Consider the following 288,358-nt stretch of genomic DNA (forward strand, 5'->3'; position numbering starts at 1 on the left):
GCCTGGGTTTATAGAATTAAGAGTCCTGATCCACAGCCTTTAGAGTATAGTTTCACCAATGACTGCATTAAAAATCGGGGGAGTTTCTTGCAGGCAGAATTTAGTTAGCAGCAGGATTCTACCAAATATTTGCAGTCTGATCTGTCAGGATGCTGGGTGTCTTTTCCAATGCTCTACTGAGCTGTTTTAGTGAGAAGCCTGGTTATTTGATAGATGACATCTACTCAAATGTTTGCACAGAGTATTGTGCATGAATGTAACTCAGACACTTTAATTTCACGCTCGTTGCCACACAATCATTTCTCAAACAACTCTACTGATTTCAAAAAGAGAAAGAAATCATGGTACCCATCAGCTTAACCCAGAGTCCATGGCACTTCCACTGACTGCAAGTTGAACCTTGTGCTGCATCTTTGTCTACTTATTACACAGGTCAGAGAATACCCTCAGCTATACTGTGCAGAGCAAATATACTCTTAGTTCATCTTTCTTGTTGAGCAACATAGCTGTAAGGAACTGGCCTGTCATGGGAGGCCCTCAAAATGGTGCAGAAGAGAGGTCATTCTCTATACTACGTGCTTTGTGAGGACGGAACAAGTACTACAAGAGAAGTTACACAGTCTGGGAATAAGCCTGAGAAATGCTTGGCTGGGACTTGTCCCCCCTAGCTTCAAGCATAAGAAAAATATACGTCTGCAGACAAGTTAGCCAGATTTAGGCTCAAAAATAAAGGGGGGGTGGGGAGGGAGGTGAGGAAGAAGCACTTACTCTGTCTTGATTGTCTCTTTTAAGAGATGGTTCTCCCTTAGCTCTGCCTTCATGGAGTATAAAGTCAGTGTACACAGCTCAGATGTGGACGTGCACATTGTGCACTGACATTTAGATGAATCTTGTTTATGATGGAACAGACAAGTTGTGGCGATGCAGTCTAATCCTTATGAAAAAATTTCTGATTGTTTCAACAGGAGTAAGAGCTGTTTAAACAGTTTTCATCTTTACATGCAGAAGTGGTACTAGAAGGATGAGAAATTACACAAAACCAGACTCGTGCACCGAATACCACCTTGTTTTCCAGCAGAAATGAAAACAGGGAAAGCAACCTAAATAAGATATGGAAGGTTTTTACAAAATACTCAGTGAGATGGAGAGGAAAAATAAAGTGAGGCAGTCATAAAACCAAAAGAAACTCCTTGAGTCTAATTTATTCTATACAGCTTTATTACCTTGCAAAAGCAGCCAGTGATCTTAACTCCCAAAGTCTCATCTGGTTTCTCCAAGTCATTTCAAGGGTAAAATATTTTTTCCCATTTCTGTTCCAGGGAAGAAAGAAGGAAGTCTAACACAGCTGGAAAAGCAGTTTGCTAATACAATGTTTTATTGCAATGCCACTTGCTCTGTGGTGTTACAGCTCTGATTACATATTCACATTCCCACAGCATCAGTCTGTGTTATACTCTGCCAGATTTGCCTTCTGTTCAGTTTGCTCCTTCTACGTTGTGTATTAAATATTGGAACCACACTGTAAATGTTTAATTACTAACTGTCATAAAATACAAATGGCTCCTTTCATTTATAATCTTGATAAAAATGATTAATGAAATATTTCCAGAAGTTTTGCCTCTGGTGTTGGGGCATGGAAGGGTTGGTTATAGACCTTGGCACACTACTCAAAGTGGCAACAAAGTCCACAATAGAGGAAATACTAGGCACCAATCCCTCAATCTGTTCATTTCATTTAGATGTTTTCTGCTTGCAGAAATATGCAATCACAATTTCAAACTGTTTTCTGACAGTTTAAACTAAACCTAAATATTGGTATATTGGGATGTACTGAAGCACTGTGGTAGGCTGAATAAAACCCAAACCATTTTTCTATTTTCCAGTTCAGTAGCTATGCCAACACTTCTGCTATGAAAAAGGGTCTGCCAACATAGGAGAAGCTTAGATGGTTTGGACAGATACATTTACAGTTTTAGTGGGAGACAAAAAGCAAGCAGATATTCAAAAATGCATTTAATTAAAAAAAACCCCACAGGTATCATCTTGAACCTCCACTGCTCTAGCACCTACCTCAAGAAGAGACCTGGAACAAACCACTGTGCTGCAAATAATCCCTATTATTTCTACATCTAGCCCAGATTTCATCTGTGGCTAAATAGGTTCATGTATGCAGGCTCTGAATCAGAAGCGAATAAAGGCAAGATCCCACCTGTTTGCAGTGCTGGGCTGCTCAGACTGTGCCTTATTGTAACAGCAAAAGGAGCAACTTATAGCAGTCACTGGAGCCAAAGTCATCAGCCCTGCTAGGAAAAGCAGAAATTATTTTTTCCTACACAGCAGTTGCAGTTCAGTCCCTAAACAAATGCTGCCAACAGGCCTTGTGGTAAATTTTGAATGAGGTGTAATATAAAGCTTTAAAGATCCTTCTAGTGCCGTGCTAAAACCTCCATGATACATTGGTGTGATTCTTAAACAAGAGCTTTGCAGTTCTTCTGGAGAGCATACTGGTAGCTAAGTAACTAATTTCTTGTGCATATTATGCTTAATCATCTTAGCTTCCATCAGAGTAGTTATTTCTGTTCATCTGTATTTTAATGATTGGATCAGCTACTCTCTGACCAGCACAGAAAAATGTTTTGATATCTTTAGCCTTCATTTAGCAATGCAAATTAGATTGCTATAATCATGTTTGTGAGAAAATACACAGTACAATCAGGACCTTAATAATGACTGATATTAGCTATGCTCTATACATCAATGAATTTGGCTCAGACTCACAAACTTCCATTTTTTTGTAATTTTTAATTGGGAAGGAGGAATGTATCTAATCAATTACAGTGTTTTTTACAAAATAGCCAAACTGTCCTCATGAGTCCTCCCAGAGACTCAAAATTATGATGTAGGACAGAAAGCTTCGTTGTTTGATGTTTGAGGTTTTCTTGAAGTCAATTATAAACAACAAAGTAAGCGTAATACAACCTCTGTAGCTTTCAGTATCCATTAAGAGAAATAAAACTAAGAACAACCCTGGAGTCCAAGTCCTTCTAAACTGTATGTCTGTGAATACAGAATTGTGTAAAATCAGTACCCTTTTAATGGAATTACCTGAATAGATTTAGTCATAGACACTTTCAGGGCCAAAAATATGTTGGAACTAGCAGTCTGAAGAATTTTTTGCCTCTTACATTTTCACTGTTTTGATGTGTGCTGTATTACATGCCCGGAATTTTCCCACAGTGATTATTTTGTATATGAAAAAATCCCTCTTGGAGGACTGCTGTACAATTTAATTAGTGGTTATAACTTTTCTGTACAATTCTATAGTGAAGATAATATTCTCCAGTCAATGTGTTAAGATATTGAGGCAATTTCAGTTTGGTTAATTAGTAATGAGAGAATGTTTTATGTCTTGAGCCCTATGATGACAAACAATATATCCACACATTAAGGTAAGTCAGACATTACTGTAAGGAATTTACAGTTTGAACTAGCTTTATGAGATATAACTTGAAGCCAGAGGTGAACTGGAGAAACTGTTCAGGGAAGCAGGTAATGGTGAAATCAGCTTATTAAATGTAATGAGCAACCATATATTGTAGATTTATGGATTTTTTTCTGCATTAAATTAAACGCAACATCTCCTTTAAGGCCATAAATTTCTCATTTATATTTGAAAGCTCAAGCTACATAATCTTGGAGAGCAGAGAAAAGGACGGGAGAGTGAAAGCAGAGCTGGCTGCAGTGACACCAGTAGCTGCCATCAGTGCCTTGTCCTCTGCCCAGCTTAGGCCAGCTATAGCACAAGAGGATAGTTTCACTGAGTGGAAAACTGCTCTGCAACTGCTGAATCAAACCAAAGAGAGCTGTGAAGTGTTCAAATGAAGGAGTATGCAAAGAGGATGAGAGCTGTCATCACAGCTGGCTTGTTGCTTCTGCACCACCTCATGAGAACCAACACGTTAACCAAAGCAAAGCTCACAGCAAAGCCTGTCACCTTCGGCAGGGAAGTGCTCCTTGTGAAGGGTCATTCCTTGAGTTTTGACTTTCCTTTCCTCCTTGAACATGTTGCCTGATGGAAGGACACCAGCAGATATGGTGCCTTTGGCTTGCTTCCTCCTCGTGTAATTCAACCGGCTCCTGCCAGCTTCTCTCCTCTCCTCTCCTCATCATGATGTCTAAGCACTGTAACACATCAAAGCACCCATGCCTTAGTGCTATAACCTTCTCAGAAGGAAATTAGTTATTTTCTGAACAGATTATATCTATAAATCCTGTTTTTCTCATGGTCTGGCAAGGGCATTTGCTCCACCAGGCTGTGGTGGGCAAACATCCACATGTTAACACTGCAGCACAGAAATCGATCTACACTGAACACTGTTTCACTGACACAAATCAATCACTTTTCTTCCGAAGTCCCGCCAACCACCCGCAGACATACATCCCCACCTCCTCTCAGAAATGGATCCATCAGACAAAAGACCCAGTTTTGCACTTACACTGTTACTGTTAAGACGACTCACAAACTCCAAGAATCAAAGGTCTTGGAAATGCTTAGAACCTGTGGAAAACCCACAAGCCCACTGGTCAGAGTGTTTCGGAGTTTTTTCTTGTAGCCAATATTCCTCTTACTGCAATAAAGGGCTTAATTTTATATTTTTCAGAGAGGCACACATTAATACTGAACAGCTAATAAAAAAGAAAGAACACTAAATAGAGCAAGACAACCAGCAAAGCAACATTTTAAAGAGATTTCTGGAATATGTTTTTACCATCTTATAGGTACAGCTACTTGAATAAGCAACATAAAGTGTGGGGTTTTTGGTTTTGTTTTGTTGTTTTTTGTTTGGTTTTTTGTTTGTTTGGGGTTTTTTGGGTTTGTTTCTGTTTTTGTTTCAAATGAAAGGCATTATGACTCAATCTGGGCAGACAAATGCCTCTAAACGTACGTAACTGAGAGTGTGCTCTCATTATAGCAGTAACTTGTAACTTTCATTACCTCCTTCTCATGATCTTTTTCAAGATGAAGTCTCTGCTAAAGCTTGTAGTAGTGTCATTGAAACCTACAGGTCAAACCATGTGAACTACATTTTAAAAAATAATACCATTTCACATTACCAGTCTTAAATTTTATTCCTTTTTTTTGGTCTATTTTGCAGATGAATAGGCTCACATAACTAGCATTTTCTGGATCCTTCATTGCTTCATAGTATCCTCACTTGTATTTGTCTCCTCTTGAAATACATAAACATTCCCCTGGCAACATGCAACACAAACACCCTCCTGTCATGGGGTTTTCAATCCTTCTACACAAGTGAATCTCTCTATGTCTCTAAGACATTTTTCTGTCCCTCTCTGGAAAAACTTCTCTATGAACTGCACTGATTGCTTACTATTTCCTCACCAGGGAAGTTATCCACATGAGGCTGCATTATCATTTTTAAGATGCATGACCTTGTTAGCATTTCATATGATCACGTTTTACGCTACTGTAGGATCTTGCTTGCTCCTTCCAACCTGGACTGTATCAATACTGATTTTCACCTTCCACCCTGTTGTACTGTCATATTTTGTTGGCAGGAACAAGATTAGTGGTTTATTGAGCCAGTATCTATACCACAGACATATCCCTGCTTTTCTTGAAGAGCATACATATGTATGAACAGATTAATTGACTGTATTTTTCTCCTTGAAGAAAAAGGAGTATTTATTTATACTAGCTGAGAACAACAAATCAAACCTTTTCCATTTAGCACACTTCAAATAAGAACTTTTCTCCCTTCCTATCAACTATTTAAGTCAGTTCACAAATGAACATTATGAGATTTAAATTGCATTATCTGCTGAAAACATGCTTGTATTTTTCTTGAAGACAGTTATTCCAAAACTTTCCATAGAAATAATGCAGCCATCCCTGTGATCTTTTACGCTGGGATATGCTCATTATGTGGCATATACATATTAATCTACAATTAAAAGGTTTAGCTGTATGGGATACTTCTTAGTCCATCTACCTCATGCTCACCAGCAGCTTTGGAATATGTATCCCTTCAGAAGTGACAAGTCAAAACATATGGGCATAAGAAAACATTCATGGCATAAAAAAAGAGATTTTTCCTGTCAATGGGCATCAGAAGCCTCAATCTTCCAAGCCAAATAACACACTTAAATATAATGAGATATAATGCAGCCACATCTGCAAGTGTGTTCAAAAATAAAATTTTTCTTGCTTTCTCTCCAGGGAATTGAGATCTGCAGATTTCCTGCCAGAAAAGATAGAAATTGATTTAGATTAGGCTGGAGAGAAGGGATTGTTTCTAAGAGACAGAAAAACACTCCAGCCCAATATTTGGAATCTGATGTTTAGTTAAATCCCATGTCTTTCCAAATAAGGGTGCTTTCCTTCACATAACAAGGCAAGCCTAGGTCGTGTTGCTCCAGCCATAGCTTATTTTTACCCAGGTGTACTGTATTAATAGGAAAAGTTTTTTTGCAACAACCGTGCATGTGGTGGACTTTCTCTCATGTTCTCATGAGCTATTATGGACAGATAAATTTCTGTCTGTTTCCATCAGAATATTCTGAAGCTTTGTGAACTTCCCTTCTGCACCTCTCAATTTTTCCCTGTTTTTAATGCCCATGCGTCAAAGTCCCTCTTCTTTCAAAAACTTAATTTCAACTCTGAACTGTGCTCCTCTGCTTCCCACCAAGTCTTATTTTCAAGTAAAATCAGTTTTTATTAGATTTAGTGACAGTAATTCTTTGTACTTCAAAGAAAGATCTTCTTTAACCATAACGGATGCCATTTCTGCCATAAAGATATAAAATCCCTTCTTTGGCAGTCCTTAGCTGAATGTTCTGGACCTTCTCAATCCAGAATTATGAGGTAACTCTAATAAGGGACTTGAGTGGCTAAAATATTCAAGTGCTGTAAATTTAGATTCCTGAACCACAGAGCCCAGGGAAAGAACTGTGTGCTCAGAACCTAGTTTTTTCTTCCATTTCACAGGGAAACCTCAGGGTACTTCACAGGGAGACCTCACAGACACCTCAGGGACCCAAGCAGCTGTGTCAGACCTCACCAGTAAAATGTCCTAAGCACCGGGGTGTGTCTAAAAGTCCTACATCTCTGGAGGCAATAGGACCTCCATCTAGCTCAGATCTACAGCTGTCCTAGAGATAGTGTACTCCTAGACCAGCAATACCCGTGAAAACTTAACACTGAGAAAATTCATCCAGAAAACAGAAAACTTGAGTTTGAAACTTTACACAACCCAAGGAGTGTAAAATATCTCCTTCCACAAGAGTGGCCAGAGAGTAGAAACAAACACGTCTCTCTTTTTTCCCATTCTCTGAAGAACTTAAGATACCATGACCATCCTACAAATCTTCAACTAGGGGACAGAAAGCTATGAAAGAAAAGAAGATACCATTATATAGATGACTGTAAAGAAGACCACAATGCATGCAGTACACTCAACATAAAATAAAATAAAAACTACAAATACACACCCTTCAAGTTTCACATCTATATTGTTTGCTCTCAAGATCAGCTACAGGACAAAAAGTTATTCTTCTCTAATCAGTATTCATATGAAAGTGTTCGAACTGTAATTCAGGATCCTGAGAGACTGGAATGTTTCACTGTTCCATGTTTTTAAAATGAGAATGAATTCCATTTCAGTGTTAGCTTTGATGTATTTCAGGCATTTTTTTCCACATTGGTTAGAAGAAAATTATTTGCTCCAACAAATCTTAATGTCTGTGTGTTTTGGGTTTTGTCTTTCATTATATTGCTTCTTAGATGACAAACATTTTTTTTAGCAAAGTCCAACCATTTTATGAAAGCACATTTAAAAACATCTATCTCCTGTTTTTCAGACATACGAGAAATGAGGCTCGCCTTTGAATTTACATTATTCAAAACACAACTATATTGAATGATCACTTTTGTTGCACGAAGACTTTGGAGGAGTGTGTTGAGTGAGAGGGGAAATGTACTTGTAAAACAAAATGCAATTGTCAAGAGCTCTTCATTAAGACTCATATAGAATTTTATTTTGCCAAAAGGACAGAAGTGTGTACCACAGAGGGAGATGAGGCACATAAGGCTAAGAAAATTCATTCCATTTGCTGCAAAAACAAATTGGCAAGTGAACACCAGCCAGCCAGCCTGTAAGGTAGTCCATCAACAACAAAATGCAAAGGAAGGAGAGGAATGTGCAGTGGGACCAAAGTAAGGAGAAGTATGTCCCTTGTTTTTTTATGAAGAAATCATATTACCTGAAAAGGCCTCTTCAATTTAAAGGGAGCCAGAGGAGCTACCTAGTGTTATTATAGATCCATTTCCATTGGAAGATCAAAGCAGGAACATAAAAGCAAGTGTCAGCTGAAGTATTTTCTAGTAGGTAAAAGCTGCTGAATGGTGACAAAGGTAATTATCATGACTGATATTAACCTTGTTAAATAGCCATCAGTGTCTGCTAGAAAAGTGCAGCATGGAGGTCCCTCCCCACAATCCACCTAAAGGAAAGATAGCCAATAATGAAAAAGTCAAGTCTTTTGCTTACTACTGAACATGAACAGATGCATAGACGAACACCATTTATACTGTAAACAGGTTTTGGTCCCTTGCCTACCACTTCTTATTTTCCATAGCTTATTTCTTTGTCTATTTTTATACACTCAGTGATTAATATTTTATTCAAGTCTTGTCTATGGCTCACATTGATTTATTTTAAAAAGAATTTTAGCTTTCTCCATTCCCTCCTTTCTGAAAATGAAGATAGAGAGCTACATTTTGCTTTACTCACCTTTAAAGAACCTGCCTTCATCTTTTAACACCTTTCTCATCTGCTGTCCCCATTGCACAGCTGCAAGCTGATGCAAAGAAATGATCACGGTCCAAAGCCTGGGCTTCTCTGCAAAAGCACAGCCCAACCACACACGGCACCTGAGCATAATCACAAGTTCATGCTGTGTAACAAATAGGGTAAAATCAAAGCCAAGTTCTCCACAGTGTCAGCCACGAGCAGCTCACAGGATTCCAGTTTATCCTATTGCTGTGATAGATTTTGTACCCAATTAAAACCAAGTTACTGCCAGTAGTCTGGGCAGAAGTAACACAGGTCACAGAGTGATTAATCCTCTTTGTGATAACAAGAACCACTAGCGTATTGCATCAAATTCAGTAAAATGCTAAGAAACCTAAAACCAAAACCTTCATTTGTATGTGGTTCACTCAATGCTGCCATGTTATGTTTGTGAACCAGGAGAGCTGGACTGGTACCTATGGAGAAGAAAGAGCAAACGTGGTGGTGGTGAGGCAAAAGAACTAAAAACGCCAGGTCAGAAAAGCTGGGTCTAGGAACAGAGAAAGAGAAAACTAAGGAAAGAGGTTATAGTCTGAGATTACATGAGGAGACTGGGCTGGACATTAGAGTTGGGACACAGCCAAGAGAAAGGCAAACCCAGGAGTCTAGGACTGCTGGCAGAGCTGGGTCAGGGAGAGGCAGCACAGAGTAAGTGAAGGAGAGGAAAAGCAGAGGAAGCAAGAGCAGCGATAGACCTGGGTTGAAGGCAGGTCTGACAGGACTGGACAAAGCAGGCTCGTGAGGTGCACATGGAAGAGCTGGTGTCCAGTGCGGTGTATTCCCTGCCAGAGAGATTTCTCATTGTCCCTCTGGTATTAGAAAATGCTGTGAATCCTCCAGCAAAGCACATATTATCGCTCTCCAGTTCTGTGGAGAAATAAAGGGAAAAAAGGGGAAATACACCTACTGGGAACAGAGGTCTGTGCCAGAGAGACAACGTCTCCAGACTTGCTGAGGAAACATATGAGTATGAAGGAGGTACTGTATGATTAAATCCCACAAGCTTCCAGGACCAGAAGGTGCATTTGTTCACTTTGAAACAACCAAAGCACAGGAGCTTTTGGTGCCTCCAAAACTGGAGGGCAGGAAAGCTGACACCTGCAGGCTGCCAGGACCTGGGGAGATGAGGAACAGGCTGGCAGGAAAGGCTCCCCTCAGCATTTCATGGAAACAGACATATTCCCTTGGAACTTGTGGATTTTTGCAAATATTCATTATCTGACAGAACATGCTCTCTTGAAAAATGTCTACCAGCTCAAAACAAAAAGGGAATCCTGGTTTTCTGGCTTCTTGACAGAGCTAGTGATTTACACACAAAAATATTATTAAGAGATGTTTATGGAAAGACAGGGAAAAGTTAGAGAATGCCAGAAAAAAGAGGGTTGGCACACGAGCCCACAATAAACAGATTGAAAGTCCAAAGGCAATTTAGGAGACTCGGTGGAGAACTTCTGATTTTCTTTATTTTTTTCTAAACCAGTATTTTTCAGAAGGGTTTTGTCTCTTCTACAGGGTATTGTCTAACGGCCAGCAATTATGGTCAGTGTTTCTATTATCCAAGTAATGAAAAAAGCAGCACCCCAGATTTATAGCAACAAAGATTTTTGGAACCTGAGTAGGATTTAGATGCTGTCAGCATCCTCTTTTCTCATTTGGTCATCAGCGGTGAGGCTTCAGCAAGAGTCCTATTAAATGCACACATAGAGAAAACCTTCCTCTGTCTATGGTGAATGGCTTTTGCTTTAATCCTGGATTAGATTGTCCTCACTCAGAGGAGAGCACTGAACAAGTATTTCTTCCTACTTTGTGTGAGTTCCCTGATCACTGAGTTGTTGAAAGGGAAGAACCTCCTTCACCTTGGAAGAAAGGTTTTAAAAGGAAAGGTCTCACCTGTGGGAAAAAATATGTAGAAAGACATGTCCTCATCTACTTGCAGTCCAATGCTACAGACCCTGAGTGAGAAACACATCTCCTTGGAATTCTGAGGCAACCAGAGCCTGCAAGAAGCCTGTTGAAGGTACTCATTGCTCAGATTGTGCACTGTGAAAAATGGATTGCTTCAGAAATCTCATGGGTATGCCTTAGTTTTGAATACAAAAAGCAGACGAGAAATGGAGCTTGTTCGTCTTTGATTCCATTTTCTGAGAAGACTGGAAGTTCCCAGTTTTTCTTTTATTTGTTTAAGATCATGTATTATTTCAATAGTCAGCATCTGGTCTCAAAAAGCCCAACAGAAACCATTTACAAATGCCAGCAATTTCCAGACTGCAAATGTCATGGGACTTTGGTACTCTGCAACAGAAAAACATTCCAGCTCATTAAAATATATTGATGGGAAAGGGAAACCGCAGGCAAGAGCAGAGCCCTGGGTCCCTCCCTAGGCAGCAGATGCAACAACAAAGCTACACTTGCAAAATCCCACAAACACCCTGCGCAATAAGGTACAACAGTTCTGTGTCTTGTGAAAATGAACAGTGAATAGACTGCGATTTGGAACGTTTTTCCTGTGAGTAATCAGCACCCACTTAACCATATGGTCGGGCTGTTGCTGTGCCTCTTGCTCAGGGAGAAGTGGCTGCTCAGGCAGCTCGGAGCAGGGACCAGGCACCCAGCTCTGGTCTGACAGGCAAGGAGCACTGTGCTGGCTGATGTCAGCAGGGCCTGAGTAAAAGAGAAGTGGGGAATTTGTGTGTCTCATGCTCTTTTAATCAATGTCTGGATTCAGCAGGAAGGGAAGCAAAAGAAATCCCAATTTTCTAATCTTCCTTTATGGTGATTTCATGAGGTTTAATGGATAAGTATTGATAGTCTTTTAAGTATATCCATGTTAAGATTAACTTCCTACAGTCTTGTATTTTATGCAAGTATTCAGTACTTTTCTTTCTCTAATTTTGATTCCTTTCTGAAGAGCTTTTATATCTTTTCATCTTGCTTCATTATACACTTTCATCAAAGCTGAGCCATTCACATGGAAAGTAAACCATAAGGAGAAAAGATTCCTGGGCACTGCCAGTGCCCCAGTGGACACTGAAGGTTTGAGTGCATGACCAGATAATTTTTATGTCTCTTTTAGGATTCTGACTTCCACTTCAGGAGCAAGCATTAAAGATCCTTGTTTCTGAACGCAATTTGCTAGGTTGTAACAGAACCGCCATCAGTAAGGACATAAACAAATTTCTAACAATATGCAGCAGATTTTGTACACAAATGCTTAGAGGTAAACAACAGGGAAAAGTTGAGGGCAGGAATAAAACTGAAAGCCTTCACATATAGCTGCAGAAGTCATCTATTCCTTTTGCAGACAACAGCACTGTATGAAATGAGATGTGCAGAGTGCCCCCATTTTACCTCTTCAGCAGTCTGGTGGCTAGAACTCACTCTCCTGAGGCATGAAAATGTGTGTGTCTGATTCTAAGGGAGGTGGTGAACTTACTGAGTTAATACTATTTAGTGAAAGGTAAGATGTGTCTTCTCCTCTGGCTATAGTTTGAAACTAAAAAAAAAAAAAAAATTATATGACCCTTCCTAAGGAAATTACAATGCAGGGTCTGAGTCCCTCCTGGCCTCCCCCATGGGCTGGTGCAGGTCCCCACCAGCCCATGCTGGCTGGGCTGGAGGCATCTCCTTCCCCAGCCTCTGCTTCCCAATGCTGCCCAGGGAACTGGGGCAATGCCTCTGCAAAGCCAGGCATCTGGGATCTGACCAGTAATGTTTTATTCTGACATTACACTGCCACTGTAAGGCAATATTAATAATACTTCTCTTAACTATGTACCTGATAACGAATTGTTCTAATTTCCCAAGTTACCATGCATTCATTACTGTCCTGTGTTCAGCTACATTGTGTTGATTGAAAATGCAGCTGCAAAGGAGCTTTTAAGCTCTTTGGAAAAAGGTTAATGACTAGGGAGTAGTTTTCTATTTTTTATATTTTGCTGGCATCAGCATTTAAGATAGCATATATTGCTTTGTCTGAATCACACATTTCTGCTAAGCTCAACAAAGGAAAACACTGGGGTACTGAACACTCTCTCTTCCAGCTGTTCAAGGAGTTAGTTAAGAAGAAAATTAACTCTATATCCCAGCCAAAACCAGCACAGGCCCCCTGGGAAACTGCCTTCAGGGACAAGGGAGCAGAACAGAGCTGGCAGATCTTTAAGGACACTTTCCATAGAGCAGAGAAGCTCTCGATCCCCAGCTGTAAGAACTCAGGAAAGGAGGGCAAGAGGCTGGCATAGCCAAGTTGAGACCTGCTGATCAAACTAAAGGGCAAGAAGGAAATGCACAGGCAGTGGAAGCAGAGACAGGTGCCCTGGGAAGAGTATCAGGACACTGCTTGGTTGTGCAGAGATGGGGTCAGGAAGGCCAAGGTGCAGCTGGAGCTGAACTTGGCAAGGGATGCAGAGAATAACAAGAAGGTCTTCTACAAGTATGTCAACGAGAAAAGGAAGGTCAAAGAAAGTGTACCCCGCTGATGAACAAGACTGCCAAACTGGTAACAATAGATGAAGAGAAGGCTGAGTTACTCAACAACTTTTTTGCATCAGCCTTCACTGGCAACCTCTCTTCCCACACCTCTCAAGTGGATGGACCACAAGACAGGGACTGGAGGAGCAAAGTCCCTCCCACTGTAACAGAAGATCAGGTTCATGGCCATCTGAGGAACCCAAACGCACATAAATCTATGGGACCTGGCAAGATGCATCCCAGAGGAATTAATTCTATATTAATAGTTTATTTCCTAGATATAAAATTCACAATCTTTTTTTCACCATAAATAGAGATAAAAAGGTAAAGATGACAAACAGCTACAAAAATTTGCAGCAGCCTATGGCAAGTATAATTATCCTGAATAAAATCTCTGCATTTTAGTGGAAATTCTAATTATACTATTGCTCAGAAAGTTTCTGGAAGAATACCGACAGGTTTAGAAATGAAACTTTCTTAGAAAATAATTTAGATTACACTTTTTAAAAAAGAATTTTCATAAGTCTTAATTCTTTTTGACAAAATAAAACTTTGGGGTTTGTCTTTTGGGAACAAGGAAAATCAAATTGAAGCAACATTCAATATTTTTTGCAGGGTATTTCAAAATTCAAGACAAAAAGTAATTGAAATAGAAGAATATCCCATACAATGTAAACTATAGTTAGAAAATTTTCTAACTAGTTCCACTATGTAATCTCAATAGTTACAAAACTCCAACTCTTTTAAAATTATTTTACGTCTTTAGCACGCTGAAACTCAATTGCTTGTTTCATTGCTCAGCAATGGTCCACAGGTTCCATAAGCACCTAAACTTTTGAAAAAATAGCATCATTTTCTGCATTTCACTCCTTCAAGCTCCTTCTGAGCTAGCTGATTACTGTAATAACTTGGCCCTGTGTTATGGCAAATTTGCCCTCAGGCTAGTCCTATTAAATTACAATTTCAGGAGCTGTGTTACACAAGAGCCTACAATAAACATGGGGAAAAGGTCTAGTATTAGAACAAGTCATCCGCTAAACAATTTATTTAGAGTGTGCATGCGAGTAGCTCAACAGCACTTTGAGTATTTTAGACATACCTTTTTTCTTTTTCTTTTTTTTTCTTTTTTTAATCTGTGAAAGAAAAACTAGAAGGTAATGAAAGGAAAGTTATAAAGTGTTCTTATCCCCTAAAGACTTATTGGTTATGTATACACTAAAAGCTGGTACTTATATTGTGTTTTGTATTCTGTAAAGTATCTGCTAGAGACGCCACCCAAATCTGCCTTAGTTAGATGAACACAGCCTCTGCACAAGCTGACCTGACAGAGAAAGGTACTGCTGTTATCAACCTATTAAGTCCTAAGTGGGGAGCATTTAGAAATCTTAGTATGGGATACCAGCATTTGTATTTGGGAGCCTGTTCACCTGCAAATTTGTCACTGTTCACATTTGATCCTCTGATAACGGCCTGCTGTTAAACACGACTGCATTTCAGTCATGACCTATTTTATGGGGACTTTAGAACAAGAGAAGAAAAATATTAGCTTTTAGCTGTAGAGCAAATCAGACAATTTCTTTATTCTTCAGCCCATAAAACATTAAAATAATGTATGCGAGACTTACACTTAGGAGTCTGTGTCAAAGCTAAATGAAAATTATACCTATGAGAAGTTTAGGATTTGGAGACCTGGAAGAAGTAAAGAATAACAGAAATAAAAAATATGGACTTGGAGATTCAGTCCTCAGATCAGTGTTTTGAAATAAACCTAAACTCATTGAATTTGCCACTTAATAAAATTAATTGAAATACTGAAATGAACTTCCTGCTGTAATAGATTTTGTACTAGTTTCAACTGAAGAACTTATTTGCTCTGTTTGAGGCTTTTATGCAGTTGATTGATTAATTAATTCAGTTTTTCAGCTTAGTAGTAAATACATGTAGTGGTCTGCATGATTTAATGGTCAAAGTATTCAATGTTAATTTACTGTGAGACCAAAAAAGACAGAAAAAACATTATATTTCAATTGTTGGCAGTGGCTATGGCTGAATTATACAAATACAAGTGTTAGCATCTCTCCAAGAACAGTGCTAACAGTTAAGAGACATAACCATGCCAGGAACTTCAGACTGGCTGACAAATGTGTTTAGAAAAGATAACTGACGATCAGACTCAAAATTCTCTAAATTGAATGACAATCTTTCCAATGTCATTAGGAGATACTGAATCAGGATCTTTGTTTCACTATTATATTCAGGCCTGGCCAGAGGCTGAGCTCTAAGTCCAGACTTTGTGCTGTGGTCCCACATTTCAGAAGGCAGTAATTCTTGGTAAATCCTGATTTTTTTCATTAGGACCATTTTTGTTCAGGATTCACTGCCTAGATTTTAGTACAACCAACTAGTAGTCAGCCAAAAATATAGTTTTGGTTAAATTAGTTCTGCCCTACTCTTCTAATTGTTTGCAAGTACATGGACAGTATTATCTAAACCCACAGTAATATTTAACAGCAAGAACTGCTGCCCTGAGATTTATGACCTCTCTTTCCAAGATCGCTGTTGCTGCTAACAATTTCTGAGTATTTCTTATGACTGTTCAAGCAACACTCATCCAGGAATCCATCATCCTTGCTTATATCCCACATCAGTTGCCTGGCTCTGGAACTGCATCCATTTTTTAAAAGGCATTCAGAAAAAAAAAATCGTGGTACCGAAAACTTTTTCACTAAACATAAATACAGTAATGGAGTTGTTCAATTGAACCAGGAAAAAAATGGAAAAAAAAAAAAATCACAGTAATATTTTGGGGAAAGATCAAGACACTTAAAATGACATCTCAATCAGTATCCTAGAAAAAATAAGGTGATTGTCCTGCAGAGAAAATAAACTAAATGACAAGCTTTGAGAATACACCTTTCTTTGTTGTTTGCAAAAACAAAATAAGAGTTAAAATAAGAATGAAAGGACATTCTTGGTCACATAGAAAACTCAACTTTACATGGTCTCTTGCCACATAAAACAAATTATTAGAGGATTATTTATCACTGGAGAAAACATTTAATAAACTTAGGATGTATAAGTGGTAGAAAATACAGTAGCTTACCCTACTAGATCTACTTCAAGAAAAGAAAATAACAGTCTGATGCTGCCAATAACTTAGATCCCTGGAGAAAATGAAATTTTATCAATGCTCCTTCACCCACTGGTCTACCATTTTGGAAAACGCACTTTCGAACTGATTGCAAATATTAAGCAGAAAATACATGGCAGTTGCTGAAATATTTTAATAATACATCATCTTAGAGATGTAGATGAATGACAGAATTCTGACAATTCTGACAACATTCAAAAAACTGGAAAAATAATGGGAAAAAGAGAGAGAAAATGGTCCAAAGGTTTAAGTATTGAGCCGTTATTCTATTCTCAGCTCTGCCACAGACTCCTTGTTTGACCTTTAGCAAACAGGTTTTTCATCAGCTTTCCCGGGTGTTAGACCAGACCTTGAAATGCCTCAGCTCTCCCTCCTTAAAAGAAACATAATCCTTCCCTAGAAAGCAATTGTGGTGATGCATTGTGAGAGGTTTAGACACTGTGGTGATAAGCACTCTGCAAAAACAAACTATGCTGAGATTAAACTTGTACTGTCAGTCACCAAACTGCTAGGAGGTATTTTTCAAAGTGACATTTTCATGTTATTTATCATAAAGATGGGAATCTTTTACTTCTCTTTTCAATTAGCATGGGCAGATATAGTGCAGTAAGTATAGTAAGCATCGACAGCTTAGAAATAATACAGCTAAGATTAAAGATGCAAACTCTGAGTGATGCCATGGGGTGCTAAGATCCACATTTAGACCTTTTCTTTTGGCACTCACATGCGCTGAGGAAGAATGCAGCTCTAGGAGAGCAGATCTTGGAGCCAGAAAAGACTGGCTCCAAAGGGGCTTGACACATTATTGTTCGTGTCCTACACAAACTCCCATTTATACAAAACAAACCAAATATGTTCTTAGCAAATAGACCTGTGGAACTCATTGCCAAAGGATGCTGTGAGTGCTGAAGTTACACCAGTACAAGGGTGGAGAAACAGATGAAAGAGAAACCCACAGAAAATACATGCAAACGTCAGAGAGCTAAAATAGTTGCAGGCTGGGAAAAGATGATACCTGCTGGCCTAGTTCTTGTTTTTCCCTTGGCACTAAGTTATGGTGCGACTAGGGACAACACTGACTTCAGAAGACCTTTGGATGGACCAGGTAAAGCATTTCTAAAAGCATTTCAGAATAACCTTTCCTGGACATGCGCTTTTATTGCCAAGACCTGAACCGCACCTGGCTCCAAGGAGAGTATTCAAGGTGATACACCTAGGCTACACCAAGGCCAGGAGCTTCAGCAGAGACCTTTGTCACCATTGACCAGTGTTCTACTCTTTCGACTAATACAGGCAGCCCACATTTCTGAAGCCATCCTCTCCTTAGAAATAAAGTCATTCAGGAATAACTTTTTGTGATGGCAGTTAGCAAAGACTGCACAATCAGCTGCCATGTTTTGTAAAACTACTAAAAAGCCCTAAATTATGTGTCCCCTGATCTGCAAACATTGGCAAATATAGCATCTCTCATGTCTGTCTCTGCACACACACATCCCGAGTCTATGAAAACACTTGAGAACTGTTAAAAAAAGGCCTGCAGACCTTTCTTTCACATTGCATTTATTCTGTGTCTTCTCAAGGCAAAACCAAGCACAAGCTCTCTAGCAGCTGGGGTGCACCGTGTTAATTTTAACAGAGCAAATAGACCAGAAAAAAGAAGCTGTAAACATGTACAAGCACTAACCAAGGTTCAGTGGAATGAATGCAGACACCTTGGTATGAGCACCATAGCAACAACCTCCATTAAATATTTTTAACCCTATCCTAAAGATATAAAGAAGGAGAGGAAAATTGTTAAAGCATTTGAAAAGTGAAAGACAAAGTGAAATTCAATTTAACAATGCTGTTTACCTCTTTCCCTTCACCTGAAGAGAGGAATTATTTTAAAAGAAAAATACATTTATTTGTTAGTCTTTTTAATGGCATTAAAGCATTCAGCTATCTCTTTGGGAAACAGAAATAAAAAAGAGAGAGGAACTAGAATTGTTGCTGCTCGTTGAGACTGACTTTGCTTCCTGAAAGGCAAAATGAGAGTGGACAAAAGAATAACAGAGATGCTCAGTTCTTGTCCAGATCTGGTTAATCTCAGACTAGGGAAGCACTACACAGAGAACTGTATTCACTGCCTCTCTGGGTGTTATGTTGCTAAAGATACCTGGGCTTTTTCTGTTTTGGTTTTTCTTCTCCATTTTTTTCCTTCTTCTCCTTTTTTTTTTTTTCTCTTCCTATTTTTCCTTCTCCTTCCTTTCTTCCTTACTTTGGTTTTTACTTCCTCCTTCCCTTCCTCTCTTTCCCTTTCTCTTTCTTTTCCTCTTTCTCTTTCCTTCTCTTTTTCTTTTTTTTTCTTTCCCTCTTTTCCTAGCAGAAATCAAGAGGAGATGGATGCTGCACCCATTTTTAATCAAAACACTTGAAGTTTGAGCAAAATGCTACTTTTGTGATCTTTGTGGAAACAAATCAAAATTTTCTTCAAGAAAAAGGAACCAGAATAGCAATTTTCCAATCAACTACAATCAACAGTTATGATTATAGTAATTTAAATATCATTATTTCATGCTATTAATAACATCAGCACTTCAGACAAAACACGAAGTGACAATCCAAGACAGTGTAAGTAAAAACTCTGAACCCAGGGCTTATGCCTTAGTGCTTACTCTGCTAGACCAAGAAATTCATTGATATTTCAGAATTACTACCTGAAATAGAGCTTCAGGAGACCTGTACCCAGACATATCTTTTCAAAGCTTTTATACTCTCTGCATGCTGATTGCAACTCTTCCTGATGAGTCTATCCATACTCGTGAATTTTAGATCAGACATTATGTTCATTTAACCTCATGACAGCTTGAACAGGCTTCTATTCATTGAAAAAGAAAGAAACTTGCATCCCATGCCTCTATCTTTCTCCACACAAGTTTCACTGTAGTATTAGTGGCAGAATTGGCTTGATAATCCTTAATTCTACAGTAACTTTTTTTGCAATCACCTTTTTTTCAAGTGCTTAGCTTCATAGTGGCATAGAAACGAAAGCACTGTGGAAATGAACCATATCTTCAAGGAATAACTTAAATTATGTCAGTAATAAAGATGTTCTTTTTAATGACCATTCTGCATTATCTGAAGCAAAAGAGTTTCAGACCTTCATTCACATAATTGCTTACTCAAGAAGTACTTTTCTTATTGCCTTCTTTCTCCCTCAACTGCTCTCACAGACCTTTGTGTTTAGGGCAATCGTGAAATAGTGTCAGCTGTTCTTTGCTCCTCATTGGGAAGGGACGGCATCACCGGCTCAGAACAGGTTTGTTCTATATGATAGCACTTGCTGGAAAGTTCATTCTCTATTTCCTTCAGTCTATTTATTCTGTGCTTGATTTTCTCCTCTGTTAAATGAGAGTAGCAATACTTCTTTACCATGTCGATTCAAAACAAATACAGGAAGAATGGAAGTAATGTGAAGTCCGTACTATTGAAACATGAAGAATTGCTTTTTAAAAGAATAAAAATCACTGAAGGTAAGTGAAAGGAAGAGATGCAAATTACACTTTGATTTACATGCCCACAGTGTGCATTATCAGATTGGTAACTATCATTCCACCCACAATTCTTTAGACTTTGCAAGGCTGCTCAGTATTGCCAGACAGTCCAAATGCAAAGGAGTAGTTAGAATTTTTCAGTTTAACTGCAGTGGGAATCATATGAAATTAAAATTCTCCTAGACAATGGGAGAGTATACAAGGATGAATACAACAGATATGGATTTCAGGTCTAAGAATTTTTTTTCCAATTGCAATAAGGAAATCACACGGAAATGTATTTATTTCTTCTGTTTATATGTTTATGCAAAGAGAGAAATTAAAAACAAAACAAAATCACTCCAAACCAACCAACCAACAACAAACCACCACAACAACAGAGCAGAAACAAATGAATCATCAGCAGAGCTTCAGTTAGGATACATCTGTTAACATCAATGGATCTGTGCTCAAGATCTGGCTCCAAGTGAAATTTTCACAGATGTGTAATTTAACACTGCTGCTTCATAAAGTACACGTGCATCCTTAGTTTGCTGGTTATTTAATTCAAGCCTCAGGAAGAACTAAGACAAAAAACAACCTCCTCTTGGGTCTGATGGAAAGATACGATCAACACTCTTAATTTCTGTAAGGCTATTGCTTGGCACATGGATAAGTACTTGTGTTTCAGCCCACTGCAGCAGCAGCTCCTGGGCACAATCTTCAACAACAAGAACTAGCAGATTTCTAATGTCAGCAATACAGTCGTGCACTCCCAGGAAAATATATCTCCAAGACAGCCTTCTAGGCTCTGTAGATATTAACTGTCATGAAAGGAATCTAAAGATTTGTTGGTGTTCATTTTGATTAATACAATCTGCGGCAATAAAACCAAGGCTCTCACCCACAGCACAGCAAGTTACAGCTGAGCACAGCAACGTCCTGAGCATCTTGGACTCGTAATACCCTTTGGTCTCCCGTAAACAGTTTGTACCTAACTCCCCCCTGGGCTCAGCCCCAGTTTTTGCCTACAGTGGCTGGAGGAGCAAGAGCTGAAGGCACACAAACCGGCAGCAGCCGCTCAAAACAGTTAATTAATTGCTTTCAGCAAAGAGGTATTTCTCAGTGTGACAGTACCAGAATTTAACTGTTCTCCAGAAATGTTTCATTCATTCGAAAATCTTCTAATGATGGCTATGAAGTGATAACCTAAAGTCTTGCTTAACATTACCAGCTAAAGAGCAAAACCACCCCAAACCTCTGCTTCCCTTCAGCCTGAGTGCGCCAAGGGTCCTGAACAAGTCAAACACTGGGGCTGGGTGACTTTGTTGCCTCATGTTTCTTCGCTCACTAATTTGTGGCAGCAGTTTTAGTCCCTGAAATTTATAAATTTGAATGATTGATTTTCAGACTTTTAGAGGATTTAGACAGTATCGTAAGTCAGCCTGGTTCAAGGGTATAGGTCTTCTTTCAAGCTTACACTGTCTCCATTCGTACAGGCAGGAGAGGGCTCTCAGGTTGCATCTTTGTGTGATTTCTAGGGCTGTTTTTTACACATTTAACTGTTTTCTGAGAATGAAATATTAAAAAGTCTTTTAAAGAAAAACTCTTACCTTGTAAAGCCTTGCTGACTCATCAGGAAGGGAGTTGAAAGAAAAACCAAACCAAAACCAAATTTTTTTAAAAATCAAACAAACAAAAAACCCAAACCACAAATTCTTAAATAAAAATGTGCTTGATTCCTCTAGCAAGCCTGATCCATGACACTCAGCTACCTCCACGTCAGCCCAGCCCCACAACTGACCAGGCACAAACTGCTGCTCTGGGAGCAGCACACAGCTGTAGAGCCTCAACTGAGTCAGCCCCATCTAATTTCTAAATGATAAATTTGTTTCAGGATAAATAAGACAACAAGCTGTGCAGCCCCAGTGAGATCGGACTATTTCAGGACCATTGGCACATAATTACCAATAAATAGTCAGGTAACTGTGAAAGATAAAGATTGAAGCCTTATGAAATGTAGGTGCTATTAGATTGAGAGCAGGGGAGAAATTCATTGAAGATCACTTTTTGGATACTTAAATACATACCCTATTATTAGTACAAGTCAAGTCCCGAGATCATGGATTTAGCCCTAAACGACTGGTTTAAAATGACCAAGTCTTTCAACTAAGTATTTCGTAACATGTTTTGCGTCTATTCAAACAGGGCTTATTTTCATAAACTCAAGGAAAGGGAAAATCGTAAGATTTTTCAGTCATTAAAAAGAATTAAGGACAAGAGGGAAAAGGAAAGTGGAAACAAACCAGACTAAATGTTTTTATTTCCAGTTTTGTTTAATATGTGTTAAACAAGGTTGTTTTTGAAACAGAAGCTATGCCTTCATTAAAAATATTGACCAGCTCTAATCAAATATTTGTTTGAAAGTGTTCCCATGGCAACTGCAGCCAGAAGCTGAAAAGATCTTCTGGTTTTATTTGAAGAAAGATTTAAATGCTGAAAAGCTCCTCTGCTTTGCTCAAGTATACTAGTTAGTCTAGTAAAATACAGTTCTTCTTCCTCCTCACCATGATGTCTGTCACTCAGTATCTTTTCTACTAAGAAGTTCAGAGACCCACAATGAAAATGTACCTCTGCTTTGCAGAAGTTACAGCGAAGTCCAGAAGAAGAAATACATTTTTATCTGAATATTTTTTCCTACTCAGTAGTATGGAGTCAAATTTCTCAGTTCCTTGTCTACTTTCATTTAGTAACAAAGCAGTAAGAGAGAGTTATTTGAAACACAACCTGTGCTGCCTGTCGTAGGTGTTAAATGAACCATCCTGGGGTAGTGCCTGTACCTGTCTCAGTTATGGGGAAAGCCATGACATTTACCTTCAATTAGACACCGTGACATTTAGATGGTCAAAATAAAACAAAACAAATTGCAGCACGTACTCTCTGCACAGAGTGCATTTTGACAGCCAGAACATGCAGGCAGGATTTTGTGACATGCTGAATTACTCTCTAGTCTGATATAACACTGAATCAACAGTGTACAGGGGATGTATTAACCAAACCCTGACATCTTTATTCATGTGAAGATTATTATTACATTTAAGGAACTATTCATACGCATAACAACTGGAGGAGCCAGGAAGATGCCTTGTCATTTCTGCAGGGTTTTTTCTCCCTCAAATACATAGAGTTTTTCTTACCATATTTTTTTATCACATATTCTTCGCAAATATTATTTCCAAACGCTCAAAGTAGAAGTGCTCTCTTCATACACTTCACTTAGGAAGACAACCTCTCAAACACACACACAAATGCAGCAATACAATAATTCTCAGAATAGTCATTTTGTAATCTCATTTTATCCATTCCAAAGTCTAGGTTTGGTATCAGAAATTAACTTCACTCTTGACAGCAACATGCAAGATGCTTTTAAAGATCTTTGTCAGCACACTCTCCATTAGAGTTTCCTGCTTTGCATCAAAAGCCTACAGGAAATTTGCTGAATCTGCGCCATTTCTGTGCCCAGTCTGGAGCAGACAGACAGCTCATGAGCCCTCTCTCCTTCACTGCAATGCTACTCAGGAGACAATTCCCACAAGAGACCATGTTGCCTATTCAACAGTTGGCCGAGAACTGCCTTATTCCAGTGCTGGTATGATTTTTCACTTGTTTTATTCACAAGTGAAATGCAGTGCATTGGGGTCTCCTTTACCAGATATTTATCCATCCAGCACTGGCATTCACACAGGTTTCCTGGTTTAACCCACTCATGACAGAAAAGCAAATATGGATGAAAGAAGTTGAGAAAAACGCCCGGAGCCCTCCTGAGGTGTTTTGCACCCAGTGCATGCGACAAATTGTCACATCTCCGTGCAACAAGGCAGAGACTCTGGAGGGTGAGGCAGGAGTGGAGCTGGAAGGACTCAGCTCATCCCTGGTGCTTTCTGAGGGTGCTGAGCAGAGATTGAAGGGATCAGACACCTGGTGTCCTCACTGAAGGCAGAATGATTACCTGGGCTTGGAGACTGAAGACATGGCCCCAAGCTATAAGCAGTCTCTTAGCACTGATGTATTATAATAGGGACTACATGCAGACGGATGAGTGGGATTGTAAAGTAAGCCAGCATTTATATATTTACTATCTCTAGTAAACCTCATTTACAAGGAAAAAAAAGAGTAACACCGCCCCCTCCAAGATTCCTTTCCTAAACTGAGAGCTCAAAGGGTTTCTAGGACATTGCAGCCACCACTAGCTGTTGCACTCTCTTCATACCAGGAGAGCCCCACAATTCCAGCTTTGCTGTGGTTACCTGGGAGGACGGGAGCTCTTTGAGATCAGTACGGTACTGTTACTGCTGAGAGGTTTTAACTGCAGAAAGAGCTCCTCAGCACCATCGCTCATCATGGTCCTCCATGTGTGGAACTCAGGACCTCATTTGCTCCAGTATCGCTGCAACCAGGAACATATTCCACAAAAAATACTATATCCCTTCAAAAAGACAACCATGTTAACAGAATGCTGGCTTGTCATACAAAATTAGATCAAAACCTAGTAAACAGAATTGTGAATCTAAGCCTCTTGATACAGCTGAGGTGGGAAAAATAACTACTGGTTATATATAACAAGCACAGACTGCTCAAGTACAGAGATGGGCATTATCAGCTCTCATTAAATAGATCATTTCTATCACAGCTTGTCTGCAATGAAGGCAAATGGTGAGCACACTGTATAGTCTTTCACAAGGACTGAGCCTGACTTTCCCTGCCTTGCTCCCTGTGAATGACAAGAAAATTAACTGAAAGAGAGCAGGTGAGGCCTGAGCTGGTGGCCTTTGCCAGCCATTTTGCAGAAGAGAACTTGAGCAGAGAAGCAGAAGGCAGCAAAGGCTGGATCTGACCTGCAGAACTCTGTGAGCAGGAAAACGTTCATCACTTGCATGATACTGCTCGGCTGGTACAAGTGTTCATATCAACTCCCATACAGCACTCAACAGCCTGTGACAATACAGCTTAAATTCAGTAAGGAAAATGAGCTTTATGCTGGTACACCTATGTTGGCACCAGTTACACCAGCAAAACATTTCAGTGCAGGGCAGTGGGGGAACTGGGTCAGCTGAGCAAGTGGACTTGGCATCTGGTGCTCCGAAAATCCTGCTGTCAGGCTCTAGGGAGGGCAGAGCTGTTGATGAAAGGCAGTGTAATTATTGGCAGTGGTTGTATTAATATAACAGTATAAAAACTTAACATTCCCCAGAAGAAATAAAGGTGTTAAAATAGCAGCTGGGTAAACACAAGATAATGAAAGAAAGCAGCACCATTTCCCCAGGTTCAAATAAAGCAGATGAGTGTTTTTCAGAATTGACCCTATTAAAGACACGTTGTCCCTTGAAAAATTAATCTGAAAACAAAACTACTCTAGCAATAAGCGAAGAAAAAGTTATTTATTAAACATGACCATTAATTCTGCAAAAATCTTTTAACTTCAATTTTTACATTTTTGTGTAGTGAAGTGCCAGGTCCATATATGTATTATCACTTTTGTTTATAAATGATTGAGTTTTTGACACAATGTTGAAAGTCTCTACCAGAATATTCAGTCATTCATTATTGGTATTAATTACCCTTCATGAGGCTTATCATGTGTATTCTACTTTATAATAAATTAATACATAGTAATGAGGAAAGGGAAGTGAAATGGAAACTTACGGTAAGAAATCTCAACTCGCTTCATGGAAACATTTTCAGGTCAATCACTGCAGAACATTTTGTGTATATCGCCCTTAAGACGTTTTTCAGTGTATGAGATCTTTTTTATTTAAAAAACTCCTTTAAAATGAAATCTTTTAAATAAAAGCTTGATCTTAAACAAAACAACTGAGTGGGCAACATGTCTTGCGTGCTAATCCAGTATCTGTATCTCTGATATGTGAAGCCAGAAATACAGCAAGGACAATGAACAATATTTTAAAATCTTATCCTTTCTCAAGGGAACTATGCAGTCTTCATGCTATTATCTATGACACTGTGATTCTTGTTTCAACCTGTATTATGAGATGTAGCAAAGAATTTCATTAGTCAAATTAATTAGACTTCAGTAAATGCATTCATGAGGAAACTACAGCATACAACAAGAATAGGGTCATCATATGACACAGCAGAAGATCTGGTGGCACACAGTTGCACAGGTCCAGAAGCATATGGATACTGATTCTGTTTAAATCTATGGACACTGAAGACCTTCACAATTTACAACATTCCAGTGTGTGCCCACTTAATCTTAAAAGGAGTAAAGTATCTTAAAATAATTTTCTTTGAGTCTTTATATGGCACTAGCTTTTGTCCCCCACCAATGCAACCCTCTGCTTTGATGACCACCACAAGCTTCTTCATCCGAGATCACACTAACAGCTGTGCTAACGATAATGAGGGGCCTGTGTACAACTAATAAACCTCCTGAAAATCCTGAGGCTGTGCCAGGCTGTGCCCCAGGCACGAGGGATGTGCTGTGCAGTGGGTGCAGACTGCAGGCCAACATTACTTAAGTGCCTACTGATGGAAGGGTAACAAAAATCTACAGGTTATTAGTCCAGCGTGGAGAATTTATTTCTTCAATAAATTATACCATTGCCAATAAGTCAGTTCTGAAGCATCTTGAAGCATCACTGCTAAGGACAGTTACTTCTGCCCATTCTTTGCACATTTTGGCTCCTTGGTCAACGACTTCAGGTTGAGGGGAGACAACAGCTGCAACACAGGTGGGAGTACATTGTCAAGGGTCAGGGAAAAGATAGAAAGTAATGAACTTCCAGGGGAATGCAATTACTTGTAATTGTAATTAGAAGGTCCTTCATTTCCTGTACTTTCAATCTCAGTAAAATGCATAGTCAGGTAGAAACCAACAAGAGCTGCAAAACAAGGGAAGCATTTCTTTGAAGTCTCAACTCTACAATGAGCAGAATATTAGCACCAGTACCAGGTACTTTTATCCTTTTAATTTGGCTACATCTGTTTAAAACAGGAGGTTCATCCAGACTTTAGGTGTCCCTTTCTGATGTTAATGAGAATGAAAAACAATTTGCCCCACGTGGATAATGTCCAAATTCCTGAAGAACTTTGCCTTATATTACTTATTTTATTGAAGACTGCAAAGTCAAATGGGCTTAATTTGAATGTCTTGTCCAACACACATTCCTTGGAAGGCTCCAACTGTGAAATGCAGGTGCTAATACCTATGGTACACACAGAGAACTGCACGTACAACAGCTGGCCCTCCTCTGTCCTCTGAACAACTCACAGCAGAACTCACTGAAACTCTTTATTGAAGTGAGCTATTGCCTAGGGAGCTGTTCATAATCATAGAATAGCAGGTCGGAAAGGACCACAAGGATCATCTGGTCCAACCTTTCTTGGCAAAAGCACAGTCTAGACAAGACGGCTCAGCACCCTGTCCAGCTGAATCTTCTAAGTGTCCAATGTTGGGGAGTAAGAAACAAGAGATTTTAAAATGTGAACATTTCTTTGAATACGTATTGCATGAAATCAAACTGATTCATAGCAGGGCATGACTTTCCTCACTAGAATAGTTACAATCACTGAGCTTCCTCAAATTAGTGATGAGGTGTGTGAAAGTTACAAATCAGCTGTTTAGTATTGGACTTACAGATTATCTGTTAAGGATAATAAATTGATATTGCAATCAATATTCAGATGATGCACGCTATTATTGTAACTGATTAAAGCTATTGGCCCCAATGCCTTATCTGTGATTGGTGCTGTTGTTTCCCTTTTATATTATAACAGCCTAGAGTCTGGGCTCGTGAAGGAATCTTTGAAGAAGCTCACATTCAAGAAAGGGTACCTCACCTTTAAAGCGCTGCTTGCAGCCCCGAGCACAGCTCAGGTTACCCTGTTGGCTTCTCTTGCATAGGGCCCAACCCCTTTGAGAAACACCTGAGCCGCCTCCTACGCTGCTCTGACCCAGCTCCCAGGTAGGACAGACCCTGCCCTCACCTACCCATGCCTTGGGGACAACCTACCAGACGCATTAAAATGTGGCAACTCTGAACTCCTACAATCCTGACAGACTCCTCTTTCTGTGAGAGCGATGACTTCTATGAAAAGACTCAAGAACACAAACAAAAATAATTAGGATTATCAGGCACACATTTTCTATCGCTAATGGTGATATGGAACACTAATTGTTGTTTACTGTGGAATGAATATTTAAACTTGCCACAAGTAGTGGGGGGAAAAAAAAAGGTTTTTTTTCAGTTGGAATAGATGCCAAGTGGAGACCCATGTACATTGTAACATTTTATTTTTAAAAAAGAAATTGGCATCCTATTAATACAAAGACACAGAAACTCCATATATGAAAATTTTCAAAATACATGAGCACAGTACCCTCAGAGCACAGCATTCCAACACAGATCAAAAACTCTCAAGCTTGAATATCATGAGATATTGTCAAACATATACATTTCTTTTAACTTTTCTTTTTCTGTTACTGCTTTTAGGGTTCATATTTACATTTCTTTCTGCGAACAAGAAAGGTTTGAAAATTATCTCTTTTTGAAATGTAGAATGATAGCCTCATCAATTTAGAGAAATCCAGGAACAAGAACTTCAAAAATACCCACCTAAAATTGTGACACTTTGCAGTATCGTTACAAAAAACCCATTTAGACGTTATTAACATGACCACTTATATTTTTCCCTTTTTCTGATGAGCAAGTGCGATGGTATTGCTTTGCCAGGAAAAAGACTGCAACAGGTTGCAAATATTTAACACAATTTGAACTATAGCCACATTCATAGTTCTACTGAAGTTTAGAAACAATAGCGAAAAGATACAGCTACTCCAGAATGTAAGGCTAAATATATATATATATATAAAAATAAATATAAGCTGAAGATGTGGACTACCAGCCATCACTGTGGAACACAGACTGCAGAAGTAACATTCAAAGCCTATTAACAGCACAGCACTAAACAGTAAATTAGCTACAGTAGCAGAAAGCAAGAGAACAGAGGACTTGTGGGTCATCTGCTATACCACAGCTTATTGCAAGAATATATAAATACAAGAATACTAGATCAGTAATTACTTTATATAATAACTTTTCTATACAAATTATGAAAATACAGTGGAAAAATGACCAAAACGTACTGAAGGAACGCCGAGTCCTGCCTGCCAGGACATGCACCACAAAACACTCATATTTCTACTGCATCATACACTGACAAGAATTAAAAAATGCACAATACACATTGCTAACTGCACCATCCTAAAATTACAGCTATTTACAATGTCAGACAAATGAGATTAAATCAACAGAAGTGTTATTTAAACTGCATAATTCATTTTTTCTCATTATTTTTCTGACTTCTAAATAACTTCCTCTTCCCTAATTGATACTTTGCATGGAAGTTGGCCTCATGAGTCCATATTTGCACGAGCAGCCTTTTTGGAATTAAGAAAGTTCTTTTTCTTTTTCCTTGGAGAATTTTGCAAAGAAAATATTGGATCACTCGTCTCACGGAACAAAAATACCTTCTTTCCTGTGTCTAACAGCTCTATGGCTTCGGCAGTTGCCGTGTTCAAAGGAACAGGTGGATCAGACTGTTCTACTGGAGGATGTGTGTGCGACGAACCGAGATGAATGAATGATGCTTTTTCCAGGAGATCAAGCTGTTTCTTCTTTACCAAGCTACATTAATGAAAAAAAAAAAAAAGCCTGAAAACTTGGCCAAAAAAATCAGAGTTTCCTATATCATATCCTAACATAGAAGTGTTGACTTTGGAAGCTGAAGAAAATTGTATTTCAACGGACAGAAGTGTAACTTCCATTCCAATCCCCAATAAATTACGTATCATTTTATGAGATACAAAACTGCACAAGAAAAGGTAACATTATAATAAATAACCATCAGGAAGGTGGGCAATGTAACATGAAAAATGTGTGAATTTTGTGGATATGTGTGGAAAATTTTTTAGACATTAGTATTATTGCTTATTATATGTAAATATGTTGTAGGAAACACAGGCACCAAATAGCAGAACAGTGTCAGAAAATACGTATTTATGAACTTATTTACTGGTTTCTAATAGATGTAAGAGGAACCTTTAGAGCTGAAATGAAGTATAAAAACAAACGAACAAACCAACCCACCAAAAACCAAAAAAACCCAACATGTTTCTTCCTCTTTTCTCCTTACCTGTCTTTTCCCTTGTTTAGATAAGGGATCTTTTCCAAACTTCTGTTTATCAGATCTTGCCTTACTTTGTTCTCCAGTGCTTGCCACAACTCTTGGCTCCTCCTGAAGGAGCAGTAAAGAATAAAAATTTCCAGCAGCAAATCCCCGAATACACACACACTTTCCTCCCCTTTCCAATTTTAACTACCAAAACCATGGCAGTAATATACTGAATACAGTCAGTAAGAGCATTCAAGGATTTCTGTTGCCCTGCCACAATGATTTAAATCAGGCAAGATCACACCTCAGCATTGTCCCAAGGACCCTCATCTGTTCCTCGACAACTCACACCTGACAACCAGACGCCCCGGTGCTGCAACATCGGCTTTTCTCCCCATGTCATGGCAGGGAGCTGGGAGAGGGGTCCAGAGCACCTCTCTGTGTTCAGCTGGTGTTAACTGGGACAAACTGGAAGTTCTGAGAGACCACCTGTCTCTGTGTGTAAAGGACAAAGCACTGGCCACTTGTGACTTTAGTAATGAACTACAAAGGGACAGGCAGCTGCAAGGTTGAAACTTCCATTATTAGAAAGGAGGACCTCCTTCATATCTTCAGGAGCTACAGACACCTGAAATCTGGTGTGCTATGAATATTGTAAATACAAAAAGCTGGAAGGAAAATATTTTAATAAACTCCAATTAAAGTCAACAGAAACAATGATCAGAGGATGATTTATAAATCCACAAGATAATAGCTTAGTTCATAAGGTTATAAAATCTATTAACTCTTCATCCATTTAATGTAGTTAAAATATTTCACAAAACAAGGTAGCAGTTTCAAAGTATTTTTACCCACAAAAATATTTCAAAAAGGAGACTTATGCACCTGTGGGTTTTTCTATTGTTGTCAATCTTCTCATCCAGCAAATACATATACACGTAAAGCAATAATCTTCTCTTGCAATGGTCTACCAAAAGATATCACACTTACCTTTTCTTACAGCTGCCAGACTCATCTGCATTACTATCACTTTCAGCAACACCATCTGAATATTTACTGATGGAATCAAGGACAGGAAGAATGTCACTTTGTGAGCTGGAGGGCAGCAACAAGTTCAGGATCCTGTGCAACACTCCCGTTGGTACCCTCGTCAGTTTGGCTAAATAACCAGCCAGTCGGAGCTCCTATGGGATTAATGAGCAGAAGACAGATAAATTGAAAATAAAAAAGCATTGAAAATAAAAAAGTGTTAGTGAATTTTAATTACCGTCATTAAAAATTATTCATTATAGAAACAAAAAATATTCTTGAAAATCATGTTATTGGTGACAATTTTGGTGTCAAGTGGTCATAATCCCACGTTCACTGTTTCTGCCCACACCAGCCCATACATATTACAGCTGTCCATTTCATTCTGGATATAGGCAACATAAATATTAAACAACCAGTTGATCTTGGAGTATGTGCTTAGGGCATGTACTTACTGCCCTTCAGTCTGAAAAAAATCACAATGCAACCATATTCTAGCATGTAAGGTTTAGTTAATTTATAGATTGTATTATTATAAAGAAATCCTTTCAAGACAGCAATGAAGCGATTTGGCCTTCCTTGTTCTGTAAAATCAGGGGGAAAAAAATTGCCTCTGAAACTTAATGACAACATTTGCAAGTTGCCATGGTTGAGCACTTCATTGTTCAGCCTCTCTTAACACCAGATTCCATGATAAGCTCAGAAAACAGCTTGTAACCTTTGTTAAGAGGTGAAGGAAACATCTGGGTGGGGGTTTTTGTTGTTGGTTTTGGTTTGGTTTGGTTTGTTTTTTTCCAAATATCCTCTCTTTTTTGGCCCAAAGGTCAGTGGTAAAGTATATTTTCGTAGTGTTCAAATAGGTTAAGTTCAAATTCAGTTGTTCCCTAGACAATCCACCAGCCTCATTTCCCACCCTGTCCAAACACCAAACCCCCTTTGCTGCTCTGCCATCAAAACTTCTTCATCCCCACGGCTGTTTCTGCAGATTTCTCCTGTGTATCAAATACGAAAAGTCTACAACATATGGAGAACTACGTGGAAAGAAAGGAGTAGAGCAAATTAAACGCCTCTAAGGATGCCAGAAGACTGCTGTTGTAGGCTATTCAAACCATAGATGTATCTCAGGTAGCTGAAGTTAAGTAAAATGCGTGAAATGTTCAAGATGACTCACTACAGCTGAGTCATCTCCACTCTGTAGACCCTCCTATAAGCTACATGATACACGACGACTACAGAGTCCATGTCACATAAAAAACCCACAAGGTCCCACCATGCAGGAGGACAGCCAATTTCTTTATCCACAGCAGATTCAAATTGTCACAGCAAATGTTAAACTCTGCTTCTTTTTTTGCATGACAAATTTTCAGAGGAGCGAAGGCACCTTGGAGATCCTTTTATTAAGTGAATCTTATTGGAAAGAAGGCATTTCATGAAAAGGATGCTCTATAAAGGACAATTCTTTCTGATAAATCCATGTAAAAACAAAGCAATCACCCCCAAAGCAGCCTTAACCCAAATTTAGACTGCCACACAAAATAAATAAATAACCATTTCCCAAGCAGAGAACTCATTTCCAAAAGGCAGGAAAACTAGCCACTTCCTTAAGTTTCCTGGGCTCTTCAGTATTGTTATAGGTTTTCCATAGAAACCACCGAGATACCAGAATGAACAAGAAAAAATCCTAAGATTGCTGAGAGATTAGTTAATTGATGTGATATCTAACACGCCCAATATTTTCACCCTAAACGGGTACCAAAGTTAGGTTAAAAAGGTATCTGTTCAGGCTACTTTGGGCAAGAAATGATTTGGTTCTTCTCCGGAGAGGAGTGTAAATAAGAGCATAAATCTTAATACAGACACGTGAGTTTCATTTCTATAGTTGTATATAGACTGTGTTGTACTTTTGATTTTAAAAACTGTTCTTTATAGAAACATACAAAAAACAACATTACGTGAGAATAAAAATGACCATCTCTGTGACCTATTCTGCCCTTTTTGGCTAAATGGTCTCGGGATCCTTAACCCAGTAATTTATATGCAGATGGTTGAGACAGTACTGCTTTTCTCTGTGATAGTTTCCTCTTTAAAATGTTCCTTTTCTCCACTCTGACCCTTACCTTTCTGCATTAAGTATGATTTGGACTGACATGCAACCCTTAATGCCCTTCTAACACAGCAGAATTCACAATTAAGTAATCCTGCAAGGTGCCACAATGCTGTCAACAGTACCAAAAGTGGCACAGGTGCATCTAGCATACGTACAACAAGGGCAGTGCTGATGCGTGAACACGCACCAGCGGTAAGCAGCACTTTCAGACACCCACAGCTACCCAGAAGTGTGACAGAGAAGTGAATGTGCTTGCAAACACAGGAATAGACACACTAGTCAGACCAAAAGCCCTACAGGGCGGGATGAGTGTGATTCTTCTGGTATATTATATGTTAAGGTACCACAAAGATTAGGAATTCACTTTTTTCATAACATCTAATGCTACTTGCACTGCCAATAACCTCATTTGTATTCTCTGAATTTGGCCAAAATAAAAATAGGAATGTATGAATTGTAGTTTACAAACAGCACAATTACTTTAAAGTATTTGGACTGAGCAATATGTCTTTAAACAACTAATGCAAGAACCAACAAACTTGATCCTAATGTGCTGTTTCCACATGACAGTGTGCCTGCATCACCTTTCATCTCTACAAAGCAACTGGTGTAACCTGAGACATAACTACGAGCTTACTTAAAAGTAATTTCTCAGCCAGAGGCTTATGATCCTGAACTCGCTATCTTTCAAGCCAATCTCTTATTGACCTAGATCTGCCTCGATAAGGATGTAAGCTGAAACAAAAAATGTAGGAAAGTAAACCTTACCTGGTTTTCCAGAAAGGGCTGCATCTACAGTTCTGAAAACTAGTCTAAAGGGGAAAATCCTCTTTAAATAACAGAATGTGTGTAAGATACAGAGGTACAATAGGTATAGTTTCCTAATACTTGCCAATATAACATGTTCTATAAATTTTAAGAAAACAAGGGGGAAAAAATATTTCAAAGTCAATTCCCATACCAGCTCACAGGATAAGCAAATCCAAAAGGAGGAACATGTTACACTGTGAGCCTTAATAAATTAATAAATCACTCTTCTACTACGCACATACGGTTGAATTAAGAGTAGTCAGGTCTGGAATTACTATACTATTATGCCTGCTGAGAACAGAAATTTTGTGTATCTGCAGGGTAAATACGTACAGATTTACGGAATTTCAATAAAGTATGTCTCAGAATATCTCTGGGCTACACTTTACATGACTAAATATAAACAACAAAAACCCCAGTGGTATATCTAATGCATATTTATACGAATTAATTATTTCTTTAGGGAATCACATAAAGCACAAGTATACACTGAACCACGTGTCCAGTTTTTCAAGTGCAATGAGGTGACAGTGATACTTTTAAATCTCTGTCTTCATCAAAATCTGTAATTATCAAGAATCCTTGTTCACCTGCTAGGGTGCTAAGAGGACTGGGTACTGTGAAAATTATGACATACACTGTTTGCATGCATCTGTAATCTTCAAAACAATTATTTTAACCTCTCAACTTGCAGAATATATGCCATGCTGTTCAGAAGCTCTTTCACAGTCTCTCTTCTCGCCCACCAAGTCCTACATATCTGCTTCAGCTTTCATCTTCCCATGCCACACATCACGAATTCCTGCCTTCATGAGAGAGGTAGATGCTGAGGCTTTATCAGAGACAACCAAACTCAAGAGCAGCAGAAAAACATTTCACAAGATCCTTTTCAAGCTAAGAACTCTTCTGCTGAGCAGTTGGTTTGTTACATGCATCTTCTTCCTACCCTTCTATGTCCAGGAGTATAGCAAGCTAAGAACCAGAGTGTGAGATTAATGCAGTCTTCATGCTCTCTTTTAAGAGTTCCTACTTAGCAGTGACTGTTTTTGCCAGCCTATGAAATTGCTAAATAAACACTCCACAAGGTCTCTTCAATTAGCCCAAGATTGCAAGGCAACAGGGGATTTAGAAGCATTGAAATTAAACTATGACAATGGTCTCGGTAGGGCTGATCTAGAGGAGTTGGTCTGTGCTGTCTGAAGCCTTTAAAATGGCCAGCACTTCTGGATGCAGCATACTTTGTCAGATACAATGAACTAGGAAAGAAAAAAAAAACCAGTATAAAAAGAATTCACAAGACTATGGTCCACAAATACCAATGACTTAAAAGCACAGTAGTAGAGGGAAGGATCAGCAAAGCCTAAAGGACCTTCCAAAGCATTTTCAATTTTTTTATCTGTTCTGATGGTTATTTTCCAGCGCTGTTGAATGGAGTTTATTTTATCTCAGACTTATCTTACATTTGTCATATTCGACATTTATCTGAAGCACAGTATGCTTCAGCAAAATAATCGCACAAGTCTATTAACTCCTTACCTGTTTTACAAAAAAAAAAAAAGGAATGTTGAACAGTACCAAAGGCCATCTTTTCTCCTAGAAAAGTGTACTGAAATCTTAAGCTATTAGACAAACTGTAACTACAAATGGGCAAATAAAGCCTCAATTTTAATATTGCCTCTGAAAAGCATTATAGCTGTCACTGCCCACATCACCATTCTACAAGTGAAGGAATAATTGAAAATAGTGGGTGACTGCCTCATCAGCATTATGCAAGTTATTTTAAAAGAGCATAAATGAATAAAGTTTAAAGTTATAAAGAAATTAGATTAAACCTCACCATCATGTGAATATTTACACCATAAGCACCCTACAAAGGCTTGCAGCAGAAATTTTCATCAGTGTCAGCAGGATGCTATTTCTGTGAACTTCCAATAAAATGTTAGGAGCTGTACGTGCAGTTGGCCATGTGGGCAGAAAACAGCGAGAAGGAACTGAAGGCCAGAACAGAATTCAGCAGCACCTGACAGCCCCATCCACTTACAGCAACCCAAACTGTCAAAGCCAAAGGGGTAACAAGCCGGTTTGAAAAAAAGTACAGTTGCAATAGGAGGCAGGGGGGAAATCAAAGAGGAAAATAATAATAAAACTAAAAAAACCCCAAACTCTAACAGAACATATAGCTTGGATTTAAAACTGGAAGTCTGGTAACACTGGTCATGACCTCCTCAGCAAACATCTTCAAATATTACACTCTGCAAGACATAACAGAACGGGGTTTTGGTGTTTATATTATTATGCCCAGGGGATAGGATGCTCTTGGAAAGCATTAAGACGAGGGTTGAATTCCCAGTCTGCCTGATTTAATTCATTAGCACAAAGTGAGATCTGTTCCAGTACAGCACCGTAGCCATCAGGCTGACAGATATTCAGAGGTAAGGCTCTTCCAGTGAGAGGACTCCGCTCTGAATGGAGCCCAAGCATACCCACAAGAGGCAGAGATTGAAGTGATTATCACACTCCTGTGACCTTTAGTGGTTCTTGATGCGAATTCCTTACTCAAATCAGAGTAAGGATCTGAAAATATGTGCTACCTTCCAGGTGAATCTCCTAGCACAGGTCTATTATAAAGGAATCCCACTCCAATTCTTCATGAGACTAGCTGACCTCAAATAGACATCTAACTCAGGAGAGGATAAAGAGTTCAGAAAACTGAGCAGAAACAAGTTGAGACACAGGAAAAGAGGAGAGACTCTTAGTCTAAGTGGTCCCTCCTTGGCTTGCTGGCCTCTGATGCGCCAATTTGGGATACAGGTGACTGCAAGCAATCCTGTCCCCAAGACGTAAGATACCTGGATGTGAAAAGGTGCAACACTGAGTCTCTTCTCTGAAATTCACTGTGTATCTCAACCAAGGTCTGTAGATAAAATTCTGGGACAAGAGTAATTCATTTTTAATGCCTTTAGTGGCCTCGACAGGCAGCCAACAGATAGGAAATTATCTGAAGAGGTGATCTTCTTTTCAAAAACAATATGAGTAACAATACCAGAAAATTTAACTAGCAGTCCTTCTATCATTTAGTTCTGTGACATGAGCAATGCAAAACCTTCCTAACACTGATTGAAGCCTAAACAAACCCCTTGTCTCATTACATGAAAAATCAGAGTGTAAATCTGTCTGTAAATCAAAAATTTGGCAATTTAGTTCTCTCACAGAATGAGACACAATAAGACAACCCCCGGAAAGGATTTGTAAGTGAACAAAAAGAAGTGTAATTCGGTAAAATTCAAAAGGCTGAAAGTAGGTCAGAATTAACTGAAGTGAATGATAATACAGGCTGCAAAGACCAGAACTGGTAGTGATTATTAGCAGAACTGGGTCCAAATATGTCTGTAATGGTTCCCAAAAAAAGCAAGAAAAGCTGATTTCCAGATACAGCTGTAATTTAAACTTGGGCACTTTCTTCAATTTCATGCTTACCTGACTATAAAGTGACAAAAATGCATCCGTTTCTATATTTTCCAGGAGATCTTCAAGCACTGCACAATTCCACTGCTCATCTCTCAAGCTGAAGTGAAAGACAGAATTAACATTGAAATATTTCCAGACCAAATGACTGTACTATAAGAAACAATATTTGGAAGTCATCCATTCAGGAAGCATATCTTTCTGTCAGTCAGGCTGGCTGAGCAGCATAACCTCAAAAATATGCCAACTTCTCCTTTCTCCTCTAAACCACCAAGCAAACATCAGAGCAGAATCTAAGGCTATGCTCTTGCACACAATTCAAATCTAGAATTGGTCCAAAGCAACACGATTCAACCTTTCCCCATCCTCTTCTTTAAATCTCATCACCACATTTATGTTGAGATGCAGATCATTTGTTGCTGCAATATAATAGTCAACAATTAACTTCCTCTCTACTGGTGATTTTTTTCTTTCTGGAGCAAATCATGAAGACATCCATATGTCGTTTGGCAAAAGTACAGAACTTGTTCCTTCCGTTATGTTTTCTGGTAAATAGTAAGGACTAGTTGCAGTGTCTTTGAAGGCTTCACTTATCTATCTCTACAGTAGTACCCACACGCCAGTAACCTATCTGCTCTTCTAGTGACTCTTCACCTCTGCAACAGGAGAGTCGTTAACCTACACAGAGTAGAGCTCCAGCCCTTTCGGAATTAAAACAGAGTTAAGAGTGCAATAAGTGAACTCAAAGCCTATCGAAGCCATTTTTAACATATTAATTGTTTCATGAAAAACCCTCTTTGTAATGGAAAGAACCCTCTCAGGATCTTACAAGAATCTTGAAATGTGGCAGGCTTTTACTATTGTGCAATACACATGCAAATGTGTAACACAGTACTTTGCAATTTTGCAAATTATCACCCATTTTTGCTTGGCAACCTTCACAAGACAAGTATTTCTATGTATCTCCCAAGATGCTTGTTGTTGTTGTTGTCACTGACATCTTCATCTAAAAACTGGCCACGGAAAAGTGAAATTGAGCCTGTCTCTGAAGAAGAGTTTATATATCCCATAAAAAATGGTTGTGTGACAGGGAATTCAGCCTACAGGGTGACACTGGAGATGGGAATTCAATCAAAATTGTCTCAGCTACTTCTCCTGACCCCAGCAGATAAGGTTTCATTGAAGTCCCCACCTACCTTCCTGAGAGACGAAGGAACAGGATTAAAATTATTTTCCTCCTTGCTGCGAAGGAGTATTGCTATTTTTCCCATCCCTATCAAGAAATGGTGATTGCCATTCAAGACATCACAATCTATATGTAACTAAGTTATTATTATTTCATTTTTCTCAGTTCAATATTCCCAAGACTCCTCAGTTATGCTCTGGGCCACATCACAAAAATGCACTGTACAAACACAGATGTATAGTCCCTCCCCAACACAGCAGAACATTTAGCTGGCTGTTTCTCTATGAGATTTTATGGTCTATATATAAGGACTGCAGTAACTTAGTAAAACCTGAAACCAAAGCACTTACCTTTGCTGGTGCAGATTTATAAACTGCCTACATTTATTCATGGCCTGTTTTAGCAGAACTGTCACCTGTCTGCCTGCATTCATTTCCACAGCTTCACTTGAGAGTCCCAATCCATCCGGTGTCCACCTCTGCCTACTCATTAGATGCTGCTGCTGAGCTGACTCCTTATGCAACATCTCATGCTCCAGCTTCCTGTCAAGTTCTTCAATCTCCTGGAGATTGAAAACATGTAATGATAAAAAGTCATACTTTAACTTGGAAAAAACAAATTTCTTCTGGAGTGAAGACAAGGGATGCTATCAGAATTTCTGATATTAGTTTATTCATTTCTCATTCTACCTAGACACTTGCAGTCATTACACTTTCCAATTCATTGTATGGCTTCAGTAAACATGACTGGCACGCTATGAGTATCAGAACAATGCTGAAAGATATCGGTCAATTTTCATCGTCCTAAAGGTCAATGCTCTCTGAAACGTTCCACTGTAGAGGACATCTAGAAAGCACACTACCAGCATTGCTGAGATCCAAACAAAAGAATGGCACCATTAGGATTCATCTATCGGCTGCATAAAGCCACTGAAGCAGCCTAAGAAGCTCAGACTGACTAGTTTTAGTTATACTGAATCAACACCTAGTATCAAAGATGTTTGAAATTAAAAGAAAATAATTCAAATTTTGTGTGACAAAATTAGGCTTAAAATACAATGCTCTAAAAATCAAAGGGTTAAACCCCAAAGTCTTAAGTGAACTAGATCCCTCATACCACAGATCTCTCTTTAGTCAAAGAGTCAAACTAGACATCAGAAGGAAGGCTTCATATGCCAGTCTTCCAATGTCATTGTTGTCTGACCTCAAGCTTTAAGTCGCTCAATATCTCAGTGCCTTACTTCCAATTTGTACCTTGGAGAAAATACCGAATTTTAATCTTCCTCCACCCCACGAGCTGTATTCAGACTGTGGATTTATTGGAGCACAGCATCTCTAAGTGTCTGCTCCCCAGTAGGCAAGATTTAACATTGGCGCTTAGATCCACTCTCTTAACAATGAATATTAACTTGTAATCTCCAAGGAGATGATGCAAATTCACATACGGCCAGATATGTTTGTTTCACAAATTGGCAAAACTTTCACTGATGTCATCAGCATTAGGGAATATAATCTGAAATATTAGTTTTAAAGCAACAGGTGTTAAAATTTGCCAGCTCCTGGGACAAGAGTTGGTCAAAAACACAGCAAGAGAGAGATGTTTGATCATCAGGAAACCATCTCTATAAATCAAGCCTAACAGGCACTTTAAACAATGCCTAAAATATTTTTCCCCAAAATAGGACTCAACTTAGTTCTTACACACTGGATAAAGAATCCAGTGTTAGCTACTCTAGGTCTCTCTTCTGCCTCTCCTTCAATTCTTTTTCTTCATCTCTTCAAGGACAAAGAAGCTAAAAGCAACTCTTTGCAGAGCCCCCTTACACTTACTGCATAGAAGGCACTAATTCCAGATTAAATAATTTTTAATACTCCACCTACATACAAGTTTCACTATTTCCTACAGATTTAATACAAATATAAGCAAAACTAGAAGTATATAAGCATTCTAACTGCCATTCTAAGAGAAACTCTGCAGAAATGACAGCCTTAAAATTTAACCAGGAGTATTCACAGCAATAGCTATCTAATGATGACCTCTAGCTAAGAGGTTTTGCTCTTAAAAACTCATTTTGTTTGTTCTACTCCAGTGCTCTCCCAAGCCTTACTTGGATGGTTGCAAATAGCAGATGTAAAAAAAAAAAAAAAAAAAAATCCTTATGAATACAGAGCACTGAGGTATCAAAAAAGGATTAGAAAAGTGGAAAACTGGCACATACCACGTATGTAATGAATACAATGAAGGGAAGAGGCTTTTCCAAAGTTGCTACTATTTAAACCATATGAGCGTGCTTGGAGATAGATATATATAATCTTTAAAAACTCAACGACTGAAGCATATCATATGGTTATGGATTTTACCATATAGATAACACTATAACATGAACTATTTTGTAACGCAGTCATGACAATTTACACACTACCCCAGTCATGACTCACAATCAATTCCCCATTGTCTTCCTTGCAGCCAATAAAACTTTAATATTAATTACCCACCAAAATACTGTTCTTTCTGACTGTAGATCTCTAGATGCTGCTATAATAAAAATATGCAATCTTCCCTGGCTCTCATACTTTCCTTCTCTTTATTTCTTCTACTGAGTGCATTGTAATGCACATAATGACAGAAATTAAAGGCTGGACCACCAGGTGCTGCAAACCAGCCCACCTAAACCAAAGTCAAATTAGCTACTGTGATAGTTGCTGTCTCCTAACAGGAATTTTCCTTTTCACAACTTCATTACTTACAGGACTATGTGCTTCTAAAATCTGAATACATTCCAATTTTGACAGGGTTTTTGACGTGCTCAGTTGTTCAAAGAGCAAAGCTTGTACACTTATGACTGCAGTATACAGCTCCAACATTCTGGTTTTTTTAACAGTCTTTTGAAAAGCTAAAGCAGTAATATACTCTCCAAGGTTATCTTCCAGATCACGCAGCTGACACTCTTTCTCAAGCAGCAACTTGTGCTTAACCTAAAAGATACCAAAACACAAAAGGTAACAAGATTAACATGCGGGCTCATGATTTTACTACCCTGTAATTAACAAGCAGGACTTAAAACAGCAAAGAAATCAACGTTGTTATCTTATAATGTACTAAATTGTTTTTAAAAGTGCTTTTAACATTAAATTCCAGCTTTTACTGTGTTTAGGTGATCAAAAAAATATGACAGTCAGGTCAGATACTTCAAAGAGATCAGACTTTGTTTTAGGGCAGTCATAACCTTAAGTACGAACCTAAAATAGAGGATCTATATAATTTTTAATATAATAAAAGTAAAAAAAAAGTAATATAAATAAACTTATACTTACCTACGTGATTGGTTAAACTGGAAGATAAAATACAACCTTACTTTTAGCAAAAATACAAAATTTATAGAAAGACTATTTAGTTTCAAATTGGCAAGTGTCAGTTAATATTGACCAATGAAATTCAAACTACTATTCTTTAAGAAAATAACCAAAAATCCTCCTATATAAAACAAAGTTAAACCGTAAATCAGTCTGCTGGTAATGGCTTTCAAACAGGATTAAAACTGGATTGAATGGACATCAAACAGGATTAAATCAAAATGATTTAACTCAATAAGTGTTGCTGCCACATGTCTGACAGGACATCCACCAAAACTATCCAAGGCTGAAAGGCACGTGCAAGCACACGATCACATGCAATGTGATTGATGAGCTCTCCACGCTGTACCACTGCCATTCACAGCCAGTGATATTGCTGCTGCGACCATTTTTCTGCCAGACAATGTGGACAGTAGCTAGCTGCAATTACCCTCTTTAGTTACTTCCATCTGAGCTTGTCACTCTAAGCTCCCTTTCAAAGGGAAAGTTCCTTTTCAAAGGAAAGAAAAAGGAACTTTTCAATGTATTTCCTATCGTAAAAAATGTGTTTCCACTGACATATAAGTGTGGACGTCTAGGTTAGACATTGATGTATACACTATATATCTAACATTTGGGTAGCTGAACCTTCAAAGACAGTAAATAATTATCAGTTTGGTTTTATTCTCTCGCCCTGTACTATCCACACAGGCCCAAAAGCTGGACTGTAAGAAAGAGAGGACACAGAGATAAAGCACATACAACCATGAGAGCTCCAACTCCACTATTTGGTGTTGGTATCAAACACTGCGCTATACAACAGGTTTAGAATAAAACTCAGCAAAGGAACAGCCCATCTGTACACTGCTGGCATCAAAGTGCAGGGTTTTTCCTCTCTCCATCTCTAAATTCTCTTTTGGTCCTGACAAAACTAATCTGACAGGTTTCACAGCACACACACACACACAAAGTTTTCAGAAATCAGCATTTTCAGGAGTTTCCAGTATTAAGTATTTTAACAGCAATGCTCAAGTAACTGCTGCCTGTGACAAAATGGAAGAACTGCAGCCAAAACTTTTAAATAAGTTTTGTTTAAGTTTATTATCACTGTGGTACTGGAGAGCAGGTACTCACATTTGTATTCTATAGAAAAGTATTTATTCCATGAAGTTTGGCCTCTCCTTAAAGAATGGGCAGTGATGAACATCCCTATTTAATAGAGATCCCTATACAGTTAGCATCTTAGCATTGCCAAATCCAATAATATTTGCCCTGCAATCGTGAACACCACCACCATAAAGGTGAACTGTTAGTCTTCACACACTGTATGGTTTCCCATTGGCACAAGACCCTCAGAATATCTTTTGCACAAATAGAGATGGTATGTACACAAGATGTTAAAACCTTATTAGCTTTATATTCATGCTAATCAGAATTCTACATTATTGACTCTATTTATGATTAACTTTAAAGGAGCATTTAAGGAGACTTCCACCAAGTTATAAGACTCCGAAGATAATAAATATGTAACATGATGCCCACGAATTTTCTCCGGAAATTTTATTGATAAGAGACCTGCTAACAGTGATTGTGTCTCACACAAATTCTATTATCCAGTTGATAGAGCTAAATTTAAAATGTGATTTGGAACCAAATACGCTTGCAATATTTGCACTCTCATGCGATATTCTCCAAAGTCTCCATTACATCATTTGGAATGTCCTTGAACACAAGAAATGGAAGGTTACCTTCAGAAAATATTTCCACTAATATGAACTAAGTCAATTATAAGACAAGAGTAAAGAATCATCCTATAGACACAAAGTAGAGGCAAGATTCATTTCCTTGATATTTTCAACAAATTTCCATGTCAGAAAACAGACATTGTCTCTCAACTTTACTGTTAATCTAACAAATCGATTTGGATAATGTAGATGTGAAACTCTAAATAATAAGTAAGCATACAGGTTACAAATAAACATAGGGGATATTTGGATTAGGATGAGAATTCAGCTCAGAGATCATACTGGAAATACGGTAACCAAAATGCTAAAAACCAAGCTGTTATTTTGGAACACGAGGAGAGATTTCCAGTGATAAGCAAAACAGACAGCCAAAATCGGGAGTTTATGGAAAAAGAGTTGAGCTGCCTTCCAGTACTTGTTCAAAAGAAAAAAAAAAAGTAGATGACATTTACCTTAGGACAGATCCAGAAGTATCCATTGCTTGTTTCTATGTTTCAGTTTTGAATAGGAAAAAATTCAATAATAATAATAACGAACAATATCTTTTTATATAAATCTTCTACATTCTTTACAGGCAGGCAAGAAACCTATTAAAGTGAATTTGTGGTATTTTACTTTCTGTAGCCTGTGCACATGACTAATTTCTCAAATACAACTCAAGTTTTTGTTCTAAAAGGGATCTTGAATTAATTGTGATACAAGACAACGTCCTCAAAAGCAATAAGCAATTTTCAGAGCTGTATTGTCCAACTGCCTAATTTTTTAAAGTCTCAGTTGTGAAGTTTCCACTGACTTGCCCTCACCCCTCTTTTCAGCAGTGAAAGTTGTTGCACTCTTAGATGAGAGAATGGAATGGAAGTGAGGCCTTAGCAGCAAACCAGACATGTTAACAAATACCAGAAGAAATAGCTTCTAAAGGAAGGCAAGGAATTTATACCCGATTCACTCAGCCACTTAACACTTCAATAACAACAGCTGCTGCCTAGCAAGTTGTTCAGGGAGACGCTTCACTACAGCAGACACCACTTTAAGGGGCAATATATGTTAGAAACAAACCAGGTTGGACAACTAATGCCACAAGTCACCTTTCAAAAATTTGGCAATGTTCCGTTTTGAGTTTACTTAAAAGCAGGAAAATGCAGATGGATGAGAACAATCAATGTTTTTATTGCAAGAGACTAAATGCTTTATATAATGATTTTCATTACAATAGTACCTATTCAAGGAATAGGAAAAAAAAAAATCAAGTAGACTTACCTGACTAGAAGAAAATAGGTCTACTTTCAAAAGGACTTATGCTTTAAGTCTATGTAATGCTCCCTATTCAACGTATTAAGGCAGCTTCTTAACTAACAGAAATTATTAGAACACTACTAGTTTGAATGAGTTATGACTACATGTGCACAATGAGGAGCTTGTTCTTCTTCCAGCTTTTATTTACATGTCTTAAGATACTGACTGCCAGAGTACACACATTTTCACAATATCTCAAAAAAGGGGAAAAATCCATGCTTGAGGTATGATTTGTTTTAGATGACACAAAATTAGTAAGTAATATCTGAAGGCTGCCTTAGTGGTTTAGGAACAGGATGTGCTACAAACCTTTAGAATGTAGACTAAAACAATCACACAGAAATGTTTTGACAGGTATGCACACACAACTGAATTGAAAGTGTGCTTCTTTCTTCACAGGTGGCTCAGTTTCAGACACAAGGATTTTAAATTAATTATATATATATATATGAAATCTGGGGATGGATGAATGAATAATGAATAGATGAATGACTAAAGGAGTGATCACCTTTAGTGTAAGTTTGGATCCATTAAAATGAATAAGGATGGAAATGCAGTTTGACAACTTAAGTTCACTTATAAGGAGACACAAGAATGTGTATCTTAATTGCAGCTGAATTCAAAGGCAAAGAGATGACACTGATGACAGAAACACTTATACTTTTGTCAAGGACTTCATATAACAGGGATTTATATGATATGTTCAGTATATTCCATGAATCATAAGATTTACGGTCCAAACCGCAAAACTAGATACTATTTGGATATTACAAAGTACGAAGTCATATATGAAGCATGCCCAAATACGAGCGATGGAATGCTTCTCCTACGAAGAAAGGCTGAGAAAGTTGGGGTTATTCAGCCTGGAGAAGAAAAGGCTTGGGGGAGACCTTATTGTGGCCTTTCGTACTTAAAAGAGGCCTATAAAAAAAAATGAGGACAAATTTTTTAGCGGGGCCCATTGCAATAGGACAAGGGGTAATGGTTTTAAACTAGAAGAGGGTAGATTTAGACTAGAGATAAAGAAGAAATTTTTTACACTGAGGGTGGTGAAACACCAGCCCAGGTTTCCCGGAGAGGTGGTAGATGCCCCATCCCTGGAGATATTCAAGGCCAGGCTGGGTGGGGCTCTGAGCAACCTGATCTAGTTGAAGATGTCCCTGCTTGTTGCAGAGGTTTTGGACCAGATGATCTTTAAAGGTCACTTCTAACCCAAACCATTCTATGGGAATGATGTTCAGCTTTATTATTCAGAAGTTATTGAACATCATACAGTAAATTAACTGCTCTTAACCAAACATAACGTTGTATTACTGAGCTGGTACTACCTATCCATCCCAGCCACCCTAGTTTCTTTCTTCCTCCTGTCAGCTCTGAAATCACGGCTCTGCAAGCAGGAATACATTTGTGAAAAATCAAAGCTTGCAGGTAGACCTGACTTCAGTGTGACACAGAAGGTGATTTCAGAAGAAGCTAGATCAAATATTGATTACAAACTAAATTAGAAACTAATTATAAACTAATATCACCTGGCCATTCTTGAAGCCTTTTATCATACCAAACAGAAGACTGTAAAATACTGCTTGTCATTATACTATTTGACATATTATTGTTAGAGTGTCTGTCCTGGTTTTGTTAAAAACAAGTTTCTCTTTTAGTGAATTTTTCCCTGTCAGCTAAAGTCTTCTTACTAACTTCAGTTTTCCTGAAAGTTAGGTACATGTTTTGGTAGACATAGCAATGGAATGCAAGGTCATTGATAATGATGCATCCCACGAGATGTGCAAGCAAGAGGTGAACTGAAAAATTGACCAACTAAAGTATTCCATCCCATTCACGTCATACTTCATATAAAAGTGGGGGATCACAAGGATCTCGTCCCTTTTCCTTATGGCCGACATTGGGAGAGGACCTTGAGAGTTGTCCCTGCGAACTGAGGCCCAGTGACAGACGGAATCCAGCTCCGGTTGGCTGCAGAGTCCAGTCCAGGACTTCGGGTGCCGGCCCCACATCTGCCGGAGCAGCTGCTGGGATTTTCAAGATTGGTTTTCTATATTTTGTATTATTTTCTCTATTTCTTGTTAGTAGCATTAGTAAAACATTTTTAATTTTTCCAACTCTCTTCTCTCTGTCCTTCTTTCCCTCCCAATCGCCTGTCCTTAGTGGGAAGCGGGGAGAGGGAGGGGCTGAAGGGGGGAAGAGGGGGAGAGAGGGTCCTGTCTATGAGTTGCTCTTTGTCATGTCTGTTTTACAGTATTACAAAACATATCCCACTGCTGCTTTCATAAGCATTAACGGGAAAACATTTTACAGCCATCCTGTAGCAAGACAGAACCCACAACACGGTATGAAGTCTGCAGCAGTGAAGGTAGGAGAAATACCACGGGCTGTATTGCTCCATCATCCCTTTTCCCTGCCTTAAATTGGCTGTGCAACTTCAGATGCGTAATTGAGTAAGATGATAAAAGCTTTCAAATTAATGCAAAATTTAGAAGAATAAAATTCTAAAGGAGGAACGAGGCAACGAATTGCAACAGCCAAGCGCTATTTCTGTAATCAACATAAAGTTTATTGCTTATACTTCTGTGTCCTAACGATAATGTGTGAACTAATGATTTTTCTTAACAATAGTTTAGCTTCCTCATTGGAAAAAACCCAAAGCAATTGGCTATTTGTAACTACAGTGCAGCCATACAATTAGAACAACAACAGGTATGCTAGATGGTGCATATAAAACTGAAATAATGAGGCTCAGAGAAGCTAACTTTACAATTTTAAAGGAAGATTCTAACAAAAATGTAAGGAAATATTCACAAGAAACAAGTATTCGGTACTTTTGGTAACATAAGGCCTTAGCCCATACTCCATTGTACTTTCAAGTAACAGTACAAAAAAAAAAAAATCTATATTTTGGAGGTCAGGGCATTAAGTATTGAAGCCAAAAGCTTAAATGCTTCCATTACAGGATTAAGGCATTCTTGGACCAGAGTTATTAAATTATTATAGAGTGCTAGAACACACCCACTTGATGCATTTGTGCCTAAGAACCTGCTCCTACTTTCAAAGACTGGGTGCTGGACTAGAGGAACGTTTGCTTTTATCATCTGCAACCAATACTAACAATATGTTGCTCTCACATAAAAGAGAAATTATTTCTGAATGAACATATTGATGCAGTATTTTTCATTCCTAAGGATATGAGTATAAAAAGCACAGGAAAGAGGTGTAAAATCAGATTTTTGTCCAATTTGTACTAAAATTGGTATTGTAATCATGTGTGAAACTATTTTTTATCTACTAATTTTAACAATGACACCTGCTTGTTCTGCATAGTTCTTATAGCTGTGCACCACCTACGTCTAACACAGTTATCATTGTAAGATACGAAAGTAACATTGCCCATATTTTACAAGTGGGAAAGAGAAGGAGAGGAAGGTTAAAGAACAGAAACGAGACTTCGTGGAACACCCGTTGGCAGAGAAGGAAAAAGCCTCCAAAATCCCATATTGGCACTGGCCCCACTCATTCCTTAAGGATTAACTTTAGACTGGTGCTGCGAGTCTTTTAAGAGATACCCACCAGAATCAAGGCTCCCTTTCAATAAGCTTTGTACAAATAAACTCAGCCTCTACCCAAGAAGTCTTTGGATCTAAGAACCAATTTCTGGGTTTTCAGTAGTGTTAGGAGAGGTCCAAGAACTACGTCTTGCTCAACTGAAGTATGAAGCACCTTCCATGTTCTGAAAGCCGTGGTAAGAAAACCGCAGGATCTAGGGGAATCTTGCATTCATACGTATGTCAAGCGCCAGAACCACCAGAAGGAAAAAGGGTGACACATGAAATTGGTTCTGTAACTAAGGTGCAAAAATTACAACAAAGCCAAAACTATTAACCTTGAAATATAATATCTTGACAAATGCAAGCAAAAGTAGAGAAATGCATCATGCCATTAAACCTCATGCCTTTGTTATCTGGTTCTTACTCACATTGATAGAAGCCTCTCATTCTTCAATTAGTAAAGACCTAAGTTTTGACCTCAGTACAGAAAAAACTGTGCACTTACCTTATTCAAATTTTCACCTTTCACAGAGTCTTCATAAATGAAAATTTTGTCCTGTACACATTTCTTCAGAATATCTATCTTATTTCTATTCCTGGATCCTGATTTTTTCATTTTTGAATGTGGCTGTAAGAAGATGAGCATGAAATGCCTTGTTTGTGAGAGATATATGAGGATGCTAATATTAAGATCATTACTTGCTATTATCGGCAGATCCACCAATTAATGAAACACTTGGCAATGATGACTTTCACTGAGAAAATATTTCTGAAATGAACGTGCTGCCTATTGATTCAGAAGATTCCTTTCAGATATTCAGACAAAGCTGGAAATTTCATTTTTAATTTCTTTCAAGCAGAATTATATATTCATCCTTCCCATGATGGCACATAAATTTGATTTTAAAGAAGCTTTAGCAATGATAATAAGAGAAGATCTTAACCGATACGTTGTCTCCTCAGCACGGTTAAAAATGAACAAAGAATATTAATTTAAGAACTATATTGTTTTCGAGACACAGTGTATGAATCACAAATGAACCATGATAGTATTAAGGGGCACCGTTCCATGTAATCAAATTATTCTTGACCTTTATACTTCTTTACAAGAATATCAACTAAGTATAATGTACTCTTGGGGAAATGATAACATCTGTTCAACTATAAGGCTTTACAAAGTCATTTCCCTTCTTTAGTACTTTAGAAATTATTAAGGTTTTGAACTAGGCTAATTCCTAGTACAATTAACCCAAATTAGTTTACGCATTTAGAAAACATGACTGAACAAAAACAAAGCAAGAAGAAGTCCTCCTTTTTATGATGGTATCGGATACAATTCATATAGGAAACACATTTTTTCTTCCTATTTAAGAACTGAAAATTTATGATTCCATGGGTTTTACATTCTACTGAAGGAATTAAACACCCCCTCGCCCCCCTCCTACATTGACAAGACTGTGTGGGACATTCCCATGAAAAAACTCCCTAAATCTTTCCTTTATTTAGTGCCAAATTTAGCAATGTTCAGTGGCTGGCAGAGAAATCTCATTTTGGGCTGTAAACGACCTAACTTGTCCCTGACATTCAGAGCCAGGCTCAGCACTGCTCCAATTTTTATCATTTCAGCTGACTCTCCTCAGAGGTGCAGCCCCCTTCTGGCCACCCATCTGCTTCTTTCTATCTGTGCCTTCTCGGGAAAGCTGGAGGACATGCAAGCAGCAGAGATATGTAGGCAGATTTACCCAGCTGCTATCCAAACAGTTATATTTAGGGTCCACCAACCCACACAGACAGAAGTGTGCATCGTTGTCACGCCTATGGAGAAGCTATGGGCCCATACCTGCGGCCGAGGCCAACAACCTGCGGATACACTCATGAACCCCTCGCACACCCCCACGCTCATCCCACATCAGTCCCACCTGTTTATTGGTCGTTGCTAAATTCTGATCAACTTTCAGCAGTTCTGCATCCCTTTGCTCCACCTCGAAAGCCTGAAGCAAGGTTCTCGCTCTTATCTTGGGCCAAGCCAGGCTGCTGTCCACCTGGGAGAGGCAGCAGTGCAGCTCTTGCCTCATTCTAAGCAATTCCTCTTCTGAAAGTGAGAGGGGTACACTTAGAAGCTGCCTGTTAAAAAAAAAAAAGCCATCTGCTGTTCAGTGATATAGTTATTTTTACATAAAAGAGACGTACACACAAATACTTTACACAACGATTATCATTTTTTGTCCTATTCACATATCAGTTAATGATTCCACACACAGGACTGAGCTGCTCGGCATGTTCTAAATATCCTTGAGGATACTTTAAATTCTGCATACGGAACTGTCTGGACTGTAAAACTTCATTTTAAAGTAGAAACAGTTTTTGAATATTTAAAAACAAACAAACAAACAAACAACAAACACAATTTTAGCACTCTTCCTACACACAGAATCCTTCCACTTCTTCAGACGATACAAACCCTGAACTTAGGGCTGAAATCAAAATGAAAGCTTCCCATAAAGCCTCCCTGTGCTGTTTCCCAATCACAGCTACTGAGAGGTGAATAAAATAAAATTTAAAAGTCTCTATTATAAACTCATATGTTTTCCTTCCCATCACAAAGGCGCGATTCCAGCTGTTCTTTGTAAAAATGCTTTTAGCAGTCTGAACAACACAGAATATATTTTATCAGTAATTTGAATTACTCAAAGTTCCCACTTTGTAGAAGGAATGTTTTCAACATGGAACTCTGGGGAACTGATCCTCAAGTCAAGCTGAAGCTGACTTAAAATAAAGCATGCTAAAGCCTAAATTAATTTTCCAGTTGTGACTAACCTTTGACTACATTCATCTTATCCTGTGACTGAAATATTTCTGTACGAGCATTTCATAAAAAATAGCATCATTTTTGTTTGGAAACTTTCTCTATTTCCCCCCCTAAAAATGTATTTGCATTTAAAGCATGAACAGTATCTTTTTAAAAAAGTTGCTTTCTTTCAGAAATACATTATAGTGTATGTTTCATTAGGACTGATGCTTTTATTCAGTATATCACAAGCCTATACCACCTCATCATTTCACTAAAATATTTCTGAGTTTAGAAATCCTTATTTCTGTTTACTGATCCAGCAAAATACAGCTAAATCCTAAATTAAAACATTTTTAATGCATAAAGTTTTTATCTTAAAAAAATTACTTACTTTAATGCAATATTACTCCAAGCAAGCATTTACAGTATACTTAACTATTTCTCACATTGTCTTAGACTTTCAGAAGATAATCCATACTATATATCCATGCTATATTCATATATAAAAGAAATACAGCAAATCACAGTTTTGTCACGTCTATGTTTATAAAGGACCTTAAGCATTAATGATCTTCATAAATATTTTGGACTAGCAGTCTCTCTGATAAGCAACAAAAATGAAAAGTTATCATTCAAAATAATTCTTTGTGAAAACTAGATAGCAGATGAGACCAGAAATATGAGAGCTGGTATCTGTCATCAAAATATCAAAATTGACAGGCAGTGAACTGAACATAAAGACAGTGACAGACTTTAAGGGGCTTTTGATAGGACAGTTGAGCAAATGCTGCATTTTTGTACATATTTTCCAGCATTTTACTGGAAAAAAAAACACCAAACAGCTTACCATTGCTGTAAATAAAGATAGCATCTAATAAATACAATAGGTGACACTGCAGACTGGAATACAATTGTGCAATCATAAGTTAGAAACAGGAAATATCTGCTCAGTCATACAATTTACTTTCATGCTCCTGCAGGTCTGCTCTCAACAATGTCAATAAGAGATAATAAGACAAACTAGAAAAAACATTGAAATAGCTTACAGAATAGTGATTAAAATGCAGAATAAAATACAAAGCCCTTGAAATTAGAACCAAAACAAGACACAAATGCATTTTTTTTTCTTTAACAAAGCAAATGTAATGGGCAAAGTTTTTTATTTACATTCTGTTATATGGTTTTACATTGTGCAGCAGGGAAACTTATAAACACGCTGTCTGGACAAAACTGCCCATGCAAATCTGTTTTGCTTTAAAGAAGTATGAAGGAGAAACCTTTACTAATGCTTTTTTTCCCCCTTCCTAATTTTTTTTCTCTCTGTTCGATCTATCATGTTCAGGACGTTTGTTCCAGGGGCAGACAGCCTAATACGGGTTTCCCTGTTCCAGTTTCTTCCCCTAAAGCTGCAACTTTGACAGCAGACTGTTTTTTCCTGTTCCCACGTCTCTAACAATGTCTGTTATTAAATAGACATTGCATACTGTAAATATTCAGGTAATAAAACAACTAAACATAAATGTACTTGAAAGCTAAGAAGAAACACTAACAAACAGTGCAAATCTCTGAGACCTTGCTGCCCAGCCCACGAGACACCACGCACTATGGCTCTTAGCCGTAGCTGGGGTCTCCCCTGCACAAGGTCTCCAAATGGTGGCAAAGCCACCACCCACCTTCCCACCTCCCCACGGTCACATCGTAGCAGGCAGTGATGGCCGTAAGGTGCACCCGAGGCCAGTAAACCTCTCTGCAACATCACTTGTGATGCCTCTCTGGCTCGGGGCTCAGGACCAGGGGCACTTGGTCAGCATGAAGCCCATGAGCTGGAGAGGTCAGCTACTGCGCTGTGTATTTATGGAATACGTGGAAATTCTGTGGCACAGCTCAAAAGAAACATGATGAGTATGGCTTGACTTGTGGCTGGAAGAAATACATTGAAATTGGATGTGGGGTTAATTAGGCCTAACATACTAAATGGCATTTCTAAAGTGCCGGACCTCTGAGAAGAGACTGAGGATAGTAATGAAAGATGTGCAAGTGAAACCTGACACAGAGTGAATGGAAGTACAAAAATAACATTCCACGTTTTTGGTTTCAAAACCAGTGTTTCCTGGGATTTCCACTGCAGCACTAGGAGTGCCAGCTCTCCTGCTGGCACCGCAAGGGCTGAGCTTGCAAGAAAGAAAAAAAAAAAATCAATTCCCAAGTGCCCAACAGAAAACTGATCATTAGGAATCATACCAAACTCCTAGTCCATCTCTATTTGCAATAATAACGAAGAAAAAGGTGCAGAGAGATACTTGCATGAACAGTGATTGTTCCCAGCTCCTTAATGTTTTTTGTTCTGAAATGCTCATTTCCAGTTCTTCACTTAGCTTCTGCCTGGTGAGCTGCAGCAGCTCCTCAGCAGCCGTGCTCTTGTCACGCTCTTCCCTTTCAAGCTGTTCATGTTTAACAACCATTTCTTTTTTATGCTCCTCCACAGCTTCCAGCAGGAACATCTTCGGCACACTGAGCTTTACCAGTTCTTGCACAAATACTCCATACTGAACACGTTTAAGCTCTTCAACAGTTTTCTCTGTCAGACTAAAAAGAAGCTCTTTCAGCTCTTCACTGGCCTCATTGTCAAGCTTTTCAGTAAGTTCTTCAAATTCAATGGTGTGATCACTCAGAAGATTTTTCCAGTTGCTCAGGTAGTGAGCAACCTCCTTAGTAGTTTTGAAGGGGTCTCCAAGTGACAGCTGCTCCTTCCAACGCTCTTTCTGCTGATTCATTTGCCAAAAGGAGGAACAAGGTTAAGAGGAGCATCTCGAAATTCTAGCTCTTTAAATATGTATTACACAGCAACACAAAATTTCATACTTTTGTTTTTCAGTGTTCTCAAAACTGCTTTTCAGTGTCCAAAGACTTACCTAGCCCTGGCTTTGTGTGCATCTAGCATGCCTGTGATCATTCAGATTATTGTTAGATAGAAGGGCTAACACAGGCCTGTGATAATTTGGATTGTTGCTAGATAGAAGGAGTAGCACCTAAACAATTGCATCATGCTTTGACATAAACCCAGCTGGCTGAAAAGTAATGATCTGACAGCATTCCAGAAGTGAATCTGTATCAAATACTAAGGATGACAAAAAAGAAACAAAAAGGAAAAGAGAGAGGAAAAGGTGGTGATTTTTATTTTATTTTCCCCATCTTAGAGCATGCATCAATTTCACTGGAAAGGTAAACCAAAGCTACCTATGCTGAGAATAAATACAACAAATTAAGTCTCCATTGTTAAATCTGCGGTCTCTCCTTGCACTGATATCTGTAAATAGCAGAGAACACTGAAACACATATTCCACAAAAGGTAAAATTAATCTCACCTAACTTGGGTCATTTAAGGAAATATCACCTAATTCAAGACTGTTTTTTCTACATCCTTTAGGCTGAGAAAGACAGGGACCCTTGGATAACAACTCTCTTCTGTTTATCTCAGATCACCTGCAAGTCATCTTCCATTATGAGATGATTCGGAGCTCTTCAAGTTAGCCTTGATTTTTTACATGTCTGAGGTTAGGTGCCATGAGTCCTACCACAAGCAGCCACAGCTACAGCATTGTTTAAATAGTTTTGATTTGCAGCTGAATTTTAACTGTGCTGTAGAAGTCACTCAAGTCACACACATAGCCAAGGAATTCATAGAAAAGGATGACTGTCACAGATCTGTGCCATCTCCCTCATCATCTCCAGAACCTCTGTTGGCTTTTGCCTGTCTGCTCATTAGAGGCTTGTCACAACCCCCTTGGACAGGTTAGACTAGAGAGAAGGGCTTCACAAGTTTCTCCAGTTACGGCACTTTCTTGCAGACTTTTCTAAAAGAACAGCTATTAATTACTGCATAATTAATACAGCACATGGTGCTACACAGCTAAAAACAACACACTTATTTTCATCTGTGCTCCTGGAAGTGTTAACCGCTGTCCTAAGAACTGTATTTTTCAACTGACTCAGTTTTTAATTCCTGACAAGCCCTGTGAAAATAAATATACTGAAAATAAATTACCTTTTGTAGCATTTCCTGCCTTCGCTTGGTAATGAGTTTCTGGCGAAGCTTTTGCTTTTCTTGTTTTAAATCATGATCAAATTTCTGTTTTACAGAATTAATTTCAGCCTCAGCTTGGTCCAGCAGCATTCCCAAATGACTTTCAGGTAGATGACCTGCTCTGTAATAACAGTGTTCGAAGCCTGTTATCCCAAATTCTTAAGAGCAAAAGGATATTTAAGGCACTTAGTACCACAAAAAGGCTCAACAAAGTAGGAACACAGAATGATCTTTGTTTCTTTAGCAGTGATACCCGAGGGGATCAAACAAGCAAGTGGATAACAGAAAGAATCTCAGAGATGAGTGTAGAATTGAGGCAGTTTGTGAAGGTAGAGTCAAAGTGTCTGCAGAACGAACGGGAAGAAGGAAGGGAAGCCAAATGCAAAACCAATTACATATCAGTTAGGAATGTGATATTCAAATGAGACATTTTAAACTTTATATATTATTCATAATATTTACATTTTTCATTTAATGCCTGTGGAATGCAATTCTAGATGTCTTTTATAGCTCCTTCTCATTAGAAACAATTTTCTCTTTAAAGGATGTAATCTAATCAAGTAAAAACAATTAAAACTTATTTTAAAGATACAAGCAATCATAATCCATGAAAAGGTTTAGATTCAGATTTCCTATTACATTTACATAATCAGAAAAATTATAAAGATTTCAAATTAATAGTGAAATACAATAATCTAACAGAGTAAATTCTCAGTCTTAAGCACACAGTGCTTTCAAATGGAAGTTTAAGACTATGATCTACCTCCAGTTGCTATAGCATTTAATTTCAAACAGTAAGCACGATCCCAGCCATGCCTGCAACAGTTAGAAAAATCCTCCCTGACCACAAACTGAAACTGAATTTCAGAAATATTTACACCAGAAATTCCCCAAATCTTTCTCACACAAAAGAAGAATAAAATAACATCTTAATTTGGACCAGGCTGTTGGACATTTGTGAGTTATAATTTCTCATATGAAGAGAGTAGACTTCCAAAATGTGGGGTTGAAAAGGTGAACATGGAACTTTGAGCAGAAAGCACCAATTCCTGACCTGAACCTGGATGTTGTCCAAATGCTTTCTGGTCTATTTTTCAAATCCCCATTATACAGAGACATGAACACTACACACAGAGTGTGGATTCAGGTGAATGCAGGGCTTCTCAGTCCCTGTTCCAACACAATGCCTGCCCCAATTCACAAACTACAGTAGCAGCTAAACATTGCAAGCCCTTCTCCAGAAAGGAGAGAGTCTCATTCTGGTTTATAAGGATTTATTGATACTATAACAGCTTAGTTCCAAACAAAATCATCAAACTAAAAGCTAAAAGAAATAAAACAGAAGATTAATGTATTATCTTGATTGCAGCCACCACACTGTAACAATGGTGGCCAGATTCCACAATTCACACCGATCCACCTACTGCTCAAGCATCCACAAGCACCCGAGCAAGCCACGAAACATCACCACCTACATAATGAATGTGCTGGATAGAAACTCGGATCTGCTTTATCGCACAGTTATGTCAACCAGAGACAGCCTCCTTTTGCAGAGCTTTTCCAATGTCTATCTGTTGTATTTCTTTCCTTTTCTGAAAAGGGGATTAAAATAACTCTCAGTACCTTGACAGCAATCCACCAAGCAACATTCTTGGATCTTTTGCGCAAGTCATTTTTGCCTTGAAAGCAATCAATGTTACATTTCAGTGTACGTTAAAAAACCAAACCAAACACCCCAAAACCAAACCAAACAAAAACCCACAAAAAACTAGCACCTAATTTTGTACTCATATTTAGTAAATCTAAGACTTACCCCAGCTTGTTGATCAAACCTAAGGCAAAAGATTAGTAAATATCAGGTAGATTTATTACAGTGGGGAAGTGAGGCAAGATAATAACCAAGATATTATTTTTAACACCTTTACTCTGTATTGTACTGAGGAAATAAAACCAGGCTTGCTGCATCCAATTAAAATCCCTGTCCAGAGCAGTGAAAAGGGGCTGTAATAGAAAAAGATAGATGTGCTGGAACCACTCAGCAAATGAAAGATATAGGAAAAGCCATGCAACATAGAATAATGGGAAGATGATATATTCCTACCTATTCTTAGGATGGAAAGAAAAAAAAATAAAAGGGTCTACATTATTTCCATTTCAGTTGTTGATTTATTTAGAAATGTAATATGTCCACAGCTCGAAGTGAAGATGATGCAGTATTGTAAAACCTATTTACTTATTTGGAATGTACTTATTTAGAAATCCTAGATAACAAAAATCATAGGCAAAATGCCTACCACCACAAAAGTCTATGGGAGTTTATGTGGGAACTTACATTAAATAGTATTCTAGTAATTCCTAGAAGGCTCAATCTTGGCAAGAGACCTTCATTTCTCGTTTCATATAAATACAGTATTAAAACAATTACAGTACTAGAATTAGAAGATGTCCTCTTCCCAAAGGACTCTGAACTGAAACACCTAATAAAAGGAGAGGAGAAAGACAATGCAACAGTATAGACTGTAGGATAAACTGCTTGGTCACAGAATACAAGACATCTAATCATTGAAGAAATGTGCAGGCACATGTTTAATGTCTTTGAACAAGGAGAATTTTAATGAAGAAGAATACTGCAGTAACGACAAGGATGTTTAGAGGGAGACCCTCCCAAATGCAGTGAGTGCCATGGAAGGAACAGATGAAGAGTGTGGCCAACAGCAGCAGTATCACAGGTCAATCCAAGGCAGACCTTGTCTTCTCTGGACTGAATGAAAGCCAACAAAATTAGGAGAAAAAGTGAAGTGAGGGCACTAAAAGTAAAAAGTAGTAGTTTCTATTTGATGTTATGGAGAACTCTGTAAGTGATGCTGGACTCTAGCAAAGGAAGACTGTTTTATGAAAGCTAAGGAAGGATTTTCATTTCACTTGAACTTCTACTTTTTATATATTGCCTGCAACAGTTGCTAGTCAACATCCTGTCCAGTTACACTATTTATAAACTTCATCAACTGTCTTTAGAAAATAGTAACGCATTTCAGCTTGAGACTGTGTATCCAGCTGCTCATTCAGTCACAACTGAATCAAAATCCTTCTTTCCTGTTAAATCCAGATATTCACATGTAAAGAACCCAGACAAAGGGTCTTAACTGATACATATTACAATGGACTTTTCACACGATTGAAGACTATTTGCATGAATAATGGATATATAAAGACATCGAGACCCTCATATAAGTCTGATTCCCACTGAAGTCAGAATTACAAACAGGTACTATACATATTCCCAGCAATTCATCTCTGTGTTGTACAAAGTGGACACAGCAACAAAGCCTCACCTTCATGTCTGCTAGGATAGGAAATAACAAATCCATTAGTTGCAACGAATTTTCGTAGAATTAAAGTATAACACTTTTATGAACTTTTCCTGAAAAACACTGGAACCCAGACAAAAAGATGTTTGAGGACTATTCTACTGCTATTGAGATAATATAGTCAAATGGCTGTGAAAACCAAAATTGAGATATTTACCTTTCCATCTTACTAATGAGACTTGATATCTGGGTTGCTGCTGCATTTATAAGAGCAGAGGCTTGAGAATCCCTTAAGTGTATCTTACTTATTAGATACTTTCTGTAAGTAAATCTTCTATTCAGATGATATTTCTTGCTAGCTTGCAAAAAATCCATTAGCTCTTCAATGTCTCCCTACAGGAAAGAACATGAACAAATATATTTAATTAGATGTAATGTTAATTGCAGCTAACACCTGTGGGTTTCAGACCAGATTTTTTCACTAACAGGGCAAAGTTAAAAAGCTCTTACAAATGAAAAACAATAAGCTTATATTAACTTACCTCTAATTATCAAGTCTCATTGTAACTGTTATTTCAACAAAAAAAAAATAGATAACGTGTTGAGCTTTTGGCCTGAATACCGCAACACTGTGCATACTCTCCTGAATGCACCTCCCGAGACCGTGAGTTAACAGGTCGTTTGATCAGATACCCACAATTACATACACATGCAACTCTACCAGTGTTAGCAGAACTGTTCTCACAGCTATCCACAGGCTAAAAGGTCTTCTTGAACTGGGACCTGAAGACGGCATGTCTTCACTAACAGCAGCAAGTGGCATCGAGTCCTTCTTTCTTTTTTTTTTTTTCACTATGTACTGTATGATTAAATAAACAATGAGTAATATTTTCAAAGGTGTCTAAATTGACTCCAAAGCCAAGGATAAGTGTGTCCAGTGTGTCCAGTACAGCCTGGGGAAAGCCAAGGCCATTGCACACAGGCTGGCTTAGAAGCTTTGGCTTCTAACAGTGGGGAATAGTTTAGGTACCTAACAAATGGGTCTGGCCAGAGACCAGAGGCAGGCACACAGTGGTCTATAGCAGACATTGTGCTAGCATCAGATACCTATGGCAAGGTCTGATACTCAGATGACCCATGACTGAGCAGCCAAAACATTGTCAAAACTTCTTTAACTTGCTCTGTCTTCTGCTTGCTGCTCAACTATCTTTTGCACAAGTGCTTGCTGCACCTATATCTGACAGTCATCAACGTGTGGCTTTTCTGTACCGAGATCTGACAGAGTATCTAGTTTTAGGAGTGGGCTTTACATGTTATGACTCCTGCTTTCCAGATGTTCCTCTTTAACCTCCAGGTCCTCAACCTCTTAGACCACAACAATCAACTTCTTCCTCAAGAAGTAGACAGAAGAACAATTCCCGGAATTTTTGGAACCTAGAACACTAATTTTCAGTACAAATGGGGTAAAAAAAACCCAACAAAAAACAAAAAACCAAAACCCTGAGGAAACAACTCAAGCTATTCTGTTGCAAGAAGCTTAAAATGTAACTGAAAACAAAACTGAAGTCCTGAACATATTCTTCAACTGCATCACTGACCACATAAGCTAGATACTCAACTGCTCAAAGCACAAAACCATAGCACTTCAGACATACCACAATTTCAATAATCAACATATTTGTATTGAGAGGCTCGCTACATCTTCTGAAGTATAGAAAAGCACTTGATGCCTAGGAGGTTTTGAAAATGCCCATAAAGACAGGCCTCCAAAGGTACTTATCATTCATTAGACAGCATCTGATCCCTTTCAGAAAATGCCATTCATAAAATAGATTTAGGTACCTAACTGTTCTCTTAGTTGCCTAAGTCCCTTTATTTAGGCTGAAATTACTTTTTAAAACGGCGCTCTGGCATTTCTGTACTGTGCTGTAGCATCCTGGCTTGTATTAGACAGAAATAGTGTTGCCAGCAGAACCAGGGCAGTGATCGTCCCCCTGTACTTATCACTGGTGAGACTGCACCTCAAATCCTGTGTTCAGTTTTGGGCCCCTCACTACAAGAAAGACATGGAGGTGCTGGAGCATGTTCAGAGAAGGGCAACAAAGCTGGTGAAGGGTCTGGAACACAATTCCTATGAGGAGAGGCTGAGGGAACTGGGGTTATTTAGCATGGAGAAAAGGAGGCTGACGGGAAACCTGAAAGGAGGTTGTAGTGAGGTGGGGGTTGATCTCTTTTCCCAAGTAACAAGTGATAGGGAGAGAGGAAATGGCCTCAAGTTGCACCAGGGGAGGTTTAGATTGGATATTAGGAAAAAAGTCTTCACTAATGGGGTTGTCAGGCATTGGAACAGGCTGCCCAGGAAGTGGTTGAGCCACCATCCCTGGAGGCATTTAAAAGATGCGTAGATGTGGTGCTTAGGAACATGGTTTAGCCGTGGACTTGGCCAGGTTAGGTTAATGGTTGGACTCAATGATCTTAAGGGTCCTTCTAACATAAATGATCCTATGCTAAGGGCCCCATTAACACCAGCAAGAGTAGGCCTGGAACCAGAAGTCTGCTGCACAATCACAAATCTGCTTTCAGACCATCCTGTGGGGAAGGGCTTAGGGGCAGAGCTGCACCAACACAGATTACAGGAGTGCCCCAAGATGTGCAGATATATCAAAATATTCACTGTAAACCTGGGGATTTATATTGCAGAATTTCCCACTGCACGGTGTAGATATGTTTTCAAATTTCTTTCTTCTGCATGATACAGGTTAGCTACTAGTCTTATTTTCCCTGAGTAGTAAAGACAAGCTTTAGGTACCTGGGTGCTTTGGAAATATTACTCATGAAAACAAAAGTCAGCACTAAGAATATAATGTTGTGGCAAATACATCTAATTCACTGTTGTAAAAAAAGGCTATGCGTATGCATCAATATACTGTTGTTTGGATGTCTAGATGTGCATAATTATGGCATTATACTTTTAAAAATTACTCCTAAGAAAATTAGTTATAAAAGTGTTAACATTTATCCTCAGACATATTTATTGAAATATTTCTCAAAAGTTACGGTGGGTTTGTATTCTGTCATTAGGTTAGGAATGGAGTTATCATCGTATTACCTGTATTTTAGAGTAATCTTCCACTAATGTTTTAGCTGCTTCCAACTTCAGTTCTCCCTTGAAAGTAGCGTTTGTTATCTGTGTAAAAAAGATACTATGGAGCTCCTTTCTCTGGGTGACAGCCAGCTGTCTATAAGCCTTTGCAAAGTATTCCTCCTGCTTTACCAGAAGGAACCTCTTCAGATGTTCCTGCTCCAGTCTGTGAAGTCTATCGAGAAGACTTCTGTATTCTATAGCAGGCTGCAGAGAAGAGAGAAATAAATAAATCAGAAGTGATTTTCAGTATTCAACATACTTGAAAGTATCAGAGCTACTAGCTCATATATATTTTATGCATACTCTGATTACTGTCATTTCAGGTTTGAATGAGGCTAATACTAAATCAGTGTACACTTTCCATGGTTTTTATTTGTTTGGAATGACAGGGGTTGTACAGCTGTCAGTCTCTAATCCAGATAACACTTCCAAGGCATAATGAAGTCTTTTTAGAATTTAGAAGCATTAATTAAGATAAATTATAGAAAACGGCATGAAATTCAACACAAAGGCTATATGTGAAATTAATTTCTTAGGTTTCATCGATCCTGAAATCCTATTAAAATTAAATAGACTCATATAAGTCAGAACAATGAAATAACAATAACCATACATTTTATAAACAATATAGATTAGAAAAAATATTCTACTACAAATCTCTGAAAGTTCTTACTATTGGTACCTACTTTATTGGTTTCTACAAGTTGATTCAAGAGCATCGTTTTAGAGTTACAACAAAGGAGTAGAATTAAATTGCAATTAATTCAAAAGCTTCTTTGCAAGAAATACATTCTCATAGTTCTCCAGTAAGACACATTCATAGTTTTAATCTCAGATGGCATAAACTCGTTATAGAATCAAAACATACACGTCCCAAAGAGCAAAGAATGCCTCTCATGTCAGCAGAACTACCTAACAGTAGTTACGTTGATCTTGTTCTAAATTTCATACTATTAATCTGGGGAGAACTGCCCTCTGTACTGAGGCCCCCCACACCTCACCCCTCTTTCCCAAGAGACACATTGCAAGACAGTAAATAATTAATAAAAAACGCAGGGAATATACATTCTGTGTTTTATCTGAGAAAGGGAGGAGGTTATTGCTCCAGCTATTTTTCACTGCATCTCTTGGACCTCAGTACAGCTGCTGCCAAGAGCACGTGTGGGCCACCCTTAGTGCTCCGGTACATCGTTTTGGATCAGGTTCCACAGCAAGTACAAAAATAAGCTCTTTCGCAGAGAGGAATGCGAGCAGCAAGACATCAATATAGAATAAATGGATCAGGACAAGTATTGGACTGGCCTTAATTCCTTGTTTGATTCCTATCATGCAGGATTTCCAATATAAACCAGACTGAACCAATATCAGTGTATTTTGTGTAAAGAAATGCCACTCTGCTGACAGCATATTCAGTGTGAGTTCACCTACTGAGTTTCAGCCAGGCCTCTCTCTCTGCAAAGGTAGGATTTATCTGAGCAAGGTCAAAGTGGTTGACATATAGTCTAGGCTCATTCTATAACCAATAGAAGGAAAATGACTTCTGCAGAGTACAATTCACCCCATCTTTAAAATGACGGCTGCAAGTGTCCCTTCCTTGCTGCCTCCTTTGACTTTCTAGCATCTATAGTTCAGGATGTTCATATCTTACAGATATTTGAAAGCTCCCTAGAGTCGCAATTTAAAATGCACCTGGAAACATCCAAGTAATCCAACTAGCTCACTAGCCTTGTGCTGTCAACTTTCTCCATGCAACAGCCTGATAAACCAAAGTTCTTCCTGAGAGCCTCAACATACTGTAGTACCTTTGATGGGTCGGTGCTCAGCAAAACACTTCTTTTGTCAAAACTGCGATCATGAATTGTCATGAAAGTCCCTAACAATTACAGGTATATGACATGCGAATAAAAATGCTTTTTAAAAAAAAAAAAAAAAACGAAACAATAGAACATCAAAACTTCAATAATGTCTACAAAGAGAGCATATACAACAAGGAATATACTGGTCTACGGGATTATACTCCTAACATAACTTCTTATTTCCTTGTCATTGAACTGAAACAGACAGCTGGAAACTCAGAGTATCACATTCCATACCCACTTGTGCTCCACTTCTGCTCCAGAAGCAGAGCCCCACTGGTAAGTAATGAACTCCACTATTTATTCCCAGCAAGACATCCTCTTAATATGAGTTATAATATTAGACAACCATGAAACATTAACTTCTATATTTTAGCACTTCAAGCTTACAGAATTGAAATATACAAAATTTAACAGAATCCTCTTCAGAAACATGAAGTAAAAAAGAAAAAAAAAGGGGGGGAGGGGAGAATGGAAATAATTTTTACTGTAAACATTTTATATGTTTGAAAAAAGACATGGAAAAGTGGAGTATAATTTTGTACATGAGATGTTGGACTGGTGACCAGGGCTCTATTTCCATCTAGAGACTGTCAGAGAAATCCTGGGTAATGACATCCATTTAGACAATGATCTTTGAAAGAAAGTGACACACACAAGCACTAAGCTTTTACTTAAAGGAAGACTCTAAACTTGTAAAGAATCATTCTCTGTCTTAAATTATTCATCTTGCTATTATCCAGAGGCTATTTCCAAGCAAAGTCTACTCCCTGCTCTGCCTAAAATATAGATTGTTCTGCTTGCCTTCACTCGGTTTGGAGGAAATCAGCCTTTGGTTGCACTTATACTCTCATTTTCTTCAAAATAAGAATATTAATACTGGAGGCTTTTTACCTAGATTGTAAGTTTTATGATGCAGAGAGTTTGCTCTGCTCTGAATGTGCAAAATACTTTATAGTGTCTGACTGCAGTAAAATATAGTAAATAAAAATACATCACGTTGCAGGGATTTAAGTGACTATAAAAAAAACATCAGGGTAATGACAGCCTTTTGTTTTCAGGTGTCACAGATTCTCTTGAGATAAATTCACTTTCTGGTGAAATAGAACACAGTTTCTTAATAACATCTACCCTAATTATGACATCTGAATTTTTAACATATTTAAATTGTCCAGCTTTTCTCTTAGAATCATAGAATAGTTTGGGTTGGAAGGGATGTTCAAAGGTCATCCAGTCCAACCCCTCTGCAATGAGCAGTGACATCTGCAACCAGATCAGGTTGCTCAGAGCCCTGTCCAACCTGGCCTCGGATATTTCCAGGGATGGGGCATCTACCACCTCTCTGGGCAATATGGGCCAGTGTTTCATCTCCCTCATCGTAAAAAAATATCTGTCTTGTATCTAGTCTAAATATACTCTCTTTTAGTTTTAAACCATTACCTCTTGTCCTACTGGAACATACCCTACTAAGAAGTTTGTCTTCATCTTTCTTACAGGCCCCTTTTAAGTACTGAAAGGCCGCAATAAGGTCTCCCCAGAGCCGCCTTTTCTCCAGGCTGAACAACCCCAACTCTCTCAGCCTTTCCTCATAGGACAGGTGTTCCATGCCTCTCATCTTTGTGGCTTCCTCTGGACCCTCTCCAACAGGAACATGTCAAGGACTCCAGAGCTCTTTACTCTTCTAAGAGGACAACTCTGCCATTCTAGTCTAAAAGAGACACCATCTACATCATGCAAAATATCTTGATTTTGTATCAGATTTACCTTTTCATTCATTTTCTTAATTAATTCTTCAGCCTCTTCATTTGCATTTCTCACTTTTTGCTGTTGAGTCTCCATTTTCTTCCTAGTTTCCAGATTACATTCAGCTGTTAAAGCCACCATCTTCCTTCCGTATTCCTCTTGAATCTCTTTCTCCATTGCAAGAAATTGTTTTTTGAAAATTGAACTCATCCTCTTCTCCACATGAGGAAAGAGGCTGTGACTTAAGACCATGTTCTTCATCATCATAGCAACCACTTCTTTACATATCTGCAGTCGATATGCCTCCAGATCAGCATCCGTGCGCGTCAGGGTGGCAACCTCCAAGCTGCAGAAAGGCAATCAAGACTGTTTGAAAACACAGATTACAAGAAATTTCTATCAGAAAACAAGGTTATCTAGATTCATTCCATATTGGGTAACTGAATGGCAGTCAAAGAAGTGCACAGATATCACAGCATATGAGCTTACTGACCATGATAGTAATCCTTCATTAAAAAGCCGGGTGAGCCAACTTTTACTACAGCAATGTTAATGAAGTATGGCCATTCCTGTTATTTCCATCTTAGACAGAAAAAGGAAAAGCTTTCCTTTAGAACTCAAAAAATTCTGCCAGTTTAAAAACAAACAAAAACCTCCACAAAAAAACCCACACAAAACCAAACCAAAACACACACACAAAAACATCACCACAAAAAAACCCCAAACAAACAAAACCAAACTAAAACAAACAAACAAGCTAAACAAACAGCCACAAACACAACCTCTGTGAGAATAATCAGATGGAGTATATGAATAGACTATAAATTTCACTGACTTTGTAAAACAGTTCCCAACTCACTGACCCATCTTCACTAATATACCACTGGTTTGTGTTTTGCGCTGGTGTATTCCCTTCTCTGCGGGGAAGAGGGGAGAGTGTTTTGATTATGTGCTGATATCTTTCTCTCTCATCAACATTAACAGAGGTCTAGAAGAAAGATTAAAACCAGAGGGAAATACAAGATTTTTTATAAAATGTAATAAATGTCATGTTGCATATGAATACATTCTCATTTATTTTTAGAGTTATTAAGTTGGAATTATAATTATTCTCCTTTCATATAGTACATAACTACTGTACATTCTATAACTTCACATATTCTGCACTCAATTCAAGATCAGAGATTTAGGTGGGTTTTGCCCTTGCATGTCATTTTACATGAGCAAATGTATTCTTCTCTGTATAGACTAAGTATACAAGAATTTGTGACCTATAAAATAGCATTTTAAGAGCTTAAATCCATTATTTTTTCAATTAAGATGAATTATTGGTTTGATTTGTTCCACAGTCAATATATTTCAAATCCATAGCAAAGGTCTTGTCAAGATTTGCGAAACAGAATGATACTACATTCAGAACGGTATATATCAAAGCATGCAAAGCTATAATTATTTCAACTTTTTGTCAAACAAACCTTCCCCTGTAAGCAAATAAATTTTAATTAAATCAGTGATATATTATCGCTGCCCTTCTGTTAAACACAAGATATGTATTTTTCCCATTTAGAAATCAAGGAGATAAAATTGTTTTCTCACCATGACTCAAATATTTGAAGTATTTAAGAGACATGAGCTTAAGCTATGATAATTGATCACAAAGAAGCAGAGAGATTTTTCTGTTGCAGTGGTGACGCCTATGCTTGTCTTGGTGATCTGCTCCAGGACTGGCTGGTTGCAGCTGCAAAAACCTCCTCCACAGGAGCAGGAATCACTGCCGTAAGGACCCAGATCCCTGTGATTGAAATATTCTTCACAGTAATTTGAAGATCCTGTAAGAGCTAATATTTTCTATAGCATCCCCAAGACAACACAACAATCCAGCTTCTCTGTGCTGTGTGCAGGTCAACATTGCAGGATAGCACCTGTAGGTACACAGCCTTCTTGAGTGGTGTTCAGCTGCATCCATGGTCAAGTCTGCCAGGGTGCTGATCTGCTCCCGCTGCTTGGGAAGAGTCCTTCTCGCTCCAGGACCATGGGACAGACACAGAGGACAGGTGACAGCAGGACCGGGGGAAAAGGATGCTGAAGCAACACAGCAAGCACTTCTAATGGGCAGCGCAGATATGTATTTTCTCTTAAGTCTTGCTGTTTACAGAAGTCCTGGGAGTTTTGCTGACATAGCCAGCTAGTACTAAGCTGTTGACTTACAACAACTAACTTCAAAAAAAGAAGTGTTTCAGTTTTGTGCAAATGCACTCAAATAAAAAGAAGAATCTAGAAAACAGGAGCTTTATGCTATAACATTTCCCTACTGACTGTCAGGCAGTGGCAGGAGGCTTCCCTCTGTAGCTTCACCAATTCAGTATTAGCCTGTAAAATCCAAGCCACTGGATTTATTTTTCTGTTTTAATTCCCACTTCAAGTCCAGTAGCTCTGATTTAATTGAAGCCTAACTGTCTTTTGTGAGAAACATCTCATCTTGGTTTTCAAGCATCCCCTAATAGAGAACTAAACAACACTTCAATTAATTGCTCCACTTGACCATTCCTTTAAGACCTAAAAATGGTCACCTTATCTTCAGCTTGAATTTGATTAGTTTCAACTTCCAACTCTCTTTGCTGGAATAACAAATTCCTTAGTCATTATTTTTCTGTTCTTCATGTCTGCACTGATAGATGGCGGTCATAGCACCTACTAACCCTTTCTTACTGAGGTGTGAAAGACCAAATTCCTCACATCTCTCCCTGGAAAGCAGCGCTTCACAGCTATGTTGATACATAGCTCATAACAGAACATTTATTTATTACCACAAATGCAGGATTTTTTTCAGCATGCTTTGAAAAAAGATTAAGCCATTCCTCACCCTCCTCCTTACTCGTTACTCTTTCGGTCTTCTTCAGCAATGATCCCGAGAATAAAAGACAAAAGCAAACACCATCACAGTATTTCCTATTGTTATCTTCCCCCAGTCTTCCACAGCATTTCTTCCTATTTACTGTAAGTCATTACAGACTAGACCTCATTTCATTTTGAGCAAAATTCCCATGCTCCTTCTCACCCACAAAAAGAACTAGGGTACCCAGTTAACTCCACTCCTCATGATCATGATGCTGAATGCAAGAGGAGCAATAGGTGTAGTTCACCTGAGGCTCTCATGTCAGCAAGTGAGTGATAAGGCTGTTAAGATCTCAGGTGTATTTAATCTACAACTCTCACCCTCCATTCTCCTGACAGCACATCTGTGAAGAAGGCAATGAAGCAGAAGAAACGCATGAACTGTTCCATCAATCCAATGGTAATAGCACAGAGAAAAAGTAATTACAAGCCACAGATCAGTCAGGGCACATCCTGGAAGACAGCAGCCAGACCATTACCCTTTTTCAGCGGCAGCTGCGGAAAGGTTGTGTCTCTAAAAATTTGAAATCTACCTTCCACGTGATGTGCTCTGCTTCTGGTTTGCCTCCCCCACACAGTAGCCAGTGGGAGTGAGACAAGCTCATCACGTGCACCAGAAACCTTGATTCAAGCTCCTATTCCAAGCGGGAGGTTGAGGGCAGCTTTAACAAGCTGCATCAACAGAGTCTTAGATGGCAACGGTCAGTACAAAACAGGAACTCTGTACATACAATAAACCAAATGCTTTCAGGCACAAGTCTTATCAGAAGAACCTTGCTTACCATCATCCAGACTAAATGTGCAATGTTTTGTGACACCTAGGGAAAAAGAAATCCTAACCTGACACTGCGCCTTCTCAAACCGAGGCAGATTTAACAAGTTGCTTTAAATGCTCTGCGCTCTGCTTGTTACAGCAATTCATGTTTAAAAGGTCTCACGTCTCCTCCTGAGCATATGCAACATAATAGAAACATGAAAGCCAATGAAGTACAGGTAGCAGATGGCAACCTAGTGATGAAAAAGATCAAAGCTTCTGTTGGACAAAGCATGCAGAGAAAGGATGAAGACAGCATAAAAGCTAGGTGGTACAAAAGTGTGAAGCGAGGAAGGGGAAAAGACACATACAAAATGAAACCGCAAACAGCAAATGTATAGATTTTTCACTCACTTGAAGAGGAAGAGGATTTAAAGATCTGTCAGAGAAGATCTGGGAGAGAAGAATCCCAGACACCAAACACAGAGAAGCAGAGAGTCTGAGCAGCTCATGTCCTCCACAGACCTAACAAAAGAATACAGGAAAGCAGCTAGGGTCAGGAAAGAGACAATCAGATTTATTTTAAAGAAAAAAACACAACACATCACACCACAAAAAAAAGTAAACCTATCATTAACTACAAAAGAATCGTGTCTTTAAGTCTTATTATTCCAATCAGGGGCCAGCAGAGGGAATTTTTGAACAGGAGAATTAAAACCTGCTGAATTCAACAGTCCTGAAATGAACTAATGGCTTTCTGACACATTTTTAAAACTAATTTTGCAAAGATAAAAAACTACTGTGACACAATTTTCTGAAGTCTAAAGGGGAGACAAACATCAAGCAAACTCCCCTTTGGTGACATTTTCCAACTAAACCAGAAAACCCCATCATTTTCAGAAGACTCATCTCGAAATGGTAGCCAGTTAGAAGCATATGTATTGGAACAATATCCAGAGGAGACTGGAGCCCTGTGACAGCAGTTTCTGCAAAAGCATCCTTTTGTGACACATAACACTCCTGAAAATCATGTAATTTAGAGTCATTTGTGGATGGCTCGTCTCCACTGTCCCCGACACCGTGCTGCAGCTGTGACTTGGAGCACCACGGCACAGCAGCTGCACCAGCTCCTGCTGGGGAGAGGAACACAGCTGGGGAAGGACAGACAGACACACACCTGCCCCCAGCCCAGGGCACCCACTGCTACCACCTGAGCCAGAGCAGCACGTCTCCTGGACCCACAGGCACAGCGCCGACGGGACAGGTGCAGTGAGGAAGAGAAAAGAAGTGTTATGGTCTGTGTTGCCTTGTCACGCTTCAGAGAAGTGAAGACAGACCGTCGGACAGGGAGAATCATACACTCAAGACATGAAGCAGTACGTGCCAGTGCTGGCTTAGGTTACAGTAAGCAGAGAAAGCCATCGAAGGTCTTCAGCTGTGGTTGTTTGTTTCCTAAATCATCTATTTATTGAGGGGTTAGTAATACAACATCGGTACACTGGGCTGTGTTTTGTTTCCTTTGCTGTTTTGGCTTTGCTTGTTTGTTTGTTAATTTTTTGCTTTAATTGCTGTGTCAATGCGGACACTTTGTGCGGTGTTGTCGTTTCTTCAGTCTCTCCCTTTTTCCCTCCTCTGCTTCCCACACTCTCCTGCTGGGTCCCATCACAACAGAGATTGCAAACACTTCAGGGCAGGGCTTTATGCAGGCTGCAGCATAACGAGGTGCAAATCTTTGCAGGAGACCAAAACTGCACTGAAGTAGAAGCAGAAGTAATGGCACGAGGTCAGAACGGCCACCAACAGCCACCGACTGTTCAAAGCCTTCAGCCGTCCCATGCCGGAGCAGGTTGCATTGCCTTTCCCTAGTCTCTGTTCGCTGCCAGGCTGGGCACAGCCCGCCTGTGCTAGAGGACGTCTGAAGATGCTCTGTGCTACACCAGTAGCTGTGCCGGCCTGCAGGCAGCTCTGAACTGGGGGAGTTCATCCATCAGCCCTGTGACACTGATGCAGCTAAGCGTAAAGCGAGTAGAGCTGAATCATGAGCCGACCCGGAATACAGGACATCCCGTCAACAGATAAAATTACTAACAAAGGTATGTGATGATTATCTAAGGATGCTTTCACATGGATGAGTCACAGGTTAAGTTCAGCTTTCCAGAAAAAGTCAGAATGCTGACAAAACCAGAATTGAAAAAGATGATAAATCGAGCTGAGAGACTTGTAGCTCTTCAGAAAAAAAATTATTCATGAAAATCTGCCAAAAGTACATGCACTAGATTTGGCAGCAGTTTCACTATCAAATTCCTCTAACTTTCCACAACAATATAAAGAAATCAAAGGTATTTCAATTCATAAATTAAACGGTTTAAAAAACATTTGAAAAATCTTGCATTTAAGAGACTGAAAATCTCTGCTCTGATTGCAGAAAGTATGAAAACTGATAAATCAGTGATCTTCAGCAAACCAATTTTAAAAATACAGCTAGCTACAATACAGCTGTTGCAACATAGCTCAGGAAATGGTATTTCACTGAAAAGCTACTATGGAAAAAAAGCATTAAAAAGACTCTAGTCCTGCTTCCAGCGAAGTCATCACGCATTTTACCACTGATTTTAAAAGCATCAACTACAGCCTGGATACTAACAAAAGCATAAATAAATATTATGGCTATACGCATTATGCATTAATGCCTGAGAAGCGTCCAAATTTGCTGTCATCTACTCAGATTCTTCTGATCTACTCAGACAGGGTGAGTATTCAGATGACAGAAACGGTAGGAGATACCAGTCTTCTTTCCAAATTATCTGGAATAAAGCATCACTAACAGTACTGCTCTCAAAAGCAGACTGTTTTCTGGATGAGATAAATTGTTCTGGGTGCACAGCAGAAATGACCCAGATGATTCTGAACACAATTTCTTCAAAGTTAGCCAACATCAAAGAAAAGCGACATTTTTAAGATTAAAAAGGATATGTATTCATTAATTTCAAATGAATTGTTTTTTTCAGTTCCCCTGTCTTATCGACTCCTATCACCTATTGAGCATTTGAGTTTCTCTGATGGAAAAAATGTATAGTTTACACACTTGTCAAGCTTATAACAGCATTCACAACATAGAACTACAAATGCACGGTTTGGGGTTCATTCCACGTCTATTCACTATATCTTATTGTTACATCCATATGATTAGTATTTATTGTTTTGTTCTTGCATTGTGCACATTGCACAAAACCAGAGGAATGAATATGCCCTCCCTTCAAAAATTCTAAACTTTTGATTACACTTTCTGAAAGTTATGAACTACAGAAATTAGCACCTCAATTTTTTTTTTTTTGTATTAACCATATAACTATGTCTCACCATTTTCTATGTAAGAATATTCAAGCCTAGCTGCTATGACAATGGGATCTTTTATTCTTACTTTCCATTTGAATTAAGGGTGAAAAAACCCCCACACTAGCTCCATAGCAAATTAAAATGAGATGTACAGTAAGAAATTTACATTTAGAAAGAAAAAGTGAACTTCTAATATCATAGTAAATCGTTTTTGACTTTTCTGTCAAGGTTTTCTGGAGACAGTTTGATCCTGTTCTCTAGTACATCGACCTCAATGCCCTCTACTATCAGAAAAAAATCAGCTGCGATGCATACATATTACTTTGTGATTTTCCAGCATAATTGGCAGTATGTATTGTGTTTCAGCAAGTAGGTTCAAGTTCAGTTACAGCTCTGCCGAACTCAAGGAAGCACAGCTGTACAAAAGGAAGATGAAAAATAAAAGTTACAGTAGTGGAAAGACACTTAAAGAAATTAAGTTGCCTTTCATCTTCTGAGACTACGAGCATGGTCAGACTTCATCACATTGGACATAAACCCAAACTGATCAGCTCTCTTCATATTCTTTTCCAGATATACAGAAAAAGAGACCCGCAACTTTTTGGAACATGATCTTCTAGTGTGCACATCAAATATTCCAATCACATAGCTTCTTCTCATCAGTATTCATTGCCAATGGGCCAATATTCAGGAATATACACAGTAAGGAACCTATTGAGAATAAAAGCCAAGCTATTTTGCTGCATAATGTACATCAAGGATATGATTTATTAAGACAAAACTCACCAAATGAGTAACTAAGAAGCTTCCTTATGAAATATTAAAAGTATGTTTTGTTCTCTATCCAATCCTCCTGACATTGCAAACTGTTACACTCCAAAGATGTCCCTGTCCATAAATATTGAACACATGCTCTTTAATGTGTTTGCTAAACAATTTGGCACTGTCACTTTGTAAAAGGCACAGACTATTAACATAGCTAAATGTTGCAAAGAGAACAAAAAAATCATGTGGCTCTTACTTTTCTGAGTAATTTTCTCATTTGTGTCTGGACAAAAGAACAAAGCACCAGAATAAGTCCAACCATGTTTACTATCACAGTGCAATTTAAAAAGAATATATCAACTATGCTGGCAAGCTTACATGTATGCCATGTAGAGAAAATGACAAATAGCTGCACCAACACATGAAGAAGGAATTATCAAACTAGTATACAAGCAAGATGTTGGTTGGTTGAAAATATCTAAAGTATCAAAAGCTCTCTAACAAAAGCTCCTATACTTTTGCCTCCCCAAATAATAAAAAGAAGGATTGTGATGCTAAAATCCACATCGGTATACATTTGACATGAAAAAATTGCATGCAAAGTACAAATCCAGTTCTTACCCTCAGTATGCTGCCACTCCTCTGAGACAATACAAACCTCACTCCTCAGTTCTGTACAGAAAATCCAACTATTCTATTGGGCGATGGTGAATGTAATATAACAAAATGTAACACTGTGGAAAAACTGATTCTGACCACAACTAATAAAATTACAACATTTCATTCAAGCGCAGAATCCATTCAAATTGACTTCAATTATCCATTAATAAATTAAAAATGCACCATCTTTCTTTGTCCCATTATGATTTGCAAATTTCTATCCTTAAAGCAGGCAATTCAGTAAAAAGAAGGATTTTGGTTTCAGCCTAGGTCACTGTCATAGAAGCTCCTAAGGCACAGTACTTTGTCTTTGGAATCAGCTAAAAACCTGGATAGTGTACAACAGTTTAGTAAGTACAAACTAAAATGAAACCTTCAGGTAATATAGGTCAGAAGTAAAAGGACAGCTTTACCCCAACTTGCAGAATGAATAAGGAACCAATATTAAGTGATGAGGAATCATCCTAAGCTAGATATCGTATAAAAGCATTAACAATGAGAGATAAAAGAAGGGGTGTATTATAGCTACTGAAGAAAGCAAACCCAATATTGCATATATCTAATATAGGCTTTAAAGCAATGCTGTAGCCTTTTTTACCAACCAGTCTGCAAGACTGGGATTCGTCTCACCCACCTCCAGATCCCTACAGCCCAGCTAATCAGCCCAGGCTTCAGGGTCAGTTGGCACAGCTCCCATACAAGTCATTTTTTGGAAGTCTACTTTAGGATGAGAATAATCATAGCCTAGAAGTGCCCTTTTTCACCCCTGAGTAGAAAGGGTAACTCTGGGTTGTAGGAGGTGGTGTAGGAGTTCACATTGCAGAGATCCTCAATCAGATAAAATGCACCACCAGTAAGAGAGGAATGGGTATGTAGCAATTGAATACACATATTCAACGTGTGCCAGTAAAAAGAGGGAAAGAACAGAAAATAAATGGTAAGTGCATCTGTGTGTCATCTCCTAACAGCAAATGAATCAGAAGGTCCAGTTTAAAATTTAAAAAAATTAGAAAAATTGGGATAATCTAAATAGGGATTAGGAAGTACCCACTGCTAATAGGCAGAGGCTGATTTGAGCCCTTCACAGTAACAACCATCACCTTTCCAATCATCTTTTGTAGAAGGAACCACTGCAACTCTGCCTGCCTTTGTGGTCCATCTACCATCCTCATCCTGGAAGAAGGAAAAGATAACTCAGAAGGTGGAGAAGGCTAGTGACTGTTCGCTAATGGGCATCTATTTTATTCACTGCAATGCTCTACCTCCTTAGAGGCAGACAAGATAGAAACTGTGAGGAAAGAAGTGGAAGCAAGAGAGACATTTATGCTAACTGTGTAAGAATATTAAAAATCTTAAGTCCCTGGATACATACTCAAACCAAGAAATGAATCCTGGTTTATGGGTTTAGAAATAATTCAGTTATAAAAATAATCCTATCCAAAGGCTTGCAAGAATATTTACTTTCCTATACCACAACATATCTGAAAATAGTCCAGTATTTTTTTTCAAACTAGCTATATATTCACTATCCCTGGAATAAATTAAAACTAACATGAGTTAAAAAAAATGTTTCATCTTGTTCTTCTTAACAGTCACATAATGATTTTCAGGATAAATCTTCTCAAAGCATGACTTGCTATATAGTTATAAAAGCAAGGACCAATATGCCATTTACAGAGATAGGATCCCAATTATCAAAGAAATGCAGGAAATAATAATGCTGTTAGTTACCCTTTGAGAAAGCAAATTACTTCCACGGTCACGTAACTTCTCCTTTTCAGCTTCTGCAGACTTTACAGTTGCATAATATTGCCTGTAACCTGACTTGCCAGGAGCTAACAGTAAGACTGAACAAACAAAATCTGCTGTGTCCTCACATCAGACCTTTTTATCAAATTCAGCTGAAGAACAGATGACCTTTAACAGCAGCATGTTTCTGTCAAACAGCCCTGACCAGCCTTTCAACAACATCAGGAGAGTTTCTCTGGTCTACCCAGCAGTCCCTCCCATGGCAGGTACGTGGTGGTGTCCTGGCAGCTCTACGAACTGTCACCCCTTAGACTCTGATCCATGTGTTTCCAAAATATGCTGCTACACAGCAATGCTGGCACCCAGCAGGGGCTCTCTTTCCTAGGACAAAACCCACCCTTTTGAAAACACAATGTGTTCAGCAGCAGTAGAATACACCCTTTCAACATTTTCTTACACACAGAAAAGTTCCCTTTACTTAGTGAACCACAGCTAAGCAAAACTAGATATTAATTTGGGTCGGGAAACTTGCATGCTTAAGGCCTAGATGGAGCTGTGACTTCTACAGGTAAAGCAATATGAAACATGACAATTTCCAGTTCCCATAGATATTTAATACAGTTCAAAAACCTAAGGTAGTGCAGTCATATACGTTAACAGATACTATGAAGAAAAATTAGAGGGTAGCTACTCAAAACATGTTCAAAGGTTCGGCTGATGATAAATGTAACAAATGTAATGTAATAGCAGTGAATTCTTACTCTTCCAAAGCCTGAAGCATGTTGCCAGATTCTTCAAAGGATAGAATATCGATGATTTGATCATTCATAATTATATCTTCACTGAAGAGATCACCTGAATTAAACTGAGAATGCTCCAGTTTGTGATTTTGACTGAGATCATGCTGTATCTCCTAAAAAAAAAAAAAAAAAAAGTAAGCTTCAGATTATAAAAAAAATTTACACTGAGCATCTGATCTAATTTTATTGCAGGTAACTCTGGCTGAGAAGGTTCCTACCTGTCATCAAACCATAAAGCTGGAAAGGGTATAATGAGATTGTACAATTCAGATATGTATCTAAAATCAAATATACTACTTTTGTTTCAGGCTGAACTTTTTGTATGTAACTGATCCAGAACATGAATGAAGAAATGAATGGAGAAGACAGAAGACTTTACATTGACTTCAGCAGGCTTGTGAAAGCCTTCTAGGAGGTTATCTTCCCCTATAAAATTTCTAGGTCAATTTCTAAAAAATTACTATGGTATACAAATTATATATGGCAAGATTACTGTATTACAAGGCAAAGAAAATTAAACGCTAATCCTATGAATGATGGAAGTGACTCAGTTCACAGTTCAGTGAGACTCCCTTGAGACTGAGAGCTAATAAAAACTGCACATGAAAAACCAGTACAAATATCTCATCCTAGGGCCAAACTGGCCCTTTTTTGAGGTTTCATTATCACAGTTTTTTCTGTAAAAAGAAACAAGGCACACGCCTTTCATTTAAAGGGATTATATCTTCAGGCATTAAAAAAAAAATTGTTGCTAGAGTAATTTTCAACTGCAGAAAACAAGGCTGGAAGTGATTTGTGAGCTCTTCTGCTGTGTCCAGAGGGACAGGAGATAAACCACTGTCTGAGCAAAGGAGGGGTTCAAACCTCTGAGCACACCTCTACTAGCGGACTGCTCCAACCACTGCAATATTCTGATTGAGGTCTCTAGCTCCCTCCCATTGAAGCTGTCCCACTTTAAATAAATACCTAAAAAATTAATAGAAGCAAGGGCTGGAACTTGGGCCAACCTGATGAATATTTATCAGAGACTGTATTTTCTCTCTCCAGCCCAGTATGGACTGAAACACCTTCTCCAAACCAGCACAGCCTGGACAAAGAACACTGAAAATGCTCCATCCGCAAACCCAACTGTTTTGGTTAATAATTCAAGAGACTAAGGCATATCCAAGGCACTAAGACCTAAATTCAAATCTCTATTCCTGATTATCAGAAATACAACTTGGATCCAAGTCTGCTGTGCTCAAGGTAAGTGGTCTACTCCCTGGGCAACTGCTTAGAACCCACAGACCCCTTCCCTCTCTCTCATTTTGGGGGATGAAAAAGAGAGAAGGAAGGGAGGAATACGAAAAAAAATGAATAGCCAAAGGGTAATCTTACTCCAGTCTGAAGCAGTTATTGACAGCAGTTCTTTTGATCAGATTATCATTCTTATACACCCCTCTAAATCTGATTGTGCTAAGGATTAGAGGTTGTAGGGATTACATTACCTGTGAATCCAATCCATCACCTGGTGGCTTTGTTATTACCTTCAAATACTCTTTAGACAATATGTATTAGTTAGCAAGTTATATCATCAGATATGATCAATGAAATAAATTAAATAACATTACAGACAGTATGACTCACCTGGCTTTTATTACAGAAACTCCATTTTAATATTCGTGTTCGGTAAACAATAAAAAAACCAGCACATGTCAATACAAGGGAAACAAAAAAAGCAATGAAGAACCCTGAAGCATGGATGGCATGGCTGTATGAAATCTGAAATTAAAAGACCATATTATTAAAATTACATTTTAAATAGATTTAAAGATCAGACTCAAAGATTATAACTCTAAGCAACATGGTACATGATTTTTAAACAGCTTCACACAACTTCAGGGTTTCTCAGCAGTGAGTTATAACTACTACATTTTTATTAATATTTTCAAACAAGTGTCTATTTCCCACAGATTTTCAAGTGAGGATGGTTCACTGTGTTCATCTTGTCCAAATCCCTGTGTAATTCAAGCAACAGAACTCCCACAGATTGTATTTTACATGCTGTGACTTTTGGGTGTCCTGTACTTAGTAGCCTGTTTTCCAGTGTTGCCAAACTCTCCTAAGTCCCATTGAAATTTATGGTGTTTGGTGTTGCTCAGAGCCTCTGAAAAATCAGTCTAATGTTGGTTACCTTCAATTAATGGCTATTTCTCAATTCAATAAAACTGAGTAGTCACCATAGGAAAAATGCACCAGTATCAGTTCAGAATAAATATATAACTGACAGTTGACAAAACCACCCAATCTGTTTGCACCCTTTTAGTTTATGCATGAGCCAGAGTGAGAAAAGAATAACAGGAGCACCAGAACTGTGAGCCAGCTAACAACTTTGTAGGCCTTTCACTTTAGCTCTTAATTTAATCTTTAACTTGAATTGCATTAAAAATTAATTTTTACTTCATGCTCCATGTAGCAAAGTTAATTCAGTGTTTATATAATTCTTTGAGATCTCTGGATGAAAAGCATAGCACAGCCATTAGTATAATGTTTCACCACAAAACTAATCACTCTGCTGAGGCTAGAAAGTGTAAATAATTAACATGCTGCTTGCAAGCTGGATTTGGTCCTCTCTTGGAGCAGAAACCTGAGAGCATTACATGGAGTCAATGATAACTCTGCATAGGAAGTGACAATCAAATGTGGTCCACAATATGAAAAGGATTTATTTCAATTTAACAGCAGAATTTTATCCTTTTACTGGATAGTTTTTCTCTCCCTGCTGTCTGAAAATCTGTCATTTGTCTAACTGAAAGGAGCTGCTTCACATCAGACTTCGTGGTTTCCCAGGCTCAAGTCCTCGAAGCTGCTGGAGATGCTCAGCGCTCATTGATTTCAACCTGATTTCAGTTTAATTAGGTGACAGTGTCATTATCAAGGAGATAATCAAGATGTTAACACAGGCTAATATTTGGCACTGGCACAGTTCCAAGAAGATCCAAAGTTTACTTCACAGTATTGTACAGGTAGAATCAACAATTGCTCTGACAGGCAGAGGTAAGTTTGGTTTGGTTTATTGTTTTGTTTTGGTTTTTAATGTGGTTAGTCTAAAATAATTAAACTCAAAGCACTCTGAGGTTCATTAAAATTGTTTGGGACTAAGTATTTATCTGAGTAAGCCAGCCGTGTGCTGAATTCCTTCTAATGCATTTCAATATCTTTAAGTTTTAAACAGAAACAAGAAAGAAAAGGAAAAGAGGAACACCACATTAACTTCCCAGTTACATGTGTCATTACCAACATATTGAATGTTTTTTCTTGATGTAGCTTCCTAATACTTTGGCCAATTGCTTCTGTTACACTCCCCTGTACTACAGCCAACCACTAAGGACACCCAGCACATCTACATGAGCACCAGCACCAGCTCTCTCCTCCCCTAACTCTGCATTGCCTCCAGTTCCCTGTCATGAGCTCAGTTAAAGCTGCATCACTTTGCATCAAAAGAACTTCATCTTGAATTACAATTATGTAAATATTAAATAACTGCTTTTCCTAACCCAGTGTTTACTCACTTCACAGATCAAAAGGTTTTAGCCCATACCCCTTGAACAGTCACAGAGCTAACAAACATTTGTGTGTGATTTGGAAAAAATGCAATTCCTCTTAAGTCAACCTGCTGTCCCCAGCTTCTCCAGTTGCACTAGGTGGCCAAGACAGAATCACAGAAGGGTCCCCCTTGAGCTCTGCTACACCAAGGCTCTGCCTGAGGTCCCACTGCTTTCAAGAAACAGGAGATTCTGTAGACAATACTTAGGAAAAAAATGCTGCTTTGAACCACTTCATCATTTTGTCTGAATTCACTCGCATTTGTCTAACTTCCAAGCACTCTGTGAAATGTAGGGATCTCTTCAGGTTTCTGGGGAAAGCAGGAATCTGGTGAGCCTATGGGTTCAGTGAAGCTGAAATGAAGCTGGTTAAGTTCTGATGGAGAAAAGGCACTGGCTAGGGAATGATCCTGTGCTTTCTAAGTGAAAGGCAGGACCTACGATGGGACAGACACTACACCTGGGCAGGCAGTTCTGTCAGAAGTTGAGCTCTGATGATGAAAAAGTGACAGGGAATTATCTGCAAGACAATGTGCTCTGGCAGGACAGTCCATGTCCCTGGGCAGCTGCAAACCCAAGCAGGAGGACACAGCAGGCACCTAATGGCACCAGAAAGCATCACAGCAGATTCTGTGGGGCAGGTGCCAGAGCCCCCACACAAGCCACAGTGTGAGACCAGTGTTGGCACTGCAGGCCAACCTTCAAACCACTGACACACCAGTGAGCCTCAAAACCCATATCCTGAGCTAACTTCTAAAGCCATCCCAAAAGCAAGAAGAGGCATTACAGGACCAAGTGTTTTCAACAACTGCTGTGTTCCCAACTGATTTGAAGGATGCCGAGGGAAGCAAGCCTGGTGAAAATCAGATCCAAGTAATTATTATCATTCATCCCATGCAATGTGCTCAGATGGGGGAACTTTCTTTCGTCCTTTTAACTACAGCTACCTCCTCAGCATCAAACCCACCCAGCCAAGGGCAGAGGCACACGGTAACTCACAGCCCCTGTAGCGCTGTGCAGGGCATCTGGCACGGACACTCAGCAACACTCATATTTTTTTCATAACCCACAAAACTACCTCGTCACAGGCAACCAAACACTTTCCTCCAATGGCACAGAAGAGAAAATCCACGGGGTCTGTAAAACTTTAAAGAACAGCAGAGTATGCAAGCAAACCACGTGAAAGCCGATGGGACCAGCTTAGTATGGCACTGCCATGACTATGTAATTAACTCTTTTCTGTCCCCAAAGTCAACATTTAGTCACACACGTATGTTGGCTTCATCACACCCAGGAACAGGTTGAAATAATGATTTTTAATAAATAAAATTTGATATTGAGAGCACTTATGCCAACTGAAGATATGGCCGAAATACAATACATCACACCTTTTTCAGCTGATTGTAATTTTCTTGCACAAACTGATTTCATTCTGTTAATTCTGGAACACCTTATGTTTGGCCACAGCCCAAAGGCAAATATTATGAATGTGAAACGCGATGTGTTCCATAATTCCTAAGCTTTATTTTTCAAAAATTAACAGTATTCTCCACATACCCTTACCACACATTTTAATCACAACACCTCTTCACTTAGTAAGTTCAAATGCAGCTGAGCCAATTTTAGGTAGCTATGGAATAGTCCCCAGGAACTTGTTGAGGTCTAACTATCAAGTTCAAGTTGGAAAAAAAACCCAAAAAACAACACCATAAAGGTTTTAGGTATAAAGGAATTTTCACAGTAGGCTGAGATCAATGTAGCTTACAGTCTTAGCTTAGACATCACCAGCTGCTGCTGATCAATTCACACTGAACTCTACAGAAAACCATTCATGAAGCTATTTTCCTAACCCAGTCAGCTACTGCATGGCTTATACATTTAAGACCAAGAGTTTCCAAAAAAATGTATTTATTTTAATTCTAAGCATGATTCTTAGCTATGCAAATGTCCAATCCTTTTAAATCTTACTAGATCTTTATCCAGGAACAATAAGCCCTCTAGCTGATGCACAGTTTTACTTTATATCATGTTTAATTCTGGCTTTAATTTTAACAGAATGAGAATTGATCTTCAATTATGAGAAAGCCAAGTCTAGACTTGTATCTTTTACACTAATAGAAGCTAAGAGGGCAAGAGATCCCCAGCAAAAAGAGAATACTGGAACAAGAGCCCCCTGTGCCAAATTTCCAAATAGACTACTGATCTTAAAGGTGGAGCAGAACTCATGAGACAGGTCTATGGAAGAAATGAGTGATCAAGGCCTCAGGACCTCTTCACGTAAGCCCCATCCACATGAACGTGAGATTTCAGATGATGCAACCATGGCAAAAATGTTCTGGGGTGAAACAAACTATTTTCTTTATCCTGACCACAAATAATCACAGTGTTCTTGCCAATCAAGCGACAGCTCCTTAAAAAAAGACCCCTTGCAACACAGCAGCCTGCCAAGGTAATGAAGGGTTGGGGGACAAAAACAATTTTGGTGGATAGACTACTCTAGCAATGAAACTGGATGGATGCAGTGGGGAGTTCTCTAATTAAAAGTTATCTAGAAGAATAACACAGTTTGCTACAATCAATGTAATTATGAAGGTTTATTTGGCCTCTTAGAAACCATGTTAATTCAGAAGACAAGAACAGAAAGATATGACTTTGAAAGGACAACTGGTCAAAAAACTAAAGCAAATATAAACTATGCCTCTCTTGCTGCAGTTTTATTTCTCAGGCTCCCCACATAGCCATTTTTTTATTTATGTATCAGCATGATACAGAAACCTTTTCGCAGTAGGTGAAAGGTAACTCCACCCTTTTGGAAAAGGCAAAAGCTTTCTCATGGTGAATGCACAGGAGCGGGTGACCATATTCCTCCTTAGATTTCTCTTTGCCTGGACAATTCTTCAAATGAGAAAGCATGGCTAGGAACATAATGGAAGTTTGTAGATCTTCCATATTAAATATTGCTACTTTAAGACAACAAAGGCTTCCCAACTTGACTCCTGGTTTTTCCCTGTTAAAACTAGAGAAGGCAGAACTTGTGTATGATTAATAGCTGACAGCAGAATGATCAGATATAAGCACATAAGTACATCCTTAGCTTCCAAGGATTTAGTTTAGATTGTCCATAAATTTAAGCAGGACAGTCAATAGAATACCAAATCATAGAACCTACCTTGTTTCTTCCTTCTTCAGTTATGGTGAACGATGCTGTCAGTGATACAAGATGTGTTTTATTCTGAGAGAGATATAAAAACACTACGTGTATTAAAAAAGAGCAGAATCCACTGGCAAATAGCCCAGAGTTTCTAGAAAAGCTTCTCAGAAGATAAGCTATACTTCTCATTAAGCTTAAAGCCGAAATAAATCGGAAAACACAGTGTACTTAGGGGTAACACTAACAGACATGGAAGCAGCTGCTCTGTGGGATACACTCCTCTTCTAATCACACAGAGGCCTATTCTGTTGCTCACAGAATTATATTTTTCTGTGCCTATAAAATCTAGGCTGACTGAAAATGCACAGACCGGGAGCAAAAGTCGGTGCATACGTCTCTACTGCTATGATTCCCTGCTTTTTGAAGTCTTGCCCTCTGCCACTCTAGTACCACTCTCACGCACATTGAACACTTTTTCCTTTAAAACAAAGGAGATACAGCAGTTCAAGTGAAAATGCATCTGCAGGTTCTAATTACATGCAATTACAAAAACCACAGGAAAAATATTAAGCCACATTTAAGAATTAGAAAATTTTACTTTGGAAGAAACCACTTGTCCTGCCTCCTACTCAAATCTGGGCTAACTCCAGCATTAGACCAACCCTCTCTGAGCCTGGTAGAACTGAGTTCTCAAAAATCACCAAGGATGGAGATTCCTCAGCTTCTCTGAAAAATCTCTTTCAAAGCTTCACAACTCTCATACCAAAAAAGCACCTTCTTTATGAGCAAGCAGATTTTTCTCTGCTGCAACTTGCTGGTTTGGGGTTTTTTTAAACAAATTATTTTCTGATAAAAATATAGCAAAACTTTCAATCTCTCACAGACTACAAGAACACACACATAAGTTAATGGAATACTATGATTTCCGGGATACAAAGACAAATTGGAGAGAAATACAAAAAGTAGAGAGAAAAGCTACAGGACAACATACAAATATACTTCACCTATTTAACGAAGTCTAGGACTTCCTAAGCTATGAAGAATAACTCATGTATTTATAAATTCGCATTAAACAATCAGAGCGCCAAAGAACCTCATTTCATTACACACAGGCCTCATGGCTTAGGCAGACAAGAACCACCTTGGAGACTTTTTTTTTTTACAAAAATTGTGAGGAATGAAATAAAATTGTAAGGCAAATACCTGTGATGAACTCCTGAAAGTCAGCTTCGCAGGCAGTGTCAAGACCCTGCCATCCCACACTTCTTTTGTATCAAGACGTGCGGAATAGTTGATTGCAAAGTATTCTCCGCCTGTTAAGAGAAAAAAAAAACAACTGTGTAGATTAAGCAGGTGATATACATCTACCAGTGCAATAGTGGCCTCTAAGTAATTATGTCCGCATTTTCTTAAACAGAACAGTAGCTACACTGACTCGAAAACAACCCAGTACGGTTGCACATCTTTTTTACAGAAGAAGACTTGGTGTCAATCTCTGAAGAGTTGAGCACCAGTTACAGATGTTTGCGAAATCTGAAAAGCAAGTTCAATATGAATAAAACATCTGAGGAGCTTTTTAGGTTCCCCTTTAGACTGTGCCTCCTCACCAGCAAAAGTGCTCTCTGAGGAGCTGAGCTGTACTAAGCTCACATCACTGACTTCATGGGAATTCAGCAGAGGAGGCAGCCAGAGCCGACCAGTACAGTCCAGAGAGGAGGGATACGGACAGATTTGCTCTTTCCCAGGAAAATGTGAAAGATCTCTGTGGAGGACTTGGGAAAGCAGTGGAGCTTTTTCCTTCCAACACAGCAGATGCCCCGCATCCAGAGAAGAGAGCTCCTGGCCACGAGCCCAGCAACAACCTTTGTATCTGCTGCCTCTAAAAACTCAAGCAAATTTGGCCCAGGATCTGGAAACTGCATTAAATGATGCCTCAAGCATCATTTTTTGCCTGATACTAAAACTCAACATGAAATATTTAAATTACATCTATTTTTTTCAATAAAATTGTCAGCCTACATTATAACCACTAACTACTTGGTCGTCCTCCCACTGAAACCAAAGAGAAATACGATTGATATTTCAGCTGAATTTTGATTTACAGTGCAGTGGAGCACTGAAAAATTATTATGGCTAACATGCGGCATGACAGTACACAGCCAAACGTAGGCACAGTCCTTCTGTCCATCCCCAGTGGCAAGGCAGGGCTGAGACCAGGGCTGACACAGTAATGACCGAACACTATGCAGAAATCTGTTCTGGTGGATTTTATTCCACTTCAGTATTCTTCATGCTGATTTGTGCAACTTACATGGGCTGGTAAAGCTAGAATCAGTTCCAGATTCAGTAATTTCAATAACTGCTCCAACTTGTGTTTACTAGATCAGCTCTGCAAGATGGTTTTCTCTTCTAAGTCTTGAATCTTATGAACTCTGTTGAGAGCCAGCAATTCCGTGATGTTTTCAAAAAACCCAGCCCCACAATCAGTTCCACTCCTCACACTAATGTTATCAGAAGTGGAGTCTGGCTATCCATTTGCAATTAGACAGCAGCCCTGGGTCTACCTATTCCCTTTGCGCATTTGGAAATCTTTCACCAGTAAAACACTACCATAACCCTAGGCACTTCAACCATACACAGATCTTACTGAACACTTCTAAAGCTCGAAGAGAAACATCATGACTCTCAAAAGCATGCTGCTAATTTTCTATCTGCTTGTGCTTAGGAAAAGGGAGATAAGGAAATCAAGAAAAATAAAATTTTATGAAGGTGAAATGATCCAACTGCTACCAAAGGAACAGACTGACTCCAAGAGTAGACAGTTTTATCTCTCTAGCTAGCTTTGATTTTATAATTTGCTCAGTTTGAAGAGAACAGATACTGAGAAGAACTGCCTTATTTCTGATGAATCATCTTGCCTTTTGCAATTCCAATGGACTTCAATACCCCAGCAAGCCAATTTGCCTGCTTGGCTCAAGAAGACTTAACAGGTTGATTAAATGGCTTGTGCAGCAGCTTTTAAAAGTATCCGAAATGAACAAATACTATCATCAAAGATTCTGTTTCATTTTGATGGCAGTGACTTTTACAGAGTACAGGAGGTCACTTCTGTGCCTGGGAGATCAGGAGCAGTTCACATATGGGAGAGAAAATGTGAGTTAATCAAATTGTAAACTGCAGCATGAAACCTTTCCCAGAGTTCTGCACTTGTATTAACTGATAATCAGAGAATTTACACCACCAAAAAATAAAAAATAAATATTAATAAATAAATGTCGTGATTTGAACAAATGCTCTTCCACATGTGCAAGCAGGGGTACTTCCCTGCAGATCATCTTACCTTGCAAGAATCTTTTCCTGTAAATCTGTATACCATCTGTGGTCTTATTACCACTGTTTTTTTGAACATGTAGACCGGTGATATTGTCCAGAAGGATAAGATCTGTAATGTTTGCTGAAAGCAGCGTGTTGGTGTTATTAATCAGAAGTGTAATGTATGCAGTTTGAGGGTCATGCTCAACATCCACCTGAAAAAAGAAATATTAATGTTAATGGTGCAAAATGGCTGCATGTGCATGTTAACAACAAAATTAGAGCCGCAAAGATGATTAAGGGAGTGAAGCACCTCCCTTATGAGGAAAGGCCAAGGGAGCTGGGGCTCTTTAGCTTGGAGAAGACTGAGGGGTGACCTCATTAATGTTTATAAATATGTAAAGGGTGAGTGTCACGAGGATGGAGCCAGGCTCTTCTTGGTGACAACCAACGATAGGACAGGGGGCAATGGGTACAAACTGGAACACAGGAGGTTCCACTTAGATACGAGAAGAAACTTCTTCTCAGTGAGGGTGACAGACACTGGAACAGGCTGCCCAGGGGGGTTGTGGATTCTCCTTCTCTGGAGACATTCAAAACCCGCCTGGATGCCTTCCTGTGTAACCTCATCTGGGTGTTCCTGCTCCGGCAGGGGGATTGGACTAGATGATCTTTTGAGGTCCCTTCCAATCATTAACATTCTGTGATTCTGTGAAAATTTGTAGTCTTGATTACTAATTAAAGTTCATTATATGTGTAAACTTATTTTCTGAAGGCTTTCTGATTGACCTGCAAATGGCACTACACTCAGTCTGATCTCACACTCCCAAGGAGACTTTAATCATTGGTATGTCAAGTTGTTGCTTGGAGACAAAGGGACAGAAAGCCAGAAGTTGGAAACCCAGCTCATGCAGAGCCAGAAGTGAAAACAAGGATCTGAATATCCCCGTGGTACCTCATACAGCACAGAACTGGATCATAACTTTAGAACCAGAGCGTGGAAAATCCTTAACTTTGAACTTCTGTGCTATGAGGATATTTCTTTTGCAAGCTGCCCTCACTGCAAACTCATTCTCTCCATGCAGTTTTGGTCTCTATTTCCCTTTTTTTCACAGCAACTACACTCTCTGAAGGGTGCCGGCTGCCTCAATTCGCCCTTCCCATGGGAGGGCTGATGGAGCCACCAGTGGACTTGGAGTTCATGGCTCTGCTTCCAGTTAGTGGTCAAATTCATAAACTCATCACCAGTCTCCAGCAACAAGCACTCAGGTGATTTTATTTATTTATTCCATTAGGCTGTTAACTCTTATTGAGTAATTATGCAGTCTAAATGGAATTACTTTGAGCACAGAGTTGGTTATTGACCTCTCACCTTCCAAATTGCTTTCCCCTATAACTCATATTAAACCAGAATTGTCTTAAACTTTATCAGGTCTAGAATATGCTGGCCATGGTATATCAGGTTTCTAATAATGACACCAAATTAACACTTATTTAACTGACAGAAGTAGGATTCAGGCCAAGTGTTTCTTGTTTTTTCTCCTCCTTTTTAGGAAATGTCTACTCTGTAGACACCAGCAAATATAAACAATAAAGCAGCCCCCACAGAAATTAGTTATGAAAATATGAAATGTGACAGACTTCAGAAATCACACCACAGTTCATGGCAGCCACAGGGTTCGACATACGTAGTTATAATTTCATTGTGCACCAGTGATCTCTGCGTTTCATACTAATTCAGTATTGAAACAGATTACAGTTTTAGGATATCTTACGAATCAAGGATAAGAAACAGTTTATTGAAATTATTTTTGCTTAGTTTGCATCTTTGGATTTAAGTGACAACAATTAAAGTGCACTTGAATAAATCTTTTTATATAACTATCTGTACTTGGTGTATTACACTAAAATTCCTGAACTCATTACAGCAAGTCCAACCTCAATGTTATTAAACAAATCTTACAGAAGAAAAACCCCAACTATCGATTGTAACAGATTCTGCAAATGATTGTAAGCATGTTTAAAAATAGGCTCAATCATATTTGTAAGGAAAGCATTACCACTTTCCTATGTTTGTATATCATGAATTATATCCCAACATTTATGAGACTTAAAATCACCAAATATTAAAAATATGATATATTTTGGCAGATTTTCTCTCTCCTGTTTTATGAACTGGCATGATGCAGTCAACATGCTTTTCAACCTGTGCTAGAAAATTGCTTTAAAAAGCACGAACAAAATGAATTGGGAAAAAAAGCCTCAAAGCCACATAGAGAAAATCCAAAGCCACAAAGCAGAGACCCTGACCCAGTCACCAAAACAAGAAAACACACCTTGAAAGAGTCAAGGTTCAAACTGTACAAGTTGTTAATACTGTATTATGCTCCACAGTAAGTGCGGATGGGCTTGTACAAACATGTATGCACCAGCAAAAGAGAGAGCTGGAGAAACGGGGAAACAGAAAAACATATTCCTCCCTTCACTTTCCAACACCTTTCCCCTCCTCTTCTGTGAGATGAAGGCAAAAAATGAGGATTTCAGGGTCTCTTCCTGTGCTTCTAATCAGGCACAAACATATTCCATTTAGGAGAGGGGATGTAAACAGTAATTTAGGTAAATTTGTACAATACAATAGATAAAGTAGCATGTGTATGTTCACAAGCAGGTGGGGGAATATGGCAGCACTGGTCCTCTCCTTCCCCTAGGCAAGAGGCTTAATGCGTACTCCCACACACAGTTCATTCTCTTTCTCCAATTGATTTTGCACTTTCTTTTCATTTTGTTTCATTTAATAAAATTCTTAATTCAGTGACTAAACAAAGCAACCCTTCAGAGGTATCCCAACCATACCACCTATCTCCTACCACAGATTTCCTCGGGTGGTCAAAAGGCCACATCTGTTGCATTTCTGATTACTACTAAATACATGTTTTGCATTCTTTGTTTTTGACCGGCCACCAGTTTTAAGCTAAATCGCAAAAGTGTTGAAAGAACTTGAATTTTTTTTCCTGAGAGCACTGGAGAAAGCAGCAGATGAGAATCAAGCAGTGAGGAACCTCTTGGGTTTGACCTCTTCTAGAAAGAACCTACTCCATACACCGCTGCCATTGGGATCGGCTCCTTTAATGTGCCTGAAGATGTTCTTCTTGCTTTTGGAGCTACAGGAACCAAACCCAATGGCAACACTGATGACACATAAGTGTGCACTCCAGTGTGTGTCATCGCCCCCTGCAAGCGATGTCACTTCAGGTGCCTGGGAGAGCAGAGTGAAAGAACCACAGCAAGAGCAAGCACATGCGAGGAGAAGAGCGAGGAGGAAGGAATTGACGTGGAAGTGAAAGGGATGGAGGAACTTTGGGAATAAGTTAGAACAACTAGAAACAGGAAAAGAGGAAAAAATGAAGGATGCTTGTATCATAGATGATCTGCAATGCAAGAATGCTTAGGAGACTGAGAAATGATACAAGTAAATGTGTTAAAAGCCAAACAGTCAAAACTGAAGATTCACTCCAGCTCTGCTAAAGGCCATTGTCATTAAGAAGTGCTATCAGAGATAAGTTCACATCATACTATGGAATGAAGTTCTTAAAGGAGTACATTTCAGGAAAGAAGGAAGGGACTGGGTGCTGGAAGCAGTGCTACCCAGTTTCAATAAGGATATTTCTATGATAAGGTGTTGGAAAAATCCTGACTCCAAGAAGTAAACATATGTCATCTCCGTGCTCTGAGGAGCCACTCATGGCAGGAGGAGGAAAATGTGCAAAATTCACTTTTTTCCATTTAAAACAGCTAAAGGCCACCATATGGCCAGTCTGTCTCTTAGCAGGGAAGCATCTGTTCAGATGAATTAGGATTGAACTAGATTACAAGGCAGGTAAAGGAAAATAAAATGTGAACTGCATTTGAAGGTGGAATACAATCACATACAATTCCACAGTTTTTAGTAATTTAAAACTAAGAGCACTGCAAAATTATTTTATGATGATCCTAGCATCTACAACAGACAAACTTTGATCTTGTACATCAGGATTTCACAATTTTTAATGAGGCTGTGTGAGGCTGTGCTATGAATAGCACAAAAAACATGTAACTGTCTCAAACTCACTTTCTGAGAAGCTCTGATGCAAAAATTGGGAATTTACAGCCAGAAGAGCAGAACATCCTGTGTTACTGCTTCTTACGTCTGAAATTCTCACTATTCAGCCTCATTAATTATGATATGCAGCCATTGCAACAACATTATTACAGGTAATCAGTGCCATGACATGAGATGCATATTCATTCTTCACTATGCAAATGATCTGGTTACAGAGTCCTCTGCTCTCATATGCAGCGTTTCAGTGGCTGAATTCAGATGTGCCTTAAAGTTAGATGCGCTTTCTCTCTCCAAGGGACAGGTAAGATGAACTGTCTCTAATCACAAAATTTCAGATTTGCTTCATCCAGTGTAAAAACAAACAAACAAACAAAACCAAAACAAACAATAAACCAACCAACCAAACAACAACAAAAGAAACAAACCAACAAACAAAAAACCCCCAAAGAAACAAACAAAAAACCACAACCAAACAAAAAAAACCCACCCAGGGAAAAAAGGAAAGAAAAAATAATAGTCTAGGTAAATCTATCAACCTATGCCACATAAAGTAAAAATAAAATGAGGGGTTTAAAATTTCCTTATAGCAGGGAGGTCTTTGCTCCCATAAGCATTTTACACAAGTCAAATGAAACCTTTTTTTCATTAAATACTGTGCTATAGCTGAATCCCACTGAATATGCAGACTGTGACAAATTGGCTTTTCTATGGCAATGTGATAGGATGCCCAAGGACACGGTGGGCAACACAGGGCCCAGTGTCCCATCATTCGAAAGGAGTCCATACTTGGCACAGGCAGGGCACCCATGACTGAGCCAGAAGAGTATCTCAGAAGGTTTCTCTAATCCTCTATCTCTGCCCAGTCTTATGGCCAATTCCTAGAGTTCACAGGGCTTTGCCCATTCATAGTTTTACAAATTCACACTAAGGTATTTACTTTGACTACAGGCAAAATCCCCTTAGGTCTGAGAGAAGATTTCACTGACTGCCTTCAGTTTTGAATCAACATTGCAAAACTGTGCTTCTTACAGAGGGTGTGACCATCTTAACACCAAAATGGACCTTCTCCCAAATACTCAGCATGGACACAATTCTTGTTCCTAATTTTAAAGGGCATTGGGGTACAAGCTGCTTATCAAATTAACAAAACAAATGTAAAAAAACTTACCACGCCACATTTCTGAAGGGTTATTCCAAATCTCGAAGAAAATGACATATTGGACACATCTTCAGGCTGTGGAGGAAGGCGGAAAGTCTACATAGTGCATGAAAATATCTTAATTCACAAACTGCAGCATAAGTTATACTATGCAAACAATGAAACAAGAAAAAAAAATTAGGGGTATTAGTCACCTTCAAATGTAAGAGGTTTGTTATCACAATAGTTAATCCTTTTTTCTAGTCCAAATTTGTATGAACTACTTATTCCCGCAAGTAATTATAAGTATCTTAATTGATATATTCATCTTTTGGCCATCATAATTCCCTAACAAAATACACCATGCATGAAGTCCATCAAACTATACAGATGCATTTCATTACTAAGTGTCTTATCAGAATTTATGCAGCAATGACATAGCTGTACCTGTCACAACAATTATTTGGAAGTCTCACAACTAGTTGGTGTTGCTGAAGCCACATCAAGTGAGCATAATCACCTGAGACAGAATTAGATATGTAATAATTGGATAGTAAATTCCCAGCAATGTTCACTTCTGATATAATTGCTACAATCCTTACAAATATTACAAGTGGCAAACCATCTTCTACTGACCAGCTGACGGTTAACAGAAGACTCGCGTTTGAACAAAATCTTCTTTGTCCATGAGGGGACCAAAGCAAACAGCGAATGGCTCCACCGATTGTCCGAGGCTGCAGAAGTCAGGAGCTGGTGAGGGGCTTCAGTTGCCCGAACGACCAGAGGTGAGGACATTGCTGAAACCAAGGCAACACTGCATTAGAGCCAACACCACCTCCAACAGCAGCTCCTTAGTGCACATCAGCCCTGGCAGATTCCAGCCAGGGATGGGGTTGTGGTACCCGGTGCTCTGTGTGCACTCAGTGACCAGCGTGCTCTCCCCCAAAGTGCTTAAAATCTATGCAGGCAGCAGAGACATGAGGCCAGATAGGAAACAGAGATGGGATTTGCTCCACTAAACCCAGCAGGAGTTAGAATAACGCTGTTTCCTACCTAGGGAACTCACATATACCCCACAGAAAACTTCTTGCCATATAAATTCTAAAGCATCTAATACATCAATTCAAAGGTTCCAGCTTTAAATCTACTGGAATATTTTCAACACAAAGAAACTTTCAGCAAAGTGTAAATAATGTAAGCACTCTACAACGTGAGTAGCCTCAGTGTTAAGGTTGTTCTGTGTCAGATACAGTGTGTCATCAATACAGAACAAAAATACTTCTCAGTTGAGTACGGGTCTCAGATCTATTTCAGCTGAGTTGGGGTACCCATGAAATCAAATGCTCCTCAATTTAGTAATTAGCAATGCAAATGCTAGCTTATACTCTTATATTTTTATCAAAGATTAGGCCATGATATCACAAAAAATTACAAGAACAATTTTGAAATTATATCACTTTCACCTATTAAACTAAAAGCACCTATGACATTAATAAAAGGAGCTTATACTGAAAACCAATAATTTAATATATTAAATTGTCAAAAGGCAAAGCTGCAGAATGAAGCAAAATACGTCTTGAAAATTTCTAAATGATAGTTGGCTGTGTTTCAAGAAGATACTTTTTTCATTCCTTGCACAATAGTTCTCATTTATTACTTATTTTTAAATCCCATATTTTAATCATTAGCAATATATATTCATATGAACAAAAACTTATTGAAAAGCAAAGATTTTTGGCAAATGAAATTTTTCTAGAAAGTCTTCATTTTAAAAAACTTATTATACATTAATGAAATATGAATAGCTGAAGATACTAAAATCTCAATATGAGAAGCAGCACCTTTTTGAAAAGATACTGCTTTGTTGGATGAAGAATATAGAGAAATACTGTTAACTGTAAATAGAAAAGACATGCACAGAGCATTCAGAATTGGACCCTTAAAAGGAGGTCCTATAAAGAGGCTTAAAACATTGATGTACATGGATCACTGAAAATATTTCTGTTAACATAGTGAATGAGATGCAGACCCACTGCTTACAGAACTCAGATGGACATGTACACCTTGGGGAGCTTCACTGTCTTCCCATGCATGCTTTTTATTTGTGAGTGGTTTATATTGGACAAAAATTGTGGATATATGGGCCAGAAAAAGCTAGTTGTTTGCATTTTATAATCAGTTTTAATTCACTCTGTAAGTTTTACTTAAATACTTAAACCACTGTTAAACAATGTAACAGACTCAGACTCATTCAGGGACTGTAAAAATAACAAGGTAAACTTGGTGAGAACAGGAATATGTATAATTACAATACCAAGTGTCTGCATATCTGTGAGGTTGGAATTTTTTCAGGGTAAACATGCCTGGCATATTTCTGTTTCAAGACTAAGCAACATCCCAGATCACTCAGGATGGCACCAGTGCTGAACTCTAAGTGCGGCGGCACAGACCTGCTGGCTGCCAGTCTGAGCCCACCTGGCCATGGCACTCCCCAGCAGACCCAAGTGTCATACTATACCCCACCTCCAATGGCTCTGAACCTAAGTTCTGACTACTGAATGAAGCCTCTTCACAGTTTTGTATAGATATATACAAACATCAAAAAAAAATTCATTTTGTATTTGCTGTGTCTCTCATATATCAATGCAATTGCCACCCCATTCCTATGGAGGTGGAGCACCAATTCTCCTTTTTCTTTTCTTGCCAGACTACAGGAGATGCACTTTCCTTTATAGTGAACAGAAACCCTGATTGAAGACATGGAGCTTCTTTGCAGGGCTTTGTAAGACTAAGAAGTCAAAATGGCAAAGGGTATGGGCTGGGTTGAGCAACTGCTGCCTTGAAAGTGCTTCTTGTTTAGCAGATCATTTCCTTCCGTATTTTGGATGAGGGAGGTCAGCCAAGAAGAAGGGGCTAATTTCTTCACAAAATATCTTTTGTTCTTGTGCTCTGTGCAGAATGACGACTCCATCAGCACACCCAGCTGCACTTTTCATGTGACAGCAAATCCTGATACTCTCCTCTGGAGAGTATCAAGTTCACAGTAACCAATTCAATTAACTGATCATGTTCTTCAACTCTGAATAAATCTCTGGATTACTAATGGCAGAGATTAATCTGTTTTCAAGTTGTGCTCTGTCATCACTTGCAATCCCAAGATAATGCACCCAGCTTGCAGCAGAAGTCTCCAGGCACGTTATTCGGCTGCTCCATCATCGGTAATTGGAGGTTGGGGATTTTGCAGGTTCTTGACATTATGTTAAGCAGCCTCAATGTTTAGAATGATTACAAGGATACTTCTGCAAATTCATTTGTATCTTCCCAGCACTCAGTGGAATGTTTTGCTTAAATAGATTCAATCAGTGTGACGCATGTCCATACAGCAACATGTGCTGCTGCCTTTCTCCAGATTTTCTCTCATCCTTTCTATCAATTTTTAACAACATAGCCTGTTTTATAATACCCTGGTTTTCCTTGCCAGTAATGCAGCACTTTTCTATCTCATTATTTTTGTAGTATTGACCGTCAGTTAAATAAAATAACCTTTTCCTGATCCACATATATTTAACTGTCACTAGAACATTATGCAGCTCAGTCCACCTGACCTACAAGAACATAACTGCTTTATCACACAACTGGCTGCATACTCTTAACATCAAAACAAAATAATTGTTTTTATCAATTCACCTGCTCTCTCTTTTGAGGTAAGGTTCCAGATGGATTGTAGATGGCTGATGATCGCTTGAAAAGCTATACGCTGAATATCTGAGAAAGGATGGTACAGGCACAACATATTCTGTGGTTTTCATGTCTATTCTAGATTTCCATTGTGAAACTGGGTTTTTTTAACAAATAGATCCATCTGAGGTTGGAAAATACTAAAGCTTAACTCCTGAGGCCTTTCAATAACAATGACTGAGCTTTCTTTTTGATACCCCGCTGCTCAGAAATGCGAGTGCACCCTTGTCAGTGCCCCTTCAGAGATGCCCCCCAATTCTGACACTGACTCTACCATCTCCTTGTTCCTTCCACTCTTTTCTTCTTACAGCTTCAATCCTTGCCATTTTTCTGACTGATTTCAGAAAAGCCATTATCAGAGCTGCCTAGTCTTCACTTCCATTAGTTTCTAAAATGAAACTATTCCCACTCCTTTTTGAAAGGGAAACTTTGCAAAGCAGGGGTAGTGTTTCAGGCTGAGACACGGCCACAGCAGCCCCCTCCAGCTGTGCTCATCAGGCTGCCACCGAGCACTCCTGGAACACATCATCTCTGGCCAAAACACCTCCCAGCAAACAAATCAGCAGACGGTGAGGCGTAATACCAGGCTTTCCCGCAAACATTGCCAAAGATGCCAAGTGAGCAGTTCATTGAAGAAAGGCAGTGATTTCACTTTATTTTAAGATGTGAGACTATATCACCATCTTTAAGATGAAATTTTCTTTGTTTTCCCTACATAAACATTCCATATTTTTCAATGTATTATCAAGTTGTTAAATATTTTATTTTACTTCTAATTAGCATATTACTGTTTTCCCACAATTTAATCCTCCATAAACCAAATATAAACAGATATGCCAGAACCCTGTCTTAAGCTGCAAAATCCTAGCTAATTACCAGTGCTGGTAGGTCAAATTTGTATTGAACTACAAAATGAAATATGAAAATAAATATTATTAAAGCTGAAACTGCTGGAAGATTGGCGTAACATTTTACCACTCATATTACTGTAGCATTCACTCAGCCCCAATCTGCACAGTGCCACAACAATATGAAATGACAAATGCACAGTTGATGACAACAGTCTCTGCTATTTAATGCTGTTCATTTTTCTTTGCTGTTCTCCCTCAGAAGTCCCTTGCTACTCCTCAGCTTTGTGCATGATTGCTTTGCGTAGTGATCTTTTGCTCTTTTGGATGTCCAGCACACGCAATACACTTAGGACGGAGAGCTCCCCACTCCCAGCTCTCGCTGCCTTCACTTGCTGCTCAGGGTGTGCAAATACAGAGAGGATCTGACCTGGCAGGAAATGCACCTACCGCATGGAGACTGTGGGGCCAGCAGGTCTGTGTTCGTAGGGGCTGCGGGTGGAAGGATGGGTATCTAAGAAAAGAAACTGTTGTCTGTGGTCTGCATACTGTCCTTAGTTTTGTGTAACGACAGGGACCTTCAGGGCTAAAGCACAAGCCTTTACCACCGGACTAAACGCGCTGAGTCCTGAACATGTTAGTGGCACAGGTGGACAACCATTAGAAGGGTAGGTATAACACTACAGTGCCTTAGTTGTTCTTGATAGAAGTTAAGGTGAAGGTTATACTTGGCCCAGGTAATTAAATAGGATGTTATAAAATTAGTCTTGCAACAGGTTTGTGGCAAAGACTCCAGTATGTCCTTAAGGCTCCTGTACCTTCACAACACATCCTAACCTGCCTAATTACAGCAGGAAAGTGAAGACTTGGACAAGTTTGTGAAATGTCAAGTTCAGAATTAAAAATCACCTGACACTGAGAGGAAAAAGAGTGATTTAACTAAGACAGTCATTTTCATTCTTAACTCTCAAGGGCTGCATAATTCAAGTCCAACATCCGCAGTCTGATTTGCTTTCCCCCCAAATTTATCAGCAAAATTTTGAATGATCTTGCTTTATTTCAGTGGGGAAAAAAAGAGTTAAATAAACTTGCTTACTGTATTTTTGCTGTTGTTCTGAATTATTCCCTGTCCTGAAAACCACCCAGGATACAGGATCCAATTTAGAGTCCTTTCAATTACACACAACAATGAACAAGCAAAGGTAGTAATTTACTGTATTTCAGTTTTGAATGTTGCCATTAGCTTTTCTTGTTACAAAGTCAAAGAAACTATGGACATCAACAAGACAAAACAAACCTACTTTCCAGGCCTCTTTTGAGTACGTCAGAGAAGACTCAAACGTAACTCTCAAAAATCCATCGTGTTTCCCAATCAGAGGGCTATTCTGGGATTGCTTTTTCGCATACAGAAATGACTCAAAAAAGCTTCTAATAGCAACCCTGAGATCAGTATGATGCCACAAACTGTTTCACTTCAGCACACTGCCATTTTCAATGCAACGTCTTATTCCCATCTCGCTGCTTTCATTAAGAACTTCTTCAGTAATAAAAAAAGAGTCTAGCACCTTGATTAAAGCAAACCAGTAAAAACTTTGCTTCAAATATGTTAAAAATTCATGTTTTTTAGAACCGGACAATTCTCAGTAAAAGATCAAGCATACAATTCACTGCTTGTAGCAGTCCCTCATTTAACACTTATATTTACCTACTAATAAAATCACAGAGATTCAACCACTACCAAAGAGATAGCGCACGTCAAAATCCTCCAATTTCCCCACATCTCCTTTAGCATGAAAAGCTTCTTCTGAACTACAAAACCATATGCATTTCCTCTCACAGTGGATGGTACATTAATAATTTGTAGCCCATCAGAAAGCAAGATGCGAGCAGCAGAGATTAGGTTGAATACAGTAAAAAACAAGGAAGCTCAGCAAATCTGAATTATTTGCCTTCATATTTAAATTAATAAACTCATTTGTGAATTATCCATGGCACAGGGTAAAGAAATTAGAGGCATCTCACTAAATGACTGCTTCAGTGCATGTAATTTCTTGCCAAGTGCATGTCATGAAATCATCTCCTGGGGAACCGCAGCCACGGGTGGGGGTCTATTTCACACGTTGCATTGCCCGTTAATGCGCTCTATGAGGATGTCATAAACTTTCAGGCTACTCATCTCCACTATGCTTGGCAAGGTAGGACACTGTTTATTGTACACATGTAGAGAAAATAAAGACCAGAGACTCAGAGAAACTAAGTTATTCACCCAAATGTACACAAAGAGTGTGTGGCAGTCAGCCCTCAGACACAGCTCCTCCAAGCTGTGACTTCTCTAAGTATCGGGGTACCCGATTTTGATCAGATTAGGCAACTGGGGATGCTTGATGTATCTGAGATCAGTGACAAGTATCCTTTATACCCACTATAAAGAGCATTAAGCCTCCCAGCAACACTTCCAGACCCTCTACATCTGTGAGTCTTTAATGATTTGGTCCAGGACAAAGTATCTAGTTATTGTAATTGCAGATGTCTTTGAAAGTAGTTTCAAGAGTAGGTATTGCAACAGTGGTAGTGAATGCATAGAGGGTACATCAGCTTCTGAAAAGGAACAAGGTCTTGATCAGCTTTAAGTAATATAGGTTTTCCACAACACTGGCAATGCTGGGCATCAGAGGGTGCTCCCCTATATCATTATGTTTAATAAGGAAAAAGGGCTCCTCCTGAAAATTACTCAGACCAAGGTAAATACCAAGGTCTTCTCTATTCTAGGGGGCTGTATTCTAGATGAGCTGTTTAGGAAGCCTAGAGCACCCTTGTCCCTAACACCTGAGCAAACATTCCCCTGTGACCCAGGATGAAGAGTCTCACTGATGACAGCAGGCGCCATGGCACAGCTACAGTCCCTGTCCCCTGCACACCCAGGCCCTGGGAAAAGAGAGAAAACAGTCACATACCTGTCATCCCCGGACATCCCAGCTCTTTCTGAAGCCACAGGTTATCAACCTAAAGTTAACACAGAGTGAGCGATTATAAAAAAGAACTGTTTTCAGTAATGTCTAATATTGAACTGTTATGGTGAATTTATGCTTCATAATTAGACAGAACTCTGTTCCACAAAGCCTCAAGTTCCCCAAAATTAATTACCAGAAGAGATACAACACAGCTCTAGAGGTCTCCCACAGCCTGTCAAGCAGTATGAGACACTGTTGTCTCCTAGTATGGCTGTGCACACTTGGGGCTCAAACTGTAGTTAATAACACCAGGCTGGGCCTCTCTGCAATAGTGGAGCAGAAGGGTTTGTTATTATTTTGTTCTATATAAAATAATTTTTCTTGACAGTTTCAAAGGCAGAACTGAGGACACTGGAAAATCCGATTACTAGGAGTCAGTAGGAACGTGTCCATATTGGATGATCGTGTACTGACATTACACTCTCTTTTTCCTTCGGAGTGCTACACAGCCTTTCAAAAGGACCACAGGCTAAAAACTGCAGCTTACGAGGCGACCTCTGACAGCCTCCCGCCTGTGCCCAGACCGCAGAGATTGCTACAGAAATCACAGCTCTAAAACATCAGTAAAAGAAACCAGTGCTTTTAAGGATTGTTAATGCCCAGTGTTTTGATCAGGGTGCAGTAGTCATACAAGCAGGTTTTCATTTAATAAAAATGCTTCCTTGCAGAAGACAATACAGAGTTGGGAATGTCAGTTGATTAACAGCGATCTTCGAAGTCCGCTGAGTGATGTGACCCGCACTTGCTGTTTTTGTTTGCTGCCAAGCACTGCATGTCAGTAATGTTAAGTACTGACTTATGTCAACACCATTGTTACAGTACAGCAAATTAGGGGCAATTTTATTCTTTGCCTGCTCAGGGAAGCCATCACTTTGATTACTGCTAGGGCTGTAACTTTAGTTAACCTTGTGTGAAAACAGTTCTCACTTCAGATAGAGGACTATCGCTTAAAGCAACATAAAATGCAAGATATCTCACAAATTTGGATGTACCAGGAGTCCTGGGTTTTAATCAGACACTGCTCTGGAAAGCAAGTACATATGGGATTAGAAGCAGCCCTTATAGAGGAGAAAGAAAGAACAGAGAAACGAACACAAGCGGGAACATGCAGCACACTCCAAGCAGCCTCGGGATGCAACTCTTGGAGACTCCAGGCACCGAGCTCTTCACCAGGGGCTATTTGCAAATACCTCATTGTACAGCTCTCCCTGCACTCCAGAATTCTGGCACACAAACCCAGTTATGCCCAAGTTCTCTAATACCATGATTAATTTCTTCTCATTGCTTAAACAACCTATATGATCCTGAATTTTGAGTAGCCAAGCATCTCAAGAACACAGAAAGGTAAGAACAGGAAACTCCAGTGGCAAACAAAAAATAGTCTGGTGGGTAGATATATGCATATATTTCCATATATGCATATGGATATCTAGCAATAGAAATCACATGTTAAAAAGGAATTAACCTTTGCCAGATATTTCTAGAGCAGTCTAGAGCCCTTTCTGCATTAAGGAGATGTGTACCACTACACTAAATGGACGTCATGACACCAGCGTAAAACACATGTGAAAATAAAAAACACCAGTACCAGGGTTTATCATGTTAAATGTTGAACTAAACAGTGTTTATAAATATAACCCCAAATATTACTCTACACATTGTATCAGTTTACATACAAATGCAAATGTTAAATATCAACAGTTCCTTTGTAAATGAGCCTGTAACAAAAGTGGACAGTGGTCTAAGTGTGCATAAAGGCATGCAGGCTTGCTGGCTAACAAACTTTATTTCCTGCTTCCTAGGAAATTGGTGTTCAAATGGCCCCCGATTTCCACAGACTCCAGGCATTCATTCATCTGTGGTTTTACAACAGCTCATGCACAAAAATCTTGGGTGTTCATATGTCCGTGTGCGTCATCTACAAATGACATCCCAGCACTCCTTGTGTTTTCTTCTGCATTATCTGACATTCAGTTCTCAGCAGTCTGCACTGGAAAATATAGTCTGGATATTCGGCACAATTCTTCCACGCTGCTGCAGAGCGTGTCCATAATACCAGAGGGCATAACAAGGGATGCACATCGGCAAATAGTGCCAATTCTACAGGCCAGCACTTACATCATGCTTCACAAGTAATTGATTCAATGCAGTAACATTGCCAGCAGACATTTTCCTATGTTTTACATTAATTTACTTGTCTGGCAGAAAAATAAGATTTGTTTGCTTTGTTGTTTTGTTTTTTCCCTGCAATACAATTTCCTGATGATTAGTCCTTTTGTAGTTGCACCCTACATTGAGAAGAAGGGAAAGGAAGGGAAAGGAGGGGAAAGGAGGGGAAAGGAGGGGAAAGGAGGGGAAAGGAGGGGAAAGGAGGGGAAAGGAGGGGAAAGGAGGGGAAAGGAGGGGAAAGGAAGGGAAAGGAAGGGAAAGGAAGGGAAAGGAAGGGAAAGGAAGGGAAAGGAAGGGAAAGGAGGCTAAAGCTCTAGTGCACTCCTAATAGCGGGCTGACACCTGTGGGCACGGGGGCTGCGACTAGCTAAAAAAGCACCAAATGCTCGGAGGAACAGCGAGGCGGAGCCGCTGCTATCATGTGGCACATGGCAGCTTTTCGGGCCCGTTGCCGCCAGCCCCCGTGCCTGGGAAGCGCCCGCAGCTCTGCCCGGTCGCCGCTCGTCCCGCACGCCCCGCGCCCGGGGCTCCCAGCGCCCGCAGACTGGGCCGCGCCTTCGCCCGCCATCGGCCGCGCCGGGCCCGCCCCGCGGAGGGGCTGACCCGCGCCCCGCGGGCACACCGCCTTACCCCAGCCGCCGGCTGACCGCAGGGCTCCCGGGGCGGGTCCGGCGCTCCGGGCCCCTTCGCGGAGCTCGGCGCGGGGCGGCCCCGGGCCCGGGCGCGCCAGGTGGCCGCTCCGAGGGGCTGGGCGGGCGCGGAGGGCCCGCGGGGGAGCAGCGCCAGCAGCAGGGCGGCCAGCAGCTGCTGCATGGTGGCAGGCAGGCACGCCGCGGGCGCGTAGAGCGCCACGGAGACCTTCCAGGCGCTGCCCCCGAGCCAGGCCGGGCCTCAGCCGCTGCATCCAGCCGCCATCGGTCTCCTCCCACCGCGGCGAGGGCGGGGGGCGGAGGGGCCCCGAGCTGCGGGCACTCCCTTCTCCTCGCCTCTCGCCGCGCCGGGCCCGATGGCGGCGGCCGGGGGCTGCCTGCGGGCGGTGGGGCTGCAGTTCTGGGCTCGCTCTCTGCAGGCGCTGCCCGCCCTGCTGGCCCCCGCCGTGCTGCTGGGGCTGCTGCTGGGCGCCGCCGCCGCCGCCCTGCTCTGCCGCTGCGCGCTCGGGCCGCGCCGGCGGAGAGAGGTACGCGGGGCCGGGGCCGGGCTGCCCCTTCCCCACCGCCTCGGGCCTGTCGCGGGATGAGCTGCTTGGAGGAGTCGGGGCGGGTTTCGAGGGGCGCAGGGCCCGGGAGGTCTCGCCGCGCGGGACCGCCGGGGGTGACCGAGCTGGGCCGGGAGCCCCGGGCCGGCCCCGGGAAGGGGGCGAGCGGCGCGGCCGGTGGGGAGTCCGCAGCAGAGACTGCGGCCTCGGGGTCAGCTCGGTGGTGGGTGGGGAGCCCCGTAATTCCCGGCACAGCTCTGTTTACTAGTCTCTTCCTTTAAGAATTTGTTGAAACAAACGGACTGTCTCAAAAAAGAGGCCGGTTTGAGTATTTCTGTGTTCTGCGCGTTGCCCTGCTGGCCTGTATCTTTGACATAGGTGACCCACTCGTTGCTTCTCACTGCTGTCACGTCTCCTACGAGGCTGTGTTGCTTTTGGGGGGTAATGGATGATGTACCCACCTTGCAGAAACTTAGCGAGATAGTTAAAAGTAAACGTTAATTTCCGTCCTAAACCTGTAAGAACAATCCGATTTCCAAAGCATCTCACAAACTTTTCCAAAGTTCATTTTACAGACAGCACAGGCAGAGTATTAATACTAACACAGCAAAAACTTTGCGTTGAGGGTACACATGTAGGTATCCAAGAAATACAGGACGCAGAACACGTTTGGCAGTTTCCTTGATGTGAAACTGACCGGGTTTTCTAAAGCGTGTGGGTTTGTTAATAGCACACCTGCCTCACTGTTGGAAGGACTGTGGTGGATGGTTCATATCCCTCTATTACATAAAGTGTTTGTTTGGACCTCAGGGTTGCAGAGGTAGCGTATACCTGCAGAACTGCTACCAGGCAGATATATTTTCTGAGAACCGTTTATCGACTGCTGCATCTTTCTCACATCACATTTAGTCCTGAATTGTGCAGAACTGACTGGCTGTAGCAGTGGTTGGTACTGACATGGCTGGGAGATTTGGAGCCCTGCGGAGCTTTCTGCCAACCTGCACCGGGGGGTCTGGTTCGGCTTGGTTTTTAACTGCACCTTTTTTCAGCTGTAACAGCTCTGCTGTGCGTGCATATCTGCTAGCGTTGATCATCATTAAACAAGACATAAGAGAAAAATCTGTCGTTTTGCTCACTACCGTTTTTACGTAGGAGGTTTGAAACCCTGAAGCTGTGCTTTCGCCTTGTGATGGAGGCATTTCAAGTGCTTGATCAATGCATCCCGTGCAAGTGCAAGCCTCTCTGATTCAATTGTTCATTTTCCCTGCCTTAATAGGTGGTATCTTTATTGTACTGCCACTACCCACTCAAATATAGCCATGTACATTTTTATCCTTTATGTCATTTATGTCAATAGGGAATAGAAGCTGTCAGTTCTCTCTGGCCCAGATCTTCAGGTGCTTAAACGGCATCAAAATCAATGCTGCTGCTGTAAAAGAGTTGTTTATTTTGACAGAGAAAATACACTGCACACTGGCACATACAGAGCACATTGCAGGGTGGGCACGTTGTATCCTATGGGTCTGAGCTCCCAAATTGAACAGGCCTACCCTAGGCTGTGTGTGCCTGTTCCTTTTTTTGTGCTGTCTGCCCCACTGATGCTATGGAGCAAGCTGGTTGCATGGGTAGCAGGTACTGAACTGCACATATTACAGCCTTCTGTATCCGAAGAGAAAGCAGGGATAGTTTACCCAAAGGTGCCTTTTTGCTTCCCAAGCAGCTGAGTTATCCATGCAGTGGGAGCAGGGCAAGTACCCGGAGTTTGAAGCAGCCATAGTCACCGCAATAAGCTACTGGCATTTGTCATTCAGGCCCAGTTAATCACAATTCTACAGGTTTCAGCCTTGGATGTGTGCAGTTAAGTGCCTTATTGGTTTGATGATCTGTGAAGAGGAGGCACTTAGAAAGTAATAAGAAGAAACCCTTACCATGGTAACTTCAGAGCATGTAGCATACTGTAATAGATTTCTATTGATAATATTCTTCTGTTAGAGTATGGCGTTGCCTGGAGGTTCTTGAGACCATTTGGGTTGGAGCTTGTCTCATTATGGTATTCTGGTAGATTAGCTTGATGAAGTGTTACAGTAATTACAGTTAGACTTTTTTTTTCAATTGTTTAGGTCTCTAGAAGAAGAGATCAGTAGCACTTCAGCTGCAAAAATAACAAAGGACAAAAACAAATGGAGAGGAAGGCAGTGAGATTAGAAATATTAGCAGGAAAGAAGTGAATCCTGGAAAAATTCAAGTACTTTTAAAATTATAACGATGGAGACATAAAGGAGTGAAAATGAATACTGGATGAATATGAGCAGTCAGAGAAATAGGATGAGAAAAGCAAATTCTTATTCTGCAGTGGCTATGGTGTAAGATACAGCGTTGAATCCAATGGGGCTACTTAGACAAGTCCTGATCACTGAACCTAAATTTTATGAACTTCCTGTTTGGGGCAAATAAGTAACAAGATTGCTGAGGGAGACATGTAGCTGTTCTTTTGTCATCAGTAGATTTTTAGGAACCAACGTCTGCCACATCTTAGAGGCCAACCTGAGGATATGATCTGTATTATTAAGGATCTAAGCTCCAGAAAGGTGATACAGGCAAGTCCTGAGGAGTGAAATGTATTCAGAGGCTGGGCAGTTCTCTGTGTTCTGAGAAAATTGACTACTTTGTATACCAAGTGGCCAAATAATTTAAGGAGAATCTTTCCATAAGACATGCAAAGTGGCTGCAGCCATATTGTTGGACTACATCAGAAAGCAATTATTGGAATGAAAACCTGAAAAATAATTTAAGAGGTAGTTAAGGTAGAGTGGCTGACGTATTTTCCTTCACTAAATTCCTTGCAATGCTGTGTTTGGATGCGTTAGTGTTATTTTTTCGTCTGTCTAGTGCACAGGGAAGAACGTGTGCAGCAGGAGGTTTTGTTCCCGTGCTGTCTGTGTCTGTACCAGCGGCTCTGTGTGTTTGTTGGAGAACTAAAGGCCAATGCTATGGGCTGCTTTTGGGGAAGGAAGGTGGTAAACATTTTCTGATGGCTTTTTCTTCCGGACAGGAACTTTCCCATCCATAAAACTTCCATTTAGGAAGTTTTTCTCATAGCAGGTGAGCAAAAATACTGGGTGTTCTTTCATTGTAGGCAATTACGGACAATTTTAGCTAACTTGCTTTAATTGAGAAGTTTGAACTCAGACTGTGAGCTTGGCTCCACAGTCTGTTTTGAGAGCAGACGGATTGATTTGACATGTTTACAGCCTCATACAACTTTTCAGGTTACTTCTGGACTGACAAATCAGATTCATAAAGTTCATTAATTTTAATTATTGCTTCCTGAATATGTAAAATTCTCATTCCTTTTCGGATTGTATTTTTCCAAAATTTTCCACAAATACTGAAATAATTTTCAGGATGGAGACATGAATGTATCCAGGCTGCTGTCAAAGATGTTTCCAGTGAATATGCATGATCTCAGTGTTATATTTTACCTGTTTCCTCTCGGAATTTCAGAAGGATGATTCCCAGAGACTTCTGGAAATCTTCAACTCTGATGAAACAGAACACACACCGATGAAAAGCAAAGCAGAACCCTGTACATCAAAAGAGGACATCGTGCTGGAGGTAAAGCTCTGCTCTTGTTGATGGATGTCCATTTTGCTGGATGTAGCAATGAGCGCATTCAGGGCCCTTGTCCAAACTGTCTTAATTTTATTGGGTTTGGAATTGAACTCTTAAAGAAGTGTTCAGAAAAAGCGTAAGAAAGAGAGTGCAAGTTAATGTCTGCTTATGAATGCAACCGTTTCAGGTATTCATTCCCCTTCTAAATTCTGTTTCTCTTGGGGGATGCTTTTTGGCTATTTTATTGAAGATCATGAATTCTTTTTTGACAGGGGGCTTCTTTGGTTTTGTCTCTGCATTGTCCTTAATTTCAAAAGGCTGATGAGAAAAGTTAACACTATTGACGCAAGAAAAAGTTCTTAAATACTGAAATCAGTGCTGATAGTTGATCGTGGATTCTTTTCTGTAGAAGGAGATTTATTAGGGAAATTTTGACAGTAACAAAATTACCACATCAGGTGCAATCTAGAACAAGTACTTTTATTCTACAGCCTCTTTGGAGGCTCCAACTCTCAGTTGAACTGAATAGATCAATGGAAGCAGAAAGAATAAAAGAAGTAAAATGAATGTTTGCAAACAGCTGCATCATCAATGGCTTTCTTGCAGAGGAAGTTCTTCCATCAGGTACCAGCTGAAGATACAGTGCAGAGGTCAAATCATCACAAATACTGAAACAGCAGTGTAGTGAGCTGGGATTCAAGGACAATTAAAGAAACAATTTGGAGAGAAAATTAAGAGAGGGTATAAACCTGCCTTCAATCAAAAATTCAAATAACTTTTTGTGTGTGTGTGTGTTAATCTCAAAATAACTTGAGAACCAGTCCTATTGTGTAGTTGTTTGATTACAGCCTTTCACCCGAAGCTGATTTGACTGCTCTTGGTGAAGCTAAAGATTGTGAGTTAAACTGCACATTTAAAAAAATGTGTAGTTCAGCTAACTCATTCAGTCTATTATGCATAAATTAAATACATGCAGAAAGTGTCAGTTAAAGCCAGCCAGTCTGGTGCGCAGCTTGTAATGAGAACTGGTTTCAAGACAAAGAGAAGACAAACATTATTATAAATGTTTTACTGCTGTTTTAAATCCTGGTAGGTAATTAATCTTCATTTCAGTTTTGTGATCAGGAGTGGTGACAAACCATGATTGGTCATTTTACTTGGGTTAAAGTATATAGTAAGCATAACAAATGAACATGGATTAGATTCTCTTTTGGAGTGTAAATCCTGTGGGATAACTTATGTAATGATATAACTTTATGCGTATTACCAGTCCGTTTGAAATGGCGTCGTGGTCTTTTGTAGGTGATCATTCACAACTATACGCATTTCCCAAACATGTTAACTCATTGATAGCACACTACGAAGTAACCTTGTTATTTGAAGGGACTTCCTCCCACCTATTTGTCTAACTACGGAAGACGTATTTTTTTTTTCTAGCCGTTTCTTCCAATTCCCAGAGGCTTTTGCTGTTACTACCATCAAATTGGTAGTTCATGGAGAAGCACAGATGGAAAATGCTTTTAGTTAGGTTAGAGCGCCTCAGAAAAACAGGTATTTTCATTCTGAGACCTTCCACATTGCAATAATACTATAATTACTATATTAATAATAACTGTGTGTTACTCATGCCTGCTGGGAAGCAGGATGTGTTAGTTCTAGCTCGCTGCAATGTGGCTTTACAGCTTTGGCCTGGGGCTACTCTCCCTCAGGCCATTGCAGAGCGATGGATCTGCCCCTGAATATGTACTCCAGCAGTGAGACTGCTCAGAACAAGCGTTTTACATGCTGAGTGCGTGCTTTTAACTTTATCACTAAATCCAAAAATGGCTTCTGGAAATAAATGAAATGGAGATGAAAAGGTGCAATGATAAAAGAGTCTATTGAATGACGTAGTTTGCTCTTCTCGTCTCTATTTTTAGAAGCCATTAGTGCTTTGATATTTCCTAGAAAAATGTATAAAATGAAAATTGTGTTTTGATAAATCAGATTCTTTCATTTTACATGACCAAACCAAAGAAGTCAAATAGGTTTATTAAGCTTTATTAAGCTGCGCATGACCTCACAAAACAAAGCTGATTATCCCATTGTTCCAGTGCATAAAGCAGGGGCTAGGGAAGAGAAGGAGCAGAAAATCAGCTTACATGATATAGATGATCATATGAAAAGAATGCATTATCTATAAGTTCTTTGGAAGAACATTGGTATTTTCTCTAGATTATAGGTAAGGGCTGTACTATAAAAGTTCTTCCTGGAAAAAATGATGACTAGTTTTGTTTAATATATTGTTTCTTTATTTAAATTAAAAGTCAGAATTTGTAGCCATGATGATATCTGTGAAACTTATCCTTTAGTAGTTTCTATTATTAAGATAATTTCAATTGCTCATGTGAAATCTTTAGTTGCTGCACTACAGGAGGCAGGAAACAAACCCAAAATGAAAATAACTTGTGAATACCAGCTATTATGTATTTTCCCTTGCAGGAGTGAAAACGTTCTAGAGCGATAGTGCTGACAGAGTTGTCTTTTCTGGATTTCATACTCTGAATCAAGTCTTATGAGAAGATTTCTTGTGCAAAAGCAGAATCAGTCAATAAATAGTTAGTTATCAGCAGGAGTTTCTAAGTTGTGTAACCAAGAGGGGCATACAGTGCTTACAGTGATCAACCGTCAGGTCTGCTGCTGTTTCCTAATGGTTTTCTGTTCTCTTCCATACAGGACAGCGAGTCTCCTCTGAACAGTAATGTCACAGCATTTGCATTAAAGGCAAAAGTGATCTATCCCATCAATCAAAAATTTAGGGTAAGGTTTTAGATTCTATTGGTAAAAATTAACGGCAATCATTCTGTGTAAATTGCAGAGTCAAGTAATGGAAGAAAACTTGCTGCCAGTCTGCTTAATAGGGATCTTTGTGTATAGTCCGTTGACTCAGGGCTTATTCTGTAAGCCATCAGCTGCTTTCAGCTCCCCCTGAAACGTGCAAGTGCTTTACATGGTGTCCAGTTAATTTTCACTGTAGTCAAGAGAGCTTTTCTTCCCATTAACATTAATGGAGGTTGGGTCTGTTGAAGGAGGAATAAGAAAAGCCCCATCTGCCCTTCAGTAAGAAAACATGCATCAGACAGATAACCAGAGCAGAAGAATGCTTTTCCAGGCAATGCAGAAACCTGTCAGTATGATGAATCTTAATTTAGGTGGAGACACTTTTGCTGTATATATTGTTTAATTTTTCACTTGAAAGCAAACACTGCGATTTGGTGTTTGTCCTTATTGTGTTGTATTAATTGACTTTGTAAATTTTCATTGACTGTAGCCTTTGGCAGATGGCTCATCCAATCCATCTTTGCATGAGAATCCAAAGCAGTCGGTTCTGCCTAATCAGGTCATGGAGACATCTACGTCAGGCAGCCTGGGATCCCTGAGCCAGGGGGACAAAGAGGACTGCAGTTCCTCCACAACAATACATTCCACAACAAGCGATGACAGATTTCAGGCTCGAGCCTTCCTCAAGGTGACCAGCTTCCCAGAAGTGCTAACGTGTGAGAGGTGAGCAGTAAACCTGCACTCGTGTTTGGTCATTTTCTAGCATGCCCCAGTGGTTGTCAGGACAATCACTACAGCTCTGGTGTGAACCAAAGGCTGGGCTTGAATGCATACATTTGACACATCAAGACAGGGTTATCTGCTTATAACCCTAAAAAAGTGGTTGGGGAGGTTAAAGTAATACATTATGCTGTGTATTAAAAGTCAGTGTCTTCTTTATGCAGTTCTGGGAATCAGAACTTTGGCGAAAGCAGTCTCGTAAAAGGTGTGTCACTGTTAGGATAGGATCCCTTTGTTTTGGCTCATTTGCTCAGTTCACGCATGCAGTGGTGTGCTGAGCTGGGGACAGAGTCCTCTGCGCTGTACAGCCTCAGGTCACACAGGAGGTGCCTTGTGAACAGCAAGTGGCAGTGGTCTGTTCTCTCCGTTTTAATGGGAGCTACTCATGTCATATTGTGGGGAAACTGTTCCTTTCCAGTGATGAGCAGGTAGAGCTAATCAAAAATGGCTTATTAGCTCTGATTTTGTTTCAGCTGCACAATAGTGAGATACCCCTAGAGGAATATGCATATGTCTGCATTCTCATTAGCAAGACTAAATACAACTGTGTTTGTGTTACTATAGACTGGGGAAAGTACTAGAGGTGAAGAATATTTTCAAAATGCCCATTTACTATAGCTGTTTTGATTTAAAGCTTTGTTTTCCTTGTGTTGTAGCCACTTATGCCTATAGTTACTTCATCTTTTTCTAAAGGGAACTGCAACTCCAGCTTTGTTAAACTACTATTTTGGTTTGCTTCCTTTTATGTAGAGATATTTTATCTGAAAGACAAGGCAGTGTTGAAATGAAGTGACTTGACTGCTGTTCTAGGGCCTATGCTTTTAGGAGAATTTAGTGATTAAATAAAATGATTACCTGGTGTTTCTCTTTTATGTGACCTTCATTTAGATTGATACTAACACTTTTAAAATCTTTCTTTTAGTTTTGATGTTAAGCTCTGCCTTTGCAGTCTTATTTTAAAAGAGCTCATGCTTCTTGATACTGAACTCAGAAAAGAAAAACATGTGGTAGGTACTCATGTCTCATTCATAGCTATTTGTTTTGAACATTTTAGTTGAATATCAATTTAGGAAATAACATAAACTACTGACTAGCTGGGAAGTAGTGCAGCAGAATTGCATCTCTACAATTATCTTTTTTTTCCTCTCTGTTCTGCATATCTATGAGCTTCACAAAGGAGTAAAATATAAGGAAATATTTTGGGCTATAAAATACAGGAGGTCAGACTGGATAATGTAAAAATTTGGTTTTAAACTTTACTCCAGAGAAAACATACAGCAATTGAAGGTTATAGAAATAGAAAAAAAAAAATAATAGATGAGTTTGTTTTAAGGACAATGCTTGTGCATTGCAACTCGAAGGACTCCAAGCTCTTTGAATAAAATTGGAAATGTAGTTCAACTGAGTCAGTACCATTGTCATATGTACAATAGTCCTGATTCGTGACAGAGGAATTGAGGTGCCCATTTAAACCATAGATAGCTAACTACATCAAGTCATGGCATCCAAAGCTGACAGGAAAAAAAAAAGGATGCATACAATTGTTTATGGTGACTAGTTATGATCAAGTACAGAATCATTACAGTTACTGAGTTTTACCTTAGTTAGTATAAATCTGGACATAAAGTATAAGCTTTATCCTCTCCTTTCCCAATGTCTGTTTAAACAGATTGCTCATTTCTGATACAATTTGTTAAATGCAGTGAAAATATTTATTTTCTGGTATTTTCTGAACAAATTTCTACACAATCCAAAAGCAGAAGCATGAAAGTAAACCTGGAAAGGAGCATCTCTTCTATTGAGATCTGTTCCCATCTGACTAGATGAGGAAGGGAACTTGAGATCAGATTCCAGAAAGAAATTTAGTTTGACTAGAGAAGGTTGAACTTGATCCCAAAGTTAATCATCCATTTGTAAGTGAAGATAAGTTAACAACATGGTGATGCAATCACAGAAACAGTGAGAAAACAAGCATTTAACACACTTTGTGGCCCACCAGACATTACCATAAAAGTCAGATGACTTTGACCTTTGAATAGCTGTGTATTTTCACTAGCAGAGGAAAAGGGAAAAAAATGTAATTTTAAAGAATAGTTTCTTCCTTTTCCACTCTGCTTGCTCTAAGTTCAGAGTCAGTCTTTCTTGGCATCAAGTCTAGGAAAAGGAAACATATTCTCTTCCTTCAGTGTTTTCCTGAATTATTTTTTTTCACCTTTTTATGGTATGTGGTATCTTGGTGTTGCATGTTCAAAACTTGCCAAAGTCCTATCCAAAACATTGGCAAGTGAGATCCAAAAACATGGCTTCTACTCAACTCTAATGATAACATGCTTTCCAGATTTTGCTGAGCTGAAATCTTGGCTTCAATAACTGTTTGTATACATAGATATAGTCTTATTTATGTTTTTACATTTTTAAAGTGGGCAACTTCTGCATCATCTGTTTTCAAAGTACATGAGTAACAGGCAGGTGGCTGTTAAATTTCATATATTTTTATCTTTATGTTGGAAGATGCTGCAGCAGTTAGTAATGAAATGAATTGTCTTTACACTGACACTCTAATGGAGGCAAGAGGAGAAGAGGTTTAGTAAAAATTATCCCAGTGTTTAAAAACATCTTTTTGAAGACGCTAGTGTTACAGTCCTTAAAAAACCAAACAAACAACAACTGGAAAATAAGTGTATTTTTTGGAAGAGAAGGTAGCTAGAACCTGAGATGGTTACTTTTGTATTGTATATAAAAACAATTGGTACTTCATTTGACCCACTACAGTTGAAATAATAGTAAAAAATATGTTAGTATCTTTCAGCTTAGGGGTTCATTAAACTTTAAAAAATGGGCTTTATATTTTTAAAGTGGTCTACATATTGTCCAGTGAAGGACAGTTTCAGATGTGTCAGTCTGGCTGAAAGCCTATATGACATTATGTCCTTGTCCTTGTTAGAACATAACACCATCTTCCAGTATCTTACTGAAGCCAAAGCTAAAGAATTTTTCGTAATGGAAGTACTACAGAGTTCCGAGGATGTTTTTGTTATTTTGCTTATGATTCACTGTAGTCTCACTGATTGATTTAAATCTACAAACGTTATCACAAAGATGCCCTTACAATGTTGAACAAGCACTTACTGTGGGTTTTGTTTCCTTCCTTTTGAATAGATGTTTACTCAGGTTCTCAGAATATACCTCACAGACTTTTGTCATAAAAAGAAGATTACTGATGATTTGTTGAAGAAAATCCTTTTAATACAGGAAAATGTAAGTGGTTTTGTTGGTTAATATTTCAAAACACAGAAAATAAGAGTTAATCCGACCAGTTGTTGCAAGCTGCCGCAGCAGGCTGTCTCACCTGCTCTTTTTAAACAGCCATGTCATCTGTAATCTATTTCAGAAAAAATGCAAAGAAGCTCCCCTGTTAGTTGATTCTCTCCATTACCTTGTCCACATTTCCCTCTTGTTGTTGTATGAGGTGAACAGGACAGTGATGTATTCAATCTGTTAAGAATAACAGTATTCTTTAGTTGAATCCATTCAAGCAAACAGAATGTTGTGAACCATATTCCCTCAGATTTAAAAATTTCTAATTATCAGGTCTTTTGTTCCGTATATCATTACTGATAATAAAATAGCAGGAAATAAAGTACCAGAAGGTAACTGATGGCTTCTTTTTTTTTTTAATCAAGGGAAAACATACTTATTTTCCTCTTCAATCCCTTTTTTTCCCACATACTTGTATCAAAATCCATTTTCCATTTCTGAACTAGATGACATACAATGACAGTCAATATGCATCTCAGGTGAAGTCACAATACTATTTTTAAGATTATTAGAAGGAAAAATAGCTTTACAAAACTAAACTAAATAGGAGAGCTACTGGTTCCACTTTCTATTTTCCAGATTAGAGTAATAGAAAAGTCTGGGTTGAGAGCCACCTCTGGAGATCGTCTGGTCCAACCTTCTGTAGGAAGCAAGGCATAACCTAAGGCTGTCCAGTCCCCTGCCAAGCCAAATCTTGAATATCTGCACTAAAGGAGACTCCTCCATTTCTCTGGGCAGACTAGTCCAATATTTCATTCTTCTCACAGACAACATTTTCCTCTTTTAATTCTGTGTTGTAAGAAAGATTCATGGGATTTTGATGAAGTTGTTTGTGGAGCTTGTCAAAATCTGGTTACATTTCTTTAAGACAGAGGTTATCAAGTTAATGCATTGGCACTCAAAATTAAAAGTAAATGCTTGTTACTTAAGACATGTTTCAGCAACTGAAGCATCATCCGTTTCAGTACCAAGCTACTAAGTAAGGGCAGAAGACTAGCATTTGTCAGTGTCATTAGCTGTCAGAAAAAAATCATCCTGGTTTCAAAGGATTGAAAAACTTTAAAACTCCATATAATCATGTACCCTGTAGTCTGTCCCAGATGAGTATTACAGGTGTGTTCATCCGTGTGCACTAGCACTCTGCAGGAAATGCTGTCCGATTATTATATCTGGATACTTCTTTGTGCTTTCAAACACAGCATATACACTCATAGCTGCCATTTAGGATGGGGCACACGCATTAAAATAATTTTTGGATAGGTTCACAGGATTATTAGTATGAAAGCTCATGGAGCAGTGTTTGCTGAAACTTGAATTCAGTGGAGATGAACAGTCTTGATCATAGTCACATACTAGTGGAAATGTGTTTGTATTGAGTGTAGTTCAGAGTTGCCCTATATACCTTCAGTTTTCTTTACTTGCTGCAGGAGGGGTATTACCCAAAGACAGAACTTTCTGAGCACTCTTTGTTTAGCTTCCTTAGCCATGAGCCACAACTGACATATAAATTCACTTCCAAATTTAGAAATTGTATCTGGTTTTCTGTTTAACAAATCACTTGCTTTTTTCCCCCAGGATTTTGAAGAACTACAGAAACAACTTGACTCTAGACTCCAGAATACTGAAATGTCAGGAGCCCACAATTCAGAGTACCAGACTCTAGAAGACTTAGAAAGAAAAGAAAGAGAATATTCTGAGCACATAATAGATAATGTAACTTTCTAATTTTTCTGTCCTAACATTTTATTTTAATGTTATTCTTTCGATGGGTAATGCTTTTTTATTTTTTTAAACTGTTGTGTTGGCTGGTCCACAGTTAGTGCTTTAGGTGTGCATGAGTCCTGAAAACATTCTTAGGTTGCTCCAGCAAAGTATTTCCAGCTCCCTTTGGGAGACAATGAGGTTTTTATACGAACACTGTTTTATCACACTAGGTTTAGAGCTCAGAAGTGTGTATTACTTGTCAGATGGTAAGATTTATTTCAAGCCAAGGTATAGTCTGACTTTTAGGAATATTATCCTAGCACCTTGTTTTCTTCAGTCCTCCATAACTGAATAAGAAAATAATAAGAGAATATAAAACATTTTTCAGCTGAAATAATTACTAAGAAAATTATTACCTTTTAGCATGCTGTACACATTTACTTTAGCAAAACATTTTGCTGTAGCATCTCTGCACATTATAATATATTTACATGTTTTTTTGTAAAAAATGTAGTTTGGTAGCAGGTATTTGATTCTCAAAGGGAAGCTTGTTGGCTTTTTTTTTTCTCTCTGCACAGCAGTGTCACTGTGTCCAAATAGCTTGCAGGGTAGAAAACTGGGAGATTAAGAATATTCTGCATATTATTTTCCAGTAAACTGAGTAATCTGGAAGATTTTCTCCTTCTCAATCCTGTTTTTGAGTTTTGAGCAAATTCATTGCTGATGAAAATGAGCAACTGACTAGTCAGACTGATGGCTCTGTGAGCTGCCTGCGCTGATTAATGGTGGCACTTCAGCTCTGAACTAAACAGCCCATCCTCTCAGCCTTGTGCCTTTCTCATAGAGGAGTTAACAGTTTTTAATGTGCTTCACTAGGAATTTTCTCAGCTTTCTTGTGATTCTATGTGCCTTTCACTTTATAGTGGAAGTCCTGGAAATGATGGTGCCTCTGTGTCAAGTTTCTTTTGCAATTTGACTTTGCTCTTTGAAAAATTGATTGTTTAGAGTTCTCCAGTGTTAATCAATAAAAACTCCCTGGCAGCCTCGCTGAGCAACATGAGGCAGTTATTCACTAGTGGCAGTCATCATTCAGTCAGTCTGTCACTCTTATGCCAGCAGATGCTTTTCATCCATATTGAAAATTATTTCCCTGTGTACAGATTCGTATAGGTCAGCACCTTGAACCAATCCACTCTTCCCTCAGTAGAATAAGGGGTTTTTTTTGGCATATTCACACATACTATAGGCACTTATTTTTTTTCAAAACTCACAGATATTTAATACAAATCTTGGTGATGGATACATTTTCTTATCTTTATGTTTACTAGTAATCCCATTGAAGACCATGGAATACTCACAGTTGTGCAGAGTCATAAGTGTTTGTGGGATAGGAGCCTAAAACCAGAGATCACCCGCATGATAACATATCAGAATGGGCACATGCACTGTGCTGATACTGCATGAAGTACTTAATTCTAGTGCAGTTAATAAAGTGCTTATGTAGCATGTGGCTTTGGAAGGCTTCGATGATGCAAAATAGTGACAATTTTCAGTTTTCCTCTTTTAGCAAAAATCTCATTTGACTGGAATGCCTGCTCCTACAGCTAAATAAAATTCCCAGAAAAAAAGGGCTACAGCATGTTGGGTTTTGTTTGTTTTTTTTTTTTTTTAGTTTTTCCATGAATACTAACAACATAATAGGCTTTTATAGATGCAGAGGACTAACAACAAATTCTAAGCAAGCTGTACAAAATGACTGCATTTCAAAAAGTCAGGATTGACCTACAGGTTCTGTGCCATCAACACTTGTATCATCATACAATAAATAGGCTCTTCAACTTTGCAAGATGTTAAGTATAACCAATACTGAAAGCTGTCTGTAGTCTCAGTGGCTTATATCTCAGTAGACTCCTATGCCTTTCACTGTATTGAAATACTATATGATTAATGAGGGAACATGGATTGTTTTTTGATTCGTATTCCACAGATGGAAGATTTCTGGAAGCAGACTGACAAAGCCCAGCAGGTGGTTTTGGACCAATCAAAATGCTCAAGTGCCAAAGCAATAAAGATAGCGATGGATCTGACCGAGAAGATGATTGCTGTAGAAAGCTTATTAAGTGAATCTCAAGACTTGCATGCAATGGTAAAGTACGAAAAGAAATAAAAGTTGAGAGAGATTTAGTGAATGTGAACACAGAGCATGACAGAAGTATACAAAGTCTGTCAGTCCTGCCTCAGGAATGATGTAGACTGCTTACTCTGGTTGTCTTTCTTGGCTTTTTGCAGAGAGTTCAAATTCTGTTGCAGTTCATGAAGGGGGGTGACCTCTCTGCACTTGAGTTCTAATTCTCAAAATACCATTTGGGCAGTCATGTTATGAAAAAGTTATGTTAATGCAACCAGTAAGCCAGGAGCAAGAGCACTAGATCTATTGATGAAGGAGAATCATTACCCTGGGTATTAGGACATTTCTTCTTCTTTCAAAGTATTTATGCCACTTTGACTGAGAAATCCTGAATTAAATTTGAGGCTGATTCTGTGTGTTCAATGACATTAACTGGAATGGAAAACCCTTAACATCTCTTAGTGATATGGTCATAAGAGGGAAAAACGTGTTTATAAATGCATCAGCACTGTGCTTTATGTTGTGTTAAATCTAACAGATCCTTTATTTGCTTTGCACAGGACATACTGAAAGAATTACTTGGAATTTATAAGTCAAGGTTTTCAGAAGAATTTAAGTACATGAGGGTTGTTATTCATGTGGTCTTGAGAAGTCTCCTCAGTTTTCTGCATAGTTTGGGAATGAATAATTCAATGTAATGACAAGCACAATCAAAGACCCATTCTTATTTTCTGAACAGAACCTTTTAATGTTTGTTTCAGGACATTCAGGAAAGCTTATTCAACTGGGAGCTTATGGTAAAAATGATCGATTCACTGAAGTCCTATATACCAGAAGAATGCAAGTGTAGATTAAATATTGTATCAAATATTCTTGACCACTTAACTGTAAAGAATAATCTCTCAGTCCGACAAAAGGAAGAACTTTTAACTGATCTGCACAAGGCCTTCTGGGAACAGCTGGCAGATTTCAGTAATGGTGAGTACTTAGACCGGAGCTCATGGCTTAACAAATATGGGTGTGAGTTATTATTGTAGTAAGTAGTGAAAAAAGTATGTTTTCAGTTTTATACCCCTCTGTTTTAAAAAGGTATTGACGAATTGGCCAAGAACACTGTTACTATGAAGGATGGATGCTTAGAATAGTAACTTTGGCTTCAAGTCTTCTAGGTCTTGTTTCAGGCATTACTATGAACTTATTACTATGAAATTATTTCATGGATGTTTGCTTCTAAACTGGCATGCCTAGTTCATAGTCTTTACATAGGTTCAGCCACTAACATTGCTTAAGCAAAAACGTATGTCTGTTGTTGTGTTTTCTGCATTTTTGTCAAGGTTCTCTTGTTCCAAAGCAAAAATACCTCCGTCAAGGCCTTGATTTTGTGCAAAGTAGCTGTTTATAGTTATATATAGCTATATTATATTATATTATAGTTAGTACAGCCTATGCAGAAGGGTATTATCAACCTGCTGGTTTTAGACAGAAACGAAATGTGCTTGAATCTAGAGTGCAGCATTTTCACAAGAGTCTATGTTGACCTTGCTTATGAGCTCCTAGATACATAAATTAAACTGTACCTATAATTCACAAGCAGAACACAAAGCCTGCAAGACTGTGCTCCTAGGAAACAAACAAGGAAGTAGTAAAGAATCCAGTAATGTTTAAAAATAACTATTGCTACACTTGTTCAGATGACATTTTTATTACAGGCTTTGCTGTACTTTCAGTGCACTTTTAAGTGCTTTGTCAGTGCATCATCAGCCTGATAAATTAGCATGGAGAATAAATAGCATGCTCAGTGCTACAGTACTGTGCTACTTTATTTATCCACAAAATAATTTCTCGCAGTTAAAGCAGTTGATGTGATGGCAGCACAGCAGCCACAGATGGCTTTTTTCTTTTTTTGCATTCCCCTTTAACTGCCTGTGTCAGGAGTGAAGGTCTGGGGCAGGGTGGGTGGAAGAATAAAGTTGTTCTTAGATGGACGGGCAATGAGACATGAATTAATAGCAGAAGATTGTAACCACCGAATCCACTCTGTAGTGCGAGGTTCAGATAGACTCGCTAATTTATAAATCATTTGGGCTGTAGCGGGGATGGAGAGGGAAAGAACTCATTCTCAGATGTCTCACAGTACTAGCACAAAATCAGAGGGACCTTGACAACGTTTGCTGCAGGCTCCTGGATGTGTCACTTTGGAAGCCATGTATGGCTGCATGCCAGTTCAACATTATCTGAACTAGCACTGCTCTAGACCTTTTCTCCTCGCCATATGTTACTGCCTCTGCCCTTGCAGCAGCATTTGCATATCTGCAATTAGGTAATGAGCCCCTTCTGGACCTTCCCAAAGCAGGAGGGGGAAGTTTGGGGTGCTGCAGGTGGGAATCTGCTTCTTGGATTGACTCACTACCTTTGCATAAGCAGCAGCAGCGAAGGGGGTGCAGGGTGGTAGTGATCCAAAAACCTGATACATTTAAGTGCCATGGAACAACCCGTCACGTCTAAAAATACCATCAGGGTAAGAATCAAATTTGAAATCCTGCACAACAATTACTTGCCTATTTCACTCACTAACAGATTTCTGTGAGCTTATGTTGTGTGACAGTAGCAGATGCTACTTTCTCCCTGCAGAGCTGTGGTATCTAATAATTGGTGGTTTATGTTCCAGAATGTATCCAGCAAAGTAAAGACCTGATCTTGAAACGACTGGAGTGCCGTAGAAAGAAGAGAGAAGAGTTCAAACACAGACAGAAAGCTGAACAAGAGAGTCTCCTCAGTAAAACTTTTCATATTGAAAATGTTCATTATTTTCTTAAGGTGAGCAAGTAAAAACTTATTTTTACTGTTCCATTAGTTTTTAGGACCAAATATATTGCACATAGGAATTTGGGGGTCATCCTAAGAATCATGTACAGTAACACAGCTGTAGGGCAGGGTGAGATTCCCTGGTGCCTAGGTTTGCCTAGAGGCTTTTCCTCCAGTTTTCATCTTATCACATCCGAACAAAATGCCAAAAGAAGTTACTGCTAGATTGCATGCTTTGTAGAAAACATCTTTTACTCAGATAGTATTTGTTTGGTTCAATATAGAGAGTCTCTGGAGGAAAGTATCTGGCCTGCATTACAGAAGAAAACAGACTGTGCTGATCTAATTGCGTTTCTATGTGTGAGGTTACTGAGGCTCAAAAGACTATCAAATTTCACACAAGCAGAGGGAAAACTCATTATGATCACTGGTAGGAGACCTTAGAGAAGGTTTGCAATAGATAGCTTAATATGGTATGCAATGGCCAGTGTAACGTTTTCTTGGCCATGTTTTCTATAGAGCTCTATTTTTATTGTTCAGAGTGTATATAGGAAATCAGAGGCCTTAGCTGTAAATGCTGAGAGCTGCAAAACTTCTATAACTGTTGAGAACTACATGCCCAAGTTATTAAGAAATAAAAAAAAATCCTCAATTTTCAGGAAAATAAATAATTTAAGGTTAAAGTGGTTATATCCAGCAGCATTAAACTTTTGATGAAATCTAATAACAGACAAGTTACTGTATGAGAAGACTCAGATTACAGCTGGAGCAAACTGTCAAAACTTATTGATCTCAACACTGCAATTTTGTACTCCAGGGCCAAGTTTTTTAATTATATTGTATGAATTGGATAATGCAGTTATTGTTCCAGTATGCAACACTTGTCCGGCAACACCTCAGTTCAAAAAAAAAATGGTTTCAGGCACTTTAAAACAGTAGAGCACATTTTACTTCTTTGGCTTTTCATAACTTGAGGCAAATAATTCTATCACACATTTTTGTAGCCATTGAGCACTTGTGAATGTGTTTTCCTTATACACAGCAGTCAAAACTCTTGGATACATCCCAACCTCATTAAACAAAGCTTAGAAATTTTGTATTAAGACCTCTCCCCCACAAAGTTAGAGCCACACAGCTTTGAGGAAGAGATGCTCTATTCTGTACACCTTAGAAAGCTAACAAATATGCTTAGTTCACCTGTAGACTAACAATCTGGACGTGAGCTGGCCGTGTGTGCTTGCAGCCCAAAACATCAACCATATCTAGGGCTGCACCAAAAGCAGCGTGGCCAGCAGGTCAAGGGAGATGATTCTGCCCCTTTGCTCTGCTCTGGTGAGACCCCACCTGCAGTGCTGCATCCAGCCCTGGAGCCCACAGTACAGGAGAGACATGGACCTGTTGGAGAGGGGCCAGAGGAGGCCACAAAAGTGATCAAAGGGCTGGAACACCTCTGCTGTGAGAACAGGCTGAAAGGGTTGGGGTTGTTCAGCCTGGAGAAGAGAAGCCTCCAGGAAGATCTTATTGCGGCCTTTCAGTATTTGAAAGGGGCCTGTAAGAAAGATGGGGACAGACTTTTTAGCAGGGCCTGTTGCGATAGGACATACCTAATGAAAAAAGCCATGTTTACTACAGGGATGTGAGAGGGCACTTGGCAGTTTAAATCAAAACATGGCATATTTATGTATATGACCACTCATTAGTCTATAGAATAAGATGTTCTTTGTGAAGTTCAGTCTTCCATTACAGCACATTAGCCTGCCAACACATCACAGTCCTGGCTTGGCAAAAAAAATTGCATCTCTCTAAAACTTGTGACTAAGGACCAAATCAGGACCAAGCCATAGATCAGCTTCTTAAGCTGAGTGCCATCTGACAGTACCATGGGACATGGTGACCAACTCCAGTGCAAAAGCCCTGTACAGTGTGATACAGCTGTAACTAAGGTGTCTGGCTGTTCTGCACCTCACAGTACTGGCTATGATGAAGTGATATTCATACACAGGAAAGCAGGTTGCAAATCAGATCTTTTCACATGTTGTCCAGTATTAGGTACATACTATTTAACCTCAAATTGCTAAGGCTATGGAGTTTCATACTCAAGACTGGACATGCTGAAGTTAAGGTGGTAAGGCAAGTTTCATTTCCCTCTGAGTCATGGTTCCAGATAAACACTATTGTGATGATACATGGGAAGGGGTTCGGGGAAGGCGAGGTTCACAAGAAGCTATCAAAACCTTTTCAACTATTTAAATATACCTATTTTGTTTCTTTTAGGCTTATCATGGACTGTTAGAGAAGCATTGGCAAGCACAGTGGGAACTGGAGGAAGAGGATGACTACAAGAGCACAGAGACTGTTGCTGATCTCTATAAGGTGCCACCTCTAGTGATATGTGTCATTTACTAAAATAATTCTGAGGATCCTCTAATCCCACTACACAATGTCAGGCCTCAGGGAGGACTGGGGAATTGCAGGAGAGATCATGGTAGCCCTGGGAAGCAAGGCTGGCAAACCAGGAGGTGGAGACACGACAGTCTTCCACATTAGCTTGCCTTTTCCATTATCTTCCTAACACACTATATTTCCTAACCTCGTATTAGTCAGAAAATGCCTACGTGGTCTGCCAAAATGTGCTACCTGGGTGCCTGACAAGGCTGCTGTTGAGAGTGTACAACGTCTGGCATTGCTACCAGGAGAGAGGCTTCATTTATGTAGCATAATTATCTCCTCTGCACACGGTAGGATGATACTATTCTTAGTTAACTTCACCACATCTCCGAAAATAAACTTCTCACCTCTTTTCCTCTCAGAAAAATTGTTTTGACGCTATTTAGTTCCCTGAAATAAGTTCAGATCTTTGGTGTAAGTAATACTTTTACGTTTCTTTGTGTTACTGATTTGGAAATATGTAGACGTTTTATGCCTTTGCGTCATCTTTAATTATTTTCCGTCTGAACTGGAAAAATAAGATAACATGATTTATCTGATGAAGCCCAAAACTATAGCCAGCAGTGACCTTTAATTAGGCTGGAACTAATCACTTTCAGTTCAACAGGATCATTGTCATGATTAATTAAGACCAGATCAGGATGTTAAAGAAACTTGTTGTCCCTATCACATGAGGAGAAGATACCCACACAATCTTAATTAGCACTAATCCAAATGCACTTTTTCCAATTCAATTGATAAAAAAATAAAGCTACTGAATTTAGAACAAATATTTTTGCCATGATTTTATGTAATAGTGCAAGCAACAGGATATTTGAAAAGATCTACTGCTTTAGAGAGAAAGAAAAAGTTTGCTTGGAGGGCTGTGCCAGTGAATCAAGAGTAGATTAATTGTACAAAGCTATTTAATTTAAGACAAGTCAACATGTCTGCTGATACTACTACACACAGTCCATTCTTCAGAGTTCTTAAGTATTCCACCACCTTCCTCAATTCACATGAAGTCTCTGGAGACTAAAGAATTTTTTTTTACCCTGCACAGTTACACCTCATTTGTGAAATTATATTCCTTTATTGTGTACTCTGCTTTAGTGACACTAAGATCAGACTCAAAATCCTATTTCTTTCAGCAGTGCTAGCTAAATTTTCTTTTCCATTAAAGAAAAATCAGTTTGGGTGAATTAAGTGTTTCTAGAATTGCCAAGTTGCCAGGAGAGCTGCACAAACTTGAACTCTGCCAATTCACCCAGCTCTAAGCTGTTATATTCCATATTATATTACAGCTGCTGTCTTATTCCTAGACCCAAACAAACACTGCCAGACATGAAAAACTGCAAGTATTGTGATCCAACTGGCATCTGTTGAATGAGGGTCCACAGAGCAGAAGTGCAGCTTGAACAAGAAGCAGCCTTTCCCTGGGCATCAGGGCTTTGCCCCTCCACTTAGTTTCTCTGGGTTTCTGCTAGGGAAGAGCTGCTGCTACCAGCCGGGAAGGCAAGATACGCATGGCGACATTAAGGATTTGGTTAAACATTCTATTGTTCACTTATTCTCCATGTTTCCATAACTGCAAGCATGTGTTACTAAATAAGTTAGAAGGCAAGAAAAGAAATTCACCAGTAGACAGCTCTGTTCTTCTATCCTAGTAAAGAACAGCTATGCTGGTTCAGAAAAGTGACCGTTTGGAGTAATATCCAATAAGTTCATGTACTCTAACAGCTCCACTGTTAGAGAGATGCATAATGTCCAGTTAGCTCAGGCATACCTTCAGCTAAAAGCAGTTTCCAGCAGCTTTCAAAGCATCTGTTGTAGAGCATACAGGTGCCTCCATCCTAGATCACCTTCCTAAGCCATCCACCTCTGTTTAAGTACTGTGTCAAAACTTGCACTGTAGATGACAAACCAGAATAAACTGTCAAGAAAGACAGGCGGTACATAGTTCCCAAGGGTTACGCTCTGAAAATTCAGTCGACCGAGTGCAGAAGCCCAAGTTCCCAGCTGTCGCTCTAAGCTTATGGTCCTTAGCTGCTTTATTTGAAGGCCATTACACTTTTTTTTTTTTTTTTTAACCAAGGGAAAAAGACCTTGCAAGGTCTTATATGTGATAAAAGGTTTAGGCCCTCTGTTCCTCCTTCAGTTGTGTGCTAGACTGACTTATTTCAACAGTTACCTGGGTTTGTCCTAGTATAAACACTAGGGAAGCAAGCCTGACAGACTTCGTTCCATGAATAAGTAGAAACATAACTTCAATGCAAGAGGCGATATTAAAATATAAGGGAAAGGTCACCGTTTGACCAAATGGGGAAGCAGTTAATATCCTGGGGACAGAAGAAAAGATATCCCTTACCTGTAAGTGCAGCTCACTTGTGGGAGAAGATCCATACCTTGTTCTGACAATGTTCTTCTAAGCCCTTCCCAAATTTCTATGTGTTTTTTATTTTTTCATTTTTTCTCCTTTTAAACAGTTTATGAGTTCACCAAGATGGATATACATAACGCTCTAGCACTACTGCAGCCTGCAGTGCTACAGTACATCAAAGAATTATCCAAATTGATGAATAAATATGTAAAAATGCAATGATCTGGAAGCTGACTGTGTTTGCATAGAATAATTGAGTAGATTTGTTTTGTGTACACATGAATAAATTGATTAAAATTATTTAACCAAGGTCAATGGAATCTGTTGATGCCTGAAGTGAATGAACAAGTTATATTTGGAGGAGAGTGTAGGACTTTTCAGCCATAGCAGTGGATTAAAATAGCGCGCTGTAGGTGAATTATCTGTGTATAGACGCAGGGTCCGTAACTAATTTTTGAGGTGCAAGCTGAGGAATGGGGGCAAGTGATTTTGATTATCACGGTATATCATAACTGAAGGAAGAATTGCGTGAGAGGTAATTGAATGGCTCAGCCTAATATTTTCATAAACACAGTCTGGAGAATTATCCCATACACAAGGGATATTGCGTCGCAGTAACAATTCTGTTTTGACTTGAGTAGTTTTCAATTGCAAGAATTTTACCGTAATTTTCTTTTACAAAAAGTATCCCCTCGCCTCCAATATATCTTGTTCTGTTTCTTATGATCTCTTGAAAAGATGAATAGCTAGCTGCTTGCAAGTCTTTCCCAAGCATAAGATGTCAGATGTTAATCAACCCTTAATCTTTTCTTTCTCCTTTTTTATCTGTGAACTGCCTGCTTATTCCAATAGGGAGGGGAGAAGTGAAAAGAAGTTGGTGGTTAGCAGTTCATTACTAAGAAAACAAACATGCAGATTGCACAAAAGGAAATCAATTAACAGCTAAAGATTACACAGTCTATGGTAAGATAATTATTTTTCCTCAGCTGTAACATCAAAACCAAAAAACCCACACAGTTTACTGTCATTTATAATTCCTCTTTGCTGATAGCAGCTCACCAGAATGTTATTTCATTTGACTTGACAGAACATAGAAATGCACAGAAATTTAGACTAAAAGCTATTAAGTAATGAATATTATCAACAGGCAAGGAATAAACATTTTATGAATGGATAAACATGAATGTGAGGTTGAAGCAAAGTATTTTATTTTTTCCTTTGTTAATACAAGGGGAAAAATTATATTTGTCAAAATAAATAGTACAGGTTGTTAGAGACTTACTCGTTCGTTATTTTCCTTATGTGATTTCATTAACATGAGAGATGGTTAGGGATACTTTTCATGGAGGAGACTGCATTTTTAGATATCCAGACTTAGTTGCTTTTCAAGGTGAATCATCCACAGCTTGTCTCAGGTGGAAATTCATATCAAGAGACCTCCAACTCAAATGCTTACTTTTGCAAATTTTGCCCTATGACTTACCCCTAAAAGGCTAAAAGACAGTATAATCTAATAGATTAAATTTGTGAACTCCTACCATGCAAGCTCAATCTAGTTCTGGGCTTGGGGACTGATTAAATTTGATCTAGTCATTTCAGTCAAAGCTGGTACAAGATGCATGATATGGATAGCCTTCATTCTGACGTTTGCTTCTTACCTTATTGCATAAGAAAATGTATTTTACCACTATATGAATTCACAATTTATTAGTAGTTAGATTTAGTAAAGGATATAACGTTGTCTAGAAAGGCACATTTCTGAAAAGGAAGTAGAGAAAGAGAAGATTGAAACAACCTTCTCCATAAATCAACGACCAGTGAGGGGGCAAAACTAGAATTTCAATTAACCTTCTTTTTTAATGCATGTAAATAGAACTTTTTTTTATTAGCTCATGCTAATAAAATACAGTATGGGTTGGCAGATGAATCTCTTACCTCCTAAACAAGTGCCCTAGCCATTAAGCTTCTAGAGATCCATGCAAGAGTGTTCTACAGCTTTGACCAGAAATCTTAATTATTATGATGAAATGCTGTTGTATCACAAGGTAACAAATAGCTGTCATAAGTTCACAGATGGCTATATGGTTGCCTCTTGGAGATAATATATACTAGGCAGTGGCTGGCATTTAAAATAAAGTACAACCAGCCTTTCTAAATATATTTTCCTGCTTCACAGTTTCATTATTCACTTTATTTTCATCTGCATGTAGAAACCTTTTTATCATTTGGGTTTGAGGGCGAGCATTAATATTGTTATTTGGTTTTGTGGTGAAATCTGATAAACTGTATATTTCCCCTGGTTTTTGACAAAATTATATATTTGTTGCCTTGTTTGAAATGCAGGCGCACTCTGTTTCAATCTGAGCCCATTTTATTTCTGCGTATACCTCGTGGTATTTCTTTATGCTTGATGAATTTCTCTGGAGATTTTTTAAAAAGCTTTGAGATTGACTGCCAGGTACTACAAACAGGTTCATTCAACATTGCAATCAGCTATTTTATTAACGGAATCAATTTGAATAAATTTCATTAAGTAAAAGTCCTAAAAACAAGAGATGGCTTTTCAGGAAGCTTGTAAGGACTATTTTGTAGGAGCTTTAGTCCAAAAATAAGATCCTGGAAGCAGCAGGATTTTTTGAATGGTTTTCTTTTTTTCCTGTGGAAAAAAAAGCTTTATAATAGGTAGTGCAATGTCCTTGTTCGCAGACTTTATTACTGTTTCAGATCAAGTACATTCCTTAGAATACAAATAGGTTTGAACTATTTTGTTAGCTTGAGTCGCTTTGGTAGAATCCAATCACACGTGCAATATTTCCTAAACGTAGAGTTACCATTTCCCCTGCCAAATTTTACAAGGCCATTTGACTGCATTTTTTTCAAGTTCTGCATTAGACAGTGTAGCCATCGTATTGTGCCTGTGGTGTGTCCTCTGGGTAGAGCAGGCTGTCGTGTTAGGGGCTGGAGTCTGATGTCTGTATGATTATGTCTTCAGATTAAAGAAGCCAGCGGCCAGTGGTTCCGTGAACACTGACGAGAAGTTAGTATTTTGATATTCATCACTGACAGTGGTTTGTTTTGTGATCCTGGACCACCGATGAGACCAGTAAAGGCAGGATTGGTGTCCTACACAGAGGAGAATTTCTACCAGAACTTTAAAGGAAAGTGTTCAGCCCTGTCAAAAACCACCATCCCAGGAACTTGCAGCACCTGACCAGGCTTCCTGTTGCTTTGCATGCCAGTTTGCAACTTACGTGAGTTGTAAAGAACATACTGGTTAGTCCTGCTTCCCCTCCACGTATTCACCCAGGAGTTTTATTTTTAAAGGGACTGTTGATTTGAAAAACTGCTCCTGGAATTCTAATCGCACTTTCTTGTCCTTTCCTACACCAGTTTCAGCAGAGGACCATGAAATATTTTGCAAACAAATAGTTAAGCACCCTTGATCTAAAGATAACTTGGCCCATCACGTTAATGAGGTGATGTAGGTAACTACTTTTGTAGGAATAGGACCTAGTCACATTTTTCCTGGGTAACTATCTACCCACTCTGGTAGTGCCAAATGAAGTGCACAATATAATTTGAAGCTGCAGGGAGTGCAAGCAGAACTCTGTTCACTTGGTCTTTAAACAAAATGGCTTGAAGGCAAGTAGCAAAATACCTTCTTTATGTTCTGTGCAAAAGATTTCCTAGTAAATAATACAGAACTGTCTGTGTGCCAGAAAAATGCTATCAGTTCTGCAGCAAAATGTGTTGCAAAGTGATTTAGCTACCATAGGTGGAACTCTGTTTAACAATAGAGTTCCTTAACACCCTGCCTGAGATCATTTGAGATTGCAGTAGAAATGCCACAGACTCCTCTAGACTGCTTATAAACTATTTCAGATCCAAGAGGAATTCTTATATCCCTGAACACCCAGTAAAGGCAGGAGAATTAACTTGTCCTGAAAGGCTGGTAAAGCTCAGGAGAGAGCTGATTTACAGAGATAGAGTGACCGTTCTTTAAATGTTGTATGGGACATGGAGATTAGAAACATGGGTTCTTTGAGCTTATATTAAATCCCAGCATTTGGAGGCTTGAATTTTAAAATAAAAAGCAGCAGAAAAGAAAATTCAAGCAAACCATTTTGGGAAAGTGTTGGCAAGCTAAACCAGGCCCACAACTACACAGGTGATTAAGATGGTATAAATGTAACAGGAACTGGTAACTAATAATTTAGTAGTAGTGGAGATCAGCATAGGATGTAGCAAACATTACCCCAATGATACTATCATGTTCAGATTGTGAACAATTGCTAGAAATGGGAGAAATGTTACCAGAAATAAAGTATCCAATGGTTGAGTCTTTAACTGATTCGCACACTTACATCCCCTACCCGGTTTCAGGAAATCTGTAGCCCAGTTCACAAGAATTCAAAACACTTTGAGATTAAACAAAGCCAATGGGCATTGGATTCAGAAAATCCTACCTGCTTTAAACAGCTAAGAGTGGAAAAAAAATCAAGATAGCTTATCTCGAAGGTGTAGTGAGCACTTCTGATAGTGTTGTGCCTCAGTTTTATCCTTAAGAAGAAGTTACTGCAGGAAGCTCTTAAGATAAGCTATGTATTGTTTGTGAAACAGCTCATTAATCTGGTGATTAGCATCCTAGAGGGATCCCAGGAAGAAAATAATAATTTAGTATTCAGTGCACAGTTTGGATATTTTAAAAACAAATGAAAAATATGAAGTGAAGATTTTTAAGAAATCTATCCATTCACATTGTGTTGTGTATTGTGGGGGTTTTTGTTTTGGTTTGGGGTTTTTTTGTCTTATTTTCTCTTTTATGATACCACATGTAGCAGTTGGAATGGATTCTTAACAATAGCACATTATACCAGTGTGTCTCCCAGAAAAAGACAAGTCGACTAGAACTTTTCATGTCTATGAGGTGCAGATAAATAGTTTCGACATTTAGATAAATACCAGTGTTTCTATTGAGAGGTTCCAGATTTTGATCACTTAAGAGATTGTAATTAAACCGATATTCAAAAAATGGCAACAACTAGAAGGCTGAGCTTATTTTTGCAAGAGGAATGCTGAAAAGAGTTTTAAAAATATTAGCTATATTGTAAGGAAAAGAAAGAAGTGTGTTTTCAACAGGGCTAACACTGATTTACAATGAAAGCAAAACCAAGTAGGCAATAAAGCTTTTCGGACTGGTAAGATCACATGGAGCTCACACAAAAATAGCTCTTCACACTGCTATTATGGTAGTATGGTAGTGTCCACGTGACCTTTCTGATGTGTCTTTGTTTTCTCTTTTCTGCTGGGGAAAGCTACCTGCCCTCACACCTCACACCATCCCAAATTGTAGCAAGTTTGCAAACACAGCTCTTATCATCACTGTGTATTTGACAGTGAAATTATGTGTTTTGAACAGACTTCTTAGCTTGGATGCCACCTGACTAAATCGCCCCAACTCTTCTTGAGAGTGAAACAGCCTCAGGAATTGAAAAGCATTCATATGGGACTGATTTTAATAAAACTACCAGAAGGTGTTTGTTTTCCTAGGCTTGAACCTATTCTGCATCAGAAGGAATTTGAGTAATTCTGTCTTTCCAGAAGGCATTGAAGAGTATCATATTTCGAAGAAACAACTATTAAACATGACTAGTGTCAGTTTTGTCTAACTAAGTGCCATATTGTTTCTTTTAACTCTTCCTTCTTTCTTGCCTTCATTGATTTCATATCAGCACCTTTGAAAATGTGCCTATGAGGTGTTGTGCTACACCAGATTGTTTCCACAGCAACCTTCAAAATAAGTGGTTTTACACTACATTGCAACAGCCAGTAAAACAATATATTACTTGTACTGTAGTCGCATGTGAGCAACAGTTAGGATTCAAGTTCTCGTGCTCATGCCACTGTTGCATTTTAAATACCCTTGTGTGCCTTGAACCAAAACATTTAAGTTGCATCTACAAAGCCTGGTCTTTTAAACTCAAGTTCTAGTGGCATTGGATTTTAGCTCTAAGGGTCGGTCAGTGGCCCCGTGTCTTCAGTGGGACATGGTTCCTTCACTGGCATCCTGGAGACATGCGATGAAGCAGCTCCAAAGGTTCACTTTCTCACCTATCTGGCTCTATCTCTCTTTGTCCCTCTGTTAGGAGTTGTACAATAAAGCTTCCCATGCTTTAGCGGAGCTGGTGACAAAGCTTTTTCTTCAGACCCTGCCTGTTGTGACCGGTCTTTCTGTAAGAGAATGTGAGCTTCTGAAAGAGGAGTGGCAGGAGAATTTGGTCCCTCAGCTGGAGAAATGGGAGACCCACCACCAGAGACGCTGGAAGCTTTACCAGGAACAACTATTGCAAGAAAAAAAGGTAAGACCCATATTATGTTCTGGGACCCCAGGGTCTGAAAACAGGGATATGGAAAAAGATTATCAAAATATTTATCTATGAGGAGTATTTTGTGTATAAATACACAGCCCAGGCGCAGACACAAATCCAGACTCGAGATGGGTAGTTTGACCTGCAGTATAGAATGAATATTTATGCTGTGCGTGTAGACTTGCATAGAAGAGTCAGACAGTAATTACTGAACATCTGTCCACAGTGTTTGACAGCTTTGTCAGCACATAAACATTTTTTGGCAGCGCTGCTATCTGATGTCCTTAACTCTTGAGCATCTATAGAAGCAGTTCAAAAAAACCTTCATGAGGTCTTTTTGGAGAGGGTACATACGAGTATAGTTTATAGGAAAGGCGGCCATTTTTATGTATTAATACTATAATAATTAGAAACATATAGGACACTCTTTATATAAAAGTTATTCTTTACTCTGAGAAGATTAAGAACACACATCCAGCTTTCCTGCGCATAGGAGGCATTAACACCAGAGGAGAAAAGCAACAACAGTGAATGTGGAGGCAGGTGTCTTCAGACTTAGGCTGGAACTCAAATATACCTTCAATTTATTCATGCAGAGCTATGTCTCTATTAACACAACTTTGAAGACTGACAGCTTAGTCAAGGAAAGACCTTCCATATACGCAGGTATGCCCCTTCACAAATGTCAAGTGTGTGCTGCAACATATCGAGCAGGGGTGTCAAACTCATTTTCACTGTGGGCCACATCAGCCTTGTGGTTGCCTTCAAAGGGCCAAATGTAATTTTAGGACTGTATAAATGTAACTACTCCTGCAGAGACTGATGTGGCCACCATTGAAAATGAGTTTGACGTCCCTGATTAGAGCTTCCTAAATAAAAGGGGGTTTTTTTTGTCTCTATATTCCTTAATCTGGAGTTATACAACATGGACCTCCCTGACTGACCACTGTTGCCAATGAGTCTGCTCACATGCTTTAGGTTAAGCATGGTCATTTGTGTTTTCTAGAACTGCTGTCTGGCATTTAGTATTTGAATTTGGCATACCTATACATTCAGTGGTTAATGAAACCGTGTCTGACCTCCACTCTTTTTTTTAATTTATTTTTCCCCTTTTTATCAAGGATGAGATCCAATTCCAGACTTGATAAGCTTAAACCTCTAGGTTGCTGTTTGTTTTCATGTTCACTAAGGGTTCACAAATTGCCCGCCCTTGTATGTGAATGTTCCAAGCAGCCGGGACTAGTAGGTGTAGTACAAGTAGGTGCATGGAGCCCAAAGCACCATGGTGGTATCTGCTGTCATAGAAAACCACAGTCCAAGAAGGAGGAGATTCTGGTGTGCAAGTTATGATTAGTCTCAGAAGTCAGAGTGCACAGTAGGGCACCTCTGGTCTCGTCTTTCCACTGTCCCATTGAACCCCAGCAATTGTTCAGGGCCAGAGAGGATATTGTTTAACAGCTAGGAGACTCTCCACAGAGGAGGAGATCTCAGATGTAAAGTTTTGTTCAAAAAATGCTGTTTATGCTTTCCTCTGTTACTCTCCTTGGGAGTATTGAGTAGAGAAACCACACCCTGGGTTTTTTCCTCAAGGGATTAAAAGGATTAGTTCACCCAGTTGCTGGGTAATAGCTCTCTGGGCAGAACTGTGTGATGGATTCATTTTATGTGAATTCAGATGTTCCAGTTATGCCCAAGCATAGGTTATTTAAAATAGAAAGTTGACTTCCCATCACTTTCAGTGTACCGTAGCATTCATAATACAAAGCAGATGGCTTCCTAGCTGAAAAAAACCCCCAAACAAACAAAACCCCCCCACACACAAACAACAACAACAAAACCACAAATCAACAACAGTAAAGGGTTTGCTGACATGATTAACAGTAATTAATGATCTATAGAGGAATTCACTTAGCAATGACAGAGTTCTCACATTGGTCTCTGGGTCACCAGCACTGCAGTTGGGCTTTATTCAACAAAAAAATTTCCTGAGCGGCAGACAGAGCAGTCCTAAGGAGGAGTGATTCTGGGATAAATTCCTAGAAGAGACAAGGGTTTCTTCTAGGGGGAAAATGTGTGATCCCTCAATACAATATTCTTTGCTTGAGCTTAGGTAATCATAGATTTTTTAACTTAATGCATGTGGCTTTTTGGAAGTGGTTTGAACTAAACTGGAAAAAAGTCTGCTATATCTCTGAAGAGAGTGTGCAGAGAGATAGCTATTCCACCAAAGCTAGGCTGGCAGATTTTCTTTATAAACAAGTCTGAAAAACATCACACAACTCATTAAATTACATTCAAATGCAAAGTGCATCTCTTGGCCCTTTCCTAGCATAAATGCAGCAGCATGCACATTTAAGCAATAAGCTGGCACTTGCATCCTACAAAAAGGAGCACTTGGTTTCCACCTTAAGAAAAGAAGAGAGATCAGGCACTTGTAATATGTGATCATGTCACTTAGGAGATTCCATAGATATTATGGTGCTGAGTATGACAGAAGATCCATAAATCAACATTTATATTGACAGGCCTTTTAATTTGTCGTGCATTTTCCAGCAGAAGATGTCTTTCATTTGTCTCTTGATAAATGTACTATACTAAGAGTTACATAGTCACTTGCTTTACAGACTTGGGAAATCTAACACCAGAGTGCTTTTCACCAAGGTATTTATGTATGCTTTTCAAGGTGGCTCAAAAAGACAGTTTTCCCATTTACTTGCACTGCATTATTTTTTTTTAGTTTTATCTTTCCTAGCATTTATACATGTCTGGAATATGATGTCCTTTGGGGGAAGAGAATCTCTTTTACAATTGAAAAGAAAAAATCAGTTTCATATTTCACTTTTGTCTTATACACTTGAGGAAGTGAGTGAGGCAAATGAGAATAAATGACTAATGAAGATAAATTTTGAGCATTTTCCCACATAGCCACTACCTCATGATGTCTGTAGCCCAGCTCTCCTGCCTGGGCAGTGGTTACAGCTGCACCAGGATGAAGTACTTGCTTGGCATTCAGTGTGCATCACACCCCATCTACAGGCTGTTAGGAAGAAATTGCTTTCCTTCTATTTCCTGAGAATCTGTCCTAAAAATGTCAAACTGAGAGCTGCAGAAAAAAGAGTGAGCTTATTTGGGTCTAATTTGCCATTATATCTGAGGTCTAACTTAAAATGTTTTATGGGTTTCATTACCTACCAAAGGCATATTCCTCAACTTTATTGCCAGAGGGTAATGCTTAATGTTAGCAGTGCTCCAGAAGATCTTGTAATGGACTTGTTGCCAGGAAGCAAAACACTGAGAAGCTTACAGAGAAAATAGGGGTGAGGACATTTCCATCCATTTCCACATTGTTCCTTGACACCCAGAAAGCTGAACCAGTATCTGCTTATCAGTTTTATCAGTTATCAGTTATCTGATTATCTCTTCATTTTATACTTATTTTTTCATAGCGATTGGAATGACTCTTCAAGGAGCCAGACATTCCTTGGAGCTTTACTCTCTTATTTATGATGCATTTGTCACTGATGTTGCTGGTCAAATCCAGGAATCAGAGAGCCCAACCTCTCTTCCAGCTGCTGAGTCTGTGCAGCAGCATCATTTTCTCTGCTCCATACTGAGCTGTCTCTGGGCAAAGTAAGACCACCCCAAGAATGGGAAAGCTTGGAGAGGCGCCTGGTGACTTGACCTAGCATTGGAAGACTGGTGAAGCACAAAGCCTGACCTTTCCAACCAGCTTAATGAAATAGTTGCCTCTAATTTGCTGGCTTTCAGCTGTATATCAGCAGCCTCAAATTAAAATTCCCAGAGGATCTTTGCTGTTGCATTTGTGCTTGTGTGTGAAAGTTCTTCTGGTATTTCAGAGGCGGAAAATACCCAGCTCCCCATCCCAGTGAGCTGCTGAAGTGTTGCTTCCAATAAAACATACAATATTCTCTTTATTCCCAGCTGATCCCTCCCTTCTTGATCATCTTCTTAATAGCTTTTGAGACAAAACACTGGTTTAGTATTTGGTCCAAACCTCAATCTTCTTTAATTATCATCCGATCTTAAATGTGTATTACTACATCTCCTCTTTCTTCTCTTACTACTTACATGGCTGATGTACTCTGCTCTATTCTGAGCTTTCCATAGGTCTTGGGGGGAGGGGAAGGGGTGGTGCAGTGAAGAGGCCTTTTATCAATTTTGTGTACAGCCTACCTTAAATGCACTTGCTATGGAAAAGGTGACTCATTCTTTTCCTTCAAAAGAAACTCTGTGTTCACCACTACAGAATTAGACTGTTTCTTCATAGACAGAAGTAAACAGAGACTACATTCCCTGTCTTTGATATCATTCTGAGTGCCTTTTTGGATAGGATGTATCGATAGCAGCAGAGGTGCTAAATTTGGGGTTCTTGGCTGCAATATTATATCATTTACCATTCCAATTGTAATTCAGAAAACATCTCCCATCTTGATGATCTACATCAGATTTAATCCACATGCTGGTTTAGAGTAGGTGTGCACACAGGCCCTTCTTGAGCAACTTGTCAGTGAATAACCATGTCTCCAAAAATGCTGAGAAGTCACATCTGAGCCACGAGCAGACTCTCATTGAAAATGAAAGTGCTTCTAGAAAGTAAAAAGTCATTATGAAGCCTTCTTCTAATTGCTGAGACATTAAAATACACAACGTGATGGATCTATGAGGCATATGCAGAGAGGTGTGAAACACTAGGAAACCATATCCATAGAGCTGCTGAAGGGCAACACTGATACAGTTATTACTTCAAGTGAGTATTTGCCATCTGTCATGATGATACCTGGAGACCTGATAGAGTTTAATGTGACACTTGCAGGATGCAATCAGAGAGGGCACTGTGCTCTGCTGTACTCTGTGATTTTTAAGAATTGCCTAGACTCAAATCAGTGGAAGTCTGGCTACACAGGTACATCCTGCAGCTCTTCCCGAGAGCGGCCTGGTGGGCTCCCCGGCGCTGTGCAGACTTTCAGGCTGTGCTTCTCATGCTCAGCTGAGCTTCTTCCATCTGTCATGTGTTGTTGGCTGGCTGCCCATCATTCTCAGGCATCCTGCTCAGGAGCATGTGTTTTGGTAAGGTTTTCTGCATGGAGAGGGTCAGTTATATGTGTTGCTGTGTATACCGCAGAGAAAGCACCATCCAAGAAAGACATTTTTATTTTAAAGGCAAAGGCGATGTGGTTTTTGATGTTCTGCGTTTCCCAGGGGAGTTCATTCTGTGCTCACAGGTAGACCCTCTCTCCTGCACAGGTCACTGCTTCCCAGGGAAAAGATTATCAAATCCAATAGGAAGGCCCAGTACCACCCCTAGTTCCTAATGCTAAGGATTTTTTCATTACATATCTAATTCTTTGCTAGAGGTGTTGATCTAGTGGAACCTTGCTGTCTGCAATAATAGAAAATTTAGTCCTTTGTGTTCTGAATGAGGCTAGAACATGAAGTGAAGCTGTCAGAGAGCCCGAGTATTATATTTAATTTAGAGCTCTGCATACATCTGCAGGCAACCTGCATTTATCTAGCTGCCAGTGTAGCCTAAAATATACTCTTCATCTCACAGTAATAGAGTTTGGGCCTTAAAACCATTTAATTTTACAGCTTATTATTAATTAAATTCTGGCAATATGCTAAACAAAATCTAAAGTCCGTATCTCCACTAGTTTACAGTCTAATGGCAAATCCATCAAAACATTTAAAGATTAAATTCTTTGATCTAAATATCACCCTGAAGGAGCTGTAAACTTGCAGTCTACGCACCTAATCATACAATCTCCATCTCTAACTATTAGCACTGTGTACTATACACAAAAGTGTGATGGAAGATGATACATTCATTTTGTTCAGTGAAAATAAAAACTACATTCTCTACTACCGAAAAAAAAAGCCCACTGCAACCTGCTGATAACAGTCGATGCACTATTTTGTGCCATATTGTTTTTTTTTTTTTCTTGTTCTTCTGTTGCTGAAACCAGAAAATCTGTAGGAGACACAGCTCAGGGCTGATCCAAAACAGTTGCAAAGCCTCCCTTTCTTTTCAGTGGGCTTTGTTTAAGAATTTGACCATTGAGAAAAAAATACTTCTAAGTAGAATAATTTTAATTCAGCATGAATTTTTTTCTTGATTGAGGAGGATGATTGTTTTTAGCAAAATAACATCAAATAACCCCCTGTTTCTTAATATGATGACTGGAATGACTGGAATCAGAGTACCTTATGATTGTATTTTTTTTCCCCCTGCTTTTAGCTATGGCTAAAGGAATATGCTCTGTCTGCTGTGATGCAGAAGCACCTGTCTGAGAAACAAGAGAAGATAATTCAAGGTGTCATAAGCAGACTAGGATGCCTCAGTGATGAGTAAGTTTGGTTTTATCAGTAAGCAGTGGGGCAAAACTACACTGCTGCATGCACAGTTAAAAACTTGTGTACATTACGTTGTGGAAAGCAGGGTTGAGGGACTATGAGCATCTTCAGACAGAGAGGCAGTTACTCTAGTTTTTGCCTTGAGTATCAAAAAAAAAAAAAATCATGACTCCTGGTAAGTAGAAAGAAGTGTCAAGTGGTGTGCTTTCTTTGTATCTGCTCCTAGGTTTGTGAGTGATTTCTAATCTTGAATCAGCCTCTTTTTGTACTCTGTGTGTCACATTGAAGTTGGATATCCTTCAAGATAAAATGTTCAGTCCAGCATCATTCAGCTCTGCCTTTGCTTTCTGCTACTACAATACCACTGACCATCACTTTGCATGATAATGACTCTTCTCTTGCATTCTCTTGTCTGTATTCACCAAGGAAACTTCTAGTTTTGTATCATCTTTCTAGAGCTAAACATCTTTTTGATATAGATACTTCTCAACCACAGTTTTTCCTCGTTTTGATTAAGATATCGAATGACTTAATTCACCAAGATCTTCACATTACCAAGGATCAAAACATTTGAAGACTTGTCTATTTGGAATATCGATATTATTGCCATTGCACTCCTTTATTTGGCTCTACTTTTCAGTTCAGCCTTACATTTTCACATTCTGACTTCAGTGTTTCCCAAGATGCAGTATCTAGAATGCTCACCATGCCTTACACGTACACAAAAGTTACATAGAGGCACAATGTCATCCCATATGTGCACAGAGATTTCACTTGCCTGGTCCAGAATCAATTTCAAAATTTGCTCTCTATTTAAAATTCACCACAAACTTGCTCCAGCCATGTTTGCCCTGCCAGCTAACACGAGCCTCTTCAGTGTCTGTTCAGAGTGTACCTCCTTGGGAATCCAAGATATGCTGCCTTGCATTTTCTTGAAATAACTTCCCTGTAGTTCTGATTACATGCTCTTTTCATCTTATTTCAAGTCTGCTATTAAAATAAAGCCCGACTTTCGTTATGTAATTATAGATGATTATTTCTCTTTTTTCTATTTTTACTTTAACTTCAGTGTGACAGAACTAGAAGTTTATCACAGCAATTTCCATTTTTACACCTGAGCAGTTTTCCAAGGTGTGCTTTGTACAAGAAGACATTACACAGAGTGAATAGTAACTCTTGTCATCTTTGAGCAATGACTTTGCTGAACATAGGTGTGCCAAATCAGCAAACAGCTTAGCTGATTGATTTTCAATGGTCCTTTTTGCAGGTCTGTTAACTATATATTGCAAAAACACCAACTTCTGCTGTGTCCAGTACTCACAAGGTTAACCCTCCGAAGACTTGGAATGGCAGCCCTGGCTCGCATGAGAATGTCCAGAAAGAAGAGCTTGCTTCAGGAACTGAGAGAGCAGCACGCCCTGCAGAAGGGATCCTCCCCCTGCCAAGATGAGGACCAGTGGCAGCTACAGAAGGCAGTGGTAGGTACAGTGTCTGGGTGTTTTTTCTCTAGAGGTCTCATATGCTATGATGTCTGGCATTAGAAGTAGTCATAGAAGATATCAAAAAATAAAAATGTTTGACTTCCAAATAGAAAGGAAAATATTCTCTGTCAAAAATGCACCCACTGCTGAGGAGGTCCCTGCGTGTGCCTGTTTTAGTTTGGGCAGACATTTAAAATTCCCAAATGCCTTATCTACTGGCTAGCTATCTGTGATATATGTTATCACAGCAAGCATATTTAGCTAGTTATTCTATATGAAAATACTGTTGAAAGAAGGCATGCCAACATCTATAAAGGACTTCTATGCAAGTTACTGCTTCAGGGTAAGATAAGCTCCAGTTAATTCTGCTAGGGATCATAATATGCACTTGAAAAGTTCTTACTTGAGCATCAGAAGAAATTCTTCCCTCCACCAGACCTAGCAAGTTCTTCTCTAGTGTCATCATTTTAATTCTTTTTTCTATCTCCTCTATCCATGAGATGCTCAGCATCCATTCCCCTGACATCCTGCCAAATAATCTGGCTCCTGTAGGCGGGAGAAAGTTTAAAGGATTTATAGACTTGATATTCCCACAGGTTGCTTTCAGATCTGTTTGTGATTGGTTTTTAGGGTTAATCCATTAAGTGTTGTCAGATATTTACTTACCTGCATTGGATATTTACCTAGAACAACACAGAATTTCAGATTTCAACCTCAGAGGACCCTGCTAGCAGGTGTCAGTGATAGCCCCTGCCCAACCCACTGCTGCTGCGCATAGGGGTTGAACCCATCCAACACTTTGCAGCTCTGTGCTCCATGCTGTTGCTATGTAATTAGCTGAGAGATGATATTTTGTGTCCCTGTAATTCTGATTTGCATAATACAAACCCCAATTCTCCATTTGGAAGAGGAATAAGGAAGTTCTGTCTGCTGCCATTTTCATATTCGATACTTCTATTGAAGTAGTTCCTGTTAAGTGTGAAAAATCTCAAAATCTTATTAACCTTCAGAAGAAAGAAAATATAAAATAATAAAATACAGATGCATATGACTACATTTCTCTTGTTATGTGCTTTCCACTAATCCTTCTGACTTAGTTCCCACAGGGACGTTATTTGATACAATCACCATGCTCCCTAACAAAAATGAAATGTCCCCAGATATTACCATTCCTTTGGCCCCTCTCCGTTCCAGCTTCTTTCCAAGGCCAGCCAAAACCCATCTCACAAAGAAGTGCCTAAAAATACACGTAATAAGATTCTTGCTGCCAAAGAAGCAGGGCCAAGGTGAGCAATTGTGAAAAATCAGAGAACAAAAGGTGTTATAAGCAACCTCCAAAACCAGAACCAATGTATACGGAGTTAAGGAAAAGGTTGATTTACAGACACTTGACCAGAGTTTTAGACATACCATGTTGTTTGGACTAAACTTACTTTGAGCTTGTGCCAATTTTAGACTGGCAGACAGCATCATGTCTAGCTGTTGGTTTCAAACAAAATGTAAAACAACACTAGAGAATCCTAGCTTGGACATAATAACATGACATTGAGTCTCTTAAAAAAATTAGAAACGGTTTAATGGCATTCCAGCTGTCTAAAATAACACCAAAAACATATGTCTGAGCTATAAATAAAGGTATCAGAATAACCCAGCATTAATAGGGACATCATTATTTTCCACAGATAAAGTTGGGCAGATCAGGGTTTTTTTGCTGCTTCCATTTCTTATTTCCAAGGGTGAATCAAAATAGGTACTGTCGAATGCCCCAGGATAATTTAATGTCATTTAACTTTAAATGAGAATATAAGAGGGACATCAGCAACTCAATAGAAGGCAGTCTATGGAAGACTAATACATGTAAAGAAGACAGAACAGGTCATGCTGGTGAGTGTATACTATTGTGTGCTAAAAAGAGTTTAGAAGGAAAGTGGATTTTAAAAAAAGCATAGAAAATGGTGGCAAGAGTGGTCTAAAGACCTCAAGAGACTAGAACTCTTCAGCCTAAAAAAGAGGTGTCTTCTGGAATAATATAGGTTTTAAAACTGACATAAAAGATGTGAATAGGGAACAATTTTTCACTTCTTTCTAATAAGAGAGCACTGAGCGAAGCTATTAGATGGCAGTTTCAAAATTAAGAAACGTGTGGATAAGCTGTAGAACTCATCACCAAAGGATGCTATAGATGCCAAGAGTGCAAATGTTTTCCAAGTGCTGTTAAACACATTCATGATCTCTCCCAAGGGCTATTAAGTACCAATATACCACCTTCTTCTCAGGTAGACCCCACAGAGTACAAGTATTCCAGGTGCATAACTGTGTGCTTGCCTTGTTCCTGTGCACTTTATCGAGGCATCTGTAGTTATCCTTTACTGGACTCAGGATATTTGAGCTAGATTTTTCATATTTCTAATAGACATGAGACCAAATTCAACAGTACAGAATACAAAGATGGGAATATATCACTTGGAGATGACCAGTGGGGAAAAATGCAGCTGTTATTGTATGTATCATGACAGAGGCAATAGTTTTGTTGCAAGGGCGAATGTGTTAAGTGACTCCACATAAACTTCCTCTGGAAATTAGATTATTCCAAGTATTAAAACAGTAACATTCTCAATAGGTGTAGGACTTTCTCTTGAAGCGTAGCTGAATAATTTTGTCAGCGTATTTAAATGGCAGTGCAATCTTTTTGTCTGATTACCAGGAGTCCCACATTCTGGAAGAGGAGGAGAAGCTTGAGGAAGAAACGCAGCAAACCCATTTAGAATTTCACCAGCAGCTAGTCACAGAAATTCAGGAAGCTCTTCATTTTCTTCAGCAGCACATGGAGCAGGTGATTGGGCAGACACTGCTGCAGCATGCCCGACGGGAAGCTGGAGAAAAGAGTACAGATGATGAACAGGACTTCAAGGTATGGAAATGTTTGATAGCAGTTTTCCAAACAAAATGAGTGCTACTTTTCTACAATGGAAGGCAATTTCATTTGTGCATTACCATATGTCTAGAAATATTCAGCAGGAGACTGTGCTGTAACAACCTGTGTCAAAACTGAATATACTTTGCAAAGTATTTACAAACTAGCACTTATGTAGAAGTACAATATTTTCTAGTGACTTGCTATAGCAGCCAAAACAAGTTTTATTAAGCCAAACCCAGGAACATAAAAAATATTGAGAGAGTTCTTGAGGACAGATAATAGCAAAAATGAGGAAGAAGTGGAGATGGTTATGTATTGGTGAAAGTTTTATGGTTAATTAATAGTATTTGTATATTAAAAGCTTTATTCATAGACAAATAATTAAATAAAAATAAAACTTGCTTCACAGGTGTATAAAATTGTTTCAAAGTAAATATTTGGATTTTCTCTGTAATGGAAAGTTGTAATAGAGCTACATATATATTGGTTTAGTTTGCTGGCGGTCAGGTTGACAGGTAGAATGGGCTACAGAAATTGAACAGATGGGAGAATGGCCCATTCCCAGATGGAGGTGAGGCACATTAGAAAGATTTTACTGTAATTTTTAATGTTGAAATTTTCCATGGATGAATAGAAATACCAGTTTTCCAGCATGTCAGTCTGCCACATTTTTAAAGCATAAAATTCACAATTTTGTGTGCACATACAAAATTAGATTGGGTCTTCAGTCTTAGATCAAAACACTTCAGTTTTTGAGTTAGAAAATGAATTGTGACTTGTATTGTGTACTACAGGAGAGACTGGTGGAAGCTGCTGTAGAAAGTGTGTATGGGACCAGCAATAATATTAATAGACTGGTGCAAAACTACTATCAGCAATTAGGAGAAATCATAGAAGACTATGAAGGGAAAAAGCTTCAACAATTGAAATCCTTACAAGGTATGTATGAGATTGACAGCTATAAGATAATTCTTGGTTTTGAACAGATAAATTAATTTTCTTATCACTGTAAAGACTTCTTTTAAATACAATGGAAATCTGTTATTTAAAATTAAGCAACAAAGCAAAATGAATGTGCAGGTCGATTTCCATCCTTGAAGAAGAAGAGGTAGAACTGTTATTATTAATAATGACTTGAATTACAGTCATAGATGCAGGACCCTGTTACTCGAAGTTTGGTACAGACACACAGAATGATAACCCAGTGTTGAAGGTTATAGCTTAACCACAAACTCTGGTTCACCAAGCTAAGATCAGAGATGCCACCATAGTCATAACCACCAGCAGTTGATTTTCTGGTGCTCTGAATCTCAACACAAGACAGAATAATATAGAAAGCAAAGAGTTGTACAAGTGTTAGGTTGTGCAGCTGACATCTACCATAAACACTGTTCAACTTTGCGTATTAATGTATGCAAATAAAATGAATCCATGAATCAAATATGCAAAGGGGGAGAGAGAGGGTATATGACAGGCCCCTGCAAACTGAATCTTTTCCCTAGAAGGGAGGAGATCTGAATTCGCAATCCCTGCTCCCATGTTAGAAAACATAAACATCATTGGCTCACAGTCTGCTTCCTCTGAGGTGACTGCCCTCAGCTTTGGAGAGTAGATTCTCATATTCATTCCTTTTTTTGGGCTCAGTGAAATGTTATTGTCTCTGAAGTTGAGGAAATGCATTAGAGGAGACACCAAAAAGCCGAGCATGCCCATCCTGGAATGTTGTGTGAGCTATTGAATTGTTTCTTAGCTGTCAACCAGGAGCCTCTTCCCAGTTGTGAAACTGCTGAAGATGATTATGAACTGCTGAATCTCAAATAAATACAGGGAATTTCTCCTGGAATTATTTTTAATTGCTCAGTTCCTTCAGGACAGGAGAATAAAAGCAAACTGTGATTATTGATTTCTTTTGTAAACACTCTCTCCTCTCCTGGGTGAAGACTATTGGCATTTAATGAAGTTAGCATGTTAGCAAAATGACAATATCATCAGAGGCTAAGTATTTGAGACACATGGAATGGATTTTTTTTCTAAAAAGTGAGTATGCAATTTTAAATAGAACTTTAACCACAGACAACCAATGGTAAGACAAGGGGTGATGGATGCAAACTGGAACACAAGAGGTTCCACTTAAATTTGAGAAGAAACTTCTTCTCAGTGAGGGTGACGGAACACTGGAACAGGCTGCCCAGGGAGGTTGTGGAGTCTCCTTCTCTGGAGACATTCAAAACCCGCCTGGACACCTTCCTGTGTAACCTCATCTGGGTGTTCCTGTTCCGGCAGGGGGATTGGACTGGATGATCTTTCGAGGTCCCTTCCAATCCCTAACATTCTGTGATTCTGTGATTCCGTGAAGAGAGTTTTTGAAGAGGAACAGGCGTATCCACTCAAGGCCGAGATGCAGAGATGAGCTGGTAGGAAAGATTTGTGAGCCCCCATAGGAGCTAGATATGCTCACTGGTTATAAGACAGAACCAATCTGTTCTGCACCACTCTGTTGTGAACCTTGAAGACTTTAATATTGGAATCTGAAGTACCAGGCTTAGGCAAAATCTTCGTAGACATTTTTGACAATCTGTATTTTAGACATTGGCAGCTAACAAGTCAGTCAGTTCCTTGAGTTCTTGCAAAGTCCCTCTAAAGACTTCTTTAGCCCTGACTCAGCCAACTACAGAGCCTGAAATCCCTTTGATTTAAGCAGGAATTAAAACTGAAGCCTGTTCCAGAATGCTTCTCTGATCTGAGCTTAGATGGTTGTCATCACACACTTGAATGTTCTGCTTTATCAGTGTTTTGATATTGTTCTCAACTGGTCTCCCAGTTAGGTTGTGAGACCTAAAATACCAGTCACTAGAACTAAGGTAGGCCTTCTGGTAACTGCTTATTTAGATTATTTTTTCTCCTATAGTTTGTGTGGATGCATTATTGTTTCAGTGTATTGGTGTTCCATGAACTACAAGGAAGAAAAATTACATGTGTAAGCAGAGCACATTTTCTTTTCAACTGAAGAAAAAGAAAATCCTGCTGCTGCAATGTAAGCCTACAAGCATGAGGGAGAGAGTATTTATGGTGGTAATAAAAGCAGGAGTGGTTTATATTTGGGTGTCCAGAGAGAAATCCAGCTGAAATTCACAGATCAAATTAAATGGTACTGTGAAAAAATATTGCAAACCTATATGTGCATGCTGCAACCCAGCTGAGATTTTCGGTATCAACAGATAACTACTTCAACTTTGTTGGTGCGTTTTACATTAGGAGTGGGGACTACCATTTAATGAGGGACTTACATGTCTTAATACGCGCAATGTCTTTAAGCTTTGTCCAAATTTGTGATGCAGAACCCCACTCCTTTCTCATTTCAGCTGCTGTACCAGCCCCAGAAACACTTAAATTTCTCTCCATGGTTCTTAACAGCCTGATGCTCTGCTCTGGCCTTGCTAGGCAGCCAACTGCTTTCCATCCAAGCTCAGCCAGGAGGCAGAACACCCATCTTTCTTCCTTTTCTGTAGAGCCTGCTTTGTCAGGTGATCTCCAGGCATGATCGCCACACTGAGAGTGTGATCCTCAGCAAATAGTCTTATAACTTCTCTCTCTAAAACACAAGACGGAAAAAACAGTGTTGGCAGTAGAGCCACGTACTATGGCATAGCCCTGGGGTTAGAATGGCCACATAAGAAATTTTTTATGTATTTCATTCAGTGATAACTAAATGGGAGCAAGGAGCATAATGCTGGGCTTCTCTCTCCCAGTGACTGGATTTAATGTTAAGCTAGAGGATTTTGCTTCTTTAGGTATCCCTTTGCCTAGTAAATCTGAATTTACGGTCTGTCTGGCACAGCCACAGGAAAAAAAAGGTGGAGAATATCTCCTCTCTCCCAGCCAGCCCAGCCCAGCCTAAAGCTCAGCCAGTAACTGCTCCCTGATGGTGCTGTTGGTAGGAGAGGTGCCTGCCAGCCTCTCTGAGCCTTTGGAAAAGGTCAGGTGCTCCCCAAGAGAATGTTATGCACCCTAATCTGTTACGTACCGATCTGTCTCCCTCCTTCTGTGTTTTATTTAAAAGTGGTGCAGGGAAACCGGACCTATCTGTCAGATGTGCCCCAAGCCTTGCTGCCAGGCAGGACTTCAGGGGCAAGAGTCAGGAGTCTGGTCAGCAGATAAATGCCAAGTTACTTGTAGAGTGTGAGCATACACAAAAGTACCAGAATATTTTGACATCAGTCCTGCATTCCTATGACTACATAGCCTCCGAGTGGAGTTTTTCTTTATAATGCATTTTTCATTTAGGTATTACAGTTCTGGCTTAAGGTGTCAAGGTCTTTTCATAAAATTTCTGCTTTGAATTCCATGTTAATCATTTAGTCTGGTAGGAGAAGTAGGTAAGAATAGGAATTCAGTGACATTACCATCTCAGATAAATGATGCACAAACTATTGTCCATCAACAGATCACAGTGGCAGAGCAAGAGTAAGAAGTATTTGATATCCCTAAAGAGCAGTAGCTTTGGAAAGACTGCCTAGAACAGGGAATAATTTGTGCTGATGCAAAACGTAAATTCTAAGGTTGCCACAACTCAGAGTTTGTAATTTTGAGCAGAAGATTTTAAAAAAACATTATTTCAGCAGAAAGAGGTGAAAGGAACAGACCTAGGAAGAAACAAGAGAATGAACTGGCATTGAAAGAGAAACAGACCAAAGGCCTCCTGAATGTATCATCCACAGTGCATCAAAGGTAAGAGCAGGCAGCAGCACTGCTGCCTCTATTCAAATGTTGTGAGTGTTTGCAAATCTACATAAATGTCCGGCTGAATAAATTACTTGATTTTGCATTTTATATTTGTCTTTGATGGAAAAGAAATATCTGTTGCCAAATTATGTCTGCTCTTTGATCTCAGAAAATTACTTTCTTATTAAATAAACTGATGCTCATTAATTACAGACTGAAGAACTATACATAGTTTGAAAAGAGCCTGAAAACCAATGCCAAAACATATGCCAAATTTTAAAAGAAATTTTACATAAATATGGGATGGGAACCAATGCTTTCTAATTCATTATGTTCCATCTTTTCTCCTTTTAACATAAAACCTATTTGTTAGTTTGCTGTTGAGTAACCATATACTAAGATTTCAGTGAATGCCTTGGACAATCAAGATTACTTGCACTAAATTTAGAGTGGAGTCCCTCAAATGTTAATTAGATAAAATTCTTATTTAATTCATTAGTGATTTTACAAAACTTAGAGTCCAGACAAGAAGCACTGCAATTACAAAGCAATAAGTTGTCATGAAAAGCTGTACAACTTCGCGTGCACAGGATACGTTTTTGTAATTGTTTTATGTCTTTTCTCTTGATTTATTACCTAGGACAACACAGCATCTACAATTTTGACATTTTAAAGAAGTTAATTCTTTTTTTAGACATCCTGGTACTTCTAAATTGAAAGAAATCATTGCCCACTTTCTGTTTCTCATCCTTGTTTGAATCAGTATAGAAATGGATTTGGGTAACAAAAGGCTTCATAAAGGATCCGTTAGTTATTCCTTATCAAGTTTATAATTTATTCTGACATATAAATTAACTTCTAGCTCTTGTCTCAGTTTTTCTCCCAGAATCTCTTCTAATGTCTTAAAGCAAAATACCATCAAATGGGCCCTCATGCAAGCAGGAATATGGCATTCAAGAATGTAACTACTCAGTATCTAAGCTGGTCTCATAACCATTAGTAATGAAACCTGTTTTCCTACTGCCATTATGATTTCTTTTATGGTCAAATCCCAGTCCTGTGTAAATTAATGACAAAATTTCCATTAATATTTCTAAGTTTTAGTAAACTCAAAATAGATTCTTTTATTTCCTTCTGCTCTTGGTGCAAGGTTATGAGTGTGAGTTCAAAAAGCAATTTGAAAGTTAACCTTCTGTAAGCATTGACCATGACAATAGCAACTTAATTATGTGTAGTTGTCAGAAACAATTTGTGTTATCCCCTTCCCTGAGGAATGATTGGGTGATTGACAGCATTGCTTCAGGGTAGATCAGGCAAGAAAACAGAAGAAATATAGATTCAGCAAAATTACAGCCATCCAGGTTCTACTGTACTAACATTAATCTTTAACCAGCAAAATAAAACCAGTGAAGAATATAGTTGGCAATATTCCCAGTTGGCAAGTTTTGATTTAACACATTTCTGGCTCAGTCTCAACCTGGTACTGAAGAGCCCTGAATGAAATGCCTAATTCTTAATCCCTTATCCTCACACCTGATCCTCTAACATCTTGTCTCTTTGGCAAGAAGACAGTAAAGCTGACTTTAGAAATGTGCAATGGCTTTGAAAGCAGACTTCAACATTAGTGGTGAACTCCAAGTCCCAAAGTCCAAGCATGGACAAGCCAAACTCCTGCTGCAATTCCTGCCTCTGAAAGGAGATTGTATTCCATGGAGAACCCAAGCAGGTTATTAAAATAAATAAAGTAAAAATCTGCTGCAAAATTGTTTGTCCCAGGAGAAGCTGGATGGGCTGATACTGTTGATAAGTCTTTCTCTCTACAAAATCTTGTAAATATACCAGGATTGTATTCCTCCCTTGGTCTGAACAACATCGGTATTTTTAAATTTCTCTTTACCAGGATGGTGCTGCAGCAAAAGAAGGTTTTGTCTCAGTTTGAACTGCAGCAGCAAATTCGTCTGGAGTCTCTGAAACAAAAGCTGCTGGGACTGCATCATCTCGAATCTGAGCTGGAGAATCAGCTAAAGGTAGATGAGGGTTAAATGACTCAGGGATCTGAAGCAGTCAATGGGAAAACATCAGACGAGGTTGTAAAGGTCTCTTAGCTGTCCCAGTTGAAATCAATGGTAGGATTCACTACTGCCTTCATCATTGAAGCTATAGCTCAAAACCCAGTAACACATACAGACAGTTAACAGTTTGAAACTATTTCCTACAAAGAGAACCAGGGACTTGGCGGAGGTGTTATATTCACTATTGTGCTTATTGACAGCGCTGTATTGCCTGTTGCAAGCACAGACTCACTTTTTGGTTACTTGAATGTCTCTACCTAGTCAGATGGAGACTACTCAGCCACTCTGCTGGTACCTCAGTGTGCTTGAGTTCACAGCAAGAAGAACGGGGATCAGGCCCAAACACAGTGTAGACGCGACCAGCCAGGTTTCACATCAGATCTCCCGCTCCTCTTCACATGCACGCTGTCAGCCTGTTTCTGTCAAGTGCTGTTAACAAGAAGCTAGAGTGATTCTCACTGTTAGTCTTTGGTAGGAAAAACATCAGTAATGCTAGCCATATTGTTTCCTGTGTTTCTGCAATGACATACACCTTTTTGTCATGCCACATGTAGAATAACACAACCCAGAACCAAGCCGTGTTGTGTTAACTGATGTCTGGTTCATCCTTGCGCGCAGGAAGCTGAGCAGGACTTCATGAGCGAGTTGGCTGCGCTGGCCCGAGTTCCAGTGCCTGTGAAGAAGAAACCTTCAAAAAGAAGCAAGGCAGCAGGTTGGTACAACCCCAGATTGTTTTAAAAAACACATAATCCCATGTATCTGTGTATTTTGCAATGTAACACGAGAGGTTTGGGAGAGATTTTTCGTCAGTGCCATTTCCCTAATTGGGATATGGAAAAGGCAACCTTCCGAGGTCATCCAGCTCGCCAATAGCAGAGCCACAAGTAAGTGTCACTGTTCCTCACTCCAGAGCAGTCCTTTAGCTAATAGATCACATTGTATCCACTGAGGTCTTTGCCTTGCTCAAACCAGGATTATATTTCACGTCTTTATCATGTTCTCTAAAAAGGACTATGTTCATCTTGATCACTAAGTCTTTGAGAGCACAGTAGAGCTGGATCATCCAGTTTTCATTCTCTTGGTAGAATGGAAGAATTGGCCTTGCCACACACATGCTCAGAAGTAAAACCTTACTGGAAGAGGAATTTGAAATATTTATATGAATTTACTGCAGTTTTAACAAGTTAGACTAATTGATTATTCAGGAGACACTTAGGGACCAATTGTCAGAATAGTAGTTGTGTTCCCTGGTTTATATTTGGGGTGGAGCATGCAAATTCTCATCCTTTGAACCATGCAATTCTTCTGTCATTTATCAGAATGAAACACTTCGCATTACTTTTGAAAAATGCTGAAAGGTGAGACAGATACCTGAAAGGGAAAAGCAGCTCACTCAGCTGGACAATTTTGAAATCTCTCTCCCCAGCTGGTTATTTCCCAAGCGTTCAGAGCTGTTTGTCCTCGTATGCACCATGACCCCAGGGACACATGTGGAAGCATAGCTCAGGGCCCTAAACCAGTGACTTTTTAACATCAGATTGTTCTGATTCAAATCACATAAAATTATGAAGTGACTTTTCTTCTGTTTGCTGGTAGTAAAAAGCCATTTTCAGTTACTTGCTACAAAACTATATGGTAGGTGTTTCAACTGTTCCACCTCATGGAAACACACTTCAGTGTTCAGCAAGTATGGAAGTTCAATGTCTGCTCTGTGAGAACTAACTGATAGTGAAAAACCAATATTCTAGGCTAATGTAAAGTGGAATGATTTCCTTGGAATTTAAAAGTATATGTCTGAAATGTTAGAGTATGTTTTTTTGCTTTAGGTTAATCAAAACCAAACAAGCTTTACTATCTGTGATTCTTTCTTTTTTAATCCACATGCGTTTGGCAATTCAGGGGAAAGAACAACCTCAAAAATAAAGACCTGTCAGTCACCAGAATCAGAAGACAAAGATAATTCTCATGAAAATACTCAAGAGCCCCCTGGGCTGACTTCTGGCTTATGCAGGTACAGTAGAGGCTAAAAAAAAATGGACATGTGAAAAACTATTTATAAAAAGCAGTACAAAATCTTCTTGATAAGCAGGTATGTCAAACAAACACAAAATGCAACACCTACACTAGCTGAGCTTCTTCCTTAACACTTACTTCTCACATATATTTGACCTTTTTTCCCCGTATTATTTTTTTAATTTAGGAAAATCATCTGACTTTGCTTGACTGTGCTGTTATGCATTTTATAAATAACTTTGATTTTAGGTAGTGAAATGAGAAATACTCTTTGCAAATTTCTTTTAATTAGTTTGGGATTTTTTTTAAATCTGAGTCACAGACAACATAAATCAGCACAGACAAGTGAATCCAATGGAACTAGGCTGACATGTAGCAACCAAAATATGGTCTGTGGTATTTAGGCTTTCAACTTCCACCTTTATTTCAGGAACAAAGGCAAGCGCCAGTCTTTGGCTGATGAGGGTAGCAGCTCTAACAATTATTTTCTTGATAGATGTTTCAGTTGGCGTATGTTGGGGAACTAACTAGAGGAGAAGAAATGGCTACAAACCTGAAAGATGCCAGCTGATGACTACGGGCAGATCAAACCAGCCAGCTGGTTGCTGGGGCATGATATATTGAGCAGAGCAAATCCTGTTGACAGGCAAAGCAAACAGTTGGTTCTCAGGAGCCACAGGCCTTTGGGGAAAAGTATTTATCCCCTGAGTGACCTCAGCCTGGGACTGACTTCAGGAGATGGCTCCTTTCCCTGATGGCATCAACCCTTTTCACACACTCCTTTCCCACAGCCAACAAGAAATACGTGTGTGGGGAACAGGGACCCAACAAAGGAATGTTTATGCAACTTTGTTTTGGCAGCCTCAACAGGGGCAGCTGAAACCAGTGAGTGCAGAAGTTATATAGCAAGCACCTTTTTTCTCTTAGTAAATTAGATTAGTTTAAGAGAGAATTGTAGCATTTGAATAAAAAATGTCTACCATTTTGTTTTATTTTTTCTTGTTTGCTTCTTTCAGAGAGAGGTTAAAAAGTCCATGTGAAGGAGAGAGTGAACGGAGGGAAAACTCAAAGATGCTGGAAAAAATAGGAAACAGGTAGTAAAAGCTTTTGTTTGAGCTGTCTGAACACAGAGTACCAACGCATTCTTCTGGGGAACCTCAACAACTATAAATACTTACTGAGCTGCTTTACTGAGAAACAACAGAGAAATCAGTAACCTAGAAATCTTCTTTCGCTGTGGACCAAGAATCAATCCTGGCTTTCTTTAGCTGTTAATAAAACATTCCCACTTGGTTTTGTTAAGGAGGAACAAAGAAGTCTTTAATATAAGATCTTCCAGATCATTTGGGGAATGTGGAGGGTATTTTAGATTAGGAATATACCTGAGGAAAGTGCACTCCTAGGAGAACAGATCCGCAGTAGGCTGGTTGCCTTGGTCAGTGTATCTGAATAAGGTTTCATTACAATAGTGATGTACCATTTGCTTTTGAGCCCTAAATGTGGTAGATCAGGACTTAATATTTTGTGATTGCTGCTTTGGACTAACAAAAATAGAAGTGTAAAGAATACGTAAACAGAGTTCAGATGGCATTGGTATGTCAAAAGATTACATTTGGTCTCTCTTTTGTTTTATTTTCAAAGGCTATGTATGCTTTTTAAAATTTGTACAAAGATTTTTATAAAGGTATTTCTCTGCCTTTGTCTCAGATTTCAAATTATTGTCTTTAGGAAGAGTGAGACAAAACCGGTTTACTGTTTGGTGTTTTATATTTCAATTTTTAGTCTTCTTCCTTCAGTACACTTTTGTTTCCAACATACTTGGTTATGCTCATTACACTTCTTATGGGAATTCTTGTTATGCAAAGCAGCTAGTTCTTACTGGCTGTACAGAGCTCCTGTATTGTGTAATAAATTGCCCCACTTAAGCAATCTTACAGCTTTCACTAAATGAAAATTTTCTGTCTTTTTAAAATGAACAGACTTTTTGCATCAGTTATGCAGTTTACCTCAGATAAAAGTAACTTTGCCAGGCATGTTACGCACGGTTGTTAAACAGCCTTTTAACTTGATTATTGTAAAAATGTGCTTTTTTTCTAAACCGTAGCACTTCAAGCGTTTGATTCTGGTATTTCAGCAATTGGTCTCTGTGGTCTCTACCTTCCTGATCTAGACATTTATGTTGCTGCTTGTTGGGCTTTTTTTCAAACAAATGCAGCCTGTTTACCTCTGAACATCTTAATTCTGCAGTGCATTCTATATAGATAGCAAAAAGGAAGCTTTTCCCGATAGAGTTGATGCTGTTTAAAACCATGCGGCACCAATCACAGGATGCAGCATCATCACCAGAGCGGGGTCTCTAGTCACCCAAGCGGGGTCTGCCGGGACGCCCTGTGACTCCGTTGGCTGGGCAGGGCTGAACTGGCTTTTTTTCTCCTTTAGAAAACATGGGAAGAGTCAGATTCTCCCAAAAGCAGGGCAGCAGTGCCCTCTTCCGAGCAGTGAGCAGGGTTTTATCCCTCGCTGATAGCGGTGAGAGGCCGGGAGCTTCGGGAAGGAGCCAGGGAAGGTGCCGACTTCTCCCCTTCTCCTCCTCTCCTTCTCCTCCTCTCCTTCTCCTCTCCTTCTCCTCCTCCTCCCCTCCTTCTCCCCTTCTCCTCCTCTCCTTCTCCCCTCCTCCTCCTCTCCTTCTCCCCTTCTCCTCCTCTCCTTCTCCCCTCCTCCTCCTCTCCTTCTCCCCTTCTCCTCCTCTCCTTCTCCCCTCCTCCTCCTCTCCTTCTCCCCCTCTCCTCCCCCCCCTCCTCCCCCTCTCCCCCTCCCCTCCTCCTCCTCTCCTTCTCCCCTCCTCCTCCTCCTCTCCTCCTTCCCTCCTCCTCCTCCTCCTCTCCTTCTCCCCTCCTCCTCCTCTCCTTCTCCCCTCCTCCTCCTCCTCTCCTTCTCCCCTCCTCCTCCTCCTCTCCTTCTCCCCTCCTCCTCCTCTCCTTCTCCCCATCTCCTCCCCTCCCCTCCTCCTCCCCTTCTCCCCTCCTCCTCCTCCTCCTCTTCTCCCCTCTTCCTCCTCCTCCTCTCCTTCTCCCCTCCTCCTCCTCTCTTTCTCCCCCCCTCCTCCTCTCTTTCTCCCCTCCTCCTCCTCTCCTTCTCCCCTCCTCCTCCTCTCCTTCTTCCCTCCTCCTCCTCTCCTTCTTCCCTCCTCCTCCTCTCCTTCTTCCCTCCTCCTCCTCCTCCTCCTCTCCTCCTCCCCCCCTTCGCCTCTCCTCCTCTCCTCCTCCCCTTCTCCTCCTCTCCTCCTCTCCTCCTCCCCCTCTCCTCCTCCCCCTCTTCTCCTTCTCCTCCTCTCCTCCTCCTCTCCTTCTCCTCCTCTCCTTCTCCCCTCCTCCTCTCCTTCTCCTCCTCTCCTCCTCCCCTCCTTCTCCTCCTCTCCTCCTCCCCTCCTTCTCCTCCTCTCCTCTTCCCCCTCTCCGCCTCCCCTCCTCCTCCTCTGCCTCCCCTTCTCCTCCTCTGCCTCCCCTTCTCCTCCTCTGCCTCCCCTTCTCCTCCTCTCCGCCTCCCCTTCTCTTCCTCTCCGCCTCCCCTTCTCTTCCTCTCCTGCTCCCCTTCTCCTCCTCTCCTGCTCCCCTTCTCCTCCTCTCCTGCTCCCCTTCTCCTCCTCCTCTCCTCCTGTCCTTCCCCTCCTTCTCTTCTCCCACAAAGTCACATTAGCTTCCTGACAGAACACCCACTACTCTTGCCCCTGTTACCAACTTCTCAGTCTCCTCGAGTTACTCCATGGATTTGCTGTCCTGTTTGAAGTCATGCAAGTATCCTACGTGTCATGGCACTTACTTAACATCACCCCCTGACAGTGGTGCAGATATTGAACAAGAAGGAGTTTCATTAGATGGAGAAACAAGTGTAGCAAGGGCCAAACTAAGCTCACAACAGTTTCTCTTCCATTAAGCACCATTCAAATATAATATTATGTTGTTACATTATTCAACTTTAACAATAGTAACAGTCTATATCTGTATCCTGATGCTGAAGATCTCCCTCCCATCTCCTGACATACTCATTACAGAGCGGGGTGTTTTTATGACTGGCTCCTCTGTTCAGTTTAAATCAATGTGACTGCTTATTTCTGAGCCAACACAGAACAGTACAGAGACAGAGATTTTTCTTGATGCTGTGAAATAGTTTATCACCAGCCAAGTGGGCACAACTCATTACAACAGTCACAAGTTTCAGCACGGAAGTTCCAATTACTCATCAGGAAGAAAAGATTCTCACCATGAAATGGCTGAACTGCTGGAGCAAGTAATCCAGAGAAGATGCACAATATAAATCCTTGGGGAGTTTCAACACTTAGCCGGACAAGCTCCCCATCAGCCTAACTTTGGAGTTAGCCCTGCTTTGAGTAGGAGGCTGTATTCCAGGTGATACCTCTTCCAACCTAAATCTATCTATGATTCCAATATGCCTTGTTACTGTCAGTTACTGAAATATTTGGTGCATGTGTATTGTCTACCCCCAAATCACCACCCTCCTTATACCTTCCCTGTGTTTTAAGCAATGGCAGAAATTGCTTGCGAGACAGGGAGATTGCTTGCGAGTCCCTAGGAGATAAACTGCTAAGCAGTTTTGCCAGCTGAGAGCATTCTCCAGCACAGTGGGTGTCAGATGGGGTAAACAGAGATACCTAGGTGCCAATCACTGCTCAGAACACTTGCTTTATAATGTAAAAGTTCTTGGCATCTATAGCAGTCTTTGTGAGCCGTTCTGACAGGAGCCGTTCTGACATCTAGAGATCCTTGAGCATAATAGCTTTTCGGTTGTGTTTCTCCCATGTGAACAAAAGCACCTTGGCAAATAAATTCATGGCAGAAAATCTGCCCACTACAGAGTACAAAGATGCTGCTAATTCTCAAGAAATTACAAGGCACTGGAAATGACGAAGACACTCAGAGGAATATAAGTATTATATGCCTGCCGACTTCTTTCGGCCTCCCTTAAGCTTATGTTGTTTGCTACTAGAACCCAGAGTAGACAGTCATCTGATCTGGTCCAGTCTACATTTTCAGTCCTTAAGGATGAAGATCAGCATATTGTGAAGAGAAGCACTTAAAAGCTGGGACAGCTGTTGGTTTTGGTACAGTCTTAGCATCACAATTAACAGGCTTTGCTACAAACACTGAAATTCAAAACATGTAACTGCATTGCTCCATAGGAGACAAACTGTAATGCAAGACAGATTGGTCCAAACTGTCACTAAGGAAACAATCCATGGGTCCACTCTTCTCTTCTACATCACTTGATTGACAAATACAGTCCTCAGATTGGCACTAGGGAAGAGCCAGTTTTACATCGTTAGGACTATATCAAGTATTAGAAGGTCACAGCCCTACTGCAAATTTTTAGAAGTTTGACAATTCAAAAAGCATGAAGACTTTGCACTGCTTTCTTCTTGTAGTTAACAGTTCCCCACCCACAAGTTCACAAATTTAACATCTCCCAGCTTGGTGCTCTTACAAGGGATCAAAGTCAAGTATAGTTTCCTATTCTGCAGATGTATTTGGGATCACCAGCTAATCCACATTTTATTTACTGTCAGCGTGTTATTTTTTTAAGGACAGGTTAGTAATGTGAGGCAGGGGTATTGCTTTGAAATAGGCCTGCAGATGGTAAGAGCAGCACCGCTTACCTTGCTTGGTTTAAACATCCCCCGCTCTTCAACAGTGTCACAGTAACCGTCTGAGTGAGGCATCCTTCACCTCACCTGCTGACCATGCAGTAAGGTACCTGTGCTCCAAAAACAGGCTGTTTAAATCCCATCCAGGTGGTACTGCACGTCTAGAGAGGAGAGACCCAGGCTCAGGACAGGATCCGTGGGCTTCCTGCAGGCTGTCCCTCAGCAGCAGCATGGGAGCAGCAGCTGGGCTGTGGGGACTTACGAACATCGTGGGCATGCTAAATGTATTTCTCCTCAGAGAAATCATAGCGGCGTTACATTGACCTGACAAGCACAGCCTTGTTCAGACAGAAGCACCGAACCGTGAAGTGCCTCACAAACACCCACACGTGTTTATTCACAGGCATTTCACCATGGAAAAATAAACACATTAACAACAGTGGATCTTTACTACCTTGTGGGCAAAGGGTTCTTTGGTTTAGGATGTTGTTTAGCATGTAGGAAAAGTGGAATCTGTCAATACTGTTTACACAATGATCACTTGTCACCTCAAGTATGACAAGCCTCATAGACCGAGTAGAAGTTTTACTTGGAGGTTAGCAATCTTCACTACTTGCACAAACATGTGCAAGAAAATCACTGAAGAAATTGTAACCAGCAGTTTCAAAATTTTCACGCTATGTCAAATTTGCCACATAGTTTCACAAGCCAGCTTTATTTCTATTTTCATGGTTAGATTACCTGAACTGTTGCTGGCTCTATGAACGCTCACAGCAAATGGTTTGGAACAGGACAGTGGAGATGGAGACTTGGCATTTCAGGATTACCTTACCTGCTAGGCTGTGGGTTATTCCAGGGCAGGTTGTCCTCAGCCTTCTCTGGTAGCATTATTTTACTTCATATAAAAAAAAACCCCAAAAACCTGAACCACCAAGTAAGCAAGTTATTTTACTTCATATAAAACACCTGAAGTATGAAGTGAGAAAGCAAGCCTCAGGATGAGCACAGTCTCCAGCCAATAGGAGACAGGAAGCTGAATCCTTAGCAGAAGGGGTTGCTCATGAAAAGCTTTGTTTTTCTCTTATTTTGGGAGTTCCCTTCAGGCAGAATTGCAGTGTTTCTTCACTGGTTCAGGTCAGGGCCAAGGCAAAAAGAGAAGCTGCTATTCAGAGCAGGTCTGCTGCCAGGTCAAGCTGGCTGAAGTGGAGTTTTCCAGATAAGCAGTTCCTTTCCCAGGCAAGCTGGAGGTAATACCGTACTGGCTTCAGAATGACAGGCTTCAGGTTGGCCCCTTTCCAAAACATTTATGTCCCACATGCACCTGGACTGCACTATGTGCCATGTACCAGTGCAGTTTATGGATGCATGGAAAGGATGGACCAGTGCTAAGTGATCAGGCATCCCAAATAGATAAAACCACTGTACTGGCACCACGCTGCTGCAAGAGTTTGCCCTTGTCCACACTACAGAGATGCACCAGGAAAAGTGCCACAAGGCCAAAGGGAGATATTTTGCTGACCTGTTCATAGCCCACGCCTCCCACAACAGCTGCAACACAATCAATCAGACAAGTGGTAGAAAAGGTTTTTTTGCATAGTTTGTGAATGAAGGTATTTCCTAGGCTCTTACTAAGAGAGAGAATTCAAATCCACTTTCCTCCCCTTACCTGCAGCATGTCTTGTTCATGCCATGCCCAAACACTGTCCTGGTTCAGTCAGCAGGGAAAAACAGTATGAAGTCAAACACAGCTTAAGTCAACCTGGAGCACTGCATACTGGTTCTGTACTACAGGTGAAGATGATGGCAAACAATTACCATTTCAGCAAATCAGATGCAGTCTTGAAGGTCTTGGGAGAAAGATAATTTAGGTTTCATTTGGCCAAAATGGAGGCAGCTGCAATGTAAATGGTAAGTATATTTTTACTGTGAGGTCGATTTAGTTAAGACAGATTATGGCATGCTATAGTATGCATATGCAGACATCTATACATTTATCAGCCCTTGTGATCTTGCGCATGATGTCAACCTGAAAGACAATTTCTCCTGACTTTCTCCACTCTAAATTCTCGATCATTGAGCAACAGCACTGGAAAGCAGAGGAAGACGCTTACCCATCAATTAATTTCCTTTATTTCACAAGCTTTGAATTCAGAAATTGAACCACGACTAGTAGATCTTGATACGGTAGAGTAAGTAAAAATGCATGTGATTACAAAGGAAAAACTTTGTACAAAAAACTTTAAAAATCCGACGGCAACTTGGATTATCTGTAAGTACCAAAACTCTCATGCAGAAGGAGAGCACTACTGCCCAGGTGGAGAAATCCCTGCAGGGGAGGCAATGGCATTGGTATGTATAAATTATGGCTCTAAAATGAAACAAGAAGGACACAGACTTGGAACGTACTGAGTGGGAACAGACAGGTGCTACAGAGACCGTTTGTCATTACATGTCCCGCTGATTTTCTGTGTCTGAGAGAAGTGCTTTTTGGGTTTATAATAAATTAAAGATGAAACAGAAGCTGCCTATACTACTCTACTACATACTTTCAAATGGCCATTTTCTTCCTTCATAAGTGTTTTTGGTGGCGTTTCTCAAATACGGACATTAATCTTGGCATCGTGTCTAGTCAATTGTTGGCAACGTGTTCTAAAGGGACTCACTCACAGAATGCAACTTGCATAAATAACTCAGTAACATGCATTAACTACTCTAATACAGCAAAAGGGTGCAAAGGAACCATCATTCAGTTACAAGACAAAGCTAAAACCTGTAGTCACTAAAGGGGCAATGGAAGCACCATGCTTTAAGGTGACTATGGCATGAAAGCACAATTGTGAGGCAAGTAGTTCCAAGCAAACACACCACACTATTATCACCTCTTCCTATACAAAAAAAAAAAAAAAAAAGACATTTCGTTTTTTTATTTCCATTAGTACCAAATAAAACTGTGGGTTTGATAACACAGATGTTGAAGGGAACAGACATTCCCATGATCCTTCATCCTTGTGTTTCTGTCCATCATCGTTTTTCAGCCAAGACTGGTAATATTAGAGCGACCACCAGGAGGTGCCACGATGCGATGGCCAGTGCGGCGTGGGTTGTTGTCATCTATCTGAGCTCCTGCAGCAACAAAAAAATCAGGAAACAAAGCTATGAAAAGGAAAAAAAACAGCAGTGCTGAGATTTTACCCATCTCGTTCCAGCTGCGTGCCACTCACACCACCATCAACTGGTTTCTCTTGAACCAGACCCCTGACTGAAGGTGATAAACAGACTTTCAAAACACATTTCTGTGCCTAGCTCCAGTTGTCTTCCATGAGAAGTGTAGGATTAAATTTTTGATGCTGACCCCACATGGGGAATTGTTTTCCATTGACTCGAAGAAGAGCCCATGCAGGGATGACAGCCTACAGACTGGGTTCCCTTTGCAAGGTCAGACCCTGACAAAAAATATTCCTGCTATAACTACAAAAAACCCTAAAAACATACATGTGCAGAGTGAATTTTTCAAACCTGCCTCATTGATTTAGAATACCTGTCCCTACTGAGTCCATGGGTCAACAGTACAGTAAATCTGATGTTAGCGATCATAAATCCAAGCGGAAAGGAACACCAACAACACCAACCCAATGTAAACTCACACCCACTTCAAAATTTTGAAAGGTTAAGCTTAAGGTGACAGCAAGCTTTCTGCTAGGATAAATATTGTCTGATCACATTCAGCTTCCTAAAGGCAATGTAAGACTACCATAAAAAGTGTAGGATTGTTTGAAATGCTATCACAGTTTCTGGTTCCATTTACTAATAATTGCTTAAGAACACAGTAATGTGTGTTTGCCTGATTTGTATCAAATTCATACTACTAGATGCCTTAGTAGTACCCAGATGCAGCAGTGAACTGTGAAACCACCACTTCAGATGCTTATGAAAATCCCACTTATCGGTTATTATTATTAGAGGTCAAATTTCTAATAACTTTTTTTGCTTTATATAGCTTTACATATCTGTATGTGCTCACCATGGCCCCAGGTCTATGGGCAAAAATATACTTCAACAAACTAGAAGGGTTTTTAACATATTTGCTCTCCTTGGGCTTTCCTCTGGAAGTTTCATTTAGTTTCTAAAGATCTGTCAGGGAGCGAAACTCCACCATCAGCTCCCACAGGGAAGAAAATCCAGTGACTTTCATAACATCATAAGGAGCCACTTATTTACCAGTTGGGCTGTAGACTTCTGAAGGACAAGGACTTGACACACTTGTCTTCAGGTGACAAGAATTGTTTCCAACAACGTCAAAGGAGGATTTTCCAGTCTGCTTCTTGCATACCATGGAAAATGTTTTGGGCACCAAGAGCAAAGAAGACAAGAAATACTCTGATCTCCGTATGAATAGCTTCTGCCTATGGGTTGCTGACCATGGACAAGGAGAGCTGAGGTTTCCATGTCCAGCAGTTTCTGGTGATGCAGCAAGAAAGAAATCTGAGATGTCTGAGCCACATGGGTTGCAACAGACCCAAGTCCTCAAGTCCCATCAGTTGTACATACCACCAAGGGGCCTCGGTCACATCAACCAGAGTCCTCAGCTAACTGTAATGGGCCAGGTAAATAATATTAAAGGACTGCATATGGAAAAAAAAAATTAGATTGCAAACATTTTTAGTATTTGGCAATTTGTAAAATATTCCTACGGAAAGAATGTATAAAAACATATATATACACATACATATATATATGTGTAAATATATACAGGTATGTGAGTATATATATAATCTTTTCATATTTGATTAAAGAAGTAATTATAATTGAAATTTATCACAAATAATCCATACTTGTGGCTTTAAAACATTTCTGAGGAGGCAGGCTGGCTTACCTGATAAGCTAAAATTGGATTGATGGAGGTTTCTGATTGGTGGGGGCTGGTTTTTGGCAGGGGAGGATTTAGTCGAGGGTGCAGGAGTTGCATATTTTGGCGTAGCTGGGATTTCATACACAGGTCCATCATACATTCCTCTGGAGACTCCTTGCAGTCCTCCCACCTAGATCAAGAGGAGAATAAAGATCCAGACACTGAATGCTCTGATAATGCTCCCTAATGATACTCCTGCCAATAGGCAGAGGGCACTGAGCACAGAGCTATATTCTGCATTAGCTGAATTAAAAACATACCTATACTCTCCTCAAAGCTACAGTCTGCTTTATATATAAAGGAAATTATGAAGCTTCCTCCCTCCATTTATGTATATATATATTTATATATACAAGAGATAAATCATTATTAGGCTTCCTTCATAGTCAATGGGGAGAAATGGGATTCAAAAGAACTACAGGTCTGACCTATTTTAAGTCAGACGAGTCACCATCACATCTTCTCTCTCCATTCAGAGCTGTTCAGCAGGGTTGGTTCAGCTGCTGAATCCCACTTGGGTTGTTGCAAGACTCATACCTCCTATACTGTTTGCAGCAATTTCATCTCCTACCCATATTTTCTCTGTTCCTCCTTTTCAAATATCTCATTATCTTCATTAGAACTCACTGAAAAGTGCTGGCAATTTTTAAATTAAAATTTCAAAAGTTTCCATTTCTTGTCATCAACTAGAAAAGCAATTGTATGCTAGACTGTGGCATGGGATCCATCTTTCATTATTTGTCAATAGAGTATCTGTCATTTGAGCTCTCATTTCAGTTTGAGGTCTCTGGATTTGATCCCTATATAGTTCCTGGTTTCATCCAGCTCTTACAGAAATCAATGCATTTTCTTTGCTTTCAGTGATAGGGACATCAGGCTCAGAAGAGCCACCGTTTCACAGGCTGACACAAAACAAATACCCAGAAGGGAGCAGCTGCCAATCACAGCAACTAACCAATCTTGCAGGGACCCACAAAGGCAGGAATTTATACCGCCATCCCCGCTCCGGGATAAATTTATACTGCTATCCTGTGCCAGTTACAGCTTTGCAGCTCCTTGTCTGACATGTTTTTCTATATTCCTTTGTGTCATATTCAAATGGTGGCTGATATGACTGCCTCTGGTGTTTTTCTAAATATTTCTGATCAGTAAAATTTGATAGCGGGAAAAGAAATGCAGACATGAATCTGCTCTCCCTTCCTCTCGGCAGGCAGCAGAGGGAGCTAAAAGAGCAAAAATATATGTCCTTTTCTTGGTCCTTTTGCAGACCTTTCCCTAAGTATCTAAAATCAAAGGTCTTTCCTAAAATCATAGAATCATAGAATCATTTCAGTTGAAAGAGACCCTCAGGATCATCAAGTCCAACCATAACCCAGCCTAACATTCGCACTAAACCATGTCCCTAAGAACCTCCAGGCCCACTTTGCAAAATGCGAGTTACTTAGCCCAGTTACTTCTGTGCATACTCCTGGTATAAGACGCCACTCTATGATATTTTTTTTTTAAAGTGTCGTTTTCACTATTGAAATTATATTTATATAATTAATATATAATCTTATATTACATTATATTACTATAGTAATATATCTTAATTAATTATCACATTATAATAATCTGATTTATATAGCACTCCCACGCACTAAACCCTTGAGGGGCAAGTGTGAAGAGAAGGCCCATGTCATCTAAGTGGGTAATGTAAAGAAAGTGCAATACTGATTGGTATTTTGCAAAACTTTTGCAGATGCATTTGGTTTTTATAGTGCCTTTTCTCATTAGAAGAGCAGACCTTCTCTATCCCACAGCTTGACAGAATTTGTATAACAAATTATGAAAGGCAAAAACCATGAGGTCTTAATTCCAGGTGCCATCCCCACAGGCTATGATATATGCTTGGTTGAAGAAAATAGGGGGTTTAGTCAATTTGTCTTGTTGCTTGTCCTCACACAGTAACTTTTTTGCTCACTGGCAAAAAGCATTTCCAAATAACCCTAAACTAGTGCCAAGCCAATCAGTTTTCAACAGAGGAGCACTGAATTAATCCAAAACCAGAAGTGACGCAGTCTTAATCTTGGTCATTTCCCAAGCTTTTTATTAAACACAAGAGAAAAGTGTTCTGAGCTGTGAATGCTGCTAACACTCAGTTCGGCACATGCACCAAGAACAGTTCACAGATGCCAAATACATTGAGCATCTCTGGCTTACATGCTTTTCTTCTCTGCAATGTGGCTGCTCAGTATGCAAAGCATGGTAACAATTTAAAATTCTGTTTTTCTTCTGGCTAACCCTCCTCCCAAAGAAGCTTTATCTTTTTCTTTTCTTTTTTTTTTTTTAATTTTAACTAGAAATAAATTCTGTCACTATTCCACCTCCCTTCAAAAGCCTGCACAGCTGGACACAAGGCAGTTATGCCCAACTGGCAATTATATGCTCTACCCACTGAAGCTCATGGTGTTAAAATTAAGTTACAGCAGTTCAAACTTACAGAGGAACCAGGCTTTTGGTCACATTTTGCACGTCATATACAGTCTCTCTGATATTGACTCGTATTAGTACAATAATAATAAAAAAACCATGTGCTACTGTCGTTCCAGGAGTGTATGGCTGTAAAGAAGATTAATATCTGATATTACCTTATTCCTGATTTTGATGCGCTGGTAAAGATATTCAGGGAAAGGTTTGCGAGGGATGAAGCGGCCCATTCCCTTATTTACATGCAGATTTCCATCTTCAAACACAATCTTCCCTTGGCTTATGACCACGAGTGGGGCACCGTGGCACTCCATTCCTTCAAAGATGTTGTACTCAATGGCCTGGGGATCAACCAACACATTCACTGCAAATTTGGTACAAGATCTCTTTCAGTTAGTAACTTATAATCTGTATTTGTAGTCATAATTTTAGACAACTGCCATTAAGAGGTGTACAAAATTGTTTTGTCTGAAGGAAAAGCAATGCATTTTGATATGAAATGATTTTAAAGAATCTCTCTGATCAGACTTTTCCATAGCTCGTTTTCCATCAGGGCTTTATCTCATTTGTTTTTGAGGACTTTCCATATTTATCCAGAGCATCTAGAACTGTGATAGCCTTAATAAGAAAGAAAATTGTGACTCAGCTGCCAGATACCCAGAGGACGTGGTCCCACTACACACATGCTGTGAGTGTGTAAGGGAATTTCAAAGGGGCTGACATACATATTTCTGTCTGAAAAGAAAGAACCAGGAAAGCCTGTGTCTAAATGGGAATGACTGTAAAAGGGCAGGTGATTATAAATTTCCTCAAAATACAGCTAGATCCCAAGATAGTGAAATAAAAACTGAATCACCTAAGCTTACTTTTTAAAGGTTTCTAAAGGTTTCTGCCTTTTTAATAGGAGCCATATTATGCAATTTCAAGTAAAACATTTGGAAGAATTGCCCAAAATAAAACCACCAAACAGTAAGGTAACAACTTTGAAATACACAACACATAAGATAAAACCTGTCACAGTCAAAATCAAAGCAACTGTGAGTCACTGGTACTCTGCACTAAGGGCAGAGAAATATGCAGCAAAGCTTTGGAATGAAATAGAAAATCCCAGCCGTGAAGATGCTCAGAGGTGTATTATCAAAATATTTAATCATCTGTCATAACTTAAAATACTGTTGATTTAATCATGCAATTTATAGTATCAGGTGCTTTTCGGGTAAGCAAAAACGTGAGCTGTTTTTAAATTCGTCATCGCAGCTTTACTAAACTCAGCTGCAGACCTGCTGATTCACATCTATTTACAGATCTGCCACAAGCATGTGAAAAATAGTGCAATATTATATGTGGAGAGAAAATAAATCCTTCCTGATCCCAGTGCTTCCAATGCAAGATTTCAGCACTTTCATCTTCTGAGACATTTACCCATTTCAGAATACAAATAGGCAGTTACCTCACTCCTCTATATCCCATATATTTGGTGTTCACATGAATTAGATCAACATTTGAAAAGCAATGGCAATATTTCTTTTTTCTTGCTGGTTTTCCTTTTCTCCTTACCGATTTGTGGCTTTTAGCTGTGATAGTCTTCACCTTATCAGGGTCCCAAATAACCACATCAGCATCTGATCCTACAGCAATCCGGCCTTTTCTTGGATACAGATTAAAGATTTTGGCAGCATTGGTACTGGTGACAGCTACAAACTGGCTCTCGTCCATCTTACCTGTGGCCTAAAAACAATGAGACTTGAGCAAAACATGCTTATAAAATGGGGATTTCTTATTCAGAGTGCCAAACAATCAGGGAGATGTGGGAAAGCATGTGGTTCATATATATGGTGATGTTGCGTGAAACAGAGTTTTTATCAAGCAGGGCTTTATACAAGGCACATTACTTGTGGGTTTGTAATAAACACAGGTTATTCCTGGCTTTCCAAAGAACAGCCAATAAAACCTTAATGCAGATGATACCATCAGGTTGCTCAGTTATCTAAAGTCCCTTTTTCTGCACACTGATGCATTTTGTTGCTAGTCCTAGTAATTTCCATTTAATTGTTTTAACCATTTAAAAACAGAGGTACTTATATGAGTATTATGAGATTAACTAAAAGATCAAGATTCAGACTCTTTCAGAAACATTTCTTGCAAATTAAGTCCGTTCTACTATTAGTATTACCAAACCTATACATTTAAGTAATACAACCCCAATTATAATATATATGTAGAGAGAGAGAAATTTCACCACCAATTGAAGATTTTATACAGTCAGTGATGGCTTAATAGTACCCATGCACAACAGCATTTGGATTTCTCAGTAGAGTATTTTGGGGTCTTCCCTGGCAATAAACAAGAACAATGTTCCAAGGAAGAACAATAGTGCCAAACTTTTTAGTATTAAACACTGATTTCCTGCCTGGTAAAACATGAGATTTGCAAAATATAAGTTACTCGGTGGTGCAAGACTGAATGTTACCACCTGTAAATCCCATGTTGCAGCCCTTGCTGCAGCTCCTTCCCTTTGTGGGAGTAACAAAGGGGAAATATCACCGGCTGGCTGCACTTTGCTTGCTTCCCTGCTTTGCTCCTGCACACCAGATATCTGAAGCTGCTTCTGTGCTTGGAACATCAATACTGGTCCCTGAAGAAAGTGGTTATTAAACACAGTCTAGGAGAAGTGTTCATGAGAGCCCTGTAAATACCACCGCTTCCCAATTTACAATATGCATTCAAGGGCAATGCAATGTAAGGTAATGAGTGTGCGTGGGTGTGAGGGAGCATGGGTTGTATATGCAAAGACAGACAATGGAGGGAGAACATCAGTATATATTAGGATCCATGGAACCATCAAAAAATTGCTCACTTATACCGGCACCCCACCACAAAATATGCCAGTATGAGTTACATGCGATGTTCTCCTTCAAAGCATTTTGTTGTCTAGCCTCGGGCTCGGCTGCCATCCATTTGTAATTTCTCAAAAGCAATGAGACACTTCCCAAATTCAAACAATCCATTCATCATGTTTATATGGGGTCCACTTCAAAATCATTAAACTGCTCCAGATCCTACATCTCTGAGAAGTATCCACTCTGACGCAACTGGAATATTAAGCGGTGGAGTCTGTGAAGCCTCACGTCTAATAAAACACGGTGGTATTGCAGTGTCAGAAGTGAAACACAGCCCCGAGTTCATGAAACTAGAGAAGGATTTTGAAATAAACAATTCACCTCCTAGTAGCACTCTCCTAGGGAATTCTCAGAAATATGTTAGAAAGTCACTTAAGTACTGGCCAGGAGTCTCCTGGCTTTCATTATTCAGCCAACACTCAATTTCTTTTTAGCCGATGAAAGTAAGTAAGTACTTACTACAGCCTTGTCCCAGACAACAGTCATTCTTTCCTCAATTCCATTGACCCCTTCAGGAATCATAGTGAAGTTGTCCTTTCCAATGGCTTTCTGGGCAGTGCTATACGGGCAGTGTCCACTTCCCGTCACCTGCAGGTCCCCGCTGCGGAGTTAACACACAGAAGGTTTAGACCAGGCATCACCAAGGTTACCTTGGTCTCAGACTAGCCGTGAATGGACCGTTCAAGCCTACACACCAGAGGCTGTAAATCATGTCAGCAGCCGTTACATGTTGGCTACAGATCACTGAAGAGCAACAGTGACATTGGACATCGCCACTTTCCCCCAGGAGCACCCTGAACTCCCAGATTACAGCTCCCTTGGGTTTCTCCAGCTGCTTATCAACAGAGATCAGGCACAAGCCCACTAACCAGGACAAAGGATTATTCCAGGATTAAGGAAATGATCAGAAGCTTGTCTGACATTCTCAAGGTAAATTAATTCATAACCATGTTGGAAAATAATGGCGGATTTTACAATACGAAGTCATAAGCATCAAGCTTGTTTCCCTGTATTTCTCCCCTGCACACATATTTTTCTTGCAATTCTTACATAAATATTTCTTATCTGACCTTCCAAAACAGAACCATGAAAATAAAAAGGAAGGAAAGTTTTATGTCAAGTAGTCTTCCAGTTAAACAAAGAAAAGCATAGCGCAAGTCAAACGTGCTCTGCATTTAGCTCACTTAAAAGGTCTTACACAGAAAAAGGCATCGAGTAATACACAAAAAGATCTACCAAATAATAATGCTTTTATTTAAGAAGTTGTTTTTTTCAGCCTAGAGATTTTTTTTTTTTTTGCAGAGAGCAGAACTGGATCACAGCTGCTCTTCGGAATAAGGAGGAACAACATGACCAATATCCACAGGGAACACATGATATTTTTAGGTCTCAATTAAGCTTACAGGAGGCAAGCACATTAAAACACACTATGATTTATCTTCCATCATTCCAAAAGGGTGATGTCGCCAAGAGCCTGTCATCCTTTTTTTTTAACTGATTATGTAAGTTGCAGCTCTGAAGCATCTGACTGATTCTGGTCCACAAATTTAGATCCCAGCAAGCTAACAAATAGCCAAGTACAAAGGGAAAAAGGGTCACACATCAGTAATTCTAACGCAATTTTCTAGGCTGCCAGCCCTAATGATTGCTGCCAGTCAGAGAACCTTTGGCCTCTTTGCTGGTTCTTCACCATGCTCACATCTATCCGTCCAGTTTTCAGCAGAAGGCAAACCCATGTATTTAATAGTGAAAAGGCAGCTATGTTTTAGCTATTCCTGATTATTAATGACTGCCTGGTGTTACTCCATAGGATTAAACCAAGTCTATCAGTTAAATATTCAGTTATTCTAACACAACAATAAAGTTGGAAGATTGCAATGCCATTTCTTCCTTTTTGTTCCTCTTCTGTCAGCTAAGCTCCTTGTGGCTTACCCTCTCTCTTTTCTGCACTCTGGTGAATACAACCATGAAACCATGAATGTCACAGCGAGGCCGTGTCTCACTGCCCATTTCCCTGAGGTTATGTTGCACTTCTTACACCATGTTATTAATTCCTATACTTGAAAGATATAAAAGAGGTGTTGCTTCCTCTGAACTCTGTTTTCCCTCTCCTCTCACAGTTAATGACATTTAATGACACACTCTCCAATCTAATCAACAGAAGACTTCTGAGGCTGAAGCATGTTGCTTGAGAGCTGCCCAGCACCTCCTGGTTAACCACACGTGCACTCCTACTGTTTAGATACACTCTCTTGTCAAATGAGGGATGAGCATCAGATCAGCTGTAAAACTGAGAGACAAACAAGGATCACCACAGAAAACATCTCCAAAGGAGTGGTGGGAATTAAGAGTGGACATATGTGTATCTTTAAATGCCACATTAGTACCTCATCATCTTATTCTTCACCATAAACAAGGCTTTCATGGCAGGTTACATCTTCCATGAAGCACCAAGATCTCACATCTCTAGTTCAGAAGAGACGGCATATCACAGCAGCAATAATGCAGCAGGACACCATGGACAATGAGAGCTACTTCAGGTGCATGGCCTCAGGTGAAACAAAGACCACATCTCATGAGGCAAATCCAATTTGCAAACCCTATGAGACATGCTGGATTTTTATACATTCAGATTTTCAGTGAAAAATCAACATTTTCTGTGGAAAACAACACAAGCAGTGTGCTGTATACTTGCAGAGGAAGAATGCTGTAAGGGTTTTTTTAATGAATGCAAAATATTGGTCTCCTAATGAACAGGGCAATAGAAAAGTGAAATACTGTCTTTACCGTCATCCTTGCATCAAACTCCCCTCAAATGCATGGCAGACAGATAAAATATATAGTTCTTTTTTTAGTTTCACAGTATAGATTTAAAGTATTAAAACCGAAAGCAGGCTAAGCTTCTGTCATTTAAGATCCAGGACTTTAAGCCACTAGAAAAAAAAAAAAAGGCATTTTTGCATGCTTGGAGGATAATGAAAACTTCTGTGACTCTTCAGTTTGTCTTTCTGATGTTAGTGTTTAAAACAAAGTCATTTTTTGGATTCCAGTTCTAAATATTCTCTTGCTATTTTAACTAATCTGTTTTCACCCACCTACTATTATTTTGGGACTCTCCTCTAGAAGACATATAGCCGCTGTCAGACAGAGTAAAGAGCCAAACATTTTGATACACATTCACGTGTGCTGGCTACGAACCTTACCCTCACACAATGAGCTTCGCTCTTTACAGTGCTGGTAGTGATGGATCAGACAAGAAAAGCCTTTTTTCTTCCTTGTCCTTATTTTAAGGAACAGAAAGCTCAATTAAGGAAAATCATTTCTGCCACCAGATCGTCACAACAGAACAAATTCCTGTGTATTCTTACCAGATCCCCATGTAACTCAGAGTCCAACTGTGCATTCATTAATAGTGCTGTCCATGCAGCATCATTAGGACAGCTGACTTAAAACCCGGGTTTGTTGGCCTGCACTGCCTGCCCCAGCGTGTGCAAGGACAGATATGTGCAAACTGCAGCAGTAGCACTGATTGATGGCAGCTTCCCATGACACATATGTGCCCATCCACCTAAAGGGCAGCTCTGCCCAGGTATGAATTACACTTACAGGGGCCTTATATTACCAGCCACACTTGCACTATCTGCCTTACAGCCTGCCAGTTAGTCATGTGGGAAAAAACCTCAGGAGGAAATCTTTTCTGAAGACCAATGGGTCACTTTTAGGGCTCAAATTCTCCTGCTGTCTAGAGCACTGAACGCCTAGGAAGGAGAGGCAGCAGGTGAGATGAGTGCCACCACGTTGCATTAAATAAGGTTTTGAACAGTTGAGTTCCTCACTCCAGTGCTAACAATCTGTCCTGGTGGGCCTTCAGCTGTGAATTTCCGTATAATTTCAAAGCAGGAGGTCTTTTGCTTAAGCTAAAGAAGACCCACAGTTGGCAACAGGCAGCAAACACTTTCAGGGATGGGTTTACGGTCTGGGTTGCTGGCAAGGCATTGCTGATGTCTTCTTTTCTGTAGGAGAAAGACACTTCTCCCCTTGCTGTCCACATTCCCTTCACCTCTCTAGTGATAACCCTCTACCTACCAGCCTGGAGACAGTCAGCCCATACCCCAATCCTGACAAGCGATGGCTTACAGACCCGCACTAGTTTTGACAAAAACTACACCAGGACAGCTTTCTTAGTTCTACAGACCTCTGCATTCTGGGACAATCCTGATTTCAGGAGCTGTGCTGCCAGATATGACCAGGGCTTAAAACTGTGTCTGTTCTCACAGAAGGAGGTCTACCTGCTGGGCTGCCGCTTGGGCTGGATGGTGAGGATGCCATCCGATCACATATTAACAATTTGGCTGGAGAAAACAGAAGACTAGGGAGAAAGCCAATTTGAAGTCCTGGGCTAAAGACTATCTAGTGGTACAACTAAAAATCATTTGACGAGCAGAAAGAAAAATAATTCATTCCTGAATAGCAAGCAGTTTCCTCTCTATCATGCTAACCAGGAGCTGGTGAGTCCATGCCTGCTTATCTGTTTGACAGCCTAAACACAGGGATATAACCAGCTCTGGTTTTCTACATCGCTCTCTGTTCCGTGTATGAGACTGATCTAAAGTAAACTGAGCTGATCCCTAGATGCTTCATCCTATGTGGCTTTTGCACTCGCCTGACCATCAGCCTGTAAAAAAAAAAAAAAATGAAGGTCTTACCATGCTAAGAGTGAATTTAAGTGATCTGGAGTGGTAGGATCAGGGCTCAGAGGTGGTGAGGTCACGAAAGCTGCAGCCTTGGCCCAGTTTTTGCTCCAGTAATGTGTCCCATCTGTCCCCAAGCTGGCAGTGATCGGCTCTCCAAAAACAAGGGGACCTCAGGGAAAGCAAGGATATACAGGAACTGATTACAATCCACTCTCTCTTCAGCACATTATACTGCTTGCTGCACGCAGCCATGTATAATTTATGCATTGCTACATGGCCAGCGCAGCTCCCAGAAAATTAAGCAGCCCTGGCTTTGTCTGTATGATAAAAAATTAATCAGGAGGCTCTCTGAGCTACACATACTTTTGATCAGCATATTTACAAAGCTCCCCCTCTAATCCAGAAGGAGACAGTTCAGACCTGGTTTTAACTTGTACTGGTTTAATCACAGCCATGTTCTCTCTGTTGCTCCAACTGGGAGTGCATTTAGGTGGAGGACCAGCAGACAGATGCCTTTTTACTACTCCCAGCTTGGGCACAGCACCAGCAGATAGCAGCATATGGTCCCAAGCACCATACTCCAAGTCTCCAAGAATACAAATATCAAGATGATATTTTGCTCTTTGGCTTTTCCATATTGCTCAGGTGCTTTGTAGCACCAGCCAGCAGAACAGTCCAAGCTCGAAAATGCAGCTTCGAAAAAAGCTGCTTCCAGGCTCACATGTCTCTTTTGGATGCTTTGTAGCCTGGATTCCTCCACGGCCCCAGCAAGTAGTGTGGCCCCACAGGTGTCCCCAGTGCACATCTGCTGGGCTCAGCCTCCAGCAGCAAGGCCAGGAGTGAGCACCAGGCATCTCTAACAGCAGGTGCACTGCTCAAGATACCCATTGGAGGGTAACACCCTGAAATACACCCCAAAATACACCCCAAAGGCAGAGAGGATGTGCTAGACCCTGTTAGGAAGAGAATATCTCCCTCGCGTGAACCTCTATTCAGCAGTCTAAGGGAAAGGTAAAAGGGAAGACAGGATAAAGAAGAGTTACACCACAGTCTTCAAGGGGACAGTTTGTGGGGGGAATTTCTCAACTGAAAAATGTAGGATTTCCCTTCATCTTTCCCAGCAGTAAATAATTAGCATCTGTGATGGTGGTACCATTCTTTGGTAACCTTTCCCTGTATCTTGTGATTTGAGTCAAGATGTACAGGTTTTTCCACTGAGCTCCTATTCAACAGCAAAAAAAAAATATATAAGTTTGAAGGAGAAAAGTAAGTTTCTTACCTTTCTTTCTGGCCAGTGCAATGATGTCAGCCGCACTCTTGCTCATCACCTTGGTGATGTACACTGGACAGTTTATTCGACTGGCAATGGTGATGGCACGGAAAACTGCTTCTGCTTCAAGCTGAGGAAAAGAAGGAGGAAAAAAGTTAAGTGTAAAAGAAAACTGAAGAAAAAATGAACTGGAGGACATCTCCCTGTACCCTGGAAAGGTCATGTCCAAGCAGCTGATGAGGCTCCTCCTTACCTCCCTCCCACCTTTCTGCTTCAGACTTCTACCCTGCAGCTGGAAGGAGAACAAAGCAAGACAACATTGCCCCAGCTTGGAGACAAGCTCTGAGGTCTCCTGGCAGCTTACGCTGTCCAATCTTTACATAAGGGTAAGATGACAATGAATGTAAAGTATTCTCAAACAGCAACTTCAGCACTATGGACTGAATTTAGCCCATAATCCATAGAAGCCTTTGAAGCGTTGCCCAGTAAGTCCCCTCTGTCAGCAAGCATAAAAGCAATCTCCTTCCAGGAAGCCATCTGGGATGTGGGCACACAAAGCATCATCTTCAGACAGAGCAGTGTTTCCCAGGGACTCTGGAGATTCCTTTCCCCACTCAACAGTTTATACCTCCTTCCCAGACGGACTCACAGTTTCGCTATCTTAATACCTGAAACTCCACTGCCACTGAAAATACTGACTCGATAGTACAGAAATTTCTCTCAAGGAGTTGTCCTAGAAATGTTGAGCACTTCAGCCCTTCCAAAACCACATGGCTTAATTCTTCACAGGTTTTCCTAGGACTTTCATCACAACATTTGCTCTGGAAGCCCCAAAACCACCCCCAGAAGACCATGGAAGGAGGCAGGACCTCTGTACCTCAGGGCTGGGGCTGAGGTGGCCAGACGCACAGTCAGAAAGATCCAATATTCCTTTCTGGAACTGCAAATGCAGATTTTCCTTAGGCCCTTGTTCTCATTAAAAGGAAACTACTCCGTTCTTTTAGAATATTTTAGGCGGAAGTTAAACAGCAAAACAAAACATTACATAAACAGTTCAATAGAAGAATGTGACCAATTAAGCTGATTCCTTTTGCCTTGGGGAGAGGTTATATAAATATCTGCAAACCACAACGATCTCTTCAAGTTTAGCCTCAAATCCCCAGGCCATTGTCTCTTTAGTCTTCAAGGAAAGCAGACACTTCCCACTACCGCCTTCCATCATCCCATTAACAGTCTGAAGTCTGTACATTAAGGGACATCCACATGTCTCCACCTTTTCCTTCTCATTAAAGAAACCCTTTCCACATGCCTGAGATGATCCTTGCCAGAGCCTGGTTTTTATTGTAAGAGAATTGCATAAACTGAGCTACCTTGCAGCATCTTTCCGTTCTCACATATTTGCATTTCTACAGCTTACATTTCTACTACAAATGTATCTGCTAGCATAAACATAGATGTATATGTGGGCATACACATATGCACGGTATATACATACACATGCATCTTATAGGAGGTTTCAGCCAAAGCATTTTAATGAACGCAGTTACTCCAAAGCCTAACCCACAAGCTGCACTGCTGATTTTTACCCTGATAAGAACTTTTTTTTTTTTTGTCATCGTGAATTAAATCACAAGCGTCAACACTCAAAAAATACATGCATGCCTGTGCCTGGGGCAGCAGAAGCTGCGACTCCTGAGTGTACAAGGATATGCTCATTCCCAGACCTGCTGCAGCAGCAAAAGAGTATTTTGAGCAAACAAACAGACTAAAGGGGACCTGGATTTTCAAGGCTTTGAATAGTACTGGAAGAGGCTGTGGGAGAAGCAGACTGTTGCCCTCCCCCATGCATCCATCTATCATCTGCATATAAAGAAGCCAAGCTCCGATACTACATACTTGACAAAGTCTTTCCACGAATAACAAAATGAATGAATTTTCTTACCTCCTCAGGCCTGCTCAGAGCATGTCCCTCGGGTCCGGTGATTCCCATCTCCAGGATACGCTTTTGTTCCTGCAAAATAAGAGATAAATGCTGACAGCCGCTCCAGGATGAGATCCTTGCACCAGGCATCGTCTGGCGGATTAACAGCCACATTTTCTGACTGTTGCTTTTTTTGTCTGTGTAAATGCAGCTGCATAAGCCTGCTGCCGGGGGAGGAGGACTGAAAACACTGGCTCTAAACTGGTCCCATGCCGCGCCAGCGTCTGCTCTGTGCAGCCAGCACAGATTTCAGGGGAAGATTTGTCGCTGCAGTGTGATAGAGCATATTCATGGCTCAAGCCATTGTGCTGCACCATTAGATGTCTCTGCGCTCCAGAAAGTCTTATTTGACACCAAGACACCAAAACAGGAAACTTGTTTCAATCATTATACTACATAGTAGTTATGGGTATTTCCAGCCTACAATTATTTCTTTACTCACACGAATTCCTTTCTGGCTGCAATTCATGAAGTATTATTATCTTCCTTAAACTTTTAGCATTGCTGACACTTCATCAGATATAGTCTTGCCTTTGGCATCCAGTTTTCTGTAACACTTTTTCCTACAGAGTGAATCACTAAAATTATGTTTTCATGAAAGCAAAACCATGCCCTCCAGTTGTGAGGGCACTGTGTCCATGCCAAAAAACCCACCTCAGGACCAACGGCGGATTGTCAGAAAAAAATCTGTGATATACAGCTTCACAGCAGTGAGATCAATTTTTAAAACTACATGAAACGCTTCACGTATCTTTTAATTTAAGGTCAGGCAGTGATATTGGAATAAATTTCTCTTTTTGTAGAAAATGGTGGTCAATCACTTCTGATCTGAGGTCGGTCCATGTCTGCCAGCAGAGCAGAAGTGGGACCAGAGCTGTTGATGAACCTCCCACCCTGGCCTGCCCTGCCCACAGGTCTCTAACGAGCCGACTTCAACAAATGTAATGACTCTGTGATACAGACAAATGTCCCCTAGAGACCAGGATGAAGTTACTGAACACACTTTATTGTGTCAGCTAATAAATATTTGATCTCAGGTCCCTGAGGGTGAAACGCTCACACATTACCAACATACTCCAGCAAAATGTGAGCAAGTTAATATTCACATATACTATTGCCTTTGCTGCATTCAATCAAGGCTGAAGAGGCATTAATATAAATGTGTTAATCTGACTCTGTAATTAAGATTATTTTGTTTAGAAAATCATGGTGTTTCATAGGTATTCTTAAAAATAGCTGTTCTGAATGATTAATGCAACAGCTCTGAACAGTGCCAGTCAAAGACTTCATATAATTAAAATACAACAAAGTTGCAACCATATAATACAAAACCCAGCAAAATGGGAAAGGATGCAACACAAAGTAGGATAGGTTTGCATCTTGAAGAAAGTCATAAAATCAGATCATATGACAAAACTACCCACTGTAAGAGGATTTGATAGTGCTAATAAGATAGAATATTTGTTTGATGAGATCAAATTTGGATTTTCACACAGGATAGTCCTGCAAAACCTCCCTGTAGGCAGCTTTCTTTTCACTATCCAAATAATCCTTCTAAGAAAAAGCATAAGGACAGACTGATCTTTTGAGACATGGCAACTGCGAAGAAATATTTTGATGTATAGCATAATTTATGTCTTTACTCCTTCTTCTTTTCCTAATAATTTTTCTGTCTTATGTGTTCATATTCCATGGCTGTATATTAAAGCTGATCAAAGAAAAATGTTAAGTGAAACAGATTTCTACCAGAAATGCAATTACACAAGTGTACCTTGCTTTTAAAGGGGAACATGTCAAAACATCACGGGTGTCATTTGATTTGTTTCATTCTGCCATTCCTACAGGAATGGATCCCAATGAGGTTTTTCACCTGGTTTCAGTGGGGGAAGGACACAACTGCACTGTATGTGTCTGTTGAGTCCTCCCTAGTAACTTTTGAGCCCAGCAGTTATTTTGGCCAAACTTGAAGGGAAAAGGGAAAGAAGGCTCTCAAAGAGGCTAAACTCCCACTGAATGAAAAACAAAAAATTAAACCCCTGTGTGCAAGAGCCCTTACATACTGCCCAACCACTCAAACATTCAGTTGAGGTTCTCCCTTAATCATGCGACAATGTGGCTTCCCTAGTCCAGATCTCAAAGACAACTCGTTTCTAGCTATTTTAATTTCCCTGTCAGCTCTGCAGCCTAGTCCTTAGCGGATAAACCAGCAGATAAAGAGCTCAGCAGATAAATCAGTCAGCTCACTCGGAGCCTCATGGAGCTCAGAGGGGCTCTATGCACATACAGGGATCAGAGGAGGGAGACATCTCTGCAACAGCCTTGGAAGATTCACCTGCCACAGAGGTAGAGAGTCATAACAACACCCACCCAAACCTGCCCATTGTGTGTTATAGGAGAATCCTGACCTCTGAAAGATCAGCAGGAGGTTTACTATTAACTGCAGTCCTTGGGGTATCTCTTTGGATGTGCTGTGGCACAGGTAAGACCTAACGCACACTCCCAGGACAGTACTCAGGTGGGGGACCTGACCTGCCAAGGGTGCACTAGCGATCCAGGACATTTTAACAGAACATACTGAATACGAGTCCAGTTTCCTGGTTCCAACAGGCATCTTCAAAGAGCATGACTTACACTTTAATGCACATTTTTGAAATGTTTAGAAGATGATGGTGGTTTCTTATTCTCAAACTTCAGAGATTTATAAGAACATTCTCAAAAATAAATTGGTCTGAGAGCTTCAATACTCACTCCAAACTCACTGTGCTGCTTATGCTGATAGCTGCAGCAAGAGGCATGAGCATAAAGCTTCCCAGCTCCACTTTTTGTCCCTAAAATCTCTGAGCAAGGCTTTACATTGTTCTGCTTCACTTGTCTCTGCCGGATTCAAAAGAGGTCACCTTGCTTCCTTCTGCCCCCTTCATCCAGTCCTTATCTGCTGCCAGGGCAAGGAGCTGTCTGGATCGCTGCTCTACCTCACAGATGCTCTACCAAAGCACACAGAAGGACCTCCATCCTCTCATCCCAGGCTTTAGACCAGTGATGTGTAGGGCATCAGGCTCACTTAAGGCACTTACCAGGTAGTTCATTTCTTCCCACCCACACTATGACTGGAGGGTTTTACTTCTTCTCTCTTGGGTCTGTCTTCTCATGAAGTGAAGTAAAAATGACAGTTCACTCACCTGAGCTATCAAGTCTCCATTTTCAGCGTGGACCAGGATAACAGCCCCAAGACTTTTTAGAAAGGTAAAGGCTTCATAAAGCTGCAGGTAATACAAAAAAGGAAACACTGCTGAATAAGGAAAACACATTACTTAACACTCAGACCTCTCTGTTCCCCTCTGTTTTGCACCTGGTAATTATCTAGGTGAATTGCAAATTATCTCCCTTTTCCACTCTCTGCTTTCTACACAGAGCCAGAGCTTCACTGCTTGGTGATGATTTTCCCATCCCGTTACACACCAGCAGCCCAAGGATGAGCCTCTGCCCTTCTGCACCAAGACAAGGGTCAGTCCCGAGCGGGGTCACATCTCCCTTGGACATAGTTCCTCCCCCAGCCCCTTGTACCTCTTCACGCCCTCCCACGCAGGATTAAGTTTAGTTAATAGTCTCTTTTCTGCAGTTTTAGCAAATGTAAAGTGGAATTATTCCCATGAATAATCAGTGGACTACAGACACTTTTAGTACAGCTAAAACACGTCTTTTCTGAAGTGCATTTTGCAACATCTTCTTAGAGAAGATAGTGTCGACCTTTTACCAACATCTTTAATTCTGCAATTAAAATTTGTAATATTTTCTCTAGAGCATCCTTTTTTATGATTGCTTTCTAAGATTCAGACCCCATCCATACAGAAAGGAAATAGTTGATCCTATTGCTTTTACTGAGAATTTCTAAGCACAGATCTACTAAAATTCAGTTCCCTTTCCAAGAGGTATTCAGCTAACACATTCCCTGTTTAAACCAGATGTCAGCAACATGGGAGCCCAGTTTCCAAACACAGACCACATAGTGAAGACAGGGTTTCTTCAGTGCCCACTTTGCATCAGGGCACTTCAGCTAGTATTGAATGGGTCAGAATACACAGCCTGCAACAGGCGCATTTAAGCAAGGTAACAGGCATCAGTCTAGCCACACATTAAACATTTTGATGTATTTCTCTTGGCAGTTCCAACAGGGAACTGAATTTAAAAGGCACTGCCTCTCAGAGAATATTTATATATTATTATGTCTAAAATTCCAATTAAAACCACATGCAATGGAGGTGTAACAACAGTTATTTAAGAGACCAAGAGCTATAGCTCTGGGAATACATAAGAAAGAAACATTTTCTCAACCAAATAAGCAAACATTATTATTACTAACAGATGCCATTGTCCATTTACAATGACCTGATACTTATGAACGGGAAAGCTGAAGAGTCTGGAATCTGTAATGAGCTCTGGACAAACAAGCTCATTGTTATCCCCAGCCCTAATGAGAAAAGGCCACCTCCCCCAAAGAGCAACTCCATTTAGCTGTTTGCAGCAACTGAGAAACTCTTGAAAAACTGCCACTGCCTCGAGTGCTTCATCTTTTCTTCCCTCTCTGACCTAGAGGTCATGAAAGGTAACAGCAAAATAAAGTGAGGGCAAAATCCTGAGCAGTGCTGAGTGGCTGCAATGTTGGGAGACACAGAAAAATCTTTGCAGAAAGTGAATATCATGCACTTGGAGGAACACAGGCAGACGTTAACAACTGCTCAGTGCTGACCTTCCACAGAGAAATCCCCCATTGCACATTTCCCCCAGTGCCACTCAGGTCAGTGGGAATGTTTCTCTGGGATTCAACCTTAGCAATTCCTCAAGTGTTGGGAGATCATAGAAGAGAGGACAGATCACAGCAATGAAAAGCACTCAGAACAATACCTGGCTGTCGGACATTTGGTAGAGATCTTTGTAGGCCATGTAGACTTGAAAAGAGTTCACACCTGTTCCAAGACAAAATTAAAAGGTGTTGTCAAGTAAGCGGATTCTTAACCTGTATTTGAACAAAAACTTCAGGAAAAATAAGTGGTAGAATATGTCTGGCCTAGGCTTTCCAGCAGTGATTGCCAGAAATAAAGCTGCTAGGACTAGAAGTCCAAACCCCCTCTTTTCTGAGGGAATCTGTTGGACTCTACGGATTGCCCATGTTTAGCCCTGGAGCAACCCAGCCACCACCACAAATGAGATTGCTTATAGCCAAATCACAGACAAGTGACGGTGGCTAAGGCAAGCACGTAGAACTTGTAAAGTTTTAAACTTTAAACTGTTAGGTTTTGTGAATCACTGGTTTTCTTTTTAGCTTTCTTTAGCTAATCAAGAAAATACTTCAGCTTGACCTGAAGCTTTTTAATAGAAAAAACTTCTAGTTAAGTTTTCCCAGAGTGCTGACAAGCTGTAAGAACTGTGTATCTGAATTTGCACACAAACTTGCTTTTTCTTGACCTACTGCCCAAAGCACCCAGCTTAGCTGACGGCAGACACTGGGAAGGAGTGGAAGCAAAGCCTGAAACCAGTTACAAGGACCACTCACCATACCTCTCCTCTCACCTTCCAAAGATGGAAGGATTTACATTGGCAGTCATACAAAACCATGAAAGATGACAACTCCAAATTTTAGCAATCAGTAAGAAATGCTAGTGTTGAGTGTTGGTGGCCAAGGACCAACAGTATTCAAAGCACTGCAAGTTTTGCTATTTATTTCAAATATTTGCTCAGAGGGATTACACAACTTCGTATGCTAAGGGAACAGGATTCCAAACATCTTCTGTTCATATCTTCTGTACATATATATTCATATTAGTTTATAAATTTGCTTTACACTTTAGTCTACTGACAACATCCCCAGTTTGGTACAGGGACTGATCACAGACTTTTCTAGCTTAAAAGAAAAGTAAATTCTAAGCTGTCTATGTCTAAGCCACGTATGCTGTATTTCAAGATAGCTGTAAAGAAAACTGTGCTTCCTGGGGCAAGAGGAAAAAGAAAAAGATCTGTTTGTGTTATTCATGTTGGCTACACCGAATGAATAAGGCTCTCTGTTGAAGATATAACTCCTTCATGAGTCTAGAAGGCGCGGATATATCCTCAGGCAGAGGCCATAGCTGTTCACACACAAAGAATTTGTTTATTCACAATTACATTATTGAAATACCCTAGGATATATGCAGGATAAAACCTTTAAATGATCCCTGGTATTATGCCTTCCTGCTAAAGCCAGGCAGCTCAGGGAGAAATACAAAGCGGGAGCTGGCCCTCCCTTGCTGACTTCTACACTGAGCAAATCCAGCCTGCACTGTGGAGCCCCATCAGCCTGGGAACCTGTCTTTTCTTCTGATTTTCTTGTTTCTCAAGTTCCCAGAAAACACGCATGGGCTTTACTAACTGTAATCCCTCAGCCTATTCCTCGTTACACAGTTTCAATGCACTCAGTATGTCCCTGCTTTGAAACACTAAGCTTGACTACGCCTTCCCTGGGCCAGCGCTTACAGCCTTATGCCCGCGGCACCATCTTCCTCCCCTCTGACTGATCACGGCTGCCCAGCCTGCCCTGGAGGAAAGCTCTGCTTCTCTTCACAAACCCACGCCATGTCTCAGATGTCAGCTGCAGCTGGGAGCCACCCTTCTGCATGGGTGACCATGCACACATGAAGCAACGAGAGACATGCCAAGGCTGGTCCGAGCTGTACCGACTAGCCTCAGTGAAGGCACACGACTGAATCCCCTCGTACACATTTCTCTGTAAGCAATAAGCTAGATTACCTATTGCTCTCTTATCCACTGGGATCTAGCCAAAGGTAATTCATTTAATCACAGTCCCACAGGAGATAAGGCAGCTTTCTCTGGGGACTGTGGCTGGAAGACATACATGGACCCAAGTAATATGAATTATCTTCCTTTTTTTTATTGCCTTTGTATTATCATAGTAAATGGTAAAATGACTATGAGTTTTGCTCCCACTCAGATTAATGTTCTGCCTGAAGTCAATGAGAGTAGAAGGGATCCCAGCAGGGATCCTGCCATCAGATCTTGAGCCTGCTCCGTACCAAGAGCTCTCACAGCCCAGAGGCAGAGTTCTCCCATCGAAATGCACATCCACACTCCCAGCTACCACACAAAGTGGAAAGGCATCTCATGGGCTGCCTTTGCAGCTAACAGGAGAGATGGTTTGAACCAGATAACTTTACCAGATACCAAGATAAAATAACACCAATTTACGTATACATTTATCCAAGATTAGACACTGTGCCTAATGACTTGGCCTGGTGTCTTGATCTAATCATTAGAAATACGTGGCTTTTCAAAAGACCTGGTCCATGGTCTATGGACCTTAATGCTTAACATTTTTTACATACTACATTCTTCTTAATGTCCTGCTTGTTCTCGCACCAGGAGTACCCAACAGGATCCTCTCCAAATTTCATAAAGTGCTACAGGTTTTTTTGAACAGTGAGAAAGTACAGTGCTTAAAGGAACCAGTGAGGCATCTGCCAACACATTTCAGGCTGTTGTTCCTTTGCATATACTGGAGAAGCCCAGTTCCAAATTAGCTGCCAAAATGCTACAAGCCTGAATCTTTATAATCTTTTGGCTCTACAAAATCTTTAGGCCCTTCCAAAGCTTGTGTCTCCTTAAATTAGCTTTGTATTGATTTAAAACTGATCAATTACTCAATTATACCTCATGACAAGGCACCTCAACAGCAGCTCCCCTGTTATTCATGCCAAGATTGTATTAGGCACACACAGTACTGAAACATGATTAGCTCAGCCCTGTGACTCTGCTAACTCACCCACCAGACAATCAGCCCAACAAATTCAATCCAGATTCCCAGCTGATGAAAACCAGTGTCACTCCATTAACATCAAGTCTATTTGCACCAGCTGGCTCAAATGTTTCTAATTATCAGCAGATATTATCCATTAATTTGAAAGCCCCTGCCACACTGAAATATTTCCTATTGTGCTTACGCTTTCATACTCGTCCTTACTTTGTGTCTCCTAACACAAGAGTAATTCACATTGACTGCCTGAGACATACTGCAGCATCTGTGAGAACAAAGGTGACCTCCTAATGCTATTGCTACCAAAGAGGCCACCAAGGGTCCCATCACACATTCCATTTCAGGAACCAAGGAACAGATTCCTGCTTGCCCCGAAGAGTGAATGGCAGGTCAGATTTATATTGAAAACTCAAATTTCTATAGTTGGAGAGAACTATTAACCTAACTGTCTGCACCAGGCTTTTAATGTAAGCCCTCAGGCAAATTCAGGAGTGCTGAGCCACCTGTGATCTGGGAGCTCTGGAAAACAGTATGTAACCTTTGAAATAAGGCACAGTATACTCGTCTGAGAGTACAGCCAGCTAATGCACAGCAGCATAACCATGTTAATGCTGAGAGCAGGGAAACAGCACAGATTTGGCACCATTGGTGTTGACAGATGTCATTACCTTGTAAAAATCACATATGTTATAAAGAGCTACGTAAGACTAGCTGCCGTTTGTCTAAATTATGTTTAATCTTGCTGATTGAAGGGGTTTGTTGCCTAAAATCTGGTTATACAGCATGTGTATTGCTAACATGCTGCAATACAGGATAAATTGCCCTACGTGGCTGCACATCCATAGTATCTCAGTGAAAAACTGCTCACTCAAAAATAGGATTTTGCTTTGTTTTTCTTATTTGATAGTAAATTTCTATATAAAGAGCATTTTTCAAATCTAAGTCATCACTAGCACTACACCTTACAAAGGATGCTGCATACACATATTACTCATACTTCCCAGCACAAGGGTCATTCTGATTTACCCAGAGTAACTAAATACCATTTCAGAAAATATTTCCTAATTAATATCCATGAATTTTCAAGGAAAGTATCAAGTGAAAAACTTCTGAAAAAATTATGTTTCTGGACAAAAAATCCATGCTCTTAGACATAATTTTGAGGAACTAGATCAAAATTATTTTTTCTGAAGACTAGATTCAATTGTCCACACATATGTATCTGATGCCAACAAGATTCTCTCCATATATGAAACTGCCACACTAAGTCTGCATGTATGGAAAAGGATTTATGAGAGGTTTCATCTGTACTATTCTGGTGTGGTAGCTGGAGTCCAGATAGGGTAATCTACAGCACCTCACATGATAGTAGACCTGTTAATGGAGCTGAGTCAAGCCCATAAGTCTTAAATAGATTCCTAAATAAGTGACCTGTTTTTTTCTAAGTCTCAAAACAAGGAGTCTTCTGGTAACTTCAGGGAAAGCCACTGGAGACCAAGCACTACAGAATATCAGAACATTTTTTTCAATATTATGTACCTAAGTGTAGCATCACTTTTTTCTAATAACTCAAACCTATTTTAAAATATAGCAACATTTTATAAAAAAATCTAGTCTAGTAAGTTATCCTAAGGCATTGCTGAGAAACAAGCAATAACCTGTGATGACCGTTTCTCGGACACATGTGCCGTTCATATTTAATTAATTTGAGGCAGATAAATGGGCAAATTCCAGTTTAGTTAAAATCTGAACTGCTACTTTTAAATGTCTCATTCTTTCCATTCACGAAATAGAGCAGGGGTGTCAAACTCATTTTCACTGGGGGCCACATCAGCCTTGCAGTTGCCTTTGAAGGAGTAGTAGGAGTAGTTACATTTACACAGTCCTAAAACTACATTCGGCTCTTTGAAGGCAACCAGGAGGCTGATGTGGCCCATAGTGAAAATGAGTCTGACACCCCTGAAATAGAGGATCTAAGGTGACTGGGCTGATTGCCCTAAATGCTGATCTCTGAGTTTTGTCTTAAAATAAAACCTAACTATGGAATGTCTGAGCCTATTTCCACATGTACAAACAAGCGTAAAGTGATACATTTTTATCTGACAACATATATTGTTTAATTTTCTATGCCTATATTGGGGTAAACCTCGACCTATTGGCCTTGCTGCTGGTTAACACTAATGGGCGAAGTTTTAGGTCCCTTTTACACAGCAGCAAGTGAATACAAAAGTTCAAGGCAGTGCAGAAACTTGGGCAGCATAACCAGCACTTGTGCATTTCCATTCTGGATGATGCACTCATTAAAATACTTCAAAATTTTACCTCCATATATTTCATTAAAAGAAAAAAATGCTACTAATTTTCAATCACTAACCTTTATCCTGCACCAGTACTTCCAGCTCTTCTCGAATCCCATCATACCAGCTGGTGATGTCCACATGGAGCGAGTAATCACAACAGGATTTGGTGTCGGCTGCCTCATGCCACTTCTCAAAGGAGGTCAGTAAACTTGATCCAGGCTCTGGAAGCACATGGTCAACTGGAAAAGAGATTCAGTGTCTGTTACCCAGACCGCACACTGCTCAGTTTGCCTTGGTGCCTGTGAGTAAGTAGCTTTCCAGCATCTTGGCCAAAGCAGCAGCCTTGGAGGCAGTTAGTGTGTAGACTGTAACTTTGGGATGTTAGCCAGGTCCTGCTGTCTCAGGTACAGCAGACTATGTGGACAGTCTATGCTAAAGCTGATTCTGGCAACCTGCTCAGTGCAACATCAGCAGACACACAGTGGGAGAGACAAACATCTCACAGTTTAGAGAACCTTTGTTTTTCCCATTACTGTTTTGTAAGAGACCACGAGTTCTGGACTTACCTGTATTTACTGTCTGAAGTGTCCATTTCTATGTATTCCATGGTAAGCATTATTATTAACCAGTGCCTCATAGTCACTGAACTGGCCCACTCTGCCTTACCAATATATCAATGGAGATGTCGAAGGCTTTCTCAGCAGCCAGAACTGGGAATACAGCCAAAGGTCTGAACAGAGATGCTGTAGAGCACAAACACTCAGAAAAAAAAAGCCACATTCCAATTCAGTGGGAGTAAAACCCACTGGGCAGCTCTTCTACACAAGGAAGCTAAGCCCATTTTGTGTCACCTGAAAAACTGCCTCACAAAATCTAACCAAAAGCCAAGACACTGCTACTAAGAAAGATATAAATCTTGTACTGCCATCTAGTAGACGGAATAAGAGTCTTTAACAACTAGAAACACTTCTGTCTTCCACCAAGAAAGATGGTCCTCCAGGACATCTCTAGTAAGGGCTTCCTCCATTCCAGATCCGTAAATAAGCATCTTGTTATTTCCAAAACCCCTGAAATGTCACTAAGCGGGAACAACAGGTTGTCAGATTTTCTGTGTCATGTAGTTACAGCACTAACTACATTGTTTTTCAAAAATCCTAGGAGCGGGTATATTATCCCTCAGTGTTTGCGTTTCAGAGGGAAATCCAAGAGACAATTCCCCATGACGATGTTTCTTTCTGAGAGTAGGTTCGTTTTCAGGCCAACCCTGGGTGACATGAATGGATCTCCAACACATTGCCCAGAAATCTGAAGATTAATTGCAGAAGATCTCAGAAAATCAGTATGGAGCCTGCTGTAGCTATCCCCACGTGTGCTACATGAACCTCAGCCTGAGGTGGGAAGAGTTAGTATTGCTAGTACTCACTGATCATGGTGGTGCCCCCTGCTAGCGCTGCTTTTGTGCCTTGATAGAAGTCATCAACAGTAGTCATTCCGTGGCAGGGCTTTTGTAGGTAAGTGTTGACATCTATTCCCCCAGGAATAACCATGCGCCCGTTAGCCTCTATGGTCTTGACTCCTCCAGGAACAATCAGATTTTCTCCTATTTGCCTAGGCAGCAAGGAAAAACAATATTATTCTACTTAAACAAAGAAACACGGGGGACAGAAGCTATTTGAGGCACGTAAGGGAGAGGAACCAAGGGGCTGTACAGAAAGAACTGGGACCCCAAAGGGAAGGGGAAGCTCAAGCACCCGCTCCAGGCACTCTGCTCGGCACTGGCAGAACAAAAAATCCATGAGCCTGAGTAGCTGGGCCGTGTGCTCCAGCTGCTTTGCATTGCTCTGGTGGCTGATAAAGAAGCTGTAATACACCAGCATTAAGAACTGATTATTTTTTTATATGATTCAGGGTGAGACTTAAGTGTCCTATCTTCAAACAATTACAAATATCTAGAGTTAACACTCTCTTGGGGGCTCTGGTTTTGTATTTTAAGCTCTTAGATGAAAACAGAAAAACATAGATCAAATATGACAGCAGGGTAGAATTTTAAGTATATGGCAGAAGCACAGGGCACATCAGAAAGGAGGCACAATTACTTTGTAAATAAGCAATGCAATTTGTTACTTAAAAAGAAATCTAAAGATGCTAAGATACAGAAATACATATTTAAAAGACCCAAATACCTCTAATCTACCATATCACATATTCTTCACCATTCTTTTACAGCTAAAACTTAGTGAAACATTGTGCACAACTGTGCGGAAAAAAAATGTTCACTAACTGTTGCCATCTTCTCCTCTTCAGTTCTTCAAAACAGGATATTTTTTTCCACTATTAAAAATATTAATCTCTCCTCCATGTTGATATCAAGCAAAATCCAGACATTCACAATCAAAATACTTTTAGTATCCATGGACACAACTATGAGTAAATTAATCTTTAACTTTTTAAAGCCACATTACATTTTTATTTTCTACTTTGCATGGTGCCAAACAGGAAAAGGTACGGGTCTGTGTAGAAGCCATGGCTCTGCACTGTTACAGCACAATATATTTGGGCTTAGAGATAAGTATAAGGTAGTTTAAACTCACTTAGTTTATCTCGTATTACAGACACACAGCCTTGCCTTAATTTCCTTTTGTCTGGGATAAAATAACATTTATCCACAGCTAAACAAATACCCCAGACATCTGAGCTGTAGAATCTGTTTCTCCCATATTAAAATGCAACTTCCACCTACAGAGCAAAATACAGCAACTGATTAACAGCCAATCGCAACAAGCTAGAACTGAAAATTAATATAGCTATTAATTAAAACCAGTGAAAAAAACCAGGGATAATTATTCACATTGGAATTTGGCCAAACCACCAGTTAATAAAGAGCCCCATGAGGTCAAGAATTTGTTTCATATGCTATGCAAAAATGTCAACTCCAGCAGCTCAGCTCCCGCGGTGCTCTGGGTTTTGGCTGGAGGGAAGCACAGCCATCAGGTTAGCAACCCTCCCAGCATGACGAGCTGGGTCTCAGCCACTCAGCACTGAACAAATCCAAAAGGGCTTACTCGTGAGAGCTGGTAATATCGCGGCTTGAAGCCGTACAGCTCCATGTCTGGTATCTAACAGTCATCAACATGGACAGCACTGAGAGCATGTCATAACCTGTTTACAGCTCTGCAAAACACTTATAATACCATGACAAACAGGGAACTGATACATGTGCAAAAGCCAGCAGCAGCCCAGCACATCCAATTGCACAAACAAAGTGCAAGAAGCTCCTCTGCTGGTAAAATCTGACTCGCAAAGGCAGACCATAAGGCACTCCAACACATGAGCCTATAAGAAAGATGGGGACAAACTTTTTAGAAGGATGTTTTACGACAGGACAAGGGGTAATGGTTTTAAACTGAAAAGAGAGGACATTCAGACTAGACATGAAGAAGAAATTTTTTACAATGAGAGCAGTAAAATACTGGCCCAAGTTGCCCAGAGAGGTGGTAGATGCCGCATCCCTGGAAACATACAAGACCAGGCTGGACGGGGCTCTGAGCAAACTGATCTGGTTGAAGATGTCCCTGCTCATTGCAGGGGGGTTAGACTAGATGACCTTTGAAGGTCCCTTCCAACACAAACTATTTATGATGAGCACATTAAAAGCTTGTATAAAGTTAGGTAGCCCCATGTATAGTAACAGTGTCTCACTAATTTTCATTAGTTGAATCCACTCCCAAGATATTAATCAGATCAATCATCAACCTTCATACAGTGTTTGTGTGGCTAAAAAATTGAACTTGGAAAAAAAAAAATGTACTATGACCAATCTCATTTAAATATGTCTAAGGTGGAATTGCCCTCCAGAGACTACCACACCTTCTGAAAATACTAAAGAAAATCTACACAAAAATGTAAAGCAATTCATTTTACTTTTCTTACACAATCAGAATCTACCAGTTTCCTGTTCAACTCTAATGGATTGAAAGAGTGCTAAGTATGTACTGAAGTTTTTTGATGACCCCCTGCTTATTATTTTCAGTGTACAGTTGAGTAACAGCTTATTTGGCATCCATGCTGAAGTGACCTGGGACCACATGGCCCTTGTGGATGATGCTGTGCTATTACCTGTCAGGAGCCTGTCTCATCTCTTGCCCTGGCATCAAGATTAAGGCTGGGAGAAGGCTGATCTTCACTGGCATTCAAGGTTATTTTTATTCTGACTGACTAGAACAGAGAGTAAGAGATAATGCAACAGAATTTCTGAATTGCTCACTCATTAATTCTAAGTGTATGTTAATAAGAATGGGGTTCAGTTACTTGCAGGTGAAAAAATACAATAGCACAGATAACTGTATTCTAGACACTGTATAAATGATTGAGCTAGTCTTCTGATGCACCAGCAACTAGAAAAATCAGACTCATGGAAAGCTGATGCTGTCTGCATCCTTCAGCTGAACAAACTGGTAAATTCTGTCGTACACAAGCTGATTAAAGTACAATAGAAACAGCAAGCTTCAACTCTTCATAAGCTTAACCTGAGAAAGCTGAAAACCTCCCCTGGGACTCCGTGGAGTTATTTCTGTCATTATCAAGCCCAGATCTCTTTTAGGAGTCTGAGGCTCCCTCTCACTTGGCTCATCACCTGCCCAGCTCTGGAGACCCCATCCCCAGTCACCCATCTTGCACACTTGTCAGTCCGCTCCAGCCCGGAGGGACCCAACCTTCTCCTTGGCAGGAACAGAGCAGAGGACAACAAGCACCAGACTGTGTGACCTGCCGCTTGGCATGGAAACCAGGGCTCCTTTCCTCATGTGGATAACAAATGACAGGATAGATGTAGGCAAAATATATTATTTATGTGCCAACAGCAATTTAAATTACTAAATATCTAAATTACTAGATACCACAGAACTGCTTCTCAGTTGTCGTCTGAGTGTGCTTAAGTTTCTCTAAGAAAAATCCACATGCATCAGTGCTCCCCTGTATCTAGAGAGCCAGTTTGAGCATTGATAGGTACAAGAACACATCTACCATCCTCCAAACTATAGCTAATCTTCAACTTCAAGGTTATACCTGCATTCCTCTCTGCAGGACAGTCTGCAGGGACACAGGCACTAAAAGACCCTACTGATTTCATTAGTCTGCAAGAGAAACCCAACCCTCTATTTTTCAGTGAGTTTCCACTGCAGAATAAGGAAATTAACCCAGATCTTTTATATCCCAGCAAAACCAGGACACTATTTCCTATTCTGGGCTGAGTGGTTTTGTGTCTGCTCCATTCTGTGGAAAGAATTCTGTATTATCAGTGGGATCTGCAGCTGGGGAGTAAGGGCATCAGCTGAAATGTGGATGCCTGAGGTTCAAAGTCCTGCTCCAAAGGATCTTGAGCAACATTTAACAACGATGTTAAATATTGAGACACAATAGGCAATTCCAGCTGGAGAAACTAAAAGAGACCAGTCCCAGAAAACACAGTGCTTTCCTAGACTGCAGAATTTATCATCCAAACAAGTCCATCTCACATCAGGCTGCTCTCACAAATTAGCGGCTTTTTCAGACCAGGACTTCTTGCACAGTTTACAAAGAAACATCTTGGGTCATCTAAATCCAGGAAACCAGGCACGACTTGGGGTGTTGAATAGTAAACTTACCTCCTTGGGCAAAGATAAAGAAAGGCATTTTAAAAACTAAAATATTGCCTGTTTACTCATTATTAATCCTAGCTGTCTTGGGAAACTGAGATGCTTTCTGAAGGTATGGATCCATGCACAGATTTCAGAGGGAGTCCATGCACTTAACAAGGGCAGCTGAAAGCCTGGCATTGCTAACCTGCCCACCAAATACCATTGCATTTCTACAATCAAGGCAAAAAATCCACAGCAGTTTCAGACTCTCAGCATCTCATGCACTTAGTTGTTACATCAGTTCTGGTGCTTGTAAGTGTTACTAGGAAATTTGCATCTGAACAAACAAAAGCACAGAAAAACTCAACTAAAATGCCTATCAAAGAGAGCACAACTTGGTTGATTGTTGCTATTAAAAAAAAAGATACATGTTCAAAATTTTGTGCCTTCTCCACTTGAAACAATATGCTCCTTTTGCCACTTCTGCAATGCAAGAAACATTACAACTGAAATGGCAGAGCGAAGCATTAGAAAGAAAACTGCACAGTCCATAGACAAAAGTGTTCAGAATTTCTCCTGTTATAATAACCTGAATCATGAATAATGTAAGTAGCCACAGATATATAAAGAATCAAACTTTTAATCTGATGGTATCTTCTCACAAAAAGGAGCTCTGAGAACAAGTAGGTAATTAATTATTTACCAGATAGCCATAATTATGTTTCTGTGCATTAAACTGTAGCCTCTGGAGACCAAACTTGCTAGGCTACTAGTGGAAATGTTTAGCAGTCAAGAAAAAGGCTTTGATCCTTTTGTACGTCAGAGTGCTTTGTACACACTAGATAACTTTGCAAAACTAGAGACCCCCATCTCCACTAAGCCAAGGTAAGACCAGTAAAACTACATAAATAGACATCTCAGTCACCATTTCCCAGGCTATCAGTAACATGTACGTAATGTTTTTCCACCTAAGGAACAATTTCCCAGTTCCTGTATTTTATATCCTGATAAATCAGTAGGATTTTCTGTCTAATTGTGTGAAGATTTAAGATTATATACCTTTACTAAACAAGAAAAGGGACATATGAGCAATGCATAACAATGTTGTAAGAACAGAACATGCTGCACTTCAGCATTAACCAACAGGAGAACTGAGAAGGAGCAGGTCCCCGTTGGAGCTGTGTAACACGGAGCGTATTTCTGTGACATACAATTCTTCAGAGCATGGCTGCATTCACCCTGCTTAGTTGTGGAGAAACAAGCTGTAATGAGCCTCCCATCATAAATGGACTTACAAATACCCATTGTCCTTAGCATTACTTCTTGAGATAGCCTACTTGTCTTAACTATTTTAGAAGAAACTAGGATTGAACTCTTTGAAAAGCAAATACCTTCAACTCGCAATAAAGAAATTGTCTACTTATCTAATCTTAGCAAAGATAAAATGGCAGAATTTCCTAATTTAACACCACTCTACTACGGCCCCACGTCTAGAGGTAACCAAGATGCTGGCTGAAAGATTTCAGGTCAGCACCATCAAGAAATCACAGTAGTCTAACAATCATGCAAAGAAAGTTCAATATTTTAAAAAACCAACTTTATAAGTCCATCTTCAAGGTATATGTCTGCATAGAAGGAGTGGTCATCATTGATAATTCTTCCACCTTTAATGAGTAGTCGGTCACTCTGGGGGGAAAAAAAGAGGAAGAAATGTGGGTTTGTTGAAATAAATATAATAATATTTTGATGATAACAAATAGGCTTACATTTTATAGAAAGCCGTTAATATCAAAGCACTTACCCTATATAAAGTTCTATGCCATAGATTCAGGTGGGTACATAGACAGTGGAGACAAAAAACATTGTTTTACTGAGTGTTTACTTCTTTTTTTTTTTTTTTTTTGGTCAAAGCAGAACTCATTGTACATGAAAACACTTGAAATCCCAATACATTCCCTTTTTACCACCACCTTATTGTACAAAGGCCAAAAAGGGAAGAGAAGCTAACAGAATAAACTGCCCAACACTGGAATGACCGAACTGAGCTCACCTGGGACTCTCAGCAGCCCTGGATGAGTAACTGAGCTTGAAATGGGAAGGGACAAGGTCAAGAGAGACTGCTGAGCTCGGTAATGCAGAAACTCCTGCCCAGGGAAACTGCTTTAAGCAATGTCAGATCAGCAGGGTCAACTTGGCTGCAGCACCACTTGTGCCTTCTGTACTGTGTTACAGACCGACAGCAGAAAATCTAGTTTCTAGTGGGCGTGAAGAATGAAATGGTGTCTAATTTGTGATTCCTGCAGGTCACAGGCTGCTGATTACTCAAAGGCACTCTGTACTGAGGCTCCCCACACTGTATCTCACTCTGTGAATGAAGCCAGGAGTGCAGCCTCAAAAGTTTGGTTTACCTGAAATATCCTAGAAACAGCAAAGAGTTACTGCCTCCTGGTATTTCCTAAAGCGCCAGAAAGCAAACATTTTTTCCTGTAAAGAACTGTTCAAATATCAGGTCTGCTGGGCACTGTTCAGAACCATCACCTGTTTCCATTTTTCTCTATTCAAATGGTTACACTCTGTTCCCAAAAAATACATTTTACGGAAAGCAAATTTTACCACTGCATATTCCTGAAAACCAATATTTAACTCTCTCATTGAAGAGGTCACCCTGGAAACAACAGCACTCTACCACCAACCCAGAGAGAGGGCAAATCTGTAACTTCAGTACATAACACTTTTGGAAAGTCTTTTGCCAAGTCACCGTGAATGCTGGAATACTATAAAGCAGTCAGAACCTTCTTTTGCCATACATATATATAAAAAGCCATTTATTGTAAATTATTTCCTTGGCTCACTAAACAATAACTCAGAATCTCCATTTTGTCCTTGATTTATACTACTTACTCCAGACTTAATACTTGGTTTAATTACAGGATGACTCACACATATAAACCATGCACGTCCCAAGTTCCCAGTTTAGAAAACAACTAAACAAGTTGATATATTCCCTCATCTATAAAACCAGGACAATACTAGAGACCTCCTAAAAATGTGTTGGCTAAAAAGTGCTAAGTCAGAGCTAGGGGTGTTACAACAATCTTTCTTCAATGTAACTTCTTAGTTACATGTAGCATTTCCAGCTTGCATTTGAACATTTTGCAGGTTCAAAGCCTCAACTGCCCTCTGTATCATTCTAGGAAAGCAAAAAGGGAGAAGTAGACATTTTAAGGAGAGAAAGAAAGGGGAAAAAGACATTTCAAATACAGCACATGACAAAAGAGTATGTACACATACGGTCTGAGGCTGTTCTCCATGTGCTGCAGCAGCAAGATAAACTTTGGGGGAAACAAAGCCCAAAATACAATGAAGTGTGTCCCCAGGACCTGCCTCAGATGTTAGCATCCCCTCCTTAAAGGACAGAGATGAATGCATGTCCTCAGCCTGGAATTTGCCAGAGCAGGCTCGCCGTTTTCTCCCCAGGCTCTCTGCTCTCATTTGTAATTGCAGGACTTGTGAATCAGCAACCCAAACGCTAATAAGTTATTTTGCCACGTGCTGGCAGTTGTATCTCCTCACCAGGATGATTTACTACACTGCCTGCTGACCTGCAGAGACCACCATCTTGTGAGCTCTTTTTAAGCTCATTCAGTTGCCTTCCTAAACATTAATACTGTCCAATTCCAAGAGGCAAGAGCTTATTGACACGGGCAGGGAACGTTACCAGAGCACTGCATCTGTCACTGCTAATGAGTCAAAAATCTACATGCTCATCAAGATTTTCCACATTTTATTTCTTTTAAAACAGGAGAAGATGCATAATAAGTAGAAATAAATGTAACAGGCTGGGAAAATAAGGCAGACTGAAATAAAGCAGAAGTACAACCCCAAAAAAATAATAATTCACATAAGGATTTTCTACATTTTTATATGTAAATATACACATACAAGGGGCAAAACTAGGCATTAGAATAATCTGAAACTTTTTAGTCTCAGGGTTTTTAGGATACAAATACAGTTTCAAGAAAGCACTCAATTATGAGAGTTATCCATTAAATTAAGCCTGTTAGAGTTTATAAAGGATTACTGAATTTTTAGCTACAACATCTTGCCTTCTTCAGAATTTCGGAGAGTGTAAGAAATTCTGGTGAAGAAAACTGCACTTTATGCAGACTTTCAATGTTTTAATTCTTGACACCTTCCCACTCAGAAGAAAATACAAACCATTCAAAATTGTTGCAAAAGGGAGCAGATCCTGCAGCTGAGCTGGCCTGTGGCTAAGGTTGCCCCAGCCAGCAATAGGAAGCCATGGGAGACCAGGATGCCGAAAAACCACAAATCTTGATGCTCCCCAGGTAGTCTGCCAAGCCACCAGGGAGATTGCCATGGAGCTCTGCCCAGCTTTCATTGGGACTTCATAGATGCGGAAACATCTCTGACATATATTTCCATTCCAGCAAATTCAGAAGAAAAAGGGTTTCGTTGGCACTTTTCCCAACCAGCTCAAGCTGTCAGCATGTCTGTAGGACACATTACAGATCACTGCAAGCCAGGAGCACAAGTGAAGCAGGGTGCCTTTACACAGGTGGTGCTGATGGGCACAAGCAACCCAGGTGCGGTTTCAGTGCTCTGTGGCCACCTTGGCAGCACCCTGTGCCCCAGCAAACAGGCATTGCCTCCTGCACCCTGCTCTGCACCAGGGGTGGCTGGTCCTGAGCCAAAGCGGCAATACCAAACACCTGTGTGCACCTACCCATAGACACATTTCCATTAACACAATGGAAAAATTACACAAACATAACTGACTAGCAGGGAGGCATGGGTTAATGTTGACAAGCAAGTTGCTATGTTCTTCATTAAATAAACTTTCACACAAACCCTTGGGTCAGTATGTGTGTATTTGGCCCTCACCATAGCCTAAGCTTTGGGCTTTGGGGACAGGCATAGCCCTGGCCTGAAGGGAAAGGGACGCTGCCACCCTGCACCATGGCCATGGCCACTGACGCCTGCGTGCTCCTCTCTGTTTTAGGTCACTGGCACTTGCGGCAGTGAAATCCTAGACAGAAATCCGGGCACACATGGGGTCTGAGAAGTAGGTTAGCCTCCTTGGGCACGCAGCCTACCTGTGCGTGGTCAGGAGTCATTTATTATTTACCAGGGGCCTGATGCAGGCTGCTTGCAGTTTTCTTACCAACTGCCAAATGTCCAGAAAAACTAGGGACCAAAATTCTCTTCTACCTGGACAAGGTTCCAGGCTGGAGGACAGACACACTCTGTAGCACCCTAGGAAAAGCACAGGGGGTTGGAGGGAGGAGTGACCTGAAGCTCATGTATTAATCACAGAGCAGTGATCCATATTTCCCCTTCCCAGCTGTAAATCCCTTCAGGCAGGACAACTTTTTTGCCTAGAACTCAGATGTACCCTCAGCCACTCCAGTGACCTTTGGGGTCTCTCACAGTACAAAACAACACACTCTTCACTCAACACAGAAGGTGACAAGCATGTAAGCCTTTCTAGGGTGGCTGCCACCTTTATATTCAGCTAACAGATGTCTCAGTCACTGGTGTCCTGCCTGCTGAGCCCTAAAGGCTCCATACCAAGTTTTCAGTGCATCGCCTGGCAGAAGCAGCTGCCCACCCAGCTCTCCCCAGTGCAAGGCGAGGAAAGCTGCCAGGACCCTCTCCTCCCTCCAGCCTGCCAAAGAAACAGCACAGAACACAGCAAAAGAGAGAGCCGGGTTTATATTGAACACATTAACTGAGCAATTCACTAGGTGCCAAGATTCAAGGGGAAAAAATACCCTGCTCTCATTGACATGTGACGTGCAGACAGCACCGCTGCAAACCCATGCCATTGCTCAGCAATCACCGCGAGGTGTGGGAGCTGAGGTGTTTCTCCTCTGCCCATCGCTGCCGCAATGATGCGACTACATCAATACAACGCTGTTTGCTTCCGGGCCTTGTGCCTGGCTATGACACAGCATCAGCACAGCAATGATGCTTGTCTTCTGTCTCCCTGCAGCTCCATTTTACAAGCGCTCTGGCGCCTCCCGGTTCAGCTCGCTATTAAGTATGATAGTTGTTCCTATCGTTCACAGCTCTTTACCTTCAAACCCTGCACACTGCTTTCCTGGTGATTCTTTGCTAACAGCGATCTAGCTTCTCTTGCTTAATCTGGCAGCAAAGCCACAGAGCTTAGTCTGCGACATGACAGCAATTTTCATGGCAGCAGAAGGAGATGCCACAAACTCAGCATCATTTGCTGCATGCAGGAGGAGGGGCTGGCTGCTCAGACACGAGGCTGTGGCTTTCACTCCCTTACAACTATTGTTTGCATTACGGTAAGGGCAACATGAAATACCTGTAAGCTAGTGACAGGCGCAGTTTGAACAAATTGCCTGTTTTGCTGAGTTTTTTAAATCAGCTTGGCTCAGCTCTTTTAAAACATGTCCATATTTTCATACACTCCAAAGGTACAAGGCCAGCAGAGACAAGCAGCATCTGCATCAACCTGCCGGCTGATGAGCCTGAGCCCTGCTGCTGTCCTCAGTTCTGCAGTGGGCTCTGCACAGCTATAAGCAAAGTCAAATTCCCTTGGTCAGTAAATCATTCTGCTCTATGTTATTTGTAAATATGATCCAAATGTTAGATTCAAATGTTAGAGCAGGAACAATTGCAAAGAAATTTAAAATTAGCCTTTCTTTAATTCATCTACTCCACTCAGGGCTACAGGTATTCAAAAATATTACAAACAACAAAATTCAAATACATTTTTTTACACATACAGTTCTCAATCTGCTTCTAGAACTAATGAAAAACAAGGTAACGTAAATAAAACTGCCATCTTCTGATATAATATTTAATAAACAAATATTATTTTAAGTTAGTGCAGCATGTCAAAATACAATGCAGCACAAGTTACAGCAAACCACACACTTCTCTACAGTATTGGTATCCCTGGTACTGCACTGCAGGCACCTTTCAGAGAAAACCACACCTCTATTGCACAAGATGGAGCATGAGGGGGAAAAAAAAATCTCTCTTTATCTATTCTAGCTATCTGAAAATATTCAAAGAGAATTCAAGAGCAGTGTTTTTGTCAAATAGCAGCATCTGTCCAGACTTCAATTCTGCAATTCTGATATATGCTATCACATTTTTCCTTTTCTTCCATGAAAGGAATGTCTACATATTACATCTCCAACTCCAAATCAAGTAAATAACTTATTTTTAATTATTTACAATTTGCTTTATAATTTAGCTACAATGAACTTTATACAACATACCCAGCATATAGGTCTAAGTGCTGCTTCATCCTTGGGTTTGGGCTTCTACGATTGCTGCATTGCAGCCATGGCCAACTGAAAAAGTCTTTGCAAAAGGCTTAGCCCCAGATTTTCCAGGCCTAAAGCAGTACTAAACACTCAACAGTGATTTCATCCTTTGCATAATTCTAAGGACTTACTAGAATATACCATTGTCCTTACATAACCAGAGCAACAATGGCTGTATTCTCTAAAATCCAGATTCGTCAATGGCCCTGAAGATGACTAAGGATTTTATGCTAAATAGCCATTAGAAAACAGTTTAATTTCCAAATCCACCTGTATTTCTGGTTCTCTGCCTATAAATTTGTGTGGTTTAGAAGACATCAGATTAAGCAACACAATAGACATAAGAAGGCATTAGGCTACATTATCACAGTTGCAGCCAAGGCATTCATTTTTCCTCTTATTAGCATTTAAGAGGAAGAATCCTTTGTTGCTAAGGCTTTAAAAAGGTCACTAAGAGTTAGAAAATACACAGCATCCACAATTTAGAGGGAAGGTTCAAAGGCCACAGGCTGAAGTTTGTGTTCTCCTTGATTACCCAAATCTCCACAAGAACACGACTTGCAAGAGAGAAGTTTCTCAAAGGCAGAAGTCCCACTGGCAGACAGTGGAGAGAGACACTCAGAGCTCTTCTGTGCTTCTCTGCATTCCTCCTTGCAGAGTTATTTCCCATAATATACAAAAGATTTTTAAAATATTTCTTTTGTGGATATATTTGGTTGTCTATTGTCAGATCTGTTCAGATTCAGAGCCAGTTGAGATACAATGCAGTTAAATTACCTTTTTTTTAGCAAAGTACTTACAAGTAAGTAACATTTTTTAACTTAATGGCAAAGGAAGAAAGACATCCTTCCCAAGAGGAATGCTTGGTTAAAATACTTTCATAAGGATCAAAAAGCTGTAAATGGGATTTCATGAAGTACTTTCTGCTTGTAGAAGATCTGCTTTTAATCAGCACCACCCTTCCTTCAGAATTTCACATCTTGGTTACCCTCAATAGGAAGTAATTTTTAGCTAGGCATCATTTCCGATTCACCACTAATGGAGAATCCTGCTTTCAAGGTTCTTTTCTTAACTAATGCACTCCAGTATATGGCAATTCATTTAGAAGGATTATGTTGATGGCAGTAATGCTGTACCTTGGTCTGTAGCCAATATATTCATTCATCTTTATTCATTTAAAAGATCTGATGTTCTTTTGTTTCCCCTTTGGAGACCTGACTTTCTACTCAGCTAGCAATTTCACTCCTTAATCACACAGTCTAAAAAGGCTACTCCTACAGCTACAAACTCCATGGGGATGTCTTCACTGTAAATGTCATCTTTGCTTTGTGTTTAGAAGGGAAGCACAACAAACATCTTATTGATGACAATATTCATTGGCATCAGCAGGGGTTTCACCTAAGTATGGGCTCAAGGGTTGAACCCATTGCACTGTGTGTTGTTATAGCCATCTCTTGGGTTGCACACAGGTTACGTCAATTAGAGCTGATCTCAAAATCTCAGCAAGGCATTCACAGGAAAAGTTAAACTTGGTAAAAAATAACAGCAATTTACAGCATGGCTGGCTGCTGCGTGCCACTGAACTAAAGATGAGTTTTATCTAAGTTGTAGTTAGAAACCTGCATCAGGTTACTAGGACACATCAGCCTTGGTACCATTCACAGTCAAAATCTGCCTAAGACCATAAGGAAACCCTTTTCTGACAGAGGAGGTGGGTGCAGGAGAAGCAGAACAGTAGAAAATGTCCTTGAATATGATGTTAGCAATGCTAATTCATGATCGACTAATGCGGTGGATACAGATGTGTGTAGTTTGCACTTGGACACATTTTGCGGTTCACAGAATCACAGAATGTTAGGGATTGGAAGGGACCTCAAAAGATCATCCAGTCCAATCCCCCCGCTGGAGCAGGAACACCCAGATGAGGTTACACAGGAAGGTGTCCAGGCAGGTTTGAATGTCTCCAGAGAAGGAGACTCCACAACCTCCCTGGGCAGCCTGGTCCAGGCTCTGGCACCCTCACCGGGAAGAAGTTTCTTCTCATATTTAAGTGGAACCTCCTGTGTTCCAGTTTGTATCCATTGCCCCTAGTCTTATCATTGGTTGTCACTGAGAAGAGCCTGGCTCCATCCTCCTGACACTCACCCTTTACATATTCATAAACATTAATGAGGTCACACCTCAGTCTCCTCCAAGCTAAAGAGACCCAGCTCCCTCAGCCTTTCCTCATAAGGGAGATGCTCCACTCCATCATCTTCATGGCCCTGTGCTGGACTCTCTCCAGCAGTTCCCTTTCCTTCTTGAACTGAGGGGCCCAGAACTGGACACAATATTCCAGATGTGGTCTCACCAGGGCAGAGTAGAGGGGAAGGAGAACCTCTCGACCTACTAACCACATCCCTTCTAATACACCCCAGGATGCCATTGGCCTTCTTGGCCGCAAGGGCACAGTGCTGGCTCATGGTCATCCTGCTGTCCACCAGGACCCCCAGGTCCCTTTCCCCTACACTGCTCTCTAACAGGTGGTTCCCCAACTTATACTGGGACCTGGGGTTGTTCCTACCCAGATGCAAGACTCTACACTTGCCCTTGTTATATTTCATTAAATTTTTCCCCGCCCAACTCTCTAGCCTGTCCAGATCTTGCTGGATGGCAGCACAGCCTTCTGGCGTGTCAGCCACTCCTCCCAGTTTGGTGTCATCAGCAAACTTGCTGGTAGTACACTCTATTCCCTGTTGCCTGTTGTGTTGCCTCATGTATCTACTTCCCCTTCAATACATAGCAAGTTGCGACACTTGCTGCTTCATCTCCTGTGGTATCAGCACCAGCCCACGAACAACCCTTCCACGGTCTCCCAGCTCTACACACCGCATGGTCCTTTAGCCAGCCACGTGCAAGGTGGACAAGGGTGATCAGCTTTACTTAGAGATTTTACATTGAGTGTAGATTTTCCTGAAATCAGCGGGGACGTTTATTAGTTGGAGACATTTATTATATACCTAAGCAAGAGCTGAGGCCTTAACCTCTTCAGGGCATGCACTACAAATAAAAACTGTGTTTTGTGACTAGTGTATCAAGTGACAAGCAAATGTAATCCCCAAGTATCTCTGTCCCAAGGGACAATGCCATCAACTTTACACATAGCAAGATTAGAAACCTGCAAATTATTTTGCTGGTTATCTCTGTGCCATCTTTCTCATCCCTTCAAAAGCAGTAAGAAATTTATTCCAACTAACTCTCACAGTGTCCAAGTGCTTCACAAGCCAGTGGGCTCTCCTGGCTCCCGCAAAGGAAAATGAAGCTTCTCCCTTCTACTGTGTGTATAAGCTTGCTTATGAAATAAATGGCAGCAAAGCAGAAAACAGACCCTGACCTCTTGTCAGGAAAGTGGTTCATTGGCAGTAGTCACTCTTGGCACTTGTAAGAAGGAGATTCACACTTGCTGAATACCCACCTCACCGCACCAGTTGTCTTCCCCCACAACCAGTGTCCCCTTTCCAAACCAGTCCAGCTCCCAGCAAAATTCAGCTCAGCTCCCCATGGTGGCACCAGCTATGATGCTGAACACCCTGATGCCCTGCTGAGGGCACTGACTGACAAATTTGCTGTGGCACTTAAGTGAATCACTGCCCCAAACCCTTCTTTTTGTCCCTCTGCCAAAAGCTTCAATCTCCATAGAAATGTCCCCAGAAGAACCTACTCTGAATGTAATTCAAGACACCAGATGGAATTGGCTTAAACATTGTGGCCACTTTTTCTCCTGTAGAAAAAGGAAAGGAAAAGATTTCACACAGAATCATAGAAATGGTGGTTGGAAGTCCAACAACTTCTAATGAAGCAACTAAAGCATCTCCAGAGCTGCCAAGTCCAGTGCAATATGCAATGTGGACTCACAAATGTTCATTGACAGACAAGTTAACTGTCAGGGGCCAAGTCTGCTAAACAGCTACAGGTGGAAAAATGTAACTTTAAGTGTTAAGCAAATATTCCGGAGCAAGAAGGGGTCCCAGGCCTTGGTGTTTTAAAGCAAGACAAAAAGTGCTGTTTAAATCAGTCCAAGTCTTGCACCAATAGGAAAATAACAATGTGAGACATTGTTCCCATGCCCAGCACTCAGTAGGCTTTTCAAACACTTTTGACAAGTCACACACCAATCTGTGTGTAGCTTCATACCATTAAGCAAAGGTGGGTGGGAAAAAAAGCATGGCATGGGGAGATATGGAAGAGATTCACACCTAGACAAGGACTTTGATTCCCCATTCCTGGTACTCATCGTGCCTTGCATCTGTAGGACATGTAACCCCTGATGCCCAAAAAGTGAATTAGCTGGTGGCTGGCAGCTCTTGCACTGTCTCACACCAGAACACTTCACGTTACCCCAGCACTTTGCTCAGGCCAAACAGAAGGTTTCCCATCTTTACCCTCGGTAGTTAGCTTGAGACCAAAGTCTCACACAGCAAAAGTCCAGACGAATACATTTTTTCCTCTCTCAAAGTATTCTGCTATGTTCAACTGAAGCCTACTTATTTCTCAGCTCTCTTCACATCAATCACTTCAAAAGGCTACAACTAAAATTATTCTCTGTGCCCACTCCTCTGAATTTCTCCAGTCTCTCTTCATTTTTCTGCATCTGCTTCTTTTTCTCAGCTTGTGCCAACTCTTGTCTTTACTTCCTAAGCTCAACAGTGAGATCCTTCCTCTGTAACACCACATTTTTGAGCTGTCTCCCCATGCCTTACGGTCTGCGACCTCAGGACCAGCAGTTACTTCCCCCACCCATATGCCAACCCTTAGACCATTCCCAGGAACGTTATTGCCTTTTCTAAAAGATTTGGGCACCATTTGCCTCTCCCATGTCTACCCTTGCATTTGCTTTGTTGACTAGCTATTCTCCCTTTGCTCAGTAGAGTTGTCTTCACACCTCCTCTTCATTGAGCTCACACCAATTATGTTTCAATAGTTGCAATCGCTGCTGGATCAAACAAGTCCTCTAACAGACATTTTACATGCCATATGCTTTTTACTAAAATGCGCTCTGTATATATTATGAGTTCATATGGGCTGAGGCCTTGCTTGAAAAGTGCCGAGCACTACCAAAATACACATGCCCAAATAATTTACAACAGATCTTTCACTGTCATCATCCCCATTGATTCCCTGTAATACGCTGCACAAGAGGAGTATAATAGCCATGTTAAAAGCAATGGGCGGGGAGACATACCCTGGAAAATCTGGTCTGCATGAGAGCATGCCTGCACAACCGAAGCACAAAAAATTGCCACCTCATGCAGAAAAACACCTCAGCAATGGATGTGGTGGCTGACTGTTCTACACAGCCTAAGAAATATGCTCACGCAGATGCATTCTTGGCCACCCTTACACTACGCAAACCCTGCTCCATCCCCAGCTGACACTCCTGACCAGGGGAGTGAGACTCCTCAAGGACGTCAATGCAGCGTACAGGATGTGACCAAAGTGCTTACGCTAACACTGGTTCAGTGCATCTCTATTTTACATCACCTGGAGACTGGTCTGGAGCCTCCAATACAGAGGTCCTTCCCACAGTAGTTACAGTGAAACGGGCCCAGTTTCTCCAGTCTGACTCACAACTGAATGGTACTTTACACTGGAGTAGTGCTGGTGCTCAGCTAACAACAGCAAGCCTGAACGCTGCATGGGATTCATAAAAGGCATCAGGAGAGTCACAAACAGGATAAATTGCAAGAAGCATGAATTTTCAGGGGCTGAAATGGAAAAAAAAAAAAAGGCAAGTGAAATCAAATTTTTAAAAGCAGGTGCAGATTTGGTAAACGAGAGCAGGGAGATGCTCAGTGCCAAAGGGTGCCTGTCTGCAACAGTGTCTCTGTTGTCCTAGATACTTCCAAGAGAAAGGGGAGATGTGAAGGCAGGAATAAAGCTGTTTAAGAAGAAAGATGTGGGGGGGAGCTATCAGTCAGGCATTGCTGATAGTCTGAAGGGGCCAGGAGGTGAGGCACGTTCAGATGAAGCACGAGGAGGCAGTTATGTCTACGTGCACTCAGGGGAGTAACCCAGAAAAAACACCAAAAGTGATACCTGCTCCCACGCTGATCAGGGCTGAAACCAGCCTCTGCCTCTACCTCCACAAAGTTCCTGAAGCGGCAGACCTGACCCCACAGGGATGTTCTGATCAGGTACTGACTGCAGGGAGTGCCAGCGGCTGGCTGCTGCGGCAGGATACTGGGTGCAGTTCTTGTGTGCTCAGGGATGACTCCTGGAGCCATGCAAGGATCACAGGCTTGCTACGGGAAAATCCACAGCAAAGTATCAGTGCACAGGACACTGAAAAATGAGTTCCTCACTATTCCAAAGAGCAGGAATGTGTGTGAGCAGAGGAAATTTTAAGCACAATAACAAATGACATTTGTATATGATTTCATCATTGCTGTTGTTGTTGCATAATTTCAGAGAGCTATCACATTTCCTCAGAGCCCAGAAGGCTTGAAGCTCCAGTGTATTTTCTTAGAGGCAGGATGAAATATCTGATTTACCATACTGGAACAGGGCTTTCAAAAGACAGATGCAGGCAAATCCGGTGGGCTCTGATGGGACGGGCAGCACGTACAAGGTATAACACAGAGTGTCTGACTTGCTTTTGCTAGAGGAGAAGAATGGCCAGAAGTGTGAAACATTAAAATAGAAAAAGGCAGTCGAAGTCTGATGCCTGCCAACTTCACTAATGTTAATTTATGCCTTTGATTTGGTCACAAAACTCAACACTAGCATTAATGAATATTCATTTATAGAAGCTTCAACACATCCCATTTCAAAGAGAGCAGGCTGAGGTTTGGTCTTTCTTTTTCCCAGCAACTCTCTCACCACCAGAGAAGGACATTTGTGAGAAGTGAAGAAATTAAAACAAACTGTTGATTGCAAGGCAAACACTCATAATTCTTCCTGTTTCTTCTTTTATTCCAAACTGGAGAGGAAACAACTAGCTATGGGTGGGAACCTGTTACTCTCCAGCTGCTAATGAAGGTCAAGCCCTTCACAAAGCACCTGACCATCACCCAGAAAGCAGCCAGCCCCCACCCAGTCCAGGGGTACCTTGAATAACTGCAAGTCACACGATGCACTGAGGACCAAGGTGGAAAGAGCCATCACGCAAAAAGCCACTGCAACACCCAGGCTCAGTCATGACCACCAGGCACTACTGCCTGTTAATACTGGAAAATTGTAAAAATGCACCATTTTGGCTTTAGAATGAGGCTGTTCCCCTCCTGACAAAACATGCTGGCTAAAGGAGTTGGTTTGTTTTTTTTTTTAATATAATGCGAAAGCTTCGAGGTGCTTACAAGCCTTGTAACACTGGCTCAAATAATGCCTTTAACCATCAGGTTTGCTCATGAAGTTGCCACACCCACCAGTCAGCCCACTGTCCAGCTACTGAAACTTGCCCTTTTTCCCAGCACCCTGATGGTGCCAGCTTTCCTGGGAAAGCTCCACAAACCCAAGCCTCTTCGAGCTCACCCTGCTTCCTCGTTCATCTCTGCCCCACAGCAGGAGTGACGCCATCACCCACTGATCTGCCCCCACAAGAGGAAAGCAGGCACCAGCCCACAGACAGACACTAGCTCTGGAGAAAATCTCTGGGGGAGATTTCCCCTGAAGCCCCCCTCCCCACCAGCTCTGGCTATTCTTTATCCCCAGCCCTGTCGATCTGGTGTATCTAAGGGAAACAATATACCGAATCAGAGGATTTCAGATCCTTTCTTTCTGGCATGGAAAGCACGCTCTATTGTAGTCCTGCTCGGGGAAAAAAGCATCTAGCAGGAGACAGGCACAGATAGGAAGAGAATGGTTATGATTAACTCTTTGACTTCTGATCCCCACCATGTCTGATGTATTAATAGCGCGCAGAGGTGTCTGTGCTGGCATCATGGCGCTCTTTGATTTTCTACGCTTCCCCCCACCATCTCTCCGCACCCTCGGCCCACCCTGGCCCACCGCACCCTGCCCCCGCCGCGGGGGCTGCGCTGCCCCTGCCCGCTGCCGGGGGGCGGTGGCGGGGGCACGTTGTGCTGCGGATCGTCCCCTCCCTCTTTTGTTCTGCCTCGCCCGAGGTTCCGCGGGCCCTGCTCCTCGGGAGGGCGGCACCGCCGACCCCGACCCCCGGCCCCGGCAGCGCCCGGGGCAAGGCTCCCGCCGGCCCTCCCCGCCGCGACCCACCGCCGCCGGCCGCAAGCTGGCGAGAGAGCACGCAACGCTGAGCCCCGGCTGTACGGAGAGGGAGGAAAGCGAAAAAATAAAAAAATAATACATAAAATCAAATCACTCCTAGCCCGGAGCTCCAGCAGGAGGAGGAGAGGGCACCGGCGCCCGCGCCCACCCAGCCCCGGGGAAGCTCGGCCGCGGCCCCGCAGCCTGCGGGGCTCCCCGCCGCCATCCGCCGGGCACGGAGCGGCCGCTGCGCTCCCGCCTCACGCCCTTCCCCACCCCGCTAACAAAGGAGCGAGGGCAGCGGCTCGCTGCGTGCAGGGATCGGCTTACCGTTATGTGAGGGATGCTCTTCTTGCCCTGGTAAGACATGTCGGCTCTCGCTAACGCCGGGCGCACGCAACACACCCCGAGAAGCAAGCCGAGCCCGACTGAACAATATCGGTGGTAATACGAGGAATAATAATTCAGAGCCCGGTTGGGTGATGGGGTGGGGCGGGGGTTACCCGGCAGAGCTGTGTAATGGAAGCAAAGTTTCCTCGCCCAGAAGGGGAAGAGGAGCCAGGCAAACCCGACACCTTTTTTTCCGGCTGCAATAAAACAGGGACGCAGCTCCCGAGGGGCTCGGCGAGCGCTGCCTCTCCCGGCGGCAGCAGCGCCCTCCCGGCTGCAGGTCGGAGCAGGATTCGCTCAGCTCAACCCAGGAAGCGTTTCCTTCCCTCCTGTCCCCCACCCCTACCCCCCTAGCCCCCCTTCCCAGTATATCAATCCAGCCGGAGCCTCCCTTTCTCCCGCATCGGCGCTGGGAAACGCCGCCCCACCAGCTCCGCCGCCGCCCCCCTCGCACGCTGAGTTCACCGGCGGGGTCCCACGCGTGGGCTCCCGCAAGGTGAAGACCCGGGGGTGGTTCCTACTGTGCAGCATATGGCAATGGCACAGCCTTCTCTGTCCCCATGGCACTGACCCCGATGGCACTGCCCTGCTCTGTCCCCATGGCACTGCCCACTCTGTCCCCAGTGGCACTGACCTCAGTGGCACTCCCTGCTCTGTCCCACCAATGGCTGTGACCCCATCAGCACTGCCCTGCTCTGCCCTCCTTCTCACTGTCCTAGTGGCACTCCCTGCTCTGCCCTGTCCCCACTCAACTGCAGGAGAGGAAAAGTGGCTAATTGAAACCCTTCCATCTTTTCTGACTCACAGAGTGCCTCTCTCTGCCCACAGTGCTTGATTAAGGGTCCATGCACAACTCAAGGAAGGGTAAAAGGCACTGCAAAGCCGTGCCTAAGTTAATCCCCCAACAACAAGCAGCTAGTGGGTTTTAGCACACCTACCCCTGCGACGCATACAGAAGTGCAATGCATTTCCTACCCAGGCCACATCCCTGACACATCTCCCTCAAAATCACTGTGCAGAGCTTGCAAAAAGCTCCAGCCACCACTGTACAGGGGTGAGGCATGTGGCTGCTGCTTACAGTGCACCTTTGTAAACCAGTGACCAAATCTTGCCTACTTTACTCCCAACCCCCTCCTCACTCCCCTGTTAGCCCAAGTCCAATCCAGAGCCAGACAGCTTTGGAAGCACAGTGAGATCTGGAGGGCTAACAGGCTAGGTCACTAGCCTGAGTCCTGGGCTGAACTAGGCAGCAGGGAAGAAGAGGAAGAGGCGTCAGGGATGTCCCAGAAGATGGGGGAAATTCAGGGTGTGCTGTGCCCTCCCACCACCCCAGGGTGCTGATGGAAAGGACACAGGTTCAGGTGAGCTGGGAAAGAGAAGACCGCACTGCAGCTGGCAGCCTCTGAAGGCGACATGAGGTCGTTGCGGTGCAGCAGCATCATCGCAGGCGCAATGTCCCACCAAGCCCTGCCTGCTCGCTCCAATGTCCCACCACAGTGGGCACCCACTGGCCTATGAAGGAGGCCACATATCACCTGCACCCAGACCCCAGAACGGAGAGGACCCACACCCCATTGATGCCCACATTGAAGAGTGTGAGGAAAGGGGAAACTGTCAGTTTAGCCTATGGAAAGAGCAGAGTGTGGACAGGCCATGCAGCCTGCAGGCTGTGTGCTAAGAGAAAGGGTGCATCTGTGCAGGAGCATGACTGCAAGGCCGCATTTCTTTCTAAGGAGAAATCAATGACAGCCCCGGTTCCCAGGAGGGCCAGCCTCCCGGGTCTGTCTCCAGCCTGCGTGCCACAGACAGGATGGAGAAGCACAGCTGGCAGGGGCTGGCCAGCCCCACCGGCCCCACTTTTTCCTTAAGTCTACAATATGAGCCCAGGTTGCAGCACCAGAGGTGAGGAAACCCGGGGCAAACGTTTCGGCAGATCCTCCTGCCTTAGGCTCTCCCTGCCGAGAAGACAATGAAGGCGCATGGGGAGCGGGGCGGGATCGGGGCAGAGCCGGGGTCTGTGCCTGGGACAGGCTCCGCGGAGTTTCCCGGCGAGCCCGGAAGTGCAGCGGCGGCCGCTTTGTTCCGGGGGGCGGCGGGAGGCGCCGCGGGGCGCGGGCTGCCCTCCAGCCCACCCGGCACGGGCAGCGTTTCACCGGCAGGGAGGGAAACGGAGGAAACTCATCACCATCACTTACAAAGGAAAACAGTTCCTGGGGTCGTGCCCCCAGCCGCCACCAAGCTCAGGCAAGCGAGTTTAGGGGCCAGCTGGGCTCTTCCTATAGCATCACCGTGCCGGAAAGGAGGGGTCCGTGCTTTCCCGACCTCCCGCGCCGAAACTCCCTCGCGGAGGCGCCCCCGTCCCCCCGCGCCGGCGAGCTGGGCTCTGCGGCACGGCTCGGCTCGGCACAGCTCGGCTCGCCCGGCGAGCGGGGGCGGCGGCTCCCGCCCCCCGGCCCGGGGCCCTGCTCACCTGCCCATTGTCCTGGCCCTGCAGCATCTCTTTCCCCACGGGGTATCTGATCTCCACGCCCGGGGTCTTGTCCTCCCGGTCTCCCGGGGAGCTGATGACGGAGCCGGAGACCTCGCTGATGTCGCTGGCGGTCTCGCTGTAGTTGTCCCCTCCGTCCAGCATGTCGTGCCGGCTGCCGCTCCGCGGAGTCCGAGACCCCTTCTTCCCCACGCTGTAGGCGTCGAAGTCGATGGTTTTGTTCTCATAGGCCCCCTCCACGGAGGCGAACATCCCCCCGTATTTCTGCCGCGGTGTCTGGGCTGTCGTACCCGGCCTGGCTAGATACACAGGCAGGTCATCTTCTTTATTCCAGTTCCTCTTTCTCTCGGCCATTCTCGCTGTCCGGATCTTTCCCTCTCTCTCTCTCTATCTGCCTCCCACTTCTCTGCACCTTCTATTAGCGGGATAGGCTGCTAGTGACCATAAAAATGAATGGATGCATGCAGCAGTGGCGAAGCTGGGTTGGCTGGTGGGATCTTTCGCTTAGGGAGATGCAAGCGTTAACCTCCCTCCCCCCACCCACCCCCCGGAAAGAAAAAAAGAAAAAAAAAAAAAAAAAAGAGAGATGAAGAATAAGAGGGAAAGAGAGAGAAAGAAATAAATCCAAGCGGGATTTAAAAATAGCCGTGTTAGTAAAGAGCACGTGAAAATAAAGTACAAAGAGCGGAGCGGAGAGGGTGGCAGAGGCAGGTGATTGGAAAGCCCTTGACGAATAGGAAGAGCAGCAGCAATTCCCAGAGCAAGGACCGCAGTGCACACGCTCCCCCGGTATAAAGAATGATCCGGGGGGCGGGAGGCAGGGGGAGGAGGGAGCCCTCTACATGCACACACGATGCAAACAGAGTCCTTCTCGGCGGGCGGGCACCAGTCACTTGCTGCTACGTGGCTTCAGGAGAGAAAAAAAAAAAGAGAGAAAAATAATACCCCCAAATCCCCCCAGCTTCCCCCCGAGAGAGCCGGAGGGAGTTTCTTCCACTTTGCACACTCACACTCCCCCCGCCTCTCTCCGCAGGAGGAGGCTGCGGCGGTGCCCGCGCGGGGGGCGCGGCCGCGGCAGCCTGCGGTGCGGAGTGCGGAGTGCGGAGTGCGGAGTGCGGAGTGCGGAGTGGGGGCGGGCCAACCTCGCACTGCTCCCCGTCGCTCGGGGGCGGTCGGCGACCGCAGGGGGACCGGCGGGTAAAGAAGGAATGGTGTCCGGGGTGGGCGGTGGAAGCACAACCAGCTCCAGGCCCCCGGGGCACGGGGGCTGGCGTGCTCTCTCCCTGCCGCAACAGCTGGTGCCCGGGGGGGTGTCGGCGGCCCCGCTCCGCCCCGCCGCCCCCGGCCACCGCCTCCCCGCCGCCGTGGGGGCTCCGATCCCGGCGCGCAGGCAGCAGGCACGGAGGCAGCAGCCGGCCCTGACACGGAAGTGATCGCGCCGAGCGCTGCCTGCGCCGTCGGCTCCGCCACCGGGGACGGGGCGCCTGCGAGCGGCGGCTCCGCGGGCAGCGGTGAACAGCCGGCCCAGCCCGGAGCGCCCCGAGCGCCGCCCCGCCGAGAGCCCCGCGGAGCCGGGAAGGGCGCCGCGCCCCGCGGAGCTGTCCCTTCAGCACCCCGGGCGGCATCCCGGGCCTGACGGCCCTGCCCGGCGCTTGCCCGGCTTTCGCTTTGGCAAACCCGAGGCAGCCACGGGAGCCTGAGGCCGAGGGCTTCGTTTCGTTGTGAGGGATGCCTGTTCTCAAAATCAAAGAGGGTTTTTTAAAGCAGGAGGAGTGGAGAATGTGTTACCCTCAACTCTCCTCACAGTCCACTTGAGAAAGCCCATCTTTACACCTCTACCTGCCTTACAATGCCTGAGATCATCCACTGAAATCACAAAACTTTGGACACTCCTACACACACAGCCAATCTCAGACAATTCTGACAGTCTTTGAATACACCAGCAGTTACATAAGGAGCATTTTCTGTTGCTCTGAAATAATATATTGGAACAAACTGTTCTGAGATTGATTAAACGACTGAGCAAATTCGAAGCAGTGAATCAATCACAACACTTGTTTAGTGCTCACATACAGCGTGGTTATGCCATTTGAATACAAGCCCAGCCACTCAGCACTACTGTCTATGGCCCACAGGCATGCCTGGTCATCCCAGCACAAGAAAAATCACAAGCTATATGTTGATGAGGAAAAGTGAGAGGTGAAAGACAGAGTTCCCTGGGATTTCATCAGAAGCAAGTCCAGATAACCATCTTTCTTATTAGCTACTACCCATGCACCAAAACCATGTAAAAAGCAGTGATGTAACATACCTGAGCGTTGCCAAAACAAGTCAAAGGAAAACTTTCTTTTCTCCATTTGTTACAATGCAGCGGTACCTTCTGTCTTGAATGTCCTGGAACACTGTGTGTTGTTTGCATGAGGGGAATTAGGGAAATAGTCAAAAGTTCACTGATTATTAACACACTGATTTTAGTTGCAGCATCCTGACTGGCATTTCTGAGTATATATTGCCCAGGATTCCACAGCTAACTTAATAAACCCTGCTACCACATTAAAACATTAATATCACATGGAAGTTTCACTGGTGTGTGGAAAAATAAGTACAGCTTGTAGGACATTGCTTTGTTGCTTCCTTAAATTCTTCTCCTGTATTGACTTCTTATTCCTAATGGTAACATTCTGATTTATTGATCATGTTGGGAAAAAAATTCAATTTGTTCCTCCACAGGACACCAAATCCTGTTAGTGAAATAATCAGGTGGTACACGGACTGCTATGTGTAACCTGCATGTCTTCGTCAGTATTGGAAAAATTATTCATTTTAAGAGATATTTCTTTCCAATCGATTTGAACCTCCAGAAAATATTTCTGATAGTCCCATAATAGGTCCAATAGTGCATGCATCTGTGAAATGTAGAGCATCTTTTATTTAGTATCCATAAAGCTAAGAAAGATGGACTCTGTTTATGCTTGGATCTAGTTAAATAATAATTGTTCAGGTTTCTATAACTGCTTAGTTTTTTTAGATGACAAATAATAATGCTATTTTTTCAGTATTAAGCTACCACATTCATCTTAATGCTAATACATGAGACCACAAGATTCAGAACATGTCAAATCAATGCTTTAGAAAGCAGCATAAAACTTTCAAGTTAGAAATAGGTATAAAATCATATAAGAGTCTTTCCTTGTTTTTAAATGGATTTTTTGCACATTGTAGCCCTTACTGTTCTTCTGTTCACTAAGAGATAAAGCTGCAGTGTTAGGTGCTACAGAAGCAGACCTAGTTACAGCCTCATACCCTGTCACTCAGCTAGTTTACCTAAAAACATGTATGCAACTTTGGACAAATATATTGCTTTGGTATATTCTCTTGCAGACACTACATCTCATCATGTCTTGGCACAGACTGATGAAAAGAGGACAGAACTTGATTGAAAGTGCATCCTCTTCCTACAGGACCTTTAATCTTTATACTGGTATAGGATCAATGACAAAGAAATCATATTGCAAATAGACTGAGAGATAGCAGAAAACCTAGAGACATGCTTGCTTCATACAACAAAAACCTTCAACAATAGTCCAACAAGAAAGATATCATTTACTGTTTTGTCTCCAGCTGTAGCTGGAACTCTTCTTGCAACAGTGCAAACATCATGAGCTGGAACAGGACTTCCCTGGTGCAGGTGCTCAGAGAATATGCAGTGTACATTTTGCACCTATTTTTGCTGGTGTGAATTTTATGACAGAATCATCAGACAAAAAGGCACAAGCAGCCCAAAGGGATTGAGTGTGAGAGAGACCCAAGTTTTCTTTCTCCCAGAGAAGTGATTTGACTTCCTAAGGTGCTGAATCAGCCTCCCTCTCTCTCTGCTCCACATGACTGTTGTATCTCTGGTTGCACTGTCCTCCTCCCTCAACAGAACCCCATCCCACGGATTGGTGATTTGGAACCATAGATCTAAAAGCCCACAAACTGGGCAAGTCTCAGATTTCCCACTTCCTCAGCAGTGATCCAGCCCGTTCTGCTAATTCATATTAATTCTATTAAATCAACAAAAGTTGAATGGCAGCTCCTCCACCAAGAGGAGCAAGAACTCAGGATTGTTTCCTTACCTTGTTAGAAGACCAGGTGGCCAGTTGCTCAAAATAGAGACTTTCTGGTTGCTATCCAGGGATACAGTTGTATTTGCAACTATATTTCAGAAGCTCCACCACCATTTCAGAGTTAAAAATAATTAAAATTATAAAGTTTTTAATTTAAAATATGCATACATTTAATATACAAAATTATACAAATTATACATTTAACTAACATAGAAAAATACATCTTGTTAACAAGATAAAATGTCAACATATCTTACATAATTTAAGTGAGAGTTACAAATCTGTGATAATCATCAAGTAGACTTTGTGACTTCATTACAGTTCTGTATCCTTCCTAGTTATACTGAAAATTAATACATATGTACAGTTGATATATCTATGACAAATGTCTTAGAGTGGAAATCTTTGCTGAAAAGTTATTCAGAAGGTTATAATGGAACAGATCAAAATGAGAGTGGCCTCTTTCATGTTACTGAAGCTTCTCACTTAGCTGAGACCAATCTGACTCCCAGCTATATGGCGGTCATGAGTCAGTGTTTAAAGTTTTTGCATATACTTACAAACACTCCACCCTCCCCAGTGTAGCTGGTACATCTGTTAAATAAGTATCACACCATAAGCCCTGGCCTTTTCGTGCATTCTTTGGCACCTCTTCAAATGGATACTAACTTGTGGCTCTAACAACTGCTCTTCACGAATTCTGCTCACCATCACACTATTGGCTGTGCTAAGGAGTTAAATAAAATACCTGCACAGCAATGGAGCTTAAAAGGCAAGATCTCCATACATTGTTCATCCCAGATTTCTCATTAATACCTCAGGGGGTGGTAAAATATCTTTGTTCCAGTCTAACAAATGTGTGCAATAAGTCTTTACTCCTTAGTTAATTTACATGGTTTCTTTTTCCAAGTTCCAAACAAAAGACATAAGCATAATTTATAAACAAGCTATAAAAATCTGTTCATGCTGGGTCTTGTCTTACTTACTGTGAGCCATGTGATGATTTGCTTTGAACTATTTACATATTCTTTAAAACTTACTTGTCGTCACAGGGAGCAAAATAGAAGACCACCACCACTCTGATTTTCAGGTCCTCCTTTTTCCACCTTTCCACCTGTGGGTTTTAGTGTTGGTGGGTTTTTTTTGGTAACTCTGTACCAACAAATTGCTTTCAATTCCTAAATGATAGAATTCACTCATGTTCTAAATGCTTATTCAGCTTTTCCTTAGATCTGCTTGGGACCATCAGTGAGTACATGAATTGCCTCACACATGCTTTTTTTTTTTTTTTGCACAGGAGTATTTTTCACCTGTAAACTACATTTTCTTGCTTTTTAAAAAAGGCAAAATCACAATTCAGAGAGTAGAGAAATGTAGTTTTTCAGCATTGGTTAGGGCACACTGCGCAGTAACTTCTCACATGGGAATCTACAGGTGTGTATTCATATTCCCACAGCAAAAACCTGTGTTTCACAGGGAAACAATAGTGACCAGAGATTTATGCCACAGATCCCAATAACTCCAAATCAAGGCAGATGTCCACAACTACTAGTCTCTCTTTTCCTCTCCTATGTGCATAGAAAATATTAAACTATGATGCTGAAGTATCTATCATATGTGAGCATTTCTTAAGCCAAGTAGAAGCAAGCATGAAATCTCGGTCCCAGGGAAGCCAGTGGAAATTTGCCTGTAACTTCAGTGGTACAAGCATTTCATCCAGCACATCTAACTTTTCTCTCCCTCCTTTTTTTTCTTTTTCCTTTACTTGCAACTTTCTTACTTGTTAAATAATGGTTTATGCATGGATTCCAGTGGCAGAGCTTAAGTTAGCTAGGTTTTTAAATCACACCCTATGTAAGAAACAGAATACTCTATTTCCTAACATTTGAGCAGGGACAAAAATTCCCGTCCATAATCCCATAGCTACTGATTTCTAACACAAATATGTTTGGAGCCAAAGGCACAATATATTTTAAAGGAATTCTGCTAGAGCAGGAAAGAGGTTTGAACAAGTTTCTGTAATCCTAAGGTCTGTTCCCTCTCTGCCTCCTTAAGGCACTAAAGGATTTCCAAAGGATTAGTGGCAAAACCCAGCATGCACATGTTCCTCCCTCCGCCCCACAACCACAGTAAATTCAAATACTAAAATCCTTCATCTGCAAGTGAGAAATAACAGGTAGATTTATGAAACAGAGATCAGGGTTTCCATTTTTTTAAAAGGCCACAAGGACAAACATCAGCCATGTCTTAGCAGGAGGTTTATCCTGGGAACTCTGCTGTGTATGTGAAATATTTCCTGGCAATTGTATTATTCTAAATGTAACATGATTATCACGCCTGAGTCAATCATTGTACTTCCAGCATCTGCCATTCATAGTGGTCTGAAGAACAGAATTTGGGATTTAAAGGTTGTGCAAGGAGTTGTGGAAATACTGCCACCTGTATTTTCAATATCCCGCAATCCTCTGTACAGTAGAGTATATGTAAATAAGTGAACTGTCAAAGAAATTGTATTTTCCATGTAACATTGCCATTTTGTCTTAGCAGTACTTAGCAGCATCTTAATTTTGACTGTAAGGAATTTGGTCAAAGCAATATTGTGCATACGAAGCAATCAGAACAAAGTGCCCAATTTTTCATTCTGAGAAAGTTTAACACAAAGCAACAATACACGTGAAGTATGCTCTGGCATGTTTACCATGGATAGCACAAATAAACCAGTTAACTTCTGCTTAGTGAAAGAAAGCTGAGCAGACCATAACAACTAGACAACTCTTTTCACCATAAGGCAACTAGAAAATAACAGCTAGGCTATCTGTCTCAGCTCATAATCTCACGTTAAAATGTTACTGCTTTCTTACAATGATTTGAGGTAAAGTTGAGATTTTAATTCTCGATCCTCAGCCACACGAAATGCACCTACTGGTCTATCAATGTAATTAATGAACAGGCTTTTCCAATATTGGTGCGACAATTTTCATATTAAGAGGTGTCAGAACTTAAAGGAGATCAATGTGGTACAAACCACAAAGAATGAAGCATGTTCTACATTCATTATGCTAATCGCTTTAAAATTAAACCAAACGGCAGAAAGCCTAAGATGTTACCAAATGGACAGGTTCATTACCAACATTTATAATTTATGGTGAGAGATTATGTATAAATACTAGGAAAGAGGCATGATGTTTTAGTTCAACACTTAATTCAAAAGTAAGGAGTAGGGTTTAATTGCCTGAGTGTTGTAGAAATGATGTATGTTTTCAGGTGGATAGTATGCAAATGTATAGAAACCTACACATATGTCATCACTTTATTTTAAGGACTTGTAGTTAAGCTTCAAGTGTTACCATGCCAACGTGTCATCTTGTTACTAATCATAATCTAGAAATGCACATTACATTAATCTGATTTGGGATTCCATAGTTTATTATCCTTCAGCCTTCTTTCAAAGGAGATCTGTAATTACTGGGCGACTAAACATTATAAAGACAGCACATTCTAGCAGTTAGCTCCACATTTAAAAAAAGGAATGCAAGTCATAAAACTGTTGTCAAAACTGAGAGTGCATTACATTGTAAGGGATAGTTTGAGAGAACAGTACCCATGGCTGCTCCCATTCAGGACAACACAACTATTGTCACTGACTTCAACAGTGCCCTGTGCAAGCCTTTAGTTAAAAAAGGAATGAGTGTATGCATGTGATCCCTTACACACAGGTCTTGTGCCTGCATTCACATCTCCCTCCCTTCACAAATGGAAACTCAGATATGAATACTAAGGGTTATGGGGGCATAAATCTGTATTGTGCACTGTCGTTGCAAAATGTGTTTGCATCAGGTGTACTATTACCAACCAGTGCACACAAAAACACCTACTTCAGGAAAAGCATGTATGCATGCAAATATCTTATCTGAAAGTTAAATTCAGTGCAGCCTATTCACATGGTTGAAATAATCAATCCAGAGTATTAGGACACAGTGCTTTGATGTTCCAAGTGCCTCACAGTGCACATGAAGTACATTCTCAATTCCTACTTACTCTTGTAAAAATGCAGTTCTGTCCCATTTACTAAACAGTTTGTACCCTCAAGTACCACATCCTCAGAAATACTAAACATCCTAACTCAGATCAAAGGCAACGCTCAAAGCCATACGAGGCTGAAGATATTATATGCCCACACAAGCAGACCCATGAAGACTGAGATCTGTGCTTAAATTGATAATTCCTTTAAAATGCAAATACTGACATCCCAAGAAACAAAACTCAAACCACACATTGGGTTGGCTCGCATGGCCACTACAGGAGGTGGCTAAAATGTGGAAGATAGTAACTCAGGGCAACTTCTCAGTTTTTCCCATAATGAAGCACAAGGGGTCACCATCAGGTCAAAGCACTTTTCATCATTCTTCAGAGCAGTATTGCTTCATCTGTGTGACATTCTTCCCTGGATAAGATAAAGGAGAAAAAAAAAAAGGACAAAAGCATAAGATAAGTATCTGAATTTTCACAACTTAAGAAATTGCTTGTTACTCATTCAAGGCCAAAATAAAGCATTTGGGAAGAAGCATGCCTAGGTGCTTCCTCACAAGCATAACATAATGGCAGTGCTAAGAAAACACACTGTAGAAACAGAAGTGTTCAAAAAACATTGAGACATTCTCCCGTGATTTACTGATTTTAAGATGAAAAGCACATTCCACACTGTTCCCTTTTGCTACTTCTTCTTGTAGGCAAATTCCTGTCATCTGTTTATTAATATGGGAATAAACACTCCCTGTCATCTTCCCAACACTGTTTCATAATCCCCTTGGCAGGGATCCACAGAAGTAGTCTCATGGATAAAGTCCATCCCAGGCATGACAGCCATCACAAATCCGAACTTCCAAGTAAGTCCTATTTCTATGCCTCTTCCCAGAGCAGTACTCATCATTTGAATTCTTCCTCAGATATGAAGTTTCAAAGCCTGCAAAATATTGTGTCTGGTTTTGCAATTTCTACTGAGGCTGCTGCTTTTGCTGTTAAATATCACCAGTGATGCACTGCCTGCACACTTAATACTGGCTGAAACTTGATGTCTACTGGAGAAACATACATCTTGGTACATCAGGAGTATAGAAAATGACAATAACATACAATAACATAGATTTTTTTTTAATGGCATATTGTAATTACAATTACAATAACCAGCTGGTGATAGTAACGAACTGTCATTACTAAAGCACATCCCATTCACTGACATGCCCTCAAAAAATAAAAATTAAAAACTGGGAAAGAAGAGAGCCTTTATGGCTTGTCCTTTAGGATGGAAAGGTTTTTCCAAGCGTGAAGAACAGAACGGGGAAAAAAATCCTGCAGACTGAGGCAGAATAATGAAGAAGAGGCCATTATTTTTGGAGAAGCAGCTAGATGGGATATTGTGGAACATAAAACCAGTGAGGTATGCAAAAGTCTGAGCCAGAAGAGTGCCAGTTGGGCAGAAGCACATCTAGGAGTCTTAGTGATGAGAGGCACCTAGAGCCCTTGCATACTCCCTAGTTCAGATCTCCACCTTGGATCAGAAGGTAGCAAATGTTCAGACTTGCTTCTGATTCAAAACAACACCAGAAACTTTCTGCAGCCTTATTAAGACATCATACATTATCTCTCTCTCTGCTGAAGGTGGATCTGAACTAAACCATTTTTGGAATTTCTTCTCTTTCCATGGTCTAATAGAGCTCCAGGCTGTACTGCAAACAAATAAAGTCCATTGCAGTTCATCCTTGTCTCCAGGCAAAGAAAGGGAAGAATACTAGAGTCTTCATAGATCATCTTTTTTGATGGGTGTTTTGTAGTCTAAGTGAAATCAAAACAAGACCAAACAGAACACACTTGCAGCCTTTGCCATCCATATTCAAACTCCATTCATTCATTCATTTTTTTTTTTTCATTTTATTGACCACATCTTTTGTTATCCACCAATTTAAATTTAAACTAAGTTCTTCAGTTTTCTAAAGTCAGGGATAAAGAATATTTGCCAAACACACACTGCTAGACCAGGGAGCATTTACAAATGTAGGAGTCATTATTTCCATTGTGTTTCCTTCTATTTTTATTATGTTTTCATGAAATGTTATCCATTTTCTTTCCTTGTTTTTGTCAGACTTTTCACTTTCCCTTTCACATTCCTTTCATCCTCTTTGTCTGTCCTTCCTCCTTCTTAAATGACATTATTTGTCCCTCCTTTTATTCTCTGCTCCTAGTCTTCTTGAAACTTTGTGCTTCTTGCAGTCTTTATGTCCCGACATATTTATCCTTCATCTTTCTCTCTTATTCTTTTTCTTCACACCACTTATTTAAATAAGCAGTATGGCAACATAAACCACTACTGAACACTTCCGTAATTACTGTGGTCAAGGAGGAAGTCTGTTTTGTGAAATGCTTGAGAAAAATAAAGGTCTTCATGATGTCACCAGGAATTTCCAGTGCTTGAGCAAAATTGCACAAAGGTGCAGTTTCCAATCATGCATCACAGTGATTAAAATCTGCTGAGTCTTTATCAATAATGAACATAAGAGTTTCAGCATAGGTATCTCTGATGCTCAGAAATTTGCTGGCCTCCCATTCTTTGTTAGGGCTAAAGCACATGCTTGAGCAATGTTGCAGAGGCTGGGCTCATGTTCCCTCACATCACAAGCAAAATCAATTTCAGTCACCAACAAAAAGAACTGCTAATGCACAAGGTCATTAAACAAAACTGATTTCTTCATGACATTGGAGTCTTAAAGGGAACCTTGCAACATAAAAGTGATGACTGTGCACTGCTCTCTGCACCAGAACTGCATCATTTGCAACATAACGAGGATCAGTGATCCATTTTCATGCACTCATTCGGTGTTCTTCACTCCTTTACCACCTCTGTGAGCCACCAGCATTTATTAGAAGAAATAGCTCCCAATCCTCCTCATCTATTCTTGTTCATCATGTGCTAAGTATCACGAAACTATAAGATCATAGGAAGGAAACTCAGAAGGTCATTTAGATCAACCTATTCACAGCAGAGTCAGTTATGAAGTCACACCAGTTCGCTCAGGGCTTAGTCAAATCTTGAAAACCTCCTGGGATGGAGAACGCACAACCTCCTTGGGCAGCCTGTCCCACTGTTCAGCTGTCCTTTTGGGGAAAATGCTTTTTTTCTATGTCCAGTCTGAACCTCCCTTGCTTCAGCTTATGCCAGCTGTGACTAATCCTCCCACCATGCACCACTGCAAAGAACCCAGCTCAGTCTTCTCAATTACTTCATCTGAAGAGGAGAAGCCTCTGGGGAGATCTTATTGCAGACTTTCTGTACTTAAAATGAGCCTATAAGAAAGATGGGAACAGACTTTTTAGAAGGGCGTGTTACGACAGGGCAAGGGGTAATGGTTTTAAACTAGAAGAGGGGAGATTCAGGTTAGAAATGAGGAAGAAATTTTTTTACAACGATGGTGGTAAAGTACAAGAACAGGCTGCCCAGCGAGATGGTGGACATCCCATCTCTGGAGACACTCAAGGCCAGGCCTCTGAGCAACCTGATGAAGTTTAAGATGTTCCTGCTCATTGCAAGGGGGTTGGACTAGGTGAACTTTGAAGGTCCCTTTCAACTGAAACTATTCTATGATTCTATAATTGTAGGTGCAGGAAGACTGTTGCGAGGTCCCTCCAAAGCTGGCTCTTCACCAGGGCCAACCAGTAAAGGTCCCTTGACATCTGCTCACAGCACAAGTGGTCTACCCCATCAAGCATCTAAATAACATTTTTAAGGAAGCTCAGAGAGCACCAGTACTGCCAGCCAATGGCATCGCTATCCCCTGGCCAGCTCAGCTTGTTCAGAGACAGCTGATACAAAGAACACAATGATAGAAATGACACTGACTGGTCTGCACAAGCTCATCCACCTCAGCTTACACTGGTGGAACAGAACTCATGCTGACCAACCACACCTCCTCCTAAAGAGAGCTGCCCTGTTCAACTCCTCCACTCCAGTCAGGTCCCTGGAGAGCAGAGCTCTGCGTCCACTGCCAGGGTGCGTCCCTTGCAGAGCACAGAGTAGAAGCCACCTTGCTTCTCTTAGGAAGGCACAGCAGCAAAATCTTTGCAAAAAAATTACAAAGTGTGCAAAGTCCGAAAGAAATGTGCCAATATAGAGACTTTGAAGACAAACAACAGCAGGGATGGAAGGAACAAACAAACAAATAAAACCCAAACCAAACCAATTACCTTCCCCCCCAAACCAAAACAACAAAATGAAAAATAAAAACAAAACAAAAACCCCAAACCACTGCCACTAAAAACCCCAAAAAACTGCAGGACTGTACACACATTCCTAAGATCTCTACAGCATTTTCAGAGAGTCTCTTTTCAAATTGATGAAAGCACACACAAGATTTTAAGTTGAATAGTTCCTTCCAAGATAAAGATAGAAAAAGGAGGATGTTATTTTATTCTGATCATCTGAAAGAGGACATGAAATATGGTGTAAAAACATACCAAAATAATATCTGCTAACTTTCCAAGTATCTGAGGTGGGTTTATGTAGTGGACCATCACGCATTTCCAACTGCTTCACTCTGACTTCTGAATAACCTCAGTCAATACATAGAGGGACCATTTCATCAATGCACACGGCACCAAAGATCTGAAGCCACCAGTATACAGTGGGTGCTCTATACCTCAGCATTGATATGCAGGGTGAGCACAACATATTTCTATTGTTTTGTAGCATTAGAGGTATTTAAAGTCTTGAAAGTGTGAAATTCAAGAAATTAATACAATTTCTTTATAGCCAGCAAGGAAATACATACATCTGCTATTGTGAACAAATATTTGAAGAAGATACTATGCCACACCTGAAAAGAGTTTCTGCTGTAAAATATAAAGGAATTACTCCACTGTGCCTCTGCCCTTATCGAGGGTCACATATTATCCTTTCTTTAGTATCACTGAAGTGCCACTGGCCTATACCACTGGACCTACAGTACCACAAATGAGAGAAAATACCAGGGATGAAGGCTTGTGCTGTTCTTTAATATTTGCTAATGAAGTTACAGATATTTTACTTGGTCTAACTAAAATAATCAGGAACATCCAGTCATACTATACTTTCTACTAATTACAGAAAATCAAATGTGTCTGTGGCACACACACACTTCAGTAGGAAGTTATCTACCATAAACTATTTTGTGTGTGTGTTATAGTACCTTACTTTAAAATATAAATATATTTATTTCATGTTTGTTTGTTTGTTTGTTTATTACCTGCAAATAGAAAAACTGGCAAAAATGAAAGTGATTACGAGAAAGGAGATGTTGCACAGCTGCATTTTACCATAATACACACGGGATCTCTAAGCCATTTGGTAAAGAAATGCTATATAACCAAGAGCATACTGATCTTTGCAAAAACATTTGACTTCTGTATTTCAGAAAAAGAAAATCAAATAGTATTCAGTCTTCTGATTCACAAATTGCTGCTCATAAAATTCATTTCTAATTGACGGATTCACATTGGAGCTCCAGAGGTGTGAATCTCATTAAACTCTGAATGAAGAGGTATTGATCCCAATTATAACCAAAGGCCAACAAATCTTGCCTATATCTCAGAGGAAAGGAAAAGCTACACCAATTGCAACCCAGGAAAAAAAAAAAAAAAAAAGAAAAGAAGAAAAAACACACAACAAAAAAACCACAACAACCAAACAAACAAAAACCAAAACCAACCATGGATGTTGAAAACCACGAATAAATTATATTCTCTTCTGTTAGAAAATGAAATTATGTTGTTCTACATTTTTGTGATAAATAAACATATTAAATACTAAATAGTGTTACGTTTATAGACCTTATTCCACATTATTGCTCTGGCTTTATGCCAGTTTCTCTCTTATGAAGCTAATGATGTAACTGGTAAAATGAGTTCATGCAGTGATGAAGGAAGTTTGTCTTAATCATACCCAGTGCAAAATACATTAGTTTCATTAATAGTTGAATATGGTCAATATACAATGTACAAGCAGTGCCGCTCTTTAACATTATGGAACTCTTCAGAAAAATTACACTCAACATTCATTTTCATACTGTTTGGAGAAGAACAATTTAAGTCTTAAATAGGGTTGGGTAACCACAGTGAACAGGAATTGCAGATGTGAATCTTACAAATCTGCATGGACAGCTGAATTCACTGCTATGCTGAGTGCCATTCTGGAAGCTAAATTCTTCTTTTAATGGCCTATCAATATCTATAGAAAGAATATATTTGCTCTCAAAAATGTCTTCTAAAATAACATCCTTGCAATTCTTTGCAGCTTTGAGATGCAAATTCTTACAGAAGAATCCCAATGCCTAACCTCCTGCTCATCAAATACTCCACAACTTTGCAGGCAGGCAGCAGTAACATACACACATATGAGATCAATTGCTAACCCAAAATCTTGAAAATGCAGCCAAAGCAAGCCAGCTTGCCAAGAAGCTTAAGGTGAAACACACTGACATGAAGCAGTCCAATAATTTAAAATGACAAACTAGGAAACCTCGAAGTCTGATCACAGATTGTTGAGAACACACAAAAAGGAAAAACCAGCTGGAATCCTTTATTTTTTTGTGATAGAGTTCACCCAGTGCTAGTCCTAATTAAAGAGTGGCCCTATTCCAATTTATAATAAGAAACAATTAAAACATCCTTGTATTTAAAGCATCTTCCACGGCACCCCATTTACTTTACTGATTTGATTTTCCTGTACAGGCACCACCCCATTTATATACCCCAGAGTTTTACTAGCCTTGAAAATCTGACAGTACTTATTGAATATAGGGTATTTTTTGTGCTAAGGTAAATTGAGGACATGAACTTACAGTTATTTACATGTCCCCCATCAGGACAGTTATAATGGATTTGAAGGCTAATACAAATGAGTTAGCCTCACACTATGGAGACAATAACAGCATGACATGTCCAAATACGACATCAGCATCATACCTTCTGTATAGCAGACACATTGCTCCTGACGAACATCTCAAAACAATAATGTAACTCAATACAATCAAAAAGCAAATTCCGGAAGGATTATCTTGTCATGTAAAAAATGGAGGCAATCCTTATCATGTGCCTGTTTCACTGAGCCTAGTTAAAGATATGAACATTATCAAAAAATCACCAGCAGTAACAGACAGTAGCAACAATTTCAAGATGCTTTAGCACCAGGTTGACCCACAACAGTCCCACAGCTCCAAAAAAAAAAAAAAAGAAAAAAAAAGAAAAAAAAAAAGCAGAAAGCAATAGAAGCATGTTCAACTTGGTTATTTCCAAACCTTTTGGGCTAGTGGGCCCCACTCCTTTCCCTTACAGTTTCTCAGAGGGTATCCTTAATATCAAAATCTTAATGATAAAGTTCTGCTGGTAATGTGTAATATCAGTTCCACAGACCAGTTGTAGAACACCACTGGAACACATAAGTTTGTAATAGGTAACAGTCATGAATCTTGTAAATACATGCTTCATTTGCTGAGTTCGATTCAACCTGCTTGCAGCAAGACATTGCAAACTGGACCAACAGACTACGAGGGGAAAGTCTGTGCTTAGAGTAGCACTGTGGGAGATGCTGGGGAAGCCAAGGAGGTAAGTACACCCATGAAAATCTGAAAGACCTGCTGGGACAGCAGAGCACAAATTGTGAGTAGGACGACATAAGATCCTTGGAAGTAGAGGCCATTTGAGTCCTTAAGCCTCTGGACCATGCTGTCTCTTTATCAGATGATCTGCCCAGGCAGCCCTATTCACATCTGCATTGGTAAAGGCTGCCCAGAAGACCAAGCGTTGCATTCGTCTAAGCCACAGCAATCTTTGGCCTTTGTTCTGGCAACAGCAGTGATGCCTGCAAATGCAGACTTGCCCCTTGCCCTTCAGGAATTTTAATTATCTGAAAATTACTACAAATGTCCTACAGAAAAACATTCATTTAAATTATTTGACTGTGGGGAAGTCACAAGCATTTTTTTCAAGTCAAGGTCATTAAGAATGGCTCGCTCAATAGACGAGAAGAGACAAGACGAGATTTTATGACTCACAGGAGACTAGGAAAATCAGTAGCAACACTGTATATTTAGGGTGTAATGTTTAGTCACCAAAGACACTTTCAGAGTTATTGCCTCCTCCTCAGACAGGTTTTTTTTTTAATTGCTACAACAGAGCTGCAGCAGTGACAAAGAAATATCTCCTCCTTAAATGCACAGTCATACAAGTAACACTAATCAGCAGGTTTGCTTTTCTGCAGTCAGCCTAAGAAAAATAGGCAAGTGAATTCACATTTCAGCAAAGCACTTTTGCATTCCATTACCCCTCTAGCCACACGGGGAAAAATTCTTCATGCACATCCAGGATAGATTAAGTAGTATCTGAGAATGAGGATTTCTAGACCATCTGCAGCCCATAGCAAAAGCTTAGGAAGACAGGAACATACAAATATTTGAGCTTTTCTGCTTTGTTTTCCTTGCTTGATCTTTACAAAGTCCTGTAACAAGCCAGAATGACTGCTAGAGTAGGTTGGATTTTTTTTAGAAGTAGTAATCAAAGCAGTATCATTACCAGTCTGTGAGCAAATCCTAGGCTTTCTGTGTTTATTTCCTCACCCTGTTCCCAGATCAATCTACAGTAGATTCGTGTATCAGCCTGCACAGCCCTGCCTGCCAGAGACAGGGGACACACAGTCACGGTTGCAGGAGCATTAGCATTAGCAACCCTTGAAATCTCCACGACAAAGCCAGACAGTCCACTCATCACTCAGAAAGCCTCCAGACCAACAGTCAGTTTTGCTGAGAGGCAGTGATGTAAAGGCTGCAGAGTTTAATAACTGCAACACATTGTTACTGCAACATATTTTAATGTATCACCAGGAGTAAAAGTCTAAATGGTTTTATCCCAAAACTAACTAATTGAAAATCATTAATAAAAGAAAAATATTTGCAATTTCCACCAATGTTTATAAAGGCAAAGCAAGTTTCGCTGGTCCAGTTTTACCCCTGTGGTGGAGGATTCAGCATATAGCGTATGACCTACATAGCAGGAAGTCAAACTTTGTTATAATCCTGTCCCCCTGAGCACTGAAAAATTTGGAAATCAAACAAGATGAACGCAGTGGCCCAGATTCTCTCTGTCATTTGGGCACTTTTGCATTGCACCATCAGTCCTAATTCACCCTGCAGGGGCCGTAGTTATGACAGTGAGCCACAAGGCCTGTTGTATTATCATCCCTCTGCTCTATGGCTAGAAAAAGCAAGAGCACCTTCCAGGGACCCCCAGCTGCTGACACGTCACCCTATAGCTATGGATTATAACTAAAGATTACAGTAACCTTTAGGCTGTATTGAAAATATGTGTATTGAATTTTAAGTACATGCTTGAGACACACGTGTGTCCAGACAATTCTCTTGTCCACATTGTTTGGACCAATATCTCTACTCAGACACAGACCTCAGGGTCAATCATAAAGCAAGCATGGGAAAAAGTGCTGAGTGCCAACATGTATTTCATTTACCTTTCCAGTACCATCATATCAGCTGCTACGCCAGTCAAGAACCTTCCTAGAATAACCACGTCCTCCAACACCGTTAGGACAACTGGGATTTGTAGGCCATCTGACTGCAGGCAGTCTAGTGCTATGTGAACAGTTGCAGCTGACCCACATCTCAGCTACAGAGATACTAGGATGGTGTAAATATCTTTTCGCCCTCTCTTCTGCCTCACTGAGCTTTGCAACCATATCTAAAGCAAGGGGATGCAGGACCTCCAGGATCAGGTCCTGACATGTTGGGGTTTACGCATGGGGTTACGAAAAGTGGTCAGAAACATTTTACATGGAACATTTGATTTTGATGAGGCTGCAGGAATCACGCCTGATTTCCTGCCAGGTCCCCTTCCCTGTTCTTCAACAGTACTCCTGGCAGGTTGACAGAGCGTGGGAGTTTGAAAGAAGTTATTGCTCCAGGATAGTCTCAGAGATTGCAGAGCTCCTAGGCTGCTGGCTCCTCTACAGATCTCTTTAGGCAGGGTGCCAAGAAACAAAGAGCAGAGTATCCCTGCTCATAAACTCCAAGGCTGCCAGCTCTCTGTTAGCCCACCAGGAAGAAAGAAAAGAAGCAAGAGTCTGGAAGCTCTAGAAATGTGCAGCTCCTTGGCATCCCAGGCAGCCAGAGGATCCAGACAGTTCCTCAAAATGGGGACCCAAGAGCTTCTGATACCTCCAGTTCCAAGTGTCATTAACTTTGGACTAGATGATTGTTGCAGGTCCCTTCCAAGAGAAAATATTCTGTACATTTAGAGTTGAAAAATACACTCCTTTTCATTTCAAATCAGAATAAAATCACATTAAACAAATCTATCAAAGTTCTGGAATGACCTTTTTTCATGCTGCTCCACTTAAACAACGGGCTGTTATGTCTGGTATAAGACGCATCTTGTGGTCCTGTTCCCTAAAGAGTCAGATTGTACCATTACTCAGCAGACTGGGCTTTCATCATATTCATTGCCTCCTCCCCCTTCGTCTTTATCCCAGGTATTCATGCCCTCTCAATTCTATTTTCAAAACTAAGCCCTATAGGGAATAATATGTTTTCTGGGTTTTTCTCCTTTAAACATACCTGTAGAGCCATGCAACTCCAGAGCAAGCAAGTAGAAAGCAACGAAACTTAAAAAGACACTAATTTCTTACCTTCATATTGGCTAAGTTGAATGGGATTTGTTTTTCTCTAAATTTCTGTTGCCATAAAGCTCTATATGCAGGTCAGCAGGCTTATGTAACAGTGATGTATCTGGCTCTCTGTCCCAAATAAGTAAGACAGAATATGCTGTGACTGCTACATAACCTTGTGTGCTGCTCATCAAAGGCTCATATCAAATTTTTTTTTCCTGTTAAAGGAGACCCACTGAAATCTCAGCCTTCAGTTTTCCAAAGGCCTGTAATTGTTATGTGTTTTCAGCCTGGTGCTTACAATCAGACACACTGCATCATCCACATGAGGCTTTTTTTTTTTTTTTAATTCACTAGTGCCCATCCATTCAAGTGCAGTTTTATTTCTGGAAATAAAATATTTTGAGTTAATTCATGTTATTTACATTTTAATATACTGTTTTGAGTTCAATTTTAAACCAGTCACCCCTGTGAAATTGTCATGGTAACGGTCAGGGACTTCATACATGTCCATGGGACGCAGCACAGAGGAGACTTTATCCAGACTTGGATGTTGTAAAAATCTTCTCTCCATTAAAACTAGGTTAAGATGTTGTAAAGGCAAGGGTACACAAGTCAACAGCAGGTGCCCAGCTTTCACATTGAAATGAAGTATGCATAGATTCATGACATGCACTCATACCTGAGAACAACAGATTTGACCTACTACAGTAGGCACCATACTGTGTTGTATTCAAGTATCAAATACATATAGACATCTATGCAATTCCCAGTTCTAGACAAAGAATGTAACTCTAACTTGTAATGCTATCCTCCAACTAGTGCAGAAATGAAATAACTGATTTTCTATAAATATTCTAATATGCTCAAATGCAAGGTGATGCACTAGGAACAAGGCGTGCAGCCCATGCCTGCAGAATAGCAGACCGTGTTCAGAACAGCACCAAAGAAAGATCAGAGGCTGCTCTATTAGACAAGTCAGCACAACCAACAAACACGAACCAGAAAGACTAAACAGGGCTTGGCATGTAAACTAGAAGGCTGATTGACAGGCAAGCCTTTGACATCTGTCAGGGTAGCTACGCTGAGTAGTATGTATATAAAGGAGGATTTCCCTAGTGTTACTCCTGAATTGGAAACCTTTCTGAATTAACAGTCCATTCTGTAGGTATCGCTTCAGATCTTTTCTTAGCATTTGATTTTATTTTTACCACAAATTAAAATACTGACACCAAGGCAGGACAATAATTTGATACCAAGTTCACTAGAAGCAAAGGTTTTATCTGCAGAAGTATAGCTCTAAAACTTCCTAAATTTGCATCTGTAATAACATCCAGAGCACGGCCTGTTAAGTTTATCCACAGAACAGGCTCATGCACTGAGCAATTTTATGCTCAGTTAATATATGCAGTGCTATACTAAGCCCAATTAATCAACTCTGTATTCTGAAAGAAGGAAAAAAAAATCTGTATGTCTATCACACTCCATCAACTTTCCCCACCCTCTTTAAGCAATTAGTTTCAAAGACTTCCTGGCTAAATTTACACAAAATAAACCCTTCCCTCCTACACCTTGTTAGCATGTTAGACTATAATTTTAGAAGGAGTTCTTGGAGATCACCAGTGGCAGACAGGTATCAGGGATGACACTATGCCTCCAGAACACAGTCCCAGGAATTTATGAGGGCAGCAATTTCCTGGATCAACTGATTGCTCTCAGTGGATTTACATGTCTGTGGAGCAAGAATGCTATTTACTGTCAGAGATCATCTGGGTTTGTTTGCAGAGAGAAGGCTATGGATGCAGATAACCTCTGCATTTTTAGGCTCTGCATTGAATAGGTGCATGAGAAAAGAACAGCTACCAATGGACAGAAAGCTGCAGTTTAAAGATCAGCAAGACTCACTGGAAAACCTCTGCAAGAGGGAACTTCAATCATTTGCAAGGGAAGAAGCAGGTGGAATGATCTGTCTGGATAAGATTTGAGGGGCGGGCTTCTCATGACCAAAATGCTTGGTTAGGAGGTTTTTTTAGCCAAGATTTCAGCTGGCATGATTTCATGAGCAAGCTCAGTTCTACACTGATGGTTTAAACAGGTGGTGATGTACTTGTGGCTTTCAGTTAACCACTTGGTCTTGCAAACCCTCCTCACACAGATCTGTTCAAGAGTGTTAGAATGGGAACAGTGTACTCTCGAGACTTCTAAGATTAAGCCCAAAGTGCTGGGACACAACAGTTTTGTTGGCACTAAGCTACTGCAAACACTTGCATAAGTTGGAGAAAAGCAAGAGCAATAGTTCCAAGTGGCTGCTTTTGGCATCATATTTACAGCTTTTCCGTGACTCTGCATATATTAAGCAGATTGCAAACTTGTAGTGAGTGGAAGGAAAAATCTGGCTAATTATAAAGCAGTTAGCCTTTAGGAATGACCTTTGTTTTAACATTAAACTGGTCTGCTTCACGTTCAGAGGACCAGCACTTTCATCATTTGGAAAATGAGAAAACATTCCATAACTTTCTGTGAAGATAACCATAAAGAAGATTTCAGCCTTGCAGTCTGAAAGATCCTGGCTGATGCAGACTGTATAAAGATGGAGTCAATCCAATCCTGAGACTGAAGCAAAGCACAGACAGTGGCAGAGTGAAGTGACTCCAGAGAACATGCCAGGATGGAGGAGAAAAACTCTTAAAAAAATGTTTTTCTGACACAATGACTTTTTACTGTGGAGTATTCCCATTGACTTTCATCTAATCAAAACAAACTTACCACACCTATCTTTGTTCAGAAGTTACTTGCCAGTATCAGCTAGCAGCTGGACTCCTCAGCCATATCATTTATCTAGGACTAAGCTGTAACCAAAAAACCAGAAAAAATGGTTGGCATGGCACCATTTTTCTGACCTTACTTCAGTGTTTTCTTGTTTCCAGGGCAACTCACAGAGCTGAAGTAAGAAAACTCCTGTCATAATTGAAAAAATGGATTTTTATTTTTAGATTGGGTTAACTCATCCATTAAGAAAAGGAAACAAAATCAAATGAAATTGAGAGCTGCAGAAACACTGCTGCAGGATAAACACAATGTTGTCATTGACTACCTCTGTGGAAACAACTGAAAGTACAAGACACCGCTATTTACAGAGGTCCTGGGCTGGTTTACTCAGGTTACTTTGTATCTTAGCAAGGTATTTCATAAAAATATTTCAAAAATATTGTGACTACTATATCCTCATTATGTCTTCATTAATTTGCTTGGGTGATTCAAAGTTAACTTTCTGATAAAAGACCATGGGAGCCAAACCCTCTCTTCCATTTACCTTCAAAGACAAAAAAAACTGTGAAGCAACCTTCAGTTTTCTCCAGAGAGAACACATGATAGTCTCAAATTGCATACTAATAACATAAATTATTCAAAATCACAGCAGGTAACAACAAACATTTTGTTAAGCGTAATGATACAGCTCAAACATGAAAAACCATAGGAGGAGTGTAATTAACAAGTAGAAAAGCAGAGTTCAATTAAATAGCAAGTCCACTGTTGCCTAAGCACTTCACTGGTGGATGGTTCATGGCACTAATCCCAGTCTTCAGCAGAGCAGAACTGTTCTAGCCTCAGGAGCACAAATCTTCAGATATTCCCTCTTGCTCCATAGAAAGACAAACCTAGGGGTCTAGTAAGGAGACCAACTACAACAGTCCTACTTCAGCAAACACAACAGGCAAATCTCCATCTGCTTCCAGTTTGCTTGTTCTCATTGGGAATATCTGGAGAGGAGTTCGAGGCAGGCCATACTCCCCTCCCTCCAGCGCATTTGTCCAGCACAATCTTGCCCCGACTAAAGAGGATTCAATATATTATACTTTATTATCATCAATAATTCCAGCCCTATTTTCTAAATGTGAAAAATGAGGCCTGGAGTTTAAGAAACATGTTCAGCAAAGCATGAGGGATACTTCATGAGACTAATTAGTACATTTTTTACACTGCTGTCTGACTCAGCATAATCTAGGCTATGTTGTCATGATGCACATGGAACAAAAGAAAAAAATTTATTTCCAACACAGGTATATAGATTATTAGAAGTGAGACTTAATGTTTTCATGATCTGAATTGTTCACACAGCAATTGCTCGAAGAGGAGGTTGAAAATAAAGGGAAAATTTACACATTTCCAGGAAACTAGTGAAGATCAGTCATTCAGCAAAATACAGATCCCTCCTTTCTCTATCTTATGAAACATAAACTATATCACAAAAATACAATTTAGGAAGTCTAAGAAGAAGTCATGGCACATGCGTCTTCAGAGGAGTGTTGCACTGTTTATGAGGAGAAAAATTCAACTCAAAAAAGAAGACAAATGAAAATATAAATACCTGCTGCAGTGCTCTTTAACAATAACAGGTGACCTTCTCTTTTGACTTAAGGCCTTGGCTGGAGATAGTACATCTAACTTAGTACCAGCTATACCTCATTCATCTCCAATTTACATTTTGTATCTCCCCTGGTAATCATTTTTTACTGATACAGAAAAGACAATTCAAATCTACCTTACATCCAGAAGTCATGTTTATCTAAGTGATAAGAATTAAGGGATGTCGGCAAACTCAAAGGGAAAAATAGACCTTCATTGAAAGCACAAACTAACTTTTAAATAAAATGGTTCATTTACCCTTGTTTTCCTTCCACCCTTCCTCACTCTTTTATGAATAGATCCTCATGCGATGTCCTCAGAAGATTCATCAACAGCACTAGGATACAACCAGTTCAACTGGTATCCTCCTCCAATGGGGAGCAGCTTTGCCAGCCGCAGCCTCTCCCACGGCTCGTGTCTGTGTGCAGGGAGCTACAAGGAAGAGACTGACTGTGTTTTCTCTCCGTTCAAACCCCAAGCCAGCATTTAACTTGCAGTACCAGACACCAGAGACAAAGGTCAGTTCTCCAAGTCATTTTAGCCAAAAAAGCTGGAAGGAGATTGAAATGGCAGACATTCTGTATTCTGTAACTTTCCTTGAATGTACAGAGCTGCACAGAATTGTGTTGCTGATTATCCTACAAATTCCATAGCCTTGAGCCCGGGAAAGGGCACCAAATTCATAAAGAATGACACCAGAAAACTTTCAGGTATACTCACTTCATTATTATTTCTTACAGAGGCATTACATTTTCTTTCTTTTCTTCAAAATATGTAAATCACTATCTTTTGTGGAAGCAAAAGTAAATACACATCTTCCTCCAAACTTCCTCCATCATTGCCCAAGGGTTAAAAACACAGAGTTGGACATCCAGTTACCCATCTGATTTTGGTGCCCGACTGCCCTAGGTACAGGGGCCATGCCTATCCTCTTGTCACTGTAGTCTAAACCTTGAAATGTGCTCAGGAGTGCTTTGCCTGTGGCTGTCTTTTCACAAGATTAATGCAGACAAGAGAGACCCCTATATTCAATATATCTACCTCATCTCTGACAGGAAAAAGAATAATGCGGATACTTCTCTGATCCTTAGTTACACAAGGAACAAGCAATGTGAGTAAGAGCTTTTCGGAGGCAGAACCTATTTTATCAGCAGAGACTACACACTAGCGGGAACTATTGGGAGAATTTTTATTTCAATGAGTCTAATGTTATTCAGTCTGCTCGAGTAAGGACCATCTTGAGATGTCTATGTGGGTGTTAGCTGTAGGGGTTAACTGCTCTACCTCTCTCCCACTGTTCTGACAGCACCAAAGATTCTGAATTGAAACAAATACCAATGTGAGCAAATTACAAATATCCAGCCTTTCTGTTCCTCATGTCCCACCAACAAGGGGGGAAGCACCTTTTCTTTCAAGTTCTCTCCTGTCTAATTAAATCACAAAATTAGAATTGAAGATTCTAATTTACTAAATTGTTTCTATCAAGGATTCAAAACCAGAAACTGCTGTCTCATTAGCTGCTCTGCAGCTGTGTGAAACAACACAACCACCAGCTATTGCAAAAGCCATCTCTAGCCCGTGACCTGGAGGAGCCAGCAGGTAGAAGTTTGCATCCAGCAGCCACACATCACGTCTTCTACCCCTTCCCTCTTCCCCAGAGGAGAGCTAATTTCACAGCCAAGCTTTTTAGTTGGCTCTTGAGCACAAACAAAACCACCTTTGTGCTGGGAAGGAGGAAAGGAAAAGAAATACAAATGGAATTGCTGATGCAGAATCTTTCTTTCCCTTTTCCCCCCTGCAGAAAGCTGCCAGGACAGCAGCAGCCTCTCGCAGCAAGCAGGCTGACAGTCTCAACAAAGCAAGTCACAAAACTGATCTGGCTTTTTAGGCCCAGACAAAAAAGAAAAGACCTGGGACTCTTCTAAAGCAATGAGAGATTTTATTTGTAGGACTGAAGGCTGAACAAAGGCTCACAAGAGACTACAACTTTAACTCTTTCTTTTATTTCACTGGTTTAGTCTCAAGTGTTATTTCACAGGCTTAGCCAGAAGCTTCAGTTGGTGGCACAGTTGAGCTGTGGCTACAGGAGTATTTTTAGGCTTGGTTTCCAATGGAAACATTATTCATCACTACTGTGCCTCTCTGTACCTGCATCCCTGCGTTACTTCTGAACCCACTGACCATATTTCACTAAAACCAACGTAGGGAAAAAGCTTCAAATTTCCTTCAAGTTTCTGAGAACTCGGAGGCCTCATAAAAGAAAGCAACTCCCACAATAAGCTTCCTCATGATAGGAAAAGCTGCACAAATTATTATTTTTCCCCCTAGAGAGTTCATGTGTGTCAAATACTGCAAAGCTTCAGCTGGTGCTCAAGCCCCCGGAGTAACTGTCAGAAATATTCAAGTCATGGGCAATTCCAATTCAGAAAACTGCTGCTGCTTCTCCCTTACAACTTCACATTCCTTTATCATCAGGACAGGTCCCTATGACAGACCAGCACTAGCATTTAATGATGCCTGTTACCTAACCACTGTGTAATCTAGTCTTTTTTTCCTGTAACATGAAGTTGCCTAGTCCTCATTAGCACCGGGCTTTGTGCTTAAACAGCTTTATTCAACAACTTGGACTAAGCCTCAGCTTCACAGAAACCACCTTTTCTTCGTTTTCAAAATATCCAAACAATATCTGCTTCTTTGAGTGCATACACTAAAACCATACTGGAAAGTCTTTTGACAGTGTGGTTACAAACTGCAACAGATGAAGACCAGATATGCCACAATGCACAGTCTTTCCCAGTGAATAGCAACTCTTTGATTCCTCACTTGTTCCACATGAAACTGGCTTTCAGTGCCAGACTTTCTCATACTCCACAAGCCAAGGGCCTAATCTACATGGGGCTAAGTGCTCATTCAGTGGAACAGGACCCTACATTAATCAGGGTGCTGGTTGCAAGCACCCCTCAATTATTTTATTTATCTAGATAGGTGTATCCTTCACCATCTTCACAGTGGTAATACAAGGTTACTATAGCAACCTCTGTGTGACCTGCATAATCAAGATTGTAGAGAACAGCTGATAGCTGAATTAATCTATTTATAGCCTTGATTAGGAAACTTTAAAGATTAAAGATTAATGGTCTATGAAATTCATATATACTCTACTCATGCTACATTTATCCCATTTCATCTCCTTTTCAAAACACTTTTATCTTTAAATGCTAAACTAGACTACATGATACAATATATTAAGACAACAGTATTTAAACTTGCTGTTTATTTTTTTACTTTCAGTTTAGCGCATGCTTAACCTACTTCATAAAGTCCAAAGACTAATGTATACTTTTACAGTATTGTTGACTAATTTATTAGCATCTTGTAGAAGCTAGAGTTCCTAACCATATTTGCAGATTTTGTCTATTTCTGCGATATTTAAAATAAACAAATTCAGAACCAGTTAGCCAGCTCGTGGAATATTAAGCACAGAGATATGTTCTCCTTCAACATGCTTTTTATTTTCCTGTACTCAACAGGTGTTTTTTAATAAGTCACTAACTTTCATTCAACCAGAGACTTGCTTGCCAGCAGTTAATTACAAGTTCGTAACAGATCAACGTAAATTTGAAAGCTTGATTGAGTGTTCTTCAGCAGACAAAAGAAGACATTGCTCCTGAATCCAGGGCCAGATGAAAGTTCCTCACACAACCAAGGATGGTGACACGAAGAAGCTGTACATGCAGAGAGACACTGGAGAACAGAATTTTTTTTTTCTTTTGCTGGAGTGTCATTAAAATACAGGTTTGGCTACTGTAAGAATGGCAGGCAGCAAGCATAGTTTTAGCATGTGTTTCCTTCATTACAACTACGCAAACTGCCTGAGTGTGCACACATGATTTTATATCAGAAAGGCTTGGGTAGCTCTATCTGGCTCTATCTCTCATTCTGAGTAATGATCCAAGCAAAAGAGACACAACAGTGGGCCTTCAAGTGAGACTTAAGTAGCATATAAGTCATATTGTGACCTTCCATGCAGTGGTGAAATTCTGTCTCTATGAGACAGTAAATAAATGTTCATTGTTCTCAGGCAGTTCCTTTTTCTTTTTATTTTCTTTTATATATGTCCTGCTAATATAATTCTTCTCTGAGCCAACTCCTCCCAAAGGCAGTAGGATTAGTTTTCTATTTTCAGGAAGGGGGGAAATTGAGTGCCTCAAAGCCATACACTATAAAAAACCCCACCAATGTCAGTGAAGGAACTGGCAAGGATGAACTAAATCCACTGTAAGAATCTCTATCAATGTAGTCTTGACACAAAATGCAGGAACTCTTTTGCCCTTGGAGTCTCATAAAGCAGGCAGCGGCTTTAGGAATTCTTGCACTGAACAGCTCTGTCATCACATGGACAGCTGGATTTTTTTGTTTTTTGTTGGTTGGTTAGTTCGCTGGTTTTTTAGCTTTTGTTCCTTATTCTGGTGATTTAAGTAACAAAGAGCTTTTGTATCTTCTACATGTAACCTTTTTTTTTTCTTCTCATTGCTTCTGTTGCAATCTGTAGACAATATAGGAAGGATAGCCCCTCAGAAGTCCAGTGAAAAATTTTTCTTTTGTCAGTCTACAGCCATTTTCCAGCAAAAACACTAATTTAAAAGATAAGCAGCTAAGGCTGTGGAGAGGAGAAACTGGTTAAATTGGGTCCATTCACTTGCTTTCCCAGTATTGATAGAGTTCTACTTAATTCCACTCAACCTGCATAATTGAGCCCAACTCCAAAACTATCACACCATATGTCTAACTTCACACTTGTAACATTTACACTTATTTCTCTTTGGTATTTTAAGGGTTTTGGCTAAGATTTTAAAAACTTGCTGTCCTTAGCCTCTCAGTTATATTTAAATGACCTATTTTTTTTAAAGTGCTGAGTATGTCACACCATCACAGAGGTCTGACTAGTGCTTAGCTTTTCTTGGTTGTGGTCTCACATGGCATGAGTTAATCTTCAGAAAGTCTTAGACTGCACTTTTTGCAACACTCTTATCAACCACCATGGAAAAATCTTCCTATGCTCCTAGCATAACAGAAAGATGATAGGAGGTTTTTCTTGGCCCATCACCATTGCATTCCCCTGTGCCTTTGAAAATGAATATTACATCTCTCCACTTAATACAACTGCACTTCAATTCTCATCACCTCTTTGCACCCTTCTGTGTTCTAAGCCTTTTATTTTAATTGACTTAAGAAAGGTTTCATTAGAGAGGACAGCACACTGACTAGCAATTAAAATATATCAACATCATTTCTGCAACGCTCCTTTGAATCCTACCCCATCTCTCTCATCTTTTGCAGAAAAGGGTCAAATAGTCTCTAAAAACAATGCAAAGAAAAAGAAAAATATGCACCGACGTGTCAAAGTCCTGACTAAAACTTTTATAAATTATTTTTATGTTAAAAGTTCAGTCATTTTTTTTTATAAAACTAGCATAAAATATATAAAATATCTGTGTAAAAACATGTCTAGTAAAAGCTCCTTGTGGTGCAAACACTGTTTTTTTTTTTCCATCACACCACATTTGCATTGATAAACACCAGTGCTGACACTCTGCATTTTAAGGGTGACTCTGCAGGTAACTCTTCAGTCTAACCTAGTGTCTAAAGCACAAGAAAATTGGTTTCAGCTTCTTTTTCCTCATCAGACTTCTTGGGAAATGTTGAGGAAGTTACTCAGCCTTTCTGCGTCTTGTCTCCTTGTGAAAACCAGGATGTAAGAACTACCCCAATGTTTAAACACCTGCTTAGCCCCTCAGTTTATCTTTACCTTTAGTTAAGTGTCTTTTGCTCTTGAAGTTAATGAAATTTCATTATATGCTTAAACATACACTTCAGCAGTTTTGCTGATATGGCACTGCAGTGTACAAAGTATTCCTATCTCCATGGCAAAATTAAAATATTTTAAGCCAAATAAGAATATATTTTAAACTAAGTCAATATTTTATTTCTTAAATCTGAGGCAACCATGTCTGTGCTGTCTTTGTTAAAGAATTAATGTGGTACTTGGCTTGCTCAAATTGAAGCCATTAATCTCTCCTGTTTGTCACCTCTAGATTAAAGTGCAACCAGAGATAGTATAGCATGCTCCTGATCTTGAAACAAAGCTCTGTCTCAGGAGGCTTCACTTACACATAAAGGATAAAAAATTAATATTTTATGAAGAGCACCACAAGCAAGATGGAAATTGTTTGTGTATTTGAGCTTTGATCCTGCTTAACTGAAGTGAAATATATTTTTACTATTGACTTCAACAGGAGCTATTTTATTGCTACTAAAAGCATGCAAGTAAGTATTTAATACACCGCTAACAGCAAATAACCTTTTAGTCCCAAGTTACCACAGCTTTTTCAAGGTTTTATGATCATGAGAACAAAGACCATATGTTTGCAACTGTCTGAAAAATATGTGTTTACAAAATTTTTTTTGTTCAGTTTTTTTTTAGCAAATACCTGCTTTTAAAGGCATTTCCTATTTATGAAAGTTATTTAGGAGAAAGGAAATATATTTTTATTTAGACTTTAATGTTTCGGTACAGAACACTGCTGTCATAGAACCTGACCTACTGAGGTTTTGGAAGGTGCCTTAAGTGATTTACAAAAGCATCTAAAGCACAGTTAAAATGTTAACTTTCCAATAATATTTTTGGGTTTGTCTAACTTAGCAAGTAGTGGAGTGCAATAGAAGCAGACAGAGCAGAAAAATGGTGTTAAGGACCAAATATCTATACCGTACAAGTTTGGGGGGCTTGATTTTGACACAGCTTCAGTCTGGCTCAATTGACAGAATGCCATCAGCAGCTGGAGAGCATTTTCCAGTTTCCACTAAGAAGAAATCCATTTTGCCCACACCACTATGTTACCTATAGCACATCAAGGAGGGGATGACCAGGAGATTCATTTCATAAGTGCAAACTAAACATTCAGGCCAACACATCCAGTCTGAATGCAAGTTAGGGATTTACACCAACTTGACATCCACCTCTGTATCTTTGTAAATTTGGCACTACAGACATTACCTCTCATGTTACTCCTTCTGAAAATCAGTGAGGTCCAATCTGGAAAGGAGAGAATCACTAGCCCTATGGTGCACTGCATAAATGGTGCTACATAAATTAATACACAACTTAAGGAGACACCTTCACAAGAGAAAGTTACATTTCCATCTGAAAAATATTCCATCTACTATAGTTAAAAGCAAAACTCACACTGTTACAATTAATCTAAATATATATTTCTTAGCTAAAGTTTAAATAACAATTTCTATCTCTTGCTGAGCATGAAGCTCAAGAAAGATGTCAGGCTGCCCTGTGCAGCCCGAGAGAATTGTTACTTCACTTCTTGCATTATTCTATCATTGCTCACTCTGCATCTTCCCACAGATGAACTCTCTTAACAGCAAAAGATTGAGGCAAACATGATGAAACACCTGCCTTTGAGTGTCCAGGTGGGGACATGGTACATAGCACATTAGTTCTTCACCTCTGGAGACCCCCTCAACAACCCTCATATGAATGTGTTGGATCAATTTGTCCCCACTACAATGTGAGACAATCATTTATTACAAAAGCTATGCAATAAAAAAGTATTGCAGATCAGCAGCCACAGAACTCATGCTTTTATCCAAGACAAGTAGCTTTCTTCCTCATTAGTTTTCTATTCACTTACTCACTACAGTCTGGTATAGTATTTACCAACACAGTTGTCAGTTTTATCTGGCATAGGTCAGATGACATTTATATTAAGATTAAAAAAAGGGTCTTAAACTATATTAAAATGTTTTCAACTATTAAATCTGCATCAGTTGAATAAGATATTCAGTATAATCTGAGATTTCAAAGATATTTTGTGAAGAGTTTTGATTAAAGTTTTACAAGCATTAATTAAAAAAAAATGTAACAAATACGCAGAATCTATTGTATGGCCCCAGAACCACTTAATTCTCATTTAGGTGGGTGAAACTATTTTCCCTTGACTAGCATACAGCACAAACAAGGATGACATTCTTCTCGTATTTGTCTGGATCAATGTTACCTCCTTTTATTTTTTCAGATTTGTCACCAAGATCAAGTTGCCTGCAATTGTGTGAAATTAATAGTTTTTCCCTTTTGATTTCAGAGGTAAAAATAAAAGCTAAAAAAATCCAAAAGCAAACAAGATTGGTTTTCAAATGAACAAATTTGTCTTGCATTTGTAATCTAGCAGGCTGCCTGATTTAATTTCTGTGGCGATGTACAGCACAGCCTGTGCCCTCCCCTGGACACGTACTATGCGGGGACACTCAACATGGGAGGCATGTCCAGGAGTAATAAATCAGAGAATCTCCTCTCTGGAGACAGAACAGCAAGAAGGGAACATTAGAAAGCATGTTCATGCCTGAACATTAGTCGCTTTGATCTAGGTAAAAAAAGACCACTTTCACACTCAAATACCTATTCATACATAAAAGTTACAATATAATATATATCCTTTTAAACTAAGGGACCTGAAACTGCTCCCTGCTGAGGGGCTGACTTGGTGGCTTTTCAGAGGCACTACAGAGCATTTCAAAAACTGAACCAATAAAAACTTTTAGACTACTATCATTACTTACTGATGTCAGCCTGGCATGCAGGGGCACATAACAGCAGGTATTTATTACTTCCATTTGCATTCTAGGGTGTGTATAATGCAGAACTGCTCAGGTCAGGGGGAATTCTCTGGGTAGCCAGCTCTATGTAATGTTCTCCCAGCAAAACCCGAAGTCAAACCCAGATGCCACATCTTACAGACCAGGCACTCTAGGTGAAGAAATCTGATCTCACTTTGTTCCTTCATGCGTTGCATGAACCTGACTTTTAAAGACATTTGGTTTATCATGGAAGGACCCGACTAAAATCTCTTTGCCAGAGACACTCTCTACCTACCCAGTATTTTTCTCCACTCTTCGCCAACACACAATGTTTGCCTCTTACTTTCTTCAGTAAGTGAAATCATAACTTCCTCAAACAAGCTTCTGAAGATCCTCCAAAATTAGAACTCCCTGTATTTCTAACCCTCAAGTTTTCACATAAAAATTTTATTAAATTCTCGAAGTAAACTTTACCGTAGCTGAGTACTCTCTTATTGTGCCCTTAATAAGTTTTTCTATATTACAGTGAATAAAACCAGCTCCTAATCGGGTGATATGACGTTGCTCTTTATATCTCTGCTCTGGTAATGTCTTTATCAATCTGTATCAAATCCAAATATCTCAGTGTTAACCAGGGTAGGAGATTTGATTTTTAAAACTGAAACGAAACACTCTCAGCTCTCACTTTCCTTACAATTAATCCTAGCTCCAACTCCATCTGTCATCACTTGGAACTTGCCTTTAACGAGACACTGAAACTCTGTTCACCCAGATACATGATATCTAGTCAGGAATCACAAACAGATGCTTCAGTTGAAGGAAAAAAAAAAAAAAAAAAAAAAAAAAGCACTAAACCATTTTATGCTTTTCTGCTGAATTACCTTGATGTACTACTGACCCTTTACAGGTTCTTTGGCATAAAAGTGTCTCCTCATTGGAACATATGTATATTTAAATTAAAGACACTTTTTCAACAAAGGCAATAGCATGGGTTTGCACACAGATGCTCTGAGGATAAGTATCAGCACTAACTTTCACATGAAGAATACAACTGCTACTTTACACAAGCTGGCAACAGGCTGTTGCTTTTCAGAGCAAGACTGAAGACTGCCCTTCAAATCAGGGGACGTTGCTCCTATGACTGCACTGGACACATGTTTTCTCAGAAATCAAGCCACAAACATCAGCAGTTTGAACACTGATATGAAATACACGGAGAGCATGAGTTTTCTAAGACAGTCTGGAAAGAGAAGAAATATTAATTGCAAAATAAGTTTGTTTCCTACAGCCTTTTTAGCAATTCTGCTCACTAGGGAATGTCTTCTGACACAATACTAGACCAAGTCAGTAAATGAGTACTAATCTTTTGACTTGAAAGGAGCTTTACCCGGCTGCAGCAGCAGAGATTGCAGTACTTTGTGTACTACATAATATGTATATGTAATATGTGGTACATGAAATGAGATACAGAGAAGAAGTAGTATTGAGTTTTATTTTTTTCTAGAACATTTAGGTTACACAAGAGTGTCAGACCACTTGTGAATAATGCGGGTCTTCTTAAATCCTTACTATCTGAAGAAGTCTCTATTATCTACTTGTCATTCTTTAGAAATATGTAAAACATATTTTTGGCAAAGTACTTCATGGCCTCACTGCTCTAGGTCTGGGCATCTGGACTTCTGTTGTAAAAAGCCCACAAATTATAATAAAATTGTTTAAAAATTTAATTTAGTTCTTTTATGCTAAAAATTATGGCTTCAAGTCTATGATCTCAACCTTTTAGGTAAATGAACCTGTTAAAACATTGAAAAAAGTTCTCCCTTTCCTGTGGAAGAGAATACAATTATCCTTGACATATCCATGACCCCCTTCACAGAACCCGCAAAGAAGGAATTTGTATCTGTTAAAATTTCGCAATAATTAGAAAAAAAATTTGCCTGTTGTATTTTTAATGGCATCTCCTACCTCAGTGGCATGGAGTGCTGGTAGAGTCCCCTGGAGCAGAGATTGGGTGAAGATAGCTAGTTTTTCAGATGGCTGTATGGTTTTTAGCATTTCCATATTCTTCTATCATACTCCTGTCACCTGCACATACACCTGACGCATAGGTGAGAAGACAGAGAAAGGAAAAAATACCTGCAGTGGGAAAAATGTACGCTACTGAATTTCTACGGACAGATGCAGGACATTGACACGAGAAAGAAAGGGTAAAATGAGCTAATGCATTTTTAGATCACAGACTGAATCAAATAATGTCAGACAATGAAGAGGTGGGAAAAAGAACATACAGGCAAAGCAACATAGATGATGATTTCACAGAATTTGTTTTGAATAATATTCAGGGTGAATTCTAAGTACCTCAGGGAAACAAACCTCATCTCAGTACACTTACAGTAATAACTGCAAATGATGTGTTAAAGAGCTGCCATAACAGACCCAGAAGCTACCTCAGCATTCAGAGCCAACAACGAGCGTGGAGCAATGCTACCAAGAGCAAACTGACCTAGTCTCTCTGCTTATGACGACTAACTTGATGTCTGCTAGGGCTCACTGGGGGAAGAACCATAAATCCCAGGAGAAGCTGATGTGTGTCTGAGAAGGCACCTCACGTATTGTGTGCTGGGAACAAGCCTTGGTGTGCCAGTAAAGCCTCCGAGCAACCAACTGGCTAAGAGACACTGCTGAGCCCTCAAGGGAGTTTCAGGAAAACTGTCAGGAAAATATATGTGTAATAACAAGTCCTATTAGCTTGTTATACACTTTTTTCCCAGAACACAGTATTTGGTGTCTATACTTTTACACTGCTTCTAAAAAGTGGGAAAAAAGCATGACAGCATTAGGGGTATTCAGGGAGCAGCACATGCATTTCTATCAAATTATATAGTTCAGTGGTTCATCCACATTAAGTATTGATAGAATAAATAATATCTTTCAACAAAGACTTGGGTTACCTTGGTACTTGCTGAACACATGGCATACATGTAATTCCTCATCTGTGTATAACCGTGGCACAGAACAAAAATAGGTAAAACATTGACATGAAAAGCACAAAGTGTTAAAATGATTTAATATAGGATAGATATTTGCCTTTGGTGGTCATGAACTCTTAGGTGTATATTAAAGGGTGATTTATGTTTCATAGCACTTACTTTATCATGATTTGAATAAATGGACTTAAATGGCAAGCAGATTTTCTGTGAGGCTTGGAGATGAACAACATAAAAGCCTCTCTGACCCTAGCACAGCTATGGTATCCACATAGATAACTAGAAATTGTCCTAAAAAAGATTTCTAATGTCTGGTTCCAAACCCATCTCGCGATTCACACCCATCAATGACTGCAGAAGGGCAACCAGAAGCTGTGTAAAAATTTAAAGCCCAGACTAAATATATTAGGAGAAATTCTATAGTCACTACTCTCTTTTGCCCCCACATGCATATTTAGGTAACTGGCTTTCTTAAGTATCTTTAAATAATTAAACACCTTTGGCATTCAGACAAATCTCATGCTATTTTCAAGCAAAGTACATTTATAGGCTTTCATAGGAAGCTGCCAGCTTGGTCTGCCTGTGCCTCATGCTACAGAAAGCTGTAGGAATGTCTCTGACTTGACCCAGTGCTTCTTGCATAAATGAAGTAGCACATGCCCCTGCCCGCTCCCATCTGCTTGGGGCTATGCAGATATATCTGAATCCTGTTTTAAGTCGGTGTCTACATCTTCAGTCCATTCAGTTCAATTTGGGCCATTCAGATTCAATTTCACCTTTGCATGGCAAATTAATCCTCAGGAAGCAACGGATTTCAAGGGGACTGCTTGAAGAATCAGTTCTTAGTGTAATACTGAGCAAGGGCTTCAGCCATTAAACCATATACAATTTCTGCTTACCAAAAATTCTCATGGGTACCACAGTATAAATGCTGAGTCAAAAAAACAGACACAAACATACGGTAACCATGAGCAATTATAATTCTTCAACTACTGTCTTAGGATGATGCGTGTATGTAGGGAGATCTTTCTTAAATAAGTTACAGAAATTACTGTAATCTGGAAACTGTTCTTAATAAAGAAAATGGATCTACTGTTGTCTTTAATAAGGCAGGATTAAGCCCTTGATAAGAAGATGGAAACAACATCACTTTGGAAATTCACAAGTCATTTCAGATAATACACGCATAAATCCAAGTGACAGGATGACTAGGAGTAAGTGCCACAACATTCATTGAGACTATGTTTAGAGAACTGGAAAGGGCAGCAAAGACATATATTTAAAATTAATTATGCAGAGGGAAATGTGGAAGAATTGCAAGGAGAACATAATGTCAAGCTACAGATAACAGTGGCAGAATACCCTGTGTACCTTTAATATTGTATCGATACCAAAGTAGTATAAAGAACAAAATGTAGTAAATTTATATATTGACAAAAGAACACATTTTCAATAGTTAATTGGAAAGGGATTTCAGTTTTCATGAGAAAAAATGGGACAAGTGATCCTGAATCAGCCAGCACATATGTACTTCTTAAAAAGAGCATATGAGTGAAATCGGGAAGGGGCCTAATGGGACTGACCAGAGGAAACATTGAACTTACTGTGAATGTGAGGAAACTCTCTGACTCGTGATAGAGGGAGATGGAGCAGCAGGTAGGAAATAAGTCCTCAGGCTCTCATAGCATGTGTCCTCCATTAATAGTACTACAAACACTTAGACAATCAAAACATCGAAGTATGAACTCTAATTTTTGTAGAAAAGTATCTCTTTCAAGCCTACGTAAGTTTTCAATAGCTATATAAAGGTAAATTGCATCTATTGACGGGTATAGGATTCTGGTATCTCACAGGTAATCAGTCTGGCACCTTTCACAATAATAAATTCATTTTATACAAATAAATCTATTTCCCATTAAACCTACATGTCAGCTTTTAGTACATTTATTTATACTGGGTAAAACTTAATTTATCAACTCTTCCTTCCTGACATAAGATCTAGTGCTTATTGCACTGCCCTTGGATTTAGACGAGACTTTGACACCCTGGTTTGCTAAAGACTACACATGACCTTGGGCTTAATCTCTCTATACCTCAGTAAAAGGTAAAGCTACTGTATTTTAAAGGCATGGTAAATGGGGAACTAGATTTAAGAGTGTGGGGATCTTGAATGTGATCAAAGCAAGCATTACATAGTTCATCACAGACAGGTAAACAGTTGACACAAGTGACTCGGCAACAGTGTTACAACACAAGTCCTGTCTATGTCCAAGTGCTGGACGAGAAGCAACACAGAGAGAAATCTAGCCTTCTAGTGTGAATAGGAAATACAATTAAACTTGATATTTCAGCTAAAAATAGGACAATTATATTAAGACAAATTTTAAATAGCTGATTTTAAAACTATCCAGATGACATGTAATTCTACTTAGTTTGCTGGCTTTTATTTTTTTTAATTGTAAGACACCAGAATAGGTTATATGTCAGTGATCGTTCTGCAAAAAATGTCAGATCTGTGTATGTCATCAGAAATGGTTATATTGATTTTATTGAGTGTTTCAAGATCAATGTGCTGTATTTGAAAATGAACACTTTGAAAAATTAGCATACAGGAGTTTATCTAAATGAAACTCTACAAAAAAGCAGCATCATAAATAATAAAGCTTATTTAATGTCTTTTGAGTTAAAACATTAAATGTTCATTTGTATTTAACCTACCTTGTATTCTGCAATGAAAGTAATTTGCAAAATCCTAATTCATCATCTGAACTCTGACTCTCTGAACCAACCGTCAGGCTGCTTCTCCCCACTGTTTAATAATGTAGACCAAGCCAACAGGCAAAGTCATCCCTGGAGAGAAAACAGAAAAAAAAACATACAGCAAGAATACCATTTTCACTGTCTTTTTCAAATCACTGACATAGTGTAAGAGCAGGCACTGGAGCTTTTATCTTTTCTAGTGAGGAAAGTCAATTTATCAGTGTCCCTAGTTCAGCACAACATTTAATCTGAATTTGTACTTTAATATTGTCAATTGTTAGCCCCCTGGCCAATAGAGCTTTCAAGTTACAATGCAGTTTCAGCACATGCTTTAAATGCTTTGAATCAACAAGGACGTGGCTTTCTAGCACCAACACTTCCCTAACAATACCATGAATTTCCCTATTAATTCCATATTTTGGAGGACTGCAAAACATTAACAGTTACTCTTCTCAGCTACTATCTTCTGTGTTAGCTAGGCAGTCTAATAAAATGGTCGTAAAAATGTTGGATCACATGTGGCAGTAAAATTACTGTGATGAAAGGGGACTTTTATTTAACAAACAAAATAATTAATTAAAAGAAGTAGATGCAATACTATAGCATGGGAAAGAAAGACAATATCTGAAAAAGATAGATGTTAAATTCTCAATTTCTCTGAGAAAAACAACACTTCAACCAGAAAAGGTTTACCACCTTTCTTAATATTTAACAGCAGAATAAGTATTTGGGCATTTTGTGTTAGAAATATGTCTTAAAGACATAAAGACTTTGGTTTTAAAAGTTCTGTCAGAATGGGTAGCAAATGAAAAAGGAAGAGGAAGCAGGAAGATGTTAATTGTGCATACACAGCTTTAAAAGGCTGACAAGAACAGACTCTCATTTCATTTCTCTTGTTCACTTTGCCCTGGTCTGTACTAACCTGAGACAATAATTTGTGAAGCTGAGGGATTGCAGAGTATAAAACACTCTGGAATTGTACAGAGAAGAAAGAGACAGGATAGATGTCAAATATTTCAAATTGAAGAACTTAGCTGGAATAGAACAGAAATGGTACCCCCTTATTTCCTAACTTAATCCACCTTCCTGCTACCTATCATGGCCTGATTTATCTTCCAAGCTCTGATAAGGAACACAGCTTGCAATATTAATCATATCTCCAAAAGTTTGGGCTGTGCTCTGGAATTGGCCCAGTGAGTACTTTCTCTTACTTAAAATGAAAGAAAAAATAGCAAGTGATAATTTACACTAAGGTCTGCAGTTTCAGAGAAATAAGCTGTTAGGACCTTTCGAACATTTTTACTCTATATAGGGCCTGAAATGGCTTTGGAAATTTGAGTCCAAAAACGAACAGTAAACACAGCTTCTGTTTGCTAGATAGATTCTTGTGCAAACTTCGCACTCTGCAGTGAAGGCTGATTCTTGGGTAAAAGTACATCTAAGTGGAGAGGGAAACAAGGAATTAATAGAGCCGGGGTGTGCTAATGAAAACATTGTTAATGGGTTAATAATAAAGTGATTCTTAGCGTGTTATTGAGTGATAGAGCTCCTTTCTATGGTGCACTGCAAATACAAAAAATTTATGCAAGTTTGAGAGAGACTTGACAACCCAATAGAAGAAAAGTCCATCAGGGTTTACTGAATCAATAGAAACCAGCTCTGCTTCAGGAAGTCCTTGAGCAGCAAATGATGAAAGCCCTGGAGAGTATCAGTCTGCTCTCTTCTCTTGCCCAAAGCATCTGCTTTCAGCTGCTGGCTCATTTTTTAGTGGATCTTTCTTTTCTATCCACAAGCATATTTCTATCCTTCTATCCACAAGCAAGTTTCCTTTCTCTGAACATGAGAAGCAACATAACAACTTGGCTCTTTGCGTCACTAGCTGTGTTCTAGTATATGTCTGCAGAATACATAAGAATGTAACCTTGCAAGTAAGAATAAAGCAAATTTTTAGGAAATTATGCCTAACATAACCGCATCACCAATTTGAATGCTATAACTTCATTGCTCAAAGGATGTCCCCAGCACAGTGTCAACATGCGTGGGGTACCACACAGCACAGCTGGCACAAGCCCTACGTTGCCACAACTCTGCAGCAGCAAAGCCCCTTGCGCCAGCAGTAGCCGCTGTTGTCTCATGACAAAAAGATCTGAAAGAGGCTTCAGGGCACAAAATAAATTCTTAACGATGCTGCCCACTTTAATAACTCATTCAGGGTGTAGAAATTAGCCAGATCCAACTGTCACACACCACCAGGATTGACAAAGCCATGATCTGTCTGGATAAAATCTTAAAGAATACAAAGAGAGCACTAAGGGCTCTGGCAAAGGAAGGAAAACTCAGCTGTCTGTTTAACTTGTGCTCGCTAACCAGATACTACTTCTGTCTCATTTAAAGGTACTTTCAGAGGAAGAGAAAAAGAAAATCCCCAACTGCAACTGAAGAGACACAGCAGTAACAAACCTCATATCTCTCAATGGAAAACAAGATATTGTACTTGTCACAGCTAATCTTATTAAAAGCCTGTCAGCTGAAAACATGTGTTGTCATGGGTTTTCCTCAACAGCCAGGTGAGTAAACAAAATGAATGGGAATTCCTGCCTAGACAACACCTGTTTCTTCATTTTGACCCATTCCCCCTCCCATCCCCAAGAATTCCTTCAGCACCTGGGCTCCATGCTGCCAGGCACACATGCTTTCCCAGCCCTCAGTACACAGCAAATTTTGCTGTCTCATTTTGTTTAGCACATCTGAGTCAACTCACTTGAAAACTTCTAATCCTGACTGTGTGCTGTGGAGGGACAAAGGCCTCCAATACGGTGAGACTGAATTTCACACGAAAAATGTGTGCATTGACTGTCTCAGCCATGAGTTCTTGAAACTCTGGGGAATGGAAGGAGACTCTACAAATCCTCCTTTTCTTCTTCTTTTAAAGAATAACCTAATGCATCATATGATATTTGCTTACTAAAATGCACCCATGAGAAATTTAATTAAGAATCTTTTTTCTTCCTTCAGAATCACTGCTTGAGCAATACATGCATAAGGCAATCCAGAATATTTCTGGTGTTACAGTGCTTTGCTCCTCTAACACACTGAAAATGCTCCATGGAAACACCAACATGGAGAAAGACAAGTAATTACAGTACTTAGATTTTTTTGTTTCTCATATGGGTCATTCATCAGCATAATAAAAAGCCCTCCATCACTGGAGAAAACTGCTCGAATCCTCACCATAAATCCTAATGCTTCTTGCTTTAACTATTCTTTTCTGAAGAATACATACTAAAGGATTAAGAATATATAAATTTATAAAACATAGTCATCAGAACTGAGAAACAAGGATTCAGGTTCCAATCTTTGTCCTGCCTGACACACATGTACCTGTTTTCCTTCTAGTCTTTCCTCCCCAGCACAACTTCGTCTCTTCTGCCTCTGCTCCTGGACAGATTCTTCTTTTGTTATGTCTTTTTTCTCTCCCTCCTCACCTCCTTTAAAGTGAGTAAGAAAGAAACCCTTCTAGCGAACTCAGCCTGCTAGGATTAAATCCTTCATAATTTCAGTGTGGCTTGTGGACTCCACGAGTAATGTAACCCCATGTCACCAGAAACCAAAGCAGTCTCTTTTCCATCACCTCCTGTCACTGCAAGAGATTAGAAGCAGTCCTGAAGGCAACGGACAGCTAAGCTAGCCTGGAATTAAAGCTAAATCCTATATTTCCAGCCACAAGAAATCTCAAAACTTCTCAGTAGAAAGAAGATCTGGTTTAACTGCACCAGAAAACCCTTGTGTTTGGGAGCTGGCAGGTGAGGTCTGGTGGGACCCCCTCCCCATGTGAGAGGGGCATCAGATGCAAGCTGTGAAAGAGCCAAGTGCCTTCTTATCAGCTGCCTGTGACATGGCTCTGTTCACTGGTGCAGATTGTTAAATGTCAGAAAAAGAAAAAAAGTATTTTCTGGAAATTTAAAATTTCCCTTGTCTTTTGGATTGCACATTGCAACCATGAGTGTTTTGGCCTGGGCTCACTTCAAGCAGTCAGACCTTGTGCCCTTTTGGGTTACTTGTCTGAACATTACCAACAAGTAGCAAGGAGAATGGAAAAAAGTTAGGCATTGAAATCCAAAATTCATAATTGACTGATGAAATATATAATTGCCAACAAACTGAAATTCCCTGAGAACCACACCCTAACTGAATCTTTATAAGCCTCCACTGAAAATGCAGTGTAATCACCCTTCACAGACTTCCTTGGATCACGTGAGTTTTTGCAAGCTAGAGGTCTCAATTTACATCTGTTTGACAAATATTAAAATTAATAACAATTTCAGATTCAGAATGCTAAGGAGCAATCCGTGCTAGGACCAAAGCTCTGATGTTGAATTAGCACGTTTGGAAGCCATTCATACTCTCATGGATCTGTTGTAGGAGTGGCAACTTTTGCTGATAGAGCAAATGATTATTAGTGACAGCAACGAAAAGTTGTTTAATTCTAAACTGATTTGTGAGTGAACTTCCAGCTGAGCTGCCCAGATACATCTACAACAGCAGCATCCACTGGGGATGCTGGGTGTGGCAAAGCAAAACTCCAACTCACTGCTGAAAGAGCCCAGCAAGTCATACCAAACCAAGAAAGAGAGAATAAGCAGTATCTAGGGACGACAAGCAAGGAGAGGGTGAAGATGTGCCCCTAAACCACCAGGCACTGAGTTACAGCCTTTTCTTATTTTTGACCCTTTTCTTGGCTCCATTCAGTCACACAATAGCCCATTTCTGCAGGACTATATCACATGGATTTGCCAAAGGAAAAACATTTCCAAGTTTGGATTTCATATGGAAAATAGGGTTGTCCTCTTAAACTACAACCAGTAGAGCAGCAATTCCTACTACTACTCCCTCCTGCTCTTATGCAGGAACATATTTCAGTACTTTTTCAAAGGTTTTAGACACTAGCACTTCCCAAAAAATAATGACGCAGAGAATAGAATCACTTTTCAAACAAAAGCATCCCAAGGTCAAAGTACCAGTGCTTACGTGGTTATTGCGCTCGAGCTCCTCAAGACATTTTGGATGTCAGAAATTCATGCTGGAATGACTACGCTTGGCCAGGGGATCATGGTGCAGATCTCAATGCCCACCCAGGGTGTCAGAGCGGAGCAGCTCTGATCTGTGCCCTCTGATAGACAGTTCTTCCTGAAAGCTCATCAAAGGGCCCAGGCTGCCTCAGATAAAAACATAAAGAAGACAAATAGGAAACCCTGCTAAAAATGCACAAGATGCAGTAGTCCCAGGGCAGTGGCAAAAATACAGCACTAACCAGCGTCACATCATTTTATGAAGAAAATAATTTCTTTTTGATTAGTCAAGACATTACAATTATAATGATTCTCTTAATGTTTAGAATATTTTGCTGTTCTAAAGCAGGGGGAATCTTGAGACAGAGCTTGCTTAAATTATGGCTGAGATTGCATGACGTGGGTCCCACGATAGCAGGGAGCTACACTTGCAGACCTGTATTCCTCCAGCGTCATTTGGCCCGTTATCCTCTTCCTTTCCTCTCCCTCAAGCAAAGTTTCTTTTGTTTTAGTAAATTAACCCACACGAGTCTATACAGAGTAAAGGGGATCTTTCCCCTCCTTTATTGATTTCTGGAGAGAGGGGAAAAAAAATTAGAGGATATTCATCTCAACCCACCCAGGAATTAAGACTGCTTAGAATGTCTGAATAAAATGAAAGATGAACAACATGTTTGTTAGATGTAATAATGTATGTCCATATGGAAGGAATAGCTAAACTGTCCTATCCAGTGAAAAAAGCTGAACAGATTGCCTAGAAATAGGCAGCTTCAGTTCCCTTTACTGAGGAAAGAAAATGCCATCCAGATGGAAATTATCAAATGGATCAAACAGCTACATTTTATTCCCAAATTATCTTTGTTCTACTTATCACTCATTATACCAGGAAAACTCTTTTTCCTATAGCCCGAGTGCAGTTGAGAGAATATTATTTCTCATATGTTCATTCAAAATATTCTCTATCGAAGGTTTCTCTGGTGAGATATTGATCTTGTCACACAAAATGGGGGAGAAGAAAAATGTCCTTCCTGGTAGGAACATTCATTTAAGATCTCTGGAACCTGTTAATTCCCACTAAGTCCAACACGTGACTGAGGATTACACTGTCCTTGTAGCATGCCAGTCAACTCTGCAGCTGCTTCCTAATGCCCAGGGTGACAAAAAGCCTTTTCAACAGTCCTGCTGCTTGCCAGGTTTTAGAAAGGTGAATGTTACCAAGTCCAAGTGAAAACACCTTGAGGTTCTTCAGCTACTTTTATTTATACTCTCCCATAGGTAAATATTTCAATTGGTAATTTGTGCTGAATAAAAATAAAATTTAAAAATCACAAAGAACCTTCATCTTTGGCCCTATATGGCTATACATGGTGTGTGTAACCAAATAATTTAGGGGGCATTCTCAAAGACATAAAAGGAGTTACTTATGAACTAAAATGGAAAGGCAATGAAATCTGGATTAAAATCATACTTGTTTAAACATACCCTCCTATAAATTTCTGATTATGTATATGGATGTTTGTGTTGTATCCTACTGAGTTATATAAGATCTGGATATATATTTTGTTATAATATGATTTTCTTTTAGCCTGAAAACCAACAGCAGCAGAGGTATACTCTTTTATGAGGACATAAAACTGTTAACAGCTGTGGCTGAGTGACAAGATTAGATCAAGAGTATTTAATTTAACTGGGCCACGTAACACTACCTTTTATTTCACATTAATCATTGAGCATAAGTTCAACTTGTGTCACAGGTCTATTGGGTGGGCCTATAAATTAGGCAATAAATTAGAAGTTGGTTTTTTAATAGTGTGATCATCAACAGATAACAGAAAAATTCAGCTGCAGTAATCCAAAAATACCGAGGATCCCATGGCTTCACATGCAGAATGCAGCAGTGCAGCTCCCAAGGCCTGAGATCTGTTTTCTGCTGTTTGAGTGTTGATGGATGGGTGTCAGCTTTGTGATTGCTGGGGATGTAATGAGTTCACTGCCAGGGGAAAACACACCGGGTGCATTGACTGTGGGACCAGTATAAACTCTCTGTCAGGGGACAGAAGGGAAGGGAGACCCCTATGTATAGGGGTTCCAACGTAAAGCGCACAGATGGAAATGCAGTTACTTCCACTGATAATCAAGGAGGGGATTGGCAAGCAGATTCAGACATTTTGTAGAACACTGTGACTTGGTGATCAGTCCCAAAACAATCATTCTGGAGCAGAAAGGAGCCCCCAGTGTTAAGCTGCCAGAATATCTTGTTGAGACATGCAAAACAATATATTGCTACGATCTCTGTTCAACTGAGAGCTCAGAAGTGGTAATTCATAGTAGGATATACATCATGATATTTCAAATTAGTCTTACAGACAAGGCAACCTCTTCTGAGGGAAAAGCTAGGCTAGGAAGTAAAATATGAATGATTTTACACTCAAAAAGGGTCAGATTCACCCACAGCAGCAGTTATTACTCCTAATAATACTGCTAAGGCAATTCTATTTTTCATAGCTCATTTGTCTATAAACATTTAATTTACAGTGTACCCAAGTATGCCAGAAGAAAGTAGGCTTATTTCAAAATAGAAAAGTGATGTTTATTTTCATGCTAGAGTTTAGAATTCTTTTTTCAAGGACTGCTTTTAAACTGAGGCAGAGCCGCCTTCTCAAAATTGCTCATTAAACTGAAAGATGTGTTTTGACGATTACATTGTTCTCTCCCCAACATCCAGTTTGCCGGTGCAAAGAGCAGTGCTCATTCTTAGCAGATATGTCATCTTAAAGAGACTTGCAGGAATTCGAGCAATTGCTTTTAATTTAGGAGCAGCAGAAAAAGCAGAAACTACTTCCCTCCTTTACACTCTGTAAAGCTCCCAGGGAAGCATCAACAAGGATTTGTCTTAGTATCTCCTTACTTTGGACACAGAAATTAGAAAGAACACAAACGAGGTCAGAAGCCCTCTAAAGGAAACACATGTGCTTATATGATTTCCCAGGGGAATGACAGAGCTGCAAGTGTTAATTCACTGAAGAAAACTCTTCACAGCTCAAGCTGAATCCATGTGTTTCAATCCATTATTTTACAAGTTGTTGCCCTCTCTTCTGATATGTCCTATTTTATACTATTCAAGGGGAAGCATGCACAACTAAAGGCAGTGCACAGTTCACAGATGAATAGCGAATCCAGCTTATTTTTATGCAAAAGCTCCTGAGTATTAGCACTAGGCCTGGCATATGCTCAATGCCTTACTTGATGAATGTTATCTCTGATCTTCTGGGTCCTCAGGGGAATTTGTCAGGTCAACAAGGCTTCAGATCTACATATGCATTTTAATTTCTATTTAATATGTTTATAAACTGGTACCTAAACATCTTAGAGTGAATTCAACAGAGCTGGTGACTATAAATTAAGACAAAACTATGTATATGGTTAATCCAAGGTATCAGTACAAAGGAAATGTCCTCAGGTAGAATGTTCAAAAAAGAGCTAGAATAACACAAAAGAGAGGTTCCCAAGTGTTAATGTCCATTATCTTTCATGAGGAGGATAATCCAGTGTTCAGTCACCTAGGAAACAGGAGGAAGATTCGAAGTCTTTGTGCTGCTAGGCACTAACAGATCTCCATAGCCAAGTCCCATATGACCCTGGTCACATTTGCTACTAAAGTAGTTGTGTGGGAATCACCTCCCCTTTCTTCTGCAGTGTAGACTTGACACCTGAGGCAGCCCACCCCCAAACTCATCTTTATAGTCACCACTAGAGTGCAGATCATCTTGCCTGTTTTAGACCTACATTATGATGAGACAAATCCCGTCCTGTAGATCAAGTATTGATTTCTCTTCATGACTGACAGAGACTGACTCAGACTTACGCATGTTCCAAGGAATCCCACTCCCTAGAGCATGAATTAAGCTTAATTCCCAAACACATGATGACAAATTCCCTGCCTGGGAGGCAAACATCTGACAGTCACTGCTGTGAAGGTCTGCAGTGTTGGCTTAGCTGTAAGCAGTAAATAACTTAATTGTGTAGCTTAATAAAGATATCATGTCACTTGAGAAGAACCAGGAAATGTTGAGTTAATTGTCTGTCCACATGCAAAAGTCAGTGAAAATCCCAGTTTCACAGAGACATCTAAAAGGGGGACTACAGGAATGTACTTTTCTGGGAAAGATGCAGATGTCAGATATAAAAAGCAGTGATTTTTTTCTGGCTCTCCGAAGCATCATCACATCAGGTACTTTCTGTTCTGAACCCAATTCACACAGAGATGCTTGTCTGCACCAGTTGCAGCTTCGTTTCTTAGGTTTTAAAAGCCTGAAGAGGTTACTGCCTCCAATATCCTCTCCAACACTCACTCAGGGTCAGCCACCTGCCACACAACACTATTTCCCCAGAACTTCTTGCAGAGCTCTTTCTGCGGTCATCTGCTCTTTAACATGTTCATTTTGACAGAAATTATTTCAGGGAATCATCACTTGAGCAGCCACACTGACAGGTTTGGGGAGACACCAATTTCTGTTCGTGAATAGAAGGCAACGTGGCTGTGATGAGCTATGAGAAAGAAATTGGAGGATGAAAACCTCTGCAGCCACCATAAAAAAATACATGACCAAGACCTCCACCTCCCAGCTCAGACTTTCTTTCCAGTTAGCTCATGTGCATCAGATAATCTGTCTGCTCATCTATAAACAGCCATTTGCAAAAGATCCGCCACCCACAAAAGATGTCTCAACTGTTCATTCAGAAACCACATCATCTTAGTGATCATATCCAGCAGAGAAAAGGGGTGGAAAATTGTGAGGGTGGCAGAGATGAGCAGATCCCAGCCCCTCACTACCCACAGAGTAGCTACACAATGTAGTGCAGTTTCTCCTACAACGTTCCTCTGAGAGAGAACAGCCTTATGCTCTCCAAGCAAAGCTCCCTGCGCAAACAGTCACAAACTATCTGTACTCTCCAGCTAGGCAGCCTCACCCCTAGATTTTAAAGCCCATTCACCAGAAGGGACTGTCTGCAGCCAGATGGAAACAAAGATGTGGCTGCTGAGAGACAGACTGCCCAGCCCACAGATGGGAAAGTATAGAAGCAGCACCCAGCAGATGGTGGGGGCAAGGGAGGGCAACAAAAGACGACCACGTCCTTCCTTTTTGGCTGCGGCTTTCACTAACGATGAGAAAGAATCACACGAGACTTTCAGTATTGGAGACATGTTACAAAAACCAACAATGTGCTCCAGGAGATTCCCACTTAAAGAAGGCTTTGCCAGACAGCCGTATGCTGAGAGGCCACGGCACTTCAAAGCTTCTCGCTCTTGTCCAAATACAATCAATACAAGTCCAACACAAGCAAACTTCAAACAATCCTTTACTGACATTCCCCTTTACTCTGCTCCATGTTCTCACACTGTGACTGAAAATGCAGTGACTAGGCAGAACAGATAACATCTTAATTTCCGTAATTGCTGATTAAATGTTCCCAGTAACCCAAGAAAAAAGAATTTTCTTTCCATCCTTAGATATCTGACCTGATTCACTAATGGTTTGAACATAAACACAGTTTCAGTGCCTGAGAAGCCGGGCTTACAGCTGCTCTGGATCGCCAGACTGAAACTGAACTGGTGAACCTGACCCATCAGCTGTAATAAGATCCTCTTGCTCTTTTTAAGAGCTATTTACTTCACAAATCATAACTTTTTCTCTCAATAACTTAGCACAATAGATTGAGCTTTCCAAAGGGAGATAGGTTATATTGAATGAAATGCAACAGCAGCTACAGCTCAAGAGATCTTTGACAAGGGTGCAAGTCAGTCTAGCTTCCACTATGGGAGCTTGGCATTTTCCCTAGTGGTGCCTAACTCCTACCCAGTAAAGGTTCGACAGGTTATGCATATAAAAACAAGACAAAAATGTACTGAGAATATTTTACACAACCAGTGATTTTTTTTCCCCTCTTTCAGCAGCAAAAGAGACAATGGGGAGCTAAACCACTGTAGGGCAAGTGTCCCCCATTGGCCTGGTCCAACAGTCATTCACACTTGGGCTGACAGGTGAAGCACCCAAGTGAGTTTCCTTCCCAAGGAAACTAGTGTATTTGGGAAACGAAAGACAGATTGATGCATACCTGGATTTTAACCTGCAGTAGAGCCAAGGTACAACCAGAACTGCCACTGCATAGTCTTACTTTCCTCTAAACATTAAAAAAATCACTCTTCTTATATCCCTACTTCTATTAGCAAGTACCGAAGGAAAGAGGAAAAAAAGAAAGAAAAAAAGATACGCAGAAAGTGACTTCTCCCTATTATTTTATACTATATTTATGCCAATCCCCATGCAATTATGCATATATGTATATAAATATGCACATAATTTTTTTATATATATTTATTTGTAAATGGACAATTTATTCTACAGTTCACCATTATCCCCACTGATAGGATTAGATCCACAGACTGGGGAAAGGCAGTATTCCTAGTTAAAAGCCAAGGTTTCTGAAATATTCCATTTTCTGTCCTAATCTTTCTTCTCTTTATTCCCAAGAAAAAGCTACTGCGGGAAAGATGGACTTAAGTCAATGCTGCCAGCTGCCTGACCTGAGAATACAGTTGTACAAACAGACGTGGGAGTTTCTTGGTTTAATTGGACCCTTAAGAGAAAGGTCTACACTATAGAAATCTTTCACACATTATCTGGTTTTAATTAGGAGTTTTAATATCCATCAGCTTAAGGACTAAATGAAAAGGCTGTTACTAAGAAGATATTAGATAGTGCTTTTACGAATCAGAATTGCCACAAAAAACCACAAACGGGAATTACTAAGGACTACAGGAAATTTAATAATGGGTGACTTGTTTATGTTCTGACTCATACAAATATCAGTCCTGAGCATTGAACTGAGTTACCATGGGCTGAGCATCAGATCTGATCCACAGATCTACTGTGCACATGAAAGCTTTTCACAGCACAAGATAAGCAACAAATGGGGAGTGGCACCCTTCCAGAGCAACCCTTCTATATTTTCTACAAATGTATAATCTCCAGAAGAACCTAGAGTGGACTTGAGCATCATTTACTTTAAATAAACTGAGTTTTGTCATCTTTCCTAGTTCCCAGTGCCTTCCAAGCCTTCTGCAGCACACCCAGTTCTCAGAGGGATACAGACCATGTTTCTTCCATTGATTCTGACCAAACCATGTCCGTTTTAGATGTTCCTAAAATGAACCTGGCAACTGACTTAATCTCCTGAACTTGCATGATGAATTCTTGGTCACTAAGTGAGACTACATGCACCGGTGAGTGTAGACAAAATACAGAGCAACTTTTTTTTTTAAATATACATTACAAATGCTATTTTCCTGAAAAAAATACAAGGAATAGAAGGAGTAGCCTAATACAACAATTGTGTTGACTAGAGAACTTTCTTAAAATACACATAATATGACATTGTAGGTGTTCTGTTTCTTTTCATCTGAACATATAAACTGGCATTACATTCCCTGTTTATGACCCTTCCTGCCAGAGAAGAGCAAAAGAGACAAAGCAGAAGTGCAGAAGGATTATTAGCTTTCTTTGATTACATAAAACTGCCAGTTCAATGTTAGAAGAAATTGATGGATTTTTTTTCTTTATACCTGTCAAAGGACAATGGCTGTTCTTTCCAGTGGTTCCAATTCCTTCCCCAAAGAGTGTACAAACTACTCTACAGTGCATTTTTAGCCTCAAGTGAACTGCGAGTTTCCTTTTAAAGTTCATCTTCCACACAGCCTTTAAAAAGCACTATGCAACATTTCATGTTACTACTTTAATGTGTTACATTTATATTATATTTCTAAGTAATAGTTCTGTTAAAACTAGAGAGAAAAGATATCACTTTGTTGCTAAAATGAGATTTTTGACTTTAGTACTGGGAAGTTGAAGTCTAAAAAAAAGAACTGGGGAAATATTGCCTGAATATGTTAATAAACACTCACTTCATGTGAACTATTGATTCTCATAAATAGTCTTATGTGCTTTTTCAAACACATTCTTTGTAAGAGGAAGAGTCTGAATGGGAAACAGGCTCAGTGAGCGTCTGTTGGTAGGAAGCACACTGTCATCCGCCTTCCTTCCAGTGTCCTGATCATCAGTCGAGTACAGAAAATGCCATTTGACTTGGGCAGGTCCATGGATGACAAACAGCAGATCACAGGTGACTTAGCACAAGTTAACTCTTCAGATGTGTTCTGTAAGCACATTGCTACTGATCACCCTCAGTTAAAAAAAAAAAAATCATTTATAGAATGAGAGGCAATATTAATTATTCCGTATCAGTCACTCAGCAAGCTCAGACTCCCAAAAGGACCTCAGCTTGGCAGGACAATAATATACAAACCATCTGGCCAGCCGCTGTACGTCTTGGAGCTGGTTTCTATAAATGACTGTGTTTAAAGCATTTGAAGGACCTTGCTTGATGATGCAATACATCATCTCATCTTGTTGTACATCAATTAATGCATAATTATTTGGCATAATCTATCACTTCTCATTTGCCCATTTAGTAGTGAGAAAAAATGGAGTAGGACAGAGGTTTAAAAATGGAAGTCTTTAGCTGAACCACCTTTTCTAATGCTGTTGCATACAGTACTCCAAACATTACTGTTAAATTATTAGCATCCTTCCACTATATTGTCTAAAATCTTGCTTTTTTACTTCAGACAAATGAAAATGCACATATTTAAACAATGCTTTGTATTAGGAAGAATGGATGTCTTAAAAAATTAAAACACAAGGGGCCATAGGATTTTAACTGAAATCTGTGACTTGTGAAGCAAAGCTACGAAGTGCCAGCCAGATTCCGTTTTCCTGAGGAATGGTTTGAGTCCATTTTGCATTACAGGGCTTCCATGCAGGCAATATACTTGCAAGTATCTGTTCCCCCATCTACACCTGTGTGTGTCTGCAGCCCTTATTCAGGGAATTACTAATTCCAGCAGGAGGAAAATAAAGCCAAATAACCTAATTAGCTTAAAATGAAGTCTGAAGTTTAAAATGAACCACTGTGTCTTTGACAGAAAGGGACTGGACTTAGAAAGGCTTAATTTCATGGTTGTTATGGTCTCAAGCACAAAGCAGGTACCTACACTAGAGTAACAAAGACTATCTTATCATCACAGGGTACTATTATGAATACCCTTATGATTAGAACACCTCATGCATTACAGTCTGACCTCCAGCCTGAACTAACAGGTCTTGTACTGTACAGTCATCAAGATAAAGCTCAAAAACCAGTTCTCATAAGCTCTAATTATTAAAGCATCATTTTATCAATATAAAAGTCATTATGTTAAATATTTACAAGTGGTTTTGCACATCAAAATATCTTAATGTTTGACAAGGGAGCTGGTGGCTGGGTACCAAGTATATTTGTTTTCAGAAGTGCTGGCTGGGCATTAGGGATAAGAGAAAGACACATGAAAGCAGAAGCCAAGATTTTGGAACCCCACCTGTGTCTCCTCTGCTTAGACAATGCTTCAAAACATCACTTCCAGGGGCTATTTCCCTTGGCATCGGGTGTGTATTTTCTAAAGATATGTTGGATGAAGACCAATTCAGTTACTGCTGTAAGCAATTGCACTGCTACCTTACTGAGTAAATGAAGATGGGTTTCCCATGATAAAGTGTGAGTGTGTGCATTAACATTCCTTCAAAAACAGTCATTTTGTTTCTGGCTTCTGAAAAGAGCATCAAACAAAGCAGTAACATACTATGAACCAAGCAGGGTAATTGATGCAGGTGGAGGAAAAGCACAGGAATAGGGCCACATATTATTGTGTGTTAAAAATGCCCTTTTCTAACAAAATTGATTAAAAACAAAGACAGCTGGAAGATGTGCATAATGGAGGTTTTCTAAAATTCTTAACTCTGGTGGGTTCTGAATATAAATCACTGTTTTGGGGGATTTAAAACCATGCTCAGTTAAACTTCCCAGAGTCAAGCAGGGCTAGTGCACACATGCACCTGCACAGACATACTCTCCCCTCCTCCCACTCACAACCACAATACACCAGAGGTTCCTGCAGCCCAGACCACATCTATTTCTGAGCCAGACTGCAAGGAAGCACTGCCACTGTTCTGCTAGCACAGGTGTCCTGGCACCACATCTGCTTCTCTCTATTGCAGGTGTAGGGGTTTGGCAGCACAGGGTGCAGTCTGAATCGTCCATCACTTGAACTCAGATGTTACCATACTCATGATATCCAAGTGATTAGGTCCATGTCCAGTAAAACTACTCAAGTTAAGCTTCAATTTACAGCTTACAACAATTTACAGGAATACATTGAGTATCCAGCTTATTTAAAAAAAAAAAAAAGTTAAAAAAAAATTTCAAAACGCTAAAGAAACACCAACAGCAAAACTACTCCCCAATTTCTGTAAATTGGGTTTCTAGGAATACCACCACATCACATTTCCTTAAGCTCCAGAGAAAACAGTCACGCAAGGCAGGCGTTCTTTCAGAACTTGCCACTGCACACACACTGGAGAAATGGATTGTACATAAAAGTAAAAGTGATTTAATAGATTGTTTCAGTCTTGGTTAAAAGAAAAGCAAATCATAAACAAGTGGTGAAAAAAAAATGGCAGCCCAGCTACTGAAAAATCCATAGGTTTCAGTGACATCAAATGTTCTAAGAAATTTTGGTCATAACAAGTATTACAGCTCTTTTTCGTTTAAGTTTTTCAGTCATATCAAACTAGTTGTTAGGCCATGCAAACTAGTAGAATATCTTTGTTTTAAAAAATGATTAGTACTTCTGCAACAATGTGAAAATCACATTGCTAAGATGCTTTACCTTTTTTTATTTCTGTGGATTTAGTTCTTTCCCGTGCAGCTGATTTCTCCCCATAGGATTTTGACCTTTATTACTTGCTGACAACACGTCTGACAAATAGCTCTTTGCTGTGGTAGCTGAGGTTGAGCCATCTGTTTTTTCTCTAGAGAGCCATGCCTTATTCATAATGGCATTTTTCTGTTTCATTGCCTGGGGAATGGCACCTGCATGCTGATTTCCTATTTGACCCCAAAATACATCGTCACATCTGGACAACCGATCCCTCCCCTTCATGGCCCAGAAAGCACCATGGTACAGAGGCACCAGTGCATCCTTCATCCTTGACTGTACAGGCCAAGGGGCTTCCTCGTGGATCATGGGCAGGTTGCAGTCAGCCTTCGGATTTGAGTTGGAGGAGACAACTGAAGGTATCTGAGGAGGAAAGAAGAAAAGAAAACGTAACCTTGGATGTCCCAGTGCATCGTGGCTGATTTCAGCTGTAGCTTCCCATATAATTGTACAGTAGGCCCGAGTCATGCTCTCGTTGGCATTTAATTAAAGCTCACATTATGTGTATTAAAAGAAAATCCCCAAGTTTACAAAGATCAGGTCAATCAAAAGAACTACTACCATTCTGCTCTCCCTAATAGTTTTATGACAATATTTTAGTTGATTCTTTTTATATGTGACTGTGTCAAAGAAAGTGATCAGGAAACTGGATATGAACTGTCACATATACCCCCTGGACTAAATAACTTAAGGGTTTCACAAGCTATTGGAATTCTGAGTCACCGTTTCATTGTATAATAAATTTTTTAACTACAAGAAAACTTTAGTATTTTGCATGGTTTTTTTCAACTATCAATGCCAAAAGCAGAAATTATGCTTTTATTTATTTTAATCCAAGATAATAAGGGAAATTCAGTAGAATAATATTTATAACTACTCTAGCTAACTGGCGCCAGTAATTGCATACTTGAATTTTGTTTCTGGAAAGGTTGTCTCAGAGAGGGTGAAATCTCCTGCGTGTTTAGTTTAGCAGCAGACTGTCACAAATGCAATTGGAATTGATCAGCTCTGTTCTTAACAGGATTCCTGCAGTTAATGGAAATTACTATAAAGAGCTTCAGGGCACAGGAATAATTGGATCACTAAAAAAAAAAAAAAAAGGAATTGGAGGATAAAAAAGGTAGGACAAGATCAACATAACAACTTTTTTTTTAACATCCAACTATTTTCAAAGATGGTCTTATCAGAGAGTACACCATGATGAAAACGAAACCTCTTCATTATTTTTACAAGCCCCAAGCCATTCCTAAACAATGAGGAAGAAAGTGCATAATGAAAAACATTAAGCATTTATTATCCTCAGCTTGTTTGAACTAAAAATCAACTCTGCATCTCTGGAAGCAATCATTCAAATAGCTATATTATCTACAAAATGACTGCCAAGAATAATAGATTTCACTAAGGTAAAAAAGATAAGAAAATTTTTACTGACCTGGCAGTTTTTGTGATAGATTTGCCTTAGTTCTTGATGCAAGGCTATGATCTTCTCTGGACTTGTTAATGTTATAGGAGAAGCATCATACATGTTTGGAGTGATGCGAGATCTGCAGGTGCTATCCACCTCTTGCTGAGAGTTTGCAGGTGTTGACTCAGTCATCCCACTCACTTTGACACATGTCTCATGATCCTGTGGCTGTCCATTGGCCTGTGAAATATCTGTGGAAGAAGGCAACATCTGCAAGAGAAAACAGCATTTCAAGAAATTCAAGTTAGATGGTGCTTTCCAACACTGTTTATTTTGGATTAGTGGAAGCCACATGGGTGAATTCATTACAATAAATGTTCACAGAAATTAAATGTAAATAAACTACACGTACCAAAATACAAAAAAGGATAATGTACCAATTATTTTAAATATGAAGCATTCCTACATCTGTCTAAAAAGGAATCTTGCATTCATTAACTATTCCTCAAAATTAAAAAAAAAATCTAAGCTTTAACTACAGCCAAAATTTGCATTTGAATATTAAGAAAACCTAGATAAAAAGTAGAAAAAATGCTAATTTAAAGAATTGCATAATGTTAGGTCTCCTTCTGAAGAATCTCAAAATTTCTAATGTGATGCTTTCACAGACATATTCTCTTCAGTCTACACAACAAATTCATGTTTGTCTACTTATAAATGCTCAAGAAAGTTAAGCTGAATGGACTTCAAAAGTGTATTAGTTCAACTGCATGAACTCTTAAGCAGACCCTCCTATTCTGAATAAAAATAATACAAATTCAGTTGACCTTATTTCACTACCAAATAAACTTTAACACCACATCAAACATTATCCTTCTTGGATATCTTCACTGAAATGAAGCCGAGTTTAGAGAGAAATGGCAGTTGTTTAATTCTGCACCTTTGCATAACAGTTGCAAGGAGGAAAATATCTCCCTGAATGTACATCTCTATCACAGGGCAGTAGCATTTTATCATGGAAATTCAAATTTATAAAAGCTACAGGATTAATGTTACTTTTTTCCTTACAACAGCACAGAAAAACAAGTTTAAAATTGTTAATGACAATTTCGGCCTTGGGGGTTTTAAAAATTGTTATTTATTTTCAAAATTCATGTCTCATTATGAGTTATCACCTCATTCTCATTAGTCCTTCTGCAAAAGTTCCAGAAATGCAAATACTATAAATATGCCAGGTCAGAAATGGTTACTTAATACAAAACATATTTTACTTAAAATAATATATCGTTTTTCCTCTGTACATCTTTAGTGAGTATTAGCTATATCACTTGTGTCTAGTGTAAAAAAAAAATCAAATGCCATAGTGGTGTTAGATTACTCTGGTGACTCCCCAAGAAGATGAGCATTTATTGACATGCTCATACATCAAAATATAATTCTATGATGGCATGAAGAAGAATGTACAGTGCGTAAGCTGTTGCCGTTGCCAAGAAAAGAAGTCTTGCAGGAGTGATCACTGTGCATCTTTATGAGAAACATGCTGCTTGAAGGCAGTTCAAGAGCAGCTCCAACACCAGGGTTAGAGCATGCAGGCATCAGTGGTGCTGTACTGTCCCATACCCTCAGAGGTGACACTGAATGCCAGCTGTTGATGTGTACAAGCTAGCCAGACCTGAAAAAGCTAAATGCAATCATGTTTGTCCAGCTGAGACACTCCTCAGTAGCAGCTACCACCTGGAGCATTTACTTCAGGCTGAACAACAGGCCAGGAAATAAAATGGTGACATCCTGGAGTTGAAGGGCCACTCATATTGACCAACTTTGGGCACATAATTCAGTTTGCTGCTCTTCCTTAAAAGACTTACTTTCTCTATGCCGATTACAGAGCGAGTCCACGGCACTATCTGGATACAGCTTTTATTTAGGCAGGGTGGTATGAATAGCCATTCATATCCTAGCATCACAGGCACAGATCAGTCGGAAAGTGAAAGCTATACATTTGGACATTCCCCTGTAAACACAGCAGCCAAAGAAGTCCTTGGTTCCAAGCAAGGTTATGAGTGCATTATCTCCCTAGCATTCAAAAAATGCTAGCTGGCTGAAAGCAATGGAGGGATTACAAAGGGCAGCTCTGAAATGTTTTCAGGCATGAAGAGACTGGATCTAAAATTATTTTATGAGAATTTCCTCACTACAGGAAGCACAGTTAGAGGCATCCCTGTTGACAGATGAGAGTCAGCAGGAGCAGAACAAGTTCTGGAGCTCAATGACCCATGCAAAGGCAAATCACTGTCCTCCTCATAGGCAGAAGAGCTGCTAAAGCTACCAGAAAAACAAAAACAAAAAACCAAACCAAAACAAAAAAACCCCAAACAAAAAAAACCCAAACCAAACCAACGAACCAAACAAGTAAACAACAACAAACAACAGCAACATAAAAACAAAAACAAAAAACCAACCACCTCCACGCAACACCACACACAAATCAAAACTGTGACACTACCACATTTAATTTCTAGAAAAATAATTTTTTGACAGGGTCTTTCCTTCTATTTCCTTCAGCTGCTTAACTCACAAACTCTTTTGCCTCTACTGAATTCTGCTGCAGCCGAAGTAGCGAAACTCAGTAGAAAATCAGGTAGTTTCAAACCCTGAATGAGTGAAGCTGCTACCACACTGATGAAGTTTTCTCAGTATGGTCTGCTCTATATTTGAAAGCTTGTATGATCCTTTCAAAAAGGCTCATCCTCAGAGTTTTGTAACACTCTGTGAAAAACTAAAGATCACATTTTCTGTAGCCAAGCAAAAATCCTGCACTTTGTCTCAATGCACAGACATGAATTTCTTCCATTAGTTAATTATTCCCTTTATAATTTTTGATTTATTTATTTAGAATATTTATCCTATTTTTCTTTGATATTTTTCATTTTCCTTCAAAGTTTCCACGTATTATCCCACCTAGGAGGAAATGAATTGTGATATTCCACCAAACTTGAAGAAAAGTAAATTTGCATACTGTCAGGTTCTAGAAACGATTGACATTAAAAAAAATAAAATAAAAAATCACCTTCCTGCAACATTACAAAAATAAAAAGTCAGTGGTCAGAGATAAAAATAAAATGTTTTAATTAATCCATTTTTAATTACACATTTTATTCTAATCTAAACTCTAACATTTAACAGAAAATAAAGGAATGTTAGTTTTAAAGCTTTTATTTTTTAGTCATGGCTGTTACTCTACTTGCATTTACACTTCTAGACAAATGCATGCTGTTGCCCGTGAATTAGAGCAAAAAACACTGCTAAAATGTCTGTGTTATGTATGCAGTCAGGAAACAGATCTAAATCTTTGTCAACCAACCCCAATTTTACTTTAAAATGGGATGAACCCTGAGTATGTACCATCTCCTCAGCCACTACAAATTCTTGAGATACTCTCTGTACTAACAGCCATTTACATAATTATTGAACGGCTCTCTCAGTTGTTTCATTGGAAAGGCCAGGCTGCCCTTAACTGTATTTAATCCATATTTTATACCCTTCAGTATTTTTAATAAACTTCCTGAAGGTGAAAAATAACATAACTCTAGGAATGGCTTTTACCCTTCCTGTAAAAAAATTACTAAATAACAATTACCATCTCCTTTCTTTCATCCCATTGGAATTCCAATGATTCAAGCCACATGTTCTGTAATGCCAGCAAGAGAAGCCTATTCTTGCAAAAGTCTTTGTCTTGAAAGGTCCCTTGGTCTTGAACAGCACTGTGCCCAAAAGACTGAAACCCCAAAGTTGAAGTCGTTCTCCCCTCTGAGGGTGGGACTCATCTGATTGAAGCATTTCTCCTCCTGGCTCCCTTCACAACCAGTGGAGTCCAGCCCTCCAACACTTCTCACCTTACCTAAAGCAGATACCTGAAATGAGCAGGAAATCTCCTTCGAAGTACCTCTTTTTCTCCACTAACCAATAAAAGAAAGACCACAGATACAACTGTCTGAAGTAAAGACATCAAAAATGAGATATATCTCACTCTGTGTCAGAAAAGCTTCTGATCTCACCAGCCACACACAAATCATTTTAAGGAGAGCATCTGAGAATGTTATTTCAGGTCTGTTTCCTTCAAATATGATTCACAGGAAGGCACTAAGTGGTTTCTTGCAAAGAAATGAGTAGAAATAGGAAAAAAAAAAAAAAAGGGAGAGAAAAAGAAAATAAGAAGTAGCAGCAGCATTGTTCTACCAAAAATAATCTTAGAAGAAATTCTCTGATACAAAGGAGGATTAAGCTATATTGTTCTGCACATTTGGTTTCTATTCGGTAGAATTCACTATACTGGACACATTCTTTGCCTGGAGCTTTCCATTCATAAGGTTTAAGATGACTCAATTAAAAGCAATAAAAACCACTACCATTTATTCCTATACTCCTTCACAAATTCCCTCTCAGCCCTGAAAAATGGGGGCACAGAGTCACAATGGTTTCAGATCCACTATGGAAAGAATATATAAAATATATCATCAAGTGAGAGCCTTCCAGTGCAAGAGAAATTGAAGTGAATGACTACAGTAGCATTATCCTTTACAGACATCAGTCATCTGGACAGAGGCTGTTGACATAAAACCAGGATGTGTTGGCTCAGTCAATTTAGAGAAAGAATTGAACATGCTCCTGGTTTCTCTACACACAACCTGAAAGAGGCAGAAAAGGCTCCAAAAAGCTGTGCAGCCACACTGGGATGAGCTCACGTGAAGGGTAAGCCAAGCTCTCTTGCTCCTCTGTGTGGTTCTCTAATATATCAAAAGCAGCACGGACACAGCCTCATGCTCAAGCAAGTTACACCGGGCAAAACCTGTTTCTCAAACTGCAAGTAGCCACCTACATCCAGAAAGAAGTGAAGTCTTCCCTTTCACATTTCCTATTAGTTATCTTAAGCATCTTCTTTTGCTTCTCTCTGTTACTAATCCAAGTAAACCAGTTGTTGCAAGTCCCAGTCCTTTGTTAGCTGTTTAGCAAACACAAGTATCTAACCTCAGTTGATGGATGGTGTCCTGTGTACTTTCCACTGGGAAAGGCAGATAAACAATCACTATTAATAATGTCCCTGATTAATTCAGCAAGAACAACAGCAAGAAAAGAAAGATGAAGACAAGGCCTTTCATATTGAAAAAAATAACAGCATTTCAAAGAAGATGATGAAAATGGGACATGACAAAAGGCCAAAAATGCCCCCATACTCTTTGCCTGACATTGTGCATGTGAATCCCAGCTATGGCATGGTGCTGAGTGCCACAAGTACCTGCTAGAGGCAGCTCTTGTTCCTGGGATGTGTCCTCTTCAGACACATGCTTTTCATTTTCCAAAGACAAAATTAGACAAGGTTTTAGTTATGTCAATTGCCAAAATTTATTTTTGCTCCATTACACGGACCTCCAATGTTTTCTCAGTTGAAGTCTTTTAGAGGGAAAATATATCACAAAGGCTTAGAAATTAACTTATTTGGGCCTCTAAAAATTTCAAGTGCATATTAGACATAAATTGTCATTCCTATGACTCCCCAAAAGGCTATTCTTTTCAAAACTGAGAGACACACATCATGAAGCTTTTCTTCACCAACCTGCACACAATTTTTGCTTTCACTACAGTGACATAGGTGTTTTCTCTGGATGAAAAATAATTGAGAAGAAACTCTTCTGTGTGACAGTTTATGTTTATTATAATAAACAAAACTAAAATTAAATTAAATTGCACTAAATTACAAATAAAGAGCTTCCTGGTGTACAGTTTTATAGTGAGGAAAAGTCATTCAAAACCTAGTCTTCTTTACAGGGACTTGAAAAGTAAATTAATAGAAGGAAAATTGACTTTGTTTTCTGAATAGATTACTGTAGTGTGTATCTGCCCTCAGCAAAAAGTACACTGCTGGAGCAAAATCGTGATTCAAGCAACTTTTATTTCTCAATCAAAAACATTTGAATGTAACGCTAGGCTTTGAAAATAATCAAGAATGACAAAGCTCAAAGTGCATGCTGTTTTGCTGAACCAAACTTATTGAAGTTTTCATTTAGAGCAAATCAGCAAAATGAAGCCATTTGGACAACAGTGATTTGAAGTATGTGAGAACAGTGTCTTGAACACTGAAAGCGAAGTCTGATGAGAAGCTCTGAAGATGGTTGGTTTTGCATCACACTGCCTTCATATTTTAGTATCTTAATTGGGATGAGCATTAGGAAGAAAATACTTCTGGCAAATGGAAAGGAATGACCAACCATCCCTTGTGTCCTGGATGAGTTCACTTTCATCTTTAAGCATGAGTAACTTTTTGATGCCTTTAAGCCCTCCACTGAAGCTGGAGATTCCTAGCACAAAGATAGGGCAGATCTAACCAATCTACATCTAATTCCATGTAGGAAAAAAAAAAGTTCTTGAAAGAATCTTAAAACGTATTTTCTTCTGAGAAGCAGGCACAAAGTTCTTTACTGAACTACAAAAGACCAGGCACTGAATTGAATACAGAACCCCTTTTCCCTTCAAAGGCAGCCAGATTAGCCCTTCATGCGTCATTGCAAACTTTCGGTTGAAATTCATCGGTAAGCCAATGCTGCCAATGTGTAACAACCTTCCAATTGTCACAGGGTCCAGAAATGAACAAAGCCAATTGAAAATCTTTAATGGAAGAAGGAAGGAAAAAAATATCAAGCCACTGTTCTTTCTCTAGAGGCATTCAAATGTTAGGAATGATTTATAAGTGAAAATGTGAGGGGAAGGAAGGGAATGAGCTTTCAAAGGAGTTTTTATGTAAATAAAAGCTGGACATAGCTCTGGAATCTGAGATGTGAATTCCAGCAAGAATAAGAGTTGAAATGAAAAAAAAGAATCCTCAGAGATGAAAAGTCAGCTCAGTTTAACATATGTGTACAGAATTCAGTACAGGATATTTAAAATCAAAGGAATGTATCACATTAATATTAAATGGTCTCTCTTCTTTGTGATCGTAACCATTATTTATTAAATTAGGAGTACTGACACTTGGACATTTTCTCACTAAAATGTTTTCCATTGGAAAACTGATCCATGGAAACCTAAATTTTTCATGGGAACATACAGATCTGCCTTAGCAGGTTTTCCTGTTTACACATGGAATTACTTATTACAGTACTTATCAAGTACCAGAATGGTCCAAATCTCAGTGCCCAGCAAGACCCAGCCTGTTCTCTGCATGATCCCAATAAATCCCAGGCTTGAACCCCAGTGTGCCTGAGCCTAAATTGGACTTCTGACCAGTGCTGGACCCTATGGGAGAGGGTTTGTGCTCCACTTAGCATGAATAGCTAAATATCTATTGAAGCAGGAAATTGAATGTGTGTCTCTCACATTGCAAATTAACTCACTGGCCATCAGAATACAGATTAAATCCAATTCTCTCCTGCTGGAGCTGGTAAGTTTTGTGATAATTAGAAATTCAGGGAGACAGTGTGAATGTGCAGAGTATTTTGATATTTATTGTATGGGGAAGCTGTACACTAATGCTCATTTATCACAGCAATGCCTGAGAAAATATGTGAAGGCAGTGAAGTATTATCTCCCTTCTCACAGATGAGTTACTGACTACTGTCACATAAAACATTCATTCTCACTATGACCTTGGGTGAGACAGTGGTGGACCCAGACTTGACACACTCAAAGGAGACACAGACAGACACAGAATCCTGTCCCATCCTGCAGCCACAGTTCCTTTTCATCTTACATTGACAGCGCTGCTCACAATAGGATGACAGTATATGAAGGCACATAAAGCCCGAAGTATAGAAAAACTCAAAACATATGAAACCTGAACTAGTCAAACATAAGTAATAGAAGAGAAAAAAAAAGTTTATGAACCAGTAAACGTTCTTGTTTATTTTTCTAATTACTACGTGGAAATTGAATGCTATTTACATTGAAGAATAAAACTACTTTTTTACTTAACATGCAGTTAAATTATTTCTTGCCAGAAAAACAAGTATGACTGAGCAATAACTTGCAACAATTAATAACACTAGAAGAATAAACTTCTTCCAAGTGATACAGAATACCACTCTGTGGAACAACGTAAAATAATCAGACAAATAATCCTGTGGATTTACCATACTATTCACCCATTTTGAGTATCTCTACTTCTCCTGATGAAAAATAGATGTCAAGGTCATAGAAAAATAAATTATTTTTATGTACTCCTTTTGCAGTGCATTGTGTTAGCTGAAGTACAAAAAATAGTATGAACCTGTGTTCCATGTCCTGCTGTGGTAGGCAGCCACTTTCTCAATATTTTACAAATGTTTAAGGCAAAATACATTATTTTTTCCTTTTTTAACCAGCAAGATTCTGCTTGATTACACTTGACACAAACATTACCAATTATTGTTTGGCTATTTTTACAGACTTTGTTTAAAATAATAAGAGAGAGTAAACAAAAGAAAAAAAAAATAAAAGACCTTGCTTGGAGATTACCGAATCACTATAAAGTGATTCCTGTTTCTCCAGTTTGCCAGATACAGACTCCCGTCCTTAAGAATAGATTTAGATAGGTGTTACCCCCTCAAAATGAAGTATATTCCCAGCATCTGAGCTATTAATGCTGAACAGCACCAGGTATAAGGCAGAGTGCACCCCATTTGAACCACTCTCTTCTTGCCAGTGAAACACACATAACTAACTCCCTGTTGAATATGAATGTCCACTGAGTTGACTTAAATCATAAAATGATTCATTCTAGACCTTTTTTCATTTTCCAATTCCTTCATAAATCTGCAATAATACATCGTACAGGAAGAAAATGCAAGATACACTTTTAAAATCAAACTGTATCTACATTATCCACTAGGCTAGATATTTTGTCAAAATATTGGGTAGTTTTTGCATGGAGCACTGATACACTTTGTGATAAGCTCCAGAGATTTAAACTTCGACCAAAAAGGCACTAAAACAGCCAACTATGCTGACTTATCTGAAGCAATATTTGTATTAAGTGCTGAGATATATTCTATAACTATACACTGAGTCTCACCAAACACTTCAAAAAATATGATCACTGACTTAATACAATAGTAGAAACGGGAGGATCCTACAAGGAAGTACAAACACTTACCTCTTGATCATACATTGATGTAAAAGCAACTGTGTAATCTGCCAGGGCCACGTCATTCACGAAGTTTTTCACCTCTTCATCAAATGCAGTGGTAATAATTCCTTGCCTGTGCAATTTACTAAGCATCCTGATAATGAAGCTGTTCCTTTCCTGGCACTTTCGGGTGAGGCAAGCCAGCTTAGCCTGTGTGGCATAAACAAATACACACTGATTTCATGCCCTGTTGCAACTGCAAGGTTATATTTTGTATCTGATTTGTAGTTTCACACATTTTGACCCAAAGCTATAGATTTCACCTCTATGTTCCTAGGCCATTAGGTGCCTCTGCACCCTGCAGTAACAATACATGTGCCCAGGTAAACTGGAAAGAGATATTCCCTTTCCATGCACAAGGCGACCCTTTTGACAGGCTAAGGAGCACCCACAGCAATAATATCAGCAAGCCCTTCCCTGGAGCCCAATAGCCAGCAGGTAAACGGGGGCAGCTGTGGAAGGCAGGCACAGGCACAGAAGGCAGCAAACAAAGGAATACACCTTTGTGTAGATCCTGTGCTGGCTTTCAGGAAAATACAGTACCTTCAGAGGAGCTAGTGTCAACTTCTCTTCAGACTTTCTCTTCTGAAGCTGTTTTTCCTGAAAGGTTGAAAAACATTCTGCATGAATTTATTCGAGTCATTTTAAAATACTGTAGCAGTTTTTTGCTATTAGATTTAGACCTGGCTTCCAAGGTGCACACTTTGAATATTTGTGTGACCCTGTATCACAAACAAGATGGATAAGGAGCTGGTTGTACATGGATAGGCCCCGGCACACAAACACCGCCCCACTAGCATCAATGTTGGTCTTATGCATTACCAAATGCTTTTGGTTGAGTGAGGTTATTTCATCAAAATGCATCACATTAGAGACTTGGTATCCTTCTTTATGCCCTCATATTCCCATTTTCTCTCTGAGTCTTCCAAAACACTCTTTTGGGGAAAAGTTTTTCCTTTTCTTGTCTATATGATGTTGCAGAATGCAAGAAACAAGGAGGGATTTTCTGAATGTGTATTCCATGGCAGGCTCTGAAAAGTGAACATCGACAACTTTCTACTGACACGATCAATGCATGTCCTCTATTAGGAGGTGAGCCAGATGACCTAGTCTATATCTTATGAATAACGTATTTATTATTAATAGGAAAATTGCTTTCTGATTATGCAGAAAAAAATACAGTATCCTGTCAAGTAAAATCCATTTCTGTTACAAATCAATACAGTATTATTTGGCAATAAAGTACAGATTACTTTGCATTCATTTTGCTTGACAATTTGTATTTCTATAAAGCTTACAGTAAGTATATTATGTGCATCAAAAAGAAAAAACATCTCCTTTTATGAGAATTCAGTTATGCTGAAAGATGTTGCATGGTCCTCAGCTAATAAATTGTGGGCTTGGGCAGGAACGTAGTAGAAAGGACAGGAAAGACATGTCTTTACATTGCACTAGCACTGAGGGAACAAAGAAAAAGCTGGCAATAGGTCCCTGCACTGGTGACATTAAATTCTTGATGAAGCATGGAGCAAAACACTTTGCCAATGCAACAGAACAATTAGGGATTGCCAGTCTACATGGATAACACATCTCACCCTGTACACACCTACCACCTGATATGCATCATCCATCATTACAGACACCAGAGACAACAAAAGAATTTCATTTTACCACCATTATTCTGCACCTCTTAAGGCATCCTAATCAATATCTGAGAGAAACAACTAACTCTTTGTACAGGACCGGTCAGCACATGACAAAGATAGAGAAAAACAAACAAACAAACAAACACAAAAAAGCCCCAGAACCAATGATAATAATTAACAAGCAAAACCCCCCAAAACTGTGGAGGAAGTAGGACGAAACTTGCACTCAGTAGGGAGAAGAAAATAATCTCTTGTATTTCAGAAGAAAGACAGAGCAGAGCCATGTTCTACACATCGTATCATAGCATGAAAAAGACTATTGAGGAAATGTAATTTACTAGTTGTTTCAGAGTATGACGGTCAATTCCAATTTGGCTTACATTGTGATTATTATCTCTTTTTAAAAATAGTTTCCAAAGAAGCAGGAAAGAAAGTCTAAGGTAAAAAGTCCTAGCAGGAGTTTATTTCCACCTAGGAATTCAGCAGTTCAAGTCAAGCTGAGAGCAGTAGCTTTGCTGTCACACTATAAGGCAGTAGGCTTTTCAAATGTTAACGCTTGTACCTGCTTTGGTTTGCCAGGTGAAATACAATGCAAAAGTGTAAAAATTGCTCATGTATGTGTATTTGTGTGTACATGGGGGCTCTCACCAGAATAACTATTTTAATTAATAAAAATACAAACCACATACCAAACCGAAAATGTATTAGTGAAACTCTTAATGTGTAACCCTAGCAGCTGGATCAAAAAAGTTGGAAAAAAAACTATCAAAATTCTACCACTTGCTCACTTTTTTTCCTAATCTGATGCAGTGCAACAAGAGAGTCAGGACTGTTAAAAATCCTGACAATATAATCCAAGGAGGTTGCTCTGTAAAGAATTTCAGCATCACTTTGCATTATGCTACGGGGATTATAGCAGAGACTGGCAGCAACTTTTATTGTAGTTTACCATCTTTCCATAACACTGACCACCCAGGCAGTTTCCATCTTTTCCTTATTTGTCTAAAGTCAGGGGCACATTTATATGCCTGCAAACCATTTAATTATCCTCAGATTCATTCCCAAGAAAGAAGACTATTTTGGTTCTCTCCTTTGAGAAGCAAGATGTGGAGTCTGAAGTCTAAGCTCACATTTGTCTGCTCACTTAAGCACACAGAAAATGTCTTTATTATACCTTTTCACATAGCTGAGCCCGAAGGAGTTCCACTTCATTCTGCAAGTCATGAAACTGATTTTGTAATGCAGTCTGGTCTCTGAGCTGGGCTTTCAAGGTCAGTACTTGCTGCTGTAATCGCTTATTGGCAATTTCATTCTCCTCTGTTTCCTGGCCATCTTTCACAGTGTACACAGGCTAAAGAGCAAATATAAACAGATTTTCAAATTAGATGTATAAAATCATTAAAATATTTTCAAGCATAATTTAGAGCACAAAACTTCTCAATCAATACATGTACCGACCTTGTACATTAAAAAAAAGGTGGATATAAAACATATTACTTCAAACTTTCATAAACATATTAACACTAATATCTTGTACTAATCTTAAAATTGTTTATGAGCAAGGAGTTCTCAGCCTGTCATGAGAACAAGTGTAGGACTGTGATTTCACAACGCTCCTTCAAGGTAAGTATCGTATTATACCCATTACATATATGGGAAAACTGGGGCATAAACAGATATAGTGACCAACCTATGGTCACACTGTAAGTAAGAATAGAACTCAAATGTCTCCAGTCTCCTGCTCCAACTGCTGTATAATACGCCACTTGTTTTTCCACATATATTTATCTCAGGAAGCAAATTCTACTCTCTCAGTTTTTGTTTTCATTTTTGGGGTTTTTTTTTGAAGATTACTAATAAAAACTAATCAGACTTAAAATAAAAAATTCAAAAATATTTTAAAAGAAAATATTTATTATATTAAAATGCAGGAATAGTGATACAGAACAAGTGGAAGGAAGAAATTCTGAATTTAACTCCTCTTCCCCACTCTCTGTTTTGTTTTGGTTTTAATTTCATATAATATATTGAAAGGATTAGTGAGAGCTTTAATCTGATGGTTAGCATCATAAGGTCAGCTCCTAGAAGTGGTATTATTGGATTAAACCAAAGTCTAAGAATAATAGTGAAGAAAGTCTTGTGAAAAACATTTATTGCTGTTATGAATTTATAGTTAAAAAAAGAGTCGATATACAGAGTATAAAAGATTAAACATTTCAGTGGTAAAGCTAAAAATTCTAGTAAGACATACGATATACTGCAGAAAGACCATATAACCTTCTGATAAAACATGCAGGAAGGTGGTTAGATTTTAATGGTTATTAACATTGATATAACCAAGAGAAGAGCTAATATTCAGACATGATACAGAGCAACACAGTTTAATTTCCCCTTATTTTTGACAAGTCTTTCCAACTTTGACACCCTTGGTGACTACAGAATACTGAAGTTATTATTTCATAGAAAAGAGCAAACTGAAGTGATAGATCACATCACCCTGGCTGCACCACATCATTGCAATACAGATAAAAACAGAAATAGGACATTTTCGTACTCTCCTTCCTAATGAAGCAAGTCCTCTGTGCACAGCATTCAAGCAAGTCGTGCATGCTTTGTGCCAAACTTATTGGCTCCCTCTTGCGTTAAGACAAAAGAACAATAGCAATTGTTGGACACATCAGGATTGATTAGATTGGGTTTGCAGTGATAAAATCCTGAGGATGAGTCTGAGACATGGTATTTTCCTCATCTTCTTCTTTCTCACACAAAACGTACGTGAAATAAAAAATGGAAACACTCCCTGACTGAAGATGCTTAGAGGAAAAAGGGGACAGAAATAATTTCAAGGCTAGCTGAAAAGTCTTTATGAAAGCTGCTTCCAGAAGATTATTCAATAATTAATTTTTTTTTCCATAAAACACTTCATTTTGGTGGAAAACATAAAAACTTTATCAAGACACAGAGCCACCTGAAAATTCAAAAAGCTTTCACTTATAGCAAACCCAGAGTTTCTGTGATATAGATACTTTCCAATGAGAGTTTCTCTCCCTCATGTGAAAGGAAGATTTCCTGGATTTGGGGGAACACTTGAGGTGTCCACATCAGTTATAGACTTTGACTCCTCATTAAGACACCACTTGCTCACTTGCAGTGGAAGTTGCTCCACAAAATATTCAGCATCACATCTTCGTTTTGTCTGTCTGAATCTAGTACTCAGGGCAACAAAAAGCAAAGGCCAAATACTGGAAATACTGGAGACTTCTCCAACCACAGAGCAAGAAAGGCAGAGGGAACTGAAGGGAAACACCTTTCACTAAGGCCGTCTGAAAATCCATGCCTTGGAAACGGACTCTGGCCAGAAAGAGGAGGACAGGAGTCCTCCTCAAAACTGGAGATGTCTCTAATGCCTATGCAGAGTCCAGACTACCCTAGAGAGAGATGATCTACCTTGCATACTATCTGCTCACTTTCAAGTTTATAGCTGAAGTGGTTCTAGGTGCTCTGTCCTTGCTTTAAATCTATTGCCAAGAGCAATAATGAGTCCAAAACACTCTCTCTAAAAGGAGAATCCTTTTTCCATTCGTTTACATACGTACCGTTAACTTGCAGTGCTGCTTTACAAGCATTTTGTCCCCAGCTTCTTTTTTAAGATGGTCTAATTCTGAGAGCGCCTGTATCAAACGAGTTTTGATTTCTTCATATCTTGTTTCAGCAAAACCAAGTTCTGTGTACCATTTCTGAGCCTAACAGGAAGAATAAAAATGCAAAATTACTGAGCGTAATTAGTCTAGCAGTAGTATCATTTCTCAATACCACCTTACAACCACAGACTTGAGTCTGATCTCCATCCACATGACAAGTTCTAAATTGTTGTAAATTGAATAAAATAAATGGAACTACACAATACACTATAATTGTATTATAAGAAATGAGTAAGACTTTTAAAGTAAGTCCTATAGAAACATATCTAACTAGAGCTATGCAGAAAAATAGATTAATTTTTAAACTGATTTCTAAATTTGAAGGTATCTTGGGTATTATGAATAAAGCTAAAAAAAGCAGTGGTGAATGCACTCACAGTTTCACAATTTTCTTTGAAAGCCCTCAGAGCAAATGGAAAATAAGATGTTGTCAGCTAGGGGAAAAGAAGTCTTCCTGAGAAATGTCAAAAATGAAAAATGCAAAGGAGGGGAAAAAAGCCCTCTGTATGTTCACCTTTATATTTCTTCTAGAACACATTTTCTGTACTTACACACACCACCACACCAAACAGACAGTAGACCAGTTGGTTGCCTGACCTCAAACTCCTTCCCTCATATGAGAGATCATTCCTTCTCCCTTCTAAAAGCAAAGGCTTCATGTTCCTATAGGTAAACTGGGGCTGTAGCTGTGACATACGACTTCCTTGTAACTTCCAAAAGGATTAGAAGGACCCAAGTTATGAAGATTAAAAAAATAACAATAATAAAAATCAAATTATCTCTTTCATGTCCATATATCATGGTCAGAAGTCCTTACCTAACAACCATCCAAACACTCATCCAAATCCACCCCTTCATTCCAGTTGTCACACCTAAATCTGGGAAGTCCTACAAAGCAACTGTCAAAGGACGATTATTTTGGCACCCACCATGTATAATCCGACTGCTCCTTTACACACTCAACATACTTATCATTGCCAGTGGCAGAGAGTCTGGGTGGTGTCTGTTACTGCATGAGACAGTCCCCCAATTACATGCCTGCCATAAAGGCAATATGTTCTGCTTAGATAAGCATAGAGTGGAGATTTTTCAATAAAATATAGGAATGCAAAAACTAATGCATTTGGAAAAGCAAAACACTGAAAGCTTCCTCAGTTGGTGTTAAAACCACAGACTTACTTTACACAGGCACAGAACTGGACATCCGAACAAGTCTCCACATAGGTGGTGTTGGACTTCATGTTAACTACATAGATATTGAGAGATGGGGCAGCGTGCAAGCTCTGCACCGTTACTGGATATAGCGAGATCCATTGGCAGTGTCAAATTTTACATTATTTTTCCTCTCATTAAAAAAACTACTTTGTAATCAGATTTGCCTTAATCCTCCTGCTTATACTGCCTTCTACTCCTTATTCCTAGCGATGGGGAGGGAAGCAACCTGCTCAGAGATGGCTGCAACAGTTTTTTCTGTCTTTACTATGCGCTCAGCGTCTGTCAAAGTGTGCTGGAGCAATGCAGCTTCTCCTGAAGTTTTGGCCAACCGCAAATGACTGTGTAATTTATCACTTAACTGAAAGATCACACAGGTACATTTTGGTTCTGCAGATCAGTGACTTCCCTGTTTTGTAAAAGTGTTAAATCCTGGCAGAAAGAAGAACAGCCACATAAGAAAACAAGGAATAAAACAGATTTGCTCCTTAGAATTACATCAGAGTAGGATGTTACCTCTTTTTTTGATTTTTCTAATTCCTTTTGCTGTATTTTTAGTTCCTCTTTCGCCTTCTCAACTTGCTTTTTCATCACACTGTAGCTTTCAAATGTGCTGCCCTAGATAGAAAACAGAAAGACGTGACTCCACTCACCCATATAAAATGGCAGACTGGTTTTTACAGAACAATATATGGAATCATTCTATCTGAATTACTAACAGCATTTGAGTAAAATTGAAACATTAGAGGTAAATCTTTCCTGGTTGATTATTCTCAACAAGAACACAGTAATTCCTGTAGAAATTCACCGTGGTGTAAGATTAATGACTACAGAGGAAAAACATGGGCAAGAAACCCACTATAAATAAATGTCCTGTCTTTAGGCATATGTTTCATAAAAATCAAAACAGTAAAAAAACACATCTTATTACAATAGAAGTTACTAAGTGAACGTGTGAATGCTTTTCAATCACATTTCACAACCCTGAATACTTCACCATTATAACGGAAGTTCATGGAAATTAATTTGCTCTACCAGAAGCTTTTACTTTTGCAAGAACACAAATAACCTAAAAAAATGTCCAAACAATGTATTCCTTTAAGTATTATTTTTTAACTTTGTAGCTTGCTGTATCACTTTAAAATTCTCTAAGGCAACTTTCAGGAAAAAACCTCCCTGATATTTTGCCTTCTATTTCGAAGCTAACTTTAGCACCTCAGATGTCCAGTACATGACAGGTTACAACATTTTCTATAGTACGAAGTTAATTTAGCTTTATCTTCCAAACGACATTTATATCTCCACCTTTCTTTAGAAGATCCCAGATGATAACATTCCTCGTTGTTATTATTTACCTCTTTTCCAGGGAAATAGTTTGAGGGGTCTATAAGCAGCACTCCTTCTTCAGTCTGAGTTACACCACATGCTGTTTCAACTTTCATTGGCTTAAGACGATGTTGCTGACTTTCTTCTTTTAGTTTTACTATCTTTTCTTTCATCCCCAAACTTTTCTCTTTTCTCAGCTCTTCGTAGGAGAAACTCAAAGAAGATATTAATTCTTTCAATTTGCTGTTTTCTAAAAGGAAGTTTGCATTTGCTTTCTGAAATTCACCAAGCTGTTCTGAAGCTTCTTTCCTGACTCTGACTATTTCTCTTTTCATTACACATTTTTCCTCCTGTAAATCAGAAATAGTTTGAAAACTGTTGGTTTTGCACTCTTGAAGTTCTGAAACCAAAGTCCTGTATTTGTCTTGTTCACACTTTACCTCTGCCAAACATCCCAATAAAGTTTCTTTTTCACCTTCTAAAAGATATATCCTTTGTAAATTTCCCTCTCTCTCTTGTAATAATTCATTATATTTAGCCACATAGTTCTCTTTGTCTTGTAATAATTTAGCTATTTCTTTGAAGCATTTGCTTCTTTTTTCTTTCAGGTCAGAAAGTAGCTGGAAATATCTCATTTTCCTTCCATCTAGGGATAAAACACTCCTGGAAAGTTTATTTGATGGAATTGTCAATGACTTTTTTTCAGAATTCATATTTTTCACTTCAAGACATAAGAAGTTCTTAGAGAAGGTTTCAACAAAAAATGTTCTTGGGATCATGGTGTTTTCTTCTGATAAGTTATTGTAACATTCACCAGTAACTTCTTTCTCATTAAGTAAGTTTTGGAATGAAACAATGTTAGCTTCCTCTACTGCTAAAATGTATTGGAAATATGCATCCATCTCCTCTTCCAGTGCATGCACCATCTGAGCATATCTCTCATTCTCCTGTTGTAATACACAGGCTTTTGCTGAGTAATTTTTGTTCTCTTGCATCAGTAGAAATACCCTCTGAGAACACAGAGCCACCATTTTTTCCAATGCACATATTTTCACATTACGTTCATTACCAGCTTCCAGTGATGACAGATGACACAAACACTCATACAAATTGCTCCCTGGCAGGAACAGTTTGCTTAAACACACAGCCCTGTCCTGCACAGGAGACAACATATTTAGTGGATACTTCTCTTCCTGTGACGAAAGAAAATTCTGAAAGCATGCATATTGCGTGTTTTCAGCAGCCATTTTTTGACATGAGAAATTGTTCTCATTTGGCTCACATAGTTTCAGGGTCTGGTCTTTCTTTTCTTTCAAGCCAATATTACTGGAAGGGTTTGTTTGGTGAGTTGGTTTCTGAGATTGTTCTCCATCCTCCATTTTTATTATGTCTTCTCTATGATATACCCTATCTGTATCAGAGATGCAGATTTCCGAGAGGTTTCCTTGTTTATCCATTAGTTCAGGGTTCCCTTCAAAATGCTTCTTAAAGTCTTTAAAATGAACAGATAAATTTTGGACATCCTGTGGACTACTTGGGCTGTCTTTGGCTTCCATTCCTGGCTTCCCGGGCTTGATCAATTCAGTTTGAAATAAAACTTTAGAACTCTCTTCAGGAACGTGGGTCACCTGTTGTGGTTGGGCTTTCTCATTCTGTATTTCCTCTCCTTTAGCTTTCCCTCTAAAGATTTTTTGGTGATACTTTCCATCATTAAGAACTTCATCCAAAGATTTATTTCCACTTAGGCTTTTTGGCAGAATTTGCTTGTTTTCCCAAGGTTTTTCAATGTGGTATTTTTCTAGAGACGCTGTGAAAATGTCAGTCAGAATGTAAGGCATCTTTCCACAAAGAAGTGCAGAAGTTTTGTCAGAAAATCCTCTTTCTGCAACAAAGCAGAGGCCATCAGAGGACAGACTGGTATTTGCCTCAAAGAAATACAAACTCCTCACTTTCTTCACAGTGGTGACAGCTGATACGTGGTAACTTTCAGGTTCTAACAAAGTAAGTTGGAGCTTCTTCCTCATCAAAGCTTCAACCACAGAAACAGGGAACATCTTTGCTGGTAGACTTAGACCTTGTTCTTTCAAGAGAGAAAAGTTTTCTTCATCTTTGGTTTCCTTACTTGTCTCACCATTAGTTAACTTCTCAGAACAAGGGGGAAGTAGTTTTGCTACACAATAACTTGGGGTACATTTGAACAAAGTGAAACTGTGTTCTAGAGCACCTGCCCTCTTTGTTCCAAGGGTGACCTGGTAACAGCAAAAGAGAAATGTTTCAAACGGAAAAATATAAGCTAAGACATATCATTCTGTGTTGATAATCATAATTATTTTCCACTTCATGCATAAAATATTTTATTACAGACAGATGAGAAAATATTTCCATATAGAGTTTTAAAATTATTTAAAGATTTGTAATGAGAGTAATGATACAAATGAGGTTCAAATAAGTAAATAATTTTCTTAGTGCATACCTGTATTAATCTTTAATTCATAGCCACTAAAAATGTTATTCAAGCTACTTTTATATTCATCTTTAAATACACCAACTCTTCATTTTATCTCAATATTCACAGACTCACTGTGCACAAAGCAGCAAGAATAGTGGTAACTTTTCTTCTCACCTGCTCAGTCTCAGCTAGACCAACAACTTTTGCACAGGCACTGGAATTGTGTTCCAAAACTGGTAGAAGTTCTCCTGGTAGCTCCTGCATCTGCTTTAGCTCATCACAGCTAGATCCTGGTGTTTCTGTTATGGTAAAACACTGGACAAGTGTAATGTCACTCCCAGACAGTTACATGAAAAACAACCCCAAAAACATCTGACCAGATGTTTTGAACTGAAAAATACTTTAGTGAGGGTATGCTCAAAACTACCTTCTCTACCAGAGAAGCATACATCACCAATGATGCAGAGATAAGCATGACATTAAACAAGAAAACAAACTTCATAAGAAAACATAAATAGTGAGCTCTAAAATAAAGTATATTTGGGATCCCCCCAAAAGTTCTCAAAACATTTAAAAATGGAAAATACATCTCATTACAGTGCGTAGATGAAAACTTATGGGTTAGACTTATGGGTTAAAATTGTTCAATGCAGGCTTGCATTTGCATACATTGAAATTTGCTATAAAATTTCCATTAATTTAGGTTGGAAGAATCTACCTGATACAATTTGTCAAGATCAGAGATTTCATGTTGTTTGATCTGAAAAGCAAATCTAGCTGCTGCACAGCATTCCCAAACACTTCAGTGAGGACATGGGAAGTATCTCCTAATTCCTCATCTTTGTAGCTTCTTGGAAGTTCTGGGATTTCTTAAGAAAGTTTATATCTAAATGCTAGTATCATACTAGCAAACAGTTCTTTTTTCACCTTCCCAAGATACAGACTCCAGATTAGGAGGGGTTTAGAAGGTATTATACCTTTTATGTCATGCACACCACACAAATGAAATCATCTTTACTTTTATTGCACAGACAAAAAAGCAGAAATTCCAGTTTGTTTTCATACCAAACTCTTTAGTATGTAGCAGCACAACTGGAGTTTGAGTAACTCTGCTTTTGAGTGAATCCAAGACTGCTTCCCATTTCAGATTTTGAATGTCATCTTGAATTAGATCTCCATTCTTAATGGGAGAAGGAAAAAAATATAAACATACATGGTGTTTGTGATATGAAAAACAGGCACATAAATTTCCTATTTTACATTCAAAAGACCCATTATTTCATTATAGTTACTATTATTTCACACATTTTCTCATTCTAACATTTTCTAGTAAATATCGTGGTTTTAAACTTTCCCCTAATGTTTCTTTTATACATTACAAAGACTTAAGGAAGAAAACCTGAGTAGAAAGCATGTAATATGCCAGATCACAGCTGGAACACTATCAAAATAGAGACTAAATTATATGCTCACAAAAAAAGACAAAAGAAAGTTCAATCAAGTGGGGAATTAGATTAATACTTCAGTGCACAGCTACAAAGGCAACTGTTCCTAGGTTGGAAGAACTCGAAGTAGAATAATAATTCCAAATAAAATTTTGTTTCCCATTGATAATTTAATGGTAAATTACATATTCTGCTCTTGACGTTTATCTTGACTCCCTGATTGAATTTGGAAATTGTGACAATTTCTGGTGCAAAGCAGATACCCTTATTGCTTGATACACAACAGGCCACATTTCACATGCACTGCACTCGTTTTTAGTGAACAGAAGACTCAGGTTGCATTTTATCAACAAAACACATAGTCAAGGTGGTAGTCAAAGAAGCTACAGCACAGAAAACAAACCGACACTGTCGTTTTTGTCTTTCTGCACTGCTCTGCATCAAATGTCAGCAGAAAACAAACTTGGTCCCTATAGGCTGAGCTGCAGCTTTAAAATTACATAAGGATGGGAAAAGCAATGACTTTAGAGTCTTTAGTTTATAGTGAATCAGAAAAAGCCACTTGATTTTCCACAGGATCACTGGTGAGAATAATTTTGATTCGACCCAAGTCTGTTGCCACATTATAATGCTCTAATACAAGATCTTGACTGGGAGGCATGACTTAAGTGGAAACCATGATACTTCCAAGATTTCTTCCTTCATGTTTCTCAGTAATATTGAAGCTAATGTTAATTCCTTAAAACACACTCATTCCTTTCCTGCAAGTTTGCCTTTATTTCTTCCCAGATATCTTTTCTTTATTGATATGTGGATTCTGTCAAAATAAAGTTACACAAAATGATGTAAAAGATAAAATGCTTGTATGCCACGAACATCATACTGTGAAACAAAGACCTCTGCTGCCATGTGAAAGCTGTAGAAAGCTGCATTGCTCAGTATTTCATACGTTTCCTTCCCCAATGCTTTCAGCAGACCCCTAAGCATTCACATCTAGAAACCGCCTGATAAATCAAGACACAGACACATGAAAACAGCTGCTCTTTGAGCATTTTTCATTCAGGCATAGGCTGCAATTGGAATATTGCAGACAGGATTCCGATATCAAACTTGGAAATTCAAATTTCCAACAAGATTTACATGACTACACTGTTCCCTGAGATGCAGTTCACCTCTACAGTACCAGAAGAAAACACTTAATTGAAAACAGTATTATTTCTTCAAGATGCAATAATGGCTAAGGCTAGTTTTCAAGAATAACTGATGTGCTTGCCATTTGAATGACATGCTATTTACTGAGGAATCTCATACCACATGTATTTCACGGGAGTCTGATTAGCCTGTCTTCACAAACTGCCTTTTTCCTGGTTGTGAAATTGCTCTTTCACTGAAAAATGATATATAAGCAGCTTTCCAGAAAAGTAACAGCATGAAAATCTTTCTTGTGTTGCACATAATTTTTCATTTTTATAGCCGTTGATGGAGTATGATGAGCTCAAATAGGATTTTTCTTGTAACTATTTGGCTTGACTACTACAAGATCAAGGTAATGAGATTGGGTAATTCGATTTTACTAGGTGCTAGTAAAACACAAACTGAGGGGAAAAAACCCTATCCAGTTTTACAGTACAACACCAGATGCCTCCCTCCTCCTTTTATGATAGATATTGATATTTTTTCCCTGCCATCTCAAGCCATTTTCTACTAAAAAAACCAAGTGAATCGGTAACAGTATCAAAAGAGGAGGAAAAGACAACCAGAAATGCAGAAGGCACAAGATTTGATGCTGTTGATGCTGTACACAGTATTTAAGGAATACAGCCTGCTGGGCAGCAGACCAAAATGAACTGACAAAAATTATGGACTGCTCATTTATACCAAAGACTGGATAACTGAGATTGGGTAACCTCCTAGGATAACACAGCTGTAAATTAATACTCAGAAAAGAAATGGTTACAAAACTTTGTGTAGAGGAAAAAAATAACCTTTTATTAGGATTCAGCATGGAATGAAAGAGAATTGGTCCTGTTTCTTGAAGACTTTTTGGATTAGTCTCAGGCAATTAGTCAGTTGATATATTAATAGCTTGCTTTCACATCTTCAAATAACTCAACAATTACTTTCTCCTTTACACAGTTTTCTCAGACCAGTAGTAATTCTCCACTACTTCTTCCCTGGCTCTGAAAGCTCTCACTCCTCCTGATTTTAGCAGTGCTGTCCCCTCATAGTGCACTTGGTTGTTGTACCTCTTTAAAAATCAGTGCAAGTTCCTCTAGAAATATATTAAAATATTTTCAAACCTTATTCTTCATTTCCAAGAAAAGTGAACTCACCAGTTAATGTAACTATAGCAATGGTTCAGGCTAAGTACAAAAATAAGCAACAGTGCTCAGACCTTCTGCCACCTTGGCGCAGGTATGGAGACACATGTAGGGAGAAGCAGCTTCTGAGCTCTCCACATCTACTGTCAGTTACTCCAGGATGACCTTACCACTCTTTCTCTCACACAAAGAGAACTTCCTGGAGCTTTCCTCTTTGGGACTGCAGAGCCACTAATGGTACAAAATCACCATGTCTGCAAAGTTGCATTCAACTACCAGGTTAAAAAACTTCATCTTTACTGCTTCTAGCTTTTACAGACAAATGATCCTCTCCACCTTATCCTGGTTCTGGAAGTATTAACAGTCTGATTGCCCTCCTACACCAAAGGGTTTTGTTCATGTCCATTACCTCTTGGTTAACTGCAGTTATAATAAAATCAGGAGAGCTCTTGGGATATCTGGTCACAAGCTGAATGGAGTAGTTGAGCGTGAGGCTTAGCTGGTTTCAATTTATTTAGCAAATCCTCAGAATAAAAATATGCTCCACCTCAGTGCACAAAGAATAAAACTTTGTATGAGTCCTCTGTGTGGAAAGAATTGTTCTTTGTCAGCAAATGAATTGGCAGAAGCTGAATGCCATATTACAGCATATGCAGAGCTTTCCCATGCAATGCTGGAGCGGAGTGCTTGAAGCAAACAAGTCCTGTTCAGTGTATTCAGGGCATATCACAATGCTGTGGAGCTGCAAAACCATCGAATATCTCAACTCATTCCCAGTCATGAATACTGTGTCCATTTTCCCTTGTTTACCATTATCTAGAAAATCTCATGTACAAGATTTATTGTCAGCTGTGCTTTTTTCTTCAGCATTTGGGCATGAATAACGTGAAAACTCACCCAACCATATGTGTATTCCTCCACTGAACAGTGTCCATGAGACGGAGGTCTCAGCAGTTCTTCTGGCCACTACTAGCACCAACTAAGACCTCTTGCCTTGAGTACATCACTTAAAAACTAAGGAAACAAGATTTGTGAAGTGCCCTCAATGTGCACCTGAAAAAAGCACTGATGCAATGAAGATCCAACTACTGATTCCAGTGGGTGAGAATTAGATACTGTGAAGTACTAATCCATTAATAAAGGAAAATAAATGCAAGGAAAAAGCCTCACACTTGCATCTCAATTGCACATCTAACGACAAGTGTAATCCAAGGTGATATAAACATAAAAGCTAAATATATTTTGCCTTATTTTTACTTACCAGATCAACAGTCTCTCCTCCATTCTCCAGTCTTGTAAGTTGTGAGTCCTTTTCTTTCTTCTTTTTCAATTTCACTGTACCTTGATTTTTCAAGGCCTTATTTTCATCCAAAAGCTCTTCC

At 39.9% G+C, this 288,358-nt stretch overlaps 3 protein-coding genes across 5 annotated transcripts; 1 reads left to right on the top strand and 2 right to left on the bottom strand.

Moving 5' to 3' along the window:
• Positions 1-28,337: 28,337 nt before the first annotated feature.
• Positions 28,338-102,558, bottom strand: EVC2 (EvC ciliary complex subunit 2). The gene is given in 23 exon segments (XM_065633657.1): positions 28,338-29,707; positions 30,216-30,317; positions 31,185-31,378; positions 37,618-37,705; positions 39,142-39,353; positions 41,539-41,766; positions 49,224-49,346; positions 50,638-50,838; positions 53,810-54,274; positions 55,555-55,714; positions 59,119-59,294; positions 62,011-62,250; positions 65,667-65,991; positions 76,566-76,717; positions 78,231-78,365; positions 83,358-83,420; positions 84,543-84,652; positions 86,680-86,866; positions 91,919-91,984; positions 92,525-92,685; positions 99,429-99,477; positions 102,285-102,527; positions 102,529-102,558. Coding segments are annotated over 23 exon segments (3,984 nt in total). The 3' UTR covers positions 28,338-29,433.
• A 102-nt stretch (positions 102,559-102,660) lies between these two features.
• EVC (EvC ciliary complex subunit 1) lies at positions 102,661-152,442 on the top strand. 2 transcript variants are annotated; one of them, XM_065634805.1, is made up of 21 exons: positions 102,661-102,831; positions 106,354-106,464; positions 109,177-109,260; positions 109,772-110,004; positions 110,984-111,068; positions 113,221-113,319; positions 114,955-115,092; positions 117,071-117,229; positions 117,973-118,189; positions 119,880-120,028; positions 122,291-122,389; positions 130,970-131,182; positions 137,448-137,557; positions 138,831-139,041; positions 141,749-141,955; positions 142,756-142,900; positions 146,581-146,689; positions 148,584-148,710; positions 149,374-149,467; positions 150,655-150,766; positions 151,785-152,442. In XM_065634805.1, the coding sequence occupies exons 1-21, from the start codon at positions 102,661-102,663 to the stop codon at positions 151,864-151,866; spliced, it is 2,955 nt and encodes a 984-aa protein (XP_065490877.1). In that variant the 3' UTR covers positions 151,867-152,442. The 2 variants fall into 2 exon arrangements, with proteins under 2 accessions (XP_065490877.1, XP_065490878.1); XM_065634806.1 differs by lacking the exon at positions 102,661-102,831 and adding an exon at positions 105,712-105,951.
• A 7,016-nt stretch (positions 152,443-159,458) lies between these two features.
• Positions 159,459-209,125, bottom strand: CRMP1 (collapsin response mediator protein 1). Of its 2 annotated transcripts, XM_065633379.1 has the most exons (15): positions 208,771-209,125; positions 200,535-200,554; positions 191,964-192,052; positions 186,175-186,359; positions 184,826-184,990; positions 179,553-179,614; positions 177,830-177,910; positions 174,612-174,680; positions 172,679-172,799; positions 171,412-171,568; positions 167,165-167,306; positions 165,363-165,533; positions 163,967-164,146; positions 161,301-161,466; positions 159,459-159,550 (listed from the first exon to the last, which is right to left on the bottom strand). In XM_065633379.1, the coding sequence occupies exons 1-15, from the start codon at positions 209,123-209,125 to the stop codon at positions 159,459-159,461; spliced, it is 2,055 nt and encodes a 684-aa protein (XP_065489451.1). The 2 variants fall into 2 exon arrangements, with proteins under 2 accessions (XP_065489451.1, XP_065489450.1); XM_065633378.1 differs by lacking the exon at positions 200,535-200,554 and having other exon boundaries at positions 208,754-209,125.
• Between the last annotated feature and the right edge of the window lie 79,233 nt (positions 209,126-288,358).

The sequence above is a fragment of the Caloenas nicobarica genome, chromosome 4, assembly GCF_036013445.1.
Source record: "Caloenas nicobarica isolate bCalNic1 chromosome 4, bCalNic1.hap1, whole genome shotgun sequence".
Classification (NCBI taxonomy): domain Eukaryota; kingdom Metazoa; phylum Chordata; class Aves; order Columbiformes; family Columbidae; genus Caloenas; species Caloenas nicobarica.

Coding starts and splice junctions, on each gene's coding strand:
- CRMP1 (XM_065633379.1), bottom strand. CDS start 209,125: ATGGCCGAGAGAAAGAGGAACTGGAATAAAGAAGATGACCTGCCTGTG. Junction 186,360..191,963: donor CTTGAAGATGGACTTATAAA/GTTGGTTTTTTA, acceptor CTTGCTGCCTAG/GCAAATAGGAGAAAATCTGA. Junction 184,991..186,174: donor AGGGGGCACCACCATGATCA/GTGAGTACTAGC, acceptor TCTCTTTTCCAG/TTGACCATGTGCTTCCAGAG.
- EVC (XM_065634805.1), top strand. CDS start 102,661: ATGGCGGCGGCCGGGGGCTGCCTGCGGGCGGTGGGGCTGCAGTTCTGG. Junction 111,069..113,220: donor TCAGAAAAGAAAAACATGTG/GTAGGTACTCAT, acceptor CCTTTTGAATAG/ATGTTTACTCAGGTTCTCAG. Junction 118,190..119,879: donor GCTGGCAGATTTCAGTAATG/GTGAGTACTTAG, acceptor TTTATGTTCCAG/AATGTATCCAGCAAAGTAAA.